The sequence below is a fragment of the Amia ocellicauda genome, chromosome 8, assembly GCF_036373705.1.
Source record: "Amia ocellicauda isolate fAmiCal2 chromosome 8, fAmiCal2.hap1, whole genome shotgun sequence".
NCBI classification, from domain to species: Eukaryota; Metazoa; Chordata; class Actinopteri; order Amiiformes; family Amiidae; genus Amia; species Amia ocellicauda.
The window spans coordinates 40,975,989-41,188,095 of record NC_089857.1 but is presented as its reverse complement, the minus strand read 5'-3'; the positions used below and the strand labels follow the sequence as shown (position 1 = coordinate 41,188,095).

The 212,107-nt window shown below is 41.3% G+C and overlaps 4 protein-coding genes across 4 annotated transcripts; 2 read left to right on the top strand and 2 right to left on the bottom strand.

Moving 5' to 3' along the window:
* Positions 1–67,815: 67,815 nt before the first annotated feature.
* On the bottom strand, positions 67,816–145,132 carry LOC136755059 (zinc finger SWIM domain-containing protein 6). The gene is made up of 14 exons (XM_066711425.1): positions 144,642–145,132; positions 97,078–97,434; positions 92,624–92,772; positions 91,559–91,709; positions 83,558–83,737; positions 82,673–82,849; positions 82,163–82,309; positions 81,243–81,389; positions 77,841–78,101; positions 76,572–76,707; positions 71,839–71,996; positions 71,153–71,316; positions 70,856–70,937; positions 67,816–70,611 (listed from the first exon to the last, which is right to left on the bottom strand). Exons 1-14 carry the CDS (start codon positions 145,066–145,068, stop codon positions 69,749–69,751), a joined length of 3,399 nt encoding a protein of 1,132 aa, XP_066567522.1. The 5' UTR covers positions 145,069–145,132; the 3' UTR covers positions 67,816–69,748.
* Positions 145,133–156,304: 11,172 nt separating this feature from the next.
* Positions 156,305–162,072, top strand: smim15 (small integral membrane protein 15). The gene is made up of 2 exons (XM_066711424.1): positions 156,305–156,411; positions 160,953–162,072. The coding sequence occupies exon 2, from the start codon at positions 160,981–160,983 to the stop codon at positions 161,203–161,205; it is 225 nt and encodes a 74-aa protein (XP_066567521.1). The 5' UTR covers positions 156,305–156,411; positions 160,953–160,980; the 3' UTR covers positions 161,206–162,072.
* Positions 162,073–162,551: 479 nt separating this feature from the next.
* Positions 162,552–198,441, bottom strand: ndufaf2 (NADH:ubiquinone oxidoreductase complex assembly factor 2). Its single transcript, XM_066711423.1, has 4 exons — positions 198,233–198,441; positions 174,253–174,342; positions 169,442–169,482; positions 162,552–163,389 (listed from the first exon to the last, which is right to left on the bottom strand). The coding sequence occupies exons 1-4, from the start codon at positions 198,345–198,347 to the stop codon at positions 163,138–163,140; spliced, it is 498 nt and encodes a 165-aa protein (XP_066567520.1). The 5' UTR covers positions 198,348–198,441; the 3' UTR covers positions 162,552–163,137.
* A 20-nt stretch (positions 198,442–198,461) lies between these two features.
* On the top strand, positions 198,462–211,814 carry ercc8 (excision repair cross-complementation group 8). Its single transcript, XM_066711422.1, has 12 exons — positions 198,462–198,893; positions 199,056–199,151; positions 199,780–199,881; positions 200,785–200,908; positions 202,360–202,441; positions 204,914–204,982; positions 205,800–205,866; positions 206,970–207,073; positions 207,872–207,996; positions 208,715–208,912; positions 210,980–211,075; positions 211,542–211,814. Exons 1-12 carry the CDS (start codon positions 198,817–198,819, stop codon positions 211,608–211,610), a joined length of 1,209 nt encoding a protein of 402 aa, XP_066567519.1. The 5' UTR covers positions 198,462–198,816; the 3' UTR covers positions 211,611–211,814.
* Positions 211,815–212,107: the final 293 nt, after the last annotated feature.

Below are 212,107 nucleotides of genomic sequence, written 5' to 3'. Positions count from 1 at the left end.
TTTCTTTGGGGGGCATTTTGCTGCGGACCCCAGTTTGAGAACCTCTGCCTTAAGCAAAATAACAGGGTGGCGTAGTCTGACAGTGCCCTCATCATGTTAAATATACACCGATCAGCCATAACGTTATGACCACCTGCCTAATATTGTGTAGGTCCCCCATTTGCTGCCAAAACAGCCCTGACCTGTTGAGGTGTGCTGTGGTATCTGGCACCAAGACGTTAGCAGTAGATCCTTTAAGTCCTATAAAGGGGCCTCCATGGATCGGACTTGTTTGTCCAGCACATCCCACAGATGCTCGATTGGATTGAGATCTGGGGAATTTGGAGGCCAAGTCAACACCTTGAACTTGTGATTCATCAGACCAGGCCACCTTCTTCCATTGCTCCGTGGTCCAGTTCTGATGCTCACGTGCCCATTGTAGGTGCCTTCAGCAGTGGACAGGGGTCAGCATGGGTGGTCTGCGGCTACTCAGCCCCATACGCAACAAACTGCGTTGCACTGTGTGTTCTGACACCTTTCTATCAGAACCAGCATTAACTTTTTCAGCAATTTGAGCTACAGTAGCTCGTCTGTTGGATCGGACCACACGGGCCTGCCTTTGCTCCCCACGTGCATCAGTGAGCCTTGGCCGCCCATGACCCTCTTGCCAGTTCACCGCTTTTCCTTCCTTGGACCACTTTTGATAGGTACTGACCACTGCAGACCGGGAACACCCCACAAGAGCTGCAGTTTTGGAGATGCTCTGACCCAGTCGTCTAGCCATCACAATTTGGCCCTTGTCAAAGTCGCTCAGATCCTTACGCAGCCCATTTTTCCTGCTTCTAACACATCAACTTTGAGGACAAAATGTTCACTTGCTGCCTAATATATCCCACCCACTGACAGGTGCCATGATAACGAGATTATCATTGTTGTTCACTTCACCTGTCAGTGGTCATAATGTTATGATCTGTGTATTTTGCCCATTGAGGAAGTAAGACATTGTATTGTGATCACAAATTATTATAGAGATACTAAATTTCATTGTAACTCACTGGAAAACAAACCTGACTCAAAATGAAATGGCCACAGATGAAAAGGCAGCCATAACATGGGGAAGCATTTCTAATGAACTGGAGAAGAAACTGATCCTTCTAAGGCAGATCAAACCTCTGTATACTGTATCAGATGTAAAGATACCCTTGTGTACAAGGTGGAGTTGAAGATGGGGGTTGGAAAATGGGACAGACTTCAAGCACCCAGAGGGATACAGCCACACATTGACAGTATGCAGTGGGAGTGATTGTGTCTTTTGATTTCCCCCTTTTTTCTTCAGTCACACAGTCAATTCCATGTTCCTGGGTATGAGTCTGCAAATACCTCGTGAACATGTTGGCAGAAGATGTTATCAAAATAATGACATCATTATGGCATCAATCTCCGGATTCGGGGCTCGAATGTAGATGAGCCGTAATTGAAGTCTTTCATTTTCCCTCCGATGGAAATGCCGGCGGATCCCGGTTGCCGGCTTCAATTTGCTGTGCTGTCAGTGACAGCGTGACTCTTGAGTAAAAGGGCTGCGCAGCCTCCCTTCCATTTCAATTACAAGAAAGAGCCGCAACACACATCCCCTATCCAGCTACGGCTTCCAAACCGAGTGTGTTTGCTTTGCTTTTGTTTCTCCATCTGTAGTGTTTCAGCACAGTGGGTGATTAATTATATAGGGAATGGATTTTGAGCTCTCTCTCTCGATGCCTTTGTTTTAGTCTGCAATCCTGACACAGAACTGGGTGGTCAAAGCCACAGCAACAGGAAACGATAAGGTACCGCCTCCTGAAGATGAGCATCAGCGGCCCATCAAGGCGTTAGTCTTTGAAGGGGAAATATGTGGTTCTTAAAACACTAAATTAAGTATTTATGTCTATTATAACGACACTTTCAAAAGTGACAGGAAGCACAAGGCTATGTCATTAACAATCAATGTATGGGGGGTTAATTATTAACAAGCACAAGGCATCCAGTCGTTCTGCCTGGCACTGACGGAGGGGACTGTGTGGTGGAACAAGTATGAGGCAAAACAAGCAATTTAAATGACAGTTTACAACCCGACCTGCAGACAGGAGTGTCTGTGTAGAGACACTCTGCAGTCTGAAGGCAGGCATCCATTGAAGCGCTGTGCAGCGATTTCTCCTGTTCTGTGTGCGGCGGGTCCCTTGTTTATATGCCAATGATCAAGTCATATTTTATGCTTCCAAAGCATGTCCAGGCTATGCTTCATTTAGACTTCAACAGAGACACAAAATGCAATGATAAAGCTGACAGCTGAGTCCTGGAGGCACTGATCAAGAGAATCAGTACCCCTTCAGCTCCGCTGTGAGGGCGTCAGCGCCGGCTGCTGGCAGGCACTGATGAGATCCCAACAACTTTGCAGAGGCCTGCTGTTTGTGCATCGCTGCTATATATTATTTAGCTGCACCAGAAACCGCTGACAAGTCAGAGTGGCAGTACAGCACTCAGATGCACGGGAGGATTATGCAAGTTCATTTCATGCACACTGACATCCTGTGAACTGTCGGGATTGTCATCCACATGGGCCCCTCCTCTCGCTCAGAGAACAAATGAAACAGGCCCTGACTCCCCCCCACCCACTGAACCTCAACCAGATTTAGCTTCGAGTCGACCATGAAAGCGCTTTTAATTTGTTGAGGTATTGAACTGGATTCTGCACAGATGATACCCATCAAATAGTGATGGTCAAGGAAACTTGGTCTGGGGTCCCATGGCATTGCCTTGTGAAGGTGTTTGAGGGAGGCCCTGGCTTGAAAGCACACAGATGTATATCAGATGATACTGTCATAGCCGTCTGGGATTCGAAAGCCTTCTCTGTGTTTGATCTGCCGGGGCAGTGACATCTAGAGTCAAATGAAAGGTAAAGCATGCTGACAATTAGTATGACTAAATATTGGCATGGTCTCTATTCCCTCCGTAGATTCAAGTAGAAACAGAAAACTGATGTGACCTTAATGGAGTTCACTGTTAAAGACTAAAGCTTTATTATGTATTCACTGTACTTTCATTGATTTTTTTATTTCCTCAAACGATTCTCTTCAGTTGTACAAAACAAAGTCCTTGTGCTGGATTTGAAACAACATAAATAACATTCATGAGAAATTCAAGAGAAAACCAGAAAACCAGCGCAACACAGAGCAAAACATGATGTGTTGTGTGGTTTGGTTTTGTGTTTAAAAGCATTAGCTGAGGCTTATCTGAAAAACACCAAATCTGCAAAAATGTCACATGAACAGAAGAATGTCATAAATTATGGAGCTAACATTTCTTAATTATGTGTTTTGTTGCAAGAATCAATTGATATTCCCGAACCTTCCCAATCTAACTCCAAATGGACGGTTAAGGTTGGGTAGATATTTCACTAAGTATTTTATAACTATAATGACATTTATTTATTTATTTTAAATGTTGATTTCAGTTACTTAACAACCAGTTATTAGGTATTGTGGCGCTTACAGACAAAAACTGTAATTAAAACAGAAGAGAATTCTACATGACATCAGACTTGACAGGTTCTCATATTATTTATCTATATTTTCTTGGCAGGCTGCTGTAGTCATATTACCCTGTAGGTGGAAGCAAACACCCATTCATACTCCTCAAATCAAATGTCTCAGACATTTTTGAAATGTGTCCCTTTTCAACAGTAACACAAAAATGTGATACAGCAAACTGTTGGTACAGCAGAGGACATTCAGTTCCTGTGAGATTTAACTGAAACCCAACTGATCACAGCCACATCAACGACTCAAGCACTGAACTAATCTGAAATCTATTCAAGTATTAGAAAAATTGAACATTATTATCTCCACAAGTTGAAGATTTGTTTGAAGACATAATGTTAAAAATCGAAAGAGTGAAAATGTTAAAATGGCAGAAACACTGCAAGAAGAACAGATCAAAGATGGACAAAGGAAGCTGTTGAATGGATCTCAAGAGATGAGAAAAGACCTAGAGAATGACCAAGATGGGAAGATGGGAAGATTTAATAAAAGTTGCAGGCAAGGGAAGCTATAGATCAAAATGAATGGAAACATCTTGGGGAGCCTTCATCCAGCAGTGGATCGATACAGGCTGATGCTGCTGCTGATACATATATAGTGGAAATGATTGTCATGCACTTGTATGAAGGGGAGGAACAAGAAGTCAAACCAGGTTTCCAACAGCTCTGTCCCAGACATTTATTTTGGAGTCGATAGTCAATAATCTGTCCATTTATGTTTCAATGTCATATGGGCCTTTATTTGTTCCACCATGGTTTTCATCAGCAGTGAAGTCTGTTTGCAACAATGGTCAGAGGACGGCTACATTGATATGCTTCCATAAATTATATTTATAGCAGAAAACGCTGCCACGGGCAACTTTTACTGCCTGCCAGGATTCATCAAAGACTAAAAATATGTATATTTCCTGCAATCCTCATGTTGAAATCAAACTACTGTTTTATTTTCCTCTGAGTTTTGAGACCAAATTTGTCCAGTCATTATATTTTCAAAGCCTTTTCATAGTACGCTGTGGTTCACTAAAACTAATAAAGACCATTTAGGATTCCTTTCAACTTCTGGCCAGTAAACATATGGATTGTGGATCTGCTATGCGGGGAGATCAAGGTTATCCTGTAAAGTCATTCAGCTGACAGTATACAGGAGGAAGTGGAAATAATGGGGCCCACTTTTTCAGGTTGGGGTTTAAAACTCTTAACAAATTAAAGTGAAGACTTAGCAGGATCAACGTTAAAGCAGCGACTTACGGTCAACAGAGAGAGGTTTTAAAGTGCATATTCTGCAGGTCTGCAACAAGGATTTCTCTTTAAAAATATCTGTTGACCACTTCTGATCTCTTCCCCTGGCTGTGTTTGCCATTTCTACTTCTTTATAATCCTCAGTTGGTGTTTAAGCCAGTGGTTCCCATCAACACCATATATGCAGCTATAAAACAGAAGTTAGTGTGAAATATGCAAAAGCTTTTGATCGTTCACCAGCTTTTCAGAGTTTACACATTGTGTACACCATAATAATAAATGAATCTGTCTGTTGTTTGTATGCATAGCAGGATTTTATTTGTACCCCCATTTTGTCCTGCCTTCTTTACAGAGGCTTTTATAAGTATCTATCTACCTGTTTTAGAAATCCTCAATGGGGATCAATTGGGTAATGGTTAATTCATGGTCAGATTATGTATTTTCCCTCGAATAATGTTCTGCAATTAGTTTTTAATCAGTGAGCCCCAAATCGTACAAACACTAAAAGAAACTGGTCATTGTCATGTGGATTGAGCAGTGCACAGTGGAATAGTATACGCAGAATTAAGAATATAAACGCACTTCTTACACAGTGGTGGCAAGATGGGACAGGAGTTGCTTTACTCTGCTGTATCAGACATTTTACTCTGCAAATCTTTGACTCTCTTTAAAGAGAATTCACATGTGCTAACAATGTAAACAGCACAAAAGAGGGATTAAATATCAGCTCTCACATTTCTGCAAATTCTTCATTATTATACGGACTCGCCTCACAGCTGACAGTTGAGAATGGGCACTGTGCATAAACGCTGCTGTAACAAAGGTTTATGGCTCGTCCTCTCCCTGCAATACTAATAATAGCCTGCAGTGTGGGATTGCTGTATAATTTAAAGTTAAATTTACCATTGACATTTCAATAATAGACGTGTAAGATGGTGACTGAAATATGTAAACTGTGGGGAGGTGCGAAGCGGAGAATTTCACGTCCTGCCCGCTGTGCCTGTGAGGAACGCAATGGCAGTCAGACAGGACAGACCTCATCGTGTTAAATACCACGTCGTGAGCACAATACCACCGCTGGCTATTGGACGCTAGCATGTGTAGACCTGGCTCTTGTGCCACAAAAGGGCATGCCTGGCTTTGGATTTAGATGTCCAGAACATCTGCACAGGGGTTTAGATACCCTGGATGGCTCAGTAAATGCAGTCTTTTATCCACACGGGATTTGCAGGTTGTTGAATTTCAGTTTTAAGTTCTGTATATGTTATTTTGAATGGGTTGTCTAGATACAAATTTTAGTTCTCTCTGTGCTGTGGTTTTCTGCCTATAATTTAGCACGATAATAAGGGAGTCAGTGTAAAATAAGACTGCGTTACAATAAATTGACATATATTTTCATCTAGTTCTTGTACCTGAAGCAGATGACGAGTAAAAAAACATTAAAAAGATCTTCCATATAGCCTAGACACTATTTCTGCGATTCCCCATTAAAGCCTCAAAATATCCAAAGCCTGTTATGCTGTGGTTAACTACTGTCATCACCTGTCATTTCCCCTCATTTTAATCAGTTTCTTTATTTTGCATATTGATTTAAAGCACTGGGCTGTCATTCGCTTTTAACCATTGTTTTCAAACAGCAATCTGTTGGGTGTCATTCATTTTAATACGTCCCTTCATGCTTTGATGATAAAGCCATTATCTTACAGATTTAAAACCTGTCACATATGGGTGCAGTCGAGCTGCAATTGGTTTTTCTGTGAAATTAACACTCGGGAGCCGCGATATCATTGCTTTATGTTCAGATTTGCCCAGTTAAAAAATAAACAATTGAAGTTGCTTGTAAGCTGCTAAAAGTCAAAGTAAAAATATCCCTTTGCAATAAAGAACAGAACGTTGGGATCGACTAATTAAAAAACGTAAACTTCCATGACTGTTTTCCTTTCTTTTCCACCAGGCTGAATGAGATATAAGTCGCTGGCTTTGCCTGTTGTTGATGCACCTCTAGTAGGTGCTGTTCCCTCTGCATCATGGTTTTACAAACTTGCCAACAGACACGTTTCTCCCCAAACACTACCTGTATTCCCCAGAGACACGCATACACTCTCGAAAACCTGGATTATTTATGGTTGTGTTCAATGATAATGATGAGAGCCACACCCAGGCCTCTTCCGTATATTTTATACATTGCTTTCATTCTTAACTTGCCCCCCGAATCAACATCCCTGCTTCACTGGGGGCACAGCTGTAGCACGTCCTCCCTGCGGGGCCTCCGGGGCCCAGTGTGTCATGTTTGTGGGAACTGGGCAAAACCTGCTGATGATACTATCTAGTCTGAGCCAATAACAGTTTTGATCATTTTATGTTAATGTACTGTGCAATAAAACTTCAATTATTAACCAATTTCACCCGGCTTCTGTTGGTCTAGCATGTACATTTTTGGCAAAACATTTATATTATTTATATATATATATATATATATATATATATATATATATATATATATATATAGTATTTGCTGAAAAACAGGTGTATGTTCGCTTAATACATTTTCCTACAATGATATTGATTTGATCATCATTGTTTTAACGTGGGAACATCCTGTCACTGAAGACTGGAGAATCAGTTGAGTAAATCAGCTTACAAGTAATCTAGTGTCTATAGGTCTGACCTTCTTCCTGCAAAACTCCTGAACAACAACTTCTTCAGAAACAACTCTTAATACCTGAGTTGTTACCAAGAGAAGAATCAAACTGCAAAGAAGGTGTTAGCAGATGTTTAGAAAGATGCCACATAAAACACATTTCAAAGCCTTTTTGATTAACCATATTGAAGCAGCCACCTGAAATGATGAGAAAAACATTCAGTGAGAAATGTGTCATTATGTGATGAGACGTATCTATCACTGTTCATTGCAGCAGGGATCTCATTAACTACATTAGCAGAGTAACTGGCTTGACAACTGTTAGTAATGCAAATCCCATCCTGAACAATAGTCTCTGTCAGACTCTTTCCCCAAAAACCTGCAGGGATGTTGCAACTCCAGCCGCACGGCAGATTTAAACTCCCACAAAATGTGATGTTTTTCTAATTCTCTCTACTGTACTCATGTGAAAAACATAAAGAGCTGGGGCTGAAATATTCAGTAAAATACTGTTAACTGGACTATATGCTGTGCACTGCCTCTGCTGCAGTGCCATTTAAAAATAAAATAAAAATAGAAGTACTAATGAAAAGGTTGAGTGAAGTTCCAGTTGGTCAAGCTAGCAAATCAAGGTACCAAAACATCAGCAAGGCATCACACAGCATCTTACAGCACAACAACAACCTTTAGTTTACTCATTTTTAGTTCACTGTTAACTTAATATACTATATATATACTTATTGTTAATCTTACAAAACATGACAACACACAGTAATAACAGTGCCTTATGTATTCTTTAATAATTTGCCTAATGGGAAACGTACACAGGTATTTTCACCTCGTATCCACAAGCATATTGGAGCAATACATTTAGGTCGATTACTACATTTTAACCGTAAGAAAAGCAAACAAGAGCAACAGATAATACTGCATTTATGAGTTTGTGAAACTGAACGAGCATTATCACATTTTTAGGGGTAAAACCTATCGTCTAGAGATTCGCAGCACTCCCTCAGGTGAATGAAAGCATTTCCTGGCCTGTTATGGAAATAGAAAAACATTTTCTCTCTTTAAATATGCATGATGTCTGCAGTACAAAATATATCACTACCAATGGAGTTTCTAGGATTTTCCCCCAGTATATTCACACTTTCTGCGCATATTAAATATCAAAGCATTATCAGGCCAGGAAAGTTGTTACATTTGAAACAAAAATATTTGGAAAATATCTGTAAGACATTGTTTGAGCAAAAGAGTAGCAATTACTGTGAGCGTGTGCTGGGCTGTGTGATTACCTGTACACCATGTTCTCAGGATGGATAGACCGATTCTCCTCGCTAACTAACTATCCAACAGGACTGGGCTGTCTAGTACTTAATTGATTATCCTGCTATTTTGACAACTAAACAATTTGATTGAAGAAAGAAACATGAGGTTTTCCTTTGGACCAAGACAGAGGCAAAGATAATGAGAAAAAGTGAACCGAGTCATTTCGCTTTGAACTACGTGAAACCACCATGCTAGTAAACACACCTGGCAAGTCTTTTAGGACAGGAAGAAGGTGGTCTAATGGAAGAGGCCTGGGGAGGACAATCAATACCCTACCTGGACACCTAGCTTTTTCTTGGCATGGACCGAAGTGTCACACACAATTCCCTTTGAAGAAATGCATCTCCTCTCAGTTCCTTAAACCAAGGGAGCTCAATTCCAGTGTCTGAAGGTTGCCGCGGATCTGTTGCACCTCCTAATGACCCAGCTGAAACACAGGGTTTCCTTAACAATTTCAGACACCGGCGATTAAGTACTAGACACCCCAGTGCCGTTGGACAGTTAGTTAGTCAGAAGGATCGGCCGTCTATCCATTCTGGGAACACGGTTACAGGTAATCACACACAACACAGTACACGTTCACAGTAATTGGTACTCTTTTGCCAAAACACTGGTCCAAATAATCACGGTTTGTTTCAAATATAACAATGTTATGCTTCCCCAGGTTGTAAATTGTTGAGGTTTTAAAGAGACCTCATTCTTCAGACCACTTTCTGATGTTGAGAGGGTCTGTTGAAGTAACACACATTAGGTTTAATCAGTCACAAGGGGCTGTTTTGCCGTGATGTTGGTGCTGATTGTAATTTACTTTGCTTATCAATTGGTAATTAACATTTCATTGTGTTTATCCCCCTGCTAATTATTATTATTATTATTATTATTATTATTATTATTATTATTATTATTATTACTACAGTACTATATCTATAGTTTCCAGTATATTGTACCTTAAACAATGTGCGTCTGATCTAGATCCTTAATACGTAAAGTTACAGACTTCATTTTCCCCATGACTGTAATTCAAAAGATTCAATTTCACGATTTTAACATTTGCAGGTTAACAATGACAAACACCACAACATGGCAAACACGCGTGGTGTAGCAGGCAGGCAAGATGCATGGTCAGCTACTGAGGGATTAATTTTTAAGCACGAATTAGAAATATATTTAAAACCATCAAATATTTAGCTTTTTTTGTGCCGTGAAAATTTATGACAGTGATTGCAGTGAAGGACTCATCTTCACAACCTTATTAATCACACCTTTCCAGATTAAAAATGGGCCTGCAGGGGTAATTAAAGATTCAGACCCGTTCTGCACATTAAGCAAAAAATGAGAACACATCCTATTTACCTCCCCAGTCCTGTTCAATGCACAGTAAGAACTGCAGTGACTGCAGGCTATGGCTGTTGTGCAATCAAATATAACTTAAAGATAAAATAATCATATAAAATATAATAACGTATAGATTATGTAAACAAACATGTCATTTTACTACAGCCAGAACAATTAGAATAATGACTAGCTTGAGGCACTGCAGTTACACTCGAGAGTCTTGTGGTGTTGCTCTTGGTTGTTGGTTTGAACATCAGCAAGGATTACTTAACCAAGCTGGGCGACTGTCAAAACTGCTGACTTCATGTTGTTGTTAATGGCACAGTGCTGAGATGAAGAAGAGGTTATTCTTGTTTTGTTTGTATATTCTACGTAATCCACTGTTGTATTCATCCGGTCGTCGACAGAAATCACTGTAGATGTAGTGTACTGTAGATGTGTAGAAATGTACATTTTGTGTATTCCACATGTGTAGGAATGTACATTTTGTGTATTGTACTGTACAATATTTTTCAGTCTTCACTTGAGCAAAACAACATGGTGTTCTGCTGTCATAATGTTTCAGTGTAACATAGAGAAGCTGGCATTTACTCCCAGTAATTTAAGTAAAACCAAGAAACTGCACAGTGTTTGTGTGTGTTTTATTTAAGCATTTTCCAGCCACCGGTTGAATCTGAACCCTAGCCACCAGACGCCTTTCAATCCTACCCGTCCAGATTGCCTCCACACCACACAAAACAGCACGGTGGATGATGTCGTTAAGTTAATGAACCCAGCATGACAAAGCTCAGCTCCAGTCTGCCAGGCCTTGCTGAGTATCTGCTCGGTAGGGGTTGCTCTTGTGCAATGAGGCAGATCAGGAGCATGTTATCTCTCTTCTCAACCCCATGGCACCGCAGACGCTGCTCTGGAGATCTTTGGCAGCGGTGCCATCAATGTCCCTTTTAACCAGGTGATGCCTTTAGGACTCAGAGAACAGAGTATTGCTTGAATGTATTCAACGTCTTGTAGGATACTCAGACGTGGACGCCTTCATTCTCTAATATGGATGGTACTACATCACTACAGACCTCTGTAAGAACTGCAAAAAACAGGACGGCTGGAAGCTCTTGTTTAGACCAACACAGCCTCCTCTCCTGAAATCACTAACTCAGATCCTACAGCACCAAGACAGAGCCCTCTCTCTCTCTCTCTCTCGCAGTGGCAAAACCCACCCCCACCCCATCTGTCTTGTTTTATTATAGCGGGCCCTGAATATGTACAGAGCATTTCAAATGACTGCCATCTATCTTGTCTCATAAATGTTTTTGTGCGAGTGCAAAACAATAACCATAGGACGGGAATGCGGAATAATTCATTCATATTATTCATGCGCTTTCTTCTCCACATACCAAGATGGTAGCAGTTGCAAGACGTACACAATTTCCCTGCAGATTCAGTTTTTCATCATTACAATAAATGTCCTATATAGGCAGCATGTATTTGTTGTAACACACACACATATATATATATATATATACTTTATTCCTATATATTACAGACTGAAAACATGTAAATGCTACTGGTAAATGCTGATTGGTTTACAGTAAGTAATCACAGATTGTAGTGAGACACAGAGAGTTGATTGATCTTATGAGGTCCCCCCCTCATGGTTCTCATTAGCGGATATGTATTTACTCTGCGTTTTTTAAAGTTCAAGAATTATTATAAATATAAAAAGGAACATAAACCATAAAACCCTGAAGAGCAGAGCCGCAGGAAGTTAATATTAAGTTCTTTCAAGTTCGGGAGATTTAACCTACATCTGAACCTGAGGATAGATCAATTTTTTATCTAGGAATGTAAAACTTAAGGTACTTTATCCTTTTAAGCCCAGTAATGTGTGATACTCCTGGACTCTAGACTGAGAGCTGAGAATAGAGGCACTGATTGGGAGTCCTGAACCATTTAAATTGGACTTTTAGTTTTGTTATAATTCTTCTTCATAAAGGAAAGGCTTTTACAAAATCTAGGTACACTGTTCACGTTTGTTTGTACTTATATATGAATGTATCCAATCAGAACTTGGCATTGTCCAGATGTATCAAAGGTAGAAAATGTTGTGAATCTGTGAGTGTGTTAATCCTACAACAACAACGCCCCCAACCCCCGATTGTCTGTGCCTCATTTGCAGAACCTTTCCCACTATTTTATAACCGACGGAAACTCGAGTAATGACTGAAAAATAGCATCAGGAACAGCTGCGCCTCAACCCCAAAGAGAGTGCGAATTGGAGACTGTTTCTCCGGGGCTGTGCTAAAGGACTCGTTAGGTCTAATGGCAGCTTTGGCAGAGTGTGCCAAATGGTTCGATCTAATGTACCGTAGAGTTTCATTAAAAGCACAGCAAAATAATCTTATGCAGCCCATGAGGGGGCTCAGCAAAAAAGCAACAGGGAGGGAGAAGGTGACAAAAAAGGAAAAGAGAGAAATCTGCAGTGAGGAAAGAACAGGCGTACGTACAAAATCATTGTTTCGTGGAATGGAACACACTTTTTTGTCAGGCTTTATTTAAACCCGGCCCTTCCCGCTTAGCTTGGTAACTTCTGCTCCATATGCAAGATGCAAGGTGCCTATTTGGAGCGGTGCATAAACATTTATGTAGAAAATATGGACATGTTATACAACTCCTGTACGCTGTAGTTCTATGTAGTGAAGAGTTGCTCAGTTCGACAATTTACTAGACGGACAAGGTCTTAATGAAGGTGGCAAATCAGGAATCAGTATCGCCAGTTGACTGGAAGATGAAATAGCCCTGTGACTCTGAGCTTACAGTCATGAGAGAACGGGTTTGCATCTCTGTTATTCTAGGATCCATATTTCAGCTACCAGAATGGAAGCCACCGGTTGATCGGGATATTTTACCCAACAGTTATATCCATTAAGCAGTTTTCTTCCTCTCAGGTCTTAAGATCCTCTCCATTATTGACAAGATAATATACAAAGGAGTGCAGGTTAAATATCAGCCTGAATGATCAGGGGATTATTTTGTGGGATTTATAATGTCCTGCTCAGGATTATTTCCGTTAGGCCGGGAGCTTTCACTTTCTCACTTGAGGTCTGGACTCAGGTTTGGTTCAAAGGCCACAGTTCGTTAGCAGCGAAAGAAGACAAATTGGATTGGGTCATTGAGTTAGACCACACATGGTGTGAGTGAAGAAAACAATCGATTCAATATTTTTTCCTCTCTTGCTGCCCCATCCATTTATTTTGTCCATATTCTGTACTACTACTTGATTCTCCATGTCACCATAAATTGTGCAGTATTCATAACAGCAACTATTCTCATTAAAATGTATTGTATTGTTATTTAAACCCTTTATATCAAACAACTCATTATAGCAATAGCCTGAAAAGAAAATGTGTCCTCTGTTTATTTAAATCTTAATTGAGGCTGACGGAGCCCAGAAGCACATCTCACACAAAATCCATGTTTTGGGACGCCTTTCTGTCTGTCTGAAGGGAACTGAAACAAGCCCTATGTGGGACTCGAACGTCATCGCTCGGTCCCATAGCAAGGAAGACACGACATCCCACCCAACCAGTGAATAAATGGGCCCATTAAAAGTCTTTAAAAAACAAAACAAAACAAAAAACATGCTTAGCAGATGGGAAAGAGGGGACAGGCTCTAAAACTATACTTTCCCCACATCGAGCACTTTAAAAATGCCTATTCACGAATACAAGGGGGAATTTAGCCTTTTGTGCCTTGTCTATCAAAGCAAATTTTGCAAGCCTGCAGCACTTTTAAAGGCATGCTTGTCAGTATGTTTATCCAAAGACGTTGGGTAAATAAGACAGCAGCAGTGATTTTTATGTGCCTTACTGGCTCAGAGATGGACAGGAGTCACCACTTGCTTAAAGCCAGAGTAGCCAAGAAACTGGAAAGTTTAACACTGGTGGCGCAGCACAGTCTGGTAAGTCTAGATTTGTGTGTCATTAACAAGCCATAAATGTGGTTTTCAAGTAGCCAAAATACAAACAATACAGCCTGCTGACAGTCAGGGGAAAGTATATCAAATGTCCCTGCAAAAACTGAAGTAATCTAAGACAATGTGGTAAACGTTTCTGCTCAGAAAGAACAAGACTGCCAAGTTTAAACAGCCAAATATGCCACTCTCGTTAACCTACCAATCAATGAAACACCTTTAAAAAATGTATTAAGATTAAAACCATATGAAAAGGTAAACTTAAAGTAAAGTTTGTTTATATTTCATTTTGGGAAAATATTCAATACTCAAGTTTTTGTTAAATGAATGTGTGATGTTTGTCTTTACTCTATGTTTTCATACAAACACTAGACTATTGGGAAGCACTGCTTTATGAACACAAGGTTATGTTCATGACTGTCAGGTATAACAAGAAGATGATAAGTAATGATAAGAAGAGATAGAAAAAGAAATGCATGGATCGCAGAAGTGACATCATTGAAAGCGTGAAAAAGTTCAAATGGCAATGGGACAGATACTGCAAGAACAAATGTGGAGATGAGAAGCTGTAAATCGAAGTAAATGGAAATATCTTAGGCCTTCATCCAGCAGCAGATTGATATAAGCTGCTGGTGATGGTGACGATAGAGAGATAGATGGATAGATAGATATTTAGATAGACAGATAGAAATACATACAAATACACTACCGTTCAAATGTTTGGGGTCCCTGGTTTCTTTGTTTTCCATGGAAACATACATGAAATGAGTTTGAATAGGAAATATAGCAAAATTAATAGGAAATATAGTCATTGACTATATTAGAAAGGTTAGAAATAATGATTTTTAATTGCAATAATAACTGTGTCCTTCAAACTGCTTTCGTCAAAGAATCCTCCATTTGCAGCAATTACAGCCTTGCAGACCTTTGGCATTGTAGTTGTCAATTTGTTGAGGTAATCTGAAGAGATTTCACCCCATGCTTCCTGAAGCACCTCCCACAAGTTGGATTGGCTTGATGAGCACTTCTAACATATCATACAGTCAAGCTGCTCCCACAACAGCTCAATAGGGTTGAGATCCGGTGACTGGTGACTATCCATTATAGACAGAATACCAGCTGACTGCTTCTCCTCTAAATAGTTCTTGCATAGTTTGAGCTGTGCTTTGGGTCATTGTCCTGCTGTAGGAGGAAACTGGCTCCAGTCAAGCGTCGTCCACAGGGTATGGCATGGCATTGCAAAATGGAGTGATAGCCTTCCTTCTTCAAGATCCCTTTTACCCTATACAAATCTCCCACTTTACCACCACCAAAGCACCCCCAGACCATCACATTGCCTCCACCATGCTTGATAGATGGCATCAAGCACTCCTCCAGCATCTTTCCATTTGGTCTGTGTCTCACAAATGTTCTTCTTTGTGATCCGAACACCTCAAACTTAGATTCGTCTGACCATAACACTTTTTTCCAGTCTTCCTCTGTCCAGTGTCTTTGTTCTTTTGCCTATCTTAATATTTTCTTTTTATTGGCCAGTCAGAGAGATGGCTTTTTCTTTGCAACTCTGCCTAGAAGGCCAGCATCCCGGAGTCGCCTCTTCACTGTTGACGTTGAGACTGGTGTTTTGCAGGTACTATTTAATGAAGCTGCCAGTGGAGGACCTGTGAGGCGTCTGTTTCTCAAACTAGACACTCTAATGTATTTGTCCTCTTACTCAGTTGTGCACTGGGGCCTCCCACTCCTCTTTCTATTCTGGTTAGAACCAGTTCGCGCTGATCTGTGAAAGGTGCAGTACACAGTGTTGTACGAGATCTTCAGTTTCTTGGCAATTTCTCACATGGAATAGCCTTCATTTCTCAGAACAAGAATAGACTGACGAGTTTCAGAAGAAAGTTCTTTGTTTCTGGCCATTTTGAGCCTGTAATTGAACCCACAATTGCTGATGCTCCAGATACTCAACTAGTCTAAAGAAGGCCAGTTTTATTGCTTCTTTAATCAGCACAACAGTTTTCAGCTGTGCTAACATAATTGCAAAAGGGTTTTCTAATGATCAATTAGCCTTTTAAAATGATAGTCATGTACAACATTAACAATGTCTACACTGTATTTCTGATCAATTTGATGTTATTTCAATGAACCAAAAAATTGCTTTTCTTTTGAAAACAAGGACATTTCTAAGTGACCCCAAACTTTTGAAAGGTAGTGTATATATGGAAAAAAGACAGATATCAATATAGTTGGCATGGTTATACACACACACACAATTCTACATTCAGAAGTAGAATTTAACTTCACACCATTCCTTATTTAAGCATGAAGGATGTCTTAGAGAGGGAAGGGAGCTCGGATTGAAAGTAGAGTTGGGTGCTATAAATCCTTGCTGTGTAAATGAATTAATGTGTGGCTCTGCATCAATATGCAGCCTCCTGTCTGACATGCATAATCTATTAGATGTGCACCAATTATCAGTGCGAACTCCTATAAAACACAGATAAAGTGACATAAGCTAAAAGCATGAACTGCCATTACTAAATTGTACAATAAGACTGTGCACCTCCGCTCTCATCAATAATTGGAGTTTAGCAATTGTCTCCTCATAACGCAGCCCAGGGTCACCTGCAGAAATAAGTTATGTGGAGTGTGTTTATACTCGAGACTGAAAGAGACCTTCCTCTGGTGAAGGGAAATAAGTGGGACATGTATTCACTCATTGGCTTGTAGTCACATTCAGGGCTGCTTATCTTAACCAATTTATTAGAGTGCAAGAAATTATATTACAGAGATGGATATCACAGAATACGATTGAAAAAGCTTCTTGTACAGACTGAACCGGGGTAGCTGCTTCAAACCTATATTGGGTCTGTAAATGAAAATGAAAGATGACTAAACAGATCCGTTCGCTCCGTCTGTAGCCCTTCTATTTAAAATATTTAATCTGATCGTATGTTTCTTAAAGGTGTTGCCAGGATGGTTAATTATAATAAATCAATCATCATTTCCATTTGATTATTTCATATTGGTATTTAAGGATTGTTGCTGCACCCCTCTCCAGAGACTGTTATTAATACTGTCCTTGTTTACGCTTTCTTCTCTGGAAAGACACCATTATACGGCTCAAGCCTACCAAATACATGACCAAGGAAGATGCTTAATCAGTAGATAGCTTTTGATTTTACCTCCTGGGCAGCTGTGTTTTGTCAAGTGAAGCTAAATAACAGATTGCCAAGCTAGTGAATCCAGTAAGTCAAAGCTCAGTTTATGCCAGTCTTGCCCCTGAGCTGCTCAGGGTGGTTTTCCTAAGACTGCTGAGGTAAATAAGTACCTTCTCTGTTGGAGCGCAGGAGTTTCTGAGTCTTAAGCCAAGACGCATCACTGGAATCTACCAAGCTATGATCACAAATCTACTCCAGATCTCACACATTACCTTTACCAGGAGTGTGAATGTGTGAGTTCGCTGTCTTTTTAATGAGTTACATTAATAAAAACACACGTTTGTGTCTGTGTGCTATATTTTATCTGGCACCATAGCAACCCAAATTAAAGAGCAATAGATTAAACCATACATGCGTTATTATGGATGAAATATGTATTTATCATTCATCTCATTACATTATATACAATTGCAATCATAAATGTAAGACGATGTGTAATATAACTGCTTCGTAAGTATAAATAACTCTGTAGGACTATCAATACTTATAGAAAAAACACCAAAACCCACCACACAAAATGAAGAATACTCTCTCTCTTGGCTCAGGTGATCAGTGGGTTTGATTACATTGATAAAAACACCAGGGTTGGTTTGATGCAACATTTCTCTTTGTTTATGTTCTCGAACATATTGTTTTAACTTTTGTATTTTTAATGGAATAATTTATTAGTCCTTTTTAAGCCTTTCAGATTCTTTGTTTTAAACTATTATAACCCCAGATCCTGTATCCTCAAAAATCTATCTGGGTTGTGCAGTGAAGGGAAACAAATTAAATTAAAAATATATACGTAAGGATATAATGTCTGGTAAACCTATTGGTAAACATGCTGATCAATTTAATCAGTCTCCATCAAAGCTCTTAGATTGGCTACCATTATGGAGCTATTCCTATGCATGGTTAGCTGATTGCAATGTTGAACTTTAGAGGTTTCCCCTTGTTGGCTGAATGGATATCTCACCAGGTCCATGGAGACCCAATGGGCATCCGCATGACTGCTGGAACAGGTTAGTTTTGTAACTCTGAAGGATACGTGGTTTTCTTTGTGGACAAGTTTGTAATCAGCGATTCATGGGGGTCTTGAATCTCAGTCATACCTGTCACCACAGTCCATTTCACATCATTCGCCCTCCAAATGTTTTGTCAATCAAAATGTGTAGTAATTATAGCCCTGCTCTTCCAGGAAATCATCATCCCATTCTCATCCGCTGTCCTTTTCTGGACGGTAACGTTGATGTCCGTGGATTTATTTCCATTTCTCCTTTGCGATACCACCCTGAAACCTGGAACACTGCACTTGACTAAAATATCTTCTGGCCCAATCTGTTGGTCTGCCTTAACCTAAGAGCCCCATTTAGGAATGGAAATTGATTATATTGAGTTGTAAGAGTTGTATTTCTGTTTTGTTTCTGTCAGCGCTTGTCAAGCGAGGCTGAGATTGGCAGCACTGCTAGGTACAGTTCAGTTAAAAGCATGTCATCACGGGGCACATGTGTTGCCATAGGAGCTCGAATGAGGCGCTGTGTCTATTCCCATGGCTCTGAACCGCGCTGGGCGTCAGGAGAGTTCTGCGTGTTGAGGATTATGTCGCTGACAGCATCAGTCTCCTTCACAGCAGGAGTTATGGGACAGCAGCATTAAACTAGTCTGCACAGTCATTCGAGGAGCCTCTAGATTTCCCCGTAGCACCAGATTACTTCATTTCAGGGCCTCGTCAAAGAGTTGTTTTCCTACCAATATATGCACATATAATTTCCCTCCTTCATTGTCTCTGCCCTCCCCCAGGCTCTCTCTCTCTGTTTTTTGTCTCCTTCCATTTATCTTGACTGATACAACTCCTCCATATGAATATAACTGCAGGGGTAATAATATTAAATATAATATTAATGCAAGGTAAAAAACAAAATCATGTGATGCACCTGCTCAATACACAAGCCTAGGTAACCAACTCCAGTTCTGTTTGCTGACCTGTGCTGCCTGGAGATATAACCTTTGCAGGCTTTAAGGAACAGATCAGTTGTGTGTTGATTTTTCCGGCTGCACATCAGTATTGCCTCTGACCGAAGCACCTGTATTAAGCAGGTTTGCTACACAGAGAAGGAAGAGGGCAAGATATCAGTATACTTTGCCATCGCCCGTAAGGATGTGTGGGATCTTACTATGTTACATAGTCATAGTCATAATTAGAAAACAATATTTTGTGTCATTTCATTACTTTTAGGAAGACAGTCACCATAAACTTATAAGAGACCATGTATCTACTTTATGATGATGATGATGATGATGATGATTATAAGGGAATATTTAAGTTGATGTTCATGAATAAATCATCTGATCTTTCGGAGTTCAGAAAACTGTGAATAGTTCAGCACAACATGTTGCACCTGCCACAAAGAGATGTGAACTCTCCTGTCTAGACTGGGACTGCCAGACAGCACCTAAAAAAAGAACGATCAATAATATCCCTGGGACTCTTAATAGCCCTATTACTGTTTGTAGGTTTGTCAATTCTGGGTCTCTAAAGACTTTTGTAAAAGGGCATGCGAATTTGCCAAACACAGACACCTTGATATATTGCTCTATCACTTCTTCGAGAAGACTTCATGGCTGATGTTGACACACTAGTCTCAATCCCAATTAGAAACAATAAAACACAGTTAATTGTGACAAATTATGCTTTCTTATGTACTTTATTTATAGTTTACCATTTTATTTAGGTGCCCGGGCAATTATTCAATGGCAGATAATTCCATGTTGAACCAGAAGTCTCAAACTACTTGAATCTCTACAGCCGGGACAAATTAAAAGGAAACTTTGAAAAACAATCAAACAAGAAAATGTGCATTTTGTTGCACCTGAGGAATGAGAACTGTGTTTAGGAAGTCCTAGCCTTGTCACACAGAGTCTAAAGAAAAATACCTTTTAAACAGAAACACAGAGCCCTGCAGTCCTACATTTGCTGCATGACATAAAAATGCTCCCCTCCCCCGACAGTTATGTTTTGCCGAATAATTATATTTGCAGCAATTCACACTACGATGCCGTATGATTATGTTATCCCACATGAAATTAAATTAAACGTCTACATTTGCAGCCGGAGATCTCTGTTGTACCACCTCTTACCAGTGGGGGGTTATTAATGTACTTAAACTGGGTTTTGTGGAAGACATCTTCACAAAGAACATAAAGAACAGTTCGTTTTATTAATTTTGAGACAATCTTTTTTTTTTTTTTCAGATCTCAGGAGCATACTATCCAAACTATTAATTCAGCGAACCGATCATCTGCCTGCTCTGATTAGGTTTTCTGTCATACATTTTATACAGTGATGTGTGTGGTCACATGTAATCAGTATTTGAACTTCTCTGGTGTTATTTTTAACGACATGAGGTCTCTTCAAATGGGTTCTGAGATGATTACCTGTCCTTCATTAATCTTCGTCATCTCAATTCCCAACATAACACCAACATCTCCTCCTTTGAAGAGAGAAATAGAGATCTAAACTACTGGAAACATCTTGGGGAGGCCTTCATCCAGCAGTGGATTGATATGGGCTGATGATGATGATATACATATCAATGTCACAATATATAGATCATCATCATCATCATCATCACCATCAGTCTACATCGATCCACTGCTGGATGAAGGGTCTCCAAGATGTTTCCACTTGTTTCAATCTATAGCTTCTCTTTGCCACGCCACGCCTATAAAGTTTATTTAACCATCCCATCTTTTATGTGGGTGTTTTCCATCTCTTGGGATCCTTTCCATAGCATCTTTTGTCCATCTTTGATTTTATCTTCTTTGATCCAATTGCCATTTTAACATTTTCACTCTTTCAATTATGTCACATATTTTTCCTTGCATTTCTTTTTCTATTCCAAGCAGACATCTTTCCATGCTTGTTTGTGTCATCAGCCATTTCTGTAACATTTTTACAGTTAGTGACCAGGTTGCAGAGTCATTGGTAGTGTGGTAGCACTGGTAGTGTCCATTTATCAAATACTTTTCTCTTTCAGCATATGGGTAGGTTCCTTTCAACACTGTGCTGTTTCTTCCAAATGTACTCCATCCCATTTTCACTCCTTTTGATCTCCCTCTGCACTGAAAACCCTGGCACATAGGTTAACACAATCAAAACTTGACCTACCCATGAATAGCAAGTCACAAACTTGTAACATTTTATTTATACAGTAAGTAGTAGACAGTGTCTTCCAACAATAAATTAAACCATGAAAGGTTACAGATTTGTAATTCACAATTGGTGGGTAGGTCAATGCTTTGATCTGGTCCAGGCGTGTCATTTTGCCAAGACCAATTTGACAAATCCATCAAACTGCGAGTAAATTGGTTTCAGACACAGGTACATTTACACCACTGCAGTTTTGTAAGAATCCTAATACCTGACGAAGCCCGCCTTCTCTCTCCCTCGGCCCTCCTATACTCATGATGGAAACTAGCCTTTGTCAACTGGCCTTGGACAGACTGAGGTTGGTCAGGACCCATGCAGGAGGGTGATATCATGATGACATAGAAAATGAGGAAGTGTAGCAAACACCTCTGTTTGAATTGTATACAAAAACCCCATCAAATTAAAAAGCTCGCCCCTGACACGGAGATAAAAGGAGCGCGATGCCACCCCAGGCACAGTCTAGAGCAGTTACAGACATGGCGGTATCTGCTAGCTTGTCCAAATGCAATTGCTCCCAAGGGCATGTATCAATACCAGCCAAAAATGTACAGTTCCTTGTTGGCCACTGCCCTGCACAACCTCAACCATCTAAATTAAAAAAGAAGACTGAGGTGTCTTCTTATTAAATAAATCGATGCAATGCTCTGACAAAATAAAATACTTAGCCAAGGTAATAATGGGGTACTTCACAGGCAGGGGCAATATCTACAGCAGTGGCTTCAGGAGAGCCATGTTGCTGCATTGTTTTAGTTCCTTCCAGGGCCGGAGAGATTTACTGCAGGTAGGAAAGCCAATATTCAGACTGAGTAACTCACCAAAATTAATATCCTCCTGCAAGATTATTAATAATGTACAATGATAAATTACTAAGACAACCCCTCATCCCTTCGACCTTGATGAAAGCTTTTTACAACACAAATTAAAGGCCTGGACTTTTCAATCTAACCTTCATTACACACACTCACACACACAGTAACACACACACACACACACACACACTCTCTCGAAACACAAAGTTACTGTGAACCTGACCTAGTTACTCCGTTATGTACCTGTATCTGCAGCAAATCTTCATATATAGTTAAACCTTTGTTCGTGATATAGCATAGGTTGCTGCAAAGGGTCATGGGATCATTTCTGGTGGGTGACTTGTATTACATTTGGTAATTGCGATAGATAGATAGACAATATAAAAATGGAAATGTTCAATTTATCTTATTTTTAAATACAAAAATAAGAAGAAATTACATTGTTAAAATGGTTTTCACCCAAAATCTTTATCAGAGGCACCTTAAAATGTGTAAGATATTAAAATGTCTATTGCTGGATGTATGAACCAATACATTGCAAATTCATATGAAATAATCAATTATTCATGAGCCCCCTGTACACTCCTTCACATTAAACCTTTGATTACCATTCATACATCACCGGCAGACATTTTTGTTTTTTTCCCCATCCTATTACAAACACGATATCAATATTAAATGTATAAATTTAAGGGCCTTGAGATGAGAAGGATATTTTAAATAACAACAGATTGAAAGGTATATTTAGAGATAATTTCAGCATGAAGACTCAACAAGAGACTTAGCAAGATTTTTAATATTTAAGATACACTTTGTGGAATTATTTTTGCCTTGGAAACATTTTCACTGGGCGGTGGAGGTGTGTCATAAAAATAAAATAAAATAAAGATGAATGCTGTGAACACAAAATTATATTGGTTCTATAAAATAATATTTGAATGTAAACATTTGTGGGGGCCATAATCTGTTTACGTAAAGCATCCCTATAGTGGTGTAAACCGAAAATATGAAAGCCAATATGTTATAAAGTGTATTAATGGAAGCTGGGACTCGTCTACAAGTTATGATTTAATTAAATCATATTGTACAATATAAATGATTAATGCACAGTAAAATATTTATGAATCACATTCATTATTTTAAATATTTTTTGATTGTGCACACTTTACAGCACGGCTTAAATGTGTATAAATGACCGATATATGCAAATGCTCTAAATATTCTTGTCACGTGCCGCAGGACACGGGAACAGGGGGACCCAGTTGCGGTGCGTGGTAGAGGTGGTCAGACAGACATGGGTTGGATACCGGCAGGACAGGGCAATCAAAGGGAAGGCAAAGACGTGGTCATGGTCACAGGCAATGGTCGAGCGATCAGGCAAACAGAATAACGAGGAAAGTCTGAGGTCGTGGTCGGACGGTTAAGCAAGAGGTCAAGGATTCAAGGCACGGTGTGACAAAACTTCACAAAGACAGAGTGTGAGTGAAGGGTTTATATGTGGAGCAGAGGGAAGCTAGAAACCAAGTTAGGAGGTGCAGGGCGAATGGGAGCAGAGGGTGACTGAACAAGTGCACATCTAGTGGGGATATGTGGAGGTGCATTTAGACAGGGATTGTGACAATTCTGTTTATGTAATTATTGTAGTTTGTGACTTAGTTCTGTTTTGGCATTTTTGGTTCAATCTATAGCTGGTCAAGGAGAGTGGCACACTTATTTGTCCTTAAAGAAAGTGTAACCATTAAAATACATTTCGTACTGCCGACACAGATGGAAAATGCCACTAGTAGTCAGGTTACTTTCCGGTGACATTACTTTGTTTGTTTGTTTGTTTTTCCAAAAGCAACGGCTCCTTCTGCTCAAGGGGATTCCAAAATAAGCCTGTCCCTAATTTTCACTCTAAAAGCACAGCCATCTGTGGCTAAATGGTAGGAAGTTAACAGCCCTTCAGGTTGCATTTAATTGTGGGAAATATGTTTTGTTTTTTTGTAGGCCACAGCCTTAAAATGACATTTGTGGGGGAGAAAAAAATAAACACAAGGAAAACACAAGTAGCACAGAAACAACAACCTCTCTTTGATGTGGGAGCAGCTCCACACAGCGACACTTCCCTTTGGATGAGAAAGCAGTAAAAAGTTTAATTTCTCAGGCTCGCGTCTCTAATTGGTTCCAGGATTTGCTTTCACACACAGCCTGTTTTGTAAACCAGGATAGAAAATAAACACTCTGCTAGCGGGATGGTGAGGTAAAGTGCCTCTTCAGCATCTTTTATAAACATCTTCCTGCATTGCTCTCTATTGAGATTTGTATGTACTGGTGTGCTGTTGAATGGTTCTGTCCTGCGATCTGAATTAAATTATGGTGCCTTAAAAACCTTCTCTTTATGGCTGTTAGTTAAGGCAAGGATGGATCAGCGGGTCTGATTACAATACAAAGGATTATTCTCAGGGGTCCCACTTGTATTCATTTACATGCTACACTTTAAACAACCAATCATCTCTTACCTCTGCAGAGGCACCGGAGCTTAACATGCACACACTGTACAGGACTCTCGCATCCGCCGCGACGTTATGGCCTCCTCCGTCAGCGCCACACGACGCGGAGAGCGAGAGAGAGAAAAAGCATTTCCTCTTACATTATGTGAATTATAAACTGCAGAGAGAGCAGCCTCCACAGAGAAGGCAAACGCCCCTGCAAAAGCTTACAAGCAATCTCCCTTTGATATGCAGCTTAAGCAAAATGGTGCATAATATAAAATGATGGCACAATTAATCCTATAGTACTAGTGTCTCTCGGTACCCCTCCCTACACACAGAAAGACACCGATACACACACACACACACACACACACACACACCACTTCCCATTTGCTAATATTGAGCTCCAGAGCCATTGTCTCTCTCTCCAAACTTCATCAGTATGCAAACGGGGTGTCACTATGATGGGTGGTGACTTGGTTCGATGCACTTTCTACATTTCTGGCAAATGAGTATAATTATTTTCAGAGCTGCAGGCAACTCATGCATGTTTTATCCTCCATCTGGACCTGTGTGGTACACAATAGTGATAAAAGATGATTTTCTCCCCTTGGATGTTCACAGGCCATCAACAACACAGCAACTGATGAAACGGTCATGTATCCCATAGCATTTCTATATATCTTGCCGCAGCTTGACAACGGAGCCGTTTCCCCGCAGTACAGAGATGCCTCCCAATATTCCTCTCCCTCTCTCTCTCTCTCTCTCTCTCTCTGACGTTTGTGTTCTGGGGCATTCAGCTCTAACGTGAAGAGGTAATTTATAAACTGACAAATTAACTTTGTAAGTGGCCTGGCACGGGCAACGAATGCTAGACAGACGAGAGAAGTATTTCTTTTGTCCTCTACTTTTTTTTTTTTTTTTTTTTTTTACGAGGAGTCTCCAGGAATTTTATGTCTCGCTGTCGGGGTTATTGACGACCGAGCCATCGTCTTAATGAACATGTGGGTTTCCTCTTGGGTTCAATTTAATGCAATTCATACCCCCCAAAAAAGACAACTGCCCAGATGGTACACACGAAGCATGTTCGCACACCAAGGATCCAACTATGGACATCGCCGAAAGTGATGTAGTCACGTGTCTTCTTATCTAACCAGGCAATCCAGAGCCGTTGGTTTGAGATCACATCTGCATGTATATGAAAACATTGGTGGCGTTAAAATGGCAATGAATACACGCATGAAACAAATATCAGAAGCCTCTTATTGATAACTGGATTTGGATTCTCTTCGAAATCAAACGTTATTTTGCAGATGACTGTGTTAGGACCCTTATTCTAGTCGAACAGAACTTGTTCTTTAATTATTATATGCCAAGGTCGACAAAGGCTAGGTAACAGCTATGTGCATCCAAAGCATTGCCAGATTGAATAGTTTATATTGAAGGAAAACATTCAGGGGAAAAAAAACTGTTTTAGAGGTGTGGGAAATGTCAGTTTTAAGTGACCTCTTTCTTTCTCTGGAGTAACTATATTAAGTATCCTTTCCACGGTCTTGTAATGCACATAAGAAAAAGTTTGAAGTCACATTTGCAGATTTGAAATTAGTATACATTATGTGTCATATCCCTCATTGCCTTTCTAAATTGGATTCTGATCAAAAGCAATGGAGGGTTTCTGCAGGATCCCTTTGCCTTCATTTTCTCTCTGGCTGCAGCTCTTTTCCTCAGACGAAAGCAATCTGCAGTAAATGTGTGTATTATACATTATAATGACATGGCTTGTGGGAGTGCCGTGTCTTAAGAAGAAAGCTAATAGAATAGCACTTTGCTTTTGTGCTGAATAGAAGAAAGCGTCGCCACGAGCTGTGGATTTATACGTTAACAGCGGATGCCATTGGACTCAGACGTCGTTATAGAGGCCAGGGGGACACTCCAGGGTTTCCTCTACCAATGCCTTCCCATGCCAGCATCCGAGCAAAGATCCAGATCATTACTATTTAATCAACATTGGTTTAATAGGCTTCACTGCTGTAGACTTGGCCTGCACGGGTCCTTGAAAATCACATTATTCAGAGTTATGTCATTTTTATTATTATTTACTGAGACTCTATTACAGTCGCACTTTGATATTTTTAAGCAGCTCAGTGGTGGGCGTGAATAGCAGGGCTAGTAAGATAGTGGAGCCACAGAAGGTGTTTATTCCCTCTCCGCATATAAAGAAGCAAGGACCTCGATGACTTTGCCCTCCCCTCCTTCACACTAACTTATATAGTACAAGGATCGGCCTGTTTAGTTTAGTGTTCAGTCTAGTTGTCTAATTTCTTGATACAGTACAGACTTTGGGATTGTATTGCAACTGAGCTCTCACACACTGAAGTGATCCAGTTATTGTCGGTTATTCAGGGTAAAAATACCTCCTCAGGAATTGTGAATTACAAGTTACCGCCATCTTTCCCCCCGAATAACTTCTTATGAGCTTTCTGAAGAAAAAGAGAAAACAAATGAGAAGACAAGAAAATGACACATTTCTGAGCACTTGCAATATTAAAAATACAACCTGACACATTAGAACACGAAAACCAATACAAACCACAGATACAAGACAGACAACATGATTTCGGCCCGTTTTCAAGCTTATTCTTCGGGGAATAAATACATGACGGTTGCTTTTTTGGTTCGTCTGAAAAGAGGAAAATCTGAGTTATAGGTTTGCTGCTATGCAATCGGCTGAATTGCAGTTCAGCACTCAGTCACTCATGAGCTTTGCTTTTTCCCCATTTCAGATCAACTAAATTGTAGTGAGCCTTTCGCTACAGACAATTTAGCTTTCTATACTGCTGGGAACGCGTTTAATTACGACGGGGTAGATCCTATCCGACATACAGGCTCACCGACCACAGCTAATTCAACCATAGCTAAGTAAGGATACTGATAGCAAATAACCTAATGGCATTGCAAAAACAATAAATCCCCATTCATTTGAAATGTGACTTTGGTATTTCCAAACCATCATTGATAGTGTTTTATTGGTAGTATTGAAACATACACATTTGCGTCCAGGGTCTCTCCTATTGCCTGTCAGCTTTAATAAATGGTAACTCTGAAGCCCAAGTTTAATCTAATTGGTCATCTGTGGCTTCCCTTTCTCTTTATTTCCATAGCACAATATTTCTTGGTTTAACTGACACTTATCCGGAGGCCGAGAAGATGCAAGAGATATGTTCACAGAAGGCACAACACTTCTGTTATCGCTGCCCTTGTCTGGGGTTAATTATCTCTTGTGACAGTGCTGTGGATCGGGGTTTGTGGTTGTCCTTTGTCTTCAGGTTTACTGATTTAAGTTTACTGATTTAAGTTTGAATGCGAAGATATAACCCATTTGCATTTGTGTTCACTTGCTTATATACTTCTCTACATAAAGAGGTGATGTATCGGGGTGGACTGGAGTGCGATGGCAAACAGGCTCAGTTTCGTAGTTGAAACTGCAGGTTCTTGTGGTCGGTTCAAGATGGTCATCTCCATTATTCATAATACAGTTCACTTTATATCACAGTGGTCGTCTTTGTTATTTTATCCATATAATAATGATGATAATAATAAGTTTTGGACCGGTTTGTAGAAAGTTTGTGAAAATATAATTACTTACATAAATGTTATACTGATTAGTACTCGCTCGTGTGTGTAGAGGCTGCCTATAACCACATGGGCGCTGGGCTTAAGTGCTTATGCTGCTGCCTGTGCCAAGGATGCTTTTCAATTTCAATGATAAATCACATGACACTTTGTTTACTGGTGTTGGCCGGGCACTTCAGATAGTGGCACAAACACAAGGTGCTTTCAAAGAGATTAAACATTGTTATTGTGCATTTAAAATAATTAAACACTCACATTAAAGAACAGGTATGCTGGTGTCCATTAGACTGGAGAAGAGAGTGAATGAATACATACATACATACATAACTACATACATAGATATAAATAAATACATACAAGCATACATACATACATACATACATATTCACAGAAAGTCATTCTTCTTTTTACATCCAAGTTGGACGATAATAAAGAATTACTTAAACTGTAACTGAAACAAGACCCATTGTCAAGTCAAGTCTCATACCAGCTCAGTGCAACTATTCACAACATCAGAGACCTACTAGAGAATCACTCCTCATGTTTGCTGACTAACACGCAAAGGTGAGAACTTTCCAGTGTTTTCCCCTTCCTGAAAGTGTCATGACACGTGCAAAGGTGTCAGTGCCGTATGAGGGGCTACGGTGGCGCCCGTGTCACGAGTGGGTGGAGCCCTGCAGATTCTGTCCCTCTGCACCCTGTGCCGCGCGTGGCTTTGCCTCGCACAGGAACATGAGCGAACAAAGGCCGGCACGCTCGTCCCACAGACAACACACACCGCCGCTTTGAGTGGGGGGGGGGTTACTCCTCTCGTAATGGGTCCCTCCCCTAACTTCTTTGATCGAAAATGAAAGACGAATTCTCGCCGGGCCCGAGGGAGAAGCTGCTGTGCGTCTTAAGCAATTGTCACACACACCCCGGTCTCCCCCTTTGGCGGAATAGAGGAAGGTGTGGGTAAATCCGCTCCATCGCTGGAGGCTGCAGACTGTTTATAAATTCAATATCAGAATGTCTGACATTCCATCACAGCATTCCACACCAGCTACCCCCCAACACACACACACACACACACACACACACACACACACGTACACGCACGCACACACACACTTATTCACACAGGCAGACATACACAAGCTTCAGTCTCTTTCTGCTCAAACGTGGTATGCACTGTGCTGCAGGGGCCTACCAAACATCACACACTTTATCAGCCGTTGTGCCAGGGTCTCCATGGCAACTGTATAATAGATTTGCCCTAATTCAATCCCAAAGGCCACATTGAAGCGTAATGCAAAATTTGCTGGAGCCTGAATTCTTTTCAAGTCATGGCTCATGTGTCAGGAAGCAAGTCAATGCGCAGACAGCAGTAAACATAAAGACAGGGGAGAGAACCTTTACCGGCTTGAGCTCCCCCTCTCTCTCTCTCTCTCTCTCTCTCTCTCTCTCTCCCTCTCTCTCTCTCTCTCTCTCTCTGCTCATGCTGACATTCAAGACGCGGGACCCCATCGGATTTCCTTCCAACCTCGAGATTTCTGCTCATTATTAACTCCCTCCTTGAGATAGAAAGGGATTATATCCAGGGTCAAAAGCTTTTTCGAAGTAATAAACTGGGACGAGAAGCACACAGCCCCATCCTCACACAAAGAAAAGCAGCGAGAGGATGGTGGTGGGGGGGATACTCATTGAATCCTGTGGACCCAGCACTCAGGTCCATAGCGAACGGATATCTGTGGAAGCCATCTTAGCAGTGATGCAGTGAGGACTTGTTCCAGGGTGACACTGCGGTGGGGAGACGAATATGTCAAGGACTGAGATTCTCACTGCGGTGACCTTCTTCCTGGAAACTGGTGTTTTTAGCTTAAGCGAGGGGAGAACAGCCCCTCTGTCTTATCCTGCTCCATCTGCTAGTGAATCGGCGACTGCCCTATCTACTACAGAGGCATGAATCCTGCGTCGTGTTGGGACAAGAGGAGTAACGCACAAACATGCCAGTGGAGAAGTGCAGCACTGACACATTTGGCCAGATCATACTGATGCTTGTGTGTTGTAAACATGAACAGTTCTAAGGATTTAGAGAACTAGTGTTTCCATTGGATAAAATATATATTTGTTATTTTAAATTAGATGTTTCGAAAATGGAAAACATTAAAAGCAATATTGCACAATAAAGTATACTAATCATACGGGAAGTCTATTCATACAAATGAACATCGCAGTGCTAAGAAAAAGCAGACCAAACAGATTCTGGGGCAGCACCGGGGGGTAGTGGGCACTGTTGTGGTACCCTTGAGCAAAGTACCTTACCTAGATTGTTCCAGTAAATACCCAGCTGTATAAATGAGTACAAATTTAAAAATAATGTGATATGGTGTAACAATTGTAAGTCTGCTAAGAAATTGAATAATAATAACATTGTGCCCAGTGCCAATCACCAGCTTTTGCCTGACACTTGTTTTTCGGGCATGTTTGTTCTTAATCAGAAATATTTCCCTTTTTCTTTTGAAGCTATTTCACGCTTGAAGACATATCTTCAAAAATCGATTTTTCTGGAGGGACAGAAATTGAACAATTCGTTTTGGGAACGACAGCATGTTGTGTACTTGTCCCTTCGTCCGGTCTGAGACACACACAAGCTCAGATGAATGAGGCCCACCGTGGGCTGTTGGGATCTGAAAGGGTAACGGAGGACACTGGCCCTTGGAGGTGGAGGATGGGCAGCTAAACAGGGATCATGTAAAGACTCACAGTAAAACTCCCTTTTAATTAAATTACATTATGTAAAATACTAAATCAATAAAACAGTATTTGAATGCTATGTGTTCTAAAATATGAGGGAAATCTAATTCAGAAAGTCAAAAGAAAATGATAATTGTGAACCCACACTCACAGAAACACTAGCATCAAACATGAGGATAGTTTTAGAAGGTTAGTCCCTTGGCTAATAAACCTATTTAATCTGGATGGTCGTTACACAAGCACATGTTTTTATACACATGTATCACAACACTTCCAATGGACGAAATCCAAATTTCTTCGTCAGAGGCATTGTTTCTTTATCAACATATTAATCGCTGCTCAAGGTCTGACACGAATATTATCACCATCTGTTGAGCCGAGTGGAGTGGAGTGTTGCCTGGCATGAATATAGATATTCATTTACAGTGGCTAATGGAGCTCAACTGAGCATGTGTAGAAAGAAATAAGAGCCGCTTTCAGTTTTAAAAAAGCTCAGGGTGTCCCTGGGAGTTTCTTTCCCCTCCCCTGACGTATAACGGGGAGCCAGACCTTTGGGAACAAGGTCCGAGCACACATCCCCGCGAAATTGGCTTTTGCATTCTGAACAGGACGCCCATATCGTCTATAATGCACATTTTCATTCAGGAGGCTTTGCTCCTCGGTGTTAACATTCACAGGCCTTGCATGAGTCGTGTATATTAGTGAGGACTTCGGCTTGATTCCAGGGGACTGTGTTTATCGGCGAATATTTAGCCTTGGCACCTCGGCACTCGGCACTGATTTCACTGAAGCCTTATTAAGGTCAAGAACTCACAATGAGGTCCCTCCAGCCCATGTAAATACAGCAGAGTCTTTGTTTCGGATAAAAGATTCAGTCTGTTGTTTGAAGTTGGAGAGGAGAATGGGACACTGCCAGGCATTTCCACAAGAAACTATTACCCTCACAATTACTGTCTGTTACCACACACTAACCAAGTCTCCATCTCATATCTAGGTACTCTCTTGGATTTCCGTTTATTTGACTTTAATGAAAGTTCTCCAATGGCTGCAGTTCCATCTCGAAAGAAGTCTAATAGGTGGGTTACTTTTCTAAATGAATTCTCTACCAGTCAATCTCTCATTATTGATTCCATAATCTTCCATGTAAAATATCTTCATCTGAATGGTCTAAGGTTGTTCAATTGGGTCCCACTTCTTGTAGGTTTTACAGTTGTGTTTTTAAGGAATTACTCTAGTCTTTACTCATGTTTAAAAGTCCACAAATGTGTACGTCACTATCCTTGGAGTAAAATTGGTAATATTCAATCAAAACACAAAAATGTATATTTGTTAGCATTGATGAATGAGTAAGGAGATTTTAGTTTTTTTTTTTTTAATAAAACCATAAAGACAGGGAAATAAAAAGCTCACGGAAGCAGAAACATTAAAAAGAGGCACTTTAGAAACAGACAAAGAGTCAAAAGAGCTTCTTGCAGAATAACATTTTTTATATTTGAACCCAAAAACATTTTTCAAAATGCACCTCCACATCCTAAGTGTAGCTGTATTTGTTGCGGTACCAGGAATATCAGAAGTCACAGTTACAATGCAGTGTTTTTAAGTACCTGTCATCACGGGCAAGGCTATTGTATTGTATTGCTTCTTCATCGGCAAAGAGCCCAGTTAAATGCTGCTACTGAACACCATTCAGACTTCTAGTCGGCTAAGCAAGACCCTCCGGCAGCTTATGCGTGGTTTTCTCTCTATTCAACAGAGTCCTTTTTTGTGAATTTCTGGAAGGAGGCATTGTGGAGGAAATCCAAACTTTTCTATTAAAATAGCAATTGAAATGAAATCCTTCAGCTTTGCAAAGAATAAATATTTTGAGCTACCCTGCTAATAGATGTCTGGTGACTACAGTCCGCTGTAATGGGCGCTTGCTCCGTGCTCAATAGCAGGTGCCTTTACAAAGCCTGTAAAATCACAATGGAAATGATGTGTTATCTAGCTTGGCTTTAGAAAATTGTAGGCTGTCTGATTTGCCTGGTACTTATTCTTAGGCAAAAAGCTGATAGAATTACATTTGCTTTTTCTCCAGTTGCCAGCCTCCTTTTACTTGTTTGACATGAAAAGCTTTGCCACAGAGAAAAAAGAAAAGCCGGTAAAATATCGCAGTCCTGTTCATGTTTGTCACAGAATCTTTATTATCTACAGTATGCAGATATTATCTCCCCCAGCTTTAGTCAATTTCTGTATGCCTATACTGTACACTAATATAATATACTAATAATATCATGTACACATTTTTCATTAATGTTGATTGTATTTAAATTAGCAGAATGTATCCCGTTGTAGTGGACTCTAGCTGCCACAGTTACTGGAGTCGCGTTAGGTCGGTCCATGTTTAGGGTAAACATTTGTTGACCCTTCTCCAAATCTAAGTAATCCTTCTACTTCAAGATTCATAAACTTATTTTATAAGTGTCATGTTAGAACAGTCTCTTCATGAATCAAAATATAATCAACTACAAAAGAAAGTAAATCTATCCTTATGAAAGAACAAATACAACATCCCGTTAAAACGCAGAATTAACTAAGTGCAATAGCCAACCTCCTCACTAGGATGGAAATGTCCCTGTAGGTGAATATAAGGGAGGTATCGTCTACTGCTGAGCAGCTTCTGAATTCAAGGCGGGTCAGCCATGGCCCACCTCACCTCAGCTCCACCCTTCGGCTCTGTGGGATTTCATTTCCTCTTCTCTGCCCATCAATGCAAGTGAGAATGATGGCTGAATCCCACTGTTGACACCAGCAGGATTATCAGCACAGCTGTTGTGCATTCATGAAAGTAGGAATTAATCATGAGACGATCCGATGTGGAAGAGGGGAGCAAAACATAACAAGGTTTGAACACCAATACAAACACTCAATTGCATCCTGGACCGCAGAATAAACACCACAGATACTTATAAAGTCTTTCCAACTTTCTTCAGCTCCATATGTAGTGCTACATTTCCCATCCCATCCACACACACACCCCAAATTCACAACAGGGAGCATCATAACGTGCAAAAGGTGCACCTACATAATTAGTCTATTGTGGTGCAGGAACAGAGAAAGAGAGGCAGAAAGAAACACAGTGACCAACAAATATTGGTAATAAATTGCCCAAAATGAATGGGATTTATTTAATATGTTGAGACAAATAATACGAAGCATTTAGATCTTCAGGAACATTACTAATGCGCCCAACACTTGAGACTGAATTAAGAAAGTATACAATTGAGAGGCCATTCACCCCATCGTGCTCGTTTGGTGTCCATTAATAACTGAGTGATCCAAGGATCCTATCCAGTCGGTTTTTGAATGTTCCCAAATTGTCTCTTCAGCCACATCGCTGGGGAGTTTGTTCAGATTGTGATGCCTCTCTGTGTGAAGAAGTGTCTCCTGTTTTCCGTCTTGAGTGCCTTGAAGCCCAATTTCCATTTGTGTCCCCGGGTGCGTGTGTCCCTGCTGATCTGGAAAAGCTCCTCTGGTTTGATGTGGTCGATGCCTTTCATGATTTTGAAGACTTGGATCAAGTCCCCACGTAGTCTCCTCTGTTCCAGGGTGAAAAGGTTCAGGTCCTCAGTCTCTCAGTAGGACATTCCCTTCAGACCTGGAATAAGTCTGGTTGCTCTCCTCTGAACTGCCTCTAGAGCAGCGATATCTTTCTTGAAGTGTGGAGCCCAGAACTGTCCACAGTATCCAGATGAGCTCTAACTAGTGCATTGTACAGTCTGAACATCACTGTCCTTGTTCTCAATTCTACACTTTAGACAATATACCCTGACATCCTGTTTGCCTTTTTTATTGCTTCCCCACATTGTTTGGATGGAGAAAGTGAGGAGTCCACATAGTCTCCTAGGTCTTTCTCATGCGATACTTCATCTAGTTCTATTCCTCCCATAGTGTAATTATAGTGGACATTTTTGTTACCTGCATGTATTACCTTGCACTTGTCCACATTGAACATCTGCCAGGTGTCGGCCCACAACTGAATATTATCTAAGTCCCTTTGAATAGCCTGTGCTACCGAGATTGTATCTGCTGACCCACCTATTTTCTGCAAATTTGACAAGTTTGCTAACTATCCCAGAGTCCAGCTCATTAATATAGATTAGAAAAAGCACAGGCCCTAGTACTGATCCCTGTGGAACTCCACTAACAACCTCACTCCAGTTAGAAGCGACTCCTCCAATCGACACCCTCTGTTTCCTAGACATCAACCAGTTCATAATCCATCTATCCAATTGATACAGTGTTGTTTTCAAATATGTGTTGTCAATTAGAAAGTTTTATTTTTCTCTTCCTGCTTGTTTGGTTCATTAAATGCACCTGACGTGTGAATACCGTGTGGCTGCTGTAAATAATCACATTTTGAATGTTTTGGTAATATTTTCTAAATGTTGTATTATGTATAATGAGGAAAACAGAATAAAATCCAGTTTCAATTTTGTGTATCCAGTGCTTTAAATGTATAAACTCCCAGTGGGAAAAAAAAATGTGTTTTTGTACGTTGAACATTATAATCATGTGAACTGGTAATATATCAGTGAATGCGATTATTTGAGATGCAATGGCGTTTTAACATTTCTATTCCTAATAATGCATGCCATATCCAGCCCTCGCAACATTTCTGTTAACCATTGAAAGCTTGGCCAAGGTGAAATTGGACACAGCTGTTTTTTGTTGAGTGAACTCCAAAACAGTTCCAAAACAGTGTGTACTTTTAAATGAAGCCACTGACTTTTTGTGAAGAGATCTTTATCGTTGGTGGTGAGACTCTACATCTCCATTTATGGTTTCCATAATCATTTATAAGGTTCACATTTTTTTCCTTGTTAAGACACACTGCAATACATTTAAACTGCAGTACAACTGAGGTGATGCTTAAAACCAGAAATGTCATAAGATGCAGAATGTGTTAAATTTTTAATAGAAGAGAAACCATTTTAAAAGGAGGCCTGGAAGTCCTGTCAGACAGACAACCTTTTATTGTGTTCAATAGTACAACATTTTTCTCCAGGAATTCTACACACATAGGTTGGGCAGACAAGTAAAGTTGATGACTATATTCATGAACCACTCATAATTAAAAGTGTGGCATGATCTGTTCCTGGTTTAGTCATTAACAGCTGGGCACATAACATTCAGAGAAACATGTTTCACAGTTGCATTTCTTATTAGTCAAATGGTTCCGACTGGGTAAATATGCTTTAAGTTTACATTTAACATAAAAGTCCAAATATCTTGTCCATATCAATTTATATTTTCTTTAGTTGCTTACCCTGTAATCAAAGAAAAACATCAGTATTATGTGTCCATCTGTCATAATACCAAACGCAAAGTAATTTTTTTTTAAAAACAATATTCAATCAACTGAAAGCTGTTGAATAATTGCAATTACATTTTATCATCCGCTAGATCTGAGGTTGAAACTTTCATAGATACTAGACCGAGCCACCCAGACCTTTCTGTATGATCTCAAAATGTACAGTTCACATGATTTTGGCTCAAAGAGTTGTTGGGGGAAGATTAGTTTTATTGAATTATGTATAAAAGGAACAGCTGCTCTGATTTAGAGGATAGATTTTGGCGACGGATTTGCATAGTAACAGGAAACGTGCTTGTATTTGCTATAATGTGAAAACATGTCTTTTCAAATTACCATTGTGGTGTACAGCAAACGGAGAGAAAGACTTGCTTTCCAAAACAGAAATTGCAGCTAATGTGTTCAATGTGGAAACCCCAGGGTTTTGTCAAGTATTTGAAGAAAAGGATATGCCTTTTACAGTGAATGCCTTCCACACCGGCTTCGGAGCATGAGATATTTAAAAGGTGGAAAGCAACAAAAAGCCTAGGTAATTCAAAGCAATTGAGATGCTGCAACAAGCAAGCAAGTAAACTGGCCAACAAAAAAAACTTCCAGGTGTTTCATTAAAGGCGGCACAGTAGGCGATAAAACACTACACGACCTTAAGAGCTGGCTTCCCTTGCTCTTATAGCAGATGCTGATGTATTTTCTTAGCTAGAAAGGAACCACAAACTACTTTGTTAGTACTTATAGACAGCGATAATGTTTGAAGAGTAACTGATGAAACGGGGGCTCTACGGTTGCAGATACAACCCCAGTACAAGAAGAGAGTTCACTCCCCTCTCCAAGTTCTCTCCTCTGGGTCTGTTACTTATTAGCAGCTAGCCTACTTTCCAAGACAGTGAGTTTTATTAAAAGGTAGTTATATTTTCCTTTTCATCCCCACTTAAAAGGAATTTTAATTGAAAAATAAAACGTTCACTTGGAAATGAAAAAGGCTCTGGGAATGCTGAGCGCATGGTGAGAGCGAACAGGGCCCCACACATTCGGTGCTTTGAATACATGGGAACGGGGATGAAAACACATTCACCACACCTTAAAATACAGCAGCGTACGCGAGATTCTCATGATATGGAGGAGACTGGACATCAAGGGGGAAAAAACTAATCACAGGATGATAACTGGAATGTTCTGCACAAGCCAAAGGAAAAGGTCTGGAAAACTTCAGGCTAGAGTAGCTCAGAGAACAAAGCCATAGAGTGAGGTCATACTGAATATTTTTGTCATGCCAAAGCTTTTTAATTTCTTGCTAATAAAAATGATACATTGACAGGATAGATTCTTATGCCAAGTCTGCATTTATTTTCAATTCCTTTGCCCTGCTACTAAGTCGTTGAATGCTATATTAATGTATTCTTTCCCATGTTGAATACATTAACATATTAGCAGATATCTGTTTGTGTCTGATGGAGTGCTTTGGAAAGTTCACAAATGTATGCATACAATGTGGATTTGTTTTCAAATATTAGGGTTTCACTGGACTTTATAGTTCGAAAAAAAAATCCCTCTTTACCATGTCATTCAATAAGATTTCCATATTCTAGAATTTCACAGAAAAGCCTCTGTGCTTAGAAAAGATTCCAGCTTTCCAAAAGTCCAAATCTATTGTGGTGCAGTGCCAGGTGGGGCACAAAATGGCCGCCTTGAATGGCAATATATCTCTGAGAAGCCTTGAGGGATGAAGCATTGCTGGGGAGCACCTGACTCACAGGGCTCCTGTGATTGGCTCCACTCCTGCATGAAGGCGGGAAGCCAGCAACCTTGGGGTGGAGGGTGTAGGATCGAGTCCGAGAGAAGCAAGGAGAAGAAACCAGTAATTGACCCATGGACTGGATTTGTGATTTGGACTATTTATTTCCTTGTCTTTTGTTAGTGTTTGTGTGGAGAGAGAGACCTGTAAGGAAAGTAGCTAGGCTTCTGGGGAGCTTACAATTATTACATTATATCACATTATACACACGCCTATCCATCGAGTCCAGCAATATGGACATCCCCCCCAGTGGTGCCACACTATGCCAGTGGTTTTCTATATAATATTTTCCATTTGAAGAATAAAAATTACTTAACCTAGAGACTGAATACTAACTTGATGAAACATTATATGAATTAGCAGGTAAGGAAGTCAAATTTTGTATCCATCTGAGATTAGGTCAGTCACACAACTGGTATTTTAAACCAGTTTTCAGAAATATTTCTTAAATGCAAATCTGTACATTTTCCGCTACAACAGTCTGAAAGATCACAAGAAAGCAACAGAGCACTGAGCTGCCTGAATAATTGTTGCAGACGCTTAGTATTTCCAAATTATTCAGTACATATTTACGTACAAATTCAAGACAGTGGCCCACATAAATGACTGCAGAAAGTCCCATGTTGTGTTTAAACAGGACTGCAGTAGAATATTTTCATTAGGGTACACATTTTCCTGCATCAGAGACAGTCTTGCTGGAAAAAAAGAAACCACATCAAAAACAAAAGAAAAGAACAAAAGAAAAGTGAGAAAAACGTAAGCTGGGAAATAATGGTGAGCCCTGCAGCTGCAACAAATAACCTCGACCACAGTTGGAGTGGGGCTGGCTGTCATGCATGTGACACATCTGATAGTTATATTATCTACTGTACATATCACAGCACCTCCCTGAGCAGCTTCCGTTATTGCTCTCTCTTCTCAGGGATGATCACCTTCACAATTTAGAAACATGACAACTTCACACCAAGGGTTTTCGACTGGGAGCTTCTTTTCAGTCGAGCTCACTTGTTATAGAAGCACGCACCTCCCTTTTCAAAGACATGAGATGGGAATCAGTCAGATATGAGCGTCCTGAACTGTAACAATATCACCCTTTTTTTTAAATGTTATAGAAATGTGGAAAAGCTGCATTGTAACCAGGGTGAAAAATGCTACCAAAGTTCTGCCTTCACCGGCTTTGGGAGCTATATTAAATTGCCTTGACATTTTTTATTCCTATTATTTGAATTTGTCAGTTGCCAGTAGATGGCAGGTTTTTGTAAATCTATCATAAGTGTTTTAAGTTGGCAGATTTATTGAATAGTACTTTCTACCTTTTTCAGCATTTATAGTACTAGATGTTTTTTAACTTAACATTTATTTCTTTATGTTTAGACGAACAACATTTGCATTGATCCCAGAAGTGTCAGTATAGATATACATGAACTGCAGAGGTTTTAATTTTGCGGGTGAAAACCCTTTTTGTAGAGAATAATTACAATCATTTTGATCTCTATTATCCATAAAGACACGTATAAATGTGACATAAGTCATGAGCAGGAAATTTTGTTTTTATTGGAGTTCCTCTATTGTTGGGAAGTTAACACAATAATATCATTCAGATTTCCATAATTACTAATGTTTAGCTCTTTGTGTCGGCATGCTTGTGGCCATCTGTTAACATAGATTCCCATCCCTCCTCATCTATTCCTCATGATTTTTGTCAGTTTTACTGCTGAGATTTTATTTCTATTTGAAATGTCAAAGAGGGCATTTTTAAAATTCATATCCTCCAATGGCTGGGAAAAGCCATCCAACCAGCTCAACACCTTTCTAATATAATTTTTCGAGCTGCCAGGCTGAAATCATTTTTACTTTCTATTATGCTGGAGAATAGAATCCAACTATCAGCCATGTACTTCCATGGGGGATAGGGAACAGTCTAAAAACACATTTTATAATGATAAAATCACCAACTCCTCACTTGTGAGTCTTAATAAGAAGAAATTGTCTGTCTGTTTTGGTTATCTTTTAAAGCTGATGAAATATTAAAGCAGTTCGGTCGGCTTTGTTTTACATTCCAGTAAAGAACCCACTCATAAAAACCAGGTATGAAGGAATAAGTTATACACATGAAAAATGCAATTATTTCTAAATGCTCTGGATGCCTGTGTTCTGTATGTGTTTTAAGTGCTCTGCTAACATTACGATATTTTGCCTGGACAAAGCACAGTCAACGTCATTTTAACAATATGCAAAGATGTGGTGTCAGTGAAGTAACAAACTAAGATCAGGGTACGGGATGCCCCTGTACAATTATCTCCCATAATTTATGATTTTTACTTTGCACAGAAGATCAATAGATATATTGATCTTTATTGTAGTTCAGTCTCTTCATAATTTTTTTGAGAATCTGCATTTATTGACACAATTTTGAAAGACTATTAATTAGTTATGCATCTCATTTGCAACTCAACATTTTATATACATTGTCTATGTTCAAAAAGTGAAGCTTTATCTCAAGACAAATTAACAAAATCTCGAATTCAGAATTTTAGTCATTTCCACGGCCTCGATTGCTTTTGATAATTCGCCCTGTCCAAAGAGCCCAGGCTCTCATCTCTGTGATGTGTCTGTGATGCTCGTCACCATCTGTAAGAGTAATTTTCCATCCAGGAGTAACCCTGAAATAACGCAGAGTGTTTTACAGAGGCCATTATCCCCAGCTTGGTTTTAAGCCTCATATCACTGATATATCAAGATCGAAAGGGGATTGCTGGAGTGTAATTGGCTGTTTACCTCACATGGAAACGCTGCCCTTCACCTTTCATTTTGCCTTTGTTTGATCCTTTTTAAGTGAGAAGCATCGGCTCCCATAATCCTCTGATTTCATACAACTGTGATATTGTTTTCTCACTGCTTGTGAAGCCATGTTCCCCTTTTCAGTTCTTTTGGCCCCTCTCATCAATCAATAATCGTATTACAATGATTATGTAAATGTGTTCTTATGACTTCACAAAAACAACAATAGGTCAGCACTCATACATCTACATTTTAAATCAAGGAATACTGGCTCACTCTCTCATATCTCACAATAATATATATATATATATATATATATATTATTTTAAAGCAGTAAATTTATTCAGTTAATTTACTTTTCTTTCCTTATATTTGGGGTTGTATGGGGATCTGAAAACCCCCAAATTATTCAGATTGGCAAGGGGAACATTTAATCAACAACAAGCAGTTTGTACGTTTCCTTTCCTGGCTGATTTCAAGCCAGTAACACACAGATAATACTACGGCCGTGGCTTCATTAATACAGAACTGCTCATTAGCCTTTGTATTACAAAGACCTATAAGCATGCATCTGTGCTTTATTGAAGATAATTAGATTAATGTTAAAATGAGGGTAAATATGACCTCTGTAATGTACAGATGACAGGAAAGAATTCATCTTAAAGCACAGTCCTTGACAATGGCAACCTTCAGCCTGTGTTATATAAAATAAGTAAATTTTCCTCAATAATATAGTCACGTACAGCTCGACATGAACAAGGGATTCCCATTTAATGTGAAACATCTACTTTCAAAGAAGTAACCTCGACTTTAAAAGGCATTTCTACCTGGTTTTCCTCTATTGTTATTTTAAAATGACACTGAACTTCATCTGCAGCCATTTTAAAGCCATTTCTACTGGAGCAATGTCTACATTTGAGTGATCAATACCTCGGTTAGCTCATATAATAATAAATATATAAATAATCATCCCCAGTTGGTAAAAATGTACTTATTTGGTGACAAAATAATACTAAATAACAATGGCTAGTGGAGGAACCTGGGTAACAACAAAGGCATTGTCTCCGGCCGTGTTTGGAGCAGAGCGATGTCTCAAGTCTCTCGGGAGGCCGCGATGGCTGTGCTCTGACTAGACAGGAGCAAACCAGGGAAGACACCAGCTTGGGGCCATAGAAGAACATGCTCCTTCATTATAATTCTGTAAAATAACGGTCTCCTGGGGAATGGAGGGCACCCCTCTCATTTCAATAGATTTCAGCTTATCAGGGAGGTGGGTGGACCAGGGGGGTGGCGATAGATAAATAAATAAATAAATAAATAAATAAATAAGTGAGGAAGTCAGTGTCAATAGAAAACTTTGTACCACCACATAGTGGGGCCTGGACTTCCTGTCGAGGGGTCGCACCAGCGCACATCCCCACCCATCCCCCCACCCCGGCCATGCTCTGCCTGAGTCAATTCAGTTTGAATCTAGTCAGTCGTCGCTGTAATTTACAAGGAGGGGGAATAGAGACTGACCTCCTTTTTTCTTTCCTGAACCTGGGATTAGCATAGACTTGCCCCCTTTTTATTTCCATCTCATGGTAATTTCATTAATACTTACACGCTCTCACCATTTCTTTTTTTGGACCACTATTAAATGAGCTGAACGATAAGTGACCACAGACTTATTTCAAATGCTTAAGAGAATATAAAAACATAAGTATATATACACTGAGATTTGCATAAGCATGTCATAATTTAGATTATACAATTTTGGTGGTATGGATAGACAGGTATTCCCTTCCACACAGAATGTGTTTAAGACCCAAATATATATGGAGTAAGATTATAAGTTATTATTTTTATGATTATCCACAGCTGCGCACAATGATGTATACCAAGTTATCATCATTTTTTACATTATCTGTATGAAAGCTGTTCTGAGATGACAATTAAACTGTATTTATATTCAGAAATTTGCAGGGAATTTACAATAGCTGTATTTCAGCACTGGAAACAAAATAAAAATCAAGCACCAAAGTTAATTAAGCATGTAAATACTTCTGGGCACTGTCTCACAGACGATACAATTATACTGCCGAAAACATATTCAAACATAATACCCTGATTCTGTTTCGTCCTTTTTTTTTCCCTTTGCAGCCACCCTAATGTTTTCATTTAGTACACGGATTTCCATATTTTATTTAATTAATCTCAAGGTAATGTAAAACTACGAACAGATGTTCTACTAATTTCCACTAATTACTTTTCTTTTAATATCAATATAGTTTTTCTGCTGTAAAAAAATGCTGTTTTAATTAATTATTTAGCTAAACCCAGTGTCCATAATGAAGATTACATGGACACTTAGCTACACTGTGTACGGTGGAAATCGGGGGTCACTTCTTTGTGGTGCAAGAAGAGGTTTAAAGCCCCTTTTATCAACCCCCTCACAGCGGACCAGTCAATCTGCATTTTCTCCTACATTGTCTGTGGGGTTGAATTGCATTATGAACCTCATGAAAAATAAAACAAATTAAATCACCTTTGACATGGATGTCCCCACATTATTTCTCACCTCATCAATAGAGGTTCAAGGACAACTAGCGAGACAGGAAAGTCGAGGAGCTCCCAATATTCAGCTTTCATTCGTTCTTTCACTTTACAATAAGCAGCCCAAAGCAGGAAGAGGTCCTGTGAATAATATGCTTCTGAAGCAAATGTCACCATGGGGCCAAAGCTGTCACCTCCAGCACATTGACCCAATTGTCTCTCATTCAAACAGTGATGCAAATAATGTGCGCCCACACAGGGAAGCATTCCTCTACCGTTCAAATTCTTGTACCGAGTCCTGCTTGGCATTAACCTATGCTTCCAGCTGACTTCAATTATCAAAGGGTTTATTCAACAGCTTTTAGTTGACTGCCTCCCACTCCATCCTTTGGCTCGTTCTCGATTCTGCAACATCTCGACCATATAACCCACGTCTGGACCCTCTCGTTTGTCAGGTTTGATCTCGGTGCTGCTCTGTATTATTATTTTATTTCTGGTTACAGGGTTTCCAAAACAGGCACACGTCTAAAGGGGTCTGTGATTAACAATTACACGGATCCGAGTTGCCCCACTGGGATACGGATTGGCCCGAAAACACATTACTTTCACAATAATCATGATTAAGATCAGAATTCGTGAGAATATATTTAACTTATTGGATACAAGCACTTTCTTAGGATTAGGTAACAGAAATGCAGAGAGAGGGAAAAGTCCAGCAGAACCTCAAAACAAAGATACGCACTCAATGCCATGGTGCGTCTGAGAGGGCAGAGCAATTCATGCAAACTATTATTTAACTTGAATACATTTGAAAAGAAACTAAACAGGGGGGAAACAGAATCTAAGACCTCTTAAGAAGGTATACAGTGAAACAAGTATAAAAGGGAAGGTACTTGTTCATTCACAATTCATAAATGTAGTATCTGCATCACCACACCAGCTGAATATCGACCCTCCAAGGTGGTGCTGCCGCACACTAAAATCTCATAAAGAAATAAAGCCTTACTTTACTTCCCCCATCTATGGATACGTTTTATAAAAAATTTGATGTGAATTGAATTACATTACTTCTGAATAATGTGGTGACCTGTGTGTTTTAGTAAATACAAATCCCCTGAAGAACCTACTTATAGCAGCGTGCCTCGCTTGTCACCCGTCTTTGACTGCTGGTTACGGACCAGGTGGATTGGAACAGCAGGTGTTTATTATCGTTTTTTATTACAATTTGTTTCAGCTGAGCAGGAGAACGAAGGGTACAGGGGTTGTCACAGTGAGGACAAAGAGCCCGAGACGGACGAAGCTCTTTCACTGCTCTACTTCACCACAGATACAGCCTGGAAAACCTCATATCAGCCCCAGAATATATGGTCAAGCAGAGTAATGGAAAAGGTTAGATTAGCCCAAAGTCACACTGTAAATTATCCATTTCAGAAGAACTGCATTATTTCATGCCCGCCCGTCTCTGCTTTGTTACTTCAGGTGGTTTGTGTTTGTATCTCTGTTCTGTGGCGCAGACTGACAGGTGTAATATTCCAACTTAAACTTTGCCTAATCATTAAGTCTGTAAAAGGTCTTTTAGCTTCGGTCTCCTTGCTGACACCCCAGCCCCTTTTCATCTCGCGCTCTTCAATCGAGACGGCACTCCTTGTCCAACTGCGCCGTGTGAACGACAAGCAATTGGCCCCGATTACAGAGGAAAACGTGTTTAAAACGGTACTGGATTGTGTGGAAACATTTAACAAAACATTCGAGGAAAAAGGCTGAGAGAGAGAGAGAGAAAAGATTATACAAAAGTGTTTACAGATTTCATAATTGGGCAAGATGGTTATTGTGAAAAAGCAAATCTGAGGAATTAGTGCCAACAATAGGCTGTTGTGAGTAAATGCATTACTGGATGGGTTTCCCTCTTCTCGACTCATAAAGGCTGTCAATATTGCCATGGATTTACAAATTCAATGGAAAAAAATAAGAAAGCTATGAAATAACATAAAAACGCATTGAGTAAATCCACGAGTTGTTGTGTTATCGTTACATGGCGACAGAATTGCACCAGACGTGAAAACTGGTTAAATATTGACATTACTTGTAAACTTTAAAATATGTATTTTCTTAATAACACACAAATTTAAAATGATAATTTATTTTTGACATACGGAGACGTTAAGCTGTATGTTTGTTAACTTTTAATTCCTATACATTAGATACATGAGAGTGATCATGATCAAGAACAAGGTCAAAATCAAGCCACTGTAGTTATATATGTATTTAGGAATACTATAGTTAGCTCTATATTTAAATAATAGACATAATGGGAAGACTTAACATTGTAATTGTTGGATTCAACATACTATTTAAACATACATGGAACAGTGTGCATATATATACATAGACCAACCATTCACATCCCCCAAGGTAAAGAACAATTGAATGTACATAAAACACACTATAATTGTTCTATTGTTCTTCCCTTTAAAACATGAAATAAAAACTGACTCACAACTAAACATCATACATTTTGTCAGGTTCCTGTAACATTCCTTGAGAAGGATCCCGTGCTCAGAGCAACTTTAAAACTAACTTGTGCTTTTTATCCTTGTCTCATTATACTTGAACCTTGGCTCCAAACAAAGTAATTAGGTGATATAAAACAACACCCAAGACTAAAATATTATTTATGCCTCTAATTACCTCATTCTGTCAGGTATTTTAGTCATTGTCTGGTCAAGTGCATTAATTATACTCCTTAACTACAGTAAAAGTAAAATAATAAGCACCCTCAGCTACAACACTGCCGAAATGATCGGGCTTAAATGAACTTATAAATTTTATTAATGGCGCTCCATTCCTCTTCATCTATTATAAATCTAACAAGAAATCTATTTTACCGAGTGGCCAGGTTGCAGTGAACGGTCTAATGTTATTGAGGGCAATTTTTATATTAAATTTAAAAACCCCTTTTTGTGCGGTAATGAGGTTGGTAAAATGATATCTTAATCAGATTTGTCACGAGGTGCCGCAGCTTGTTAGATAAGTTAATAAATGGCTGCACATTAATCAGGGTGACAAAGCTAGGAAGAGCTGTGCAGGCAATACTAGTGATGGTATTAATTTGTATTTAATTAGAAACTTAGGGCCCATAAATAAAAAGAAAAAAATAATCTGCGAAGCATTTATGTACATTTTGCTGGGGACGACGGAGGGAAAGGGGATTTGGCCAGAAATATTGGATACATTATTTTCCTGTGTTGTTTTATAAAGAAAATTTAACACTTTTGATTCTCTCCAAAAAGGAAAACAAAGCAATGGGTGATCTATAGTATCAAAGACAGATGAACAATGCTGTCAATATTGGAAATAACACAAACAAAAATAGTCGACAATTTCAAATTCAGTTCCATTTAGGCCTAATCACACAACGCAGTTTTTCATAGGTAGTTGGCAGTTGTATTTTTGGGGGAAAATTAACACGGTTGCAGAAAACATTTACCAATATATACACCCATCATATACAGCAGCAGCTTTTGTTGATCCACTTTTGTGCAGTTATATTTCCCCTTAAAAATGTAAACTCTCACCATGTGCGTAAATATAAAACAGTGATGACTGTCACCCTTTGCCCGATCCAGATGGTCGCCGGCGCCCAGAGGGGTCGTTATGAACCATACGCCATGATCAAAGACGACGCTCTCCCTGCATGGTCATCTAGAATAGGAAACAGGCACATCGGTTGGGTTTCATGTATACGAGTTTTATTCCCATCATTTAGCAATTTTCATTCGCATTCAGTATGAATTCTTTTATCTGTTTTTATCTAACCAAAAAATAAATAAATATATTTTTCTTGGTTAACCAGTCTTAATGACCAGACAATTTATTGCTTTACTAAGTTATCTTAATTACATTTGTTACTCTGTCTCAAGAATGAATTTCATTGTTTCTTCATGGGAGAGCATGCAAGAAGCTTCAGATTATTTGATAAAAAAGGAAATTACAAATGAAAATATCAAACAATGGAACTTCTGTGTCCTTAAAATAAAGTTCCATGAGGCCACGCATAACCTTCCAGCGTTTATCGTGTTCACAATCAACTCGAAATACAGAGCGAATATGTTTTAAAGTAGCAGAACCGGGCTGCTTCATATTGTACTATTATTAGAAAGTCGCATTATTTTGGGCTTCTAAATTTTAAAACATTATACAGATTAAAATGGGCCACAAACATCTATTTCTTAACCTCTATGGCTCACAAAAACATTACGTAGGCTAAATGTGTGAACTTGTGCATGTTTAAAAAAAATACGAATACATTAAAAATTATTTGGCCAAGGATATAATGCCGGCTACATTGTTTTATAAGACTTCAAATGACTCGGTTTCAATCTGCATACCAGATGCAAGACACTTTTAAATATATATATATATATATATTTAATCAGAACATTAATCACATACAGCCCATATGTTTCTTTTTTAAATATAAATTATGCATAGTAGTTCAGGTCTCACCAGTGATCATTGTGCAATGTGTATGATTGTGATAACCCACTGTATGTGTCAGTTTTTAATTCTAAAGTCCAGGGGTGAATTTGTACAGTTGAGCTAGTGTTCGGTTGTCTTACCGGTCAGCTGGGTTTACACAATGTTACTGTCTGAAGAGTGCACCCTGATATACAAAGTGTGGGCTATCTTCAAAAATACTGACAACCTCAATATTGTCATTAGACCGAACAAGAACACAAAAAGAGCATTAACACATGCATGTCTTTTAGGACACTACTTTAGAAGCCCCTACCTACAATTTACAGGTTTTTCTTTTTGAAAATATTCTGAAATATTCACAGTTTTTGTATCAGAGTTGTGTTAATATTGTTTTTATTTTACGTTAGGCTTTTATGTATTCCATTTAAATGTACTGAAATGAATAATGTGAAAAGAATGCTCATTTGAAAGCGACCTTTTTTAAAATCAATTCTGTTTCTACGTCCACCCACATGTGTAACAGTCCGGGACCACTGATGAGTGAGAGCCACAGTGATTACTGCCCGCCCTGCTCTGCGGAGACGGCACCATTAGCCCCTTCCCTTGAGGAGCACGGAGAAAACACACACACAAAAACAAACAGGAAATCCTGTCTTACTCTGCTGCCAAGTGCAGAGCAGTTTGTCCCTTCATAATGGGGATTGGCAGGCAGTGGCCATCGGGGGAGGCTGTAGCCCCGTGATACTCCTCCTCTTGGCATGAAGCTGCGACACACACACAGAGAGGGTCGTGTGGATCCAGGCCGCTCATTGTGCCTCAGCGAACCAGACCCCTCGCTTCAGTGCCTGTGCGGCAGACGCAGTTCCGTTCCCCGGTTATCACAACAGCAGCTCCTAGGAGACCGGTTTATCCTGAAGGACACATGAAAGCACCCGCACTCTTTGGAGTCCGAACACATAGTTTGCAACCACATGCTGCTCTCTGAGACACATCCCTGCGGTTCAGCACAGCTCGAGCCTCATCAGTGCCGACACCTGTCTGGATGATGCAAAAGACGCACGGGCATGCAAACCTAGCCCTTGAAATGCAGATCTACAAACCCACAGCCTCTGGGTTCTTCTGAGCGCCTGCATTTTCTATTTTCAGCAGACGATGCTTCGATCTTCTAATTAAATTTTAAAATTGAAGCATTTTGTTATGTTTGTGTGTTACTACTTATTTTACACACATTAACTGTAGATTATATTCTTTGATAAACCCACAGCGTGGGCAACATATAGACAACGCAGGCTTATAAAAGCTAAAAACTGCTCTGAAATCTTGAGTTTTATGTACACGGCCAATTATGGCTCTTCGGTTGCTTTTACCACGAAGACAGATGCAGGTTAAAGATGTGTGCTTGTTTTTTCCTTATCATCATTATTTTGGTTTAAATTGCTGTATAACCAATATTCAAACAATTTCAAACTGCAGTCCACAGCAGAACGTAAACGTCGACGGCTTCCAGTTGCTCTGCCAGATCCCAGTCACACGAGTGGTCTGCAATCAACAGGCCTCAGTCAATGGCCAAGGACAGGGCACAGTGTATTAGAGTCCAGGGCCAACGCTGTGGGGTGTTCTGAGGAAGAAGGTTTTGAAGCAGACGTGAAACTGGATGGGAAGCTTGTGGAGAGGCGCATACTGGAGATGTCACAGACGGAGCTTCATTCAGTGATAAATAAATAATTACAAGAAGCACTGTGTGGCAGAAAAAAATTAAGTCTCTCTGTACCATCAGAGGGACATTAAATTGTATTCATGAAAATACCTAGCCAGAGCTGGCACAAAGAAAAATAAACAGGATAAAACAGTAAAGTGTTATGTTTATATATATATCAGTTAAATATGATAGAAGAGTAGATGTATACCTTTTTTTGATCTCTATTGATTTTGTGTACAAGAAATTGTTTGTTTTTTCTTGTCACTATGATCCAGGTTATGTCTACACAGTGTCTTGGTCTATAGTAACTTCCTTCATTTTTATTACGGATGAAACAAGACTCGGGAGGTGGAATGATGGCTTTATGCAAATTAAGCCTCTCCAGGTGAGTGCTTCATTAAACACAAGAATTCATCAGCCAAAGAAACACTGAGAGAATCAATAGCCAGGCCGAGCCTCTTTTGAGTTTGGTAACAATTAACCAAATGGCATTCACGTGGTCGCTTAATATATATATATACAACTAAAAACTGAAACTAAAAAACCAACAACATAGCCTGAGGGTATCATGCTAAAAAGGCGCCTAAATCAGGCCATCATTACTGCCACACAATGGGACTTGGTCAAATAAACCATGGCATTACGGCAGACTCCAGGGATATCATTAACCACAGTAAACAACAAAGGCCGCCTCGAGAACAGGCTCGATGCAAGAAGGTATCGGAGAACTGCAGTCTAAGCACCACAATGTGAAGAGGAAACACAACGAGACGGGCTGTCGGAGGCCCGTGGACAGGTAGTGTGGTGGCATTACTGGTTAATACGCTCAGAAGTGCTCCGTCAGAAGAAAGATTACACACATATCAAAGAAGTGGTCGAGCTCTCCCACACACCACCGGTGATCATAAATTAAAGATGTAACCACATGTAAAAACTGCAGTTCATTACTACTTGCCTTGGTATCTATTAGAGAGAAATATAAAATACCTGCCATGCATGGGTTTGTTTGTTTTTTACAGAATGTGCCAGACAGATGGTTTAAATTTGAATCAGATCATTGTTTTCCGTGTTTTACAACCTCTAAAGAATGCATTCGGAAAAAAAGTCATTCGTTAAATATTCCGAATATAAGCAATATGGTCAGAACGCCTCCATTATCTCTAAGTATACCCGACTGTTCGCTCCTTTGAACCCTAAAAGAAAAAGAAGAAACAAATCAAACATGGAAATCACATTTCTAAATTGAATAATTAAAGATGTTAGCACTTATAAGAGATATTCAAGGACCGGGTGTTTAATCCATTTGAACAAAACAGTGTGACGTTTCAACGGATAAGATTTCTTATTCATTTTATACTGTATAAGCAGGATTCAGATAACAGATTAGTTCCATTGTCAGCATATATCTGCAGATTAATTTTTTACATGCATTTGGTTTGGTTAAGGGAGAAAAGCTCCTCCAAAGCACATTTTGTACAGAAGCCCATAATACTCGAAAGATTATGTCATATTTCCTTCAAAATGAGAAATCCGTATTGATTATGTACACATTTTATATTTGAGTGGTCAGGTGGAACTCGACAAATATCCTGAGTGAAGAATATTAAGCCAATATATAAAATATCCGTCAAACTGGGACAAGAACAGAAACTGCACCTTAAATGCATTTACTTTGAATTGCATTTATGTATCCTTAGTATTTGTAACATACATCCTTTAGGCTCCTTAATTGCATGAGGTTCCTCGCAAACCACCTTACAAAATTCTTTGTATTATACAGCTTTCTTTATAAAATACCATAGCTTGAAAATTAAAACTGCAAATTCCAGCAGATAAATGAATCTAATTTGCTGGCACATAATTTGTGCTTTTCGGACTGACTTCCTCTCTGTTCGGCAGACCATCCACCACTCGACGTCGTGATTTGGGGAGGGTGTCTGCTGGGAGGCCAGTGTTTCTATTTAACAGTCCATCTCTGTCACAGCTCATTTATGGGAGAGCATGACTGACTGAAGCCAGTATTATCCGCCACTGACAAGTGTCAACCTCTCAGCTCAATCAGCGCCGTCCCTCGGATAATAATGCTCGTGGTTCAGGCTGCAGGCACAAAGAAGGCCGCGGCCGAGACCCGCCTCGAGTTGATCCAATCCCCCGCGAATGAAAGGGACTCTGCTTCCGACAATAACACGCAACTTTTACATTCTCCAAACATATTAACCCATTAACAGGTGCTGCCCCACCGTCCTGTGGAGACCAGGGCAGAGACAGGGAAAGCCGTGTCTTTCAACAAAACCCCATTTGTATTCTGCTGTGGCCGCTTTGTGGGATGGGCGCAGTCTTGTATACAGGAGTTTACATGGAGCTGTGTTTAAAAAGAATTGGGGATTACGCAAATGCAGTGAACATATATTTTATTTTAATAACTTGCAGAGGGTCTGAAAAGCCAGTACCAGTATGGTAAATCGTCTTATAATTATAATAATAAATATATCTGTTGTTGTTGTTGTTGTTGTTGTTGTTGTTGTTTTTTAAATGAAGTGACTGTCTGTTAAAATGCACATGTATTTATTCATATAGTTGTCCCACATTTTGAGGGTTCGCAAACCTTAGAGGCACACAGTTTAAAAAAAACAAAGTTGTGTCTCTGGACAGTTGTGCTTCATTACAATTCATACAGACCATGTTCTGGTTCTGTTCAATAATTAATGAAGAGCCGTGTCTAAAGCGCAGCACGCTGACAGCTGCTTTGGTAGTCTGATTTACAGTATGTTCCCTTCTAATTTTTTACATCATTTATTAGCGATTTTACATCTTTAAAGTGACGTCTCATTACATAATGCAGAAAACTGTGTCAGACCGTCTCCTACTATTTACATAGTAAGTTTAGTTGTGGTAAATTATAGAGTTTCAAAATCAACTAAATTAGGCCTATTTCTGGTATGTTTCAGTACACATTTTAGAAAATGTCAGGTAGCGGTTGTTTTTTTCATAAAAGAAACGTTTTTCTTGAACCAAATGTCTCTCTTCCTGATTATGACTAAAAATAAAGCTTGAACATGCAAGTGTGGATTTTTCTTTATCTGTTTCAATTGCACTCTGTACACATACTTGTGGTCAGAATTAGGGGGTCAACAGGAAATCTGAGAGAAATCCTACATGGACAGGCAAACAAATTATAAACCTTTTGGCTGAGGGTATGTTTAATACATGTATCAAAGGAAAGGAAAGCAGTTGATATATTTAATAGGCAATTGATATATTTTATTCCCATTAAACCGTTATGTCTAATAGCATTACACGTATCCACAGCCACCCTGAAAAAGTAGGGTGATCTGTGGAAAAAAACTGAAGTTGCCGTCAGTTTTATTTAGTCGAGTGCAGACTGCAATCAGCAGACACAGGAATAAATGGTAGATATGCAAACAAAACATCCCAAAGCAGGAAGAAGAAAAACGCCAAATAAAGAGAACTGCCAGGTCCTGTGGGAGGTTACAGTTCATCCCTCCTGAAGCAGAATTCAACTTGCACATCGAATTCACTTCCACATCGAGGTAAACTTAAAGCACATATTTTGGAAGGGGAGAAGACGGTTAAAGTCTAACAGATCACGTGAGCTGAGTTTAACCTTCTTCACACCCTGCCCGTGTATTTACCCCATCCATTGATTTCATATTGTATTATACAATGCGTGGCCTCTCAGCAGCAATCAGAGCAATTTGGGGATGCTTGGGCACCTACTCGGCTCAGGCCTACGCTCACCCGTATCTCATGAACACTTGCACAAGGGAAACAAGGAGAGAGAGGCAGGGAATAAAGAGACACACAGAAACACTACAGAAATTCTGTCTGAACAGTACGAGAAGTCTAGCACACTTTGTTCAAATGGAGGGAGAAAAAAAGATATAGTAGAAGAAATATGAACCACACTGCAATCTTCTGCATCCTTCAGTCAAGAGCATATGGCAGCATATGGTTTCTGTCTTCCTAAACCAGCCAGAACCTCGGGATTGATTCCATACTTCCCTTGGCGAGTCTCTCCCCTAGTTTCCTAGCTCTGAAAACAAGTACATTTTCTGCAGAACCAGTTCAGTGTAGCTCAGGCCAATTGGTATGACAGCTGCCCGGTATGTTTTAACACTGACAGTTACTGGGTCACTGTATTTCTCAACAAAAAGGAAAAAGAAAGAAAAAAAACACTCCAGTGAAAGCCAGGGCTTTAAAGAGACCTCTTGAAAAGCAGTGCTAACATTCAAACCAGGACAAAGGTATGCAATCAGCATGTCTCTTTTCCTGGCAGCAGCATAATATCATTGGAGTGAAACAAGCAGAATTGGCCTCTTTGTTGCTAAGTAACATCAGAAGAAACTCACCCCCATTCTCAGCCACCGTTGTCTCGGTTGACTACTGCTGAGGCCAAGTCAAAGAAATCGTACAATATTTAAAAGACGTGAAATGACTTTATTAAATGCTGAAATAAAGTGAACGATGCATGAAACTCTCTTTAGACGTAGAACACTGCAGACGCCACAGATGAATCCCAAACCATTAGGGCATCGTTTTCAGCTTCCCATTGAGGATGAGTAAGTAGCAAATAGAAAATATTCAGGTTGCCTAAGCCATCTTTAAGGGTAACTCAAGAATAGATAAAGAAACAAAAAAGAAAAAAGTTTCTGTGATTGTATTTGAGGACAAGGGAGGTACAGCACATCGGGAACAGTAACTAGGTCTGGGTTCAATAATCAATGCCATCTCTAAAGAGGAGCAAGACACAAGCTCCGTTGCATTTGCAATCATAATGTATTCATTAGTATACATATTCATCAACCATACCAGAAGTGTCTTAATCAGGGTAGATATTATGGGTTGGCTGTTTATTATAGCTGTAAACTGAATAAATAATCCGAGTTGCCACATTTTACTCCGCATTGTTGCACTGGCTTGTTGTGATCAGGCTCCTCCGGGTTTGAATGACACTTTATTTGGGCGGCGGAGTTTGTTAAAAATTAAACAGATCATACGTTGTTAACAGTTAACCTCTCAATGTGCAAAACGTATGTACTAATGTAATGCCACACCTGGTGCGGCCGATTAACACTAAGATTTGTTGGTTAACAAGTCAAGGAAAAATACGATCGCAAACCCCCAGGTATTGTTTTACAAATCTCAGAGAGGGTTGTCCTCTCTTATGGGGGGCTCAGCACCTGAACTGCCCGGGATTCGAACTCAGAGGCTACAGTTTCACCAATTATTTATGATGGCAAGTCTGTTCCTGTCTCTGTTTTGTGTACCATAACCAATACTGTTACCACCCTTACTGCAGCACAAACTGTTTATTTAGCTTCAAGGAACCTGGGTTTCAAAGCTTCGATAACTTGATCTTTTTAGTTGTGAAATGACCAAGGCAAACTGGTTGTAGTTACTTCTGTTCAGATATCTCAAAGCTTTAATGATAAATAAGTAGTCAGTAAATCCAACTTGAATATAAAAGTATCTACATGTGGCAGCATTTTATGCATTATATATAATTGGAGATGCATGATTTGTATGATAGTGCAGGTTCATGTGGTGATTGGACTTCAGTTGTAGTTGCAGTCTAGGGCAGGAATAGTGCACATCAGGAATAGCATGTAAAACATTGTATAAGGGGCTGTTGTGTAATGCAGTGTATAAACCCTCCCGTCCCAGGGGTCTGTTGTAGTGGGTTTGTCACCCTGCTGGGGTCATGTGGGGTCATGTGGCCGCTGATTCTGATTCCTTGTTTTCTTTTTTATCTCGTATAGTGGGATTACATGTTTCTTTTCTCTTTGTTTTTGAAACAATGTATCCATTTACAATGCAGAATTATTTCCCCAGTATTCCTCTGCATACACAGTTTTCCTGCTTTTAAAAACACAAAACAAGTTGAAAAACACACCTGTTTCAGCAGAGAATAAAATGAGAACTGTAGATGGATGGCCTCGGACCATCTCCCTATAAAATAACAGTCCTTTGTCACTGGAAATGTTACCAATCCTAATACTATAGCTTAATAATATATCGTCTTTTGTTTAACTAACTTAAACAGTCTAAATGAATGACTCATTACTCACACATCATGGATACATATTACAACAAGAGCTACAACTGTTTTTCAGTGTAAAATCTTATTTACAAATAAAAAACAAACTAAAAACTAAATTATATATAGAGAGCGTATGAAACGTGACTTACCCTCGGTAACAACAACAGGGCAGCTGAGGCGGGATTGTAATTTACTGGGTAATATCATTCATATGCACTTTGTCTTAAAGTCATTTTCCCAATTAATGACCTCAATCACAATTCAAAGAACAGCATTCCCCTGGGATCAAAACACAGCTACTCAATCAAAAATACACTTGTTACAATAGTATGTAAGCAAGTACAAGTATATCCAATAATAATATGTATGTATGTATTATTATTATTATTGATCATAAAATGGAAATTGTACCAAGACTAATTAAGCTGTTTTTACATCATAACCCATTTATAAAATGCCACTCCCATGAGCCCTTGCGCACTGCTGACACTAGGGCTGTCTTTAAAACCTCATACTACCCATAGGCTACTACACGTACTACATACCAACATTTCAGTGATGTAGTAGCCCATGGGTTGATTACAGCATAGGTCTGAGCCTGGATCACACCAGCAGGGGGCGTTACAATAGATGAAACAGGGGCCTACACAATCAACCTTGTGTCCTTGTCAAACACGAGGAGTTCTAGCTGATTTTAAACCCCTGGACCAGTGCTATGCTAGCTGACTCTATGATTAAAGTCAAAACACATACATGAGTTCAGGAGTGGTAACATGCATGAGTAGCTGTGTGACAGTGCAGCGGTTAGGAGGAGGTCTGCACCGAGGGCAACTGTAGTGAACTTGTGCGCTGGAGTCGATGTCCTGGCCCTCCCTTCCCCTTCTCGAGTTTCTGTCTTAATTTGTTTTTGTTTTAATGGGTTGTATACAGCCTCTTAAAATCTGCTTCTACTGTTCATGCGATCTTGAAAGTGTAAGTCGATTTGAAGATTATGTAAAGCTATGCGAGCATCAAGTGTGGCTCGGCAGTAAATTGAGTGAAATTGGAGAAGTGCCGGTTGATTGTATTGATCTATTTAGAGGTATGGTGAGCAGTGTGCCAACTTTTAATTGTGTGTTAAAAAGTCCCAGTGTTCAGCACTAAATCAGTATGTTCTGATAATAAAGCTGATATTTTAAAAGAGTCAAGAACCATATAAAAATAGAGATTTCTCAGAAAATCTTGATAGTATCATGCTAGACATAAATAAGACATTTTTAAAAGTGACGTTGGAATAAGGAGGTGAAATCTGCTACAGAGAGCTGCGCTTGCAGGCATATTTTCAGTAACTGAACAGAGGACTTACTGTCAAAAAATCATTAATTATTAGACAAGTCATTGAGATATTAAATTGCTCTTTGCTGATGTGTTTGATTTCATAAAAGCAGTTCGGCTCATGGACAATTTTATGAAGTGCATCCTATTTTAAATTGCTCTTTTATAATTGAGCTCACGCTGAGAAACTGCAACATACAAATTTATTTTGAAGGTGAAGCCTTCCAAACAGCATAATTTCTGTTGCTTATTCTAGCATGACATTTATGAAAACTTTATGGACACCAATTGTTCCCGCATCTGACATTTGAAATTCCCTTTAAAGTTAAGAATTGGGAGTTCTCTTGTTTCGCTTCCAAGAGACGCTGAAGGAACGCGCCAGTGTCTCAACACTGCGAGTCGTGTTAATGCGGATAAAAGGCAACACGCGGCCTTTCATCCGCTGGGAAAGGTCAGATAAGCTGTGGCGTGCTGGAATGGATGCTGATAGATATTTCATATATGAGATGCACCCGGCCTTTGAGGAACGCTATACCTTGGTCAATCCTTCAGGGTGACTACAGAAACGTTATTTGTATTTGAAGCTCAAGAGAGACCCTTTTTCTTCAAACAATGCCATCCTAACGAGTTGTGTGTGTTTGTGTGTGGGGGAGTGTATTATTTTTCAGTACTTGGATTGTACTTAACTGACATAATTGCAAGCAAGTTTCAATCTGACTGCCTGTAAAACTTAACACTTTTTCTCAAGATTATGAGCTTATTGATAAATACACACCGGGCTGAACAGCAGCAGCACTTTAAACCTGAAGGCATAATTATAAGACAATAATAATTTGAACCTGAGAATCACAGTGTGGGTCGAAATATTTTCAGGAGAGCGCTCTGCTCCAGGTACAGCCTCCGATCTGCCTGGGTTTCAAGTGATGTCAGCAGCATGTTAATTTGAAAGGCCCCCGCTAAGCTGGCACGCTAATTTACTGCAGATTCGCCAACTCAAGGGAGCAAGAGGATTAAAGTGTCATGTCTCTCAAGGACACTGGGTATTGGCTGTGCTTCTCTCAGGTGAGCATGGAAAGAGCTCCCGTTCTCCTCCGCTTCTGAGCAGCACCTTCTTATTAACAGCTCAGACAAAGCAGGCCTCTTACACACTGCTGTGGAAAGATAGCCCATTGGAAGGTTTCGCTTCATGCGGGTGGCTGAGTGTGTGTGTGTGTGTGTGTATGTGTGTATGGTTGGCTTCCTCAAGCATGTCTAGCATATTTCTGTGCACTGTGAAGTATCTCAGGGCCTCTGCAGGAACAAGCGAGTACAGAGACTTTCATCTGTGCCCTCTCTCCCTCTCTGCTTCCAGACTAGTTGCATCCTGTCAGATCTGTATGAATGACTGGTCTCCGAGAGAATGAATCTGCAAATGTCAGGCTAATACGCCTCGATGTGCCTTTGGACTACAGATCAGTCCCGGGCAGAAGGAAGCCGTCCCCGCCCTTGCGCAGTGCACAATGGCTATCATTTATAGACTGCTTTCAATGACTAGATGTTGAAAGCATGTTCATGAATTTGTAAATGTAACTCCTAATTAAAATGAAGACTTTCTTTCTAAGATGATGGTAATCTGCCCGTAATAGAATTCTGTGTGCCGTATGATATGCAAATTAAGCAGCTACTGATAAATAATGACGCATACCAATCTAGGGACAGGATACATATTTTTCCCCATAGAACAGAAAAATGTATACATTTGAAAAACATGACGGCAAAGAAACCGTGATGTGGTCCAACGTATCTGGAAAGCAAATCCTGATAAAAACAAATAATCAATGTATAGAGTTATAGATTACCAAGAAACAAGTCCTGGCAAGTTTTTTTTAAGTATTTATTCTCAATGTTGCCTCTATGTTTTCAGTTGAGCTCTCTGGCACAGAATAGTTCCAGCTGCACTTTCTGTAAGAGCGTTCCTAATCTCCCGGCTATAAAACAAAATAAGATGAATATGAATGTAAAGACAAATGCATGAAACCTTACATTTGAGGGTTCTTCCACCCTGAACCGTTTCACCAGAGGGTCATATACACAAACTCTGCGGACACTTCTCGTTCAGTCTACTTGCCGTGGCACATTGACACGCTTAATATCAATCTTGCCGAAAAGGAGAAGGTGAGCTGTAGCAGAGAGCTAGAGGCACTCGAAAGAAGGAAATAATTGTGACTCCCCTCACTGTCTGACTACAGCCACTGTAGATTATTTCATGTCTTTCCGCACACGCCAGTCACCACAGAAGAGCCTGGAGACTTGGCTGTTTTAATAAAAATGTCCACTTTCTTGTCAGAGCAGTAGCACGTTATCAATTCAAAAGATAAAAGTATACCATGTGGAATACGAGCACCGAAACCCTGGAAGACAAACAGAGAGAGGCCTCCCAGTAAACTGACATCCCCAATAAACACTAGGATCCATTTTACACGGGCTGCAGCGGGGGGGTAGAGGACAATCGGCTGTGACGTACCGAAATCAGAAGGAAAAGCCTCAGAAAACAGAGCAGTTTAAGGATTTTTCTTCTCTGTATTGTCACTGATCTCAATAAACTGTGCCCAGTTTTTTTCTTTTACTACAGTATAGGTCTAATAAGTCATCTTCGAGCATTAAATTGCTGGGATTCTCAGTTTTGTGGATGTTTGTTTCAAGGGGCTGTGACCAATTTTCTAAGCAACCATGACAGCCTTGGCGAATGAAGTTAATGGGATTGTGCCTACGCTTATGGTCTTCACAGCATCAGTGCTCGGATTAAAGGTCAAAAAGAAAGTTAAAACATTTCGTGTTTCCTCTGAATTTAGAGAAAAAGGCATTCCTACTGTGCAGCACTAATAGAAAGGTGTTTGTTTTTTCTTTGCTGCCCCTACTCTCCAGGAATTTGTTGTAGAAAAGATCATTCCCCTTGAATTTGTGGGCACAGGGGGGTACAGGATTACATTTAAATTTTCTCCATTAAAGGGGAAAAAAAGGCCAATTTCAGGTAGTTTAGGATGAAAAGGGTTAAACGCAGAAGGGGAGCTTCCTGGAAATGTCAGGGAATATTCTTTTCCTTGAATCCCAATCTGCTGTGGCACCATAATGGTTTGCTGTGAGGACATTCCCGTGACAATGACTTATTGATTGGGCACTAAAGTGTTAGAAATGGCACCATCAAAAGCAAAAGTGAAGAGAAGAATGTATTCTGGGGGAATTTATTCAGAGCGTGATGAAGAAAAACAAAGAAATTAAAAGCTTTTGCCACAAAAGAACAAGTTACATTCGGATTCCCCCTTATTTCCCTCTGTCGGTGTCCCAAGGATTTTAGCCCTTGTGAGTTTTACTTCTGTGGGATTAAGCTGGCTTGTTTTTTCACTCTGCCATTGTTTCATATTTTCAAAATGTCAGTGAAACCTTTTTATATGCTTATAGATCTCTTTTTCCATCTGCGTTGTGTTGCAGCATCTTGTGCATGGATTCGCATGGACAAGTGGTGACCCTTACAGACAGTGGAAGTATTTCATAAATACTTTTGGTGTGTTTCCACTTAATTAAGTGTGTTTGTAACAAAGGCACGTAATTATAGAGACCCCCAGGTAGCTGTAGGAAACCCACAACTGGAGGGAGCTCATTATCATGAGCTTTCAGAAGAAACCTCTCTTTCTTGTGTTCTCTCTAACTGGAGGTAAGCTTTGGCTGGATGTTGGTGGTGTCTTTTGTGTGTTGCTGGTCAAAACAGAATATTTTTGTGAAGGTTGCCTTAGAGTGAGATACCTATATGGATGGTGAGAACACATTAACATGCAATCCTCATCTCTGTGAAAACAGTGGCAAAACTATAATGCTGTTTAAAAGGGGCCCTCTGAATACTGAATAAGCATATGGATATGTTTATATATTTCTCCCTTTTATTGTCAGTCTCCTTCAGCATATTTCTGCGTATGTGTATACGAGTTGAAGATGAATAATACAATGCAAGTAAAACGAGCAGGTGACCAAAGTAGGTGGAACACTTAGAGAGACCCATTCCTGCTGCTGTTTTTTCTGAAGCTGACAGGTGCCATGTTGTCAGCATTACTGCCTGTCTGATCGAATGTCTTTCCACATTCTTGTAGGTCATATTCAAAACAACCGCCACTCAAAGTCTCCATTCCTACTCCAACTTCAATTTCTCCAAACCCTGTAACACAATTAGACATCGGCAGATCCCTCACAACAAGCTTTTTGATATCAGTGGGGCTAATAGAGCTAGAATGAGGCCATTTATGAGTCATCCGTCCCTGCTGAAATCAAGGCACTACTTTAAACCAGCTCTCGTCTCAGAAAACTTGTCTAATCAGTTATTAAGGGGCCAGGAATCTTTACCCCCCACTATTGTGTGTGTGTTATGGGTCCATCCAAGGAAACAATCTCTGTGTTAAAACCGACTGAAAGAAACCTAATGGTTTTCCTAAGCATTTACAATATGACAAAAAGGGGGATGTAAAACACATTAGGAACACATTAGGTAGCATAGAATCTGAGGTCATGATTTATTTTCAGTGTCTTCAACGAGGCTTTAATAGATATTAAAGTAATTCATACATTATCATTCTACAATATATCTATGGCAAATCAAAAGTCAATATATGTGCAATAGGGGTATTTCAGTGATATGCCATTAAAAAAAGCAATTGATCTCCTACTGACGTTAGATGAGCTCAGAATAATTTATTTATAGAGCCCAGGCATCTAGTGTTCATTAATAATGATTTAAATTGCAACAGAACTGGTTTAGCCTCAGAGCTTCCATCGGGATGCAAAAGTTGGTATGCAGATGAAAAAGGCAAAGTATACACATTCCTGCAGAAATACAAGTCTATTCCGTTTAATTTAGTTGAAGACGTTATTTTTTCAAGTTGAAATACAAATCTTTTTGAGTTTTCTTACCCAAACAAGCACCTGGAACCTGAGTTTATTTCACAGGTAACGGTATATGAAATATTGCACCTACAACCCCACACTCACAATTCTGGGCAGAATGCATGCACCTACACCCCCTCAAAGCTGACCTGTATGCATCCATCAAACCTCACCCCAAGTCAATCAGGACATCTCGTTTTGAATTTGGTTTAAAAATGCATGATCTTCCCATTTGTATTCTAACTCATCACCAATCAGAAATTATCTCTGTTGCTGCAGATGGATGAAACACTTCCATTGGACACATGTTGCCTTTTTAATTCCCATTTTATAGAGGTAGAAGGTCAGTTTATGATGCGACTGAATAAACTTCCTGGGACAGTCAGTGTGAAGTGATACCTCATATCCTGAGATGTACGTGGAGAACGTGGCTTAACCAGCTTTTGATGAATCAGCTTAAGTCTCTGGGTTAAGAATCAGATCATCAGGGTGTCGTCTATTAACACGGAACTGCACAATCTTCTACACTTCATTTCCTCACCAAAACCAGTGACATCGTTTCCCCTTTTCAAATCCAAATGCGACCCTGAAACAAAAAATAAAACTAACAAACAAAGCGCAAACTAAACAAACTGAGGTCAAACAGGGCTGAAGTCAAATCCTGGCTGGAAACGTTTCATCAGGGCTTTATTCTTGCCAGAGCTGAAAAGAAAAACAGGCTTCAAAATATACATGGATGTGCACTAAAACTGAATACCACACAACAGAATAGATGGCAAGAATGCCATCAATTACATGGTTGGATGAACCTGTATGTTTTCACTTGTAATGAGTAATTAATTAAATGCTTTTTGGCCAAACTGTTGTTGGTCATTAATATAAGAGCAAAACATAATCGGGACCAACAGGGTGATCTGAACTCAAGGCTGTGGTGAACAGAGAGCCCCCCCAACAAAGATACTCCAGTTGATCTAACTTTTGATCTGGACTTATTTGACTGCATGACTGAAAACAACTTGTGAATTAAGGTCTGGAGAGTCCAATTGGTTCATTTCATGTGCGATGGAGGCTGCATCCAGTCTTGGCAGGTGAAGCCAGGCTCATTGTTCATTGTGGTGTACCAAAACACTTTCTTGTCCAGTTCTGTGGGTTTGGATTTTATTTGTTTAAGAGGCACAACTACATTTTATGCTTACAAACCACACATCAGCATATTTTTTTATTAGAATGAAAAACAGAGAGGAATAAAGAGAACACTTTATTAAAAAAAAAGAACAGCAAAAAACACATACCGTCTGCGTAAAAGATTTTTGGATTTTCTTCTCTCGAAAGTATGAGTTCGTATGCTAACAGGCTGACTGGCAAAACATTTAAGCTGGATCTTTGGTTGATTTCTTATGGATGTACAACTCACACTTGCTTCCTTGTTCTCATGATCTAAAAGGTTTAGAAGTGCAATCTTTCCTTTAACTGTCAATGCAGTATTACTGTGCAGAAAATGTACTGTCTTTCACCAAAATATACACAGCGATTGGCATTAAAACAGTGATACACACAGCATATTTTGTGTTTGTTGTGTACTTTAATGATCAGACTGAGTACCCAGACTGCTTAAAGCCTTAACACAATTTTACAAATTGTTTGTGCCTGAAAAAAAAAAAAAAAACTATGTCATCACCATTATGCCCACTGTAAATGTAAAACCTGTCTTAATGTCACAACTCTTTTGTGACAATTTATTTGGTCATGTCACCACAAACAACCAAAAAAACAATCCTGAAAATTACAAAAATGACCACAAGAAACTAAATCACAGATCTGGCTGAAGAAATCACCAATACCTTTCCAAAAATAGCTTGATAAGTTTGTGTTTTTCACCTACATTTGACCTATGTTTAATAAGATTCTGTTATATGCTATATTTTCTTCAGTACTGCATTTTAACATGATTACTGGTCATTAAAAAAAAAAAAAAGTGAATAGTCATTTTTGAACGTGATTCATGAAGTTCTCCAAGGAGCAGTGGTCAGCCAAGGTATTTCCTTTGTCCCTGCAAATGATGAAACTGCGCAGGTTTGCACAGCCTGTAACCTCACTCACACACTGCGCTACACACCGAGGAGGACACACTGAATCATTTATTTTTCCCCCCATTAGACCCCTGAACAATACTCCAATATAGTCATATATATTTCTGCATTGAAGTCTGTGCAGCCCTGATATGTTTCATACACACAGAACAGTGACACAAGCCCAAAACTAAGCTTATACTGGTTCTACTTTCATATAATATAATATATATTCCATTTATATATCATTACCTTCAGCCAATATCAATCCACCCAGGATGTTTCCACTCGCTTCGATCTACAGCTTCTCTTTTCCACCTCACCGCTGCAAAGTGTATGATTTCAGCGTCACGTCCTCTATGTGTTCATTTTCATCTCTCGGGATCCATTCAATAGCCTCCTTTGTCCATCTTTGATCTGTTCTTCTTGCAGTGTGTCCAACCCATCGCTATTTTAACATTTTCAATCTTTCTATGCTTCTTGGTGTCGTCCATATTTTCTGTAACAGTTCTGCAGTAGTTGACCAAGTTTCACAGCCATAATTATTTCTCCCCCCCATTTTGTTGCCAAGTCATCATTTACTAACAAATCACATCTAAAATATAAGAATCAACCCAAACGTGTCCGAGTTCCTCTAGTTTACTGCTGTAAAAAGATACCAGCGGTCAGATATAGAGTGCATTGCAGGCAGTCATGTGATATGTAAATAAATTCACTTTATAGGAGAACACGGCTACACCCTATATCTGGATAATTTAACTTCTTTCTCTGTTGTCGTTTCCAAGAGTGCCAGATCCAACGGTCAAGTCAAGAACGTCAATTTGCAGTGAGAAGAATACTCAGTTCCTGTTTAGAGGCCCGCTGTTTAGTCAAGTGAAGGTGGCTCATTGTGTTCAGCCACTGCTCGCTGCGGAGTGACAATGAGGCTGGAGAAACCATAAATCGTCGGCTGACTGTTTTAGAAAGAAAAGATTAGACAAAGGAATGCTGCTGGGGAAAATAAGTGGAAGGAGGTCGACGCACAGGAAATGATACAACCAGCACTTCCTGACGTAATAAAGAAAAAACTGAGGGTGCATTTTCCTGTTGCAAATCACAAGCATGATACTGTAGTAATTCTCAAACTGTGGTACTTAAAGTAAGTAAGGGTTGATAGATTATGGTTTTCCTTCCTGCACCCTGGAAACACCAGTGGTCAGTGAAATTGGTGTTGTTCAAAGCCACCCTGCGTTTCATTGATTTTCCTGCAGGTGTCCACTGGCAGATAGACAAGGTGTCCAATCGGGGATGAATAGGACAACCTTCGTGCTGCCGTCCCCCTCTGGTGCCTTGGGTAATTTCCTGGGTCTAATTAACATACAGCACATTCCTACGGCATTTCTGGGGGCTACCTGCTCCTGCCATGCAGAGGAAATTCAGACAAGTTGAAAAAACAATTCCCAGGCCTCTGCTCTCTGTATAAGGAAACGCAGAGAGGGGCTTAGAAACACACAATGACAAAGACCCTCTCTCTTTCTTTCCCAGCTGCATTTCAAGATGATTCTGGGGTTCAATTCACCTTCCTTTGTACTGCAGGAAATCTGCGGAAAGTGTCACAAATATCATGCCTAGTCCATTTGGACCGGAACAGCATTTTTGGTTTCTAATAAAATATTAACAAATACATAAATAAACAAACAAACAAACAAACAAACAAACAAACGACCAACAACAATGAGTCACCCAACCAGTGTTAATATTTGACATATACATCCAGAGTATATAGATCCAATCTTTAAGTTAAGCCCTTTGGTTTACATCTGCATTTGTAAAAAGCCTCTAATACAGTTGATGGCCTTGTTTAGACTTCATCTGCCTTCTCCCAGAATGCACCTGGGACTGGTCAGTGTTATCCCAAACTCAACAGACAAAGTCAAACATTCAACTTCTCAAGAAAACAAACAAAAAGCACATTTCAAACCAAGCCTTCAGTGAGTGTGAATACAAAAAACCTTGCCAACAAAACCAGATTGCCTAGTCACTTTAAAAATAAAAACCTGGGGCAGTTCAAATATTTTCAGTTTAGCTTAAATGCATAGCAAGTTTGTCCCGTACAAAAAACAAAAACGGAAACATCTTCTCAGCACTAAATCCCACAAAGTGAAACCCATGTGTCTGCAGACTAAAGAAAAATAAAATCACATCAAAAAAAATCAAACCTCCTTTGAAATTTGAATTTCTGTCCATTTTGGAGACCAAGCCAGGAGACTTAAAGGGAAAGTCTGAAGGGAACTGACCCCCTTGGTTGGATCCAATCTGCTAAAGAAACCCCCGTCCTACAGCAGGGACGGGAGACAGAGCCACGCGAAGAGGCGATGCCTTCAACACAGAGCCTCTTCTAGACAACAAAGAGGCCCAGTTAATAAAGACGCGAGTTGGTCGTAATTATTTCTACTTTGGAAGAGCTACTGGCACATATGGAACAGAGGGAGAGAAATTGAAAATCACTGTTCCACAAATTGATTATTATTCAGACTAAAGTGGATCCAGAGATTCATCTGGTATCCTTATATTTTTATTAAAAACATTTAGAGGTAATAAAGGAAATGAAAAACAGCAACCACAAGGTATGGCTCCAAACAAACCAAACATAATTCAATTCATTCTTTTTTAAAGAAAAGAAAAGAAAAATAAATATATATACACACACACACACACACAAACACACTTTCGTATCAGAGAAATGTATATATAAACACATTTTTTCTAATCCGAAAGTCCTTAAAAACATTCAAACTTTGTCAATTAGTATTGTGCTTCCCATATTGTTAAAAGCCCAAGAGAAAGATTGATTGGAGCCGATGTACCAAGTTATTTTTGAAATAAATTCCATTACTTGATTTCTACACAACAAACACTGATATAGCACAGAGTGAAAAAAGATAGTAAGCAGTACAAAACAACATGACAAAGACAGATTGATTAGACACACCACTGACTATAATCTTAATAAAAAACTAAATTAAACACACACACACAATCCCTGTCCACACACATTAGGCTGCTGTTGTTCAAGAGATCTCTCCCAATACACAATGCAGGACAATACCAGGCGTTGCTGGCTCCCTGAATGGTGTTCAGATGATTCTGCATAAATCTGGAAAAGTATGAACATCTCTGTGAGCACAGATGGATGCAGAGGAGAAATACTTCCTTATAGTTATTAGTCTGGAAATTCAAAAATACACAAAAGGACCGCTCATTGCAGTATAGTTCATGTGAAGTTTTGAAATGATTACAAAGTGCACATGCTAAACACGTATTTTCATGAAACAACAAAAACTCCCATAATGCCCGGAGAGCAGCCTATACACAGAACAGCGTGAATCCCATTCCTGCGCTTTATGGTTTCTGGGTTATGGTTCAAGTTGTAAAGGATGAACATTTTCTCTTTCTGCTGAACGTCAGACGTAATCCACCACTTTCATGAAAACAAAATGAATAAAACGGCCGAGGAAAGGAGGTTTCTGCAAGAAAAACAAAGCTCTTAAAAAAAGGTGGGGTTGGGGGCGGGTGGACACTGATCTTAACCCCACTGGGGGTAACAGAAGCGATTCAGGAAGCACAACGCATCGATTATTCACACACACCTGCCAACAGAGATAACATCGGACTGTACAATTGAGTTCCACTAAGCTGTGACATCACACGAAAAACAAAGAAGCAAAATGTTACCTTTCAAAAAAACTAATTTTAATTAAAACAAAAAAAAATTGTTGAATCATTAACAAGTTTATAAAACAGTGATTTAGTTACATAAATAAATTGATATCGGTGTATCAAATCTTAATTTCAACTTCATGAGCATGTTTACACGGGTGATGAAGTACAATCTTTTACCTATTAGAATAAATAAAATGGAGAACATTATATTTTTTCTTCTAAACAAAAAAGCTACAAACATACCTCTAGCAAGTTCTCTAATGAAGGGAACAAGAGACACTAGACAACGTTTTGCACCAAAAACATAATAAAACTGCTTTTTAAAGCACAAGATACAGGACCATTCAGCTAAATTAAAGACACTAAGTTGTAACCAAAGTTGGTTGGCTTTCATTTAATGAACAAGTTTGGTAGTTAGATCCCCAGTTTGGTTATTTTAAAGCATTAAGACAAGGCAAGATAGAAGGCTGTTCTTGTTTGAGGAATTCTAGAGAAAAATGAAGAATTAAAAAAAGAAAAAGAAAAAGTAAAGCATAAAACAAAATAAAATAAAAATTAGAACAGTCAGACCTACACAGCAACTTTCTGTCCTGCACAAAGTCAAGATAAGAGCAGAATATATATGTCAATGTTATTGTGCATAAATGGAGCTTAGAGACTTTGATCACTGCGGAAAACACGTGAGTCTGGTCAGGCCAAATCTGCGGAATTTCACCGGCGTTTATTAGTCAAACTCAAGTTTCGTGTGGTTATGGTTGGTCTTGTCGATGTACATTTCTAGGCTAGGAGGCACACAGCCTAAATCTGGCATTCTGTATTCTTAATGCTAAGGCTTGCTGCTCTGGCTTTATCTTCGTTGTCCCTCGTTATCTATGGTGCCCATTACAAGTGTGTGTACACTATAAATATACCTTGTACATATATACAAAATATATTTATTTTATCTTAAATATATACCAGTCCAATCATGCAATTGAAGAGGTGGCTCTGCATAGATGCCCAGCATATAAATTCACCACCTGAGCCAACCCTGAAGCAAGGCGCACTGTAGTCCCTCTGATATGTGTTGTTTAAAACCAAGCTACTGCAGCTTCAAGTATTTTGCATTACATAGAATATTCTTTATAAATTAGTTATCGTATAGTTTTTTTTTTCTTTTCAATATTCAGACATATACTATAATATATACAGTACAATAAATGCTCTCATTCTTTCTTTTTTTTTTTTTTTCTTTTTTTCGAGAAATCCCTGAGAATGTATGTTGACAGCCGCTAAGTTTCCACACGCGTGTGCCATGCTTCCGGATGAACAGCACTGCAAAGCCACATGGTCAGCCTGGAATTTGATATCTTTTTTTGTTTTTTTTCTGGATTTCGTTTTTTAATTGTGTTGTCTTATGGTTTTTCTTTTTTTTCGTTACACTTGCGCTTTTAATACACTGAAATGCAAGGATGAATTACGAAGGAGTAAAGCTGATTCCATACGAGGTACTTGTCACTTAGGATGGAGGTGTTTTGTTTGGTTTAAAGCCATAATTCTTCTCTTTGAGGCTGTGAATGTACAGAAATAACAGGAGAGCTATGTGGGCTTTTGCCACTGGACAACATATACTCAGTGTAAACCAAAACTTTTTTTTCTCCTTTTACCCCCTCTCTCTCTTTCTCTCACTCTCTCTCTCAGTCTCTCTCTCGCATACAAATAAAAGAAAACACAAACTTTCACAACATGACATTTTTCTCTTTTTTTTTTTTTTTTTTCCTGCGAACTAAACAGTTCTATACACATATAATACCGGTGTGGCTCTTGTTATTATTTTCTTTATTTGTTTTTTTTTTTTCCCCATTTTCATGTTTTTTTTTTTTCATTTTTTCATTTTTTTCTTAAGTTAAAAAGGGTACAAAGGCAGGCTCAAGTAAAAAGAAGGACTCCGGGGAAAATCCGTCAACCGAATCTCTCCCGGACCAACATCATGAGTTTCTTTTTGCCTTTGTAGATCTGTTTTAGGTTGTCGATGAACTGTGTAAACTGGATGTGTCCGTCGTGAGCCATCAGGAATGTCTCTCTGGCCTTGCTCAGGAACTCGATAAATTCGCTATAGTGCCGGGGGCTGATGTGGGTCAGCCGCGAGTGCGTGGTGTTGATGTAGGCCCCGATCGTGGCGTCCAAAAGCTGTCTTAGTGGGGCTTTGTCCAGTGACATTAACTTCCCAGAGTTCCTGCGCCCGTGGAGCGCCACCATGCCCGGCGTGGTCAGCGTGCACCGGCGCAAAATGTCCGACAGCACCGTGGCGCACTTGACGCTCTTGACCACCAGCGGGATGATGGCGGCCAGCTCATTCTTGCCCAGCGAGTGGCTCAGAGCGCAGGCCCACAGCACGTCGTTGATGGCCGGGTGTGTGTCCTGGTTGTAGCTCAGGTTGAGGTGGGTCATGGCCAGCGTCGCCAGCTTGTATGCCCGCATCGGATACCCGCGGTGCTCCATGTAGCGCGCGATAGTGAAGAGCTGCGTGTAGCTCATGCCCGTGGTGGCAGCGTCCAGCACTATCTGGTAGGCCGTCTCGAAGGCGATGTGGTCCTTCTCGCACAGCGTGAGGGCCGAGAGCGCGCAGTTCTGGGGGTCCTTCATGGCGCACTGCAGGGCCAGGGTGCGTGCGCTGCTCGCCAGGTTCTCCTGCTGGTGGCAGTCCAGGTGGAGCCGCACAATGGTGCTATTGGACATCACGGTCGTGGCGACGATACTAGTGGCCTCCGTGGGAGTGAAGAGGGTGAACCAGCTCTGCATGATGCTGTCTAGCGCATAGACCCCTGCGGAAAGACACACAAGACGGGTGTTAGATGATAGTAGAGATGATCTTGGTTTTCCTCCATGTCTAAATCAAATGAAGAAGGGATTTGCTTTGCGGCTTTACCTGCCGACTCTTCAAGAGCCACCAAACATGTTGGAATGAAATGAACAAACAAACAATACCAATGAAGAGAAAGGTCTGCCTATCCTCATTCTACAAGGTATATTTACAATACAGACTTAGGGGAGAAAATGCCCACTTACCTACTTCCGTGGCACAAGTAACTAACCACCGTACCATCTCGCGTCGCCGCCAGTTTAGCGTTGACAGAGTCATTCGCATTACCTGAGGAGAACAAGGACAGGCATCAGCTTTGGACTCGCTTATTTCACACATCTCACTGTGGAATTGCAACCTCATAAATAAATGCATTCAGGCAAACCTATATGTAAATACGCCCTGTAAAGCCATGGGTTACTCATCTTCAGAAGTAAACTCTTAATAAACTTTGAAATGGAAATGGTTGTTGTTGTTTTGTTTAATCCTTCTTGACCAGTTACCTGAAGTCCCAGCTCCAGAGATACTTTAAGCAGAGTGATGTCTGGCAAACTGTCCATGAGGGTCGCTATTTTGAACGCATCCTGGGCGAGTTTGAAAATGTGTGACGATGAGTGGATATTTTTCTGGATGGATTCTAACACTGTTTCTAGCCTCCGACCATCGCCTGCAAACAAACAGAGGAGACGGCAAAGCATTAGCGGATTATAGATGGAAAAGAATAGAAATATGTATACAAAAACAAACCCACATACATCCTATACAAAAAAACAAGACTGGCACAGGCCGAAGAAGTAGTCAAAACAGTACACGTGGAATTCACAGGCCTTTTACTGAACAGCAGTTTTAAAATAAAACAAAATGGAAATACAATAAATAAATTCAATAAACGAGTGCGTGAAACGATCAGTCAACATGCCTGACTAAAACTTGATCGGCATTTCGCGAGACGAGTGCCAGAGACAGGAGTGAATGCATGAATGCAAAATACTCTGTGGAGCGTGTCCTGCTGCATTTACAATATCTTGTTTCTTCTTCTTTCTGTCCAGATCTCAGAAACGTCAGGAGTTACATGAACACGCTAGTCGCAAACACGGTAGCTGCTGTGCCATTGACGGCTTCAACGTGTTCTCGACTCGCGTGTCTGTGTGACTCCTGACATTTCCAGTCCTGAAAGCACTTCTCTCACCTTTGGCCGCGGTCAGCATGGTGGAGGCCAGCTCGCACTGCTGGGACTCGATGTGGCTCAGGGTGAACCAGCGGGGATATCGGTTGGGGACGACAGACACGATGTGGTGCGGCCGGGACATGTCTCCTGTGGGTGCGCTGGACTCCAACACCGGTAACCTGAGCGGGGGGACAACAACAGGTCAGACCTTCCCCCCATTTGAGCGGAACATCTGGGGGAAACGTTCACGTCTGCAGCCCGTGGTGGCGGCGTTGCACTGGTCTTCAATTCACCACCACTCGCTCTTCCCAGACTCCTTTGCACATCCTCTGAGGGGCTATGGGTTAAAATATCCGTGGCATTACCAGGAAAATGAAAATCAGAAGTAGTGGTGGCAACCAAATACACTGAACAAATGTCTGAAGTATTGATCCAATGCCATTCATTAATGATTAGTGTGTGTTTTCAGGTGTTTCGGTACGTAAAACGAAAGGATTGTTTCAGCACACTATAAAGTATTTATTGTAATCTTTCAAGCCTGTTGGTAAGAGTTAATTCCATCTGGGGAGGCGGGGGGGACTTTAATGTGATTTTCTTTACCCCTTATAAACATTGGACTTGTAGACTACGAAGTTTCAGAAGCATTTTAAAATCCCTGCAGCGTTCAAAGACAGGAGAGATCTCTGGAAGACGCAAGATCAACTCCACAGTTTTCCCACTGAGAACAACTGAAGTTACAGTTCAAAGAGGTTAAACAATGTCTGCTACTCAACGCCACTGGGCATCAGATAACAGTACAAAGAACAGCTACTTCTGCTGCGTTCGTAACGTTTGAGAAACGCCGTCAGCGTGGGCCGCCCACTCAGACCCCCTCTCTCTCGCTGGAAAGATTAGGAGGAAACCTGTCCCTGAAGCTGCTGCTTCATTAAATAATAGTACCAGTGTCTGTAGCCAATCATATTTGTTTAACCCTTTCAGGCGGTTGTCCCGGGTGAAATGAAGAAAATCCAGTTTTCGCAATTATTGTTGTTTCAGAAACGTACTGCAGTCGGAGGAATATTGATGATATTGGTATCGCACACCTCATAATAAAACAAATAAATATACACATTACGTGATTGTGGTGCCATTAAATTACAATCTTTTATTTGGTGACAATATTGCTGGTACTGTTTGTATTACTCCTGGACGGAACAAATTTAACGAACTATTTAAGAACTGGTGGAAAAACTAAAGCGCTCCACAAATAATAAGCGCTCCCTTATCTGAATTAGAAAATAGCAAGAAGAGCGAACAGAGGGGTTAAAACTGTGAACTTTGACCTCTTAGCAAGTGCTACTGCTCGAACACAATCCTTGTCTAGAATTTAGAATTTAAAATGGAGTCTTGTCACTGCTCTCTGATGTTAGTCAGGGGAGCAGGATTCATGCCCTGCCTTTTGCACAGAAACCAGACGCTGTATTGCACTTTTAAAAGGTAGCCCTACCATACCAAAAAAACAAACTAATTAAAAGTGTCCCTACTCGAGCTTGTGTAAGCCTAGCTTCTAATACTCTCTGAAGCTCTGAACAGCGGAAGGGATATGCAGAGTGCCCGGGGAAGCTGGATGGCAGTCTGGCTCATTATAAAACACCTAATCTTGGGTCACACTTGCGTAAAACTGGTGAGCAATGACGTTGGAAGAAGGAGAGGAAAAAACCTTAAACTGGCAGTAGAGCAAGAGCTTATTCCATTGTGCTGCAGTGTTATAGTTCAGAGACAAAAGAAGTTCAGACTAAGACAGTGATTTGTTTCTTGCAATGCAGCAAAAAGGCCAACTAGTTATTAACAAATGGCTTGGCCTTGCAGAGCAGTTCTTGGCCCTTTTGTTATTCCTAAATTGGTATCAAAAATAAAAATAAGGAGAGAGGTTTTGTTGTGCGGCTGAAAGAAATAGGAGAGCAAAAGTCAGCTCACACGGAAAGCATCCACATTGGCCCTGTTGCTGTTTATTTTGCCAGGGCTGCACGACAGACCCCTCAATGCTCTTAACGTGTGCATTAATAAAAAGGTAAACTGCAGGCTGTCAGTTAAATGACAGGTTTGAAAAGCCACAGCTGCAGCGCTCTCAAAAAAACACTAGGATGTTAATACACAGAGAAAAAAAAACGGTACCGTTTCCATATATTTTGTTAAAGCTTCGCCAGGTTTCTGCCTTCTGGTCAGTATCAGAGAAACCACTGAACTTTTTACCTGTTTCTTAAGAGCAGCAAATATTTCCCCCGCTTCTGAGGATAAACACTTTTCCCCCGGTGTCTCTTGAGGCACATTTGGTTTCTAGCGCAAGAAGGACAGCCCTGTGAAGCCTGTGGAACAGACTGTCCAACCGATGGGCCTTGCAGATGCGTATTCGAGAGTAATCCTACCCTTGCCCAGTGGTTTTATTTTTAATTGCCAAATTCGCAGATAAAATCCCAATTTAAGCAAATACGAACAGGCTTGACAACGGTTATGAGCAATCAAAACCCCAACGTATTTATCTTCGTGTTTATTTTAAACCATATCGCCACACTTTATGACCAGGAGAATTCATCATATTGGCATTAACTCATTATTTGTGTGTGTTTGGGACAGAGGAGAGCACCGAATCGTCAGCTGATGGTTTTATAATGGGGTAATATTTCCACAGCTCTTTGAGATTTATAGTGAATGTTCAGATGGTTACCTATTGTAGCCGTGAATAATGGCCTCGATCTACAGCAACACCGAACTTCAGGCAGTGCAGCATAAGCATGTTAGCAATTAAACCAGACATGAAACTTTTTAAACAAAGTAGGATTTACGGTGTCTAAACTGTGCTGTGAGGGGATATTCCACAACTTCGTAAAATAAAGCAACTGCAAGACTTCATGAAACTCATGACAGAAAGGGCACATACATTTTAGTTCAACCTGTGTTGGCTGATTTAAGTACAATTAGTTATGCTGACTGTCGTTGACTGACTCTCGCACAGTTCTGGGATTGAGAGATGTCAAGACGGTGACAAAATAATCTTCTGGCCTAAAATACCTCTCTTCCCTTTTTAAAAAAATGTAAAATCTGTCTTTCAAACTCACTCACATACAGAAGCAAACATCCAAGGCACAAATTACAATTCTGAAGTGCCCCTTTTCCCTGATTTTTAACAATGTCTGTAATTGTGCACTCTGGTTTCCGTTTTGTTTTATCCTCCCCAAACATTATCTGTCATTTTACTCCTGAAACAAAGAAATAAATGCAAAATTAACCAAACAAACACAAACAACCAAACAGGCAGAACCAATATCCACCAGTTAAATCAAGCCTGAATTGGGGGTTAATAGTGGTCTTATATGTACTGAAATGTCTGCTCTCTCACAGTGTGGTTATATAAATCATTCCCCCCGTTTCTCTTTTAAATTTGGAAGAAATGCCCAGTTAATGTCCATCCACAGAGCCCATCACAAGAACTGCAGTTAGTATTTGATAAATGCTCAAAAAAAAAAAGTGGAATATCAGTAATTCTAAATATATGTCTTCAGCCTGTCCTGTAACTCTCTGTTGGTACATGCGTTTGAATAACCATTATCCAAGAAGAGTTTAATATTACGTGACTTTCAGTTTCAATGCTTTCTTTTGTTTTGTTTTTAATATATATATTAAAATATAAAAAGACCTTCAGGTGCATCCTTTCAGAGACATTTAAAAATATTGACAGTATTAGTTTCGGCTTCAGCGTGCTACTAAAGGTACACGGTAATGAAATCTCTCTTCTTTTAAGAGAAAGTCAAAACAGTTCTGCAGGCAGCCTTGTAATTAAATATGGGCATGTCTGTTTGGCAATCCACAGCACAAATTTCATTTCTAAATTTGACGTTTTCCATGACTGGAGTTCGGGAACATCTCATCCTCTCCCTTCCTGAACTCATCTTTCACGCGCAGCCTTCACTGAGAAAGCGCAGGTGTCAAGAGGTAAGAGAGAAGCGGGGACAGGCGGGCTGTTTATGGACTATATCGTTCTGAGGAAACACTTCAGCATCACACTTCCTGTCAATCAATACAGCTGTGGCAACCTCGAACACCACATACGAGATCTGTGGTGTAAATGAGCAAATGTTGGAAGTACCCCTTGTTTAGGACAGATTTAATATAGCATCTGATCTCAGATATAAAACTAGCGTATTGCGATTTAAATGCCGCAGAGGAAAGCATTCTTTAAGGCCGGATGTCTGCTGTAGCAAGGAGGGTCAGAGGAAGTAGAAGAAAATGACTAAATAAAAACTGCCAAGAAGAAACAAAAACTCGTTCCACTGCATCCAAGCGCTGCCAGTCGTCTCCCTGGTGATGAGGCAACGCTTTAAAGCACCTAATATTAGCAAAGACTGCTTTACAAGTTGTTTGTTCCTGTGTTCATTTTATTATGATGCACCGCAGAGCAAGGAGCAGGATAAATGCAGGAACCGCAGCGCATTTGAAGGACCCGAATTAGATCCAACGCGGCGTATTTATTATTCACACATTTTCTAAAATCTCATTTTCGAGGCCGATGAATTATTTAGCGAGGTTTCGGCATAGGCTGCATTGTGATTAAACATTGCCCCAAATATTCCCCCTGAACGGGAGACACAGACTTTTTCTTCTCAGTGAAAAGTACCCCCCCCACCACTTCCAGCTCCCACCTGACCGATCCCAAAGCGTACCCCCACACCAGCCACGCTGCCCCCACTACCTGCGTTGTTTGAAGGGTAAATACTCACCGCATTGCTCTCAGTGCAATTTTGTATGCCAGTTCAGCATCGTGAGGTAGGAGAGAGGTGAACAGATACTTGGCGAAGGTGTGCATTGGAACGCTCTCTCTGTAAATGATCTCCCCCAAACCACTGTATGGCCCACCTGTTCAGAAAACAAAATAGTTTGAAACTGTTATAGCACTGAACTTACAGACTGAAACAAACACACAGAGGACGGCCTGTTACAGTTCAGCAGACGTCCAACACCGTCCCACACTGAAAACCGTAGTCAATTCCAGGGCTCTGTCGATATGTTTGCGAGTGTTGTTTGGGGTTAACGTCTAAGCTGTGGGCAGCATGTTCTGTATCCATCTGAGCTTTTCAGTGTTTGTTTCAGAGTCTGAAACTTCCTGTACGCATCCTCTGGCCAGGGACTCTGTGTGAAGGAGGCCTCGGTCTCAGGGTTACATTCCTGTTCCAGTACAAAATAAATACTGCTTCCTGCTGAAGACGAGAAACAAATTGAGGGAAGGGGAAGGCTTCCGCAAAAACGACAACCCCAAAGCTTTGAAATTAACCGAAACACCGAACATCACACATTCGACCACCTCTGTCACTTTTCGGCTCCACATCCGCGAGTCCCTGTGCAGAGTTGCAATGCGAAAGGAGAGCCCCGAATATAATCCCCTCACCGCCCACTACTAGATATCTTATTCCCAGACCAGACAAACCACAGCTCAGTTGAAAAACGGTGTCACCAGGGTTTTTTGACACTTGCCTGCAAAATAAACGGCAATACCGAAAAACATATGCAGAGGCTTTCTGCCCCCTGCAATTAAATTATTTTTGACTGAGCTCGCTTTGACCACAGACCACATCAGAAAGCCACCGCAGAATTCCTCACTGCCGTCGCGCTTTGCTCTGGGGAGCCTCTGGATTGAATAATCATGGGAACTTAATTATTCTTTGACCCTGTAATGGGTGGTCTTGCAGGCGGAGCAGAAGATAGTTTTGGCAGAACAGCGAAGGAAAGACTGGGGTCCGTTCTGAGCCTCGCATGTCTGTCGGTATACAGATGACAGCTGCCCACTGAGCAGATTCTCTTTGCCGTGTGTTTATTTATCTTTCCTTTTGAGCTCCTAATAGAATTCATATTGTGATTTATTTCTGGTATGATGGCGTCAGGGGAGGGGAGCTTGGCACCTTCATGGCACAAACAGTTAAAATAAACCTCTATGATGGGTGTGGGACGAGGAAACTTCATCGTCTTTAAAGGAGCTGCCAACAGGCCCTTACCTTCTAACAGGAAGACTGCTTGTTTGCGGAAAATCTTGACGAGCGTGTCGTCGAGGTCGACCTCCTGCAGCTTGGCGATGAGCTGCTCCTCGTTGCGGCAGACCTTCTCCTGGGCATACAGGCCGTCGGGCATGATCCTCTGCTGACCCAGCCCCACCAGCGCCATCTCCACGGCCAGCGCCAGGTACGACTCGCCCTCCTCCAGCAGCCGCTGCGCCGGGAACAGCTGGAACTCCATGCACTTTGACTGGCCCATAGCGTCTGAGAGGGAACACACACACACACAAACACCCGTCAGAGGGGAAGGTGACGCGCAGCCCTTGCCAAGCACGTTGCGCACCAACTAAACAGCTTGGCACTGGTGAGGATGTTTGCTTGCTAACAAACAAGCCTGCCCTCTGTTATGATATAGAAACCGCTACCAGACTAAGCTTTGATAAGCAGTCTACACATGTCCGGCCTTGCCCAGCTTAGCACCGATACAAAGATCTGCCAAGCAGTCCTTTCTCACATGCAGAAGTTTATTCCCCCCCACACACACACCGTGTATAAAAATAAATTGTTAACGAAACAAAACCCCAAACACATCTGCCATGGCTAAATCAAATTACTTACTCTAGGCAACTGCAGCCAGTCTGAACACCGCTTTCCAATTAAACCCCTGCATTCCCTGTTATTGCAATTCACTCGATCGAGATGTGCAAAAGCCAAATTGTGCCATCGAGTCTCGGCCAGAAAGGAGCAGTCGGGAGGAAGAGCTAACATTGCCTACATCTGTTTTACAGATAGTAAAGCTCACAAGGACCGCGGGATTGGGCCCACATTGAGGCACGTTATCGCCTTGTGACCCACCAATCCAATCCTTAAACACACCAAAGCTTTTCAGACTCAGGTACTCAGCTGTGCAAACGCTTTGATAAAGAGTTTGAGATTACTCATCTCCCAGCACCCCCCAGCAGCACACGGGCACCTCTGGATGGTGTGAGGTCCCCAGAGGGGCACCAGGCTTCTGGAGGAATCCAGTTTTTAATTGGCTGTGAAAAAGCAAACCTCTCCGCAACCGGGGAAATTTGCAACAGGAATATGTGTTGTCCGTCACAATTACACTGATTTCACAGCAAAACTAAATTATATTTATATCCCTCTAATAAGCCTACCGCTTTGGTTTTGCACAGTGTTAACGACAAAAGATCACATGTAAATTATTCCCTGCGGAAAAAGTAAGTTTTGCTTTCTTTTGACCAGTGCTTATTTTATTTTTTAACTTAAATGCTCTGATACGGCTTTCGATTTGTTTGCAGGCAGACCTTCTTTGAATACCTGTACAATTCTGCGCTAATCTGTTCAACTGGAAATCCAATTTTAAAATCTCAAAAGATTACATTTGACTAAATACGAGGGGTAAAACACTGCAGTTTAATTTTGAACATTTGGACGGAAAGATTGACCGTTTTCCAATAACTCAGAATAATCCGAAAAAGGTTCACACACAAAACAAGTCTATCAGCCGACTCTCCGACATGATGACAATGCATAAATATATAAATATAAATAAAACATAACGAACTGCACCCGGGTATAATTGAGTAGGCTGCGAATGATCATCATGTCTCCGGCAGCACAATTTCTGGGAATAGTAAAACAAGCCCACATCACTATCTTGAACAGTGGATGCAAACAACACCGTTCCAGTTTCTTATCAACCACGGGTATAGATTGAAAGCTATTTAAAATCAGGCAGGTTTATTACGTAAAGCAACAGAAAAATACTAGATTACTTAACTACTTAATTAGGAAGCATTCTAATATTGGGGTGAAAGAATAAATAAATACACGATTATCCAATTTGTGGATTTTTTTTCCCCTTCTAAAATTGAAAATTGGGACATAAAGCACAGTTAATTACCTAACAGGATTTTTGCACATTCTCCATGAGGCATCACATGATAAATTGCAATTTAACCAGTAACAAGGTGGCAGATTAAATCGTAAAGGCAGCTATACCCCAGGGGTACCAAATGGACTCCTGGTTTTCATATCCTATAGAGGTGCCTTTATTTTGTGAAAAAAAAAAGATCTGTGAGATTGGAGATGGATTTTTTTTTTTTTTTTTTACTAAACAGGGCAAGAGACCGATTTGTAACACACATTTAAGGTCACAAAGTGTATCAGACACCTGTAGCAACTGGATTTGCAAGTACAAAACAACCGCAACTACTGTAATTTTAAACAAAAAAGTTTAACATACGAAAGTTCAAAACACCGTGAGCACATGATGACATCACAGACCATCCAGACAAAGCACTGAGCATAAAACGTGACTGTCTCAATCATGTACAGAACTGATAAGGATTTTAATTTCCCGTGACAACATATCTAAGCTTCTCAGGTTGATTTTGTACACAGTTCTAAGAAAGTCAAATTTAAGTACTTTTATTTTTTATTTTTTTAAACAATTGGGTCTCAAATGATCACTATTTTGACAAATGTATAATGTGAATCTTATTTGATTTCAATGGAAGAAAAGCCTTTTCCATGTTAATGATTGTATATGGATTTATGAGAAGAGGACTTATGGTCTAAAAATCAACACTCTCCCACCAAACATCGCTAAACTAGAAAAGCACACACTCGTCCAGACTCCATATTTCTAGCCGTATCCATTTCAACCTCAATTAGCCAAACTCGGTGAGGAGGTTTTCACAGCTCTTTTGCGGAGCTACGAAAACCCAATTAAACACAGACCAGAGGAAAGAGCACAAAACACGTGTCCTCAGAAATCACAGCAGAGTGAGAGAACATCTGTATCTGTCTGCGCTGCCAACAGACAAGAGGACAGCCTGCAGGCTATAATAATAAGTAATTACACCACAGTTAGATGATTGTGATGCAGTCATATCTCCAATCAAAGCTCATGAATAAGAAATAAGAGCAAAAAAACATTAAAATTAAAAAGCATTAAAAATGTAACTGAGGAGACTTTTAGCCTTCGTTTTCTCAGCTTAAACCTCCTCCTTCCTTTCATTAAAAACTCTTCCTCCGTGCTTGCTTCACACTCGCGCGGTACACTGGGTCTCAAATCGCCCCCACAGTTTGTGCACCTCCTCTACTTTGATTAAATTGTTTAAATAATTGAGTTTCAGAGGGGCTACTCCCACCCGCAGTCGATGCCAAGTTTAGAAAAAAGAAAGGACTAATAAACGAGACCCACAGACATATGCGGAACTGGGGAGCAGGGGGGTATAACTGAACAGCTACTCGTGCCTTAGACACAAAATGGTTTAGTTTTTGGTGGTTTTGTTGTGGGTTTGGTTTTATTTTAATGGACACAGCTTGAAAGACACATGAGCAAAGTACCCTTGGTGTCATGACGTTGAAACTGGAGACACCTGTGCAAGTTACCTGTGAAGTCAGAGAAGCCGGGCATGCTGTCCTCATCCCCCCGGCAGCTCTCCATCAACGTGCTGAAGAGGGTGCCGATGGGGTCTAGGGGGTGTCCCACCCAGCCCTCCAGGTTGGTGATTGAGGTGACGCCTTTGTGAAGCAGCTCTGAAACGCACAAAGGGGACAAACCATCTTTAGGGCTCCGTTATTTCATCCGCAGAGCCTCTGTGCAGGAGTGGGAACAGATGTTGGGCTGCTTGTGACAAAGGTCCCTTCAAAACACTCTCGGAGGATTCATTGAGGCGAGGAGATAGAAAGTTTCCATGTGACCTTTATCCACGTCATGAAATAAAGTTATTAGCAGCCTTCCTATTACCCACTTTGTTTACCCATTCATCTTGTTCATGTAAACCTGTCACGTCCCTTAATCACAGCCGTCGTTCCCAACAGTAAACACGTACGATAAACACTGGCGTTACTGCAGGACTGCGTTCTGAAAGAATCGCTGCTGGGAAGCCAGTGTCAAAGGACGGGTTTAAATCCACATCGCAGACGCATGTCAAAATTCTTTTGATAGGGGGGAAAGAGAGGATGAACTGATAAAATAAACAATTGCAGGGACTGTTCAGCATTGGGTCCCAAATGTGGAACGCTAAGTTCGAGACCAAATCAAAACTTTGACCAGGCCACCGATGGACGATCCCTAACATTGTACACAAAATCGGTCTAATTTGTTGTAAGCAGTCACTTTCAACCACTCATAGATAAAAACATGTCAGGGCACAAGTTTTGTAATTTGCAGGCAGGTCAGAGTCTTGATTTGGTTTAGGCCTCAATCAACTCATCACAACATCTCTCCTGGAAGAGAGAGGTTTTCGGACCACCCTAATACGGCGCATTGGCATTTCCTAGTTCCCACACGTCCGCCGCGCACAGACCTTTCTTGTGTCCCCGGAACAGCTCCAGCTGTTTCTGCTGCTGCCTCCGCAGAGTGTTGACGATGGCGATGGCCAGCCGCAGGGCCTCTCTCGGGTAACCATGAGACCTCAGTGCATCCACCCGAGCGCAGGCCGTCGGGACGTGTTCTGTAGCAGAGCAGAAAGGAAGCGAGCGAGCGAGAGAGAGAGAAGAGGGGAGGGGGGCAAAACAATGGGGCATTAGCATGAACAAAGAGCAATTCTTTGCAGCCCAAAAGAAAAAGAAAAAAAAAAAAAAACTTATTTTCAGCAGTTCAACGGGGGTACTGTTCCCAATGGCAGGGCCCTTTAATTCTCCTCTTCCACCCCCTACCACCTTTTTTTTCTTCCTCCTCCTCCTCCTCCTCCTCCTCCTCCTCCTCCTCCTCCTCTCGCTTCTTTCCCTCTTCTCTCTCTCTTTTTTTAATGCTATAGAAAATGCGGACAAAGAGGCAAGTCATGCAAACATCTTTTTCCGGTTTAGCCACTTACCGTGCCATAGGGGCCAACCGCGAGAGTCGAAGAGTGAATTTTCAGTGTTGTCATGGTAACAGTAGTTGGTGTAGAGGTCGCTGCTGATTATGTGCTGCAAGTGGCTGTCCTGCCAGTGGAGATCGCACGCTTCGATGGCTCGTGTGAAAACCGTCCGGTGAGGCCTGTTGGCTGAATCTGGCAGGGGGGAGGGAATGGAGAGCGTCAGACACCGTTGTTGTTTTTGGCCCGACCGCGGGAGCCCTATCTCCTCTCAGGCCCTCCTCCACGAAGGTTCTTCGAGTTGAGAGAAAACAATACCTGTTTGTTTTGCAGCTTTTACTTTTTTTTTTTTTTTTTTTTTTTTTTTTCCTAAGTTCCTTAACACCACAAAACATCTCGGGCTTTCACCACATAGTTAGACGAGAGCCAAAACAAAACCGAGCGCTGCGGCCTGCCGTGGAAGAATTTCGATGACAAAGCACATGTTTCACAGACAGTAATTCTAGACCATCGCGTAAATCACGTTGTGGAAGTTGTTTAATTATATTGTATACAGAGCCCAGTCCCAATGTACAGGGATGTAGACAATACAGACCTAGGACGCTTTTTGTGACTGAACACTAAGGGCGACAACTTTTTTTCCTTCAGTTCTAGCGTTTATTTATAAACTCCACTCCACTAAAGCCAAGTGTGAGATGTACACAAAGTCTTCGAACAGGACTGCAGTTCAACTCAAACTTCTATCTTTCTCCACCAAGGACAAAGTTTAAGGTCTTTTGCTTGAGGAGCTTCGTGGGGTTATTAGGTCTTTTCCATTAGCTCAACAAAGGGCCTAATAAAAGCTGCATGAGCACAATGTGCCGGCGAGTTGATTAAAGAACTAGTTTTCCGCACTTCGCTCACCTTGGTTAGCATTCGCACCCTGAGGCAAGGCATTGGTTAAATTGGGCAGCTCGTTTCCGTGGTTACCGTCTTCCCAGGGACAAACGTCCACGCTGTTCCACTTCTTCAGTTGCCTCAGCCAGCCTGCCTTCTGCTCTGGCTTGCAGTGAGGATTCAAAACTATGCACATCCACAGGGCACCTGTGTGTAAAGGAGGAGGGGGCAGAAAGAAAAGTGAAAGACATGTTAAGAAAGACTATGAGACTATACCTGTGCAACTGCACTTCAAGACTATCTGTGGGGGGGGAATGAAAACACTTGTACAGTGGCTTATCTTTTTTTTTATGTTTTTTATTCTTATTATTAGTTGCCATCCTGTGGGTCAAAACTGAGGTGGCCACATCAGAGGTTCCCCACCTTTGTCCTCACAAAGCTGAGCAGTTACCAAAACAGCAATCAGGCGTTCAAGCTAAAGAAAAAATACACCAAGTAAAGGAGTAGTACAAGGAGGCATCCTGTGCCACCTTCAGAGCAGTCAATATCCAACTGTACAAATACTTCAGTGCAAAACAGATCGTTGTTTGCCTTTAACAAGCTAAATATATACCACAGATGATGTAGCAGGATGTTTTGTCTTCCAGAACTTACATTTGCGTTTGTTTTCTGTGTATGAATGCTGAAAACCCTGAAGAGATATTAACAGACAACAACTAATTAAGCATTTAACCCTTCAGTAAGCAGTGCCGAGACGAGCGGTGACACGGCATTGTTGGGCCATTCAGGAGCAGCAGTCAGTCAACAGGGCTTCATTGGTTCAGACAGATAAACAAAAAATAGGTCAGCTGACAGGGCGAATAAGCCCATTCAACTTTAATACAGACAAAGGGCCGTATACTTTCCCATTGTTTTAAATAACATAAAGAGTTTAAAATGAAGCTGACCCGGGGATGCTTCTGTAGTCATTACAGTATTATATAGATTAACAAAAAAAAAAAAAAAACTATGAAAAAACAGCTTAATGCCTTTGGCCTCTTGCCATCAGAAGACTTGCTCCCCCTACACCTCGCCTGTGTGGGGGGCTTATGACGATGGCGCTGTGTGTTATTTTGCACAAAGCAGATTCCCTTCGGTGGAAAACGGCCGAAACGATCGAAAGGCAGAACGAAACGAATAGGTTTTCTTTTCAAATAAGGGCTGGCCTACACTTGTCATTTATTCGTCATTAGCCAGAGAAAACCACGAAACCCCAACGCCGCAGTGCTGTTGCTCCACAGCCCCCAGCTTCCACTGAACACCGCACACTGGAGTGATGCTGATTGCTTGAGAAAGGCCATTAAGCCTTGATTAGCATTTATTGCTACCAAGAGGACGTCTGCCACCAATTTTTCACCACGGAGCGGCTGGGCCCCTGCCCTCTTTGTTTGGAAGAAGTCAGAAGGAAACACGATTCGCACCACCACTTCTCACACCCCCCCAGTCCCCGGGCTGTCCCATCTCTCTCGCCGAGTGACGGGGGCAGCCGTGGCGGGGCTCGGGCCCCCTCGGGAGACCCCCACCACAGTCCCATTAGCTGTCACTTTGTTAACCTGGTGTCTGGACGGCCAATGGAAGACATGGCGTTGTCGGGATGCTCCGCAGCAACTGCGATTATTTCAGACGGGATAATCGCTGTCGTGGGCTACTGACGTTAATATAATTTAAATCATTATTATATACTGCTTAAATGCAATACGTTATGTCATGCAATAAAGAGTATTCCTTAAAATAAAATCTGGGATGGGCTGAAATGGCAGGACGGAGTGTCGAAAGAGCATCCAGAGGACTCTTTGGTTACGTGTCGGAAATACAATTTCACAGCTTAACGGCTTTTTTCTTTTTTTGGTTGCAGTCAGTCAAGAACTATGAACATAATTATGCTTCGTGTATGAAAAACGTAGAGGTGCTACAACAGAGGCGCAAAGTACAGATTCTATAAAGGATATTTGCAGGACACATGCCTTTACGATTAAAGTAAGTGCACGTGCCGTGACTTCAAGGAACACGGTGGAAATTTAGGGCAGCTGGCTACTATTCTTATATCATATTTCATCACTGCTCTCAAACTCCCCTGGCGATTTATCGGGCGGTTTATTCAAACTGGATTTGCTATCGGGCATCTATTGTGGAACGTAAGTCTCCAGAGCTGGCCGAACTGTGACCGACCTGAACACGGTCAAGACACGATGCCCCGGTGGACGGGAAAGGAGAACACCAGCACAAGCTCGGGTCAGGGCTATTGCCCAGATGGGTAGGGATCTGCCCGTGTCCGAACACAGTGCTGCTATTCCTACAAGACTATCCCGCTGAACAGTGGATTCAGGGTTAAGCCACAAAGAGGAACATACGTTAGACTATTCACACACACATATATAATGAGTGTGTGTGTGTGTATAATATATGAATCAAATATATTTGATGTTTATAGAAAATCTTCCAATCCTTCAATTGCATCTCATGCATCTTCAAAGTCAAAACCGTCTAAAAGCACTTCCTGTCAAGAAACAAGAAACCCTATTAGAGACCGAGAAGCCGAACTCACCACTGCGCAGTTTAAATCTCCATGTAACATTTGAAGAGGAAACAGCAATTAAATAAGCTTCAGTAATTCCATTAGAAGGTCACTAAAGAGACTTCTTAATAAACACTGAGCTACTCTGAAATGTCTGGCCTACCTGAAACATTTATCCACATACATTTGCAGTAAATTATGCAACACTTCCTGCAGCCATTTCCACCGCCTCCCGAATCCTGGCAGGGCGAGTCTGAACACTTCGCTTCCATGACAGAGGAAGGGGTTGGCAAATCCCTGAATATTTATTCAGGTCGATGAAATGCAAACCGAACTTTCTATTTTTAATAATAATAACAACCAAAATGTCATTTAAAAGCCAAATATAACTCTGTTTGGCTCATTACATGATAATGGGTCTTAGAAAAGGATTTTGACCTTGCTGGATGAAGCTACTCCTTTATGTAATTTGAGCGTTTTTTAACCGAATATTAGGTATAAAGAAAACAACTGGCGGAAGATGCAAAGAAGAAGTAGTGCTTCCTTAAGTGTAATATTCCCAGCTACCATACCAAGCTATTCCGACCACACAAGACCCAGCTATAAATGGCCTGTTATTAATCTGCAAAGTGCATGAGCTTGAACTATTAGATGTGACAAACAGAACAGAATAGCAGGCTGGTATGCAAATCTCACCTTTCCAGAAGATAATTGGAAAATAAGTCATGCTGTGCACTGCAATTTGATATTAACACCACAGAGAGATGAAGGTGAATTCATTAAAAGGAGGTGGCATTCGTATGCTTCTCGGAGAAAAGCAGGTTTTTGGGGGTCTGCGAGTTAAGGATCAAAATGGGGGACATCCATCAAGCCCAGCTCAGAGGTAGCAGAGGAAAAAAAATGACGAAAAACAAACAGGATAGATGCTGCAAGTTTCTTTTGCAGCATAATCTCTAGAGAACGAGGGGGGAAAAAAACACAAACACAAAATAAATTTAAATAAAAAAAAAAAAAAAACACACTGGGACATCAGCTGATCTTTTGAGACGGCCCTAAACTGTACAGCATGTTTCTGCCTACAGGTTTTCGGTACGAGCCTGCGTTCTGTATTGACTGCGGCGGAGATTTTCACTTCCTGGTGTGGCTGTTCTCAGACGTGCTGGCTCAGTATCTTGGCATCTCTGACAAGATATGTCTGCAATGCAAACTCGGGCTGTGTGAAACAGGCAGCTGCACACGCACATACATGCATACATGGATACATGCATACATACATTTGAATCTAATTAAATACGTCCGACGAAAAACACACTGTTGCTGTCCTCTAAAAGCCGCCCGCTTATTTATCATTAATGTCCTTATTGTGGGGATTCGCACACGACTCGCTGAAGTCACTGGCAGGGTAGTTCGTCCGCCGAGGCTGTCCGTCACTGGGGTGCAGCACCACAGACAACAGAATGTTTTATTTTTGCTCTAATTCATTCTATTTACTGAATTAAACTTTGATGTATTGGTCCTGACATGTGCTTCATGCTGACTGTATTGTGTATGATAGTTTAATCACTCCCCATGCATTTCACCATGGCCAGTGTGATTAATGCCATAGATTACCTGCAGCACTGGTTGGGATGGGGCTGGGAGAGAGAGAGAGAGAGAGAGAGAGAGACAGATAGACAGAGAGCACAAGGGGGGAGAGAGAGAGCACGAGGGGGGGAGAGAGAGAGAGAGAGAGAGAGAGGTGGGGGGAGGTAGAGTCTTAATAGACATTTTGGAATCCATGTTGGGGATGCTGCATTTATTTATCTCAAATGCCCATGTTACGTCGATGGCCAAGTGTGATGGTCCTGCCAGTGTAACTCGGTCACATCCTTTCGCTCTCTACCTTAGGTTTCTAAAAATGAAAAAATCCCAAAAATGCACCTCTGGGCAAATCCCCGGCAACGGCAAAGCAGGCGCAGGAAAAGAACAAAGCCGAGCGAATGAAACGCTGCTGCCAAAATGCAGTCTAGACCGACTGTCTTCTGATTATACGTAAACACTCAATAATCCATATAAAGCCTGCTACCTTATTTCTTTGCTTATCCCAAACATCGGACATGGGGCTTGAGTGATCTGCCCGAGCTGTAATTCATCATAATGAGATAGAGATAAGCTACGCAGGGGAGAGGGGGGAAAAGAAAAACAAAATGAAAAACAAAAAACAAACAGAAAAACAATGTATGCCTCTCAAAACACCAAGGCCTGTTTTTCTGTTTTTTTTTTTTTGTTTGTTTGTTTTTTTAACAGATACCATTTAGGGCTAATTTTTAGACGACAGCAGGATTACCCTCGGCAAGAATAATTAGGTCAGTAGAGAAAAGTCATGGCCTATTTTTTTTCCCCCCCTTTAAATATAACCTAGATTTGGAAACTAATGATGCATATTACAAAAAAGCTCGGTACAGAAATGTATTAATTAATAGATTTCATAATACATCTTCGACAGAATCCAATCCCTATTCTTCCCCTGAAAAGCTTTCTTTTAGCATTTGCGGTGCTGTAATTACTGAGCCTCTCAGGACCCATGCGGACCCAAAACAAGGCAGCAATATTGTTCCAGTAAATAAACATTCAATACATAACCCTTTTCTATATTTATTTTTAACAATCACAACCCCACCCCTCCCCCACCCAATTCAAAATGAATTGTGAAAATTAAAGCTTCTGCCTGAAATTAAACCTGAACAATTAGCCCCATGCATCGGAAAGTCTACGTTGAAACATTCTTTTGTTTCCAAACAAAGGGGGCCATCTCATCGTGGTGGGAGTGGCCAATATCTCGGGAGTGCTGATAAATCTGTTACAGTAATCTGTGTGTGTTGACAAGCTGTTGGGCCTTGTCATTCGCCACGCAGCGGACACTCATCTTAGACTCTTCTACCTGACTGCTTTCATTAGATTAAGCATTGGGGATTTAATTTAACAGTTTCAGCTTTATTAAGCTGTCATGAGAACGCCCAAGCTTTGATAACAGTAGCTGCTCCAATTATGGCGGGGTTTAAGGCTGACATATCTAATGATTCATTTGCCCGCACATGGCACGGCAGTACAAAGGATATTTTTGCCTTACACTTTCTTATTTATCGATTGAATATTATTAAATCACAGGCGCCCCCCCCCCCAAAGACATTTCTAACAGCGTCACTTTTGTGAAGTGAAGAAAATAAATACACGGTGCAGACTGAACGTCTGTCCCGACAATAAAAACCTCCACACAACCTATGATGGAGGAGCATGGGAGAGAGTGAACAGGAAGGGAGGAGAGAGGCAGCCATTCCCTGGTCCGCGGACACAGACGTGACACTTGGTATTCAAGTACTGTGCTCTTGTGGCTAAAGGGCTTGCAATTTCATTTCACAGTCAGAGACCTACACAAAACACCAATTAACTTGCAGATCCTGTTTGCTGACAAAAGGAAAAGCCTCTCGCTGCCCCCCGATGCCAGCATCTGCCCGATGTCAAAACTCAAACCACAAACCACACTCAAGGGTGCGTGCCACCTATGTATGGCACGATATTCACCCCCCCTAGAAACACTGCAGCCCCCCGCTTTTCATTCCTTAAAATAAAAACAAAACAGCAACAACATCCCAGACATTTCCCCCTCCAACACCCCCCACACACCGTTGCTGCTTTGCCACTGAATACCAAAGAAAGAATTAATAAATAAATAATAACACGCACACAATAAAGCGAAGGTTGATCTGTGTTGGGGCCCTCCTGTGTCCCGCGTCTTTCATAAATAAGAATGATCTCGGCTTCAAGGATAAGCTGGCACAAGTGAGAACATATTCAATTCAATTCAGATCAGAAAATGAGAAATTCAAAGCTAGACACACCGGGGGGGGTGGGGGGGTTGAGGTGAATAAGCACATTCCATTTCGAGAGTGTTGCCCAGCGGACATCGAAACACTATAGAGGCAAAATAAATAAGCAAAAATTGTGACTGGATTGCGGCTGCTCCTGGTAATTTACTTCCATGCCACACTTTAACATGGAGTTCGAAAAATGCCCTTTGCCTCAGATTAACCATTTATAGCAAGAAAATGGATTCCCTCAAAGTGTACTATCTCTCCCATTACTTTCTAATTCCCATATCTGGGGCGCCGAGGTTAGACTTCGGCTTCATCACAGAGCTGTTACGCTGCAATCTCCTACACTGAGCAGCTCTCCGGCGCGCCGCAGTGCGTGGGTTTCCACTAAAACAGCAATTCCAAGCCACGGAAAAGTGTGCTTAGTCATGAACTGGGCAAGACATTTTCTCAGCTAAAACGGGGCACACGTTGAATTTGGTGAATAGACATTGCATCGGCTGGTTTAAATTTCGCATATACACACCAGCATACAAATTCTGTCTAAATGTATTTTATTGTAAATTCCCTATAAATCTTCTACTAAAAGATCCATATATGTGGGTCCTAGATTAGGCCCTGAACTCAGTCACTAACAGGTGTCAATTCAAGGCGTAGCTTCCTTTGTATGGCACAGCTGCTCAGGTGAAAACAGTTGGGAGACGGATGTGTACAGATTCTTAAACACAGTGACTCAAACAACAGGTTTTGCTTCTAGCTGTTCCAAGGTACCACCCCAGCACCCTGAAGCTGTATGATGAACCCTGATACTTATTTCAACACCAAAACATAACCACTGAATCACGTCACCAAGCAATTGTCGTTATTTGAAATGCTGCAGCCATTGCGTACTTCATTGGCAACTCCTCGCCTCAACCGCACGATCCTGCAGCTTCGAGCCACAGAGCCCGAGCTCGGCAGAAGGAGGCCGAGTAGGAAGTTTTCCACGCGCACAGTCTGCATTATAGTTGTAGCGGCTTCCCAAATTCATCCGTTCAATTACCCTGAAAGCCTGCATTGCAGAAAGCATTGCTTAAGTTTTAATGAAAGGATCATTACTCAACTGCTCCACCAAGGGATTGTAGCTTATGTTATTCTGTTGGCTAAGGAATGCCAAGCCGAAATTGACAAAATGTCCCAAGCTTTAAAAGCTGGCAGCCAGTGTGCTGTAGCAAGCCAGTTTCTATTAAAGTGATTGTGCATCATTCTTGTTTTGCTTAAGGGGAGGGGGAGGGGAACTAAAGGAAAAACAACCAATATCAAAACACATCCACCAGTGAGCTCCCTCTTCTTTATTATACAATTTATAATAAGATTTATATTCCGGTAACAAAATGCTAAAATTGTGTGCCTCTCTTTCCAGTTGTTGCATTCGAATAAGGAGACATTAATCTTCACAAAACAGTAGAGCAGATTTTGTATATTGTGTGTGTGTGTGTGTGTTTGCAGCAGGAGAAAGTGTTACTATTGATCAATGCCAAAGAGTCGGCGGGACTGAGGGTGGCCGCCAGGACGAAGGTACAGTTGGTGCACAATCCACACAACAGTGCTGCATTTTCTTCCCGTGAAAGATGCGGTGTTTACCTAATTCGTCCCAGAGCTGCCGGTACTTGTCCGTCATGGTGGTGCCCTGCTGCCTCCAGAGAGAGAGCCGGGGGTCCGCCATGAACTGCTCTGTGATCAGGGTTAACATGCGCGCCCCGTTCGAGTCCCTCATCTTCAGCATCTCCCGCACCTGGCAAACAAACACCTCCGTGAGTAAACACGGCGGCAAACAGACTTCTGTAGACAGCAAGCAAGGACTTCTTTACAAAGATCTGCAACCGTTCTCTTGTGTTTGTTTGTTTGTGTGCGTGTTTATGTAGAAGTATTTTCAGATGAGAATAATGATGAGAGAGTGGCAAAGCATTCTCCCGGTACACTTGCATGCACTGATAGATCTATGTATCAATCTCTATCTATGTATCTATCTATGTATCTATCTATATATCTATAAGTCTCATACTCCAGACACAATTCAGAATCCTATACAAATCAATGAAATTTAAATTAATTTACATAGAGGTGTTCACAAAATCACAAGACAAAAACACAGAAACATGAACACATTCTCCAAAGAATAGATCTTGTTTCTTGGTTTCTGCAAGATTCAGTGTGAGGTTCCTGGTCTGTTGTCAGGGTGGTTGTAAACGGTGACACAAACCGGACCTCCTCCTCCGTGTGACCTCATTTTACTTCTAAAGCAGCTCCTCTTTCCCATTAAGAATGCATTAGACATTGGAACAGTGTTAGCGGTGTTTCTCAGCAATTAAACCTTTTAAAATATGTACCAAGAGCTGCTGCTTCTCTCTGCTTACGCTTGAGAATTAAACTAAAACCAGAAAGTCTGCAACCCCCCCCTACACACACACACACAAAAAAGATGAATTTGGCGAGACGTTTGATGATGTACAGCAGGCCCAGTTCCCCAGGTTCAGATGTGAACAGCCTCTTCTCGCAGGCCGAGCGCACCTTGTCATTTCTAACGCCGATTTTAATTCCGGAAAATGTCAATCATGTTATCAATTGAACGTGTGAACGAGACACGGGTCTCATCGTTGCACTGCGGCCGAACATCACCCCCCCACACACACCGAACTCCGGGAGTACCTTCGCAAAGAGGAGGTTGAGCTGCTTCCCGGACCCGTGGTAACCACCCTGGGAGAGGAAAAGTTTAACCTGTTCCTGGACCTGCTCCTCGTCCAGGTGCCAGCAGTTCTCGTCGTCTATACTGGCGCCCGCCGTGGGGTCGGGGGCTCCTGCAGAGACAGCACAGACACAGCCTTACTCTCAGAAACACAGGCGCGCCGACCTGGACAGGACCCTGTGGACCCACAATGTTATGAGATGCAAATGTAGAAAACAAAAAAAAAAAAAAACCTGTTTAACAAAATCAAAACTTTGCCCTCCCTACAACTTGAATCACACCATGACAAAGTTCAACCCAATCGCAGTTTAAATTTACTGTCGGAATCCACTTCCCACCATTAGGGTTGACAAATGTGACATGTCAAAACAGAGGACAGAGGGGGAGGGGGCTGGAGAGGGTTATGACCTTAAAAAAAAAAAACATTTTTAAAATGCAAAAAAAGGCAATCTATTAATGTCTGGACAAAAAGTTATGAGTAACATTTGATCCCTTATAAAACATTATGCCCAGTGCAAATAAAATGGGTAAAATACAAAAGTTCAATACATGGCAAATAAAAATAAAAAAACTCAAAAACTGGTGTGATAAAACATAACATAACAATCAGTAACAAAAACAATAACAATTAGTATTATTTTTCAAACTAATGATTTTCATTTTTTTTTTTTTTTATTAATAAACGAATGTATACAAAAAAGTATTAACTTTGTAAAACTATAACAAGGTAAAACAGTACAAATCTAAAACTAAGACTGACTGTGGATTTCACTGTCACACTGCTGCGCCCCTCTCCTCGCTCCTCACACGCGCCTGTCACATCTCAACCAAACTTTTTCTTTTGAAGGTGTTAACACCCCCAACGAAATAAAACCTTCCTGATTGGTTGTTGAGGTCTTTAAAGATGTCAGTCATTTACTAAATGACCAATAGTTGCGCACAGTCTTAAAATAGGCAAACACTTTCACCATACACATTATGGTTCATATAGGATCGAATTCCAACACAGCTGGAGCGGAAGGGTTAAATACGTGATTGATTGATTGATTGATTGATTGATAACAACTGCAATAGAGCACTAGTCTGTAAGTTTGGCTGGGGCAAACTTTTGATTGTAATTTAATTTAGTTATGAAAGTATATGCTTAACACTTCACTACTATGTGTTCCTGCCTCAGCATTATAATGTCCCCCCTGACCAGCTGCTGTTCACAATATTGGTTCTGTCCTGGTAATTACTGTCCACATCTTGCAGGATTTATTCCTGTTATTTAGCCTTTTAACACATGCAGACAGTTTTCTGAGTGGAGGAGGAGGAGGAGAGGAGGATGGGGATGAAGTCCACAGCCTACAGCCGAGTTGACTGGGGCTGGCGAGACCTGGGGCATGGGTCCAAGCTGCAGATCCCCCACCAAGGCCATTAAAACTGGATGCAGCCGTGAGCAAACATGAGCGACTCTGCTGCCCCGTGATGTCCCGCTGCCCCTCATGTGTGCTACTGAGCTGCGGTAACTTGATTCTGCCAAATTTGAGCAGCTCAGCAAAATAAATAAAACGGATAAAACAAAGACTTGGGTAAATAGCAAAACAAAACAATGGCAGAAATAACAGGGCTGGCTGTGGCAGGTGTGACCCATAGCTGCTGTAGCACGAGAGAATATTGTATACCTACAGTCAGTACGTAAAATCAGCACGACACTCATGGACCTGTAGGCTATAATGTTCTACTATTATTATGTAGCAGTGTTATATAGCAAGTGCCTATTTTACAGTTTAACAAACATTAATATGTAATGTTCTATACATACACAATATCACCAACAAAATATTTAAAATACTAATCCGTACAGTGATTATAGCTAAGCTAAGAAAGGCTTTCAGTGGTGTATAGATGTAATCTAAACAGTTGCATCTGAGAGGTTTCGAAAGGTGGGTTGTTCTACCACTGCGGAGCAACAGAGAATGTAGAAGTAAATCTTTTGTACATCTCATCACAAAACATGTTGCTCAGAAGCACACTGCCCTCTCCTTGTCCTTCCTTCCTCTGCTTAGATGTCACAGCATTTCAAATCAAATTACAGTGTTAAAAAAAACATTACAACACACCAAGGACAGGTTTACAGTATTTGAATGTATAGGTACAGTGACATTTCAAATAACATGCTGTGATCACATTTTAGCCTAACATCTTGATGTTTTTAAATGTGTGAAACATGTCTTCTGATTCTGCCGGTAGAGTAGACATCTAAATTACACCCAAGAGATGCACCTAATTTTAAAACCAGAATATTAGATTACTTTCACAGCTGAATTACTTTTATGTCACGTCTCAACTGGCCTTAAAAAAATTAATATAAAACGGAATCTTATATTATTTATATATATGCTACCACCAATTGCAATTTTATTGAAAAGGTCTTCAACATGTTCTATTTAGAAACAAATATTGCACACATTATCTTTATATAAATGTAGAATCTAGATTCTCCTAAACTTGAACTTTGAGATTTTATACCCATTTTACTCTAAACTACTGCAATAAAAAGGTTATTTAAACACAATCCCGACATGAAACATTAATGCTTGTCACCCTATTCAAACTCCAAACCTTCTTACTACACTGTGTTAGTCATGGAGAGCTGTACAAACATCTCGGTACCCACATACTAACAAACTGCAATACATTGTGTTAAGAAAAGCAAAAACAAAAACATTTTACCTATTTTATATAGGTAAAGCATCGCAGACAAGTTCAAACAAAATCTGTAGCTCAAAAACAAACATTGCGAGATTTTGTGCATATGATCTGCCCGGAAACCATACCCTGAAAAATTATACGCTTTCAACAAGAAATTCGATTGTTGTAATACAGCCCTGTGCCATCACAAAGCAGTTAATCAACAGACACGCTTTTATCATAATATGAGTTCTTGACAACCTGGATAACGTCTCACTACAAACTCAGAAGGTTTATATATTTTAGAACAATGCATTTGTTCCCACAAGACCCAATACTTGAAAAATGTTTCCACATAGTGTGTCATTCAGGCTACAGTTCATATGAAAAGTAACTACTTGCATAATTAATAATCTTAAAACAACATTACATGTATGAAATAAAACTGGCAGCAAAAGTCTTGATCAGTCCACACATTATTTTGAGAAGAAAAATATTTAAAATGCGACTTTTACAGAACACACACCTGTGCTCTTTCCCCGACAATGAATTCATAGATCAGCAAATAAAAAAAAATTAATCAAAGAAAATCTTAACAGAGTAGAAACATCTGACGTGCCCCATTAAGGTGGAAAATACTTGCAATACAGGTTTTTATAAAAGCGCAATGTTGTTACAACATATTACTCATTTTGAAAACAAAAACAGTGAACTTTGAAAGCAAAATCCATGTACACAGATTTAAATATATCAAGACTATAGTAAATGTGGAATGTGTGACATCCTATTTAGTGTAAACAAATCACCGTTTACAAGGAAGCAGATTAGTATCAAATGTGGCCTTTTCTGTAGAGGCAAAATCATTCAAGTGTGTGTGTGTGGATTAAGTAAATACATTTGAATGTTTTTCAAAAATTGACAACTTTCAGCAGCTACATTAACAAGATCCCACAGACATTTGTGTCTCCTTGTATGACACAATGGAGGTCCACTTGATTCCATGGCCTCCCTGAAGAATGAGACGACTGGTAATGGAGAGCTGTCCATCTTCTCACTTCCAAAGGGTTTGAATACACAGACAACACTGCTGGCAACTGCATGCTGCCTTACAAATATAATTCTTAACAGAAAGCCTCAAATTTACACTTAAAACTTAAATGTGAGAACATTTACATTGTCAATAAGCAGCGACTAGTAAAGACCTCAAAACAAACCTCAATTTCAATGAGACGTCAATTTAAAAATCAGTTTCATTTTAAGCAAACCACAATAAAACATTTTAATTTAACACAATAAAACCAGCAAAATATGAGAAGTGCTGCAGGTATCTGAATGCATTCGATATCGGGCTTTTCACAAGATGACCGCCCGCTGGGTCGCATCCATTTCCAACACTCAGCACAGCCCGAGTCTGAGAGCAAGTCGAACGCTGCACAACAAGGTAATTAAACAAATGCTTTCCACTGATTAGGGAAGGTGGCACCTGCTAATTTATAATGTAGGTCAGACAAATTATCTATATTGATCGGAGAGGGTCGGCAGGCAGTACACTGGTTCAATGTCTACTCCTAATCAATGGTTAAACACAATTCATGATTATGGCCTTAGATGCAACTAAAACCTTCCCGGCACAGAGAGAGACGCGTGAACGGCACGCACTCGGCAGCACTCGGCCACAGCGACCCCCACCCCAACACCACCCCCCCAGCCTCCTCCAGCGAGAGGCGGCCCGTCACCTTACCGTGCACTTGATTGATTTCCGAGTTCTGGGACAGGATTTCATCGGCTAGTTTCTGGGCAGTGGGTAATACCTCCGTGTGGTGCACTGTGATTAAATACTGGACAAATTTCTGTAGTTGGTCTCTGTTCATTTGAAAGAGGGTCTCTGAAATGGGAAGATGCAGTTTGACCTGGTCCGGCTTGCGGATCCGGTATAAAGACAGCGCGACCACGTGTGCACAGTAAAAGATGTCCTTGTTTCCACAACTACAGGTCACTGAGGTAATCTTGCAGCGGTCGAAGCTGATGGCCACGTTGCAGACGATCTCGGGCTCCGACTGGGAGGCCGGTTCCGTCACTGTGCCGCTCAGGTGAAAGCCTGTGGAGAGAGGGAGAGGGAGAGGGAGGCCGTTAGCGTGGGGGGCGTGGGGTCCGGGGCGGCAGGGTGATTAATTCACAGCACTACAAAAGGAAGTGTTAATAATGCAGGCAGTCATTTAAATACCATTTGATCTTTTTGAGCAGCAGTTCAAGGAGAAGCAGAAACTGATACATGTATTAATAATTGTATAAAAGAGGGCCACTGCCATAGTGTGCCTTGTTTTTTTTAACCCACATTAAATAATGAAGGAAAAAGCAGGCTCCATCAGCATGCACCGTGACTGACTGGTCTGGCAGAGGAGACTGTTTTGAGTAGGAAAGAAAAAAAAAAGGGTATAAAATCCAGTTTAAATCTGAAAGACACTGGATCACCAGTTTAAAATATTACTCATATAATATAAATAAACAAACAAAAACGGCAAATGTCATCTACAGAGGGTTTCTGATATTTTGAGGCAAACCATGCCAACGCAGAGAGGAAAAGCAGGACACTTATTTAACAGGCAGAAGTAGGACAATAGACGCCCTTTATTTCTCATACTGTACTTCAGGGGCCGTCACTGTTCACACGTTATATTATTTCCAAATAAGGGATGCCCTAATAAAGTCAGTTCATTGTACACAATAAACCCACAATGTTTTCTGCTGCTCAGAGAAGAAACTGGTTTAAGTACAGTGTCTCTGCTTAATAGGGAACAGACATAGTTAGTATTCAAGGGATTACAGAAATGAGGAATTTTAAAAGATTAACCCGGCAACTCCCTTTATTTAAATCTCCTTGGTTACTCTGGAATACTATACTGATAGGGGGGGGTGTGAAATATGCGTGAGAGCCAGCATTAAAAAACACATTATTAAAATATGAATATACATTTTAATCTCTCCTGTAGTTTTAAAATGTTAATTATTTGTATTCTGCTCTAACCAGCGTATCCCGGTTCATTTGTACGGATGACGCCACTGCAGTAATGGAGCTCAGGGATCTCGGGTTTTCACACTACAGCCAGCGAGGAGGAAGTGCGTTTTGTTTTTTTCCCCCCTTTTTTGTATTTGTAGTTATTCACAGTTTGACAGGCAGTGTCGCGGATCCTCTGGAGACAGACCCAGATACAGTCGCTCCCAGGGGGACTCTGGCATAATGACATTCCAATGACAGAGAAAACCCAGGGCACGCCGAGCCCCCACCCCCACTCACCTCAATCCTCCCACAAGCCTACAGCTAATCCGCAAAGGATACGGGGCCGCGAAGGCAGATTTGAACGCATAAATAACCATGATCATAATAATAATATCCACAGCATTTCTTATCTAGGTTTCTTCCTTTAGTGTTCCACAAACCAATGCTTCCCAACTGATGTAGGTGTGAGTCTTCAATAAAGCATGTCCATTAAAATAAAGAAATAAAAATCAACACTTTCAGGAAACCAAAGAAATTTAACTTGCTACTGCGCTCTTGTAAAATACCAGATAGCCACAAAATTACAAAATATCCTGAGCTCTCAGTGATTAATGTTTCCATGTTCATGTGATGAGACCAATCCGACTAGTCATAATTCAATATAGACACAAACAGGAGGCCTATATGAACAGACACGCATATATCCTCACAAAGCAAAGCAGACGCCTTAAACCCCCCCACTCCCTCTTGTCAATATAAAGTGAACTTCTAGTACACACATCTAGAACAAACACAAATCAATACAAGATTTGTTTGCAGCAAAGGTTTTTTTAAACCCGGCCCGTTTGGTGTTATTTTTCTATGCATTATTTGTCAGAGAGTTGAACACAAATAATTAATGTAGTCTTCGCACTTTGCACATCTTAGTTTCTTTCGAAGCTTTGTGTGTATTTTACATGGAGCTCGTTACTGATAAAACGCAGTACAGCAACAGGCAAGGATTTAATTGCTACGTACCATTTAACTGCTGTTTGTAGGAGCAAAACCGTTGTCATGCTTAGATCATAATTGTTATTTTAAGTTGAGCAATATGTTAATTATTTTGAGGCACTGTATAGATGATTACTTGGAACTGGAATTGAAGACCATATAGAATTGCATCTACAATGCATTTCTAAAACACCAATTAGATCCAAATTAGATTTAATGTGTAGATCGAGTTGCCTCAAAACACTTCAGAACCAAATCACAACACGAACATCTTTGCGAGTTAAAAAAAACAAACAAATCCGAAGGACCACATTGAGTGCATCACTGAGATGCTACAGTCAGTTCTTACACTTTACAGCTTATAACATTACTAATGTAGAATGCTTCATCCTTGTGTTTTCAAGGATTTCCCCTGAAGATGCTTCCTTGCACATGCATGGCCTTGAGGCTTTCTATTGTGTTTTTATTGTTTCTCCTCAAGACCCCTTCATCAGCTTGAGAAAGTGTTTTTTAAATAAACATGTCGGTTGATTTTAAATAAACAACGCGGTAAAAGAAGATTTTGGAGAGCTCATCTCGTCTTCTACCACGAATTGGCATTCGGACAATCATGGCAGCCTCGACCAGACATGCAGGCAGGGACAGTATTCTGTAACTTGTCAATTAATTAGATCTTTATAAGTATGACAGAAAAATATGTATTCTGCTGCTGGGGACTCGTGTGCCTGAGGTCATTTGCACTCCAACTGGGTCAATAGTTCTGTTCCAAACAGATGTCCTTAACCGTTAAATGAAAACAATTATTTTTGCTCTCTACCATCTCCATGGATACAAATTCAAGCAATAAAAATAAACACATTTAAATGCCTATTTACACACGGTGGTAGATTTACATATTATGCTTTTAACTGGACCTTGTTAATGGATCCAAATTTTCAGTTTTAAACCTTTTCATTAATTACAAGCATATGCTAGAGGAAACAAAGCTGTGAAATAGCTGGACACTCTCACTCTTTCGTTGGCTGAATGGTCAGACAAGAAAGGAAAAGAGCAGGCCAGAAAAAGTACACACAGACACACACACAGACATCCTGCATCTCCCATTTCCTGGCACCAGCCACAAGCAAGCAGAGGAGACGAGGTAACAATTTAATGAGCTGGAGGTGAGAAGTGAGGGTGTCATGGGGGGGGTGGGAGAATTCTCCAGGGCGTTCGCATCTTGCAAGAAAAGCATCTCCTGGACAGTTCATCAAATCTGTGCCATCTGTTTCCCTGGGTTAACAGAGCCTCTGCGCTTCGTGATATCCACTGACAGACCAGTAAATAATTAGTTGTGCCTCCACACTCAGCTGGGTTTGGTTGCTTACTTTCTACCTCTAAAGTGCTGAGTAAAGGGGAATGAATATTTACACACACACCCCTGCTCTGTTTATGGCCGCAGACCACGGAGACTGAAAGAGCCAAAACGAGAAAAAACGTTTCCTCCCTCTCTCTCATTCTGTGTCCCTCTCTCTAGTACCAAAGGAAATGAGTCTGGTTTGAATATTGAAAGTGTACAATTGCAATTCATTAACTGCTCCTCCTCCTCACAATAACAATAATAATTGTGAATGTGTTGAACATATTCGGAAGTATGGAAACATTGTGATCCCCAAAGCCTAGACTGATGCTGTACATTATGCTTAATTGTGCATTAATTAGCTGTATCCTATGGGAATGATGAATGAACAAACAAAGCAAAATCAATATGAAAAAAGCCCCCCACCCCCCCACTTTAGGACCTCAATTACTTCTTGTTTGTTTTTAAGATATGAAAGATACATGCTCTCAAATTTAATTAAAGCCATTACTGGTGCACAACAAAGGTGTGGCTCTCATTAGCCACAGTGGAACAAAAGGAAACTAAATGAGACTAAAATACTTCAGCATCTCTCAATATTGCTTTATTATTTTCAATTTTAACTGAGTTATTAGATATGTTTTGTTGTGTGAAAAAAAATGACTTTAGAAATGAAGTTGCTGGAGCTTAAATTGAAACGGGAGCTGAAAATAATTTGATGAATTTTGATGTGGTTAAAAAAAAAACACTTGTTTCCCAGCAGTAATTTGCACCTTAAGCAACTGATCATAAAATATTTTGCGTCTTAAATGCACATAAAATAATAACAGAAAGCACAGCTACACACCGTATTATGCAAATAGATAATGCAGTGTGTGGGTTTATTTTCTGTTTCTCTTTTACATTTGTCTCCAAGGCACCTGTACCGACACTGATCCGGCGTGTAGATACTTATAGGATTAAAATGGCTCCCATTCTAATTCAGATCATAAAAACATCGAAAATATCCTTCGGCAGAGGCCAGGTTTTGGACGCATGCTACACCCCTGCACCGAGGTGACCATCTGCATTTTCAACACTATCCTTTAGCAGCCGAGGCAGTATACATCGTCCCCTCCCCCACGACATCCCATACTGTACATAGCCGGCATCGCAGGACCCAGCTGCTGTTCACGCTATAGATCTGTGGGCGCTACAAATCATCAATCTCTGTCACTGTCACCCCACGCCAGCCTACCTGTCCTCTGATGGGAGCATCTCTCTGAGCCGCCACACACGGTGCGTCTCAAACGCCTCTAAACGGAGGCTCTCAACACCCAATTAGTCCTTAACATCTAGAAATAGATTCTACAGAAATTGACCGATATTAACGACAAGGATAGGTACCCAGCAGAAATCCTGTTGGTGTTGTGGACTAGCCTTTCCCTTGCACTCGACGATACTTGGCATAGACCAGATGCTTTAGGGGCGGTGCAATTTTTAATGATGCTCGGCTTCACAGATGCCCAACTCTGGGAAAAGGCAGCAGTGTCCAAAAGGGAACAAAAATACATAAGTTTAGCACAAAACTTACAAAAATGTAAGATTCTTCAACCACGTAATACAGAACAAGGAACGTGGAAGAAATTACATCTACTGCACGTCCAGAGATAGTCTAATGTCCAGTTGCATAATTAGGCCGATATTATACCTAGGCATAAACTGAAAACACTTCCAAAACACAGCAGAGCATTTAACAGAGGATAACTCACTGCCTTGCCCTAAAACCCTTTCAAATGAGTTTCTAGAAAGACGAGACAATCGGTATAATATTAATTAACAAGCTCTCAGTTTGTCTGATTTTATTAGAAGCAGTTCCTAACGCTCAGATAATACCCACAGGAACATATAATGTGTAGTATTTCCTACAGGATGGGAAAAATCTCCACCCCTGAGCTGAATTATACTGTTATCAGTGCTCATGTTCTGTACAGACTATGAAAAGACAGACAGGATTAACCACGGGCAAAATTAATCTTAAAAATAACCAAAAACCAAAAGAAAACATCCCTTATATGCAGCTACAAACCTGTGAAGAATAAGACTTTGTCGGGGGTGCCTCGTTGGCTAAAATCAGGGGGAAACTAAATTCTTGTCCCTATAGATGCAGACACAAAAAGCCAACTATCAGCTAATGGCCAAAAACATCAACATTAATGGTGTGCTGATGAAATACAGTTCTCAACAGCCCAGCATTGCAGGAGATGGAAAAACACGGAAAGCTCCCAAAACACTGGACCCGCTGCATTACCCCCCCCAACAAACTCTTTACTCTGTCTGATTCTGTTGAAATAACACCATTCATCACATTTTATTAGCCACAAACAACAGGATCTAACAGGATGGTAACCGAATAAATCAGACCTGATCCATAGGTTTCGGTTAAGAAATCTCTTAAATAAATGACTGTAAGCAAAGGGGACCAGGGACACTAACAAATGCATTCCTGAACGCAGTGAGAATATGATTAAATGTGTCAGATAGCGGCCACACCGCAAATAATGCATGGACACAGCGACAATCAAGAAGTTTTAGGTTAAACGGCAGGCCTAATGCTCAACTAGACTGTGTTGACACAAAAACTGCATATTACAGTAGTGTTTATGTTTATCCTCCAACAGACAGTTGCATTTTGCAAAGCTGGTGAATATATTGAACAGCAACCATTTTCACCATATCTGCTCAAAGACTGAAGCATTCCCCACTGTATTTCACCGTCCTGGATAGTCGGTAGTTATTTTCCTCTCCTGCCATTTAAATAATTTAGCACATTTAAAAAACATGAGTAGCCCAATTTATACTACTTCCCTAGGAAAGGGGGGGGATTGGGGAAAAAAAGAAAAACAGTATTTTTTCAGTCATAAGATCCAGGCAAACCCTGCTGTTTTTACTGGCTGTCCCATTTTCTCATTGCGTCTCTTATGGACCATGTAACAGAGATGGCCTATTCATTCTGCGAAGGGGAACCTTTCCGAGCACGGCACCCTACCGAGCACCAAGACGCCTCTACTTGCCAATTTTGAACACAAAAGCATCTGTCAGTTCACCAACAGCTCTGCGTAATGGAAGAACATAACAAGCTGAACAACACTCCTGTAGCCTTGTTTGTTTAAACAATGTGCTGAGGGGGAATAAATGAGCACAGTCTGATATATAGATCGATGGATATAAAAGATTCCCAAAACAACTTTAAAAAAAGAATGCATGAAAAAACGAAACAGATCACACCATTTAACAGCGAGAATAATCACAAACTACAACCATCTCTGCCTCCCCGTCCCATCAAGCACATGATGTGGTAACTTTCTCAGGACCTTCAAGGCCAGGGTAAGGATTCTGTGATGGGAATATTTGAAATTTTCAGAGAAACTATATACATTGATATAGTCCAAGCTATGTGTGTCGCACTGTACACATTCACCCATGACACAGAAACATACATAAAATATGTTTAAAGGCCCAACACAAAATCAGTGAGTCACAAACTTCAATACTAATTCCTATACAGTATGTCTAGGCATAGTTGGAGTATCGCAAGTGAAACTATGCAACGTCACAGGTTTTAAGAGTCTTAAGAAGGTGGAGAGGAAAATATATATAGGCTATTAGCTATTTGTGCTAAATATGTATACCCATGAATCAGCACGATCAAAACCAGTCCAGTCACCCAGAGGATACACACACACACACACACATATAGGCCTATATTATGTAGATCTTCATGTAGAATATGGAATAAAAAAAAATAAAACCCTACGATTGCAACTTGTACCAAAAAGGAGAAAAAAAAAAAAAATGTAATCATAGTCTAGTGTCATAGTAGTCTAGACAAACACTTGACCCTTGCCACCCATGTAAAGACATTAGAAAACATATCATTTTCAACTTCAGAAACAGCCTTTTGTTCAGCATAAACAAAAGCGAAAGAAAACCTAGCCTATTTTGAGCAACCCTCGCTGAATTCATACCTCAGGAGAATGGACTGGAAACGTGACCCTACAGATATTCCTGCGAGAGATCTGATCTCGACGGCCACCTCAAAAGCCCGGTCTGAAGAGTGCAGCCAATTTCCAGGGCGAGTGCGTTCACGGCTCGTCTTGCAATAATGAATACAGAACGATGTGCCGTATGAACCCGGCAATGCAACACCTACAGAAGAGCTACTAATATCCATTGATCATAAACACGTCAACATGTGCACTTCTGTACAGTCCAACGCTGATGGCAGGGAGAGCATGCAAATAGATTGTGGAATCAACATATTGTTAAATCTTTGCTCCTGCACTTCTTTTGTCATAATCCAATTCGGAATTGCCCATTTTAAAATCCGCTCTGCTTGCCACCACACCCCCATCCAAGTTAACGCCACTGTGGCATCGCTGTGGGCAGGCAGGTGGCAAGACACAGAAGCAGTTATTTTGGGACTCAAGCCTGTCCCTCATACTCTACTCCATGAAAACACTGTTCTATCATTACCCAGTTTACCCATGGTTGGTGGACATATACATTTTCAACAGCTGTGTAATATTCACAAATTACCAAAAGAGGATAAAAAAAGGATAAAGTCACAATACATGAATCCCCACTCTCTACTCTACTTGACTATATAAGAGCATCGGCCAATATCGACCCACTGCTGGATGAAGGCTCCCCAAGATGTTTCCACTCGCTTCAATCTACAGCTTCTCTTTTCCACATCACGCCTGCAAAGTTCATTCCCAGCTTTTTGTTGGTTGTCTTCAAGGTCTTTTTTCATCTCTTGGGATCCATTCAATAGCTTCCTTTGTCCATCTTTGATCTGTTCTTGCAAAGTGTACATACACACACGCACACTAGTACACGAGTATCAACAAAGCACCAAAACAAAAATCAATAAATAAAAGGTTTAAAATTCTAAGCTAGAAGATCAAAGCAGAGCACTCTGCACACCAAATTATACATCAAATATGCTACGTCCACACCATACCAAGCTGACAGACTTTGCAGGGTGTGTATATGTACAGTGAGGGAAAAAAGTATTTGATCCCCTGCTGATTTTGTACGTTTGCCCACTGACAAAGAAATGATCAGTCTATAATTTTAATGGTAGGTGTATTTTAACAGTGAGAGACAGAATAACAAAAAAATCCAGAAAAACACATTAAAAAAAAAAAAAAAGTTATACATTGATTTGCATGTTAATGAGGGAAATAAGTATTTGACCCCTTCGACTTAGTACTTGGTGGCAAAACCCTTGTTGGCGATCACAGAGGTCAGACGTTTCTTGTAGTTGGCCACCAGGTTTGCACACATCTCAGGAGGGATTTTGTCCCACTCCTCTTTGCAGATCCTCTCCAAGTCATTAAGGTTTGAGGCTGACGTTTGGCAACTCGAACCTTCAGCTCCCTCCACAGATTGTCTATGGGATTAAGGTCTGGAGACTGGCTAGGCCACTCCAGGACCTTAATGTGCTTCTTCTTGAGCCACTACTTTGTTGCCTTGGCTGTGTGTCTTGGGTCATTGTCATGCTGGAATACCCATCCACGACCCATTTTTTTGTTGTTATTCTGTCTCTCACTGTTAAAATACACCTACCATTAAAATTATAGACTGATCATTTCTTTGTCAGTGGGCAAATGTACAAAATCAGCAGGGGATCAAATACTTTTTTCCCCTCACTGTATACATACATGCAAACAAAAACACAAACGCAAAGCGGAAATAAGCTAGTATCATAGCTGAAATTGTAAGTGTGGTGGAACTGAACTAAGAAGCGCTAGTCCGGAGAACAACCCCAGTTCAGTTTCAACTGCCAGCACTGCGTTGTTTGCTCTTCCAGGTTGAAGCAGCAATAAAGAGTCACAGCATAGGCAACTATAAGAAGAGCTATTCACATTCCAGCCGAATGACTTCAAGGCAACTTTTCAAATATCACTGCCATCTGGTGAACAGGGAACTTGTTTACCAGAAAATTCTCAAATCTGGAACAGCTGTGGCAAAATAAATCACTAGAGCCATTTGGTTACACCTCTATTTGCCCAATAAAGGAAAAACACCTATTTTTCCTTTCAACAAGGAAAGCATTTTCTTCTGCCTACTCCACTAACTCCTTCGCCCATCGTGCGGGGACAGTGGTAGGTATTGAACCTTCAGCAAATCATATACATGCCCTTAAATCCTGACTTTTTTTCTCTTGTGTGTGGGTTAAATGAACTATTTTTTTTGGGAGGATTTGGCAATTAAAGGAACGACTCCACAACATGTCAGCTGTTGAAAAAAAGTTGAGCAGCCGAATAAGCCAGTGGAAAGGTTTATTCTTATGATTGAAAATTGATTGGAATCTCCTTTTCCAACTTATAGCTGACGAGGCAGTGATGTTTCACTTCTCAGAGAGTGGCCAAGAGAGGGAGGCTCCGAGTATAGCTGGCCTGGGTGGGCCAGTCCTTTGTTTCAAGGGCACCCATCGAAACGCCAGAGGAAACACCGCCTCATGAGTCTACAATTGGAAAATTAGTAACGGCAATGGGAAGAATGCCATCCAGGATCGGTCTAAAATAAATTAGCAAAGTTCTCCCTGCCTGTGCTTCTGTGTAACAAATTTGTGAACACCCCAGTAAATCAGGAATCCCTGTCAAATCCCTTCTCAGGTCCCAGCCATTACGATTTCCTCTACTGATGCGAGAAACTGGGGGATAGAGGGGATTGGGAGTATTGGGTCTAAAACTAAGGCCCAGTTTCAAACAGTGGATGTCACAGTGGCAACATCTAAAGCCAATACAGACATATTGGGCATTATGTCACTCTACTTTATGTTTCTGAAACCTTCTCAAAAAGGTATTGTCCCTTTGTACTTTCCCTTGGTTAAAAATACTAAGTAAAGGAGGGCTCACTCTGTCACTCAAAAAAGCTTCGCATGGAGTCTGAGGAAGTGAGAAAGTTATCTAAGCAGTTGGAGTGTACTTCCCTGACAGTCTTATCCTCGGAGCCCGACCTAAATCAAGAGCATTTCACACATGTATGCCAACTTAAATCGCTGGCTCATTTCGCTGCAGTTTACCCGAGAGAGGACAATGGAGGAGAAATAAAGTACAGCACCAGCTCCAAATGACAGACATTATATCTAAGAAGGACTAAACTGCATCAAAGTCATCTGATACCTGCAGCAAAAAACTGCAGATTTACTTCTGTTATGAGCTCTATATTTCTTGAATAAAAGCCAACGCTGGGGCAAATGAAGAAATGTTCCACCAAGTGCACACAAAGGTCTTAATTCCAGCCCTGCTTAAACAAAACAACCTTTTTCCGATTTCTTTATATAGCAGGCTTTGGCTCAAGTGAAAGGTCAGCGGTGCCTCTGAGTCAGGAATGTAAAGCAAAACTGTTGGATTTTAAACTCTCCGTTCAGTGAACTCCCTTTAAAATCAGACCAACGCAGCGTAGTCTGCTAAACCCCCGGCACTGAGAACCTCTAAATGCATCGTTTTCATGGACTTCTTAAAACTCGGATGAGATGTCTCCGTGTTTCAGACCAGAAAATACATGTTTACTTTGGGGAAAATCCATAAATGTAAATCATATAAATTAATTTTCAGGATTATTCATTGAGAGAGAAGAAAAGAAAAAGGTTCAGTTATTATCATTATTCAAGATAAAAATTCAATGAGACTCAACAAAAGAGGGATTTGTAGACCACAATATATCTATATAGATAGACACACACACACACACACACACACACACACACACACACACACACACACACACACACACACACACACACACAAGCTACTGGTGCAACAAAAAGACTGCTTCAAAACAGGGGAAGCAAGAAAGGATGAGAGAGGCTGAGTTTTACAAAACACAACACCACTAAAAGTAAAGGTAATAAACTCCCCAGCTACACTGGATTATACAGGCCCCTTTTCAGGGAGAAAAAAGCAGAGGGCAACTGAAGAGAGACAATAATACCCCGAGTATAAACGTTTGTCGATAGTTTGGAATTACATCTCTCTGTATTTGCAAGCCAAGAAACAAGACACCATAGGGTACTTTTAATTGAAAAGAGCCACTGAATTTGGAGAGATGCACTGTAAAGTAACAAGAACGCGAGCTTGGAAGGGTCTGAAGCTGGGTGATTATAAAAAAAAAAAACAGCTCAATGAAATGATTAAACCATAAAACAAAAAGCAGGAGAAAGAAAAAACACAGTACAAAGGATCTGCACGCTCAGTCTGTGTGTGGTCCTGAAGGAAGACGCTGAGGAGCAGGCCCCTGCGCAGATGAATCAGTTTCACAGTGATATCTTGCTCAAAATGGCTGTAAAAGCACAGCTGTACTCCACCACTGTTTGTGCAACAATCAGCGACTGCAGCCTTCCTCAATGGGATCCACACGTTTCCCACTAAATTAACTTTGCAGAGACTAAAAGAACCCTTTCTGATTTTCCCTGGAAACAATGTCTCCTCCCCACGTTTAGGTTGTTCTTTTGGGGGTGGGGGCTGGGGTATGGACACCTGTTTCTCAGAGCCGTCTCTGAGGTCATACAATACGCTTCGGTGTGGCAAGGGACACCGTTCTGTGGCCCCGAGTCACGTTACAGGATGAAAAGAAACACCGGTCTGTTACACACAAGGAGGGCAGTGAATGCTGAAAATGCGGTCCCCCTTCGACAGCTGTTTGAAATGCAGGATCTGGATGTTTGGACATGTGATAATGCTGAAACAACCCTGTGGTTTGGGAGTAGGGTGGAGGTTTTCCTACCACGAATCCTGTCCCACGTTATAGGGTGAAACCTTCGAGATGTACTTGTTTTTACAAACGGTGAAAAGTGTACAAGAAGCAAAGTTAGGCAAGCTGTGCACATAATATATACAGTGAGGGGAAAAAAGTATTTGATCCCCTGCTGATTTTGTACGTTTGCCCACTGACAAAGAAATGATCAGTCTATAATTTTAATGGTAGCTGTATTTTAACAGTGAGAGACAGAATAACAACAAAACAATCCAGAAAAACGCATTTCAAAAAAGTTATAAATTGATTTGCATGTTAATGAGGGAAATAAGTATTTGATCCCCTATCAATCAGCAAGATTTCTGGCTCCCAGGTGTCTTTTATACAGGTAACGAGCTGAGATTAGGAGCACTCTCTTAAAGGGACTCTCCTAATCTCAGCTCGTTACCTGTATAAAAGACACCTGTCCACAGAAGCAATCAATCAATCAGATTCCAAACTCTCCACCATGGCCAAGACCAAAGAGCTGTCCAAGGATGTCAGGGACAAGATTGTAGACCTACACAAGGCTGGAATGGGCTACAAGACCATCGCCAAGCAGCTTGGTGAGAAGGTGACAACAGTTGGTGCGACTATTTGCAAATGGAAGAAACACAAAATAACTGTCAGTCTCCCTCGGTCTGGGGCTCCATGCAAGATCTCACCTCGTGGAGTTTCAATGATCATGAGAACGGTGAGGAATCAGCCCAGATCTACACGGGAGGATCTTGTTAATGATCTCAAGGCAGCTGGGACCATAGTCACCAAGAATACAATTGGTAACACACTACGCCGTGAAGGACTGAAATCCTGCAGCGCCCGCAAGGCCCCCCTGCTCAAGAAAGCACATGTACAGGCCCGTCTGAAGTTTGCCAACATCTGAATGATTCAGAGGAGAACTGGGTGAAAGTGTTGTGGTCAGATGAGACCAAAATCGAGCTCTTTGGCATCAACTCAACTCGCCGTGTTTGGAGGAGGAGGAATGACCCCAAGAACACCATCCCCACCATCAAACATGGAGGTGGAAACATTATGCTTTGGAGGTTTTTTTCTGCTAAGGGGACAGGACAACTGCACCGCATCAAAGGGACGATGGACGGGGCCATGTACTGTCAAATCTTGGGTGAGAACCTCCTTCCCTCAGCCAGGGCATTGAAAATGGGTCGTGGATGGGTATTCCAGCATGACAATGACCCAAAACACACAGCCAAGGCAACAAAGGAGTGGCTCAAGAAGAAGCACATCAAGGTCCTGGAGTGGCCTAGCCAGTCTCCAGACCTTAATCCCATAGAAAATCTGTGGAGGGAGCTGAAGGTTCGAGTTGCCAAACGTCAGCCTCGAAACCTTAATGACTTGGAGAGGATCTGCAAAGAGGAGTGGGACAAAATCCCTCCTGAGATGTGTGCAAACCTGGTGGCCAACTACAAGAAACGTCTGACCTCTGTGATCGCCAACAAGGGTTTTGCCACCAAGTACTAAGTCGAAGGGGTCAAATACTTATTTCCCTCATTAACATGCAAATCAATTTATAACTTTTTTGAAATGTGTTTTTCTGGATTTTGTTGCTGTTATTCTGTCTCTCACTGTTAAAATACACCTACCATTAAAATTAGAGACTGATCATTTCTTTGTCAGTGGGCAAACGTACAAAATCAGCAGGGGATCAAATACTTTTTTCCCCTCACTGTACCATAACAGCTGGTTAATTAATTAAATACAATAAGTATTATTTACAAATGTATACATTTGATTTTTAGACCATTTTATAGATGTAGGCAGGTACTGCACATTATGTGTAGATAAGTAGACTGAGAAGAGGGAAATACACACAACTATTTCAGAAATAACTCAAGAAGTCCTCTGAGTTTGTCAGCATTCACCTTTACCAACTGATCACAAAAGAGGCACCTCGATTCAGTCACGCATTTAAGTTAAGTTTTCTTGGCACCCATCTCCACCACGGACGGCCCAACGTCTCTCCCCTCGACTCGACAACCTGCAGACCCCAAGTGTCAAAGCGGAGACGGCTCTGCCGAGGAATCCCCCTGGGAGCCGGCGACCGGGCAATGATTTGAACCCCTGCGAAATCACGCATCCCCTCCAGCTCCAGACTAACAGTGTCCCCTTGTTCTCTCCCTCGGCCCCAGACCACGGGAGGACTGAGCTACCTTGGCAACACACGCACTTAAAAAATAATCCATCTTGTTCCCTTTGCATTGCAAGCACATCCTACGGAGCGTGCTCACTTCCCAGAGACAGCCGAGAGGGTTCACTGTCTAAAGGTCACATTTTCCATTTAGTTTAAATCGCTTACAGCTTCTAATGAGTTAATTCTGTTGGGGGGGGACCATGTTTTGACCTCCGGAAAGAGCGGTTCTTCCTTGAGAATTGAAATCGGGCTTTTTAAATACTGTAGTCATTAATTAATTATATATGTAGCCTATATATGTGTGTGTGTGTGTGTGTGTGTGTGCGTGCGTGCGTGCGTGCGTGCATGCGTGTAATGAACAGCATATTTCAAAGTGTGTCTGGTTTAGTAACAATCTTAGCCCGAGAGCAGGTAGCGTCTATCTGATAGAGAAGGGAGATGTACTACCGTCAATACTGTAGAAATGAAGGAAGGAGTCCAAGCACAATATCGGACATAGGAAGAGTAATAGTGCAGGCAGAGGGTAATTTACTAGCCCATCCCCACTGGCAGCCTAGTCTCGAAGGTCCGAAGGAAAAGGGCACCGACGGACTTGGGTCATTAGTCCCAATTACAAAGCTCTGCACTGCTCTATATAATAATTCGACAACCCGCCACAGTTAGCAATGGCCACAGAACAAATCGTAGCAGGTTTCACTTGAGAAATCAGGTGCAGTTAAAGAGCTGGGAAATGGGCTCTAATGACACAGACAGGGCATTGTGTTTGATAAATAATAAATCATGTTTTAGAACCTCATAGGCAATTATTACATTTTAAAATACAAAATAAAATGTAGATGTACACTGGGTGGATACTGCAGGGTGATAACAGGAACCAGGATGGAGGAGAGCAGCCATCTTCTTCCAGGTCAGAGTTCAGGCATGGAAATTATCCCCAGTGGCCCCTCGGCAAACAAAGGGCGACTTGCATTGCTTTTGGGTGAAGGCAAGAGAAGAACAAACGCAGACTAAGAGATGGGGAAAGGTTTAGGTTTCGATCTTACCGCAACAAAAGTGGGAGCTGTGGACATCATTAATGTATGTCTCCTTAAGCCCACCTCAACAGCGATTACTGAGGCTGCACTGTACAAACAGGACATGCCCGACGGGGAGAACAGTGCACGTTCATCCAGCCCCGAAACCCCATCCAACACTGCCATCCCATTCTGGCATCAGCAGTAAAACCAAGCTGTTGGCTGATTGTGTGTTTTTCTTTTTTTGCTTGTTTTTTTTTTTCTTTGGTTTCCCCCTTTATTGAGGCAATATAAAAACACTAAAATACACTCCGAAAACTACTACTGCTAATTACTTTGAAGCAATTACTGTAGTCTTACACGGGTGACAGATCCGAGTCCTAAAATAACAATTTAGTAAATCTAAAATAGTCAGTGCTAACCCTAGCAAACATTTTAATATTAAAATGTATATTTAATATCCATTGCACCAATACTGATTCTAATTGTACATGTCATTTATATAATTTTTTATTAATCTTTATAGTTACATTAGATTGTGTGTAGCTGGTTGCCTGGGTGTTTATAATGCACATTTGTTTTTTCCATCTATAATAATAATAATAATAATAATAATAATAAATAAAAATAATAATACAAAATGCTATTAATAACATTAAGGTTGTTGATAATACAAATTATCATCATGGAATAAATTAAGTAGTGGTTTATAAAGAATACATTAATATCAGTCTCTAACAAGACATTTCTGAAAGAAACACCACCACAACAACACTTCCCACAATGCATTTTCATCCCCGTCAGCATTTTCAGAAAATAATCACTCAGACATTTCAGACAGAGCTTTCAGACAGCGTTCAGTATTGAAGACGACATGATTTATGTCGGCCAGGTAGTGCATTCCAGCCAGGCCTCTGCGATCGCCCTCTCCGAATCAATGGCAATCTCCACCATCCCCATTATTTCATACACCGCTGCAGAAAACCTAAATGCATAGATTGTGTCTCTTCCCAAAAAATGATGCACACTCTCAGCAGCACAGTACTGGTGACCAATTAGATAAATAACTAGACAGGATTATTAATATTTTATTTTTGGAGTTTGGAGAACAGGGGATTGAAAAACAGAACAGTGTGGGCGATGCAAAATCGTCACTTCTGCTTACTACGGCTTACAGGACGTCAGCGTGCCCTGCCGCACACCGCACGGATATCCACACGGGTGTTGCAAGATTACTGGCAGGGCTGGCTAATGCAGAGAGCTGATGAAGGAAACGGCACCTCCTGTTGTCTCTGGATCACTGGCAGGCAGGCAGGCAGGCAGGCAGGCAGGCAGGCAGGCCAGCAAACTCCAGCGGCAGAAACAGACTTCCCAGCCGTCCCCCTCCCCCTCTAAACCCAGCCGCCACAGCCGCCACACACTATCCACTATCCACACACACTCCCGCACACACAAACACAGAAGCCTGCAAAGTCCCACCCCCTGCTCACCACACACACACACACACACACACACACACACACACACACACACACACACCACGCCCCTCTCCAGCAGTATCGCCCGGCCTGGCCCTCAGCTGAACTGCTTTGTACTGACGTCAGTGCGAGACTCAGGCAGCATTCCTCAACAGTAGACAAACCCACTGGTGGGAAGCTTAGAAAGCCCTCAGCTGTAGTGAAGAAAGCAAAGGCTTGGCTAGGCGCCAGACTTCTGAGCTCAGCATTTTGTAATGTACTTCCTTTTTACTTAACAGCTTGCATAATGCCTCCGCCAAATCCACCTTTAACCCTTCATCTCCGGGCCTCTGCACCGCGCACAATGGCAGGAGCTCGGGACCGGGGAAGGAGGCGAGGCCCCAGTTGGGATGAGCAGCCCTGGGGAACCAAGACGACCGGCAGGGGCTTAAAGGGAGGGCCGTTAACCCTTTACACACCCATCTCGTGGGCTCTCTTCCATACTCTCCTGTCTTTTGGTGCATTTGTGTACAGATAAGATCTACTTTATTGACTGCTGGGTTTTCACCATCAAAAGTACAGCACACATTATCCGGATTTAACAGTGACTTCTTTTTATCAATATCCTGAAGGATGAAACTTCTAATGGAAAAAGGAAAAACTCTGAATGGAATTAGGAATATATTTTTCCTCTCACACATAGCATCTGACCAAATTTCCCATTAACATTTGTTATTACACTGTAATAAACAATGTTCTTTCTTACACTTAGAACATGACTTTTCAGGGATAATAAATGTAAGACTCACAGGTTCACAAGAAATAATGTCAACACACAATATTAATCTTTTCTTCCTTTTTTAAATCTAGGATATTATTTATTACAACTTTTTTCTGCCTTGTTAAGAATGGCAAAATGTTGATGTTTTACTTACATTCAATGTTTAGTCCTATAGCTCTACATGACAATGAATACAAGGTAGTACTGAAACCAGTTACACATGTACACAATAAAAAAAGATTTTTCCCCAGTTCGAAAGTTGAAGTGTTCATCTCCTGGACAGTTAATATTTCAGAAGCATATGCCATTCCTCATGGTTTCTTCTTTTCTTTTCTAGAACATTACAGTAAATTAATAATTGTCATCCCCCAGTCCCATGAACATAAAATTGACTCGACTACACAAATTATATATGATAATACTGACTAGATAATTCATCCATAATCCACACTACAGGGAAAAAAATACAACAATCCTCACACCACAGACAACCACTTTGACTTCACAACCAAAGCTAGAGACGTGTTCAGGATCCCCCTACAGTTGTACCTCAGCAATCAAGCCTTTGGTGCTTTAATGAAGCTATTGAGTAAACAAGAAAGAGACCCATGTCAAACGTGCTTACATGTATGAGCCACTACACACAGCGATAATGGGACTAGCGTGCCGTTCTTTCAATCTGCTGTATTGCAGTAGCTCTTGCAGTCAGAGGCGAAGAGCGAGAATCATCTCTCATCGCAGCTCCACAGTTATATTTAGCTTCATTAACATACCTCACTCTTTTCTTGATGTAAAGCCCACTTTATTTCCAGATGTACTCTGCATTCATACAATAGTGAGCATAATCTTCATTCGTTAGGCCTGCTCATCCACCCCGAGATCCCGAGTGTTAACTTTTCATTTGTATATACGGCAGGGACAACAGTAATGGGAACTAATTACCCCTTTCAAAGAAACCCCGTCGAGATGGGAGTGTACAATGCCAGTTCACTGGTGAAAGCCTGTAACAGGACGAGGCTTGGGAGACCCCGGCTATACAGTCTTTAGGCAGTAAAGCATTCCCGCCAAACTATACAAAACTAAAACAGTTGCTGCACATCCAATCAGGAGAAAACGGTCCTCTTTCGGTAACGCTTCTGCCAAGTTTTCAGCAATATTCCTACCCAGAAGAAAAATTTTTCCGCTAAAAGAAAGGGATAATCACTTAAACTATTACCCAGTCTTTGAATGTTCCCAAAGGATTATGGTCCACTATGCAGCCAACATTTAAAACTCTCACAGACTGGGACACATCTATACTCCCTAATTGACAAAGCACGGGCTCAGAGCTCGCTCTCTCGATAGAGAGACAGACACTCAGCACAAGAGACCAACGAAGCACGTCTCCTCACCTGGAAAAGAGCAACTGCAGCCTACAGTGCTCTTCTCGTGGGTCAATTAATTACAGCTAGGACAAACGCCGTTTCCTGTTTTTACAGCAGTGGCCAGAGGGGTCATTTTCAGGGCATTGTGATCTAGTTTCCCCCCTGCCCTGCCACCCCCGCCACCCCCACCACCACCACCACCACCACCCCACCCCGACTTGGCAAACAAAATGGCCTCTTTCACAACAAATGGGGCGAGGCACACAGTGCATCTTCAGTGTACTGTACAATCAATGTAGCTACACAAGAGGTACAATGGGAGGCCTAATCCCTCTCCCACAGACACACAGTGTATCCTGCGGGAGAAGTGCATTGTTAGAGGCAGTGAGGCACTTGCAACTCAAGGCTCTGTCAACAATGGCACCAGCCCAGTTCACAAAAACACTCCAGAATGTGTCGGCGTCTGGCGACAATGAGCAACCGCTAGCGTTTCACTGGCTCGTCTCCTGCGTGTCAGGCCCAGCTGTGCTTCCTCAGAGGGACGGCCAATGGGAACTGAAAACGCTGGGTGTGCAACCACAACGGGGGGGGGGAGATATATCCCACCGAGCCAAGCCATCTTCACAAATTGGGTCAATGAGGTCGACGTGTATTATCTCCAAATGAGATCAATGAGGTCATCGCACCGTAATCTCAGACGGCTTAGGGAAGAAGCCTGTAAGATATACAATTATAGGAGGATAAGAGAGGCGGGGGGTAAATTGGGCACAGATAAGATATCAACTCCTCCACCGCCACCAACACCTCTGACAAATATCAGTATTTAAAACCCACTCTCTAATAACTAGATTACGCAAACAGAAGAACTGATTCAGTTGCTATGTCATCTTTAAAAGGTCATGTACCAATTAAAACTGAGGGGGGGGGGGGTAATGGATACTGATAGTAGTGAACTGATCTTCAGACAATTACATAATTTACTCCATGGAGCTTCATGGCAGGCAAAAGATTGGTTTTATATCGGAAACCTTTGCAGCTTTATGGACTTTATGATGCTACACAATCTTGTACAGGAAAGCCTTCATAGGGACTCAGCCACAAGTTACCGGAAACTCATTTTTTGAACACAGGGGTTTGCGTGGACTGGAGGTGTGGGCACCTTCGCTGCAATGCTCTTTATCAGGGCGGTCGCTCAACAGACCATGAACAGATGAATACAGATTGAGTATCCAGGTTCGCCACCAGCATGATCTGAACCCGTGACCCATCACTTCAGGCACGTGTGCTCGGTTGAACCTGGGCTGTGTCACCGTGGCCTTTAATGTGACCCTGAAACTACAACCTTCCTCTGGGGCAGGTGAGGAGGCCAACAGTAGCCAGCTGCTCCTCAAACTTGGGATGCAGAGAATGTGAAGGCCGGACCAGAAGTGGAGGTTAGATTGAATCTAAATCAGGGAGTAAAATAAAATAAAAAATAAAAAAACAAATAATGTTCCTACTGAATAATCAAATTTGTGGTCGTATGAGTTTTCCTTGTAGAAAATTGAATGAAAAGCAGGTTTAATATGAGCTCCTGGACTACAGAGCCCCCTGTACATTGGGCTACAGGAATATGGGCACCACGTCCATATTCCTGTAGCCCAATCCGATCAACAATTTTTTTGCACATTACTGACATTTAAACGCTCTTTAATTGCCATTAATTCTCTCCGTGTTGGGCATTATTACGCTATTAAGAGTCTTTGGAGTTCAAGCACCCAGAGAAAATTTATACCCGTGAGATATTTAATCTCCATTAAAGATGCCTATACATTTTAACTGTTCAGAAGCCTTAAATTAAAAATAAAAGAAAAAAGAGCTTGCTGTCCAGTGTAAGGAAACAACACCTTGTCAAGTCACATTTCCATACATGATGCAAACGTCTTCCACCCGCCTTCCCTTCCCAACTTCCTCTCCCTGACTACAGCGATGCATCAAGGGCACTTGAAATCTCACCAAAAGTGTAATTTCTCAAAGGTAATATCTGTCTTCCCAGTCTGTATTTTCACAAACCACATTTCCAGCAGCCCCTGATTGCAATGATCAAAACAACTGTGTACTTTGCTTTTCATGCATTTCTGTTTATTGAAGAGCACTTTTTGAAAAGTGTTGGTTGTCAACTTCAGTTAAACAAATCTTCATATTTGACAGCCTCTTGTTTCTGAGCTTGCATATTTAAGACTCCTTCCCTGTTTGTAGACACTCTTAAATAAATGACTGGAAATTGTCTAAATATTCCTCTTGTGATGACAGTAATCCCCATCACCAGCCCCACCCCCCCACACTGCTGACAGCGCGCAATTATTAGCATACAGTCAAAGTTATCTCCGAGGCATTATTTTGATAAAAGAACCCCCCCCTGCCTTGTTAAGTCTTACATTTAAGCACTCCATTGATGTGTAAATGTCCTGTCAAATGTTGATTTTGCCGATTGTAACCTTTTATTTATTTTCTGTTTGATGTGAGGGGGAAATGGTCTTTGCATGCCATGCCCAAATTTTTATATATCTTGCCTCCATTTAAATATATAGGATTCAGTGCAATTATGTTTACTACAACGACACACTGTGTATAAGAGCGATTGTCTGACGGGGTCACGCGTTGCAAAGCACTTCGCTGGCACGTCAGGAAACTTTTGCATTTCAACTGTCTGCGAGGTGGTTTTTTGCAGATGTCTACACAGGCTGTAGTTCTTGTCAAAACAGAAAACAAAACAGGTGATATTTGAGCATGACATTTAGTCAAATAGATGTGTGCCACTGAGCCCAACAGCTGTGGGCCTGTGAATAAGAGTATGGTGGCCCGGTGGCCCAGCAGCCCTCTTCTCCACAAGTACACCTACACTCCAGCTATCCTCCTCACAGTTAGAGGTTACGGGGCTATTTTTGTTTGGTTCTTTCAAACTCAAACTTCCCTTTAGACAAAGTACTTCCAGTCAGGCTCTACCTTACAAAGCATTAGTATTCATCTTTGGCAGATAGAAAGAAAAAAATATTTTCATATAAAAAATAAAAAAAATCACACTGAAATCTCTGTGAATGTAGCCTGAAGAAGTCTGATTTAAAAATCACACAGCGCTCCAGGAATCCCAAAGAGAGAGAGAGAGAGAGAGAGGTTGCATCATGTGACATTACGTCTCCCTCTAGACCAATGGGTCTCATTGCGCTGTACCACACAGCCCTACCAATCAGGATAGAGGTAGACAAGACCAACATCTGTAGATACAATTGTCCGATTCAATGTAGACATTGTAGAGACTCTTTAAGACGCTGTGTTGAACAGAAGATGTCAACATCATACAACCACAGATATAAATAAAAAGAACAAGAAATAGATAGACCATCATCTTCCTCATTGAATTGATGTATACATAAGCATCAAGGGCAAGCTATATAAAGATACTTATCCAGTTAAATGACAATAACAATAACGAAGGTAAAGATTCTCTTCATGAACACATACACTGATAACCTGTGGTTCCAACAGATACCGATTTTTAAATCTCTATGCAAAGATTGCAAGCAAACCACAATGCAAACCCGAGTGGGGCAACCTCTGCAAACCTCCTCTTTACAAAAATACAACTGCAATGGGTCCAGGTAACACTAACTCTACAAATTCGACAAAAATAAACAAACAAATAAAAATACTCGTGGTGGTGCTGTTCCACAAAGGACTGCTCTTTGACTTGTAATTGAGTACCATCAATTATGCTTTTATTTGGTCATCAAATCAATAGAAAATCAGATGGGAACAGAAAACTCGTATCGCATCTGGAAGCGTCGAACGGAACGGAGCCGGGCCCAGCCTTGCATGTATTGAAGTTAAATGATGCGTCACGAAAAACAACACGTTGTTTCATGCTGTAATGCAATTATGCAAAAGCTGCATCGCAGGTCAGATACAGACACACAGACGGGAGATGGATAAGTGTGCATGTTCAGGAATTTGACTGGATCTCATTAATCACGCGGGGAAGCCAAAACGCACAGTGCTACTCCACCGAATGACCCCCATTACAGAAACAGCCTCTTAGATGGTAATTTGTGCAACAGATGGGTGGACCAAAAGCCACTTTGACATTTTTGTCCTAATGCTTAGCCTACATAGATAAAATGCATTTTGCCATGTACAGTGCAAAGCCTTAGTATGTGCTCTGCAAACCTGGTCAAAGTTCAAACCTGCTGTGTGCTTTAAATGGATTTCAGCCTCGTAAAGAACCAAGATTGGAGGATATCACAAGAGAATGATTAGGCTATTAGGGAGCTGTGGGTCGCAAATGCAGCAAAAAAAAAAAAAAATGGGATTTTGGCAAACTTGTTCTTGTGCTAATCACTCCAGGCTGAGTCTTGACCTTCATCCCAAAGAGCTCCTTACTCACTTCCTTAGATACGGAGAGATAAGATGTGGAAGTGAAACCAGCAGGAATTGGAGTGCTAGTTAGGAAACAATTAGCCTTGGACTGGTGAACAATAAGTCATCTTTTTAGGTTGTTTTCCCCTCTTTCTGCCGGTACCAGCTCATTCCTGCAAAACTACTTATTTTCGTCTGTGCTGCATTATGCAGAACATTCATAAGGAGCACGGAACATCACATTATTCTGAAGAAAAATTCTCTTAACAAAAACAAGCAATGCATTGAGAAAACTGATCACATCCCTTTTCTGGAGATAAAAATAAACTAATCATTTGAAAAGAAGGATGGGAGTGGATTCCACAGATATGCAATACTTTATTTTAGATATCTAAATAAATGCATCAAATGCAAAATAAGAAGAATATGGCAGCACATGAGGGGACCACCCGCTCATCTTTGAATGTAAAAATCTATTAATCTATGCATCTTGGTTCTTTCTGAAGGACAAAGAGCTCCTCTCCTCCCTCTCCTCAGCAAACACTTCGGAGGAAGCCTTGCCAACTGACCAAGCCTTGACCGAGAGCCGAGTAACAGAGAGGTCTGTGTCGAAGAAAATGGCACAGCAGCACAGAGACACAATTACTAACAGCACAATCTCAGTAATGGGGTGCCGTTAAGATTCAATTAACAAGCGCCAAATTATGTACCTTTTTTTTTTGTTTTGTATTCCTGTTTTAATTGAAGTGTGCTTTTACTGAGTAACAGGTGGTCAAATCGGTGGTGTACTGGTGTGTGAAAAACAATTGTAGAGATATACAATATGGGCAGATAATTAGAAAACACCTACTGCTTAGTGCCCTAAATTCTGATACAATACAATATCATTACAATAGAGGTAGAAAAACAAAAAGATGGCTTTAATAAAATGTATGTTCCACCACAAAGCAGATGACACTAAAGAATGACAATTAAATAATGAGCAAACACTGAACCACTCGCAATAAAAAAGCCTCCAGTCTCCACTGTGAATCACTGTCACATTTAAAAGTAAGCCCGGTTAATTAGTCTATACCATATACAAAAGGAAAGAGAGGGAAACCGGTCTGAACATCCTGCAAAGCCTTAATCAGCATCTACTTTATGAGTGATATAAAGATCTCCACTTGTGGAAGCTTTAAAGCTCACAAGTCTCTCAGAAAGACATCTTCCACAATTGTCCTGATTCCTTGTTTATGAGAACTGAGAGATAGCATCTGACACTCACATCTAGAGTAGGATGCTCATTCCCTGTTTTTTTTCAAGGGAAGAAACGAAACAGAAAAAAGTGTTTACCATATACTTGATTTTCTTGTGTAAAAAAAACAAATCAAACAAACCAAATAAACAATACAAATCGGAATTGAATTGGGGGAGGGGAGGCTATATCAAAGCCCACGTCCACACTTGTAACACTGGTTGATAGTCAGCATCAAGCACAGTCACAGATTTGAGCAATGTGTTCGAAACCAAACTAGGATTCATCTGGCATTCATCAAACATGAAATATATCTCCCAGCACAAGGGACTGTGCAATAAAATGAAAAAACTAGGTCGCTTTTTTCTTTTCTTTTTTAATACACTCAGCTGTCATACCTTGTGACTTGAAAGAGTTTCTTCCTTATTTCTTGTTCGGTTCTTTTGTTTTTGTTAACACAAATGATTTAAAAACAAAAACATACAAGTGAAGGAGACCCCAGCCACTTCCTTGCCTCATGGTCACTTTGCAGAGCTTCACACAAAAAACATGAAAGGAAATCTCAAAACGCTGAGGATTTTATCTTCAAATGCTCGATGAGTTGCTTGTGAAAGCGCTTCACTGCTCAACAGTGCAAAATATAGAGAGAGAGATTTGACTTATTGGGCCTAGAATGTCATTTTAAAAGCATTACTGTGATTAACTGGTGCATGTGGTATGTAATTAAAACAATCGATGTTAAAAAATATATATATGGGAATTTAAGATTTATTCTGGGGGGACTTTAAAGCTTAAGTTTTATGAGGGATGTATAAAACTGAAAATCTGCCAATAGCTAAGGGAGGGGGCATAACACACCCTAATCTCATAACACCGCACATGCCTTTCACAGCAATGCGTTGTAAAGGATGGTATTGTTTTTCAGCGGCTGAGGGAACAAAAAGGGCCTCACAACAGCCATACAAGCAGCTTGACAAATGCAATTGCCGGAGATTTTAAGAGCCCCAAATGCATTTTGGTTAACGAAACCAGTCATCTCCACGCATGTGAAAGTTTTGCGCTTCCAGCTGTTTATGCATTTGTGTGTCCTGTAAAGCTCTGGCTAATTTTGCACCACAGACCTTTGTGTTTCCCAGATGACCGGCATAGTATGTTTCTCAGAAGCCTCCAGCGAGAGGTTTTGTCAGCTGTTCTCATGGTAAGCAGCTGGGGACTAAGGAAAACGAATTACAACTGTCTGAGAATGAAAACGAATGAGGGCTCCGAACAGCCGACAGCCATTCCCCCACCCGCCCGTCCCCCCCACTCCTCGACGTCCTTCTCACTCTCTTGATTTTTGAAGTATCCCCTTGCGACAACCAACCAACCACATATACACACACACGCACACAAAAAAAAAAAAAAAACACAACAGGCTCTGCATGAATAGACCAGCCATGCCGAAACATTATGCATGAACACACACACACACACACACAATGGGTAATCAATGCAGGCAGAGTTGATTGTTCATGCTCTGTGCACCAAGTCTATCATAAAACTTAAAGGGGCCAAAGCAGCCCAGCAATCTCTACCATGGGACAGCTCTGCGGTGAACACTGGCCTGGTGAACAGCAGTGTGAACAGGGCAGCTCCAGGAAGGAGACCCCCACCGTTTACACTCTCTCCTCCAATCTCTGATGCTCGCTCTTTCCTCAATTGTGGGGTAAAATCCTTCACATCATTGTCTTATTCCTCAGGACTACAACCATCTTGCACAATGTTCCCAAACACGAGGTTCTGGGAAGTGGTTGTGCTTGGCAAGGGCTCATGGATTAGAGAGAAAAGGACTGGCCAGAAGCTGTGGATTTTCAAATCTGGACTGATTTTTTCGGTGGCCACATTAAATTTAACTAATAAAAGGTTTCCAAACAAAATGACTCGAGGACACGGTAGCTGGCGGAAGCCCACGTTCCCAAGTTTTATACAAACAAATGTGCTGATAAAGAAAAAGCAGCTAATGGCCCTTTAACCATGGTGATCATCAGTTGCCATTTGCTCACCACTATTGTTCTCTTAATGCCCAAGACATCCCTGGTCAGGGTGACTTCCTGAAAGGTCTTCAGCGACACACAAACGATACCACTGCACTAACCTCAAGTGCACTTTACCCTTCCTCTGCATGCATACACCAGTACCACTTAAACGTACAGTTTCACTTTGATCGAGTGTGTGGTTTTATTAATCTTTAATAACAAGGGAAAATAAATAAGTGACCGAAATTACAGTTGCTGTAACCTGTGGTCATTATTTCTTCTGCAGAGATCTAGAACATCCAGATAAGCAAACAAACGTTATAAAAGCTCTATGCAGACAGCCTAGAGAGTAGAGAGGTTGTTTCACATGGTCTGGTTTACTCATTTCAAGGTGCTATTGACATTCCACATCCTGGTGGCAAGAAAAAAACCTAAAAACAATAAAAACAAGGGCACTAAAGATTTCCTCTTCCTCGTTCTTGTGAGATCAACAGCACAAGAGATTAATAAATAAGTAATCTCCCCCAAGTTTACACTCAACACACATGAAAAACTTCCCGGAACTAAACTCATTACAGTATTGAGTTTTTTTCATGCATCGGGCTTGCTTGACCTGTGACCCTAGTCCATAACGCTGTGAACTTCAACAGGTGTGTGACAGACTACACAAACAGGGGGGTGAACAAATCCATACTGGAAGGTGTGTTCTTCCTGTTCAATGCAGCTCACTAAGTCTTTGAATAAGAGTGAAGAAATGCTTTATAATGCTTTAGTGATATTGCAGAAGTTGTCTCCCAGCCACGATTAGAAACGGTTTAAAACATTTAAATCCACCTCATGTGTAAATGTCTTGGATGAATAACTAAGTGCTTTAATTAGTGTGTGTGTCCGTCCTTCTAAACACACTGATGACTAAAACATTAAAAACCGCACACACAATGCGTTCACTGCCGGATGCATGTGTAGTAACAGTGCCTGGCTTTGGGCCTTTACCACGTCCTTAAAACAACGAGGAAGCCTTGTGTCCATGCCTCATGCTCCTGCCCCTCCCCCTCCGGAGGACACCGACTGTTTGGTTTATCATTTGTGCAAGACCAGAGCTCGCCCCCGTCCACCGCACACAAGTGGCTGCCTCCCAAGATACAGAGCAACACCACTGGCAGAGACTGGTACAGAGCAGAAAGACTAAAGGTGATGAAACGGTACTGAATGCTGCATCACATTCAACACACCCTTGAAATTACACTGACACACACACACACACACACACACACACACACACACACACACACACACACACACAGACTCCCAATGAGTTCCATATCGAGTGCGTATCCATTCTGTTTGATTTGCTTCCCAATGCACCCCAGGAGGTGGGCTCAGGGCACAATTTGTTAGTGAAAAACATCTGTTGACTCATGTGAAAACCGCACATTTCTGCCAGAACAACTTTGATACCCCTGGCCCTTTGAAGTGAGATGTGGATTTAATAGAAGAATACAGAGCTGGGCTTTGCTACGCTTTCATTCACATTCACATTGTCCAATTGCGCAGGTCTCCGATTAACAGTAAACCTTGATAGTTGTCAGTCTGGCTGTAAAGCATGACCGCTTTTGGGAACGGCGATCCCTGGAAGACACTAAATCGAGTAAAAACAGCAGGTACGGTGAACAGATTCCCGTCTGCAAGGAAGCTGAAATACATTCGCCAAGTTGGATCATTTCCTATTTCGTCCTGAGCTGACAACAGTTTGCAGCTGAGCAAGACCACACCAGGCCAATTGGCTCTCTGGGGCTTCGCCGATGCACACCACACCAGTTCAGAGCACTGCACGGTGCACCGGCAACATATTAAAGTGAAGCCGATCCATCTTGAATTCATATTGCCAATGCTACGTGCTGTGGTTGACCTATGATTTCCCCATTAAAGTACACATTTTAAAAGACCGAAAGTGTCAAAGTTGTGAAAAATGTCTTAAAACTTCAGCAGCATTTTGCGGACGGAAACATTTCCTTGCCCGTTCTAGAGAAGCCATCGACTTGTGCCGTTGGTTTATTTTTAAATGCTGGTTTGAGCTGAAACACCGAGTAGGGCAGACCAACACAGGCATACCAACGCAGGACACACACATTCAAAATGCAAACAGTGTCTATTTAAATAGTCTTGAGTGTTATTAGACCACATTGCTCGCAAAGCAAAGGCCCCGGCCAGTTCTACACTCCAAACAATGAGACATTATTTGGCAAGTGTAAGAATCTCTTAACCAAGTCAGAGGCACAGGACACCAAATACACACCGCAAGGCTCCGAGGCAGGCAGCTGGCAGAACAGCTCGCATGTGTGTGGAGAGGAGCTGTGCAAACACGTGTGTTGGTATGGGTGTACAGCACAGGGCTGTGGTTCTTGCACATTACCCACACTGCAAGATTAGTCATGCAGATAGCTGTAGTACTAGAATTCATAACCATCAACCGGATAGAAAATTGAAAACGAATGTAGCATTCTGACATCGTAAGTCTTGATGGCCAATGATACAGTTGTGTATCGATATCTCAGTACGAGTTTAGATGCGTTTCATAACCCCATTGTTTAAAGGCAGGATTCAAAATGAAAGGAAGTGCCTTACTAAGTGTAAATGTATGTGGAGTTACTTTAACAAATACTGCAGTCACCTAACACACACAGAAACAGTGATTATAGTTAGATTTAAACAAAAAAAAAAAAAAAAAGTATTCTTATTGTTCGATGTAACATGACAGGAGTAAGAAACTTGTTTGACACAGACGTGTGGCTAAACTAGTCTCCATATTGTAATATCATTAAGTGCATTAACCTGCTTTCTTTGAGTCATCCAGGCAGTGGTCATTCAGTGACCAAATCGGGATACCTGAGAATCAATTTCACAGAGTAGCTTCTCACAATTTCATTAAACGCTTTCCCTATTTAAACAAAGACAAGTTTCAGTAATCCGATTAGGTTGAAGACCACACTTCCCTTGCCTTAGTGAACACAAGCAAATGTCAGCTATTCGTTTTAATGAAGGAAAATATGCAATAAAGCTTCAGGCTGAAACCTTCCCAGTTTCCAAAGGTTTTCAAAGAATAAATAAACTCAACAAGTAACATGTTTCATGAAACTCTGAGGCAGTACAGTGTTTGAAAAGACACTGGATGGAAGTGGGGGGGGGGGGGAAATTAAGAACACCTCGCAGTAACGAACAGCTGTGCCCTATATTGGTCATGCTGTACCTTACACTGGTCATGCTGTACCTTGTGATCTACAGTGGAAAAAAAATGTATATATAAAAATCAAATCCAGCTGAAACAGACAGGACTACTGTACTATTGAGTGGGGAGACAAACATCTAATTACAGAAGTTATCATATTTTCTTTCAAACCACTTACAGGACACTCCTTAACAGCAAAACAAGCCCTCCCTTCCCCCCCTACCCCGCCATCCACCACCCCAACAACAATAACATTAACATGTGGCAATAACAATTCAGTGGCATGGCAAACAGCCATCAAGCAAGCTCGTCTCCCGGGGCCTCCCTGTGCGCCTGTCTGGAGGCCTTCGTGGGACAGACTGGCACAATTCACAGCAGCCGACTTGGAAAAGCAGCGAGTTTAAAAAAAGAGTGCAAGAGGAAACCACATCACAGAGCGAGGGAAGGGAAGCCACATTAGAAAGGGCCCACCTGTACTGAACACAGACGGCCGCTTTACTGACACCGTTTCGGCAAAGAGGGCCGCTTACACAATATTCCTCCATTTATTATTACCCCCACCCCCCCCTCTCACAAGCTATTAAAGCTAAATTAAGAAACTCTCTCCCCTTTTTAATTCTAATTTTAGAATCGCAAATATGATTTCCCCATAAATCCCCCCATGGCTTCCCCTCCACCCCTCGGTTAGGAGTGAGCTACTGTAAGTCAACTGGAGTCGGTTACCACTGCAAATCCAAACCAGCCCAGGGAGATCAAAACCACACACACATCGAAAGAGCAAGACATGCATCACCAATCCACCCAGCGTCTATTTCTTTTTTCACACACAGTGCCAACAACGGGGACAGACTCCTCTTCCTGACTGTGAGCCCAGAGCCACAATGGGGGTTGCAATTCCCCCAAAAAAACACAATATAACAACCTTCCAGCTATGCTGCAGGACGCCTGTTCCCCGAGCGGGGGCTCTTCCTGGATAACTCACCCACAGGGCCACACAACCGCTAACTTAACCTGCACAACCAAATGCTTACTTTAATTATTTTACAGACTTAATTCCTAAACAGATGGTAGTGGTCTCCACCCTATTCAATTCGACACTAATTAATTAATGATCCAGTACCTTTCAAAACTATTTGTAAAAAAAAAAAAAACATGCAAATTACAGAAAAATAAGGACTGATTAAATAAACTTTTCTAAATGGCTTTGAAACAAGGTTTGCCTAAGTAGTGCAGTGGCACAAAGCCTGCACAGGTGTTTTTTTTTATTTAAGTTAGTGACATTTCTCAGATGTCTGTGGCGATTCAGACAGCGACAAATCCTGACCCAAATGGCCTGAACAGATATAAACTGAACACCAGCAGCATCACGGTGAAGCAGCTATTTATGAAAGCGGCAACATTACTGCAATGTCTGCGAAGGAAAAACCATAAAGTCACAGAATGCTTACTGCATGGGTCGGGATGCTGATGTGGTTTCCCAGAGGACAACCACAGACCAATTTTATTTAATATAAAACATATTACTTTCAACGGGTGAAACACCATGTCTGCTAGAAAAATGCCTGATTTTATTTACCACACAGCTCTGGATTTCGGTAATTCTTCCCTTCACATGTAGTCTATATTATTTAAAATATTTTATTGTGAAGAATATATGCAACCTGAATGTAGGCCACAAGAGGTTTTAAATATAGCACCTTTGACCATCAAGTCTTGAAGCTCTTCACTTATTCCAAACAATGAACACTGTTTACTGCAGCACATTGTGAATATTAGTTTGTTACAATCGCACCAGGACACACACTGCATGCAAACTAGACCGTCGCACCATCGTCTTCTGGAAAGAAGACAGACGCAATCTGAATATAATTACCAATGATATACCAGTTTGTGTTTATCAGGCATTGCAAACAGGCAGGTATAACATATTTCATCACCAAAATGTCAATTTAAGAAAAATGCTCAGCCCCTCTACAGTAATTAAATAAAAACACAGCCAGAGGCATTAGAAATGGAAGTACTGAACATTGTGATTAATCAAATCAATATTAATGAATTCCAAATACTACGTTTACTATGGTGCTTTCTCCTTTCATTTTGGGGAACATCATATTTAACAGATTTTACTTTGATTACTAAAAAAAGAAAACAGGATAATGTTCATTTTCCTTTTATGTCTCAGGATACCTGCAGTAGAATACTCAAAAGAATTTAAGTCTTAATATAGATCAACAGCAAGGTAAGAAGTCAGTTGCAAAGTGATTTTTAAAGCTTGATTTATGTAACTAAATCACTTCATATAAAAGGTGCTGAGAGCAGACATGATACATTTTATACACCCTTCGAAAGCAGTTTATTATGCGATTCAAACCATTTTAAAAACTACTTTGCGACCCTTTTGAGAGAAACACTGGTAAGATCAGAATAAATGTAAAGATCTCGAATAAACAGAGAAACCTTAAAAAAAGGAAGTCCAATAGAAATTTGAAATAAAACCCATAATAAAAGTTATATGCTTTAGATAGAGACCAATTGTAATAGACATTTGAGGAAGAGCATTTAATTTTTTTGTTAATAACAGACTGCATGAGAAATATTTAAAACATCTGCTAATTTGTTGGAAAAATGATGCCTTTCACTCACTCAGCATCACATTTACACACAACTAGGCCTTCATCCTGTCATGAAAAATGTGTCATGCTAACTTGCATATCCAATTTCTATTTCTGCTATGGTTGTTAGTAACACATGTGCAAAAAAAAGCATGTTTTTAAAGCATGGCGATAAAATGATGATTATAATGGCTTCTGGGCGAACACAAGACACCTCTCTCCTCCCCTTCTACGGTGCTGTCGATATCTGTACACCTTTTCACACTAAGTTAATCACAAAACTTACAGTCGTTAAATATGCAGTTTATATCGCGCTCCCTCTGTAGCCGAAGCTCAGCATTTGAGGATTTGCTAATCCATCTGTCCTGGGTATGCAACAATAAATAATGGTTTTGGGGTTTGCTATGAATCGAAGATCCCTCTCTCTTCCAAAGTAAATAAATTGTTTTCCAACACAAAATTATAAACCCTGCCTAAAACAGGAGCAGGCTAACAGGTCCAATAATATAGCGTTTTCAAATAGCCACCCCACGTTGTAGTAAGAAGCACAGCTAAATCGTCCTCTAAGGTAAAGCCTCATCTCTTTGTGGACTGCTCTGCCTTTTTAATATTATAGTCTGCACAGAAAGTGGGTGGAAAGAAACAGTCATGAACCCCCAAATCTAACACCTAACAAAATACATCTTTACATTAAAAAAAAAAAACACCTGCATGTATACACGCATATGTTCAGTTTCCTATTATTGGTGTACGAGACCTCTTAAATAAACCAAATTCCCTTCCCCCACGTCAGCAGCACCACTCCAATTACCCGAGTATTCTTGTTAATCATTTGTCACCTTCGTTAAGTCATGATCTCAGGGAGTCCTGCGTGGATGGTCGGTAACCCTCCATTTAAAGAGATAAACATGCAAATCCTCTTCTCTGAAAATCATTAGAGCCCGGTTTTTAATACCAAACTTAAAAACAAATGAAAATAGAAGCAGTTTAGTCATTACTTAGGTCTCAGATTACTCAGGTTTGTTTTTAAGCCGGTTCTGAACGCAAGCACTTGAGCTGTCAAGTTTTGCTTCCAGACAACAGGCAATACAGGGGTTGCACGAATATTTAGTTTCAGTGTAACTAGTCACAGCTAAACCCTCCTATTTGTTTTCATCACTTGAAAGTAGTTCTGATTTTCCATATTTATTTTCCACATCAAACAAAAGTTGCCAACCAAACAGTCAAAGTAATAGTTTAAATCTCATTCGAGTTATTTGTCTCTTCTTTGAATACCATGCTTCTTCAGAAACACAACACCTTGGAAAATCATGAATCAAAACGAAACCATCGGATTCCAAAGCTACAAAACATCTTTCTGCTATTGTCCCAGGCTTTTACAAACTCCCTTCAGTTCCTTTACAACAAAAATAACTAACTACATACACAAGCCAATTAATAAATCTGTGAAGCACTATCGTTTCCAGTATGTACAGATGCACAATGGATTTGAGACGAAGCTCAACATTTTTAATTGACAGCAGCTAGATCTAGTCATGGATACATATATATTTGCTTACCAGAGAAAATAAAATACAAAGCACAGCATGTAGTATTGGTATGATCTTTATAATGCGTAGTGAACTCCCAGTGTTATTTTCGGATAACTTTCAAAGTACAAGGCAGGTTAACATTACACAAGGAACAATTCTTACACTTGATGGGTTAATTTTATGAGTGAGACGATACACCATACTCAACTAATAGTATACGTCCAATCCCATAAAACGCAGGTTATAGGTTAGGAGGTTTATAGGTTTAAAAGTGGTGACAAGAGCATACAAATACCGTCCAATAGCGGCCTACTTTCACCAATTTCACATACTGGGGCTAGACGCTTTAGCCACGGAAATTAAGTATCAGTCGAGTTCTTTCATTGTTGTGTGATGCAAAAAGGAGAATACACAATTGTCACAATTCAAACCCTGTTATATTAAGCTTATTTCTAATATATTTTGATGCACGATACATAAATGGGGTATTGGATCATACTGAGAAGTACCGGGATTCATCGGTACACAAATCAAAACAACAACAAGGGGTAGCTTAACCCGATATCACACAAATTTGCATGCATATATATTTCTTTAACCTTCAGCCTAGCCGAAACCTGTTCCCAAAATACATTTGTCATTTATTTACCAAACAGAAGCAGGCCCTCTACAGCTGACAGCCACAAACACACAATAACAATAACTGATTGGACATTCATGACTCCAATACTTTACACAAAGGAAGTGCAAAACAAATGAAAATCAAGCCACAGCTGTGTTAAGAGTTAAGCTTCAACAAAATGCCCGACTGCTGCAAAACACATAACGCCACAAATCTGACGGTCTGGGGAACAATACATTTCACACATCGCTATCTGTGGGGGAAACCCACTTCATCAGATGGCTAAACTAAATCACATTTCTCAGTAAAAGAGCCTGGAGGTCACATTGTGCGAGTCAAAGCCTACCTTCCACAGGTGCAGGTGCCCACATCCTGCGACACAAGGCCCACTGCTTATATCGGTCACCCAGCATTCTGTGGAGGGTTTCGTTCTCCATCTCAAAATAATAACAATCCCAGATCGCACCTTAAAAGCTTTGCAGACGATGCTTAACTTCAATACAACCTCAACAGTTTAAACTGTTAAAACCAACCTTGCGGCGGCCGAGCTAATCAAGGTTGATTAGAATTCCACTCTGCCTCCGAGAACGACAAGGTTCACCAGATCTCCAAACGTGAGAAGAGCCGAATAAATATCATCCCCACGCTCCCCCCATTTCTCCTGCATCACTAATCCAGGCAACAGGCTGACATTTAATTCACCCCCCCCGCCCACCGCCCACCCCATCTCAATGCACAGCACACTCCTTTTGTTTAATCATGATCCACACCAGAGAAATGCGGGGAGGTCACGGGCCCGACAACACCTTCCTTACTGCGCACGCGAAAGCAGGGAATTAATGCAAGAGTCGCAATGATACGCCCCCAGGGACAGGTAACCAACACCCCCCGAGCCCCCAGCCTGCACCCAAAAACAAAGACCAGAGGCAACCAAACACTCGGATGCGGGCCGTTTCCTTCCTACAGCTTTTTTGTGCCGCACAGCACAATAGAGAGGGGGAGGGAGCCGATAATAATAATAATACCTTGTAATAATATGCTTTATTGCATCCTGGAAGGTGTGCAGCGCTGACACTCTATCCGCGACGCACAAACCCAGTGGATGCAACCCGTGGCTAGGGATTGTGCGGCCTGGTTTCTGCCGCCTGTGAAGAAGCTTCCTAACTCTGTGCCGGGGCCCATAGGGTCCAGCAGAAAGAGGGAGGCCGCTTTCCTGTGCGGCTCAGTTTGCGGTCGGCCACTACCTGCTTGCTCATTCCTCCTACGGAAAGGAAATGTGTAATAGAATGGGGGGACCGGGTCGGGGGGGTATTGAGAGGATGGAAAAATGAGAGCAATCGGCAGCTGAGGAAAAGCTAGCCGTGTATGCTGATCCCTCCCCCAGCGGCCCCCCGCCCCTTCCTCCTACCCTAGCTGAAGGTTAATGGCACAGAAAGATTGAGCTGAATATAGATCAGTCTAAGATGGATTGTAGGCTGGACAAAACAATCCCACAGGTCTAAGTCTAGAGATTAACTAAATATTAACTAACAAAAAACACAGCTGCTGCCTTAAGAACAATGAAGGGACTATTTTTTTTTCTCCCCTCAGTGTACAGCTAGCGAGGTACAATGGGAAGGCTATACTGGTACAGTGAGCGTTTTCAGATGAAACAGTAATCACATTTAATTCCCCCTCCAGCTAAAGTGTATATAAAAGAGGAGGAAGGGGGGAGGAGAGGATCTTTATTAGGAGAGTGGGCTTCTGTGCCTTATTGATTAGGCAGCTACCCTTTTGAGTTTGGTATATTGGACGTGCACTTCTATCGAGAGGAGACCGTCTGTCAAATTACAGCGCCGACTGTCTTCGGAGAGAACTGGGAGGGAAGCGGTGGCAAAAGATCAAGATCCAGGCGGATTGGGGGGGGGGGGGGTACTCCTGGAAACTGGATTCAATTCCATGCGATTGATGGAGACATGGGGTGCTACGTAAGCAATGCTCTGAAATGTTGGTTTTAAATCAATACATTGAAATATCTGGTCCGCCAGACTTACTGTATACGAATGTTATTGTATGGGAGGCTGGGGGTGGGATGCAGGGTTACCCTGATAGTACGCACAAACGTCACACAAAGGGATTAGTTTATACCGCTTCATTGTGTACACTGTGCTCATTTCACACGCTTCCTGTATTCGACATGGAAAAGTCATTTAGGAAACAAGTTTTCAAATGGGCCACAACTGTATGCATGGAGAAACATCTACATCTCATCCACTGTGTCAATGCATGCAGGAAGCCACTCTTAAAGACTGCAACGGGATTCACAGTATTATAAACTGATCGACCAACAGATTACAATTATTCCGATTTGGTTTTGATGCCATCAGATATGACCCAGGTACAGCGCCATCACAGTCACGAGAGTGAAGTCCCCAGCCGCCCTGGTAACACATTTAAATCCGTTTCCTTCAGCTGAAGATCAAACCAATTCATGCTGCACTGCCTGTCCTGATGTGGCGGCATTTATCGTCAGGTTCCCTGCAAAGGCTATTTAAAGACTTGTAGCACAACTTATTCAGAATGTTAGACCAAACAAAATGTTGCACATCCCCATTGCTGATCTGTTTAAAATGATAATAGCCTGTACAAACACTACGGGGCCGGCACAGCCAACTACTGTCTTTCCACAAAGCGCTCGTACAGTAGTGCATGCTCCAGCGATCACACTAAACCATCTTTTCATTATGAATGTTTGCTCCAACTCTGTCATCGATTCGGTACACTGCGAGTCGCCGCAAAAAAAATTATGGACAACATATCCTGCATTTATCTTTTCATAAATCAACAGGCTAATCCACTGACATCTCCCTGCGCCCATTCTGAATATATTAATCAGATCCCTTTGAACGAGGAATGGGCAGCGAGCGCAGGGCCAAAGCCATCCTTTCAGGCAGCCTTTGAAGAGTCATTTAGCAGCCCGAGGTATAACGTATCGCACCATTTGGGAGTGCAGACAGGCCATATGACATGAATTAGCAATGAAAGATGGCTTTTGTAAATGGGCAGACTGGTAAATACGGTAGGACAACAGGCAAATTACCTGCATTTTCAGCACATTAATTCAGTAAATGAGCTTCTGCTGTATCTGATGGCGATAGCTCGGGTTTAACTTTACCCGACAGGCTCGGGCGCGTCCTCCCATTTCACGGGAGGGCTGGGGCAAAAACTCAGGAGCTCTCTTTTAAACTATATCCACACACCCACCCCCACACACACACACTCCAGCCGAGAGCCATGTACCTGGTTTGTTGACAATGCAAGTCCAGACGTTGAACACTGCATTTCAGCTACACACTACATGCACAATGAGAAGCCATTCATGGTTGCCTTACGGCCCACAGTCTACAGAGGAGAGAGGGCATTGTTGGAGGCCAAGGCCCCACCTTCTGGGAAAAGCATCTAGATACCACAGAACAAGTGAACTTTTCAATATTTACATCTGCTGCATAAATACACCATGACATACAGGTCCGAACAGCCTTCACTAAAGTGCACGGTTATTACGAGGACAGGACAAAGAAAGGCTATGATCCAACAGCTTTAAACATGGGCAGAGCCTTTTATTGTATAATCCCCCCACACTGCACAATGCACACTAGCGTTTACAGAAGCCTGGATGTTGTTTGTGTCAGCCAAGGTCTTTCAGTAAAAAAAAAAAAAAAAGCTTGCGTTTAGATATTAATTCTGCTGCATTAAAGCCAGAACTGCACTAGTAAAGTAGAGCATAATAGTGCAGGATAATAGTAAAGGTTTCCTTCATTGACACATGAAAAGTTCTACAACAACACTCCACGGTGAAATGTAGAAAGCACCTAATTGACTTCCACTTTAACTCTACAGAAGGGCAAGCCCTGCTTTTCAGAGGTTTGAATGGTTCTTCCAGTATATGTGTGTGTGTGTGTGTGAGGTGGTTTGAGCTGATCGCACTGCATTCTGGGATTTGCACCCCATTCTCTTCAACATACTCGACAACCTATCTCGCTGTGATATTTTGTCTTCAAATGTTATGGATATTAACGGGCAGTGAAATATCAATGACATTTCACTCCAGCAATAGCTTCAGTTGAAGGATCAAAAAATATATATTAAAACACAGCCAGTACATTCCCTATCAGATTAATTTCTAAATGTAACTTGTGATAACTACTTTGGGTGGACAGTTTGATGTTCACACCATTAAAATGTTTTTTTTCACAAAAAAGTGGAGTAAAATTAATGACTGCTTGAATACATCGCAACACTCATTAAAATAATAGTCCGCCAGACAGATTTACAAACCCTGATTAACAGAAACCCTGAAATACATTCCCTAGAGGAACATTTTGTATCCCAGGATCACTGCCTTGTTGTTTGGGCTATTTAAAAACAGTCATAAAACCACTCCGAATACTAGAACCGAAGTGCTATAGCCTACATCTTCTGGCCATTTTCAGTATTTATTTCCCGATGGCGTAAAAGTACTGGAATATTATGCGATCGAGATGCAAGCATAGATACATAAGGGTTTGTTTGTTTTTTGTTCTCCCCGACTTAATACACTAAATTCTTCCAACGTCTACTAACGCGTTTGAAGATACGGTTTACTTGCATAAGAAGCTCTCTCAAGTCACGTACAACTTGCAAATGATGGTACGAGACGCTAAGCTACATTCTGGGGTAAGGGTACAAACCGATAAGAGCACTGTGCCGAAATACCTGAGCCCTTGCCTACAGCCATCTGCGAGCCTGTGCCAGCTACGCCATTCCCAGCCATTGTTTATTCACTGGGAGCCCTAGACCCCGGTGCCTGCAGAAGAGGCAGCTTTCAAAACTAGTCAAGCAACTGGATGAAGCTCAAGTATTTGAACGCTGAGAGGCTGATTGCATTCCAGTCAATCAGTATTCACATCTAATCTCCCGCTGCAGTTATGCATACAGGCTTTCTGAAATCCAAAACTAGTTCCACACATACAAGACATGTCAGCAGAGTCTAAGTCTAGCATTAGCTGGTTAATAAATATATACGGATTCCGACATGTTGTGGAACGAGCGTCGCAGAAGAGCAAGGAGTGAAATAAGTGCTTCGGATCGTAAGTGCATCGTTCAAATGAGTAACCAATAATTGCGACAAGAAAATACTCCAAACCTGTTATCATGATTAATTACACTGGAGAACCAATAACCTCGTGGTCGAATCATGAATACGTTTACATTTATGATCTACCACAGACGGGAAACTTCACAGTTCCTTGCACAAACTTCCCCGTCTGTATCGAACATACTTTATGCTTATATAACGATTTTGATCGGTGATTTCAGCCATTGGAGAAGTGGTGCTACTTCTCAACCGTGAGATGCGTCGGCTTCCCAGACTCGAAAAAATGGGAACCGGCTCCTAATGAATGAATGCATGAATCCCACGGGAATAACGTACAGATGCCTCATGCACTTTCAGAGCTCGGATGTGGATCACGTGCATCAGCCAACACCAAACCTCATCTGCAAGCCCATCCCTAGCCCTGACCCTCACCTTGTTACACACGTGATTACCAGCAGAACTCAGCTGAAGGTATGCATGTGCTATTCCTGTGCTATACTGGCGTTTCATGCATCATTCATTAAGAACGGGTGCCCCCTTATTGTAAAGCATGACATTTAATTAAAACTAACCTAATTTATGTATCCCAAACACACACACACTTTTTTTCCCCCTCTCAGACTGCAAGTTTTGGATTCAGTAAAGGCTGCATCACGTTGCCATTACATAGTTTACACAAGAATGATTTATTGAAATATAGAAAAGTAGGAAAGAAATGGCACAGGACAGATACAAAAATGAAAAACAGGCCTCCCTACGTAAAGATCATTCATCAGGTGCTGGCAACACGCGCCTTATTCCATGAAAATGTTAAAACAAATAGTCTTTATTTCCACTGGTATCTGAAGCTTATTTATGAAACGGGGCTTCTGTGTAAGTTATTAATCAAGCGCTGGCCTCATCTAGGAGCCACTGAAGGAGTTGGGTCTTGCAGCATTGTTGCGCCGCACTCAACATCCACACTGACACTGTGCAGCCCTGTTCCTGTGGATGCATTTACATTTGTCCTTGAGTGACAAGGTAATTCAGCTTTTTCTTTGGTTACAAACCAGGAACTACGCTTCTATTACCCTACGTCAGTTCGGGCCCACGTCTGTGTCCTGGGTTGGGTACGAGACGCGAGTCAGCACGGTCGGAGACGAACCCGGGGTCAAAGTGGAAACGCCCTCACACCACACCCGGGCTGGACTAGCGCATAGATACACTTGGAGGACAGCTGTGCAACCAGGGAAGCAGTATCTTAAGAAAAACCTAATTGATGAGGCCCAAAGCACAAGAAGCAGCTTAGAGGAAGATACATTGAGAAATTCATACATTTCCAGTTTTGTCCTCACATTTGCTGCTCACCTATTCAATATGATGCTGATGAGAAAAGAAACAAATATCAGAGGGGTATAATATAGGAGGATCAGTCATACACAGATCAAAATGTGATATTTACTTTATTAATAATAATAATAATAATATTATTGACAACAACACTAATATACTTGTGTATCTTTTAAAACACACACGTATAACTGCTTTTAAACTGTACCTTTCCAATCTTTGGCTAAACTACACGACATCATTCGAGCACTGACTCAGTTCCTCCGCTCATTATCCAAATCTCAGCTGACAGTGCAAGTCACAGCGCACACACACAATATTAACATTTTGGCAAATTGAGTTCTGATTGAATTTCCTTCTCTCTTGTAAGCAGTGGCTTGGAATATTCTCCGCTGATTTCTCGCAGCGCTAAGTATTGATGGCAGGATTACGACACCTAATGCGTTCCTGTCACACAGTATAGAACAGGGAGAGAAAGACAACAGATATGGAAAACCGTATAAATTAGCTCATTTAATTGCTTTGTTGTTTGAAGAATTAAATAATGCTGACTTCCAAATGAAGCCCCCAGCCTGAAAACCAAACCTAAACTTTTAATTCAGAGAAAAAAAATAGATGGAGACACGCACCAATGGAAATTTCTCTTTGCTCAGCGGCACTACATAGACATTATCGTGGCTGACATCAACTCCCCTGCTATCACTGGCTACTTCAAAAGTCAGTGAACACAGCCTTATTGGTCAATAAGCAGTCTGAATGAAATCCAAGCTTGTTTCCAGTATATATTGGGCCACATCATTGGTTGGAGCAGAGTGTATTTTGTGGTAGAGGGACATCAAAGCCAACATCTGCTGAAGAGCCAGATTTCAATTCAATTCCGTCAGATCTGCAGACATAAATCCGAGAACTGCTTTTTTTCTCTTCTCTTTTTTCCTAAACATCAATGAAATAGTGTTTATGCACAATTTAACCCTAGATACAGCAATTACAGTCTGAAGTGCTGGCCAGCTGCATGGAGGGCCTCCTTCCAGTTCCAGAAAGTGGGTTGACAAAATAAAGCATGAAACACAAAGCAGCCCCCCCCCCGATATACACCGAAACCCCCGTTACAACCGACCAAAGCCCATTGAGAATCTGTCAATTTCCCGAAGCACCATACTTAACAGGGCAACACCTTGGCCAAGACAGACCATGGAGCAAAACAACGATGCAGATTTCAGAGCAGTAGAATGGGGAACTGAGGAGGGTACTTGAGTTTATCCACAAAAATGTCACTTATGTTTAAGTGCTAATGATTTCCACATGCTTACAGAATTGTTCAAGGCTCACTGATTGTTCACTGCTGACTTTATTGTTCCTTTTCTCCATAAAAAACAAAAAAACAAAAAAGCCCACACTGGTAAAATGCTACAAAACATGCAACACACCCATCTATAACAGCACTCGTTGGCTGCAGGAGATAACAATGATAAGTCACTTTATAAATCACAGACAGATATACACGTATGTATCGATAGATAGTATACATATATGCTTATATTGTTGACATCAAGGCTTCAGTGGAAACCGGAGAGCAATAAAAACGAAACATTAAACGTCCATTCGGCGTTGGGAGCCAAGACCACACACACATTCTAGTTTGCGAACTTTTTTCCCCTTCTTAAAAGGAAGCCAGTTGTCGCAGACTGCACTTTCATTTCAAGCCCAAAGATAACCAACTACAATAGCTTCTATTTATAATCCATATTAATGTCATGCATTTGATGTTCTTCACAAAGACAACATATAAAAGAATAACATGCATTAAACCAGTGTGCAGATGTGTTACAATATCCTGTTGCTCACAAACTGTTACACATAGTCCCCACCCCACTTAACTTAAAATAAAGAACTAAATAAAAATGTATGGATAATGTGTGCAACACTATATATAATATTACAATCTTTAGATATTCTGATAAATTGGAATACTTCTGTACATGGAAAGCGATCCTATTTAGAAATACAAGTGTATTACCCCAAATACAGTACAGACACTAATAACTAGCACTACAGAATTCAAGATTTATTGCCTAGGACATACAGTCACAAACAAAAATAAATCCATGCTTTGCATTCATTCAGACATTAAGTAAACCATCTATTTTACTGAAGCTACAGCAATATTGAAAACATGTCAATCAGTTACTGCAAAACATACGAGACAAAGGTTTTAAAGAAATTCAGTTTAAACTAAGTTATTAGTTCTGCAATTTCCGGGCATAGTGGACAATGTGAATATATAACGGGGCAACACGATTTATGATTTGGAAAGGTAAATGCTTTACTTCTTCCAACATCAAATTATTTTTAATTAGGCCTTACTGGGTCAAACGGAAGAGGAAAATTGCCTCATAAGGGCTAAGGATTAGGATGCGGTTTTCAGCAGTAGCCTAAACGATTCTGACATGACAGGACCGCCGTCCATACATCCTTCATATTTTGGTCATGCAAATTGTCAGTCAGACAATCTTCTACTTTAGTTCTCATGCTTTCCAAATATTCTTACTGCGATCGTGTTTGGCAGGAATCTTCGTGCTTCCAGCTTCCTGACGCTAAATGTTAAAGGCTTTAAAGAACAGGGAGCACAGTGGGCGCTGTGTCTAAAGCAACATGCTCATGCAAGATTTAAGTTCCCGATCTTAAATTCTGCACTTGTATGTACAAAATATCTGAAATGGCAATGTAGCCCTGTGAAAAGCCTGCTCGTTTTTTTAGACTGCTTTCAGAGGGGCTACCCAAGGCCTTTCACATGCCTGGCCAGATCTTCGGTTTCAACAGCAATATCCAAAATGGACATGGTGTGGCTGGGCTGGACTGCTTTATTACTTATAGACGAATCCTGATACCTTTTAACATTGATATGACTGGTGTGTGTGTGTGTGTGTGTGTGTGTGTGTGTGGGGGGGGGGGGGCGGAAAGCAGTATCCTGTAACACTGGAGCAAAAACAGAGGTCCTAATCTATGAAGGAATAAACACTGCTACAAAACCGGTGACACAAACGGCTGTGTGGGCATCAGTAACGTACGAGATCAGAATATTGCCTATTGCATTGCGTCCATTATAGCCTTCACAATACACATCCTCTCCCACGTGTCTCACGATACACACCACACATTAGTGTATACAAACGAGTCTTCTGTGCGTTAGCATAGCAAGCCAATTGAGGGCGAGGTTCGTATTATGCATCTTTAGGCAGTATTGATGACATTCCCCACAACAGATGCAAGTCAAACAATAAGATAACAATGGAGGAAGTTTCTGATGTTCTATGAGGAAAGAAATCAACACAAATGTAGGGGTCTGTTGAGAGCAAGCATGGTGCCGGTCTCTCGATTGGAATGAAGGGGAAGACAAATTATGAAAGGGAACGCACAGACCACAACAAGGCAAGTGCACATATATTGCCATGAAAAGAAATGTCAGCAGGTCATCAGACAACAAACAACTACCAGCCTCAAAGACTAACCATAGAACTTCTACTGCAATCTCGAAGTCGGTGCGAGTTCAACCCCGCGATCATCGCCACGCTTGTTGATTACTCATTTTAAGTATTGAGATGAGAGCGTTTTCAATCCCACTCCTCTTCTCATCATAAACACGTGAGCAAAAGCAAAGCACACTGGAGCCGCGGCTCAAAACAGAGCAGGTCAGCCCGAATACTTTTTCTTAGCTGGTTTAAAAAGTAATGGAGACCTTTAAAATCTTGTGCGACAACTTTTTTGTTTTTTGTTTTTTTTACCTGTAAAACAAGTAACATCTGTGCGTGCTAAAACATGTTTTGCAAATTAGGTAGGCTACAGATATTCTGAATTCATAGGTGACAAAAAAGGATATGCATCCTTTGCCATAAACACCCAGAAGGGAGCCAACAGATTCCTGCCATAGCAGAAGGCCGTTCCAGGCGACACCGAGACAGAGCTTCAACTTGACCCAAGGGGCAGGTGGTGCCAAGCCATGCAGTAATGCAGTAATTGAACTCGGGCTACAAAACTAAACAAATTCTCCCTGGAACCTCGGTTTTGTACTTCAAGCTCAGCTTTCTTTAACCAGAAGGATGTTTACATGATGCATTGCAATATGGTAGGACTGTCATATCGGGCCTACGTTGTACATTTAAATGGGGGCTTCAAGGATAACCAACTACTGTTTAATGTCTATCTTTAAATATACATCTGGAGCTAAGCATCTCCAGAGCCAGTAAATAAAAGGGGCCACATCCTGCACAGTGGCTTTCTTTCTGGGAAATGGTAACTACAGCGTGCAGAATTTATGGAGAGGCATTCCAGTGACTCAAGCGCCGTCTCTTGCTTGCTTGGGATTGCTATTAAAATATTAAAACAATAAATACGTGATGACGTAGACCTGTAACTCTCATCGATACCCTCGGGTGCAGACAGACAGACATGGATTTGTTTTGGAGAGAGGGCTGAGTGCAGGCCATTTTATTTTTCCTCCAAGTGTACAGTACACAGATCCTCCTGCCTTATGTCTTTTTTTTTTTCCACCCTTCCCCCGGCGACAAACGCCCTCCCCTCCCTCGCTGCGCTACCCCAGAAGTTTACATTCGCCACAGCCATCCCTATCAGCCTGCACTACGTCTACTAAAAGCTACCCAAGCTCGCTCCGTGTGCCTGCCTGTCTCCCAGAGATTGCATCTTTTATTTATCACTTCTTGGCTTTATTTTCACAGTGAATTCCAGGGTAAAATGCAATCAGCCAAGAAACCCTCCCTGTGTGCACTCCTGTCATTCCCCATTGCTAGCATGCAGAGTGAGGCGCACAAAAAAAAAAAAAAAAACGCTCATCAGTGCCAACAAAACCAAAGCTAATGCTAGTCTGCAACCATCGGAAAACAGGGCAGAGCCTCCAGATCTTAAAAACAGACAAAAAAAGTCCCCAATGCAAGAGGATCTAAATAGATATAAGACCAGCCAAATAAAGACACAAACATTATGAGCAGGAACCCCTTTGGCAGTACAGGAAGGGCACTAAGCCCAGATGAGGCACCAATGAACCAACTGCCTTTGGAGGGGGGGGGGGATGATCATGCAGAAAATCACGTTTGCAGATTGCATTAGAATTCAAATTAAGCGCAGACAGTAATGGGATTAAAATCCTGAATCCCTTCCAAGGGTGGGGAGGCGCAGTCCTGAGACTAATTGCCATAAAGAATAAACAAAGGTGCCACAACTTATAAGCAGGAATCAATCTGGACATTTGGACACCAGATTCCACCTCTGAGGGATGGGGGTGGGGGGGCAGGATGTGTGTTGTCATTTTTCACCCAGCCACATTGTTTTCCCTGCGTCCTTTCCCTGGCAAAGGACCCCGACTTCCTCTGCTTGAACCGGCCAAACACTCCCACCAGAGCAGGGCCGGCGTGGACCCGGACTGATGGGGGGCTGCCAGTGTGTGCCAACCACCCGGGTCCGCTTTAAAACAGGGGCACTGCCGCTTTAAATCGCCATCCCTCCCACCCCTGTCCAAATCTCTTCTATTTAACAAGCCCTGAAAAGAAATAAAAAGGCGCTTTTGTTCGCCTTCCTTTCGGAGGGTGACAGAAAGCTGAAAAGACACAAATGAACATGAAAATGGGAACAAAGTGCCAGGCACTGAATGGGGATGCCTGACGGCTATTTGATATGCGCACTCGGCAAACACAATCCCGAAAAAGACCGGGGGGGGCAGGGGAGGTGGGGGTTGCGCTCCCAGGGAAAGAAACAGCCCCCCTGTCCCTTTAAATCAATATAGTCACTTCATAATCATACAACGGGACAATGCGGAGCCTGTGCGGCGCAAACGTGCATCGGAAAATACGTGTTTACGCGAAGAGAGCTGTGAAAGCGACGCCAAGTCACCTCCCCCATGTCTGTCACCGTGCAGGGAAATAAATAAACAGAAAGAGACACAAAAAGGCCAGGGCTCGGTTTCCCCCCCACTTTTCCAGCCTTTTCCGAGGAACAAAACCTCCTCCGCTGTGCCCCCCCATGCACGCATCCGAGCGCATCGTCTGAGGCGCCGTAACCTTGTTATTGCGAGACCTTTAAATGTGCAGCGGCTCCACTTCCGTAAAGCCCTTCTCTCCGTTTCGTTACGGCGGGGGGAGAAACAACCCCCTGCCGCCGCGGCTGAGCGACTCACTCGCAATGCCAGACATACATAACAGGGGCCCAGCACCGGCCAGGGCAGCCTTTAACAGCGGCCGTGTGGTGCCCGCAGCCGGAGCCCGGCTCTTTGTTCGCACGGTGGCGGCTCTCTCTCCCCGCCGCCCCGTCTCCCCCGCTCCGCCGCCGAGCTACTCACCGACTTGCAGGACGCTGTCTACGCAGCCGCTCTCCAGCAGAGCGATGCCGCGGCGGAAAGGCAGCCGGGTCTCGTCGCTGTTCTCCCCGGCCGCCCCGCTCTCCTCCCCGCCCGTGTTGAAGGAGGAATACATGCAGATCTCCCGCTCGCTCCGCGGGAAGGACCAGTACACGATCCTCCGCTGGACGGGCTCCGGGATCCGCTCGAAGCGCTCCTCCACCCTCTGAAAGGGCCACTTCTCCGCCACTTTCCTGGCCGCGATGTCCAGCAACGACTCCGGGCTCTGGGTTTTGCCCGATCCCCCCTGGCCCGTCCCCGGCCCGCCGCACGCCGCTCCTCCAGCCCGCTGCCCCTGCCTGCACGCCGGGTTGTAGCCGGGTCGGCAGCAGAGCCGTTTAGCTGGGGGCTGCTGAACGCGCTCCGCCATGATCGCACTGCTTTTACAGCGACAGCGGAAGTCGCCGTACCATATAAACGGGATCAGGAAGGGAAAGGGATCCGCTGCGCTCGATTGTTCGCCGTGTATGGCCAGGCGAGCCTTATTGGGGGGGAGGGGGCGGGCGCTGTGGACGTCGGCGGTCCTTTGTGTGGCCAAGTTAGGGGGAAGTGGGCGTGTCGCGGCGCTATACAAGGAGCGGGAGGCGGAAGCCCTGCGCGTCGGCGAATCCTTTGTGAAGCCTTACGCGGCACAGGGGGCGGGGCTCGGGCAGGTCGGGGCGCTTTGATGTTTTTCTTCCTGACGGGGGGGCGGGCTCTGCCTCAGACTGCCTCCCGGCGGACGGGGAGGCGCGGGGAGACGGGGCCGGAGCGGAGCGGACTCTGATTTACACACATGAGCAGGAGCAGGAGCAGGAGGAGGAGGAGGAGGAGGAGGCAGGGCGGCTGGTCGGCGTCTGGGAGAAGGCTTTGATGGGATCTGTCAGCCCTTCTGGGGCAGGAGGCGGCGCCCCGGCAGACAGGCCCGCCCTCCCTCCGTGACGCGCGGTTTGGACAGGAATGTGGGCCGGGCCGGTCCGGACGGCGTGCCGCTCTGTTGTGCTGCCATGTTTGGAGACGGGCGCTGACGTCAGAGGGGTTTTGACAACAAAGGACCGCTTTGGATTAGGAGAGGGGGCTGCAGTGTGTGTGAGTGTGTGTGAGAGTGTGTGTGAGAGTGAGTGAGTGAGTGTGTGTGTGTGTGTGTGTGTGTGTGTGTGTGTGTGAGTGAGTGAGTGAGTGTGTGTGTGTGTGTGTGTGTGTGTGTGTGTGTGTGTGTGTGAGTGAGTGAGTGAGTGAGTGTGTGAGTGAGTGTGTGTGTGTAAGTGTGTGAGTGTGTGTGTGAGAGTGAGTGTGTGTGTGTGTGAGTGTGTGAGTGAGTGTGTGTGTGAGTGTGTGAGTGAGTGAGTGAGTGAGTGAGTGTGTGAGTGAGTGTGTGTGTGTAAGTGTGTGAGTGAGTGAGTGTGTGTGTGTGTGTGTGTGTGTGAGTGTGTGAGTGTGTGAGTGAGTGTGTGTGTGAGTGTGTGAGTGAGTGTGTGTGTGAGTGAGTGTGTGTGTGTGTGTGTGAGTGTGTGTAAGTGTGTGAGTGAGTGAGTGTGTGTGTGAGAGTGAGTGTGTGTGTGTGAGTGAGTGAGTGTGAGTGTGTGAGTGAGTGTGTGAGTGAGTGTGTGTGTGAGTGTGTGAGTGAGTGTGTGTGTGAGTGAGTGTGTGTGTGTGTGTGTGAGTGTGAGTGAGTGAGTGTGTGTGAGAGTGTATGTGAGAGTGAGTGAGTGAGTGAGTGTGTGAGTGAGTGTGTGAGTGAGTGTGTGTGTGTGTGTGTGTGTGTGTGTGCGCTGCACCAGGGAGAGAGAGCTAATACCGGCCACATCACACGCCCTGTGTCGTTTAACAAGACTGTTTTTAGTGCGTCCACATTGTCGGAGAGCATGTCCTCTATAATCCGTGGTATCCTAGAATATCGCTGCCTCTGCATCCTCCTTCTGTATGGCATTGGCTGTAGAAGTCTGAGATTGGCTTGAACTGTGCAGAGTTTTGCTGAATTCAGTTGAGATTAGACTCTCTCTGGTGTTGGTCTGTGAATTGGCTGTAGTAAAAGTGCACTGCGAACTTGATTTCGTGTAACTGAATAGACGTGTATTAAATAAATTAAAAAGTTTCCGCTTTTGTGGGTAGAATGATCTCCTTAATGTAAGTGAAATCCTGACGAAAACTAAATTCTGAAATGCAACTTAATTAATTCAGTCACACTTTACAACAATGGCCAACCATTCTTAGTTAATGTATGTCTGTATGTATACCTTATGCACTTCATCTGAGCTCTGCTGTTCATCACATGTATAACACGGTGAGGGTCAGGGTTTAGGGTCAGACTAGGTTTATTATTCATGTGAATAATAATAATAATAACTCAGTGGAAGTGCATGAGGCGTTCCAATGTTATTCCTGTGGGATTCATGCATTCATTCATTAAGAATTGGTTCCCAATATTGTAAAGTGTTCCAAAATGTACTAAATGTAATCAAAAGCTCAGAGGAACTGCTCTCTGCTATTCCTAGCAATACTTTATTCTATAGACTGGGTGAAAATTATTAGTTTGTAAAAATAGACTATGCACATTCCACTTTCCTTGCTATATCGCTCTGTGCATTGGGATTACAATGTGTGTAAAGTTGTTTCTTGCAGTTCTGTGCATTGCAATCCAAACAAGGTGAGCAGAACTTTTTTGTGGAATGTAAGTATGTGTCTTGTTGAATAGTAACCCACTTCCAACACAATGATGATGCGTATAATTAATTATGAGATATTTGTTTATAGTATACAGTGATCAATCGAAGATTAGCTGATTCTAGTGGCATTGTATATTTTGTTGTCAAAATCCCTGGAAAAAAAAAATATTGCTAGAACTGATATGGGATCAGTTGAATGTCCAGCTAGAATGAAGGTGGACAAAGCAGCATTAAAATGGGATTTCATTCCAGAGGTACCAACTGATACAACCAATTCTAAAGACAGAAAACAGGAGACACTTCTTCACACAGAGAGGCGTCACAATCTGAACAAACTCCCCAGCGATGTGGCTGAAGAGACAATTTGGGAACATTCAAAAACAGACTGGATAGGATCCTTGATCACTTAGTTATTAATGGACACCAGACGAGCATGATGGGGCGGATGGCCTCCTCTCGATTGGATACTGTCTTATGTTCTTATGTACTTTACAAATATGGGATTGTAGCTGACTGTGCTTATTAAAGTACATTCTATAACAGGTATGTCTCTCTCTCTAGTATTTGTTTTGAAAACACCTTACACTAAGCGTTCATTTATTTACTAAAAACAATAAAGGAATTCTGGCATCTTGAACAGGTCCATTTGAATTCCAACATATATTTTATGTGATGTAAACACTAATCCATCTTCAAAACAATCTGAACAGAGTTCCAGGTCACTCCCATGTACTTCTGGATAATATCTCGACTATCACCATGCTACTTTAAACCAGACCCAACAATAGGAAACGATGGTATAGATTCTTGAAAACCCAATGCTATTGGGTCAATTGCAACAAACCTGCACCCTTAGCACAGAGCTAGCTCATACTGGACTGTCCTGAGATCATCAGAACCACGCACCACAAAGCTGCAAAAAGACCTGTTCCTCCGCAGAGGGTAAAATTTGTTTTTCCACCAAATGGGAACTGAAGAAATAGAAATAATAATAATCATAATAACAGCAGGGGTCTTCTGCCACACTCCCTGAAAGCTACGATGTAGTAGGAGTTCCCAGCTATGATCCCAGAGACCTTGAGTACAGTATACACACACAGATGGACAACCATACTGATACACATAAAGGCTATACACACACACACACACACACACACACACACACACACACACCAAAGCCAAATGTTATTGCTATTCAGACACGACCCCTATGACATGTTTTGGTTTGACTTGTTGTACTGCCACTCCGGCCGCTATAGAAACCACAGGATCATCCCCAGTTAGTACCCTGCTTTCAGTTTATTGCAAGTGACACATGTAGTGTTTTTTAAGGAATCAACATATTTATTTAAAAGTGTGTTTTCAAGACTAATAGACCTGAATGCTCTGTCTGGGATCATATTTAATCAGTCACTGCAAAGGTAGATGTAAAGAGCCAGTTCTGACCCATTCCAGTTTACAAATCCCTGGGCAGCACAGGAAAACTGCGTTTCACACGGTGAAGCTGGAATGCAAAACAACACGGCTCTGGTGTTTTGGGAAAAACACAGGCTTCACTGACAAACACAGGCAGACTCACTGGCACCCAACCCGTGACAGGTGTCATTAGTTTCCAATAAACCACAGCCAAATCCATGCCTCTCAACCCCAATGCCAGGCCAGGCAAGTTGTGCGCTGACCCCAGAGAGCTCCCGTCTCCCGCAGTAGGCTAGTGTCATAGCCTGGATTTGGAGCCACAAAATCCAGGCTTTAGGATACATTCTGCACTCTAAGCAGAGGCTTTTATTGGATTAGCCACTCAGGACTGTCAATTATATTTTTAATCCCAAACCTTTATTTTCCATTTAGGTTTTTGTGAATGGTTTTGTTTTACCGTGGCCTCCAGTGCTTTCCAATTTCGAAGCAATAATGATGCAACTGTGCAAACACTAACGCAGCTGAGAGAACGAGACGCACGTGTGTGTGTGTGTGTGTGCAGAATGCGCCGTTGATTATGTTCTTATGTTCTTCTGATTGAATGTCTGGATTAAAGCCTGGAATAGCCTGCTCCTCTCCAGCGCAAGAAGATTCTCTGGACCCGGACGACCTTGCACTCATCGTCCCAAGTTCGCTCCGGCGGCGTTGAATCAGTGTGATGTCGACAGCAGGACGTGCCAGGGAAGAGCCCTGTGACGTTGTGGCACTGCCAGTCCTGTGAATGCATTCTGGGTGTATGACTATGGTATATTGAATATAGGCTTTCACACAGAGAGGCGTCACAATCTGAACAAACTCCCCAGCGATGTGGCTGAAGAGTCAATTTGGGAACATTCAAAAACAGACTGGATAGGATCCTTGATCACTTAGTTATTAATGGACACCAAACGAGCACGATGGGGCGAATGGCCTCCTCTCGGTTGGACACTTTCTTATGTTCTTCTTATGTAATTTGTTGAAGTCTGCTCAAACCTAGTGTACACATTTGCTGTCAAAAGATTAGCAACGTCCGCATGTCTGTCTGCTGATGTTCTTTAAAGAGATTCAGCATCTGTTCTTGTCACTAAAAGCATGCCCAAGCAAATTTGAAAAAATGTACATGTATGCCCGTTTTAAGATGCTCACCTACACAGTATATCCGCAACCAATTTCCACTTGACAGGATAAAATTACGTAACCACAAAAGACAATTTTTTTTAAAAAAAAGGAGTGTCTTGACATAAATAAATGTTAAGAATGTATCTTCTGATTTAAATCACAGTGAGACACATCAGAAACATCCTATAGTTGTATATAACTGCTGGAGTTTGACAAGAGGTCTCTGCCAGAACACCAAAGCAAGGAGAAATGCATTGACAGCACTTTGCAGGGAAACGACAGATGCATAATTATTGGGAAAACGCACAATTATGAATGTTGTAGTGATGGAGTGATGCTTTACTCACCAAATTGTTCGATTGAAAATATCTCCCTCAAATGCCAGAAGAAAACCATGATTTACCACAGAGGTCAGGATGCTATCTACCACCTCTTTGTGATTTCCTGACAGATATCTAGTTTCTCTGCCGTCATCCTTTCTTCTTTCTGCCTCTGCCTCTCTCTCTCTCTCTCTCTCTCTCTCTCTCTCTCTCTCCACTGAGGGTTCAGTCCTCCACTATTCTGTTCCAACCTGCTCTCAGGTGAAGAGCAGCTGAGATATTTTGGCAGACTCCATTACATTAGCCTGCCAATTATCAGCTAATTAACAGTGAACCTCAAAACCACATGTTGAAGCTTTAGGGTTAATTGCCCTTGTAAATATTTGTCGTCCCTAACCTTGCGAAATTGACATAATTAATCTTCAGCAAAACATGTTGTTTGCACACCTGTACTTGTGTGGACCGAGGTGTCATGACTTCAAAATGCTGTAAATCGAACTGATAGTGTGGCCACTTGGAAATATTATATGAAAGCAGGATTTATTAAGCCTCTTTTCTGCACCTGTGGTTTTCAGATACACAACTATGGGGAGGGGGGTGGATGGTGGATCATTACTTTTGAAGGAAATACTTACTTTATTTTTGAAAAAGAAAGATCCAATAGGACTGATATTCTATTCTGACTATATATATTATATAAACAAGCGCTGAGGGGCTTATAACCTTATAGTATTGGTTTATAGAGTATATACGGGTTATATCGTGCGATCAGGCCTCTGCGTTTGTTTTGAAGGAGGATGCCAAGTCTTGGATGAGCTAAGATCTGCTCCCCAAAACACCCAGAGATGGAGGCTCCTCTCGAATGTTTATACAGCCGGGTGGTTGGCATGTCAGTGCCAGAATCACAGATAAACTTCTGCCTGTGATAACATTTTATATGGAAAAAAAAAGGCTTTGATGAGGCTTTTATTTTTGGCTGCATCTCAAACGTCCTTACTTCATGCAAATAAAGCAGCATGAAAGCCTTGATCCAAAGATCCCTCTTCTTTATTTGTTGTTTGAATGTTGATTTTAATCCTTAAAGCTTTTTTGGATTTACTTGATGACCTGCAGTGTGCTTACAAATGTCCTTTCTTCTCGTCTCTGTAATGTGTCCCTTGAAGAGCGTAAAAAGCATTGTGTGCAGCGCCGTGTTGGCAGAGCAGATGCCAAAAGAAACAGATCCCAACACATAATCTATTCCAGAAGTATTCTGCAGCACGACGGCCCCTCTTTGTTAGTTTCTTTGTTTTCGCTCTTTGGGTGGAACTACTCATGCTTTCCTCGTTTCAGGTGGCATGCTGTATCTTCATCTTATCTCACTTTGTGTAATTTACCACTAAAACAATCAGTTCACTGAGGTGGTTTTAATCTTTAGCCACGATGTGAATTTTTGAATGAATATCTTGACATGCTATGGCTGGAAACACCAAGAAGGAAAACAAACAACAACAACAACAACAACATCCAGTTGACACAGATCAGGGTTTTCACTAGAAAGGGTCTAAGTCTCCCCTAGCATTTCCTTCCTTTCTGCAAGGAAGTGTGTAGAGGAAGCAAATTAACACCAGAGCCGTCGAAAAAAGGACATTGACGAAGTATATTGCTTTGCACTAAAACAGCTTAGTTCTCATTCAGCTCTGAAATGTTTAAATTTGTTTGTGTTTTCTTTGGAATATTTTCCATTCCCCTGGTAATAATCTAGTGCTACTGGCTTCTACACAATACTTTTATCTAGTGGAATACGTTTGAGGGGTCATGGAGTCTGGAGTTAGGACTGCCACACTTCTAAGTTTAAAGAGCAGACCTGGAACATCTAGTCACAGTTTTAGATAATACACAATTATACAACATGTACTGGCTTATCTTTATTTTTTATTTTTATTACACAATAAGGAGAAGAAAGTTCAAAACAATTCTCACATGTCTTGTAAAAAGTGTTGAATTCCCGCCAGGCGGATTGTAAGACTGGATCATGCTACAGGGTGCTTGCAGGTTTGGTTAACACACTCCACGAACAATAAACAGCAACAGAAAATCCAGGGCAGAACAACTAGAATAATCCCAAAGGATCCGGGAGCCCTTTACAAGCCTAAAGGGAATGATTCCCTCCTCCACTGAAATGCCGAACTATCTGGGTGTGTTAGCGGCTGCCATTTTGTAGCACCTCATTCCCCAGAAAACAAACCAGAGACACAAATCATTATTTCACTGATGAATTAAAGGCTGAAAACTGAAAACAAGCTTGACGTGCAATTTAGCCAGAACACGGGGAATAGTACCCCTACTCTTGTGGTGACCTGGAGTTACTGGGCCTTGGTTTAAAGTCTCATCCAAAGGACAGATTCAACCACGTCCGCCTAAAGAGTCACGCCAGATCTGTACTGTAGGATAATGTGAGCACAAAAGGGGGAAAACAGAAGAAATGTATACAATGCTAGCTACGCTTTTTAAATGTTTGTACTTCAAGTGTGATTTGTAACTCTGGTGTGTGCAAAAGGAGAATTTCCCTCCATAAATAAAATCGCAATTACATAGATCTGGTTGTTTCCTATAGGAAGGATAATGTCTGAAATTGTGTGTCTTCACCCTCATTAAGTGCTGTGTAAAGATATGAAAAACAACCCTGGATTAGGCAAGCGGACTAATAAATACCAGTACTAAAATTACATAATTACACATCAATTTGTGTCTAGAAAACACTTACCACATACAAATGAAGTATATATGCACAAAGGACTGTGCCTAATTGCTTTAACACATTATGCTTTAAATTTATATAGCTGTCATAAAATGGCCTATCTTAACACATCTTTTCATATTCCCAATTAGTGAAAGTTATTATACTAGCTTGAAGAAACAATGATTTACAGATACAGAAAACAAAATGTGTTGAGTGTCTAAAGATGATGCTTATGGGCTGTTAAGTGTTTTGATTAAAATATTATAAGTAGGTCTAATTCATCTTATGTGACCTATATTTTGCTGGAAAGTTTGTTTTCACACACAGAATCATTATACTTATAATATGAAGCCATATCATAAGTCAGCAGTTTAGAAAACACTTTTTTGAACCTCCCACACTTTACAGTAAACTCCTCAAACTGAAAGTACATTTGATCCTTGTCAGCCACCATGTTGGTAAGAGATGTGCGTAGCTGACAGCTGGTTCAGATCTGCTCTACCATCTTTGCGGGGGTGGGTGTTTTGAAAGATTTGTTACACCCGATCTTCTGGTCTGGTTGACTTGTGCTGGATTAGTTAATGAGTGAAACCAAAACACAACATAACCATAAAAAACATGTTTTGCTTAAATTGACAGATATTTCATAAAGTAAACAGATTTGTACCGGTGCTGTTGTTCACAGAAATAAAGTAAACACAGCTAAATGGATCTAATATTATTATTATTATTATTATTATTATTATTATTATTATTATTAATAATAATAATAATAATAATAATAATAATAATAATAATAATAATAATAATAATAATCTATTTACACAGATACTCCAGCAAAATTACTCTCCTAATTCTGATCTGAGCCTGTTGGTCACCCCCCTAAATATGTATTGTTAATGAATATCAGTTACTAAATTAAATTGTAGATACTTGCATTAAGCATTAAGTAAGAATGTTTTGCCACTATTTTAGTTTATATCCACGAGTGTTTGCAATATCTTCAGTTTTTCTCTAGACTATATGGTTATATATATATATATATATATATATATATATATATATATATATACACTCACCTAAAGGATTATTAGGAACACCATACTAATACTGTGTTTGACCCCCTTTCGCCTTCAGAACTGCCTTAATTTTACGTGGCATTGATTCAACAAGGTGCTGAAAGCATTCTTTAGAAATGTTGGCCCATATTGATAGGATAGCATCTTGCAGTTGATGGAGATTTGTGGGATGCACATCCAGGGCACGAAGCTCCCGTTCCACCACATCCCAAAGATGCTCTATTGGGTTGAGATCTGGTGACTGTGGGGGCCAGTTTAGTACAGTGAACTCATTGTCATGTTCAAGAAACCAATTTGAAATGATTCGACCTTTGTGACATGGTGCATTATCCTGCTGGAAGTAGCCATCAGAGGATGGGTACATGGTGGTCATAAAGGGATGGACATGGTCAGAAACAATGCTCAGGTAGGCCGTGGCATTTAAACGATGCCCAATTGGCACTAAGGGGCCTAAAGTGTGCCAAGAAAACATCCCCCACACCATTACACCACCACCAGCAGCCTGCACAGTGGTAACAAGGCATGATGGATCCATGTCTCATTCTGTTTACGCCAAATTCTGACTCTACCATCTGAATGTCTCAACAGAAATCGAGACTCATCAGACCAGGCAACATTTTTCCTGTCTTCAACTGTCCAATTTTGGTGAGCTTGTGCAAATTGTAGCCTCTTTTTCCTATTTGTAGTGGAGATGAGTGGTACCCGGTGGGGTCTTCTGCTGTTGTAGCCCATCCGCCTCAAGGTTGTAGGTGTTGTGGCTTCACAAATGCTTTGCTGCATACCTCGGTTGTAACGAGTGGTTATTTCAGTCAAAGTTGCTCTTCTATCAGCTTGAATCAGTCGGCCCATTCTCCTCTGACCTCTAGCATCAACAAGGCATTTTCGCCCACAGGACTGCCGCATACTGGATGTTTTTCCCTTTTCACACCATTCTTTGTAAACCCTAGAAATGGTTGTGCGTGAAAATCCCAGTAACTGAGCAGATTGTGAAATACTCAGACCGGCCAGTCTGGCACCAACAACCATGCCACGCTCAAAATTGCTTAAATCACCTTTCTTTCCCATTCAGACATTCAGTTTGGAGTTCAGGAGATTGTCTTGACCAGGACCACACCCCTAAATGCATTGAAGCAACTGCCATGTGATTGGTTGATTAGAAAATTGCATTAATGAGAAATTGAACAGGTGTTCCTAATAATCCTTTAGGTGAGTGTATAGTTATGTGTTATTTTTCAGTTTCTTTTTGTAAAGAAGCATTACATAATAATATATAGATATCTATTAATGGGTGTATTAATTGAAATAAGTTATTGATTTCCTTTTTGGATTCTTAAAATATTCACTAGCAGAAGTGGGGCAACGGAACCCACAACCCCTAGATTAAGAATTTGAGCTGTACTAACTGAGCTAACCAGGCTAAAGCCATTAAGCATGTATATATTAGTGTGACACCGCATCTAAATGGTACACTTATACACTTGCTAAACAGAATTAAGAAAGCTGCACACTGTAAAAATGTTACTCCGCTGCAGCTGTCCTTTAATGTCTGGCTATCGGTGTCACAATGTGTTGGAATGGGGTTCTGTAAACGTGACAAAATAAGCTATGAAACCTAACGCTGGGAGAGAAGGCTCTTAGACGTACTGGAGTGACAGTCTGAGCCGAGCCACTGCTGGAGATGGATGGTGGGCCCCGGCCAGCTGTGAGTGCTGCATGACCTACAGCAAATGCACTCTAATGCAGTCTAATGCATACACCTGGGATCAGCTGAGTGCCCTGAAACAAGCGCAGGAGGCTGCAGTCATTCATTTCACAGTTTAGTTTTTGCTTATATGTCAGTTTTTCTGACAAGATAACTATGTATGCTTAAATATAAATTATCTGTGGAACATTCTATTCTTCTTATCATCTAATTGTTATTATTTTGATTATTATGATTAGTGTTATGCCAATGGGATACCATATGCAATGTCAATTGCATGCAAATATCTGCCACCCACAGATTAGATTAGAAATAATAGAGTAGCATTGTTTTATTGTTTATATGGAATTAAGAGAGAGAGCGAGTTAAATGCACTAAATAATTGATTGTACAAAAATAAACCACCAGCAAACAACACAATAAATTAAATAAATTAATCTAAATCTGGAAGACAATGACTTATTGTGTTATTTCTGTTATTGTTCTGGTGGACAACACCACCACAACGTCATGCCAATAAAGCTAATTTGAATTTGACTAGTGCTCCACAGAGAAAACTACAACTCCCACAATGCACCCGACAGGTTATGACGCACATGCGAATCGCCAACTTCCTACCGTGACTATTTGAAGTGAACCGGCGGAGTTTCGTCGTTCTTTCGGACTATTGGGTGACTATCTGATCTTATTTCCCCTCACTGTTTCACAGACGCGTGTGTTTTGAAAGAGAGCCGGGCTGTCGGCGATGTCGTGGCATGTCCGGCTCCCGGGTGGGAAGCGCGGTTATGATCGCAGTGTTTTGGACTGAGAAACAGGAAGCGCTGCTGTAGGCCGGAGTGGGCAGGGCGGCGGCGGGGCTGAGGGAGAGGGCCTTCCCCGTCTGATTGATCTCGAAAAGTAACCTGTGAGTTACAGCGAGCTGTGGTTGAAGTGTCGCTTCATATGGGCTCGGATTGAAGGCCTGGTTTTAGTGGAAAGTGCGGTTCGTGTCAGACGTGTCCACACATCCGGGTTCCGCTGATGCTGAGCACAGTGACGTAGTGTCCGTGTGTTTCATACAGATGTGCATCATACAGCTGTTCATCTGTTACGTTGTCATGAATAGCGGACGAGGGGTTGAGCAATATGGCCACTATGTTGAGTATTTCATGTTTCGCTTCTATACAATCTCGCTATGTGTGTGTTTAGTAGGAGAATATGAATGTGTTTGTACATGTGATGTCAATGGCTGACCTGGCGCAGCAACATGTTACAGGTTAGAAACACTTGAGTGGTTTTCACAGCACGATACCTTCTCAATGTTTGGGAAATCATAATCTTTCGACCTACAAAAATGAGCTTTGATGCGCAAAATCTGTTTTTCATTCAGATTATGACATCGTTTCATTTAAGCACTTGTTAAATCCTACCCCCCCCCAAAGAAAAACAAGTTGATAAATCAAGCACATTTATACTCCGAGAAAGACATTAATGTGAACCTCAGTGGATCCGTGAACAATGAACATTGTATAATTTATATGTATGATTTATGTCTGTTCTTCGGTGGCCCCTCAATCTTTCCCACTTCTCTCATTGCTTAAAATGGCTTGAATGAAAGAAAATATGATTTACAATAAGATTCTTTAAAGAAAACAGAGACCGAAGATGGTGTCAGATTCAGGGTGTTTTTCATGTGGTTCATTTTATGGCCTTGACCCCTTGTGAGGTTGATTTGTAAATGGCACAATGAGGCAGGAAACCCCGTTAAACTCGAGCAATGTCCTGTTTATTTTTCTGTGATTTTCCAGCCCATACCTTTTTATCTTTATCTGTTTTAAGCACACTTCCCTTGGCCAACAGGGACTGCCAAAGGATTTAAAGTGGGTATTCAATTAAAGGGTAGCAAGATTAGTACCATGTCTTAAATTTAAAATACAACACAACAATATAACATAACGGTGCGCTGACTGTTCTCAGAGGACGCAGTTTTAAGCTGAGCTGAGCAGTTACACTTGAAGTTGTTGACTGTTGACAATCTTACAGGAAGGTGGTAGAGACCATTGGCAATCCTAAAGTACGTCAAGACCCACTGCCAGGAACAAAAAAAGGGAACCAGTGTGACCTGGAGGTTTAGTTTGAACACTACAGCAACAGAGGGCCAACAATTTCAGTGGCTCCTGTCCAAAGGGAATATATCCTAAACAAAGCAAATATAGAGCGCAAGGAAGTACACGGGGAAGTTGAATAGTTCGATAAAGTCCTGTGATCTGATTCAGAGTCCAAACTTGAATAGAAGTCCATTTAAAGACAAATGTAGAATTCTTATTCCAGGCAGTGGACTGAAGGAGACTTAAGCTATGAACTATGACATACCACTGATTTCCATGATGTCTGATGGTCGTAGAGTCACAAAAACCAGCTTCAGAGCTCAGTACTGAAGCAGGGACCCAGATAAACAACAGTCAGAGTGCTGGCCATGGTACCTGGCCACCCGGAATCCTTTTTAAGTGTAGACGGATCTGGGAGGAAATTGCAGTATAGTATTTAATTTGTTTAAATGCAATGTGAGAATATGATTTGTAATGCTTTGTTACAGTGCATATGTCTTGTTTTGCGTCGTTTATTCCGTGTAGGGGGTGTATACTTTTATCCTAGTCTGTGGATGATCTTGAGACGCAGACGCATCATAGTGGGAAGTGGATAAATACTGGGGCGCTCTGCTGTGGGGGTGTAGTTACTGCAGATTCTCCCTCGAAGCCTGCAGGCGGCGCGTAGCCCCTCCCCCTCAAAGTCACACCTGATGACAGTTGCTGAGCAGCGCCGCGCTGGAGGAGAGGGGGCTGCTGGAGGAAGCTGCCAGGTTGCTGACAGGTTCGCAGTTATTGCAGCTATTTATACGCAGATGAAACATTCATTTTCTGTGGTGTGCTGCTTTGTGGGGAGGTTAGGGAAATGTAGATTTATATATATATATTCCTCTGATCTGTCAAGCCAAGCGAGAGAGGGAGAGAAAATAATAATAAAAAAGGGGTAGGATGGAAAATGATTACAAAAATCTAGAGAGCCTATGAATCTCAACATACAACCTCCTTTGCTCTTAAAAAAAATTAAAAAATGCCCCATTATTCACAAGTGCAGGGGGTAAAACCAAGCTGTGTTTTAATATAATGCAGACCTGCGCCTGGATTCAATAAAAGCTTCACCCCCCCCACCAATCAATCACACGTTCAAACCCATTGGGTCGACCACAGAGGTCCCTGGTAAACAGGAAGCTGATCTAGAGTGATGCATTTGGAATTTGCTGTTCGCGGACAGGTCGGCACGCTGTTTGAATCGGGGGAGCAAGTGATCTGTAACTAATAACCAATCTGCTGTTACCGTCGTTGATCCAGGGGACGTCTGAATACCGGAATTCGTAACCGCGAATACAATCCGGGAAGAGAGGCAGATACAGGGGGCTGTGTTTCCAATTTGAGGGAAAGACCTTCAGCCACCACACCATATCATCTGTGTTTTACAGCTGCTAGAGCTCAGGATTAATCTCTGCTTTTCATTTTATGTCTTCTTTCCCCCCCTCCACCACCACGTGCTTTGTTTTCCCAGAATTGAGATTTTGGTAAACGTTGCTCTCGTGGGGCCTCGCCAAAGAGAGCAAGCAAGCGTCGGGATGAGATGTGCTCGTTCTCCGCAGCCCACAGCTTTCTGCTCCTCTTTCGTGCGTCTGAAATCAATGTCGTTTCAAGAGCTCTTTTGTTGTCTCCGTGTTTGTTCAGGATGTTGTTCGCAGTGCTGAGCGATAGGCACTGCCTCGAACACTGGAGGAATGTAGGCCCCCCCCCGCAACTGTTTTTCCTTGAGGGCCGGCCTCCTGCGGGCTGTGTAGACCTCTGTGATTTTCTCAACTGCTAAAGGGAAGATTGTTCATTTTATGCAATTAAGTGAATATTCATTCAATTAAATAATTAATAGCTCAGTTGGAAAAAAAAAAAAAGGAAAAAAATGCATTGGCCCTCGAGTTAGCCACCTCTTTCTCTTACCTTCTCGACTCGACGGGCATGGCTTAGGTTTAAATGATTGAAAAAGATGTACTAATCATTTACAGGGTATGACATTGGACGAACGTCAGCCCACAATCAAATGTGTGTGTGTATGTATGTATGTGTATATATGACAAAGCCTGTGCCAGATCTCACTGGTGACCAGGAAGAGCCCTGAAAGAGCGAACAACGTCCTGTCTGGTTTGTATGTTGTGAGCGCTGGGTTGGTTGAAGTCTGGGCCCGTGTCCGTGTTTTCCCACACCTGTGAACATAACCACAGTGTCTGGGGGATTCCGCCATCTTTATTCTGCATACAGACTGCTGCGTAGGTGACAGTTCCTGCCTATTTAAATAAAGGCTTCGTTTTTACAGTCTAAAATCAACGAATGCTTACCTGGACAGACAGAGAGACGCAGAAAAACTAAACATAGTAGCTTGGTACCTTTGGGTCTTGACTTGATTCAGTATTTCTTTCTTCTTCACATCTTACCTAGTGATATCCAGATGTTTGCAGATAAATGTCGGAAACAAAGCGCAAAGATGTGTTTCTTGCCCACCTGCTATATCGACAAAGAGGAGGTCAAATTGCAAACCGTCGGGTGCTGGATTTAACCTGCTTTTGTTTATAGATAGTTTACAGCTCTAGCAGAACTCGTGTCTCTCGGTAGCATCTAGTTTGTTCATATTATAAATATCTTCATTTGCAGGAATAAACTGGGGAATTAACCAAGAGCCAAGTATTTTATATTGCAAAGCAACATTTCATGCTAAACAAAACCCAATGCAGTCTTAAAAGGGTTTCCACTGTGGATAAGATTTTTTGGAGGGGGATTATATATATATATATATATATATATATATATATATATATATATATATACACACCATCAAACATTTCCCTTATTCCAATAGCAATTTTATATGTGTAGTGAATTTTAATTTGGCTTTAGTTTTCATTTACGCTTTCTGTGGCTTTGGTTGCAACTGAAGCATTTTCAAATTTGGGTATTCTTCTTTTACCAATGCAAATGTATGAAAGATGTGAAAAGTGTACATTCAAAATGAATAATCATGCCAAAGTTATTTCCTGTTACCTATATCGGATACGAGGGATTCCTTAAACAAGTGCCGTGCGCGTAGTGTTTGGGCGTCCAGATATTTTTGCCCGCACTGATCTGTATTCTCTTTTGCACAGGTGTCGATCGGAAGCTTTTCGAAGGAAGATGTTTGACGTAAAAGCCTGGGCCGAGTACATCGTGGAGTGGGCTGCCAAAGACCCCTATGGCTTCCTCACCACCGTGATCCTGGCCCTTACTCCGCTGTTCATCGCCAGCGCGGTGCTGTCATGGAAGCTGGCAAAAATGATTGAGGTCAGAGATCGAGAACAGAAGAAGAAACAAAAACGCCAGGAAAACATCGCGAAAGCAAAGAGGGCAAAGAAGGATTGAAAGACTCCCCAAGTGTGAACTAACTGCAACTTTTCTACACTTTAAATTCCGTTTCCACGCATCGGGGAGGCTGAGGGACGTTGTCTGCGCAGGTCCTACAGGAGATGTTTCACAACACTACGAGACCACGGTTGCAGTGTCACCTGCTGGCCTCGATTTAACAATATGACGTGTCCTTGTAAACTGTGCAACGCAAAGAACCAGTCTTCTGCGTTTGTATAGAGTTGCATTCCATTAGTTACCGTCTCACACTTCGGCATATTTTCTAATTGTACAACAACTGATCACCTGCAGCATTATAACGTGGATGAAAAGTTGTTTTTTTTTTAAATGGATTAAACGTTTTATATGGTTTAGAACTATATTGCTTAAAATGACAATGCCTTAATCTAAAGATATGTGCCATCCGCATAATGATTTACAATGCGTGTTCCTCTCAATCAGCCTTAATCAAATGTGTAGAAATAGTCTTTACCACTTAAGTAACTTCAGAATCTGTGTAATACTGGTTTGATGTCCGATTAACTGGCCAGACTTAAACATGCTGTCTATGCTGATGGGCAGTGAACGGATCATCCTGATGCCTCTTAGCCCGGCCAGGAAAGAGCATAGATATTTGGCGTGGTGTGGAGGAATGGGCAAAGGTTCGCTGAGCACACAACGTGAGGAGAGAGTTTATGATTGTATTAGTAAAGGCTCTCTTCACTGGTGAGGAATGTTGAGTCAATGTTTCCGGAATGTTCAGCAACCCGGCGGCTCTGAACCGGCTGGAGTCGGATTGACGGGGGGGGGATGAAACGAAAGCTAAATGAATGACTGGGTCTGATCAGCAGCAGCGAAAAAATAAAGTGACACCCCGACTGAAAATGTGCTTCACAGGAATGATCTCATTTTCATTGAACACTGACCATAATTGTTACAATCTGATCTGGTAATACGCAATTGTGGGGTTCGGTATTAACACCACATTTCTGTGCTTCGATTTTATCTTAAGAAGTCTAATTAATTTTATCCGTTCACATGAAACATTTTAATTCCAGACTTTTCTTATTTTCCCAAAACACTATTTTAGTGACTTTTTTTTTCTTTTCATTTTATTTCAGAATTGACAAAAAAGATCACGAGCATTAAATGGTATTTTAAATCTCTGGAGTGCTGGAGTCGTGAGATTAGAGATGTTGGTGTGTGCGATTTCTCACAACCGCCGATGCCGGCCGCAGTGAAGGCACGGGCCAGCGCTCGATGCCAAGAGCAGTGTTTGGCAGTTGTGGAAGTGTACGGTTTGAGATTTTGGAGTACGATTTGGACAAAGTCATACATAAATATAAGTATTCAACTCACGTACACATAATTTACCATTTATTTACATACTTTACATACATGCTTGAGAAACCCACTCCTCACTGCTCAACTGATGTGAAATATGAAAATACAATTATTCTTTAGTCCAGCCTGGTGTATGTTTAGGCCGTCTTTAACATCACAAAATGCTGCATAAACATTACGGATCATGTTTCGTGCACTTTCGTGTGAAAACCCCGTCTGAGAAAACACACAAGTCATTTTGCCTCCCCCGACGGGCCGCTGAAATACGAGCGCAGTGTCCTTCATAAACACTAATGGGATGCCAAGCCGAACGAACGCACCAGTCTGCCCCGCGGCCAAGAGCCTTTCAGACTCGACGGGCTGATCGCGTGGGGGCGTTCAATGTAGTTACAGTTCTTCCGCAATATCCTTTATTTGATTAATCTCTTCATGTGATTCTGAATATTTTACAGCTCAGTCTAGTCATGAGAGAGCAGGTGAATGGAAAGTATTTTTCTGGGAGGGGGGGTACCCTTATGCATACTTTTTTGGTTTTGATTTAACAAGATCTATTACACTACATCAATGTCCATAACTATTGCTCAGAGTCTCGGTTCCTGACGAGGCCTAGGCCTTGGTGTCGCCCGCAGAGGGTTTCCAGGCCCCGGGCTCGAACGCGTTGGCGGTGCTGACCGGGTCCTGGCTGGGCGCCGCCTCGCCGTAGTTTGGTGCCGAGGCGTGCCCTGCGATCTGCGTCTGCGGGGGTTGGGCCACCAGCCCTTCCTTGTACTCCTGGGCCTGGAGCACCATCTCCCTTTCCTCCACTTCCTTGGCAAGAAACTTGATATTCTGCCGGTAGCGTTCGTTCTTCAGAAGTTCCTTCACAGTCAACAGAAAAAGTGGATTAGGAACAAAAGCAATTGTAACATGGAAAGACCTCTGTAAAGGTCACGGTAGCACAGAGGGTAAAATTCCTTGTGTTTCAAGGACAGTAGGACACTCCTCACAACCCCTCATGTCGATTGCATGCCGAGGTAAAGGCGGCAGGGTCCTGGACAGGTCACCTAAAGAGTGATACAGTGCGAGGTTGAGCACTGAATCATCTCTGAAACAATGTCACATAAAATTCCTGGTGTGGTTTTGAGGGACTGAACCTTTTCAGCCCAAAGTGAATAAATGTAATGCACCAAAGCATTAATCCACAGTGACTCAGATTACGACAGCTTTGTTATTAAATACTAGTCTGTATACAGCTTTACCGCAGTATTGTGTAGTTGTGAATAAAAATGCACGCTTGAGATCTGGGGGAAAAAAACAAAAAATCTCATAACCTACACGGCTTTGTGGAAATGCCGGGATGGAAGATGGTCAAAGACTGGGCCAAGCAAAGCGGTTTTAGGCCGATGCAAAACATCATCTCTCTGGAAAAGAGATTCTATCATCCGCAACTCTCAGCCGAAGCCCTCGGAGACCAAACGAGCAGAGGTAGAATTTAAATTCCTCTGATATTTAAATATTTCGATCTTAAAATTCAACTGAGTTTACAGTTTCCTCTCTAGTCTCGCACTTTTTATACTGGGATTCGTTACATAACTGACCTCCCGGTGGGGAGACCGTGTTTGATACGATCAGATTGCTGATAGTATTTCTGTGCCGGTTCCATAACGTACCGGATTATATAACATACATGTTTTGTTTCTCGATGTTGGTTTGCATAAACAAACCTTAATTGAAGGCATAATATGTTTCCACAGTCCTGAGCTCATAAGCAGTCACTCCTGTTCCTTTTTTACTTTTGAATCTCGAGCAGTTTTTTTTATCAAAGTTAATTTAGAAAGCTCGCTTCATGTACAGCACATTTATATTGATAGTTCTGACAAACTGTGGCAGAACTATGCCAGTCTTGAGTTTTGAAATAATCACATTATCACAACACAGTAATATAATTTTATAATATAACTGAAAACATAAGTGTATAAGGGTGAGCATCGCACTCCAACAGGGGACTGTGCTTCTGGATTTAACTCTGCACCTGGAAATCACTTAATTAGTCTAATTATTTGCTTAATTGGTCAAAACAACCATTTCCCCCAGGTATTAATCAGTTGCTAATTAACAGTTGCCTGTGAAACCTGCTGGCCTGAGGCCCCCGCAGGACTGGGCTGGTCATCTCGATTGGAGCGAGGCTTTCTGCTTTAACTCGACGGCACCTTTTAAGATCCGGCACACAATTACAACACTGCGAAAGGCCGCTGTTTTGTTTATTCATTTTGACTGAATTAGACTGAGGATTCAAAAAGCAAGAGTCTTAGCAACACCAGCCACCTGGCAATAGCAGTACCTCCCTGTTGGCAGCTATAAAGCACACCACACATAGGAGATACGCAAGTTGTGTAAGTCTTACATAAATCTGTTTTGCCGTTGTTCTCTCAGCATTGCAGTATGCACCAAGAATAACTGCAGAAGGGAAACATGCAACAAATCCACCCTCCTCCTTTTCATTAGTTTTATAACCTCTGCATAATCACGATCAATGGCTCTCCAACAGTTTCTCTGATTAGATGCCAAGGAAAAATCTGAGTCTCTTCAGTCAGCGCTCCGAAGGCCGGATTGGGATGAGGAATGCAGCCGCGCTCGATGCCTGAAGGGTGGCTGAACTATGTGCCAGCTATGAGCAGGGCCAACCAGTCCCATAAAGTGAACAACAAAAGGCCAGTCTTCACATCAGTATCAGTACATTAGTCATATATATATATATATATATATATATATATGCACACATATAAGGGACATGTGTCTCTGTCATTTAAACATACATATATAAAATTATAGTCCTGTATTGTTGGTAAACAGATGGACAGGATTGCAAAGTGAAGTTTTCCATTGCGAATTTTGTAAGATTCGACTGCATTTTGTTTTCAGTTGATGTTTAATGGTATGACTTTCATTAAGCGTGGCACTATAAATCACAGTCAAGAATGCAGCTCCTTAAAATCGTAAAAAAAAAGAAACCACACTTTAAACCACAATCTAAACACAGGGAAAACAAACTTTTCAATTTTGTTCAAGTGCTTCTGATCACAAGTATTTTTTGTATTAGTTAATAATATATATATATATATTATTAGTTAATGGAATATATAGACCAATATATAGCCATCCTGTGAATAAATGGATGGGTCACAAGACAGGCAGAACTGAAACCGCTGAGCCAGGCTGACCAACCCTAGTTAAAGCTCAGTCCCCAGGTCTCCCAGGGTCAGACGTGTCTAAAAGTGCTTTCTTCTCCTACACCGTCTCCACACAGACTGGGTTGACAATTCATTTTCCAGAATCTTCACTATTTCAAAAGAAACGTACATCTGAAATGTACGGCTGGCAGGGTTTCAGGACTCAAACCTCCTCTGCCAGAAGCTCGCAGTTTGGGAGGAAAAGCATGAAAGCATCACAACTCGCCCATTAATTAGTTTTTATTCAGATCTTTTCTTCTTCCTTTTTTTTTTCCCCTCTAACTGGGGACACGTTTTCTCGAGAATCGTAAAAGGGGCTGAACTCGACTTCAGAAACACCAGCCAGGGTAAATGAACACGGTCCAGATTTTAATTATTATAATTGGTCAAAGAATCTTTACAGTTGAACCTGAATAAATTTCATTTGACAACAATTTGGCAAATGTTTAAAGACAGCTGGCCGCTTTTTTTCCCCCTCTTTCTTTTCTACATTTCTTCTGCTTGGTTTTAACAGATAAACCGTACAATACATTACCGCATCATTCAGAGTTACTTTTTAATCTGTTTGTTTTGTATAATTAAATGGAAAAACAGAACACCAGTGAATGGAGAAATCAAATAAAAAGTGCATTCCAACTCCCCCTACCTCGAACCTCCTTATTATTATGTAAATAACAATCACAATCACACGCATGCACAAACAGTTGCATGAAAGAACCCCAGGTGCATTCGGGCAGCAGTTTATTCCCTTTGGAGGCCTATACTCTCACTCGGGGACTAATCCAGTCAGGTGAGCGAGTGCACAGCATCCAGTGAACAGTGACGGCTGCTTTTGGGACACTTGGAAACAAGGAGCAGCGTAAAGAACAGGAGGCTGACGTTAATCTCAACGGGTCATTGCAATCTCTATAACTCCCATCAAGCCCGGGACTGCTGGTGAATACTGCAATAGCACAACTGAGGACAGCCCGGCAGGCCGCACAATAAAAAAACAAACAAGATCAGAGATATAGGTGTGCATCCAGTGGTATAGAGTAATGGTGGCCAAACCGGTTTCTAAAGATTCACAATCCTGCAGGTCTGTAAATCCTCAGTCATAGATACCTCCTGCAAATCACAGATACCTTGAACGCACAGCCATTGCGACTAATTAAGTCAGACAATTGATTGAAGCTGGTAGTTCCACTCTCTCGTTATACTCACAGTACGGGCGGCCCAGCGTTAATCTGAAGCCGTCTCAGGCACCCTGCCACCCAGGCCACCCCCTCCGTTTAGCATCTCATCACTGATTTATTCACTACACAGTAATCTTCCACGCTATTGGCCAACTCCTTGTTACATGTTGTCAAATGTGAGTGGCGTTACAGGCGGCAGCAGTCAGTGGATTCTGTGGATTAAATCTCGCGGATCAATCATCTCCTTATTTGTTATCAGAGGTATTTATTTGCAGAGACTCTTTTAAACAAATCATTTCATTTCTGAGCACCTTTGGCGGTGTTGTTTAGGTGGAAGTAGATTTATTTTATTTTTTACTCGCCACGAACACATATTGTAGAATGAAGGACAACACTAAGGAATGCACACCTCTAATTAGATATTGTTCAGTTCTCTAGTTCTCTCTTTTCAATCGTCTGCCAGAGTGCAAAGCCAGCTCACTGCACTTTTTAAAGATGTGATATTTTAAATAGATTTCGTCCCTTCCCTCTTACATCCTGTTAACGTGATAAATTGTTTCTATGGAAACAGCCCCCGAGGTGAGGAGAAAGTCAGAGAGGGTCAACAAGATCCATCTCAGATGTCAAATCCTGTTGAAGTGAAAAATAAAAACAAACAAAGCCGAGACACCGAATCCTACACTTCTAAATGACAATCCCCACAAGAGACGGGCGGTACTACAAGGCCGCCACTCCTACCCCGCTTGACACAGTTTTGCATGTTCTCATTCGGGCTGCACTCACACATCCTGTTCAAGGTCGGCTGCCGGGGTGAGAACCTGCGTCGGAAGACCCCTTTTGGAAACCACAGGCCTGCTCTGTGTGCGCTGACAGGCAGCTCCAGCTATGCGACTTGGCGATGGGGCTGTTATGCTGAAAACGCAAAAGCCACTTTGCCTCCTTGCACAAATCCATGATTGGATCATTACGACGAATGAAGCTGTGAGCATTCAGAAAACGGAACATTAAATAACAATCACCCTGCACAAATGCAATCAAAAATGCCATGCTTCCTTCTTTAACACCGAGGGGGTGGTGGGGGGGAGAAAAGCAGAGTTTTTCCAGACATTTTCATATCAATGACTTCTCCTATAGAGGATGCTAATATCCATCGCCCATTTGAATGTCTGTTTGAGATCTCATTTTCCCTGCAGGCCCCCCCAGTACTGGCTCTTTAATGACAAAGCCCATTCTCTCTGCATGGGTGACAGTAAAGAGGCAAGGTCACCGAAAGAAAACACGCAAATCCACTTATTCAGCACTACCCAGTCACAAAACTAAACACTGCAAGTTTGACCTGGCCCTCACCGGCGAATGCTACCCCGTTAGCCGTCGTAATTAAGAACAGCTTCGGGTGAAAACAGTGGCAGGGATTCCACGTCGTCAGTTATGATGAGACTTCGGTTATTTCTGCTCCGTAACCTCATACACCTACGGACTGTGCTGCATGGTTTTGTTTTTACTTTTTTTTACTTCTCAGGAAACCCGTTCCAGACGACAGTTTGCAATTGGTTTCATATTCAGAATCGTGTCGTCAAAGGTGGAACCCTTGATGGAAAGAAAGAAATAAAAACACTAGCTGCGCAATTCATGGACGTGTGCTTTGTGGTCAAATAACCCGATTCTGGTGTCGTAAACCCTGGGACATTTTATTTGTTAAACCATTTCAGCGGGACGGAGCTGTGGAAATCTAAAGAGTTGTAGATTATTGGGTCAGCAGTTCTGCATGTTATTCAATGGGAGGCCGCTTTGGAAATCAGTCTTGAAAGAATACAAGTTAAAGTTCAACGGGGTTTATGACACCAGGAGTGGAACTGTGAAAGAAAGCTGGTAGAGAATGGGAGAAGAGAGAGAGCGGTATAATATGGCACGCTTTTTCCCTTCAGACAGTTGTTAGTGGCAACAGCGGCTCACAGTATCACGTCTGCAGCGCCTCATCTTCTCTTAACACGTAATTCTCAGCTACCCCTGGAATCTGTGATTGCTCAGCAGCGCAGGTGGGGGAATCTCTGCAGTTCAAGAAATCATAGATCTTCTGATTGACACGAGCAACATCTGTATATACCATAGAGTCGGCTGCCAGTTACACTAATTAAAGAAAGACCGCCCTAAACCGCACGAGAAGCGCGTTATTAATTCAAGGTGCAATAGTGCTTTGAAAAAACGAACGAACACTTGGATAAATGCTAAGCGGGAGACACAGAATTTGTCAAAGAAAAAAATATTAATTTCACTCCTTCTGCATAGATTACTTAAAGTTTTAGATCACTATGGGAGAAAAGATTAAATAGTGCAGTTCAATTTGACAAGTCTTTCAGTTACTAATTCGAGCTGAGAAACTGCATTTAGTTTACACTCCTGGTCAGCCTGCACCCCATCGGGCTCGGAGGCCGCATGTTCCGTTCCAGAACTCTATCTTTTGATTGGGTATGTATTTAATGACCTTGTTCAAAGTGGGAGTCAATTCAAGATTAAATCACAGCTCACCTCAATTGTAGGTGGGTCCTTCCTTCTTCCTCGAATCCAGGCTGAGGGAAACGAGAAGAGAGAGCATCCCATCAAATGTCAGACATAAAAGAATATATACTTAAATACACACACACACGTACAGGATTTTATCAAATATGTAACTGATTTAAGGCCTTCTTCAAATGACTTACAAATGGATCAAATTAGCGTGATCTCCAGTGTGTGGCTTTGCTATAGCAAGTTCAATCATAACAACATTGGACTTCTCTCAAACCATAGCATGAGCTCAACATTTCCTTTAGTGCTTTTCAAGATAAATATTAACAAAAAATGTTGTGGCCTCTTAATTCTTAATGATATGCCCTTTCCCTTGTAAGGATTAAAGGCTCCTTAAAAAAGCTTGTAATAGTAACAATCATTTAATCTGTGAATGAAAAGATTTTCATACTAAAGATGCTGAGGTTTATACTACAGAATGTCAGCAAACTTCAGACACGATGCTGCAGACTTTTAGTCTTTCAAACAAGTGCAGGTGGTTCTCATTAGGAGCAGCATGCAAATGCAGACATCCACACACAAAAGGGCATTACTACAAACGATGACAATTACATTTGCATTTTACTTCTGATTGAAATTTACTTTACTGAGGGAAAAAATGCGTTATTTTCCCCCAGGATCTGCATTTGCTTTATTGAGAGGAGCTCTGATTACATCTCAGGGATGTGTTACCAAGGATAGAAAGACACTCTTTAAGCGGACAAATAATTCACATTGCAAAATAAAATGATAATAGAGGCAAGCCTGTAAGCAGCTGGTTCATCAGCATAAAGGCTGCATCGATGTACACAATCATTTTCATTAATAAAATGGTTGCTGACCTCTGTAAACCAGCAACATAGTGACAACTGGGGCATATTAGCTGGGAAGACCACGTAGACACAACTATTTTATTAAGTGATTAAAAGATCAATGCTATAACCTTGAGCATTTGACAAGCTATACATTGATTTCTTAGAGGATGTGCAGGAAACAACCATTCAGAAAAGTGAAAGTGTGTCGTGCAGTCCTGTTGACCTTAAAAATGTGAAATGCTCGTCTTGTGTGTCATTGGCAGGAAAGCTGCACATTAAACGAATCCTACGAAGTTTTGTTCGGCACTGGGGGCATAAATGATTATAACCCTCGGAGAACTGGCATCATTTTTTAAAATACATTTCCATTATGTCTGGGGACTTATTAAGAATTGCCCTTTCTGTTCCAAAACGGAGAACAAACAATTTTTGTGTGATGCATCTCCGTTGGATTAATGAAAGCGGCATCAAACTGGCCTTTAAGCGGCTGATGTATGGTCAGTATAAAGGTTGCTGCCTCGTTTGTACTCATCCACCTTTATCTCGCTGTTTATCCAGCTAAAGCGATCCCAAGTCGTCTACTTCACTTTAAATACTTAATTAACATTACTTTTAGGGAGCATCTTGTACATAGTGTCAGGTGGGAGAAGTGTTGGGAATTAGTGCCTTTTTTTATCTATTGTTAGTACAGTATCTATATATATATACACTCACCTAAAGGATTATTAGGAACACCTGTTCAATTTCTCATTAATGCAATTATCTAACCAACCAATCACATGGCAGTTGCTTCAATGCATTTAGGGGTGTGGTCCTGGTCAAGACAATCTCCTGAACTCCAAACTTTCTAGGGTTTACAAAGAATGGTGTGAAAAGGGAAAAACATCCAGTATGCGGCAGTCCTGTGGGGGCGAAAATGCCTTGTTGATGCTAGAGGTCAGAGGAGAATGGGCCGACTGATTCAAGCTGATAGAAGAGCAACTTTGACTGAAATAACCACTCGTTACAACCGAGGTATGCAGCAAAGCATTTGTGAAGCCACAACACCTACAACCTTGAGGCGGATGGGCTACAACAGCAGAAGACCCCACCGGGTACCACTCATCTCCACTACAAATAGGAAAAAGAGGCTACAATTTGCACAAGCTCACCAAAATTGGACAGTTGAAGACTGGAAAAATGTTGCCTGGTCTGATGAGTCTCCATTTCTGTTGAGACATTCAGATGGTAGAGTCAGAATTTGGCGTAAACAGAATGAGAACATGGATCCATCATGCCTTGTTACCACTGTGCAGGCTGGTGGTGGTGGTGTAATGGTGTGGGGGATGTTTTCTTGGCACACTTTAGGCCCCTTAGTGCCAATTGGGCATCGTTTAAATGCCACGGCCTACCTGAGCATTGTTTCTGACCATGTCCATCCCTTTATGACCACCATGTACCCATCCTCTGATGGCTACTTCCAGCAGGATAATGCACCATGTCACAAAGGTCGAATCATTTCAAATTGGTTTCTTGAACATGACAATGAGTTCACTGTACTAAACTGGCCCCCACAGTCACCAGATCTCAACCCAATAGAGCATCTTTGGGATGTGGTGGAACGGGAGCTTCGTGCCCTGGATGTGCATCCCACAAATCTCCATCAACTGCAAGATGCTATCCTATCAATATGGGCCAACATTTCTAAAGAATGCTTTCAGCACCTTGTTGAATCAATGCCACGTAGAATTAAGGCAGTTCTGAAGGCGAAAGGGGGTCAAACACAGTATTAGTATGGTGTTCCTAATAATCCTTTAGGTGAGTGTAATATATATATATATATATATATATATATATATAGACAGTGAAAGCCTAACGATACATGTTTATCTCCTGACCAACTTTCAATTAGATGTTAAATCCAATAAATCATCTAATCTCAACTTTAAAAAAGGTTTCCAATGGGCACGAGACAATTCTTGATATGTTTGAGTTAGAACTCCAGGTGAGGTTTACACAAAGAGGCCTGCTATATTAAAATGAGTAACCCTGACCGAGAGAGACTAGGCATATGCAGACAAAGAGCTAGCACAACAAGGAGGCCCAGCTCAGTCTAGTACTAGGATCATGATGACGTTATTTAGCGATTTGTTCACTTGTGCAGCAATTTAATGGGCAATATTTACACCGCAAATGCAAACCCACTGAAGAACACCTGCACACTAGCACTATGCTCATGGAAATGTGGTGGGGGCATTGCGTGCGAGGCGGGGGGGGCAGTTAACTCAAATGATGTTCAAACTCTTATAATTATCGAGAGCATACGGTGCGATCGGACCAATAATTCACATTCCGAACAACTGAAAAAACATTACGGGTTGCTCTGAAGATTTTTCTTCCCTCCCCCTACAGGACCTCAGCATACGAATTCCAACCAACTCTAGATGTATTCAATGGATTTCTTTATTATTTTCTGCACAGGCAAAAGGTATTCAGCAGCTTCTTCACATAGCGTTGAGATCCTTGCATTTTTGTTGAAAATCTATTTAGCCCAAGTCTTTTCTGTGCATGCTGGAGTGCGGCATTGCGAGAGATAACGAACAGCAGCGTTTCCTCCGAGCACCTTGGGATTTTGGCATTCTTTTATCAGAGCTCATTTGCATTCTTATTAGTATGCATGAAATTTTCACTGAACTTTAATACCCCAACCGCTGCATAATACACTTTAATGAGCATAAAAGTGAGCATGAAAATTAAAACTCACATTAATCACTAAATGCTACACTAAAGAAAGAGTAAGAGGGGGGGAGAGGAGGATGGGGGAGGGAGAAAAAAGTGACAAGGGCTTTCCAGCGAAACGCTTGAACGCTGCATGGAGCTTGCAATCTCTGGATCTCCACAGGCACTGAAAATGACTGATGTGCTCTCAGGAATGGTGCTGACATGAGCTACAGAACTAAATGAGAAATTCCATCAGCATGTACAGTAGGTGACCAGAAGGAATTAAAATTACAGAGGGCTTGTCAGCAGAGTGCATCCGAGAGATAGAGCACCCATAAATATTTATCTGTCTCCTCATTTGGGAGGGAGAGGTGAGCCGCGCTCTCGCAGGATGCTTCTGCCCCCGCCTCCTCGCCAGGAAGCAGGGCGTTCTGTGCTGACCAGGGAGAAGCGCTTTTTCAACAGACAAGACACGACCGCTCAGCTGTCAAATTAAACGTGCGCCGCACCGCACAGAAAAAAGATGCTCGCCCCAACGTACGCCCAAAAAAAAAATGTTCCGGGGTTTTACGGGTGCATTTGTGATAAACTCTGGCGTCTGAATTGTTAATGATCAAAGACAAAGACTGTTTATGTATTAGCATGTTTAACTCTCCTTACAGTGGGGGGCTTGATTATTTTTCCTTTTTGTTTTTTTCTTGTTTCTGCATCAGAAACCAGGCAAGCGTAAGCATCTGTCACTCACAACTTACACAATTATATAGCTCTGTCTTCGGGTTCTCTCTCAGGTTAGTGAGAGAGAGCAAACATGCCTAGAAAATACTGTTTGCATTTGTAATTTTATTTTATAAAGACTTGCCTGCTTCCTTTATTCCAAAGAAGTCTATACACGTATACACACACAAGAAATGTTAATGTTGTATACATTGTAAATATACATGTCTACAATACATAAACATGAACATAAATACTCAAACACACACACACACATCATTTGTAGCTTCAGTGGATGGGCTGTGCATTTAGAAATTCAATTTAAAAAATAAATGAGCGGAAAAGGAGCTCTCGATGATTACCCCTCCTTCACAGAATTAAGGCACAAATCACTGGGCAATATGCAATTCTGCATGGCAGCACAGCTTGATACAGATGGGCTCAGTCACAGCCAGTGGTTCAAGTCAGGCCAGTCAGAAAGTGTTAATGCGAGTCACTTTCCATTCCTGACATTATAGCACTCTTCTCGAAAATATTATTCAAGCTTTTAGTCTGTAGCATTACCATCCCATTCAGAGGGAATGCTCCCTTCTTGATATGCATATTCCTCTGGATTCCTTGCCTCCACTATCTTCCTTGCTCGAATGGTCTGCCCTGGAATAGAAAAAAGAAAAAACAGGGAAATGTTTTAAACATAAACTCCATGCAGAATTTATGATGATGCGTTGCTCCTTTGACAGCATGTGGCTTATTACCCCTAGCCCTGAGGCCTACCTCATAAGATACTCAGCTGTAATGTAAAAATCTGGTCCAGGCTCTATTTAAATACAGCTTTTTCTTCCCCCCACCAACAATATTTTATGTAAATTAAGGATTGGGATATAAAAGACAAAGGAGGTCAGAAATCTTTCAGGATGTGTGTGCAGATGTACTTAATGCCGAAAGGAGGACAGACGGGCTTCGCACTAACACTTGTGGGTGTTGGAATGGAGAACAATGCCGTGGAATCGGCATCTTTCAGAACCATTGATCATCTTTCTGATTAAGTTCTTAATTTAGGTCAGTCCTCCTTCAGAGTTGCACACAGGCACAACAACAAACAGACAGAACAGAGATTTCTGAGGAAAACATGCAATATTTCCCCAAAGAACCTCTTACTCTGAAATGCTTTCAAAGAGTAAACTTTCTGTGCCAAGCAGGCTGCTGGCGAGAGGTTTCAGCTTCCCTTCTGACATGTGCGGCTCTTGTACAAATATGGCCTATTACTTCCTTTTTATATCGTATGAGGGGGAAACCACAGACAGAAAACAAAATATATAACAGAAATATGCAAAGACACCATTTGTTTTGGAAAACAAACAAAGAACTAGCATGAAAATACATCCATCTAAATTTAAAAGCCAGATGTTTGAAAATTCACTTTTGAAGGATGATGTAGCCTAGATGGCCAATCACAGCAGCCACTAGCAGACCAACGTAGACGCTCAGGAATTCAGAAATAATGTCACATTAAGAAATTCAAAAGAAACATTTATTGTGTAATACCATTAATAACACGAAGAAGGATAACATCTTAATGCTACAATAATGGTTCCTTTCTGAGGCGAACAACATTGGAATAATGTGGTAAACAGCATTTTACAAAATCTTCTCCAAAATGTAACAGACTGAATTGCTCAAAGCTTTGTTTAAAGTCTGTTCTTCGCAAAGCACAGTTGTGCCTAATTCTCAAGAACTAGAAAATAATAAATTCAGTCTAACACGAAAAAAACGTTTTCCTCCTGGAATAAAGAAAAGAAAACTCACAGCATCTATAAAGATATTATTCTAGCTGGATTCCTTTATTCTACGCCGCACCTTCTGTAACTACATTTATTAGCAGGTTTGAATGGCCGAGATTCTGCACTGAGGAATCGTCGGGGCCGTTCTTGTGCCATTGTCACACGGAAGGCAGGATGAATGGTAACAATAACTAAATGACAGTGGCTTTGGGCTTCTTCTCGATGAAAGGGCTTTAATAAATTGGTCTTTGTGACAGTTGATCCAGAGGCACCAACCCCCCACCCCCAACTTAATCAGCTCCAGAGGCCAAGGTTGTGTGCTGGATCAGCAGGAGTCCTCCACAATATTGGGGTGCGTGTGTGCGTGCCCTGTGTACGGCTCTCAAGCACTTGCTGCAGAATTTACAGCAGAATAAATAATCAGGTTAGCCGCCGAATCAGAGGCGCACCACGAAAGATAAAGGGGGGAGGGGAGAGGAGAGGAGGGCTGCTCTGATGATGTCCTCATGAATATTTATTAGATCACACCTGTCTGCGCCAGATCCACTCGCGCTGTAGCCGGGCTGAGCAAATGGCAGGCAAATCCAATCTACTGTATGAAGCCACATCTGCATTGTCTATAATCCGCTTTTTTCTTTTCTTCTTTTTTTATGGCGCACGATGGATTCAATTATCTTCTGCTAACAAGCTACCGAGGATTTCCTCAGGAGCCAAGTTTTACCTTGTGGTTGTGATCAAGGAATTGTATCCGTTTTGCTTTATTTCACCTGCAAAATGAGAATAAATAAAGATGTTCCGAAAAGGTTAAGAGCGAGCGAGTTATCATCTCTGTTGTTTTTAAGAATCGTGAAGAATTTCAGAAGGATAGTTTGTGCTGAAATATAAATTTGGCCTCACTAATGGAAACAGCTTCACAAATACACTGACATTATTTGCATCTTTAGAGAATTTTGTTTTGGGATCACCACCATTTCCAATAAGTGCAAATACCTATAATGAATCTGAATTGACAGTTTTATGAAGACGGCGGAAGTTGAAGGACTCCCTCTTATCATCAGGTTGGGGAATCAGTAGCTAACACTACCCGCGTCTCCCTTCTTTTCTCTCCGATAAGATGTAGGAATCGTCTCCATGGTTACCAGAATCCTTAGGTAGCAGTTGGAATCCCTACCTATTCTAGAACACCGGCAGATGTGATACAAACTCGGCCTTCTAGACGGACACAACGGGAACCGGCCTAAAACAAAAGCTAAAGAAAACTAAATGTGTAGACTTAAATTCTCCTTCACTGGAAACTGTATTCCAATGGCAAATGCTTCAACACTGAAGTACAATCACTGACGTTTTCAATGACTTCATTTGTAAATAAAGCACTGACTTCTGTGTGTGTTAAAGAGAATTTTGACAACATCCTTCATCTTAAGAAACCCTTAATGTAAAAAACAAGCTCCATGCTAGTTTTAGAAGAAAACTCATCCATTCATGGTAAAAACACACAGTTTTATCTTTTTTTTTTGACAAATGGTATAGCTTAAGAACGGTAATGCATTCTTATTTTCTGATCTTAAATATAAATAATATATTAGTACATGGAATTATAATGTGGGTTAGCTAACTAGAAGGTTGCTGGCATATACTGTAAGCAAAGGCCAGAGATATGAGCACAGATCACAAAATGCTGAAACATTTGCTGATCATTAAGTGCAGAATACCAATAGTTGTTTTATTAGTATACATTTTGAAACAATAAAGGCGTATACCAGGACTAATGTGTATGCTGTGTTATTATACACGTTTAAGAAATATACCCAGAGTCTGGTATAAACATAGTATAAAATAGATGTTTTCCCAGTGGGAGCTCCACCTCCACACAGTATACACACACACTGTGCCACAACATATGTCCTCTGATAGATATCAGATGAGTACAAATTAAGATCTGAACAAGCGTAACAAATAGAAATGTAGTCGACGGCGGAGGAGAAGCAAGGTATCTCGCTGCCATAAATAATAAAAGGACACGAGAATGCAAACAAAAAGCATGTGTGTACCGGGATGATGGGGGGGGGATAAAAAGCACCCTAAAATGCTTGAATTACACATGAGCTCGGGATTGTTTTTTGCAGTTTCTGTAAAACATTCATGTGAACCAATCCACAGCAGTGCTGACAATGTGTACAGACAACTCTTATTTATAAGCCTTAAAAAAGTTATTAGCAAAACCAGCATCAGTGAGTCTTACAGCGGTTTCTTATCCGTTGTCACTGCTGACAGTGGCAGGGGAAACTAAATGAAATACAACAGGTTTAACTAATCTGTAGTCAAGGTATAAACTGTTTGGCTGGGAAGAATGAAAGCAGAACAATTAATTTATGTTCCTTTTATTTGACAACATAAATATATGTATTTTTATGCTGAGGGAACAAAAACATTGATGTGTTAAGACAGTATTAAAGTCATGATTTGGTGCACTGTATCCCAGCATGAGAGAGCTGTTATTGCTTTATCTGGAAGTCTTCCTTCTGCCTCACAAAAGGGCTCTTCTTTACACGCACAAATGTCAAAAATTTAAAATAGATAGAAGTTATTGAATATTTCATTTCACGTGCCCATGCTCATTGTATGAATTAAGCCCGTGCACAAAGCTGCCTGAATAAAAAGCATAAAACGGTGCATAAAAAGTGTAATATTAATTTTTCAATCAGTTAAATAATTAAGATAAAAATATTTTTGGGCCCGGAAAAAAAAAATCATTTTAGAATAATGCAAGGCCTCATGTCTGTGAGGCGCATGAGATATTTATTTGCACTTATTTATTATTTAAAGAAGAAAGCACCCCTTCGGATGGGTAAAAGGGTCTCAGTGGGCCAAAAAAAAAAAAATGGTTAGGACTAGCAAAAAGACTAAATTTTTTTTGCGAAAGACAACAACCAAAAATCAAACACTGTTTTAGTATTAAATACAATCAACCACCTATATTTAAACAATCAAGAAGCATTTTCAACATCTGTTTTTTTACTTGTGCTGAGAACAGGAAGTGTGGCTGTACACAAAGGGTTTACCCCTCATAGACGTATGGATTTAATTTAAAAAGGCATCGCTCTAACCTTAGCTTTAAGTAAAAAAAATGATGCGTCTGTTGCACACAATACAATCTTTTTGCAGTATTCTTCCTGTCGGCGTTACGCCTTGCTTAGGCTTTAAAGTGAGCACTGCAGGCCCAAGATAAACAGTACAGCCACTGATCCCAGGCGGCAAACAGCATGTTTTGTTTCTCCACAATATCCTCGTGTGTCATCACAAACTTAAATGTTTGAAAAAGGGGAAGGAGAAGGAGAGGAGGGGCAGGATGCCAGCACAGCGTTTCTGAGGCCTTGTTGTTTTGATTTGGTTAGCAGAAAAGCTTGGCGCAACGACAGCAGGATTCTCAAAGCTTTCTGCTAAACAGTGAAATTGGATTATTGTGTGAAGGTCTGAGAGTTTTAAGGTGCGAAGCGAGTTGGAGTCAACTGTCCTTAACGAGTCCATTACTCTGAGTGCGAGGCGAGGACTTGAACCCGAGTCCTCAGGGCTTTGAAACACACGCACTACTGCCGTGTGAAAAGACTGCTTGGCCGATAGGTAGTTGAGTTCGATTCATTTCAGTAAGGAAAGGAGAAATTAAACGCATATTTTATATAATCATACTGCTAGAAAATCAGCTTTATTTTCAAGTTGTTAAAATTGTATACTGAAGCAAAAAGCTTCATTCTAACATTGCCACAAAACTGTGACTGTTTCTTTGAAAGGTTCTATAAACAAATCAATTGAATCAAATGTAAGCAAATCCACTGCATTTCTATTAAACATGGAAATGTGTTTGTTCAATCACCAAAAAACAACAACTGTAGATTCAAAAGGACTGCAGGAGATTATCACACACGTGAGGGATGAAACAGTACTTAATTTACATGCAAGTAGAGCACCGTGCCAGTCTGGCTTCGTCCCTCAAATTCGCTTCTCTCTCCCTCCAACTCAGCTCTCCGTCTCTGCAAACTCTTGCGGAGATAACTGGACCGCAGCATCCCCTGGATTCAGTCATTGTTCTGCACAGCTCAATATTAGTTAGATCATTCATTATCACTACTAGAGTATCCACCTATAAATATTACACATGTTCGGTGTGTGATGTACTTTTTGTGGAAATATGCATTGGTGATAACTAACCTCTTAAATATAACAATTGAAAAACTGTGTCTTAATTGAGAAAATAACATTCTTGTAGGTGTTAATTAAAAATTAAGCATTGGAACTTAAAAAAAGATCACACTGACTTTTAATTTCAGATCAGAACAAACCCTATATAGGAAAAGTTGGGGATAAAAGAAAAGAAGAAAACTAAAATTAAAAGTTATTCTAAGAATAGGTTACAAAAATGTATTTTAAACAGAACACCAATCGACTTGATTTTAAACATATGAACCAAATCATTTACCACACTCGATTTGCAACATCACATTTCAATGAAATAGTTTATTTTCCAAGGAACTTTATCCAGAAATAAATTTTGTACAGGCTACCTTTAATAACATTACCTGCAGGAAGTACCGAGTCGTGATTTTTTTTAAACATAGCTTTAAAAAAAAAATAAGATTAGTTCTCTGAGGATTTGTTTTAGCAAATGCTTGAAATAAATAAATTGCATGCATATCAAAAACAGTTTGTACATTTCCCATTTGGTTGGGTGTTTGCGTCTATCTTTTTAATCTTTAATCTCTCCTTCATTGCTTATGGATTTTTCTTCTCCCCCACACTAATTTTTCTAAACTTGGATATTAAAAATATGTATCTGATAACTGCTTTTAGTGTGATGTCTGGTTTATTACCAACATATTCAAATATTTTTATTTGTGTAGAACCAGTTTATTATTTTATTTATACCACTATATATTTGACTTGTGTGGTGTGTTTTATTTTTTAATTTTAAGAGAGAAAAACAAGAAAGGGTAGGGCAGCTTCAGTACAGCAGCTAACCCACAACAGAACTTTTAAAGGATTGTTTCACATTTTAATTTGAGACCTTTCTCTCTTCATAACATTTAAATCAATTTAATTTGGAAATGCATTATTTAGTTTTCACAGGGCCAGATTTAATTGCTGGCTGTGGTCTGTTCTCTGGTCCTGCTGTGTGTTGAAATGAAGGGGGTGAGTGCATTTCAAGGTACGAGGTGTCAAGACCCTTCATTTGTACTCAGAAATGCATATTTTGGCGTACGTTGTAAATGTACAATAATTCACGATTTGAATCCTTAGTTTTCCTGTTCTTCAGTTGCTATGTATTAACTCAATGTTCCCCCACAGACAGTAACCTGCTGTAAAAGTTGATACAAGACAAATAATTATCTTTTTGTTTTTACCCCAGCAGTAGAGTCCTATTACTGTATGCACTTCAGTTAAGAGATCAATTTAGACAATTTCTGCTTGATTTCTGTCACCAAAGTCAGCAGGCAGAGAGCTGAAGTGTGCAACTTCAAACAACAATGTCTACAATACATTGCTTCTGAGCAGAGACAAACCTTTGAGCACGTGGTTTTAGTTTCCCCTCTACTTACTTTTGTTTTGATAACAGTCTTGGTTAAAAAGCCTTTTCTGCAATTAAGATTCACTCAAAATATTTGCATAGAGTCTTAATTGTATGTAAAGTGGCCAGTAATTGGAGAAATCAAATACAGATGTTCCTAAATTTAAATTGACTGCTATCAGTACACCTTATTACACGGTCTTCATCCCGGTTTTTATTTTTACACTGGCTTTAATTATTCGTGTTGTTCTCTTTATTTCCATAATACTGTAGGTTAATACAGCTGAGTGGCATCTCTCTCTTGATGTGACTATTCATCTGTGGTGACTAAGCAAAAAATGTGTTATAAAAGATATCAATTTCTGACAGGGAGTTTAAATAAATTATCTCTTCTATAAATTTAATGGAGAAACAATATCATTCCACGCTCCAGATTCCTATAATAGCTTCCTATTTCTGGTCAACGTGTACCTTATTACACGTAATCTGTAACACTGAGGCCACAGAAAACTGCAAGCCTCACAGTTTTCCCCATTATTTCGCTTCCCCTGCAGGCAGCCGCAGTTGATGGCCTTTATGAAAATATCATAAATTTAATCAGCAGCTGCAAATTTCATGAGACGTCCATCTTCCTTCTGAATTTCTAACGGTGTCAAAACAATCCGCAAATCTTCCCCTGATGATCCGTGCATTGAATTGTAAGTGTCGGCGTGGTTTTCTTTTTTTTACCCCGAGATCTGAATTTCAGCTACAGAAGAAAGACAACCAAAACAACAACAAAAAGAAGCGAAATGAAAGGAGCGAGTGGCACAAAGAGAATGGACCTTTACGGCAGTAGCACTGCGGTAACTAGCTACCCAGAGAAGGAAAGACGCGTGGAGCCATGATGCAGAAAAGGCCCCAGTCATTAAACTCCAAGTCGAGATGCGTTTGTGTCACTGTAATTAAAACAGGACAGGACTAAGGAACAGCCACTCGGAGGGTTGGTTTAGGACTGGGCAGCATGAAGCAGGAGGATGTCTGATGCTATACAACCCTGTCCATATGTCTTTTAGTGCCCATCAGTGGAAACAGACTGTAGCACGGGGTAAAATACAGTGGGACACCCGACATCACTGCTCTTCTCAACCTCCACAGTACTGTGCTGATCAAAACACTTGCTGATCACAATAACAACATCAATAAACAGGAATGGTCAGTTCTAGGTCGGCTGTAGTTTAAACTGAAGCAAAATTGATTTGAGATAACACCCAAGGAAAAAAGGACATCGCACAAAACTGTAGGGGACAATCCTTTGTGGGCAGAGACTTCTGACTTCTCACAACATGACTAATCAATCAATTAACTTAATATAAATAATAGTAAACCTTTAGACAGTCTTTGTTTATATCTCTGCACTATATACCCGCAGGAACCCCAAAAGAAAAACAACACAATAGCAATTGCAAACAACTCCATAGGCATCTTGCAACAATAAAAAAACATCTCCTTTGGACATGACCTGGTCAAACGTGAATGCGAGTTTGATTTAACGCGAGTGAAGAACAGATTACCTGTGACACAATTATCCAATTAAGACGACATTCTGCAGTACAGATGTTCACGTTGTACAATAGTCCCTCACTAAACGAAGGCTGGGGGTTTATACATCTGGGGTACTTGAGATGTAGATACCATGGCTATTGAAAAGCGGACCCCAAGAGAGCTCTGCACCGATTTCTGAAAAAATGGTCAAGCTTCAATTATATTATTATTTATTATACGCAAAAAGAGATTCAGACGAGCCAGTCCCGGAGGACCCTCTTCTGCTGCTTTTCACTCCAGTCCAGCTGCTGTCGGCCGCCCAGGCTACCTTAATGACCTCCACCTGTTAAAGAGCTGAAAACAACCACCGAGCTGGAAATGGCGAATTAGTCTGGATTGGCTTTCAGTCCTGCACTAGTGACACTGTTTACTTCAGATCTGGGGCGGGGGGGGGGGGGGTGGATGACGAGCTGTAGCCATGAAATCTTGGCAAGACCCTTTCATTTCCAGGGGGGCAGGTGGTGTAGAAAGGTGCCCCCCACGCCAGGGACACACACAGTCCTGGCTCAACTGTCTGCCTGCGAGATTGTCTGTAATGAGAGAAGACAGTCCACAGGCTGACTGTGTGGATTCATTTTACCATTGCGGTCATTAATGACAGAGGGAGACGGGAGGAGGGAGGGCGCTCTTTGTTTTGTGAAGATGCTCAGATGACCCAGACAGACCGTCCTGTATTTACAGAGACACGGCAGCACATTGTGTATCTGGCACAAACCACGGGCCACAAGACGAGGGTTCAATTGTTTACTTACAGTAAAGATCAAATGGCTTTTTTCTGCGTTTCGGTGTGTGTGTGTGTTTGTTTTGTGCTTCTACTACACACATCTTTCAGACCTAAAAGCATATTCAAGCCCCTCACAAATGTATTCTGAATTTATTATGGAAGGCTAAAACCGGCACGCTGTAACGCAGGGTCTGGGCAAGAGAGGCTTTGCAATTAAAAAAACAGAAAACCAAATTGGCTTCGGGAGAAGGGAGCAGGAAGATTGCCAGGACTGTGATGAAATGTCTCTTCCCTGGCCAGCAACACCATTATAATTATGAGCCCCAGAAAAAAAAAGATATGGATTTTGGATCAACATCAGCTAGATCTGCATCTGTGTCCACATACAGATATCCCTTTACCATGTGCTGCTGCACAGTCAACAAAACACAGACATTGCGTGTACTGTAAGCTCTAGCTGAAAAACACACGGTTCTCAAGCAAAGCAGCCGTCTAACTAGCTGGTGTCAGCTGATGTTACCCATGGCAGAGGCTGTCACCGCTGTTGTTTATTGGTTTGTTTATTTATTTCTCAGACTGACCATCTTCTTTATCAACAAATTGCAGGAGGGATATAAATGTCGATAAAATGTCAACATTTATCAGCACGGCTGTTTCCAGGATGTACGACAACTTCCAACTGCCTACGGATCTTCTTGCTAAAAATATTCCTGATCACACTACAAAGAAACCCTGTGAGACTTCTCTCTGACTGATGTTCGCTTTTGCATAACTGTAGACTGCTGGCATTTGTGTGGGCATCTATTTCAGTGCCTTGGAGAAAATTACAAATTATACAGATGATATGTAATTTTTTTAAAGTAGAATAACACAGTTAAGAGGAGGGGTGGGCGCAGTTCTTCAGATGGAGTCTAAATATTATGAAAACACACACAATTATCGGGGTATGTTTTCCCGGAACAGACATAACCCTCCCATCTGAGACGAGCCTTCAAAAAATTGACAAAGCATATGCCAGCGAGGGCCAGTCATCTGACTGCTTCATTTCTGCATGTGATTCATCCACTCTGCCCTAATTGGATTCTCTGTGCTCAGTGAATTCGGTGGCAGTGAATGAGTGATGCAGCAAGCCTGTCAGGTAAATGTAGAGCCAGTTATAGAAGAAATAATAAAGAAAGTTGCCTGATCATGTTTGTGCTCTACAGAAGATCCAGTTCCCTTACTAAATGCGCCGTTCCTAATGTCTGAGACGTCTGAATCGCCTTAACTCTGCCACCTTATGAATGTGTTATTCGTTGTTCTACACGTTGTCTGATTGACTGGTCTTGTGTTTACCGTCACAGCTTGGACATAGTTCAGTTTTCAATAAAATCCCTCAAGGAAAGTTATGAAGAGATGTTAACAGGTATACTGAACTGATTGCACCATCTCTACCTACTTCATGTTATTAATGTCCCATTATTATTGTCCCACACATTCTTTTCGGGTGAACCTTTCTTATACTTACAAGAGAAAGGTTTTTTTTAAGTATTACTTTGAATACAACAAAGCTTCTGCTCCCCCTGTTTTTGGAAAAACACTCACGGCTACAGATTCTTGCGGTGAAATTTTTTAATAAATCTGTGGCATTTTCAGTCAGCAGAAACTAACAATTTCCCTTGAAATGTGTAGTTATTGTGCCACTGGAGTAAATTCAGTAACCACAGTTACAACAACAGTGGTAAAACATATACTATACCTTGACGTTTCACAGCTTCTTGATTTCATAAAAGAAAACAGAATAACTCTACTTTAGCCTGATTGCCCAGAATGGGTAAAATCACAAATCTGTATTACACAGCACCGGGCTAATGACCAATTAAATCCACAACCCCGATTTAACTCGAGTCAAGTATCCACATTGGTAGGTTGTGATGAAAATCTTAGCGAGTATCCCTTAAGCAAGCCTCTAAGACGTATAATTAGGTCTCTTGAACCTGCCACTGGGAGGCACTTCAGAGTGATTTAAAATAGTCTCCATGCGTCTCCAGAAGCCCAAGAGCAACGCAAAGGCAGTTTTAAATGTAATAACTTCCTGATAATAGGAGTCTCGATTATAGCTATAAAGAGTCTATTTTGTTAAAGACACAATGCAGGAGGAAGTGACAATCCAACTTATGTGTGACAGAGGCTTTTTAGCCTATGGATAACAGAGAAGAGGGGGAAATGGTTTCTTGGACTCTATTGTTTTGTTCCACATGTACCCAACAACTGTCACCGTAAACAAGCAGGGACCAGACCGCCTCCCGCCAACTGCGGCTGCGGCAGCACACGTATGACCGCAGACACGGCTCACCTCCATCTCAAGAGCAGATGGAAACCAGGCATTAGTTGCCGTGATGAATCCCTTTTCTTCTCCCTGTGCACCCGTTCCCAGAGTGAAGCCGTTCTCATCCATCTGCTTGGTTAAGAAGACTAAAGCAGCCCAAGAGGATCGGAAACTAACAGGATCGGCGTGCCGGAGCCCCTGGGAAATAGCATCTAAACTCCATGTCTGAGTCTGTCTGTCTCATTTAACACCACCACCGTCTTGTTAATTTCCAGCATCTTAAAAAAGGAAGGAGAACACGGTCTGGACAGCAGAAGACATATTTGGCGTTTATTGGATTTCTTGTTTTTTTTTTATAAACCATGCTTCTTGAAAAATCCAGGAGCAAAAACAACCTCCCGCCTCTCAATTGCCAAGAGCACTCGAGCTATTTTTTTCTCTCTCTCTTGCCATTTTATTGGTGAGTATAAGGAGAAAGCAGATGTCTCATTGTGTCAGCAAGCTTTGGGGAATAACACAGTCGCATGAACTGTGCCCTCACCTTTGACCCCCTCCATGTCACATCAACAAAAATGTACGTTGACAATCCAGGACTGCTGCATTTTCAGTCTACAGATACTGTGCATTCCTGTCAGTGTCCAGTTTAACATACAGGCCTTATATAGGTTAGGTTTAACACCATGTGCATGTTTATTTATTTTCAAACACCCAGATACTTAAAATATGAACAGTTACAATTAACATATCCTTATATTACGTCACAGACAACAGTAGGAAGTGAGCTCATAATTACCCTATGGTATGATGATAACAAGACCAACAATCGGTTAATTTAATCCACAAAACATAAGTCTGTTAATGTGTATGTAGTGCTGGGTGCCGTGTGCTGTACTGTACTGTATGACCTTTCAACAACGCGAGTGAAGCAAATGACCTTCACCTTTGTGTATCCATGCAGCGCATATCAATACACAATGCATCATCCGATTCATCAACACAGGTCTGCAACAAGACGTGACCTCTCCCAAGCCAAATACAGTGCACTGAACCAAAACGCAGGGGAAAAAGAAAACGTCACTATCGTGCTTTTCATATTCGTCTGCTTGTGTTAAATAGTAAATGTACCACTGTGTGAAAACGTGAGTTCATTTTCATTGTTTCATACAAAAGCACACTTATAAATGAATATGGTGTGTAACCCTCTCAAAACAATGACTATGTTTGACAGACAGCTTAGGTCCCACAAAGAGCTGAAGTGCTGTGGATTTTGTGGGCCTCGATAGTGAGGACAGGAAGAAATCTGAAGCCTCAAATCAAAGATGCTCTCGTGCGTTGTCTGCCAACCTTTTCTAACTGCTTTAGAAATAAGACATACGTTCCAGAATAGTTGCGAAATAGTCGCACATTGGAGGACAGTGAAAATTAAATGTAAGTTTATTCATATTAAGCATGCAAATGAATATCATAACTACAGTAAATACATTGAAAAGGTATACAATCTGTACAGTCATTTCTGGCCTGAATTAAATCATACTTGACTTGTCGAACCAGTCAATTTGCCAAATCCAAACCCAATACCTTATAGCGGTTTTCCATTGTCTAAATCCAGAAAGCCCCTGGCATGGGAGATGCTCAAATTAAATGTAATTTTGCAAAAGGTTGGCATGTTGAAGCTTTGATTTAAATCTAGCCTTCGTTTTACACATAGCAAGCACACAAACTCAAATGCAATTCTGTAATTCGATGTTCTTTTATTCGGGTGGAAACAATCAGCCGAGACTAATTTGTATGTTCTGGACAGGATGGATGGGTTAAAGGGGCATTTGAGAGCAGTCAATAAGGAGCATGCTTGAATTCAACAAGCAAGTGCAAAGACACAAATGCCAATCTAAATAAACTGTCCTTTTGGTGAACACTAATAGAAGACAGACCCTGACAGACCCTCCGCATTCTGGAAGACCACGAGAACTAATCAAACAAATCAGGGAAACGGGCCTCCAATGATCTCCAAAGGTAACATTACTGTAGATGCTCAGACGTACTTACATCCAGCTTGAGCAGTAAATAACTCCACAAAGATATTTAAATGAAGAGAAGCTCTTTGTCAAAATGACAAAACACAAATATTTACTTTCCCCCTGGGCACAGAGTGATGAGAACCAAGTACACAAACAAGTATCTGAAGGCAAGAACTACTTAAAAAAAAAAACGTTTTGTGTATCCAACATAGACTTTTCCAATTTTAGGTGCTTAAATCATGATTTGAGGCGATGTCATCAGTCACATTTCTGCCAGACTTTACACCACAGAGGGCTATATGAATGCTGTCATCATCAGGGAGGGTCTTTGTAAGCAAGACTAGAAAGTATTATCTATCCAGTTAAATCTTCATCCTCAACAATGACTTAAACAGACTGCCCATTCAGCCTCCTTATATTTATCCATCCATACGAGCAGCCGTCTAGGAAAACAGCAATGGATACTTTTCGAAGGCTGTGATTACACTGAAATGTTACATTTCTTGGAACACAGACTAGACTATGTGAAGGTTGTTTGTTGTTGGTTTTGCTCAGGGACATCTGCACTAGGAAGCCATATTTCACAATTAGCTGGAAGTAGTTATTTTGCATGTGAGGAAAGTACAATTTCACTTTGCATTTCAATACTTTAAAGGGAACATTTCAAAAGCCAATTATATTATTATTCTTTATTATTGCACTAGGTACTATAGCTCTGTTAATGTTTGTATTTGTCTTTACTTTAATAAAAACAATGCAAATATACACACAGACAATTTGGTAATTAATATCTTCCCGAAATATTAGTACTTTTCATTATTTGAAAAGGCTTTGCAGATCTGCATCTAATAATAATTGTCAATTACAAGAAAACTGACATCTGCTATGAGTTGGCAAACAAGTCATAATATTTCTTATTGAATATTGACTTAAATGAAGAAATATACTGCCTTACACATACTTATTGATTAATAAAAACCCTCTTCATAAAAAAAGAGCAGTGTCTATTGTGGAGCTATTTGCCTGCAGATTTTTCCATACATGTTAGATTTGTAAATTGAGAAAAACACCTAAAATTAGAGACTGAACAAACAAGTAAATAAATAAATAAATAAACCTGCTTTTAGTGTTCACTGTAATGGTTTGTCTTATGTTAATTACAGCACTATTGGCACCGAGACAAATGCTGTATTTTCTTAATTTTGCCCGTGGGACAACTTGTGGCCGACTGTGACTACCAATCTGGAAGATACAACAATTCTTTGCGATTTTTCCTTTTCATTTTTTGGTTTAAATACAGTGTGATGACACCGTACCATCTGCTATTGCATTAAAAAGGAGTGGTTGTGAATTCATAGTTGTATTCGCTTTTGGAACTGCCTCAAAGAGGAATTGAATAAAAGATACTTGTTTAGACAATCTGACAATGGAAAGATGCTGCCTTCTGGAATACAAACAACGGTGCAGAGATTCAGATGCAGACGAAGCTGTTTTATATTCCACAAACTGCTAAGTTCTGCAAAAGGTTTAGCTGAAGAAAAACCCTGCAGCAGATTTTCCTTTCCTGCTTTAAGCAAAACAATGGGCCCGATTTCTAGAAAACTGAAGAAAATGTTAAAAGTACTATTTCTGCCCATGTCTGAAGGATTTCTTTAAAGATCATTGTTTAGTAAAATATAGTCTCCCTTCATCCTGTACAAATATCTTCCTTTGTTACCCCGCCTTCCACTACAATACCACACACTGCAATGGTTTATTCACTGCCAGCTAAAAGGAGACATAAGGAGACTAGATATAAATGATTATAAAGAGACTTTAAATATTTTATCCATATGGAGTATTATTAACCTTATTGTGCTTGTGTTTGTGCCATGCTGTATTAGTGTTATTCAGTCTCTGACACTGTTGATCCCTCCATTCTCCTCTCCTCTCCTCTCCTTGCTGATTTTGGAATTTGTGGCACTGCCCTCACCTAGTTCTCTTTCTACCTGAATGGCTGCACCCACCAGGTGACATGGCGTTGATCTTCTTCCACACTTCCACCCCTCCTCACAGGTGTGCCCCAAGGCTCTGTCCTGGGCCCCCTCCTGTTCTCTGGGCCCCCTCATTGCATCCCATAGGTTCTCCTATGATGCCCAGATCTTCCTTTCTTTTCATGCTTCTGACCTCCTCATCCCCTCTTCCTGACTCTCTGCAATCTCTTCCTGAATGCACTCACAAGCCTCTCAAGCTTAACCTTTCCAAATCTGATCTCTTCTTTCCCTCCTTCTTTTTCCTTTGTACTGATCTCTCCTTTTACATTGCACTGGAATATACCACTCTCTCCCCCTCCTCCTCTAAGAACCTAGGAGTTGCCCTCGATCCTGCGCTCTCCTACACTCAGCACATCACCACACTGACCTGCCGATTCTTCCTGAGCAACATACTCCGAACCTGACCCTTCCTCTCCGACTACTCGACTCAGCTGCTCGTCCAGTCACTGGTCCTCTCCCGCCTGGACTACTGCAACTCCCTCCTGGCCGGCCTGCCTGCAACTACTACCCGCCGCTCCAGCTCATCCAGAACTCTGCGGCTCGCCTGGTGTCTCTCTACCCCGATTCACACACACTACTCCACTGCTCCGCTCCCTCCACTGTCTCCCGATCTCTACTCGTATCCAGTTCAAGGCCTTGACCCTCACCTACCGTTGTCTGAACCAGACTGCACCTCTACCTTCAGACCCTCATCTCTCTGTACCTCTCTGTACCCTCATCCCCTCCAGACCTCTCCTGTCCTCCTGCGCCAGATTAACTTTGCCTTCTCTCTACTCCCTTCCTCCAGAGCTCCTTTTCAACCCTCGCCCCTAAGCGGTGGAACGACCTTCCCATTGAGGTCAGGACAATCCCTGACCCCGTTACAGCAATTACTCACGACACATCTGTTCACACTTTACCTGTAATTCAGCAGCCGAGTGGTTCAGCTCTCTTGCTATTTGTCACTTTATTTAACTATGCCTCTTAATGCTCCCCTGTACGTATATATTGTTACTACTTCTATTGTTTTACTGCAACTTCTCTTATGCCCCCCCTCCCTTTAGCACATACTAACACACTTTAGCAACCCTGCTGCGGTTTAATCTACTGTAAGAAGACACTTTCAACTACTTAAAAATAAACTCCATATGGTATAGGTTTGTAATTTGCGACTCAGAGAGAGGTCAACGTTTTGATTTGGTTTAGACCTTAGTATCAGTATTTTGGACACCATAGTATTTTCCTTCTAGACATAGTTGAATAATGTGAACCTGGCTTCTGTTTTTTCAACTGTCTGTTTATTTTCTTAACCATATGTTTTATTTTAAAATGTTTTACATTGTCAACTTCAGCAATTTAACAGCTGCTGCCATTCAGATGAGCCAGTAAAAATAACAAGGTCTGTGTACTTGCTGTACAAAGGACTAACAACATATGATTTTATTTATTACTAGTTTGTGAAATAGGCTTTTGTAAAAAAAATATATATATATTTACAGTATCAAAGAGAAAAAGTTAATGCGGTCAGAAAGGCTTACGTCAGCAGTTTATAGTGCCATGCCAAGCACATACATGAAGGTCACAGTGCATGAATAATACAGTGTGATAAACAGTGCCTCTGGTGGGAAAGAGGATCCACTTACAGCATTCCTCACACGTTTCCTTTTCAATAGACCATTTCAAAGTTCATTTCCGTCAAAATGGGTTATGAAGCTTCATGCAAGTCAACTGAAATAGGCTATTGCTTTGATGAACAGTTTCCAATAAAGATTGACAAAAAACACCGCAGCAGTGAGTGATTAGACATCTGTAGTTCCTGTACAATCTGTTTCATTTATATTTAATGTTTTTTAATATAATTTTCATGGAAATACGATACGTATTTATTTACAAAAAGCAGAAAACATCTTGAGAGATGACCTATACATACTTGATACAGTTTTCTGTTTGCATTCAATTCAATAAAGATTCAATTCGAGACAGAGCGCTGTTGTTTAAAACTGAAATTATCCTAGTTATTCCAACGCTATAGTATATTTAATTGAAATTTTATTATTGAACGGTAGTAAATACATTACTATAGTCTTTCCAAATATTACTTTTAGTTACACGCTTCCATGAATTCCTTACATTTGTATGATGTACTGCACATTTCTGTCACAGAAACCCTTACCCTAGCAACCAGAGGCTGTCACTGTAGAAATGCTATTTCTAGAAAACACTCAAAAGTTAAACTTTGTAAACACCTCTAAGCAGGAAAATAAATAACACAAAATAAAGGAGATCAGAGGCACAATGATACCAGGAAACAAATGGTACTTTCAGAAGATAAAACAGGGCAATGCTACTTGAGAAAGAGAAAGGCACTATATTTAGCCCTGCGAAGGTCTGCATCATAACAACAGAGCTTCAGAGCACGAACGTGTGCTTTCAACAGTATTCCCAGTAATGGAAACTTCTATGAACAGCTGCAAATTACAGAAAGTCTTTATTTTTCTTCTCCTTCTCCTTCTTGTAAGAACGGCCGCTCCTGGTACAAAGGGTGTACCTCACAGCAACGCAAATAAGGAAATCCACAGACACCGTTCTTTCAAAACCAGCCTGCAATGTGCGATAATGTCGGCTTGCTTCTTGGCGAAATGTGAAAAATGCCGTCTGTAGAGCAACAATGCCGTCAAGATGAATGGCCCAGCTCACAGGCTGCTCCTTAATAACGGTAATACCGAATTCTCTGTGCTGCCGCCGCGGCCGCGGTCCCTTCTGCACCGAAAGCGTGTGCCAGCCACAGGCGCCCAGCGTGAGTGAGATTCCTAAAGTGAATGTGTCAGATAACTCCATTTCCTATCGGGGGCTGAGGGAGCTTCTGGAATCCAGAGCAGAACAGGTGCAGAAAGAACATAAACAGAGATAAAGGATGCTCTCTTCCTATTAGCGAAAACAGGCATCTCTAGGTCTCCACCAGTGGTTGTTAAAAGCCTTGGGTTGTTGCCTCAGGCCCTTAGCCCACACTAGCCTATCAGTTTAAGGAAAAAAACAGCTTGCTTTAGCAGTACATATGGTTTAAATAATACATAGAGGCTTATTTTAAGAATGTTTGAAACACAAGTCATCTGGGAGCCACGCTTTGCAATCTGCTGCTGTCAATAGGCTACTACTATTATGATTACGCTGCACTGCCTTTCTGTGAAAGTCTACGCTTGCAAACAGAGAGCCCAGTGCGGTGGTGACGGGAATGGAAGCAACTTTCTCAGGAGTGACCATTTTCTATCGGTTGGCGTCAGACAATGGAGGCTTTCTCTGACTCCATGTCAATTCAAAATGGTTGCCCGGCCCCTCCAGATGCCGACAGACGAGTAAGGTAATGTTTACCTAACTCATAATTAGGTTTCATTCTGCCCGTCTTCCATGATCCCCGTGTCGTTTTAAACATGTTGCATGGTTAGGTTCGGTGACAGAGAATAGGCAAAGACTGCTACCATAGTTTGTGAAGCTATAATTTAAGCGCAGGACTCTGCTAGCTTCTCCTTATAGAGCTTGCATACTGGCCCATGTTCTCACCATATCCCATTTGTGCAGGGGTATTATATCCATCTCAGTTAGATTTTATTTTTGAGGGAGGATGTGGGCTTGTATTAGAAATTACCGAGTGCCTAAGAGTCAGAAAGAGAAGCAACAAGTGTCAGTGGTCTCATCTGGCTTTCAGATGGAGACAAGGGTTCCCCCCCATATTTAAAAAGGATTCAAACTGAGCCTCAGAACGTGATGCAGAACATTAGAACAGAAAATATGAATCCTGTTAGAGATCAGACTCAAACCCCAACTGGGATAATATCTCACTCAAAGAGTTCCCACAAACCCATAACAGGAAGTATAGTACAGATATAAAAACCTGTCACTGCATTGTATTTTAATTTTAAATGTGAGAAAAACTGAAGTGTAGCAATGCTAAATAAACGGATAGCCTACATAAGCAGCTGTAATTTGTCACATTCGCTCTAGTCCACGCAGTTGACTGATGTACAGGCAGGATGAATAATGTATAAAAGGTGGGCAGGGAGAAGTTTGAAATCTGGACAAATGCAGAGCCATTTCAAAAAACGTCAAATACTTTTTAAAATAAGTAACAGCTCTGCTTGGTTTTCCAACTGACTGCACACTTAAAAAGATTTCAAAAGAGAAAAAGACACACACCAAAACCCAACCCGAGATATGAATATTTAAATTTTGCACCACTGATAGTGTCGGATATCTTCAGAGAGCGGGAAAATTATTGAGGGCTAAGTTACTGGGAGCCGAGATTCCCCTCTTCTGCCCAATGCGATGGCAAGGAATGGAAATGTTGAGCTTTCCTGGGAAAGTTTCCATTACGCAAAACTGTAGAAAATCTGGAAAGAAAGACCATAAAATTGATTTAAATAATGGTCAACATGCTGTCTCTTTCGATCTGAATTACAGCCTTATTTCTGCTAATAACTGGCCTATTCATTCACAAAAATGTCTTTTCCAGGCCATTTTTAAGATGATAACTCATCTATCAGCTATTTAAGAATATATCTTGTCCTTGTGTACTTGCTTACACTCTGAAGCTACAGCGATTTATAAATATGCAAGGGCCCACGATTCACAGACAGCACTTCCAACTCGCTGGCACGACGAGTCAGATAATTTCATTGACCGACTCCCAGCATTATACCTCCCGCTGGCGATCGATAGTTCTGACGCCATCGGTAATAATAAAGTTAATGAGCATGCCCTAGGAACATGGGGATAACTGCAATCCCAAAAGAGCAAGAGCTACGGAAATGGCATAAGCTACAGAAATACGTCTGTGTAAAATCCTTCAACGGAAGGGAAGTATGGATTTGGTGTGGAAAGGGTACAAGCACTCCACTCTACCAGTAACTACCCTTGGCCTACACCTTATTACAAAAGATGCAGTTCTGAAGAAGGCAAGAGATAAAGGCACGATGGCATGAAACGGGACATCATTTTCAGGTTTCAAGGCTACTCCAAAAAGACTGGACAATTAGTTTTGGTATTTTCAAATCCCTGGAAGCACTTAAGGCCTACTCACACACACAGAACTATTGACATCCTCAGCTCTGAGTTTCACCTCCCCCGTCTGTCCTCTCTCTCCCTATTTATCACCGTCTGACAGCGACACTGCTTGCATGAGTCTGAGGTCAATGTTTGGCTTTGTTTTGCTATCCTTGAGGGTGTGGCCTAACTGGCTCAGCTTTGATGGAAGATCTGACCGTATGTACAGTAATCAATAATAACGTACAGTAAATAATCCTGCGTGGGTGTTTTCTTTGATACAGCGCCCCCACACAAAATTCTCTTAGGGTGGCTCCCTTTTCCTGGTCACACATTTCATTTTAAATCTGAAATAATGAGGAATGAGGTTTCTCTAGAAATGTATTTATTGCACCAAGTTACTTTTACATGGTATCCTAGTCATATTTTCGTGTTAGTCAATGACACCAACAACACAAGGGAAGTAGAACAGGAATACAAGAGGGGGAATTCAGGTAACAAAGTGTAAAATATTGAAAGTGTTGTGTCTTTTTGCCAGATATCCAGAAATGCACCCAGCCTGCAGCATAGAGAACTTGCTTTACTCCACTCAGGATTAGTGTGTAATGAGGTGGACCAGCTTCCCTTATTATTTCAGAAATCTCCAATTTTCTTCATATGAAAATGTAATCCCAACAGAATGGAGATAAACTATAATGAGCCATTTTGTCGTGGCACAGCTCTGCACTGTCTGCCGTACATTGAAAACTTTGGGGAAATGGATCTGGGCTTAGATCTGAGAGATGATAAGAAAAAGACATCTCTTTCCATTTTGACAAACTCCTCATATGTCCGTACATGCCATGATGGGCTGATAAAGTACAGCGTGGTACTTTGCTCTGAAGTTGCTGTTTCCAAGGTGAATATTTATATGCATTTCCAACTAAAAGGGAACATGTTGCTTCGAATTTTAACAATCTAAATATCTCTTAATTGATTATTGAAGATCATTTAAGAATATTAAAATCAGTCAACACTGCCCTGGTTGTTTCAATTACAAGACAACCGATTTGTCTCATGGTACACAATAACATCAGCAGTGTGACCCCTACTACCCTGAACACATGATTTGATGACAGTTAAGCCTAAACACCTGGAACACAACCAATAGACACTGTTCTTGTACCATTTGACTTGCATTTAAGTCTCCCCAACCTGCCTCACTTTAAGTTACATCGAATTCTGTCACAGGCCATTATGTGTTTCAGGGCTGCAATTGTCCACAGGATAAATGACTGTAAAATGTTGCTTGCCTTGGGCCCCATCTGTTTAAGACAAGCAGACATGCAGTCAGGATTCAAAGTCAGTGCGCAGCGGCACAGAGAGCAATGTCTCCAGACATGTACTGTCCTGGAGAAGAAATAGAAAACTAAAAAACAATGCAGAAATAAATATGGCTGTGCCGGCAGATCATTTTGGTTGGAATGAGGCCCTCTAGTGGTGCTTCTTTGTATTGTTTTGAAAAGATGTGCCAAATTCAACAGGAAATAATTGGTGTCAGCAGAAAAAAAAAATAACATATATATTATTAAATCACTGAACTTCAGACTTGTAATGAACATAAGCTGCCACAGTGGACACTCCACTTTGAGCACAACGCCAAACTAACCCAAGTCTATTGGCATTTCAATGATTTTCAATGTCCAACAGAATATCGATTCCACAAGCTTAATGGACTATAGATGGTAGACCGAGGTATATTCGAAGCACGACTTCCAGAAATGAGAGGTTAGTGTGCATATCCCCGAACTGGCAAAAATTACTGATGCGTTACAGCTACTATCTTCAATGCTTTAAAATAAAAAGATACACACTGGATAAAAATAATGGCACAGTATAGATGGAAGCAAATAATTGCAAAGCCAGCCATCCATGTCAAAATGTGCTACTTTGTAAACAACATCAATAATAGAAAATGATGAAGATTACACACAAACTGCTTTGGAACCATTTTGGAGCTGTCAATAACACAACAGGCACATTTCCGTAAGGATAATCAAAGCTACTACGCTCCCACTATGGTCCACATAGTGCTGCTCAAACATTAAAGGTTAAAATGGAAACATCTGTGGCAATAGCTTGAAACGTGCAGTTGTGCATTTCAGCCTCATCATTTTATAGAACAGAAGGCCTGGTTCTGTGTGTTCATTTCCACCAGGGGACATTGTTGGACAATTTTGCCATCTACCAATGTAGCCGAACGAGAAGGTCAAAGATAAACCATGTTATAACCAAGGTAAGCTTAATGTTTGCTGGTGCCTAAGTTAAACATTTGATACTGCACTAATATCCTATATTGCAATGTTTTTTAAAAAATAAAAATGCATAGACATTTTCTGAAATAAATACAAAATAATAAAAATAAAACATTGCTTAGTTAAACCATGCATGTATCTTTGTTTTTCAGAACTCTTAATTACAAAGGTGCCAGAGATTGGGGGTGAGGGCTATTCAACTGAACTATAACAGAAAAAACAAGTCCCAATACCTCAAACAAATGATAGTACCACAAAAGACAAGACAAAAGTAAAGAGGTGAATTCTTCTTCTCAATATTAAAACTACAACTACTACTATTAATAATATAACTGGACTGTGCAGCTACATCACACACAAGTAATGTCACCCCAGTGTTACTGTGCAGTCACTGTATAAAACCAGTGCAGGTCTTTCGGCTGTGTCAAAATGTCAGGGGAGACCCAGGACACCCTCAGTTCTAAGCCAGGGGTAAACCAGTCCTGGAGGACACCCTGCCCTGCCGGTTTTTGTTCCAACTGAGCTCTTAATTATATAATTGAGCCTTATAGTGCATGGTTAGTTAAATTAAGGAATCAATCAATTAAGCAATTAAGATCACGGTTGGAACAAAAACAGCAGGACAGGGGGTCCTCCAGGAGCGGTTTGGGAACCCCTGATGTAAGGGGGTGTTCTCCCACTTCCTCTCTTTTAATTTCCCCGCTTTGAACACATATATAACTGCTGATCAGGCGGACACGGCGCCCATGCTCGCTCACTGGCCGTCCTGCCCAAGGGAAAGCGCCGACGTCACCGGACGCGTCGTCAGATCTGCGCGGCTCGACCAATGGGATCGCTGGGATTCTGCAGACCTGCGCACATCTGCGCTACAAGACCGCGACCAGTGCCTGCGTCGTGGCAGCGTGACATTGACCGCGGCTGCAGGCGGGAGCACCGAGACTCGTCAGGGACGTGCTGATGGTCTTCACGCTCCTTCTAGAGAGGTTTTAAGACGCAGCGATGTGAATAAAAGCACAGCCTATGCATCTCTTTAATGCGCCAGCAGCCTGAATAGTGCAGAGATCTGTGAAGCAGGAGCTAAACTCGCATTGAACAAACAGCACTTTATATTTGGTATTTATCACGTTTTACTGTCCTGCCCCTGCTGTCTGCACCTTTGTTAATAATAATAGCCACGAAATGCAACTTCTAGGATTCAGCACAGCCATAAAGACCGCCACACTCACCCGTCCAAGTTTTCTGCTGCGGTATAAAGTAATATTTATTCCCAAAATGGTCCGTCCCGACGTGGTGTTTCACTACGCCAAACGTCCTCCGTATCAAAGCGACTATCTTGCTCATATCGACCTGGGAAGATAAGCGGGATTAAATTCAATTTCGCTGTAACCTCCACGCCACAGTCCCCGCCAGCAGTAATTTATTTCACCGCTTCAAAACGACTCAACAGAGGGCTGGAGGGGAGCTGTTTTCCCATTGGTCCCTGGGATCCCCCCAGCCAATCAGGCGAGCTGTTGGATTCCCTCAACCAATCAGGCAAGCTGTTGTTTACCAGCTGTTATCGGCGGACAATATGGCGGCGCCCAAGTGTTTAGACCTGGAACAGTAGATTGTTCGTAATTATGATTATTTCTGGTCGCCTTTATTGTTTATTAATCACCTTTATCGATATAAATAGTTTAATGTCTAACGGCCAGTTATCTTGTTGTATGGGGAGATAGCTGTGATGCATGTGCTGTATTGTTGTTGACATGTCATTGTTTGGTTCGGGTGGGAACACAATGCTCTCTGATGATCCCTGTGCTTTAACAAGATGTTGGGTTTCCTAACCGCAAGACAGACAGGGTTAGACGACCCTCTTCGCCTGAGACGTGCTGAGTCAACGAGGAGGTAGGCTTATAGTTATTTTATATTTATAATTAATGTGGTTAGTCCAGCAAGAGAAATCAAAATAAAGTAGCTTTCGACTAGATCGTGTGTCTGTCCTGTTTTACAGAAAGCAATGTATCGATTCATATCTGTGGGTGTTTTGTCTTCCCTTTTTCTCCCAAGGGTGCTCAGTTTAGAGCTGAACAAGGACAGAGATGTGCAGCGAATCCACAGCAATGGCATCAATTGCCTTGATATAGAAGTGGTAGAAGGAAGATAGTAAGCACACATTTGTTTCTCTCTCTAATGTATGTCACAGGGCTTTACACTCTACTCTCTGTTTAAGGATCAAATAAACTGTAAAGGCTACATCAACCTTGTCTTTATTCCTTATTAAAACATTAGAAAGACAGTTTTTAAAGTTCCGTGTACCAGTTATCAGGGAATAGTCTGACACATGTTATATATAAGTGTGTATATATACAGAGATGTGTGTGTGTGTGTATGCATATGTGGTGTTGAATGTAATCAATTTCATTCAGATTTCTCCCTGTGTAACAGCTGTATAAAACTTAACAGAAAGGCTTCAAATCACGTTTCACAAATCTGTCTATTTATAATTTAATATTGATTAATATAAAAATAATAATATACACATAATTGTGTTTTCCTGAATTATTTAATTCAAATATAGTTGTGAATAAAAAGCATATATACATTTGTTCAAACCAGCACCATACATGTATATTCATTTATGGTGTTTTATGTACAGTTTAATTCTGTTCTTTATTTAATTTTGTATTGATCTGTGTGTTTGCTTTAATTTCCATTATTTAAAATGAAATCACTGTTGTCTATTAGAATGTCTGTGTGATTTATAATTTAGATTTTTTCCTTATTCTTTAAGCATGTTGTCCGGCGGTGCAGATGGAGTCATTGTGATCTATGATCTAGAGAATTCTGATCGAAAGCCTCACTTTACCTGTAAATCTGTTTGTACCGTGGGCAGGTAGGAATACTACATTAATATATGTGATATAATTAGTCTGCATAACATACATACTAATGGAAAATGCGGGTTAACAGTCGTGCCCATTTGTACATATTTTAAAGGGTGCAGGTTTACCAAGACATTTTTGTTTCAGTGTAAAAAATAATCATTAAAATATAGATGAGTTACAGCAGAGTCCCACAAGGTGGCAGCAGTGTATTTGTTTCTTGAAGTGTTCCCTCGAATTTATATAATTTATATATAATTTATACAATATATATCATATTTTACTGTTTTTTAAACAGCTTTTTTTTATCCTTTCCTGAGGATAAAAGCTTTATTGAAGAAACGAGTATTGGTTGAATTTAATAGTTTCATAACTCGCCAAAATGTTAAAGGCAATTTCACACTTAAGTATCACTAAGAATTTTAGAATCTCTTCACTGGGGGTGTCAGACTCCAGTCCTGGGGGGCAGCGGTGTCTTCTGGGCTTCCTTGCAGCCCAGCTCTCAGCACCTTAATTGGTCTAATTATACAATGAACTGGATAAATTTAACACTTCTCTCCAGACTCTGAAATGTTCTGTGGGTTCAGTGTTTTACGTCATCAACAAATTGTAAGGTATTCAATATAATCATATTTTTGTTTTGTTTTAGATTAAGTAATTGGGAGTCTCTGTTGCAACAAACCAGCAGACACTGTGGCCCCCCAGGATGGGAGTCTGACACCCCTGCTCTACTTGTATTCAGTTTTATTTAGATTATGGAATTATCCCAGTATTTGTTGAAAAGTTATCATGAGCTTGTTCAGAATCGCTACAATACATGCCTGTACTGTGTTTACTCCTAACAAGCACCTTTAATGTGCACGTCCTGTGTACGCAGTTGCACACATCTTTGATGGATTGCATACACATTCTAGGTCCCATCGACATGTCCACAAATTCAGCGTGGAGACGGTGCAGTGGTACCCGCATGACACAGGCATGTTCATCTCCAGCTCCTTTGACAAGACCCTGAAAGTGTGGGACACCGAATCTTTAACCGTGAGTCTCTCTGATTGTTTTCATCCCACTTTCCTCTTGTGAGACCTGTAACCTAACTGTAAATTAGCACAGCTCCATTTTTTTTTCCTGTTGCCGAAAGAGCTGAACAGCAGTGGGACCTTATACAAAATGTAAGTGCTAAATCTGTGAACTATATCCCTTACAAGGCAGACATTATTTCAGCCCACAAACCAGTGTGTCACCCTCTCTGGAAATTGAGATAAAGGAGACACTGTATTGTTGGGTTCTTTGACAGGGCTTTGTGTGTTCATTTCATGGCATCATTATACTTATGATTTTTGACATTGTGGTAAGGTTATCTATGTGAAAAGATGAAAGGGTCCATTTTATATGGCTTTTAAAAAAACATGTCCTGTTGTCTAAGTAAGTTAATCATCTTTTTGTTTTGTTTTCTGTCTGTCTGCAGATGAACAGTCTAAAAATAAAAACTTGTAAAAATAAATGATTGCATATCACAGTAGAACAAGGATTTATTTATCTCAAACTACCTTTTATAGTTACTATATATATATATATATATATATATATATACACCAATCAGCATTATGACCACCTGCCTAATATTGTGTAGGTCCCAAAACAGCCCTGACCCGTCGAGGCATGGACTCCACTAGACCTCTGAAGGTGTGCTGTGGTATCTGGCGCCAAGACGTTGGCAGCAGATCCTTTAAGTCCTGTAAGTTGCGAGGTGGGGCCTCCATGGATCGGACTTGTTTGTCCAGCACATCCCACAGATGCTCGATCTGATTGAGATCTGGGGAATTTGGAGGTCAACACCTTTCGGCAGTGGACAGGGGTCAGCATGGGCACCCTGACTGGTCTGCAGCTACGCAGCCCCATACGCAACAAACTGCGATCCACTGTGTGTTCTGACACCTTTCTATCAGAACCAGCATGAACTTTTTCAGCAATTTCAGCTACAGTAGCTCGTCTGTTGGATCGGACCACACGGGCCAGCCTTCGCTCCCCACGTGCATCGATGAGCCTTGGCCGCCCATGACCCTGTCGCCAGTTCACTGCTTTTCCTTCCTTGGACACTTTTGATAGGTACTGACCACTGCAGACCGGGAACACCCCACAAGAGCTGCAGTTTTGGAGATGCTCTGACCCAGTCGTCTAGCCATCACAATGTGGCCCGTGTCAAAGTCGCTCAGATCCTTACGCTTGCCCATTTTTCCTGCTTCTAACACATCAACTTTGAGGACAAAATGTTCACTTGCTGCCTAATATATCCCACCCACTGACAGGTGCCATGATAATGAGATTATCAGTGTTATTCACTTCACCTGTCAGTGGTCATAATGTTATGGCTGATCGGTGTATATATATATATATATATATATATGAATATTTGTATTTTTTCTGGTGGAGAATTTAAAATAATGCAAAATAAACAAGTATGACGTGTTTTACTCTGTTTTTCTCCACAGCCTGCGGAGGTTTTCAATTTTGAAGGGACAGTATATTGTCATCACATGTCTCCCATTGCGAGGAAACATAGCCTGATCGCAGGTGTGTAACCAAAACTCTTGTACATCCAGGAAACCAAACTCAGACTGTTTGAAAGGTTTCATTTTTGTCAGCAGCTTTTTTTATTTAACTATTTACAGCTCTGGAAAAAATTAAGAGACCTCTCCAAGTTAAGAAATCAATGTTAAGGGGTCTCTTCATTTTTTCCAGAGCTGTATGATCGTAACAGTAAAAAAGTCACACCCTGCCCAGGCTAACTTGTCAGTGGAAGCACATGGGCCTGTTTGTTTATTCCAGGGGGATGGGTCAAATGCTTGGGCCTGCTGGTGAACAATTAACAATTTATTTTTTGTATGCGGGAGTGCCCAGCTGTAACTGTCGAACGCTCACACGAGACAGAGCCCTATTCATGAGCAGAGGGAAGCAGTGTGTTAAATGACCACCGCACATCTTAGCAGTGAAGTTAAGTTGTGGTTTGTGTGATATTAGGCCAGTTTAAGCTCTCTCTCTGACATGTGGACAGGAGGAAATATTTCGGTAGCTGTGCTTTTCAGTCGCTACATTCCTATTCATACGTTCTGGTTCTGTTCTGGTGGGTATTTAAAATTATGTAGATGCCACGCTGAATGTGACACACATTTTTACCCATCTACACAACCATACAGTGCTACAAAACCACTGATATTTTCACACTTGATTAAAAGAAACACCGACTTGCATTGAATGCCGGCAAGTTATTATGACCTTAAAAAATCACTGTATTATGATGTGTTCTTTATCGCCACAATTTTATGGCATATATTCTCCGGCTGCCACCATTATTTATTGAGAAAATCAAACTGTGAGGGATGGCTTTTATATATCTCTGCATCATAATGGGAAAAAAACAGAATAAACAGTTGAATTCAGAATGATACACTGGAATTCAGTCACATTTCTGCTGTGATGCACGAGGCATAGAAATAGTTTCTTAACATTTGGGGTCAGAGGGTATTCAACAAGTTAGACCTTATGAAACTGTTAGATCTGTCCGTGACACCGGGACAAATTCTTGTCTCGGGTAGTGTATCTTTGAATCTCGCAGTGCCACCCACAGTTCAAATCTTCTTTATTCCCACCAACACAGTGTGTATGTTCCTGTCCAGGAGGAGGGGTGGTTGTACACAGTTAACCAAAAGCCCTTCCCTACTCGGAACAGGCGTGGTTGTCCACACACTCTCATGTGTATTTTAATGGAAATTATATTCAATTTTTATTTTAATATGAATGTCCCTAGTAGATGTACATGTTGTAGTTCTCAAACTGCTTTGTAGATACCGCTGTACTATTTTTGCCCTTCCTCCGGGGTTTTATGATCAATTTATTAAATCGCCCAAAACTCTTTGAACTACTTTACATTTAGTAGTAGTTGTTAACGTTTTTTGGCAGAGTTCTTCTCAATCTAGATTGCGATCATTGTGATAAATGTACTGAAATGTAAACTGAGGGTCTGACCTTCCCAATTCTTCCATCTCTTTATAAACAGTCATATTATCATATGATAATTTTGCAACAGTGGAAACAGAGAGTGTGTTCTTTCATGACTCTCAGTGGAATGTAGCTGCTTTCTGCTGAGCAGGATTGACGGGTCGAAGAATTCCCTCTGCAGAAACGCCCAGCTTTTTTTATTGATCTGGAATGTGTTGAAACCAAAAAAGCTTGTTCGTCATCTTTGTTTTTTAAAGCAGAAACCAAAATAAAAACGTAGAAGGAGCTTATCAGCAGTGTTTAATGTATCTTCTAACCTTAATGAAAATAATAAAATAAATAATAAAAATGTTTTTATTAATGGTTCTGGACCAACAGGAAACATTTCTCAAGGGTTTAAGGTTTTGCATCACAATATTTTCTGAGATTTGATCAGCGATGAGGAACTTAAGTTATATTTTTTGTGAATTTCGCCGTAATGTATTGTGGATTAGATTTTATTTAGTTACAGTTTTGTACCTTATTTGTCTTCACTTGCTTCTTACTTTACATGCAGAGAGATATTGACCTTACCAATGCTTGAGGGCATCTTTAAAGGGATACTTTACTACATCCTCAACAGTTAATTGAAGTCTACTGGTAATCCTGGTCTTGCATATGTAAAGCCAGCCCTTGAGAGCTGTTTTTTTTTTTTTCATGCGATTTATGAAATTCACTTAAAATCAACATTTTAAAGCTTCAGGGGTTGTCTGGGTCAATCTTGAAGCTGTACATTCTTGCATAGTAAAGCAGAATTGCATGTTTGTATATTAAAATACAGATTATACCATTTGTGTTTTGTTTCTGTGGGAAATGGATTCCGTTCCATGAATAAGTGATGATAAACTTGCGATGAAAGCTTCAGAGTGCTTTTGCCACTGTAAATATTAGACTTGCATGTTTCGAATGGTTGTGATTAAATTAATGCACAATGGCAGTTCTGTTGTCTCTTTCCATAAGGCAGCAGTTTAAGTAACTGAATCCCTTCTATTGTATTTCTTTCCTCAGTTGGTACCAAAGACCCCAAAGTACAGCTGTGTGACTTGAAGTCTGGTTCTCGTATACACATTCTGCAGGGTGAGTACTTTGCATAACCACTGATTACAGAACAAAGAGGTTTTGAGTCAAAAAGGACCCCGGAAAAGATGCGAGTGTCGTTTTCTGACCGGTGTGATGTGACTATCTGGTTTGTTCACAGTGCTCAGAAGCATGAATCCACCATGTAAATAAATACATCTTTCTTTCCCCCCTTTGAACTTGCTGTTCTGTTAGGACCTGGCCTGGTTTTATTAGTTTATAAGTACCAGCCTTACAGCTTCACAGATGGAAGCTCAGGCTGTATTTACATTTGGGTGCTGAAAACGTTAATAAAAAAATCAATAGGGAATGTTAGTACAGGACTAAAAGAGGAGGATCTTCAGATTCTCAGCTGTATTTCCCATTTCAGGTCCCAAGGTCACATTTTTCTAGGACTGAAAATATTAAATGTACATATTCTGCACATTCTTCCAAAGGAATGTTGCACGTTTGTGCTATTGGTATAGTTGGCTAAATACTCAGATAGCACTGTGATCAGTAATGCTCTTGAGCTACCCATAGAGTCTGCTATACTGAAGCACGAGAGCCATAAAAGGATCTGGTTTTGTTGACAGATGTATTACGGCCACCAAAAAAATATGCTGGCTGCAAATTCTGCTCTTGACGAGAAAAATACTTTCTCATTTGTAACCCCAGCTGTTATCCTGTCTCCTATGTTGTGTGATTTCTTTTCATAACGAATACATTTACCCATTTTCTAAAAAGGCCCGGCCCAGTTTATGGTAATAGGATATACTGCGATCCCTTTCACTTTTCTGAATAGAGAGAGTATTCTAACATGCCTTTTATTCACCAGGGCACAGAGGAGAAGTCCTCTCGGTGAAGTGGTCCACACGATACGAACATATTCTGGCCACAGCGAGGTATTTGAAATGACCGTTTTCATATTTGCTGCACGCTAAAATACGCTGCATGTCAGGAGATTGTCACTGTATCTGATTTAAACAAAGCAAGGACCCCTGTACGTCACTGAATGTGTGAGCCAGTGGCGCAGTTTTTATTTGCAGCTTAATCTAATCTGTAAGTCAGTGTGTGCTGCCACACCCCCCTTTCCACAACTGTAAATTCAGGTGGCTTGCTTGCGATTGTGTTTATGTTGTAGGTGTTTACACAAGCCCCCTGCACCTGAACCCATTGTAGCTGGCAGATTGGTAGCTATCCAAAAGCCCAAGAGACTTCGTTCGGAGAAAAGATCCTGGAATTCGCTGTATTCCTGAGGGTCTGTAGTGTAGGTATCTACACATTAGGTTTTATGAAATCACACAATTTTACGTATCTTAAATGCATACACGTTGTAGTTCTACGATATTATACAGTACGGATTTAGGTGTGTAGTTGATTTGTGGGACATAAATGTGAAGGAGCCAATGATTCAAAGTACGGTCGTATGATGAAAATTAAGCAATCTTTGACTTTTTTTGTTTTTAACTCATTTTTTCTTTCACTCCGAGCCGGCGTCTCGGCCAGGGGAATACCTGATCAACAACACGGCGTGGCTGTTATTGAGAGTGTCACCCAGTGCAATGCACACTTGACTTGTCTATTGAAGCATGATGGCGTAATTAACCAGTGGGGAACCTGTAATCAGGCTGGCTGAAGCATCTAAAAATAATCAAACTGCGGAAAAAGCAACGACTAAGGCACAGTTTTGTACAAGACCACTTTGTGAATGTGGTAATACAAGCTCACACCAGCATAAGGCAGATAAGACCAAGGGGTCAGCGGTCCTTTCATGAGTCACATAGGTGGGAGGGTAACCTCGGTGTGGCCTGAGCTTGTCTTATTGGCACACCGAATTTTAACAGCAGTCAGATAGCCCTGGCACACGTCATATTAATTGACAGTGTTGAGACAGTTAGGTTTAAACTTCAGTGCTGAGAGAAGCCCCTTGAGCCTCTTTACTGAGCACTAGATCTGGCTGAGGAAGACCAGAGCGAACGGGAAGCTCATTGTGTGTTTCTTTTAGCACTGACAGCCAAGTGAGACTGTGGGACGTTCGGAAAGCGTCCGGAAGCTTATTCACACTAGACCAGCACAATGGGGAGAAGTCCAAAGCGGCGTCGGAAGCAGGTAATTGGACAAGGACTTTTGCTGACGGTGCCCGTGAAATCCTCCTCAAAGGGAGATCAAAGGCACAGCGTTGGAGGATGGTGCGACGTGTGAATTTGCCACAAACAAATGTAGTGTAAATTAAATTGAAAAATCGTCCGCAAATGCCAAAAACATACCGGCGTTTCGGGAGCGTAGTTTGCCAGGTGTGAGTGGTGATGATCTCACGTGGAGGTGGTGGGGGGGGATGAGGACAAAGATCGTTAGAGCAAAAACATTAATAAATTAGCAGATCTTCCCTTCTACACTTTTAAAACAGAGTTAATTAAGATCTGCAAAAGTGTTACAGCTCACTGAATGGTCAAAACCGCCTTCAAAAATTGTTATGCGAGTCTCCTGTAGTATATGGGATCAGTGAGGCTGATGGAGATATCTAAGACACGCCATCCTTGCTATTCTCCGAACTCTGGCGTCAATTTCCATGTGACCAGATCAGGGATTAGGTATAACTTGCACTTATACATGAATAGGGACTTTATGTTGCATATGAAGTGGAGCTGCAGAAGAAAATGAACCTAAAACTATGCTCTGTTCCCAATATTAAAAAACGTTCGCTGAGCTGTATCAAATTCTTCCACCCTTTATGTTCTCATGAGACATTTGCGGAGGCTGGGAGCACAGAGCTTCCTGCTTACCTTGTATATTACATATAACGCTCTGGGCCCAAACATTAACCAGCGCTGAAACTATATGAGCCGCTGGCGTCGGGTAAATCCATTAAGAGCCGACCGTGTGAGAGGCATGTGTGTCTCCTGGCAGCGAACACCGCTCACAATGGCCGCGTCAATGGGCTGTGCTTCAGCTGCGACGGGCTCTACCTGCTGACCATCGGCACGGACGACCGCATGAGACTGTGGAACAGCGCCTCGGGGGAGAACACACTGGTAAGCCCTGCCGAAGGACGCGGTTTTCTACTTCCTCCACAGCTCTTGTATTCCAGCTAAGTTAATGATACATAGGCTTGGCTCCTGGCCTCCATAGTATATTGTGATGCCCCGCTCCGTCCCCGCTCCGTCACAACACGGTGCCAACTGAAAGCAGACAAGGACGTACTTGGCTCAGCGGGGGGGGGGGGGTTCTAAGCTGGTTTTGACTGAGTTTATTTTATGTTGGGTTTGTGTGCAAAAGCAAAACCGGTACTATAAGCTTTATCTCGGGTCTTGCACAGAACGCAGAGCTGAACTTCAGGAAAAACATGTCATTCTGGTGATGAAGGAGATAAGATGTTTGGCTCAGTAGCACCAGACGTGTTGGCTGTAGGACACAGTGAAACACAATCTAAAGAAATAGATTTAGATTTTTTAGAAACACATTTTTACCACTCCTCAGTTGTAGTGGGCTTAGAGTAAGACAGACTGATTTTTGGGGGAAGCAAAAGTACAATATGCAGGTTGCAGGCTTAAGCCACCTGCTTGAGTAAAACATTGTCGCATAGTTGAGGCTCCAAGTCGCTGCGTGAATTTGATATTTGCCACAGACCTACTTAGGGTTACTTCCATCAAAGCTTCCCCCGGAAGGGATGCTCAGGATGCTGAATATCTCCATAGCAGTATGGTTTTATGCCCTGCCTTCAACATAACTGCCTGGGATTACACGTTGCAGGTCAACTACGGCAAGGTGTCCAACGATAGTCGCAAGGGCTTGAAGTTCACGGTGTCGCGTGGCTGCAGCCCGGAGTTTGTCTTTGTGCCTTGCGGCAGCGCCATTGCCGTTTACACCCTGCACACCGGGGAGCTCATCACCACGCTGAGGGGCCACTACAACAGCGTGGACTGCTGCGACTTCCACGCCGACTTCCAGGCGAGTACCCGGCACGGCCACCAGACCGGGGAACGGGGACGTGCCGCGTAGCAGACTTGAGCAGTGCGTGCGAAGTTGCTGTGTCACTCCGCCGGTGTTGCTGTTTGGTTTTTCCGATCAGTGTAAAAGCCTGGCAACCCCAAGGTGATGACAATGAAGGTGTGGCCTGCGACTTCTATCCCAGTTGGAACCAAGCCAGCAAATCTTGCCGGGGTATTGCTTTCTTAAAAGTACATCTGACAGTCCTGTGCTTTGTGGCACTATGAGGTCTGATGGGATTAGGATAAGGATAAAGGCGTCTGCCAATAAATAAATAATAATAATAATAATAATAATAATGAAATACCACCAGTAATAATCAATGGCAAGGAACGCTATTTGAGTTCCATGTCTTCTCTCTACATCAGTTTTCCACTCCTGGAACTTTACTTCCAATTACTTTATTAGTTTTACTAATAAATTACTAATTTTATGTATTAATAAATAGTCAGGGAAATCTAAAGATCGCTTTAAAAATGTACTTGCTGAATTATTTGCTCAGCTTGTTTGGGGCTGTGGAATTATAAATATATTTGTTTCTGAATTAACAGATTCATAAATCCATAACAACTCAGGCGGTTTTGTATAACCTCAGAAGTGATTCTTTGCCTTAGTTTGGGTCAGCTTTAAAGCCACGGCTGCAGATCTTTATTGCGTATTCATTGCTGTTTTACTGACGCTAACTAATCCCCTTTGGGATGACAATGTCTTTAGTCTGTTAACAATATCCTGATACAAGTGGTTATTTAATGAATTAGTATAATAACACCCAAAGGCTCCACATTTATGTTCTACCTTCAGTATTTGTTATGTGGTTTTAATTCCAAACAGATTGTTGCAAGGAGAGCTTTTATTAGATGTTTTAGATGTATGTCTGTCAACCACCTAATGCATCTTTCAATAAGGGTATTGAGTAAAAGCCCTTTCCGAGTATGAAAGTGTCACGGAAGTGTTTGACTTCTGTGATGATAATCCTTATGATCAAGGCCTCACACATCACAGCAGCGGTCAGACGTGTCACAGAGCCAGGGGTGAATTGTCCCATACAGCAGGTGGACTCTGGAGACGTGACCTTGCCAGAAGGGATTTCCTGCCAGAGCACTTTCTTCCCTGTTTGACTGCTATAAACGAATTGGAACAAAAAGCTTTTAAAATGTATTGATACAAATTTGTGTAGTTTTAAATATTGCCAGCAGCTTTGAACTTGTGCCAGGTGTACTACATCTATTCGCAGTATCTCTTGTGGTCAATGTGAACTGCAACTGAAAATTAGCCTGGGATAAGATCATGTCACCAAGCCTTTGATGTGCTTGTCGGTGTTATACATTGTCCCCTTCAAACAAGCAAAATGAAGTGTAGTTTTGTCACTAGAACACTTGTTTGTTTGTTTTCCCTAAATATGTAAACTGCAGATAACAATTATGTTTGTTTAAATAAGGTTCATGTCCTCTTCTTGTTGACATAAAAGGAAAAGTTCTTTCAATTGACATGTTGACACTCCCATCTACCATGTATGACTTGAAAACCGGTCAAAGGCGAAACATTCCATTTCCTCTTTTAGGGTATTTTGGCTTTCATATGTTTTGTCTTTGATATATATATTTTTTTAGGACAATTATCTTAGCTCCTTTATGGAAACGGAAAAATATACCTTAATTCATATTGATTTAATACAGAAGTTGCTGCCCTCAGGGATCAGTTTTATCTATGTGGCATTTTGTTTCCTGAGTAGTAGGTAGGTAGTTTGCTGGCATCGCAAAGCACACACATATTATAGCGTATGTATGTTTCACCCGTGATCAACTGTGTTTTGAAGAAGGTCGCGTTTATTGAGCTCTGTGTGTCCAAGGAAAGCAAATCCATATAAAAATAAATAAATAAACAATGTAGGAGAACTAACATTTAAACCCGAGAGGATGTGTATTTTTGTATTTATTGTTCTTGTTTGCTCCCCAGGTATAGATATCTCAATAGGATCACATCTTGTCTTAAGTCTTTTAACTGACCAGCCCCTTCTCTCGTTTTCAGGACCTGTACAGCGGGGGGAAGGACTGCAACATCCTCGCTTGGATTCCCTCGCCTCGAAAGCCAGCTCTTGAAGATGAGGGACCGGGCCCTCGAAGAGTAAGTGCTGGTTAAAGGTTCACAGATACTAGACCCTAATCTTTCTTCTATTTCTTTGAATATCTGTTGGGTTATTGCTTTGTGAGTATGCTACGAATGGGATAAAGTGCCGGAGTTTAGTTGTAAAGTCGGCTGAGTGCTAACTTTCACCATCCACGGCATTATTGAAGTTTGGTGAAACATGAGTTTTGGAGGACAACTTCATAACTGTTTCAGTTCATCATTATGTCAGTGTAGTACCTTTACAGTTGGGGTATTATATTTTGTTTAATTTAAATTCCATGTTGTAGTTCTACACTCTGCAGATTTATTTCTGTACTTCATTATTTGGTTGTCAGACTTGATATGACAAGCTGGAAAAAACACTACCTGAATAGTCTTAAGAACAACAAGAGTTTTGATAAAAATGCTGTTTATAGATTGCAACTTCGACCTTAAACTTGGCCCTGTTTTTCTTTTTCCACAGAATACAAACGAGTCCAGTTTAAATCCAGCTTTTCAGGATGCGTGGAGTAGCAGTGATGAAGATGCATGAGTCTTCGGTATTATTTCGTTCTGAAACTGGAAAACTCCAGACAACGGCAGAGGGTCAAAGACGATTTATTTATTTTTTTAATAAAATGTCCATGTGTTGTGTTTTTTTTTTTTTTTTTTTTTTTTTTTTTTAAACAGTGCAAGCAACTTAAACAAAAAATGACCAAAAACATGTTTTGTATGAGAATAAATGCTTAAAAAGTTATTCAAGTCTAATTTCATTGTCTTGCATGTGACAATCTATAAAACAAGTATGTGGTTAAAAACTTGAACGTATCTTCCAGTGGAGTCCTGAAAGATTTGTAGATGCACACGCTTTAAGCAGTGAGTAAACTGTTATTTCAGAGCTTCTTTGTGTTTTGTTGCTCGTTTATGGAGCCAAACTGCAAGCATTTAAACTAACAGCCTCTTCAATAATTCAGCCTCCCTCACATTGTGGCAGCCCTGCCCAGGGAGTCACACCCTGCCAGTGTAAAAGGTGCTAATGACCCCGAGAGC

What these genes read in the sequence shown, in the direction of transcription:
- LOC136755059 (XM_066711425.1), bottom strand. Translation starts at nt 145,068, where the DNA reads ATGGCGGAGCGCGTTCAGCAGCCCCCAGCTAAACGGCTCTGCTGCCGA. An exon ending in AGACAGCGTCCTGCAAGTCG is followed by an intron (nt 97,435 to 144,641) that starts GTGAGTAGCTCG and finishes CTCTCTCCACAG; the next exon opens with GCTTTCACCTGAGCGGCACA. An exon ending in AGCAGTCTTCCTGTTAGAAG is followed by an intron (nt 76,708 to 77,840) that starts GTAAGGGCCTGT and finishes TTTTCTGAACAG; the next exon opens with GTGGGCCATACAGTGGTTTG.
- smim15 (XM_066711424.1), top strand. Translation starts at nt 160,981, where the DNA reads ATGTTTGACGTAAAAGCCTGGGCCGAGTACATCGTGGAGTGGGCTGCC.
- ndufaf2 (XM_066711423.1), bottom strand. Translation starts at nt 198,347, where the DNA reads ATGAGCAAGATAGTCGCTTTGATACGGAGGACGTTTGGCGTAGTGAAA. An exon ending in CATTCCCTCTGAATGGGATG is followed by an intron (nt 169,483 to 174,252) that starts GTAATGCTACAG and finishes CGTTTCCCTCAG; the next exon opens with CCTGGATTCGAGGAAGAAGG. An exon ending in AGGACCCACCTACAATTGAG is followed by an intron (nt 163,390 to 169,441) that starts GTGAGCTGTGAT and finishes TTGACTGTGAAG; the next exon opens with GAACTTCTGAAGAACGAACG.
- ercc8 (XM_066711422.1), top strand. Translation starts at nt 198,817, where the DNA reads ATGTTGGGTTTCCTAACCGCAAGACAGACAGGGTTAGACGACCCTCTT. An exon ending in CCTCGGGGGAGAACACACTG is followed by an intron (nt 207,997 to 208,714) that starts GTAAGCCCTGCC and finishes TACACGTTGCAG; the next exon opens with GTCAACTACGGCAAGGTGTC. An exon ending in AGGGACCGGGCCCTCGAAGA is followed by an intron (nt 211,076 to 211,541) that starts GTAAGTGCTGGT and finishes CTTTTTCCACAG; the next exon opens with AATACAAACGAGTCCAGTTT.